The sequence below is a fragment of the Columba livia genome, chromosome 3 (assembly GCF_036013475.1).
Source record: "Columba livia isolate bColLiv1 breed racing homer chromosome 3, bColLiv1.pat.W.v2, whole genome shotgun sequence".
Lineage (NCBI taxonomy): Eukaryota > Metazoa > Chordata > Aves > Columbiformes > Columbidae > Columba > Columba livia.
Window position 1 is genome coordinate 96,183,827 of NC_088604.1, and position 226,943 is coordinate 96,410,769.

Consider the following 226,943-nt stretch of genomic DNA (forward strand, 5'->3'; position numbering starts at 1 on the left):
TTTAATGTTTACACCTGTGTTTGGAACGGCTAAAGTGGCACCAGGTGAATCAGGCTCAGGCTAACTGGTACCCTGCTGCAAAGCAGAGTGGCCACAAGAGTGAAATCCAGTTCTAAAGTGTGCAATCAAATGTAAGTCTTTAACTTCGAGCTTTTAGTAGGGTGATTACTTCCTTTGTACAAGTATACTTTCAAACATAATATGTATTCTGTATTATCCAGATCAGATTTTGGGGGGCAAAATCAACTATATTTAAAAATATATACTATATGTAAACTGAACAAGAAACTTAATTTTGGTGCCCTGCCTGAGATTCCTTGCATTCCCCTAATGCTTTCCTCCCCAGCCTCTATACTTAGAAATAAAGAGCAAAACCTGGGCAAGTGGTTAATTCTTTCAAGATGACATGGACTTGGTATCCAGCTAAATAATGTTCTTGCTTTTATATTTGATTCTTGGTTTGGATTATTCAAGGATATTTATCCTTCTCTCTTGGAATAATTTTGCTTTTGGAATAATTTCAGACAACAAACACAGTCTACGGTTTAACTTGCTGTGACCCACTCTGGCTCCCAGAATAATATTTCCTACCAATTTATTTCTCAATCGTTGGCTATGCTCTGCTGGTTTTTAACTCCTTTTGTGCCCATCAGATTAGGAACTGCTGTCTAGATATTTTTCTTGAAGACCTTTTATTTCTGATTTATGGTGCTTCTCTAAGTAAAGAAATTGCTCTCATTGCTGTAAAGTAGTAGGAAGCTGCTAATGCTTTTTGAGAGCAGAACCACACACAGGAGGCTCATATAATTTACTTTGTAATTGAATGGTACATTTCTCAGCATCCAGATTTTTAGCTGTTGGGATTTCTTTTTTAAGATGATATATCCTTCAGAGGTTGTGATCTACTCCTATTTAAGACAACTGGGATGCATTTCCCCAGCTCATAATAATAAATTGCCTGAGCAGACTATTGCCAGCGAATCACCCCCCCAGTTCTGCGTAATCCTCCGGTAACCCCGTGCAAACTTCTCCCAGGCTGTAGCAGAAACTTGGCACCTTCTTTTGGCTGTCCTCAGGCTCGGCTGCAGCCTCTTGGAGCTGTAGCCTCAGTGCTGCTGTGAGCTGGTTTTTGTCCTTGGATTGATGGGATCTTTCTTCTTAGGGCCAGGTTCCACCGATTTTGTTCAGGCTGAGTAGTCCCGCTGCGCACGGTGGAACTACTCAAGGGGTGAGGTGAGCTTGAGGAACTGCTCACCGGGAGCTGGGCTGGCACCGTCTGCTCCTTGGGAGCAGGGAAAGGAAAGGCTTTTTCTCCCTTCGTGTAAAGCAGAGAGCATGTGTAACAGAGAGGGATGGCAAAGAGGAATGCATCGGGCAGAAGTAGACGTGGGAAGAAGATTAATCTTAAACTCATTATCATGGAACAGCAGCTAAGCCAGAGCTAAAAAATACTTCAGAGATTTAACATGAGATCTAAATTTTATTTTAGAGTTCATGTCGCTATTTCATTCCAATGACAAAAATGAATCAACTGAATAGTTGAACTGAAGCTGATCATTATTCAGTTTTTCTTGGTGGTTTGATGGATGAACTGATAGTGAAGTTTAAAAATCTCCTTTTAGCAAAAAAGCCACTGTTGAGCTCCAGAGTGCCTGAGGACTGGATATGCAGTGTCTTAGCTGTTGCTGCTGGGGATGAAGGCGAAAGTGGATATGGGCACTGGAGTGAGCATCAAGATACTGGAAGCACAATGCAGATCTAAAGGAATACATAAGTGCTTCCCCGTATTTTCCTGTTTCTGTTTTTTGAAATTTGGGGAATAGCATATTCCATTGAAATAATGAATATTACTGCACAGATTTGTTTAAACTAAAGAAATTGCATGTTGCCAGCCATTACTCATACCAGTTGGAAAAGTTCACAGGACTTAGCTTGGGCATCAACCTGGTCCCTGGAGCTTAGATATAGTCCAGCACACGCCATGTGGATAAACAAGAGGGTTGACACAGCTGTGCAGGAGCTAGGTGGAGGTTTTGGGGCAGACAAGCAGGAATGGCTTTGGGTAATTGCCATTGCACCAGATCCTGCTCTCAAGATGCTGTCCCTCCTACACATCAACATGCACAGGAGACACCACCAGGATACATGGTCCTTCCTGGTCCCTGGGAACATCACCCGTGTTGGACTGTGCTGACCTTATAAACAGTCCCTACTCATGGCCATAAAAGTATTCCTGGAAAATGAAGTGCTGATAATGACCAACTTCCAGTGCCAAAGCAGAAACACTTGTGGGGATCAGAGAGCTATGAGCCCCAGCCTTGGTGAGGACATACGCCTCAAAACAGTTCTCTAAATGAAAATTAATTCTCAAAATAACTTCAGGGGTTTTTTTATGCCACTGTTCAAGTAAAAGGAATAATCACTTCCCGTAGCACCAGCTAAATAATTGAAGGCAGATCTTAGCAGAGTATTACCAGTCCAAGGACAGTCAAAATCTACACCTCCGCTTTTGCAATGACAAATTGTGCAGAGGAATACTTTTCTTATAAATGTCTGTGATCTGCTTATGTGAACACTCTCATTACCTCAGCTGCTTTCACCACTTCCATTTTGTCTGTACAAGATTTCCTTTTTTTCTCACTTTCCTTGGTTGTGTAATTATTTCATATAATAATTTAATTTATTTTTCCTTATCTCTAAGAGATGACTTTTTCTTTAGCTATTAAACCAATAGGTTGGACTTAAAATGAAAACTGAACTTAAAATGTTTTCTTTTTTGAAAACTTGTTTTTTTGGGTCTGCATTGTAAATTGAAAAGTAAGGAAAGCCTTTTAAATTTTTATAAAATTGGTCTTTTTTTTATCAAAATTTAAAAGGCTTTACAAGCAAGGACACAGACAAGGAGACTGAGAAATGAATGGGCAAATTCATGTTAGTAAGAGTCAATCTGGATGCTGTAAGTCTCAAAACAATGTATATTTCTGTCAAGTATGAAGTTTGGCATCAAAATATAATATTTCATCTTAACACTGTAATTTGTGACACTACCCCAGAAAGCCTGATTTTGGGAAGATGTCCACAGCACACAGAGTTGAATGACTAATCCATTCCTGCTCAAAGTGTCTCTTACCCAGTCCAGGTCATTTGTGCTGCCCAGTTGCCTCATGAGCTCTTTCAGGCATAAAAAATGGATACTCAACAGCACTGGTATCACAATTTTATAATCTTTTCATTATTTAGACATTTCCCTTTTTCTAATTTATTTTATGTGCCTTGCAAATATTTATTATGGAAAGAAAGCATTTTAAACAATCTTTTTAAATCAACCCCTTATATATCCCATACACTGGTAGGCTCTTTCCTGTCTCTTCCTTTCCCAGCTCCTCAGTGCAGATGTGCTGTGCTGTTGGCAGCTGGAAGACCTTTATCCTGCAACTCATTCTTCCTAACATTAACAAAAACCATGAGAGTGATTCCCAGTATCTCTCACTGGGAAGGTGCTTCCTGCCAGTGCCCTCACCCAGATGGGTGTTGTTTCCCCTGGTTCAGTCTTTGCAGAGAAGTGGTGGAGAACTGGGAGGGCATGGGTGGGATCAGGTCCTGGATGGTTGGATGGTGGGATCAGGTCCCAGCCAGTTGGATGGTGGGATTGGATCCTGGCTGGATGGAAGGGGGGATCAGATCCTGGCTGGTTGGATGGTGGGATTGGTTCCTGGCTGGTGGGATCAGATCCTGGCTGGTTGGATGGTGGGATTGGTTCCTGGCTGGTGGGATCAGGTCCTGGCCAGTTGGATGGTGGGATTGGATCCTGGCTGGAAGGAAGGTGGGATCAGGTCCTAGCTGGTTGGACAGTGGGATTAGGTCCTGGCTGGACTCATGTGGTTGCAGCTGCTCTGGCCACTTTGCGGTGACTTCCAGACAATGGGAAAAACTGCGCACCACAAGAGGCCGAGAATGGGTGTAGGCCAGTTGATTTCTGTGATTTTTGATCTATGGATAACTACATTTTCTATCATGTGCTAGCATAATGAATTTACTCCTAGTGATGGTCATTTTGTCTCCTTCATGAAGTCTATATATTGCAGGATGACAAACCTGGGGAGTAACAAGACTCTGCTGCCTTTTGCTTTTCTTCCCTCTTTCCAGTTCTGTTCCTGTTTCTCCCCCTCCTTGGCTCAGTGTTTGTCCCTCTGTATCTCCTTCCCCGCAGCAGCTGCCACTTCCCAGCTGATCCCTCCTTCTTGTCACCAAAATGCCCAGTCATGCCATTATGAATACTAAAATTCGGCCATTAACAGTGCAGCGGGGTGGGGCGCGATGAGCTCCTACCTCCCAGCTTGCTGCGCCACCCCGCCAGCAGATTCGGGAAAGCAACACCGCACTGGTTTATCCTGGTTCTCTTCCCAACCCTGACAACTGGTTATAACTGGTTGAGCGATGGCTGGAGTTCAGCACAATTCAGATGTCTCAGACAGTCCGTACAAACATCGTTCCTACTTAGAGGTCCCGTTGGAAGAAGTGTCTGTTGGGCACTTAGTGAATTACAGGCTTGAGAAACAACCTGGCAATGTTGGAGACCTCGAACCAGACGCAAAACTTCCACTAATGCAGCCCTTAGTGTCTTAAGTAGGTACTTGGCTGCCAATCAGTTTCAGGCAGGCTGTAAAGGGACTTTCAAAAAAAAATCTGACTGTGGACCAGCATCCTTGTTTGTTTCATCTTGATTTGGAGTGGTTAACTAGGAATTTGCAAAGGAAATGAATAAGGGAACCAGCTTCTTTCGTTTAAAAGGCTTGTCTAAGTAGAACCAAGCGACAAAGGAATTCAGTGTAAGGTTTGCAATTTTTGTCACTCTTGTCTAACCAGATTTACATCGTCAGAAACAAAACAAACAAACAAACCCCCCCCAAACCAACATGAGACAGCACGAGTGTTTTCGAACGTGTGCATTACAAGTGATACAGAATATGTATTTATGATTCAAAATTTTAAACAGCTGAAAAATAAATATGCAAAGTAGATTCTTCTGTTTGCAGATGGTAATCCTGCCACACTGATTTTGCTCAGCTGTCTGATTTTTCAACGTCTGCATTCCTGATTCCCAGGGTTCCTGATTAAGAAATAAAATATGAGTCATGGTGCACAGTTACCTTCCGCACATCTGAAAGGGTAACTCAGTGACTGAAAACAGATTATTAGAGGCTGATCCTTTCCTGTTGAATTCAACGCAATGTCAGGGGATTGGGGGAAAAAAAGTCCCTGCTCTGTCCTTCATTGTTACAGCTGTAGGAGACGGGTTCCTGCCAGCTCCTGCAGATCAGTGCAGGGGTCTCTGCAGGCAGGGACGGCCGGCGGGCAGCACGCTGCACAGCGAGGTGCGGCGCATCCCTTTCCCTCCCTCTCCTGAGGATGACTCAGTCGGTTATTAAAAATTTCCAGCTTCCAGCTAAAAATGGCATCAGAAGCAGTGCCCCGGAGGGAAGAGGGGGAGACGTGAGAAATGGGTTCTGTTCCTGTCTCCGCTTCCTAACACACACACACACACGCGCGCACACACACACACGTGCATGATGTACAGCTCGTCTGGGAAAAGTTTATTTTGCAATAAGAAGGGTTAGTATTCTCCTAAAGGCTTTTGCGAAGACTGGATCCAATTTTCGGAGCCTGTTGCCAATATTTGTGAGTCATTTCCTTGGAATCCTACCTTTGGTGTTTATTTCCCTTAGAAGGAAACTTGTAAAAGAATAATAATAGCTCTCATTCTTCGTGGAAAGTAGCACACAGCAAAGTGGGAGACAAATCGCTCTTTGTTCCAAAACACTTTTTTTGTTTGTTTTGTTTACTTTCTTCAGCAGACACAAAGTGAAGGCGGCAACATAATTAACCCCATAAACCATCTAATTTATGGTGCTGGTGACATGTGCGCGCTGCTGCACCGGAGTGAAAGTTAAGTGGGGAAGCAGTTTTAATTGGTACCTGGTTTAAAGAAAAAGTGACGAGAGTTGCCTTGTGATCTGGGAAGCTGCCTCGTGTACCAGAAGGGCTTTGCTTTCTCAGCCCGTCCCGACTGCTGGGACCCCTCTTCCTCTCTGACTTCAGTCCCAATAACAACATCTAGCACCTATTCAGTGTCAAACCCCACTGCCAAGGTTAACCAAGCAGAAATACTGTCAGTTATGGTTTGCAGCAATAGGAGCACCTTTTACCCCCAGGATACTGAAGTGTTTTGCAAACTCAGCTCCCTGGATGGAGCTTTCAATGTCTAGCAGGGCCAGGCAGCCACCAGCGGGGTGGAGGCAGAGAGCATATGAGACATTTTGGCTAAGAACACTAGAAAAAACATTTATGCTTACTGAAATAAATACCATGGGGCTTTATTGTTCTCCCAGAGCAGGCAGGCAAAGCAGCCTTAAATTTGCTTGCATTTTCATAGTTTTGCACAAACTCTGTGGCAAACTCTGTTAGAGCCACCATTTAAGAGTTCATTGCATATAGGCTACCGAGAGTACTGATAGGTTACGTAGACCTCTAAAGAAATAAAAACCTCTTTCTGTTGGTGTATAAACCTCCTCTAGTTCTGCCTCACAGAAACCAGAAGCAGGAGAAAGTACAACTGCTGAGAATTCAAAAGCACGTTTTCATTTTTCATTTTTTTTCCTTCGAAAAAATGCTGTTAAGAAATCAGGGGATGCTGACAAACAGGGGCAAAGTAGCTCTGAAAAGTCTTTATGGCAAGAATTCAACTTGAAAGCATTAAAAGGAAAAAAATAGCACGTAGGGATTAGGAAAGTTAGAAATATTTGATTGGAATTCTGTCTTGAGAAAGAGACACTCTAGCGTCTGGAGCTGTATAATCTAAATTAGGAGAGAAGTGAAGATACCCTTGAAACACTTTCAGGGAAGGGCTGTATCTGGACACAGAAAGCAGTTTCTCATTTCAAGTTAATTCATTTTCCACCAACCAGTAAGTCCAGCTCTAGAAAAAGAAGGAAAAAAAAAAAAAGGCAAAAATTAGAAAAAAAACACACAACAGTGGATTCCTTGAAATTCCCCGAAGTGAGGGCCAAGAAACACAGGGAAAAATCACTAGACTTGGCAGGTCTATAGTTTATCTATACCTCCGAAGGATGAAGAGCTGAATTGACCCCCTTGGCACGCAGACCTGTTGTTCTACCAGTCTAGTTATTTCAGCCAGACTTAACCCTTGTATCACGCTTCTGTTAGAGGGCATTATACATGTTTCTGACAGGAGGTACAGCCAAAGGAACAGAAAATCACCATTGCCCAGGGCCCATGCTGTCTCGCTGCCACTTGTCCTCGTTCCCCTCCTCCCTGCAGTCCCTGGCTCTGGCTCAGCATCTCCCTCACTGCAGACCAGGGACCACTCTGCACTGGTGCGATGCGTCACTGCTGTTGTTCTCAGCTGTTTTATACCAACAAGAGAAGGAGATCACTCTCTCTGTCTGCTCCCAACCCATGGCTCTGGCTTTTGAAATTAAGTTTTCAGTTTAAATCCAGCATGGCCAGTTCTAGATGCTTTCCCACACCTTGCAGCCTTGCTGCTTGCCTTGCCTCCAGGGCCCTGAGCACAGGGATGGTCTTTGACTTCTTGGGATTGGGCTGCCCCAGTGTGCTGTGATTCAGTGTCCCCTCTGTACCCACTGCTTCATTCATACTACAACTCTGTGCATATCTATCCAGACAATAAACATTTAAATCACGGCCCTCATTATCTCCCATCTCTGCAACTTCCTCCTCCTTGAACTGGTGACATATCAGCCAGTTTGATCTATTTAAACACAAGTTCCTGATGTCCTCTTCCCTGTCCCCTGCTGTGGTCAGAGCCAATCCACCTTTCGCCTTTCCTCTGTGTTTGCCTGCATTTCATCTTTTATTTTCATGTGCTAAATTGTCACAGCTCCACCTCAGCTGCCATCGCTCCACCACTGTCTCTACTGCATGGCTCTGCTATCTTCGCCAGTGATGTTGGTGACGTCATGTTTATCTGCTTTTATGGTCAAGCCTTTACGCCCTTTTCCATGATGCTCTTGCCCGCAGGATGCTCTGCCTACCTCAGCTAAGCTGGCGATACCAAATTTTGTTGCAGCAACCATGAAGAGTAGAGAGTTTACAATGAGATTTGCCTGAAATTGTTCACATGTGATATAGTTGGTCTTTTTTGGTTTTCATATATGTACACTGGTCTGGGTTTGTGATTGTGCCTCTCTTTGGCTGTCACTTGCTTTCTTGGGCTGCAGGTCTGCACAATCTGCATGCAGTGGGATCACTGATGGATTCTGCGGAGTCAGTTTTCTATGATGCCAGTAAGGTAACAGCTACCAACGTGATGGCAATTTTGCTTTGCGAGCACTGTGATCCAGGTGTTAACAACCGTGTAGTACAGTACAAATGCTGTTGTCTCCTCTGGTCAGGTTGTTGTGCAATGGAAACAGTCCAGATAATATGGCAGAAACTGAAACGGCTGCAGTACATGGGTACAAACCCAGGAGTTAAGAAAGGAATAGCCATCTTAAGTCTATCCCTTTGTCCTTATTGATCTTGATAAGACCTGCAGCATTATTGTCACAGGCATTTTATATTTAAGTTTAGGTTTTTAGAGGCATTCTGGAACTGTATAAAGAGCCCTTTTCACTGACATCACATCAGGCTTGTTATAATGTGAATGGCATCATTACGGTTCTCTCATTAACATCATAATGGCTCTGGAGGAATAGTGAGTGAAAACCCCAGCAAACGGAGTAGTGTAGCAATGTATAGTTGTCTTACTGTGTAAAACTGCATATGGAAAAAGTTTGACATTTTAACCTTTAGGCTGCTGTAGATGCCTCGGGGTGTCCTTGCACTGCATGCGTTTGGCTGACAAAATGGAAAAATTGTGGTAGTCTAAGGATGCAGGGCTGGGTTCAATAAAGCACTGTGCTGGCTTCCATGCCACTGAAGCCCACACAAGGCTCCCAAACGGATTTTTCAAAATTGAATCCAGCCCTAAGTGTCAACCTTTTGCTGTAATTTTGTATAGTAAATGTATTGTATACTCAAATGTACATCTTTCATCCTTTATTTCCAGTGGCATTAATGGAAATACAACAATGCGTGTGCTGTTCTGCAAAGTCGCATTGAAACAAACAGGATTTTGGATGAAATCCCTCCATTGCATATGATAATGTAATAGAAGTGGGTTCGGCTTACAGCTGGAGGACGATGAGATGCGGTTCTATTTCTGGCTCTGACACCGATTTGCTGTGTGGCTTCTGGCAAGATGCTCAGGAGTGGATTTTGCCACCTTGAATGGGGAAAAACAGTAGGTTGGCTCTTTGGGAGCAATGCCAGAAGGCCATTTTTGTGGAGCTAGGTCTGGTAGCACTTTTTCAGTAAATATCACCTTGTACTTCAGGCTTCCAGTTTTGCTATGTCCACCTTTACCTTCTAGGAGACCGACTCCTCACATGTGTGGAGTACTCACAGCTCTCTTCCCACTCATTTGCAGCGGCTGGAAACCGGTGCTTCTGAAAATCAAATGGGAACAAATAGCACGCTGAGAGTCACAAACCCTTTCAGCAGACTGTTTCTCAGCTTCTGTGTGCTGAAACAACTCCTTTGCTACAACACAGGGCTTTTTTTTGTAGCTGACTGCTGCTATAGGCCACAGCTTTGTAATGCATGCTGAGATCTACAAGCTTTGTTTGGGGCTTTGGTTTTCTGGTTGTTTTGGGGTTTTTTTTTTTGTTGTTGTTGTTGTTTTTCTTTTTTCTTTTTTTTTTTTTCTCCTAGGGAAGTTCTATTATTTATGCCTTGTTTTTATATAATTTGGAAACATGGAGAATGTGCATGGGCAGTAGCTGTTTATAGAAGTTAACTGGCCTGCCTCTATTAATTTTGCATGTTGTAAATAGCAGAAGCAGTTCATTTACTTTACCGGCTGTCCAGAGAACTCAGTTTTTCAAGATAAATCAGCAGCACTGTGCAGAAGGCATCTCAACACTTCCTTCCTTCCTTCCTTCCTTCCTGTGTGTTTCTGCTTAAGCACAGAAAGACCTACTTGTGATGAAATATGGTAAGAAAAAAAAATGCAGTCAAAATCTCCAACTCTCTTAAAAAAATTCCACAAAGAGATTCTGAATTCATTACGAGTAAAGAAATCTGGACTTTTCCAAAGCAGCAGTGAATTTCTTCCAACGCTTATTCTCCGAGGACAAACACTGAGTGTTGACATCATGCCAACGTGAGAAGATTGATGTCTCCCTGTGAGTGATTCCTTCGAGCAGATTAATGAGAACAGTCCATGGGTGCTTTCTAATGACAGCCTAATCTTTTCAGCCACAAAATATATGACTTTTTAGCTGGTTCTTGGGCCACTTTTTGGCCCTGCTCTTAGGTCAGCAGACTTGACCCACTTGTTGTTTTGACCAGTCTTTCCATGTGTTGGTACTCAGCTGGTAACAAAAGTTGTGGTGAATAAATTATATATATTGTCTGTGTCATGGATAACTTCCAGTGGGAATGTCTAGTGGCTTGTCATTCCATGTGTCATTGTCTCCTTGCTCAGAAAAAGCAAGATGGCATTAATGGGCTGCTGCAAGAAAATGACTGTGGGCTATATGCAGTGCATAATCGGTAAATTGACTCCGAGGAAGGGGTTTAGGCATCTTTCAGCACGATTGTAGTGAAGTCTGGTGGCTTTTACTCCGAAAAATGGCTCGGGGATTTCAGCTGACTTTCCCTTCACCTCCCATTTTCTGCCCCGATGAGGAGCATGGGGCAGACCCATGCATCTAAGGAACACAGAGCACATGCTGGAAGCCCATTTCTTCATCAAGTAGCAGCCTTGTGCATTCTCCCAGGATTTAAGAAAACAACTGGCAGATGTGAATGATTTATTTTTCCACCCTCTTCTGCTGCGGTTTATTTTTTCCTCTTGTTAGCGAGCGCTCCGCTGCTAACACAAACATTTGCTGAAATTCCACCTGCCCACCTGCAGCCCCTCCTCTCGCTGCTTGCTCGGGCCCTCGTCTTCCTCCGGGAGGGCTGCACCGAGGGGAAACTACATCCCGCTTTCTTAGAGAGGAGGAGGAAGGAGAGGGAGGGGCCAGGCCGCGTCTGGGCGCATTGTTCCACGCTTCTCTGCCAAGAAGTAGGTGACTATGAACTCACCCCTTACCCCTCGCAGAAAGTTTGCTCCCTCCCCTGCCCTCCCCTCCCGCCTGCTGTCGCGGCAGGAGGCAGCTCGCAGCCTGGCGCTGGCCCTGGAGTCCCCGCTCCTGCTTAATATTCCGCCTGCTCCGCCGATGTTGTGCTTGGCTCCGGTGGGACCGCAACTCACGGCTTGAAACCGGAGCCAATTTTCTGTCTTAAGTCTCGCAGTGTTTTGACTGGAGGCAGATCCAGTTCAGTCCGATCGGGGCTAGTGGAAACAACTACCTAAGTCTCTGCTGTCTTGTTTCGTTTGGGAGGGAAGAAAGAAGAAAGGAACGCGATCCCGAACTGCTGGGCGCGCTCTCTCTCACACACACACCCCGCTGCGCACACACACACACACACGCACCGCAGGCACACACAGACGCGCACACACAGACTCGCACACCCGTCGGTGCCGAGCGCTCTGTGCCAACACCGCCGGGAGAGAATGGGAAGCGAGTGAGCGGATCCGTGCCGGTGTGTGAGCGCCGCTGGGGTCGGGGCGTCGGCGGCAGCGGGGCCGCGGGAGCGGGGCGGCAGCGGGGCCGCTGGGGGGGCGGCGTGGGGGCAACGCGCACGAACTCCCGGTGCCGGGGACCCTGCGCCTTTTGTGGAAGAAGGCTCCAATCCTTTTCCTGCCGTAAAAAAGGAAAAAAAGATGTATGTCTACGTAAGATAGATATGCGTATATTTGTGATATATGTGACTACAGAGGTGTGACTGCCGAGGGGCACAGGAGGCGGAACGCGGCGGGGCGGAGGGGTCAGCTGAAGGGGTGCCGGGCGCTCACCGCGCTGCTTCGCTTCCAGGTGCCGGCGCCCGCGATGACCCTGGTGCTGCCCATGCAGCGGCTGGGCCGCCCCATCGCCGCCGAGGGAGCCGCCGACCTCGCCGCCTACCGCGCCCTCTGGGAGCCGCCCTGCTGCGGCCGCCCCGGCCCCGCCGCCCCGCCGGCCCCGACCCCGCCGGCCCCCGGGCCCCCCGCCGCAGGTAGGCACCGCGCCCATCCGCCGCGGGGGCCCCGGGCGGACACCCGGCCCCGCAGCGGCGAGGGGACGGAGGTTTGTCCGCGGAGGGGGGCGGCGGCGGGCCCGGGCTGAAGGCGGGGGCTCTCCCGTGGGGCCGCAGGTGCGCGGGGTTCGGCGGGCGCCGTCGCACCCGGCTTCTCCGGCGCGGGGGATGCGCTGCTGAAGGCAGCTGCGCGGCCGCGGGCAGGAGGGAAAGTTTTCCCGAAGCCGAGCGTCCTGAGGACGGCAGCGGTTTCCCGTGGCTGCCTGTTAAACCGGCTGCCCGAGCCGGGGCGCCTGGCGAGCTCTCCGTTAGGTGAGGGTTTGTTTTCGATCGCTGCAAATGTATGTGAAAATATGCGGTGGAGTTCTCCTGTAGCGCGAAGGGAAATGAAAAGTATTTTGTTTGGAGAACCTCCGGCAAACCGCATGTCATTTGTCATATCTGATTTATTACCCGCAGGATCACATTACAGGGGAATTTCAAATCCTGTAACAACATCCAAGATCACATACTTTAAAAGGAAATATGTGGAAGAAGAGGATTTTCATCCGCCACTCAGCAGCTGTACACATAAAGTATGTTTTCTAATAGTCATTATTTTTACTCTGAGTTTCAGATGCTTAGTAACACTCGATTGACCCATTTCCAGAAGGCTTAAATACTCAGCTGAAATTAGGAGAATGATCCAGCTGTTTGCTCAGAACAAATAGTTGTCACATTCATTTTTTTATTGTCATCAAATTGCTTAAGAAGCAAAGGTGTTTATAACAACTGTAAATGGAAGTGCCAATAATAACTTTATTATTCAGATTATTTTGTTCTTAGGTAGTTTATATCATGTTTACAGAAACAGCCTCGTAACAGTGTTTGAACAGCAAAAATGAAGAATGTAAATAAAAAGGGTCCATGATTCTCCACTTCATTCAGAACTTTTTTCAGGGGAGAAAAGAGTAATAGGTTCCATGTACCCTCAATGGGTTACAGATCCTCTAGAAAAACAGATTTGGAAAGTGAGTACAAGCTCCTTCACTATTTAATCCTGTTTATTAAAAAGGTAATAACTCCAAAAGAACAGATTAGTAAATGAAAGAATATATTTTTTAAAATGAAAGCTGTCAAGGGAGGGATTAGTGCAAATATTTCCTAGGTCAGTGAATACATACATTTAATTTTTTTTTCCTTTTTTAATGGGAGATTTTGTGCTCTCGTTCATCAAGGGCTTATTCCTGTAGGGAATTGAATGCCTGGAGTGATGTGCTTGTGCCTTGAGACCCCATCCTTACCTTGCTGGATTGTCCCTGGCCTGCGGTAGTCCAGTGCTACCCATGTGCTATTGGCAATAGAGAGGACGCAGTATAATCCAATTAAAGTACATCTTATGGGAGACAATGGTACCACAAGAGCCCCAGAGACAGAAAGCTAAAGCAGATCAAGATGCAGAGCAAGTTTATACATTGTCTTTACCTGCATCGCAGAGGCAGCCATCTGAGAGGAGAACTGGGTGCCTCATCCTTGCCAGGGACACTGGGCAAGGAGCTCTGCCTGGTGGGATCTTGTTTCCGTGGAGAGATTTCCACAGAGGAGAAGCACACAATAATGCTGAGCTCACTTCTGAGGACCTTAGAGTAGCCAAAAGAATTTTCAGCTACAAATAGTGTTGGCTGGAAATAAGTATCTGACCAGGAAGGTGAAACACTGCCCTGCCATCAGTTTCAGAAGGTGTCCTTTCTGCTGCCAGAGCAATGAATAAGTAGCACTGAGGGTGTTGAAAAATGTGTTCTGGTTAGTGAGCATGTCTTCCACATGTTGCATCACTAGCTAGCTTTTTTCTTGGCTAGAATGTTGGATTTTTGTATCACTGATTGTTTTCCTCGCAAAGGGGAAGTTACTTATCCCATTCTAACAGCTTAAAAACCAGTTGTAGAGGTATTGGTAAGATAGACCTGTCCCAGACATCGTCTTGGAGAGCTGTACCATGTCAGAAACCCTGGCTCACCAGTTTCTTCTGTTTAGTACAAATATGTTTTCTACTTTGCAACACTGAGCTCTGGGGAAGGGAGAACGTCCACCAGATTTACTTGAATTTCTTACCTCTGCTGCCCATTAAAGAAAGTTGTGTTCTGAGATTTCTTGTCCCATACAGGGTATGATGGTAGGGCCCAGAGCCCCTCTCCAGAGGGCTTGTTGGCAAACATTTGTAGTAGAAAGCCTTTGACAACTTGTTCCTACTGGTGGCCCTCCAGGATGTATCTCCAGAAGGATTACAGTTCACAGAATCACCAAATGTTAGGGCTTGGAAGGGACCTCGAAAGATCATCTAGTCCAATCCCCCTGCCAGAGTGGGAACACCCAGATGAGTTTACACAGGAAGGGGTCCAGGTGGGTTTTGAATGTCTCCAGAGAAGGAGACTCCACAACCTCCCTGGGCAGCCTGTTCCAGTGCTCTGGCACCCTCACTGGGAAGAAGTTTCTTCTCAAATTTAAGTGGAACCTCTTGTGTTCCAGTTTGCATCCACTGCCCCTTGTCCTGTCCTTAGTTGTCATTGAGAAGAGCCTGGCTCCATCCTTGTGATACTCAGCCTTTACATATTTATAAACATTAATAAGGTCATCCCTCAGTCTCCTCTTCTCCAAGCTAAAGAGCCCCAGCTCCCTCAGCCTTTCCTCATAAGGGAGATGCTCCACTCCCTTCATCATCTTCATGGCTCTGTGCTGGACTCTCTCCAGCAGTTCCCTGTCCTTCTTGAACTGAGGGGCCCAGAACTGGACACAATATTACACATGCAGTCTCACCAGTTCAAGGCTTATTGGTTTGCTCCAGGCTTTTACAGCTTCACGGACTGTTGCTGCAGTAGGTATAAAGGACGCAAATTAACCTGTAGGCTTAATATAATTTGTAATGACTCATATATTGTAGAAAATGACTCTGTCTAACAAAGGACAGCTTCAGCTGTGAACTCACATGAAAAGACAGCCAATTTTTGTTTTTATGAGGCGCTGTGCTGCTTCTAAGCCCTTGTAGACAGGACAAGGCTGTGGAAAGAGCTAGAGGGCTGAGGAGAGCTGAATGGATGTGAAAAGCAGCTGTGCTTTAAGCTCTTTCAGTCCTCATAGCTACGACTTCCACTCTGCAAAAATGCTGTAACCATGTGGGAAAGGGAAGAATGATCAAGCCACAGATGGGGGGGATTTAGAGCAGTCTCGCTTTGTGCTGTGCTGCTTTCCTCCTACGCAAACCAAATTCTTACTAAAAATGAAAATTAGTTAATAGTGCTTACAGTAGCATGCCTTGCCCCCTCTCTTATTTTGATTCCCAGGGTAGCGATTACAGGGCAGAATCCGGGGCCTCCCGGGGGCAGTAACCTGCTTGTGCTGCCAGTGCTGAGAAAGGGAGTCCTGGAAGGACCATGGAAGGGAGAACAAATCTGTGGGCGTCGAGCCAGGATTTCTGCAAATCCCTATCCTCTCTGCATTTCCTGACCTTGTCCCTGCCTATCTGCGTTCCCACCAGTCCTGGAGAGCGTAGGGTGTAGTACACAGGCCAACAGCTGCTCTCCAGATGCTGTGATGCTTTGGGATGGCTTTCTGCCTGCCTTCTTCTCCCCCATGCGCTTCTGTACACAAGAACAGTATAAGGGACGTTGTCAAATGGAGGCCTCCTCACCTGAGGACCTCTTCAGCTGGCAGTGGATGAAGTTCTCTGATACTTGCTGTGTGAGGAAATGGCTGCTGGTTACGTCTTGGAAACCTTGAGGCTATAGGGGAGAGACCTTCACTTGGTTTCAGAGCTTTTGGGGGATGATGGAATTAGGTCCATTTACATCAAAAAGTCCCCAGTCATCACTAGAGTAAAACTGTGCAACCATTTGAGTTTTAAACACAAGTGCAAATAAAGAGCTAGGTGTGAGCATCTGGATTTCCCTCTCCCATGCTGGATTTGTGCCCTGTGATTGCCTCTATGTTGTAACACTCAGCTACTTACCTCCCAAACCTGAATCTGTGTTGTGGCTGAGAAAAAGCAGGTTCCCAAGCCATCTTTAGGCACCGCTCAGGAAGAGAATGAGAAAGGTAGCAGCACAGGGGGATTACTTTTCTTCATTTTCTCTCTCCTTGCCTGGAACTCAAGTGCCTGCCTTCAGCTCCGTGTCTTTTGTCTTTTGCATTTTCAGACAATCTCCGTGTTTGAGGAACGGGCCCATATTCTTTACATGTCTTTGGAAAAGCTGAAATTCATTGATGATCCTGAAGTCTACCTGCGGAGATCTGTCCTCATCAACAATCTAATGAAGAGAATCCACGGAGAAATCATCATGCAGAACAACTGGTGCTTCTCCGCCTGCTCCTTCGGTGGCACCTCGCCACAAGAGTGGTTTGTGCCTCAGGACTGCCCATACAGAAAACGCCTTCGGATGGCGAAGGAGGAGTATGAGAAGCTCCACACGTGCTGCTTCTATCAAGAGTGTGGCAGTCACTATTTAAATCTACCCTACTCCGTTAACGCTAGCACAGAAAATACTTCCTCCTCTTCCTCCTCCTCCTCCCCCATTTCTTTGCCAAGCTGTTCCCAGCAGGTGGATTATGACATTGGCAGTGCCCCTTCTTACAGGAGTGATGACCATATCCCTGCTAATGAAATATTCATCGCTAATGCCAGGTCTCACGGTAATCAGGAAAAAGCAAAATTTAATGACGAGAAAGGAGGTAATGAACCTGAGCAAGAGAGCGTCGCCCTAAACTGTGAACCTCTAAGAGGCATCCATGCTCTTGAATGTAAAGGCAAATGTTATGACTATTTTGAGACTGGATGTAATGACAAGAGCAACATAAGTGAACCTTGGAAAAAATCCTTAAGGAAAAAGGAGTCTTTACCAAGTAATAAAATATGCTGCAGCAAAGGAAGTAAAATATGAGGCATCTTTCTTGCTCTGTTGAAGCATGCGCAGCACGTCCATTTGTCTATCAAGATAATTTTTATTTTGAATGGATTTTTTATAGTTTTCTACAAATGATACAATCGTGCCACAAACACTACGTGTAGTTTAAATGACTGGAGAGCAGATTGTGTAAGCGTCTCTGTGATCTGCATCAGCGGGCTATTTATAAATATGGAGACTTCATAAAGAATGCAGTTGTGTTAATGCTTAGCACTATAGTCTGTACAGCTATGGTGTAGCTTTCGCTATTGAAAATACCAATCAGCCAGATGGGGAAAACATATCGTTTTATATATCCCCGCCCCCAAGAAGTCTGCCATTAATTAAGAAGAACCTCTATTATGTTTACCAAGGAATTAGAAGTCTGGTAAACAAATTGATGCTACCAGCAAGGGTGATGTGCTCCCTGTAACTCAGTATTTGCTCTGACAAAGGACTGTCTTCATGGACTGGGAATAAACTATCCTTACATTTTGTACTGACACTTATGAATTCCTGGATTCAGCGTCTTGCTCAACTGACAAAATAGGACATAGCATAAAGAAATAACCTGTTTCTGGGATCTTAATCAGAAACCCAACATGCAGCTCGAGTACTTGCACGTTTTCACGTTGGCTGTAGTAACTGATGAGGCTTGTTATACAGGGCAGGTTTTTTTTTGGTGCCTTACATTTTGTCTTAATTTTTGCCAGTGTGAAAATTAAGTATAAATCAGTGATACAGCAGGGATTTAACCTAAACAGAGAAAAAAAAAAAACCACAAACCACAGGGTGGATCAATATTATTAGGAACCTTTAACCTTTGAAGTACTGAGTTCAACTTCCTATTCAAACATCTCTGTTCTTCCTTTTTGATGCTCAATTGCTTTTTGATTTGCCATCCTTAGGAAGGGATTTAAGAAACAATAGAGAGCTGTCTCTTGTAAACAAGCATTGGATGCTTGAGTGTTTCTATGGCAACTGTCTGTTGCTGGGGCTCTTTTTTTTCCTTCTTCGTATAATGAAGTTCATGAACCAGTGGCATGTTTTATACTTTATTCTGTTTCACATAAGTTCTCTCTTTTAGATTGCAAAAGCATGCGGGAGTTTTCTATGACTTTTGCTGTTGATTTAAAAAAGACAAGAAAGCAAAAAGCACAATGTTAATTGATAATGTGGCGATAAACATGATTTTATCTGAATGAATGTAAGGGGTTTAATTTTAAAACAGAACATTTTGGAGAAATGAGCTGAGATTTCAGTGGCTAAGGACAACATTTAGTCATCCCTAGGTAGACCATTTGCAAAAGCGTGCAGTTTAAGTGCCCAGAAGACATTAGTCGGCTTGGACTGAGAGTATTGAGTCTTAGATCCACCAAATTAATTAGTTCCCACAGTCCCCATAACAACTGGCAGGATGTGCTTGGCAAAATAGCCACATCCAAGCCATGGCTGACTCATAATAGCTGCCTGTTTCCCCAGCGGCCTGCATCCAAGTGACATCTTCTCCACTTGGTTCTTGTCCAAAGGCTGACATTCACCTCTGTGCCGGGGGAGCGGCCAGCTCGGCGCAGGGCACAAGGGTCCCCAGGGGGGGACACCGCCCTGGGCTGTCCCCGGTTTGGTGCTCTGGGTCAGAGACCTCCTGCTCTGGGTCTCCCAGGCTCAGCCTGAGTCCTCCTGGGCCATGGTTATTTTGGGTAGCGTGCACACCCCAGAGTCACATTTGCAACCTGGGTGGTTTTCGTGACTAAGGCCAGTAGTCACAGGGGAAAGCTTCCCGCACCACCCCCCCTTGCCAGCCAAAGTGACCATAAAGAGAATATCTAGGATGTAAATGAATGATAACCTTTATGTAGTCAGGCGAGTTGGAACTGACAAGTTGTTGTGAAGAATGACAAAGAAAGTATAAATCCCACCTGATTTCTCCAAGAAAGAAGCTTTTTTTATTAATAAAAATAATATTAAATATAGATCTCATTCATACAGTGTATGAGTAGGATCATCATTTAGACATTTGTCCACAAGGACCAATTTTTTAAAAAATCTGATTTTTCTTGTGTTACACCCAGATAGTCTAGTAATGTCTGCTCTTTTCCAATATTTGATAAACACTTGATGTTTTAAGCTTAAATATTAGATGCTTGTATACTAATGTGTTGTTGTAGTAAAGTGAAATTTCCTTGACATATATTTATTAAAATGACCAAAATTCATTTTAATTTTACATTTCCAATGGCTACTGGGTCCTTTCCCCCATGTTCCCCTCTCTCACTCATGGAAATGCCATTTAATCAAACTGCTCCCTGCTGAAGAGGTCACATTGCAGTTGACTGTGCACCTCAAGGTTAGTCCTGGATGTAGCTCAGCCTTCTCACAAGCCTTTAGGACAGTCTGAAGGTGCACTGAGGAGCAACAGACTTCTCTGTGGGTTTGCACGGACAGCCAAGGGTAATGCCAGGCCAGATGCTGCCAAGGCCACAGATCAGCAAACCCTTTGGTGGGGGATGAAAGCTTTTTGACCCTAAGAGGCTCCTTTGCCTTCAGGAGCAAGCCTGCACATATAACCCATTGCAGAGTCTTCTGAGTTGAATTTGCACCTGCTGAAGTGGTGGGTCAGCAGAGCTCTGTCTACTCTCCCCTCTCCAACAGCTTCTTCAATTCCAGGGACACCTAGAGATGAACCTGTTACAGCTCTGGGCAGTCTTATTGAGTGACATCGCGGTATGTAAGGGGTGAAATGTCATCTGATGAAGGTTGGCCTAAGGATAAGTGATCTTCTATGCCTTTCTCTGGACCCTGCCTCACAAAATAATAGCAAATACTGAAAGTAGATATATTGGACTCAGGAGTACACTGAGTTCTGTTTGCTTCAGAGGAGACAGAGGTGTTACATGTTAGAAAAGAGAGTTGGAAACACCCTTGTCCAATTGCCAGGAATGTAATAGACCTCGATAGGCTAGCCTGAATGGATCTCATGCTTTACATTTGGTTTGATTTATGGCATGTGAAGACTATAAACCTGATAGGCCCTTTCCCCGTTGCACACTCCAGTACTAAGGACATTTTGCTAGTATCACATATTTTTGAGAAATAGTTATTTTTCCAGGATTATCCTCATGCCTTTTATCTGTATGTCTCACGCGTACCTTCTAAATGAATGCTCCTGAACTTGACCTACCTGCCTGAAAGAACTGGGCAGAAGAGCTTCTCTTTAGGGAGATTGTTTTATTCCCTATCATAAGATACTTCTCTCCTAGAGTGCAAGACTATAAGATACTGTGCCTTTCACCAGGCTCATAACGGTACTTCAATAATATATGGAAAACAGCAACAGAAAAAGATGTTACTGTTGTCAGGTCTATTTTACTGTCACTAAGAACAGAAGTGTCATTTTACCTTCAGGATCGCTTTCCACCAGGTAATGCATTTCCCTTGGAAAAGCATAGTTCATTTGCATTGAAAAAATTATGTTCCTTTTTTAAAGCATGCAGCATAATATCAATGTGCTTCATATATACTTCTGGTAAAATTCTACTGTTTTTACTGGATTAGCTAATCTGTTGAAACAGCCTAATGTGGTTACTTAAGCACCCCCTGCACTCCAATAGCCTCAGCTAGCACCGATTTGCAATGCCAGCATAGCAGCCAGCTCTGCAGAGAAAACAAACGCAGGGTGAGACGCAGGAATGAAGTGCTTCTTTCAGTCCTGAAGCTGTTACACCCCAAAGCAAAGTTGCGGTAAGGAGATATTTTTCACATTTCATCTTCTTGCGCGCCCTTCATCCTCTTTTTACTGTCATTTTGGTGGAGACCACAATACACTGCTGGGGCGGTGCACTGGGTGCCACCACCCTTTGGGTTTGCACAGGGGAAGCGCGGAGCTGGCTCAGAAGGCGCAGTGTGATCTGAAGTGGAATGTCAGCAAATTAAGCAGGCTGCAGTGACTCTTGCTGCTTTGTGGCTTTCTGGAGGCCCGGGCCAGGTGTGACCCACCCAGATAAATGGCCTTTCCAGCTGCTCGTAGCTCAGATTGCCACTTTGGTAGGGATCTGGTGATTAAACAGCTCTGGCTGAAGCAGAGACATGAAGGTGATTTCTAGCCCACATTTGACTCGTGCCCTTTCATTGCCTTCTTGAGATAAAGGCTATACCCAGAGGTGTAGCAAATGCAATTGCTGCCTACTCATGCCAGGAACCTTGATAAAAGAAGTTTCTTAAGTTTTGTCATGAAAAGAGCCAGTTAGTCACATTATAGAAAGGTTTAAACTGCTGTGGGGTAAAGGATTTCATCTGGCATTTTATTCAGTGAATGCAGCTCTCACAGGGAAGCCTCTAAAAGAGACATAACCTTTTTCACTGCCTGTCCTCTGCTTTGCAGCCTGGAAGAAAGGGGCTGCCCTTGCTTTTGGAGGTAACCTTTTGGGCTCCTCAGTACTGGAACAAGTTTTTCTGCAGCTGCACAAAGCACCCCAGAGGCTTTTCCTGGCAGGGTGTGCAGAGCCTGCTAAAATATTGCAGCCGGGAAAGCACTGCGAAGGATCTTGCTGGAAATGTTGGGAGATGTGAATCTTCCACAAAGCATCCCATGTAACAGCCAAGCCGCTCAGTCACAACTACTTGGAATACACAGTAATTTCCTGTGTTTTTTCAATCTCACTTTAGCTCCTCTGACAGATGGGGAAAGATGACTAAACCGAGGGAGTTTACGAAAGTTCGTCTTGTGGTGTTTGCAAACTGTCTCTGTGAGGTCCATTTTCTCTAATGTAAACACAGCCATGGCAGGGTGCCGAGCGCTTTTGCAGCAGTTAATCCAGCTCAGCGTAAGGCTGCTAACGCGAGGTGTAGCTGGCTGGCGGGTCCATGCAGGGGAACCGAGCACAAACCAGCCCTGGGATGATGAGACCTTCACTCCTCTTGAGTCTCCATGGAGAGCATAAAACAAAGCAGCTGTGGCTGTAAGACCAGAATGAATTTGCCATTTCAGGGTCAGGGACTTGGCGTGTCAGGGGGCTTGGGGTCAGGTGTGGAAGGTTCGATTAAACTCCAGGGAAGTAATCATGTGTAAGTGGTTGCATTTGGGGCTATAGCTGGCCTGTTGTTGCTCTCCCTAGTCTTTAAGTCATAGCAAGGAAGTGAGCATGCCCTGGAGAATGTGGAGTTTCAGTTCCTCAGCTTTGCAAAAGTGGTGCAGACTGCAAGGTACACGAAGCTTTCTCACCAGATCCAGCTGAAAGGCCAGGTAGGCAAGTACATTAACTTCTCTCAGTCTCTGTGTTCGAGTTTCCCCCTCTGAGGAATGAGGGAGTGTGAGAAGTCACAGATGGGTGGTCTGTGTAGACTCAGAGGTATGCATGATGAGGAAAAAAAAAAAAAGCCAAAACCCAACAAAAACCCCCAGACAGGGAGATACTGAATTTGAAAAGTAACTTATCTTCTATGCCTAGTAATTCTTCTCAATTAATACAGCATTATTCTCCAATTTACTGCAGATAGCATCTAATCTGTCATAGTGGGATTGCAGAAAGGAGATAAATGGTCTGTCTTCTCAAGGTCAGTCCATTTAGTGCTGCCTTCTGCAGAGGTACTTTCCCCATTGAATACCCCACCAGGCTCATCCATCTGTGCTGTGGGCTGTGGCTGCCTCCTGAAACAACTAGCAGCTCTGGCCACTGCAAAGGAGGTGATGGGATGACAATGGTTGGTGGATGTGTCTCCTCCACGAGACACTGGCCGGTAGCTGTCATGGCTGCGTGTCTCCAGCAAGCTCAGAGGGACCACACAACATCGCTTCCACTGTTCCCTCATCACCTTGTGTTTCCCATATAGCATGAACTATGATGGGTGTCAAATGTTCCAGGAGTTTGCTGGCTGATGGTTCAGAGGCTTTTGCAGCCAGATGATGGGGAATCAGACCCTCAGCTGGTGTCAGATAAAGCTACACCATTGATTTTTGGAGAAGTTGTGCCTGGTGGTTTTGTCAGCTGACCATCCACAGCTGGTTATTGTTGGTTTTGTCTTTCCCCTCCTGCTGCCTCATTTTCTTAATCAGAACAAGTTTCAAATGGCAATTGCTCTCTTCCACCCAAAACAGTCTGGGACTGGCTACATATTTACCCCTTTGGTTAGGGAGAGCCTCTGCCACAGGAGTTGGAGTTGAGCAGCAGATTATTTTCAAATCTGGTTTTATTCCCTGACTCAAAAATTATTTCTGTTTCTAAGTGTATGTGTGAAATCTGTGCTCTATTCCTTTACCAACCTTAAAAACTCTTGTGAATTTTTATTTTTTTTGCCTCCATCCATTGCTCTTTCATGGTGAAATCCTCTGTACTTATTTCTGTGAGTAGGCCCCACTTACCAGCCACATCCTCTGAGCCATACAGCTGCCATGGGGTCATTTATTCCTTTGAATAAAATAGTGTGGTTTTGGCTCAAAATGCAATTGCCCTTTATATTACAAATCATCAGACAGTGCACGCACATTAAGTGTTGCTACCCTGTAAGTGTCATGTACTTTCAGTATTATGTTTTCCTTAAATTTGTCTTCTGTGAGTCTCAACAAGTATGACCAAAGTGACCTACATTTCTCAGTTCCTATCCATATTATCATTATTATTATTCTAAAAATACAGTTTGACTAATTTTTAAATCTTGAGCAGCTTACATTTTACTTGCAGAGACTGAATACATATTATTCCTTCTTTGACCCTTTCCTCTGTGTGACAGATTGGATTCTGGTTTACCAGCAGACTAATTAGTGTAATAGTGGCAAATTTCATTCTGTGTTTGCTGTGAGAAGTAAGGTGCACGGTATTAATTCAGTCCTGAAATGTACCTCCATTGCAGAATTGCACCAATACTGAAACTTTTAAATAGCCTGTGTAGTCATCACAGTCGTGAAGAAAATATTAAAATACGAGTAGGGCATAAGCTAGTGTCAGATCATTTTCCTTATTCTGCATGCAGGCTGAGACAAGGATTTTTATTGTATGAATTTATCCACCCGTTGAAAGCGTCCGTTTGCTAATTCTGAGGCTTAAAGATGACAGTGGAATGTCAGCTTTTGAGGTATTTCACTAGTGACCATTATAAATAAGAAATCCAACTAACAAGCTTGCCCTGCATTCCCAGTTGTCCTCTGAGTCTCTCAAGCTGCCAGTGGCCCCCACTAGTCCCTTTCCAGCTGCCAAAGCTCCCTTTTCCCTTTGAATATTTCCATGTGCTATCAATAAAATATCTTCCTAGGCTCTAGAAACACAGGGACAAGACAAACTCTCTTTTAACTGAGTGTCAACATAAATAATAGAAAAGGCAACCAGGCTGATAATTTTATTCTTTTAATTTTGAGTATATGAAGCCTTTAAAAAAAATATTATTTGGAAACTTAATTTTAATTTAAATAATGCAACCACAGCATTTTCTGGCTGTCATGAATCTGACACCCACACACTAAAAATCCTTCATGATCACATAGCACTACCCTGGTGGGTGCCAAAATCAGAACCTCAGCACAGCCTCTGAGGTTTGACTGGATGTTTTCCCACACTGCCTCGTTTTTCCCCTTTGCTCAGAAGTGCTGAGAAGATACGTGTGGAGGGGGAGGGGACCTGAGAGAAAAATGTAAATCATGGCAACCTGACTGTCAAGAGGGTATCACTTTTTAATTCCTAGCTTGTGTTCCCAGCAGCAGCGGAGCTACAATATTAAATTGTTTTGTTTTACCTCTAGGCTTGGTTTACAGGTGCCGGAAGAAATGCAGCCCCAGCCCCCCAAGCACAGAGGTAAGGGACCTTGCAGCAGAAAGCTCGCCTAGAGGTTTTGTTCCCCTTTGATAGGTCGGGCTGGCACTCATTGCGGGAGCAGCTGGGAAGAAATAATTAGCATAACAAAGAGCTATATTATAGTATTGCATTGTGCATTTTGAGCCTTCAGATACCTTGACACGTTCGGTTGTGTGATACATAAATCTGAATTCCAGGTAGAAATGGAAAAAAAAAACAACAACCAAAAACCAAAAAACAAAATGAAAATAAATAGATTGTCCCACCTATAAAATGAAAACAATTTGAATGCTTTAATTGCAAATATAGAAATCCTCAGTGTTTTGAGCATAGCAATGCTGCAAGTGCATTAATCTACAACCAGGTGCCAGTAGCCGTCGGCGTGACTGCCCAGTACACACAGTGAAGGACCACGGTTCTCCCTGGCTGGTGGGAGGGCCTGAGAGGACACAGGGCAAATTCTTCCCTTGGTGTGGGAGCTGAGTGACTGGGGTGCGTGGGGATCATGGGCTTGGGCCACCGCAGAGGAGCTGGGTGGACCCAGCCTCCCACTCAGCCACCTCCTGCCCCTGCGGACACAGAGGTGGAAGGGCCGTGCTCAGGCGGTGGGTTACCAAGGAGAAGGCTGTGGGTGCAAGCACTTTACGTTTTTCCCTGTTTTCATCGTTGTCCAACAACAAACCTGCACTGTGGGGGCACAGACGATTTTTACCGGTTTAGTTGTGCAGGAGGTTCCGAACCCCACAGAAAGCTGCTTTCCCTGCCGGGGTGCCGTCCCCTGGGTGCTCCCAGCATCATCTGCTCTTCTCCCACCTCAGCTCCTGCCCTTCTGTCTTGGCTCCTGCCCTGTGGCAGAGGTCAGACAGAGCCTCCTGCACCCTGTGGTGTTTGCAAAACCTTGTGCTTCCTTCTCCGGTGCCTGTGAAATAAGCTGCTTTGTGCCACTTACGTGCCTGTGCCCAATTGTGATCTGTTGCCTGCTCGCAGCAGCGTACCTCTCTGCTCCCTTTTTTCCCCTCCCTTTGTCTGTTTTTTTGGCTGAGGAAAATTACCCACCCCAGGAGTTAGAAGAAATGCAGAGAATGAAGTAGAAGGAGCAAAAATATGCCAGGGAAGGTTTTTCAGAGCTGATCCTCCCCTGGGTCCAACGTCTGTCAGATGCGCTTGCAGCATGGAGCTGCATCATGCTGTCAGAAAGAGGGATTTAAAAATCTAACCTGCATATGCAACTCTTTCTGCTGCTGCCTTGGATTAAGAGTCCCTGGCAGGGCAGGAGACTAAATCTCAGTTTAGGAGGGCAGCCCTGTAGGCAGTCAGTATTGCAGCGGGGAGCTGTGTAAGCTCTGTCGTCATCCATGGTGGTGGCCATTTCCGCAAAACCTGAATATACTTCAGCCAGATATTTGTATTCAGCACAATCCTCGTCAAGCAGGGAGATGCAAGTTGAGCAAAGAGCACAGCAGATCCTACAGCTCCGTCCTGGCTGTGCGTGCGATGGGAAAGCTGCTGAGCCTCTAACAGAGATAACTTGGGGGAAGAGCTGGAGGTAGGCTTTTGGGAAGGACAAAACCAGGACATTGCAGTAACATGTTATGGTTCTTAAATGGTTGTGGTAGTTTTAGGAAGCCATAACTTTCAAACTGTTACTAAATTCACAATGTTGTTTAGGTTTTATGCCTCTGATAGTTATAATAAAATTTATCAGAGAAACATATTTGTCAAACCTAATGAGACTTTTTACATTTAAAACACACTGACATTGTCTTGCGCTTTCCTTTACAAGTAACATCTAAAATAAGAGTTACAGTTGAAAGAGATTCATGAGGAAAAATTACATAGATCTATTCTTTTGTTTACTTTGTGCACTTGACAGCCCCTGTACACAGTCAGGTTCTTTGCTTTGCCTGTACAGTCTGTCAGTCAGTTTTCTGACATTTGTTTGAGCCTTCCACATAGCAGCAGAAAAGACGGAACTGGTTTTCATAAGGAAAATATGTCCATGAAAACACAAAAGGTGCCAATGGATTCAGTGGTAGGGAATGTTGTTGGGCTATGCTTTGCATTCATTCATTTCAGGGGGGGAAAAAAAACTCCAATGTTTAAACAGACTGTTTCTTTTTACAGCAGAGAATGCTTCTTTGCAGCCCGAGAGCACAAAATGCTACACAAGAGCACTGATGGAAATTTTAAAAAGCAAGAGCCGAAAAAGCAAGAACTTCAGGTAAGCTCCTGTCTGGTCTGGGAGCGTGGGGCAGTGCCAGCCCACGCACTCGCACTGCACTGCCACAGATACTGGGACAGTCATGTCTGGCCACAGTAAATGTGGTTGGTTTCCCCCCTGGGTGAAAAATCTCTTTCTTAGGATCTGCAATGACAATTACTTTGGGTCTTGAGGAGGGACCATCAGGTCTGCTCTCTCCGAGCCTGTTTCTAACATGGCTTCAGAAAATGCATTGTTCCTTTCTATAATAAACATATAGCTTCACCAACCATGACCATTGCCAGTGTCCGTTTTCTACAGCTCATGGTACTTTCTTTCATCCTAATTTCACTTTCATAAGAAGTGCGGTCAATTTAAGCAAAGCATACCAGACTTAGCAGAGGATGGGTGCATAATCCACTCTGCCGCACCTCCAGTGAGATCGGTAACTCTGCACAGGAGCAGAACCCTTGGTAAGACTCATTGGAAGGGATCTTCTGGGCTACATACCATAGCAGGACACCTGTGGAGTTGTTATTTCCTCCTCCTCCCAGAGCTGTACTGAGGAAACAGAAATCAAGCAGGATTGAGAAGTTTTGGGGGTCAATGAGAGCTGCTGGCTGCAGTGCTTTAAATGCTTGATGCTTGCCAGACCCACTGTGCTTCCTTTGGGCCAAAAGTATACTGCTGAGGTCTGTAAGACATAACCTTCCTCGAGAAACAGCAGAAGATTAGAAAGATCAGAGAGCTCTGTGTGTGAACTGTTGTAGCTGTACCTGTATGCAATTTCTGACATCTTTGAGGAATGGCAAATATTTTGAAGTGTTTGGTGACAGCCAAATCTGCACAGTATGAAGGACCTCCATGCCCCAGCCCTGTGCATGACTAAGTGGTCTTCTCCAGCTGTCCATTTATCCTTGCATTTGTCCTGGGTTTTGACTTCCCTGGGTCATGCAGATTCTGCTTGAAAGATCTGCTCATGTTTGAGTGAGACTTATTGGGAAGAAACAGCTGCTTTTATGGCCCTTGCATGGTTGTCTGGAGGAGAGCTGCTGTCCTGCTGGGGCTTCCAGAAGTATGGCTACATGGCACCCAAAGGCAACTGCTCTGATGGGAAGGTGCATCTTGGGTGCAGCCCTCCACTGTAGGTGACCCCATGGGTCAGCCCTCCTGCCCTGCTCTGCTTCTCTAAAAGTGTCTCTGATGTTGAGAGGCTGTTGAAGAGACGTGACCATGTGCCTTTGAACCTGGGAAACTGGAGGTGACTTGGTGGTGTCTGAACTACAGTCCTAACTCTTAATTTTCTTTTTGTTTTGCATGAGCACTGCTTTGAGTCAGATTCTTTCAAACTCCACGTAGTTGGACAAGAACTGCTGCCAGACCCTCTGCTTTGAAGCAGAAGAGAAACACCTCTATAATTTCCCTAGCCAGTGCCAGAACATGGAGGAAGTCTGCCGTGGTTCATGTCCCAATCCTGCTTTGGGGAATCACTCAGAGCTGTTCCTGTTTTGACAGAGCTCATTTACCTTTCCCTAACTGCTGTAATCTCTTAAGAGTGCAATTCAGGTTGTTAATATGAGCACCTTCATAAAGAATTTCCATATGCAAATTCCCAGTCTGAACTTTGCTACAACGAAGTCTGTGTTGCTGGAATATATTTCTCTGCACCCACAATAATCTTCTTTTTATCCTCTATGCACCATACCCTCCTCTACCTGCTCCGAGCTGCTTTCCGCAAGCTGGAAGTTGAGAGCGTGAGTCTAATTTCACCCTTCAGTAAGCAGGGAATTCAGAAAATTCAGAAGTGCTGGGATCAATGCTGGGTGCTCTGTGTAGCTGCTACACTGTTGTTTTCTCTGCAGGGGAATCTGAAGGATGCTCTCCGAGGTTGCTGCCGGCAGCAGCACCAGGCTGGGTTTGCCATGCCGGAGGGAGGCTGGGTGCAGCTTGTTGGAACACACGCATGTGTGTGTGCACATTCGCTGGGCTGTTTCCTGCAGCCCTGGCCTTGTTCAGTCTTGTCTCTGGGCTCTTGAAAGCCAGGGTCATTAGGGCTGTTCACTCTGGCATTTGTTCATCCCACATCCTTCTCTGTATTAGACAACGTCTACCTTACAATGTCTGATCCCGATCCAGCAGAAAATATTCCATTAACGTGATTTGAAGAGAGGAATGTATTTTTCCCGGCCTCAGCCTGTGAAGTTAGTTGCATGGTGCTGCTTTGTACATTACGACTGAATCAAAACTTCCTTTTACTGGCACCGGCTGCAGCGCTTTACGCCTAAACCGGGGACACAGAGGAAAAAAACCTACGGATCCAAGTCAGAGCAGGAACTGACCTCAGGCCATCCATCGGGCCTCAGGTCAAGTCTGTGTCTATCTCCTGTCATACTAAGCTGCTAAAACCAATTATCTCAAAAAAGGCTTTCTTGTATCTTTACATCTCATTAATTGATGGGTCCTGCTCTCTGTCATGCTGGCACGTCATGAAGAGTCAAAAGTGGGAGCGGGAAATTACATGATGAGTCAAACAACAGAAATTCAATGTCATCTGTTCAAAGAAAGGCTAGATTGGTTTAATGGAGGTTGGAAAAGGCATAGCATACATGGAAGTGTGCTGTTTACTCTCTGCTGATCTTGATCACGGGAAATTATGGCAAACAGAAAAGGAGGCGTGAATTTACAAAGTGACATAAGGGCAGAAAACAGCAACACAAAAGACACCAGTGGGAAAAAGGACTATTTAAGATGGCTCTTGGCTATAGAATGGAGCAAGATGAAATTAAATACCAAGAAAATATCAGCAAGATCTGCTTGAGTGTGGAACAGCCTCCAGAAAGAAACTGGGAGAGCCTTTGCTTAAGCCACTCAAAACTAGCCTGAACAAGGTGCTGGAAGAGATACACCACACAGAACAACTCTGCAACTGCCATAGGGCTGCAATGATCTAATAGTTCTTTCATACCTTTAATCTCTGTGATCCTGCAGTTAATCATCATACATTCATTGTGAAATCTCTGCTCAAACCATTTGTTAAGTCTCTATCTAACTAGTGAAATTGTATATTCTCTAGAAAGGACAAACCTACGAGTTTTAATCCAAAATTAAGCCAGCAGCAGGCTTGAAGCTGTGATTTTTGCAGGCAGAAATTTGTATCCAGGTCCAAATTTTGTATCTCAACAGTGGGTAGATCTGAAACTCAGCTTCTTTGTTTCTGCATTGTGCTGCTGTAGAAGCTGCTGCCAAGAGATTTAGTGAATCAGAGACAAGTTATTTTCCAGCGCTGTGGCAGTGACTAGCAACTACAAATAGCATTGAACCTCTTGAATGTAAGGGCATGAAGGGAGGCTGTTTTTTCCTTACACTATTTTTCCCTTGCATCCTCCCTCACCATTTCTTTACAAGCCCAGAGGTTGGGACTGGGGTGCAATGAAGACAGAGGTAGCCAGAAGAGAGTCCAGATCATCTGCATGATAAAGCTGCCTTCCTGGAGCTACAAGAAGCACTTCCTCCAGTTTGTGAGCTGCAAAGCATTGAGGTGGCAGGAGCAACTGCCATCTACAAATTTGGTTTTGTCTCTCTGAATGATTATTATAGACCTGTTAGCAACCCCCTGGCACTATGTAGGCTGGCACAGCAATTACTTTTGCAATTATTTCTGCATCGCCCTGCTGGGTGTAAACTTTAAGAATATCCCAGAAATAATATTGAGTTTTGGGTTGATGGGTTCCCAAGCAATGAACTGTCAGATGAGCTGTGGCCTGTTGTGCTTCCTGAGTTGTGGAGCAGGTGCAAAGGAAAGCAAGTAGCACCGGTGCCCTTCCTCTTGAGCAAAATCTCATTTCTGGATATTGTCTGTAAATCAGAGAACGTGGTGATGGCAAAAGGGCCACCAGCAGTGGGCTGGAAGGACACAGAGAGAGGGGAGAAATGTGCTGTAACTGAGTCACGAATTGAAATATATTTCTCTGAAATTTGCTGCCTCCCTCTGACTCCAGTCACGGACAAGCAGTTTCTCATTAGAATTTCGATCTCTCTCTTTTATTCCACCAGCAGTCCACATCATTCTTCCTTTGGTTTTCTTTAAGCTGGTCTTCTCCTTGATGGTGCTTTTCTTTATGTATGGACCAGTCCTTATGGAACTGCAGAAGCAGAGAGGCCTGCCCTGCTCTTACCTTAACTACAACTTTCTGAACATTTTTATTAATAATTCCCTTTTTCTTGCCATGTTACCTGAGGGTCCTAAAACAAATTGGGTAACTCTGACTTCCCTTGCACACTTAGTATTCCATGCTCACTCCATGAAGCGCAGATAAAAGAAGTCAGATTTTTGCATAAGAGTTGATACTTTTTTGTGTGCTTTCTGCAATGAATATGACAGGATATGGTTCAAGAATGCACTAATGTCTTGACAATTTTTGCATCCAGATTATGCACATTAGTAACATGAGCAGTTCCTGGGTATGAATAGATGAGCTGCTTACGGGATTTTTTGCTGTGTCAAGCATGGGAAGCAGGTGAAGCTGGAGGAACTGGAAGGAAGCAGTTTTGCTTACAAAGACTGTCATTCTGAGTTTGGATGTTCTTTTTTCACCCAGAAAAGTTTGCTAGTGGGTTTTGTATGTGAGTTTATTTTCTTCCCAGTGTTACTTTTGGGGTGCAAAGGGAAGGCTTGGAGGAGCTGAGGCAGTTGGGTCTTGGGAAACAGTGCAATGCTGGTAACTATCCACCCTCCCTTCTGCAGATCAGCTGATAAAAGGCTAGAAAGAAGCTCTGCAACAAAGAAGAAAGAAAGAAAAAAAATTAAGAACTTTGCCTTGCCTAGCCTTAATGATGGCCCAGAACACTTACTGGGGAGGCCAGATGACCCATTAAAAAAACACAATTCAGTTATGCCTTGGAATAGAGTAAACTGAGATCAGCAATAAAGCAGCTTTTGTACAAGCTGGGAGGATGCTGTAACATGCCAGGGTATTTTGCTAGTAGTGCCTTTCAGGGGCTGTGTTATGGCAAGTTACGTTTTGCCTGGGCTATGTCCAGAGATGAGTTTCCTTTTGCGTTTCTTCTCTTTCCATTAATAAATTTTCTGCTGCATTCAGCCACAGATGAGAAGCAGTTTATGTGCTTGCCTGGCATTCTTAAGCAGTGGAATTGGAAGTCAAGCTAAAGGAGTTGTAGGTAGAAAGGGCAGAGGAGTATGTTAATGCAGTAATGCTGTGTCTGCCAAGAGATACACTGCCTAGCAAAAGCTATGAGCTAGAAAATACCCCAATATTTTGTACTAGCTTTCTTAGCATCTTCAAAGAGGGATGTCTTTTCACCATCTTTCCAGTTGTGTTCTGGATTACTAAACTGTGTCTTTCCTGATTTATTTAATGATCCTTGCCTTCAGTGGACTTTTCTTGGACTGCTTCAGGAAAGATCCTGTCCTATTTTAGAATGCTGCCTTTGGGCAGGAGGTAGGGATAGCCTTGCCCTTGCACATAACTATTATAACTTCTCAACCCACAAATTCAACCTCAGGATGAGTGCATGTTGAAGTGGGGCTCTGTGTCCCGGGCATTCCTCAGACAATGGCCCAATTCATCAGGAAACATCATGAGCACCAGGTCTGGACCACAGTGTCAGGGTAGCTCTGTTCTCTTCTTGTCCTCCTCTTTCTTCTTTCTCTGCTGTGGTTCATCCAGTCTACGAATGTGGTAGCTTGACAGTGGACAGCTGCCAGGTGCCCATGCAGCTGCTTTATATTCCCCCTCCTTAACAGTTGGTCAGGGGAGAAAATAATATGAAGAAAAGCTCATGGGTCAAGATAAGGACAGGGAGCTCACTTGTCAATTACTGTTATAGGCAAGAGAGACTCAACTTGGGTAAAACAAATTTACTGCCAACTAAAATAGATTGGATAGTGAGGAAAAAAAAGATAAAATGGCACCTTTCCTCCCTCCTTTTCTTCATGTTCAGCTTCATTCCCAACTCCTCTACCTCCTGCAGGGGATTTGGCATAGGGGTTTTGGTCAGTCCATGATGGGTCCTCTCTGCCCCTCCTTCATCTTCACACTGTTCCCCTGCTCCAGCATGCGTCCTCTCCATGGGCTGCAGTCCTTCACGACCTTTGCTGTGGTGTCTCCTCAAGCTGCAGAGAGACAACCTGCTCCCCTATGGTCATCTCTAGGGGGGAATCTCTGCTCTGGCACCGACAGTACCTCCTCCTCCTTCTTCACTGCCCTGGGTGTCTGCAGGGCTCTTTCACACGCTTTTCTTCTGTGCCTGTGTGGTGTTCTGCCCTTTTGCACAAGCTTTCCCTGAGGCGCCACTATCTTGGCTGAGGGGCTCAGCTGTGACCTGTGGTGGGTCTGCCGGCAATGTCTGTGACCAGAGCCAGGCAGCCCCAGTCTTTCCTCACAAAGCTTACCCTGCAGCCTCCCGCTGCCAGCACTTGGTCAGGGACACCCAGTGCCATGACTTAAACTGAGATGGTCAGAAAGTTCCTTCTGAGGGGCTGAAGTCAGGTTTTTGCTCTCTGTAACCCAGCAGCAATGTGTTGTGGGTGCCTGGGGGCATCGGCCACTGCTCTCGGTGGGTGCTGCTGGCTGAGGGAGCTGTGGGTGGAGACACCAAGCATGGCATGTGCCACGGAGGACACTGCCAAGGAGGGCTTGTGGTGGAGACAGCCAGGTGTGTGGTGACAGGGTGTCTCTGGAGGGAGAGGTGTGTTTGAGGAGAGCTGTGGTGGGCTGTTGATGACATGAACCATGCGGCTGCAACTCCCTTGTGGCACTGGTGCTGCTCCATGGAGCGCACAGAGATGTGAATGCATGACTGTGTGCTATGCCACAACAAAATCATCGCTTTGGCCTCAGAATGCCTCTGTCTTGAATTTTTTTTGTGTTTTTGCATTTTAAGTCTTTATTACAGACTGGGGACCTTTGTTGCTTGTGTGTGTGTGTGTGTGTCTGGTTCTTCCTTTAGAAGGCACAACGTGCCACCAAGTAACTCCCTGTGGTGCAGCACTCGCAGTTGGCCAAACGTGGCCCATGCTGTTGCACCCTTTGGAAGGGTGATGCTTGGTGGGGATTTCTCAGAGCTGAGAGGAAAGTGGTGAGGGTGTTTTTTTCTCCTCTGGGCTGCAAAGATGGCAGCAAGAGAGAAGTTCTTGAACAGAAGTATTTCAGGGAAAGCTGGAGAGGAGGCATGTGCAGCTGGAGAAAGGCTGGGGCTGAGGCTTTTTGGATTTCCTGAAGCTGTGGGATGTGGGAAGCACCGTGGGTGACAGACTTGGACGGAGGCGAGGAAACAGCCCAGCATGCGGTGGGCACCGGCCCAGGAGGAGCGTCAGCCGCCCTTCTGTGGGAAGCAGTCCTCCCCTTGCCGAGCAGGCTCTGCCGCTCTGCAGGGCCTGTCCCGTCCTTCCAACGCCGCAGGGCAGTCTCCTGTCCCCTGTTTGCAGCCCAGCACAGCCTGGCCAGCCAAGCTGAGGGGCTCCTGGCCAGCCTGGAGTTGGCATGCACACCCGGGCAGTGCTGCTTGCTTGCCTGGCTGCAAGACCTGAAATCAGTGTTTGCCAGTGTGTCTTCTGACTGTGTTTTATCTAAGAAACCCAGAGCTTTGGCTCTTTTCTAATCAAGAATTCATCAAGACAACTGCAGTTGAGCATGCTTTAAAGTAGCAAGCTAATATGGGCTCATGTTGAAGTTTTACTTTTGCAGACGGTTATGTTTTGTAACAGATACCAGCATGAACCAAGCTCCTAGATCCAAATACCTCCCAGCTTTTAGATCTGTATGTTCAGAACACTTCTACTTAATCATTAGCAAACCAGAATATTAAATGGCATCAAAGTGTGGCCATGAGCTAGAGATTTTGTCGGTAAGGTTTAACCTTTGCAGTTTCAGAGCCAAAGCTTTGCATAAAGGAGAAATTCTAGGGTAAATGTAAATAACACACACGTCTGGAGGATTAGCTGTCTCTTGTCCAGAAATGCCACACCTTGTAATTAAAGAAGAGGCTGTTAGTATGTGACACAGGAATGCAGAGGGTGTGGACCATCTCAGATTTACAGGCTATCAAGTTTATGAAAGAGATGAAATGCTGTTTAGTGTTACAAAGGTGGTAAGACCTTTGTTCAGTGTTGCCCCAAAAATCTGGCAAGCGTCTAGTGGGAAAACACTTTGCAAGTAAGATCTTGCTAGAAAAAGAATCTGTAGGAAAAATTCAGTAGGGAAACTCCAATAGCTTCTGAAATGACTGCTTTTCTTCATGCACTGCAACATGATAATGGTGTCTCGGCTGAATGTGAATGTGTGTGTGCGAGTTGCCTACTGTGAACTGGAAAGTTTGACTGAATATTTTAATTTAACTTTAGAAGTATCCATTAAAATAAATTTGCGTGAGTGAACTTTAGTGCCAAAATAAGTGCAACAAAAGCATTTCAGCATGTAAAAAACAGTATCTGTGAAGAAGATCTGAATGTAAGCACAGGGCTGAGGAAATTATTTTGGTTGTGTCCTTTCCAGTGAATTGCTATACCTCAGGATATTTATAGCTGTGTAGAATAATGAATATTAACACTTGTCATCTCACATCCAAAGTGTCATGTTAAAAAAGGGATTTGAACTCTAAAGATTAATGCGGTGAAAATTATGACATTTGGCTCAATGAAAGAAAAGCTTTGAGTTAACCATAAAAGACCCAAATGGATCCAAACTCAAGGATAGCCTTTATGTATTTTTTTTTTTCTCTCCAGACCACCATGGTGACTCTATGCTCCATGCCTTTGTGTCCATGTCTCAGATCTGAGTAAGGCTGCCTCCAAGACTCCTCTACAGGTCAGTCATAACACTAGTCTCTAAATCTAGTGAGTTTAGCCTTGATTTTTGTACTCATAAATGGGCTAGAGAAGCCAACAGAATCAAATGCACTAACAGGGCACTAGAAAATTAATCAGAGACATCCTCTTGCACAGCCGTGCTCACTAGAAGTTTGCATCAGGTCTCCTGCAATGAAGGCAAACTAGAGACTTGATTACCTGACTCTCCTGCCTGGTTAATATGTTGTTTTTTTCATTCTTTTGCATGGGCAAGCGTTTAACTTTTCTGAAAGAATCGCAGAAATCCCCCCCTCTCAAGGCAATTTGACTTCTAATGGGAAAAAGAAACATAAGCTACAGTGCTCTGAGTGAAAGGGAAAGCAGCTGATTCAGATATCTGGAGTCTGGAGGGCACCATTATAATTCAAAGCTTGACCTCCAGTTGGATGGTGTTTCCTTTCCATGCTAGGACTGGATTTGGTTGTGTCATTACAGATGCACCATTGTGAGGCCAGATTTTGCCCAGCTGCTCCATGGGTACACAAAGAGCTGAGAAAGCTGCAGGGAGCCTCTTCGTTGTGTGTTCCTGGACAGCAGCCAACCCACCATCAAAGGTTGCTCATTCCTTGAAAAAGCACAGGGCTCACTTCCCACCCCCCCAGCAATGCCACTATTGAAAGGTGTCTGAAGAGAGATGGGAAGGGTATTTCCAGTGTCCCAGTTTATGGGACAGAGTGTACAAGGTGGGCTGGACAGGTAAATCTGAAGTGACAGAGAAGATAAGCAATGCCTAAATGGAAGGGTACAGAAAACCGTCTCTCAGGGACAAGATGTAAGACATGATAGAGCTTTTAATGGGCAGGCTGTCATCAAATTTTCTGTAGTCTTTAGCAGTGTACTTCAGTATGCCTCTGATTGATTTTTACATGCATTTGCAAAAACTCCTGAAACTGATCTGTACGCTGGTCTGCCTCTGACCAGCACAATTCTTTGTGTGTGTGTGTTAGTTTGCATCAAATACAGTCTAATTCTTATGTAAAAATTCCATGGGAAAATCCAGGAATGACTGCATAACTGATTTGGTATGGCACTGGGCTTTAATTGTTTTCAGATTTCAGCTTTCAAGGCCAAGAAACCAAAACCCTAAATAATGTTTCATTTCTATCCCTTTGCAAACTGACTCTCTGTGGAACACACAACTGTAGCACTCCACGCTGTATATAGAAAAGCACTTTCAGTGTCCTGCAGATGTCTGCTCAGTAGCTTCCATATGGCAAATTACTTGTTATTGGACCAGACTCGGCTCATGCTTGTGCAATTCTGTTGCAGTTGGCGAGGAGGTAAGGCAATCACAGCTCGATCTGTCCCGTTGGGTCAAATAAAGTCTCTGCACACTCGAGTAGGGGTTTCAAGCTGAATAATGTTGCTGGAACAATTTCCAGCCCTCACTCACACTGGTGCAGCCTTTCAGAGCACTTGGAAGGCTCATGGGTCTAGTAATAGGTGAAGAGTTCTCTGCCACCTGAGTGCTGGGTGTGGGTGGAAACTCTGGGATATTCCTGGCACCTGAGAAGCCTTTATTGGCCCAATCCAATAAACTGGTGGTCTTAGTGAGGCCAAAGACCAGATAATTATAGAAACAGAATCTTCTTCCAGAAACTGTTCTCTCTGTCAAGGCTGAAATATTTTGGCAGGGGCCGCTTCCTCAGTGCCTCTCAGTGCTGTATTTTTTGTGGCTTAAGAGAATGCTGCATTCACTCGGGGTTTTGAGCCACCAAAGTCCATTCTGTTTTCTATTTATAATATTTTCCATGTTGAGTTTTTTTTTTTGGTGAGACTTCTGTGTGTATGTCTGAAACAAAGACCAAAATTTGAATTTAGACTCTGCAGCCCAGTCTTGCCAGTACTGGTGTCTGTGCAGCCTGGCTTTGTGCCCACATGGTTTCGTGTTATGTTAGTGGCACTACAATATGAGGAGGATATGTTTTATGATGGTGTTGAGTGATAGCTGGAAATTGTTTCTTACATTCGAAACTTCATTTTGAGATATTTTTGATGAAAATGTGCTGGTTTCAGCTGAGTTGCACCTGCCTAGATCAGGTTGGGTCCAGCCAAACCAACGTAAGCTCATGAGAGCCCACCTGAGGATACCTAAGCTTTAAAGATCCCTCTTCTTATTTAATCAAAAACTTTGCAATAAATAAAAGTTTTTTCTAACTAGAAAAGCTGAGTTTGACCTGAAGTTTTCAGATAGGTGCTGCAGTTAACGAATAGTTCAAGCAAGGCATTGGGGCACTGGAAAAATAAGGAAGAAATTCAGTGGTCTTAACTTGTCTGCTTTTGCAATAAAAACAGTAGGGACACATAAATAAGAAACTTTGCTCTTTCGGCTACCTTGTTTTGGCTTGAAATTTGCAAATCATATTTGTAGCTCCGCTTATTTGGAAACAGCAGGAAACTCCAGTCTAGTTACAAAGAGACACTCGCCATCTGCAGTCTAGCAGTACTTGCCAACTATATGTTTGGGACACAGCAGTCTAGGCTAAAGTGGTATCATCTGACCCTAATATATCTGTTTCTCAGTTTATGGTGTTCTAAGCATGTCAACAGAGCAGCTCTCAAACACGGCACATTTTGAAACGAGTAAATTATAGCACTAATCTAATGGCTGATTTTGTTTTTCTGACCTACTTAATTAGAAAAGTGTCTAAAAATGGAAATGCTGTTTGGCTTAATGTGAAGACAGAGCTGGCTTCCCCCCCCACCAACATCTGTGTCCAGAAAGGAAGAAAAATCCTGTTTTGACTGGCCTTCCTCCACTAGTCTTTTAATTTTTTTTTTTTTTATTTCTTGTCTAAAGCAAAGTAAGTTACATAAACATTCCACCTCTTTCCATAAATTGGCTGCAGTTTCTGAACAATAGAGTTACTGTGAAGAGAAGAAAACCACAGACACACCCCGCAACTGTTGGTCACACAGCCAAAGAGAACTAAAGACACATTCTTTGAAAGTACCAAAAAGGAAATCCATGGTCTTAAGGCAAGACCTTTTATGTTATGTTTGGAAATGTTTCTCATTTCTCTCTTTCTTCCCCCACCCCCGCTTCTTCTTTAGCTTTCTTAGTTCAACATGTTTGAGGGAGTGAAATGGCTCTAGACAGAACTTTATTCTTTGTGGAGATGTGTTGATAGTATTTGTCAGTACTCACTAACCTGAGACTGGATAGTGAAAGAAAACTGAAAAGTGGGATTTTAGAAAGAGGAAAGAAAACTTGTTACTAATAATGCCTTTGAGGCTTCCTCGGTATGAAAAACACTTCACTTGAAAGAAGAGAGAGGCTAAGACAGAAATCTCTGTTTAAAGCTGATGGTTGCCAGTTGTAAAAGTAATAATTCTCTTCAGAGAACAATAAATCTGTAGAAACAATTGTTCGCCTCTCTGAAGCATCTCAACACACTTTCCAAAAGGGAATTCACACCCATGGCAGCCTGTGTTCCCCAGCTGGGCAGGCTGCGGCACCAGGAGGTTAGGCGGTCCTGTCAGAGTCACGCTACAGCAATAAATACACCCTGAATTACTCTCCTTCACTCTATCCACCAGCCTGCACAGCCTCCTAAACACAGAATACCAAGCGGTTTGGCTCTGTCTGTCGATATTCCCTCTTGGAGGCTCTGGGATTATGATCTCTGAAAGGCAAAGTTGCCGCCGATCTTACTGGGAGTTAAGCAAGCGTAAAGTCAGCAGAATCCTGCAGGCACCAGGAGCGCACAACAAAGCCGTGCCCATAAATCAGCGACGAGGTCTCTACTGGCCTCCTGCTCACTGGTATGTGCTGCGGGTATCGCAGCAGCCCTGCACGCAGCTGTAAAACCCAGCTGCTCTCCAGCCAGCCGTAGGGGCCGGCAGAGCTCACTGCTCGCCCATCGCAGCAGCCCACGCTCAGGTGTCCCCCTGGCAGAGCCACCCCACTGTCCTGGGGGCTACCGGGGCTCCCCACTGTGTGCCCGCCCTGCCGTCACAGCCCTTTGCGCCTCCATCTCTTGCTCCGGAGCAAGTCACAAGAAATATTCAAATTATCTGTGAGGAGTGTGCTTGCGTTTCTGAGTGCATCTCTCTGTAAGTTAGTAAACATGCTTTGTCCAGGAAAGCAGCAGAAGCAAGTAAATGTTATACCATGTAAGGAAGAAAACAATGAAAATAGCTGTTTTGTCAGAGTAAAGGCAGAAAGTACGTTCATTTTTCTTAAAAAAAAAAAATAATTCAGAATAAACCTCAAATGCAAGGAAATAAAGAAAAGGCTTCTGAAAACTGAAGATGAATTTTTTAGAACCTCTCATGGTTCTCTGAAATTTTATTTTGCAGTTGCAACTTGCAGTTGTTTCCATCATGGCATTACTGAGACTTTTAGACAGGGTCCAGCCCCTCTAAGATATACAGTGTACATAAGCTGCTTCCAGGCCTCCAGCTTGAGGCACAACACAAATGAAGGAGGAGAAAAATGAAGAATTATAATCACTTGCATGCTATTAAGCCCGGATATAGCCAGAAGCTAATCTGGTTTTAGACCCCACAGTGGCTGGTAGGTGCAGTACACAGCCTGTGGACTGAAAAAGGTTAATTCTTTTCCTTTTGCCTGCCAAATCATTTCTCTACTCCACCCTTGGTGTCCAGTTTTCCAATCCCTGAGTCAGTGTCTGAAGTCAAAACAACCAGCTGGGCCTCACTAAACCTTTCACTGTGGGAAAGCTCAGCTCAAAATGGCTGCATTGTTTCTCTGTAATCTTATCCTCAGTGTTTAATATCCTCAGCAATTCACAGAATTTTCAGGATTGTGTTTTGGCCCTATGGGAAATGCTGACCTAAATGGTGTGAAGTTTTTGCTCTTATGTTATAAGGGAAAATATTCTGAAAAAGTAAGCTACCCATTTACTATCTCTGTTGATGTATTTTGCCTACTACTTTGAGCAGAAAGCTGCAGGATTGAACTATATACACGTGTTTTTTTTTTCAGATTAATTCCTTAACCAGAATCTGATGACCTGCTAAGATGAAAGACATGGCACTGGAAATGTACCTGTCATAAAGAATGTGTCATAGTGACATCTGCTAATGGAGAATAGTTTGTCCAAAGATTTTCAAACTGCCTTACAAAATTACTCATGGGAAAAGCATGCGGTATCTATTAATGTCTAAAGATCCTTATATAGGAAAAGGAAAAAAAAAATGATTAAGAGTAGGATTACAGGGCACTGGGTGAATCTGAGAATGAGAAGACATATTAATTTGGGGGACGTTGTGTTGTAGCAGCATTTTCAAAGTTTTTAGTATTAAGTACAACAAACAAAAGCCATTTTTGAAATAAACACAGGAGGATCTCCAGATGTAAATAAATAGAAAAAGTGGCACTTCAAGATGAGCAGTGCGTTAGATTTTGAAGGCTGGGAGGAAGTTGCTGTATTTGCTGTGTGTTGGGCAAACAAGCGTGCCTCCCGCTGCAGCGTCTGCTTGAGTGGTGCCAGCCGGTCTCACGGGTGCATAGTTGGAGCAGGTGTCAAGGCAGGTCTTGCGGGCTGACCTCAGCTTTGGAAAAAAAGCAAAAACAGAGGAGTATCCTGTTAGTACGGTCATATTCTCAGCTGTGAGCTGAAGGCAAAAAATCCTCCTTTTGGTGACGAGGTTTAAGTATCAGGCCAATATTGTGACAAGGTCTTTGATGTCAGCTGCATGGTGAGGACCTGTTCATGTACCTGTTGTACAAATTGGGATGGCAGTGGTCAGGCAGGCTGGGAAGCAGAAGCAAGACTTTTCACAGCCATGGCAGATGGTTTGGTTGGTTTAAACCATTTGATTCCCTCATTCAAAACATGATGTTGATGCAGTGTCTGTCATCATTGGCTTATAATGATGTAAGAAAATAATCTACTGGAGAAACTCTGAAAGCTCTGGAGTTTCCTGGCCATTACAAATCGGTAAGTGCTGCAGGAGACTGAGCCTTACAGCAGACAGCTGCAGCCTTCTGCTGCCGGACCTTGACCCCAGTCCATGCCTGTTTCCATGCTGTTCCACAACTTTGCTCATGTGGTCTTCTTTTAGAGGTGAGCATTTTTAGTTTATGGGGCATGTAGATGTCTTTTATTTAACAGTGCTCATTTTTAAGCTAGTTGTGGGAATGGGAGCCTACACCTTGATATATTTGATGACTAGGTATTGTTCTGTGTGCTCACTTGGAGGATTAGGCAAGAAGCATCACTGATGCACAGTGTACATACTCGTGTGCAAATTAGGTTTCTGCTGTTAAACATATGACTGTGAAAGATTTGGTTCACCCTTTTAGGGTTATTTTTCCCTTTAGGGAAAGGAATCCATTTTAGAAAACATACATATCAGATGTACAGTTCAAGTTTCCACTTTTACTTAGTTTGCATGAAAAATCACCCCTGACTTATTCCGCTGCAATTCAGTGTTTGCACAGTTGTCTTCCCCATTGCTTGTGACGTGATCCCTCCTCACCAGTGTGGAATTCAAAAGATCAGTTGTGTTACAATTGCATAAAAAAAGACTGTTGCGATTGTGACCACAGCAAATTATAACAAAAGATCTGTTGCTAATCTAGACAAGAATGTCAAAGCCCTTCGACAGTGATTTGCTTTGGCGTTGTCCATGGCACTGTCCCTGGGCTCCGCATGAGGAACATGCAGGTGCGGTGCAGGCAATACTTGGGCTTTTGGATTTCTCAGGAACAGTCTGCCAGACAGATCACAGGGATTGTGCAACTGAGAATTCAAACTGATTAGACATGTGTTTTTAAGTGAAATTGGAAATGAGGAGATCAGTGAAGACAGATGCTGCATTATGTATAAAAATCTGCAACTCGGTTAAACTGTTTCACATGACAATACGTGCTTATAGTGATCTTAATAGAGGGCAACTTTCCCTTCTGTTGACTTTTCCTACTTTTCCTGTTATTTGTACTGTAATAGCCTTGAGCCTTCTTACTGTCCAAATCCAAGCAGGTGTCATAACAAGGCCTAATAGTTCATAACAAGGCTCTATCAGCTAGTGTAATCCTTAAATCTAAGTAGCTCACCATAAAATCTTGTCTACTGGCACAGCTGACACAAAGTCACAAGCTCAAGGGCATGATCCACCATGGGGATATGTGAGGTAACTGGGCACACTGCACGGAATAGGAAGGACATTGTGTGATGACCTTAGGACCATCATGCTACTGAGAGACATACTTGAGATCATTGCTTATAGTCAAAGCAGATTGGCATTTGTACTGCTTTACAGCTTCTAATTCTAAAAAACCCCACACCTTTCCTAGCGTAAAGTTGCAGCCTGGTAGAAAAATATTCACGTAGTTACAAGCAAACATCCCTACCTTTAAAAAAATTGCTGTATGTATAATAGACTGTGGGCCAGTTTTATGTGGCTACCTGAAATCCTGACACCAAAGGTGCAAGAGATGTACTCCCAAGAGAATCAGAAACTTTTCTTTTAGTTAAGTTACACAGAAATATCCTTACATAGTTCACAATTCCATTTAATCTTTATTCCATTTCCTTGTTAGTTGGACCAGGCAAGTGTGTGATACCCTCAGCTGTACTGTGGTCTGCTTGTATTCCTTCCTATGTTAATTTTTCTCCCAGGTATGTTATTTTCGTTAGAGTTTATACTTGTGCTTGTTTAGCTTTAGCAAGAAACGTCAGCTCTTTCTACTTGAAGTCCCCAGTCATGCACTTCTGCTGTTTTTCCTCAGACCAAAACATAATCTTTATAAACCTTGCTACTTTCTACAGCAACAAAAACATGTTGTATTTTCCAGTAAAATGTCTCAGGTGCCAAGCACAACCCAACTGGCAGTCTGAAGAATCTGTCTCCCAAAAAGGTTGGCGAATATGTGCAAACATGAGCTGTTTTTCTAAAGGCACTTGCCAGAGCCCTTCTGACACACGAAGCTTAGAAAAATATTTGGCATCAAGCCCTTCTTCCAGAATTTCTCCGTTTGTAGACAGTGGAAAATGCTGCCTTTTCATGTATTCAGATCTTCTGGGTCAGTGCATAAGCAAAGCCTTCTATCTTTAGTTCAGCAATGGCTGGCAAATGCACCCTCTCTTTTAGCTTTTACTCACGATGCAATTATTTGTTCAGTTGGTCCGTGTCAGTCTCCTATCTTCTCCATTGATGTAAGAGGATACTTCCTAGGGCAGTAGCCATAGGATGGATGAGATCTTTTGGCTTTTTTCTTTACCCTGGGAGGAGTATGGTCCCTTGCACCTCCAACTTGCCCGTCCCCCTTTGACAAGGGATTTATGACATTCCACAGGAGAGATCATATACCTCTGCATAAAAAACGTATGCCACATGCTGTGAACAGGTTCAAAGACTGAGATGAGGATTTCTGAAAGCCAAGTAGACATGAAGATTCATGGAGATGCGGGAAGAAATGAACTAAGCTTACTCTTTTGTGCAACTAAGCTGTCTCAGCAGTATGGCTGTCTCTGTGTCTTGGTGTCTCTGTTCCTTCCCATCTGGCTTGCAGGTCTTCCTCTAGACTTCCTGTAAAATTTCATCACTTACCTGTTATACACTTTATCACGCTTAGTGGGCTTTTCCTGTATTGCAAAGTGCAAATTTATTAAATAAGCATGGTACAAATTCTGAAGCTGGTCACGGTATGTCCACAGTAAGCTGGTAAGCAAGTCAGTAGAGCAACCTAAATCCATGAGAAGTCATCTCTAAATGTGCTTTCCAGGCATATCTCAGTTCTGAACTACAACAGATACCACTTGTTTTTATAACTCCTTCATGAACAATGCAGTGTTGGTCACTGTTAGAAGCCACGGACCCAGCATGTAGACTCGCTGATTAGACTAAGACTAGGTAAAACCCAAATAGTATTTGTGAGTTTTTCCTAGTTTCATCTTTTGTTCCTCACATTTAAGTTATTACAGAAGTTAGGACGAAAAGCCTGACTGGTTTATTTCTGCAGAAGTCAGGGTGCAAGATCAATAATATTTTATGTCTGAAATCTTTACACAAAGCAACACCTTTCTAGCAGCTCATCACATTTTGTTTGCATAATTTCCTTATCCTGGCAGAAAGAGGTGACCAAGAAATGCAAAGAAAAAAATATTTTGGGGTTAAGTTCCAATTAACAATTTCCTAAACAAGCCATTTATAACTGAAGCTACTTTATAGTTACTGTAAGTCATATCTGTTTTTACATTCCACATGCACTGGGGGCAATTTATTCCATTGCTTAAGTGTCAATCAGTTTTTAATTACAATCACTTGAATCTTAACAACATTTGTAGGGTCAAGTGATGCTGCAAATATTTCATCAAAATCCTTGATGTTGTAACTGTCCAGCTACTATATAAATAGGTCAAGGTCCGAAGGCTTTGCTGCATCACTACCCAACTAACAAAACCAAGGACATTTTTCTGTACAGAAGGTAAATCTTCATACCTACTCATACCAGCTAATAAGGAAGGCTCCCTTATCAAAAGGCTCCCTTATCAATTAGACTCTCAGGGATTCTTTTTTTTTTTTTTTTTTTTTTTTTAATTGTTGCAATTGCCCATTGCCTCAAATGCTCAACTCTAGACTAGATGGAGGCCAGGTCTGCTAACATTATGTTGTGTTCATCACAGTGATTTATTACACAGGCAGGTAGCAGTGTACTCTTGTAGGCAAATCCTACAAACTTGTCCCATGAGCATATTTTCTGGGTAACAGCAGAAATAATTACTCAAAGTCAGAGTTATTGCTGTGTGCGTTCTGACTGATAGTTTATTAAATGAATAGAAAGTGGTGTGGTTTTTTTCTTTTGTTTTTGTGTGTGTGGTTTTGTTGTGTTTTTTTTTTTCACTTGTGGCTGATAATGAAATGCAGTGTCATGCTGAAGGGTCTCTTCATAGCTATGTAGAATCATATGAAGTTGCGAGGCACAGTCCTTCCCTCCTTCTGATTTACACATGCCTATCATTTCCGGCAGCTGTTTGTCTCATTTGTTCCTACAAATCTACAAGGATGGGAACTGCAGACTCCTTTGGTAACTTGTGCCGGTACTAAGCTACCTCTTTAGCAACTGCCTTCTCCCCACTGCTCTGAAACAGGTTTGGCTCTTCAACTTGTTTGCTCTCCAGACATAGCAGGACACTGGTGACTCATCTTAAAGCATGCAGATAATACGTGCTTCTCAGGGAAGAACGTATTTGGATGGACAATCTGTAAAACTGATGTTTCTTCTTTTTTCAATTAAACCGTTTGGCAAAAATAGATATTAACTTTGTTTTCCTGTTAAAAAAAAAGCTGTTTAGGAACTCTGTGGGAACTGATCCCACCCAGCTCATGGTGACCAGCTGGTTGTCAATGACTCTAAGTTCTCCATGGGCCAACTTATTTTTCATATACTTGTGTGCTTGTGCTCTCTTGCAAAGAGGTCGCAGACGAGTTTTGTCCTTTGTCCCTCCCATGTGTTGGGGCTGGGCCGTGCTTCTCCCAGGGGTGAGCGGACCTTGTGTAGTTATGGACAGGATAGCCCTCCCAGACAAAAGAATCCTTTGCAATTCATAACAGGAACATTAAATAGAGCATAAGAGAAAAAGCAGCAAAAAGAAAGACAAGCTCTGTGTGCCTGCCATTTTGTTTAGTAACAAACAGGGACTGGCTGTTTCACACAGCTCAGCTGGAATCTGTGTTTCTCATCTGTTTCCCATAGTAGTTCCCTGTCAACTACCAGATCCTTAAAAAGAAAGTAGCTTTTGTCCTTTTGTTTCAATTTCAGGGTCCTTTGTTATATTCTGAGTGTGAAAATGTGGATTTTTGGCTTTTACCTGGAAACACAAATGAAACCAAAACTTTTCCAGAAATTAAACAACCACAACTAGAGGATGTCTGGAATTTTTTTAAAATGGTTTTCGTACATGGATTGTTGTATGACCATATTTTAAAAGTACTGTCTTTTAATAAGCTCACTTATTTTTTATATGGAAGGGATACTCAAAACTGTCAGTAGGCTGAAATTCACTCATATTTTGACACAACTGGCTGAAGTAAAACTCAGGTTCCTGCAAAATACCATTTTCCCTGGAGACGTCTCTCTGTCACTGGCAGCTAAATAAGCAAGAGACAAAACGAGTGCTTCAAATAAGCTTGTTTGGGGGTTCTCTCCACAGGCAACGTGAAATACAATGGGCTTGGGAATTTCGCATTAATTCCTCTTAGAATAAACATGATAAAACCATGGGCCATTTAGCAAAGTAGGAATTTCCCAAAGTACAAATACACTTCATGATGTCCTCCAGCAAAACTGAAAGCCACAGGAGAGGGAGAAGCAGCGTGGTTGGTGGCAAGGAACCGGGCAATGTGCGGCCTCCCTTGTCCCACGCAGCTGTGCTGGAGTGGCGGCCCAGGGTGAGGGTGCCCAGCGGCCCCCAGCAGAGCCATCCTGTCCTGGTCTTGTTAAAAACAAGTTTCTCTTTTAGTGAATTTCCCTGTCAGCTGAAGTGTTCTTACTAACTGCTTTCCTGAAAGCCAGATACATGTTTTGGTAGACATAGCAATGGTATGCAAGGTCGCTGGACTAATAAGGATGGATGCACACCCCACGAGAGGGGCAATGAGAAGTAGTGAACTGAAACTGACCAACTAAGTATTCCATCCCATTCACGTGATACTTCATATAAAAGTGGGAGGTCACGAGGATCTCGTCCCTTTTCCTTATGGCCGACATTAGGAGAGGACCTTGCGAGTCGTCCCTGCGAACTGAGGCCTATTGACAGACTGAATCCAGTTCCGGTTGGCTGCAGAGTCCAGTCCAGGACTTCAGGTGCTGGCCCTACATCTGCAGGAGCAGTTGCCAGGACTTCCAAGATTGGTTTTGTATATTTTGTATTATTTTCTCTATTTTTATTAGTAGCATTAGTAAAACTTTCATGATTTTTCCAACTCTCTTCTCTCTGTCCTTCTTTCCCTCCCAATCGCCTGTCCTTAGTGGGAAGTGGGGAGAGGGAGGGGCTGAGGGGGAAAAGGGGGCAGAGGAGGTTAACAATACATCTGCCATGGTTTTATTGTCACCCTGCAATCAAATCTTGATGCATCCCCAGCGCCACCAAGATGGGGCTTTGGGGTGATATATCAGCCACAACAGTTGCATCTCAAGGCAATGCAAGGGGTGGTCCACTGAAATGTGTATGTGGAACTTGGATGTCATTGCAAGCGGCATCTCCCACAGTACTCGCAGACTGCGGTGGAGGTGGTGGGGGCATGTTGGGCTGCTTGACATTACTCCTGACCACCCCTGGCCAGGATGACTGCAAGCAGGGGAGAGAGAGGGAAGGAACCTTGTGTCCTTCTGGGCACTGAGCCTGTGGCAGGAACAAAAGGGCAGGGATGCATTTGGCAGCACCCAGAAGGGACAGTGTAGCGAGGGGCCTCCATGGCAGCACTGCCGAGTGACGCTGCCCAAGGGGCCGTGCCATGCTGGGGTAGAGTCCTCTCTGGAAACTGGAATGGAAAAATGAGAGAGGAAGGAAAAAGAGAGATTTTTGGTACAAAATGGAGAGAATCTAGGTTGAGAGGGTGTCTCCTGTGAAAACGGGTAGTGTAACGAGAGAGGAGGGAGTCACTTTAACTGAAGAAGCAGCTGCAACAAGGGTGTGATGAAAGACAGTAAATCCAAACCAGAGGTCTTTCTGGCAAACCTCAATCCTCTTCAGGCATCTGATCTTTTTTCTTTGCAGACCTGAGCACTTAAGGGCCTTCTGTAAAGAAAGAGCCATTTCCATTTTTCTGGAGATGAGTAGACTGTTCAGTATTTGCAGGGAAAGAGACCTCTCAAAACACTTATGGTGGTGTCTGTTTGCTCACTTGTTTTTCCCAGCAGGGTTACAGTTCCCATTGTTACATGCTGCATTTAGGGTTTGTGATCTATGGCAGTTGTACAGTTTTACTCCAGCAGAATTTTATTCAAATATCAGATGGTATTTTAACTTAATGGACGTGTTCAAAATCCTTGAAGTATTTTTCCCCCTTCTCTTACATTGACATTGCCATGCACATGTGTATCCTGTGTATCTCGCCATGTATAAGCTTTTCCTGTTCCTTCATGTGAATGCTGATGATATGCTATGATTGCATGTTCTGATAAGAGACTGGAATAATAAAACCACATTTTTTGTTTTTCTTTCTTTCTTAGAAAGAACCACACTCTGTTAGGAAAGATGTTGAGAGCTTATTCTTTACTGCGGCTAGTCCTTCCAGGCATTTATGTTACAATATTGTCAGTTCTTGGATGACATTCCCTTCAGTCAAGCTACAAGCTTGCCTTTCTAAATTTATAGCTTGCTCAGTGAATACGGTCTCTGGTAGCAATCCACCAGCTGGCAAGTCTGTTAGAGGTGTGATGTTATCGGCAGTTCAGTTTCATGATTTTCCATGTGCTGCAATACTGTACAAGAAAAGCAAGACAGCAGGGGAAGCATGCACGTTAGGGAGGATAAGAGCATAGCAGAAAGCTGCTTGATTCTCAAACAAGTGGGAATTCCATATGATAACATGGGATTACAGTGGATTTGCAACCAGGACACTGGCTTTTACTAAGTCGGTGGATCAAAGCTTTTTCTCCGCATTGTCAGCTGGTTGAGTGATGTTTGCCTGCTCCATTTCAGGTGGGAGGCTGGAAGTCGGTGTAGAACATTGCCTGCAAAATCTTGTACAGTGACAGTGACTGCAAATCATGGGGCTAAAGGAAGAGGACTGTACGCATGCTCTTTTTCTGCTGTCAGGTAGAGAGGGGCTCTGTGGAGACAGCATAGAGCTGGGAGGCATGGCATGTGTATGCCGGGTCCTGCTCCTAGCTCCATACTGCTGTTTTTGGGGGTGTAGCTATACCATGAGGCCTCATATTAAAGCACAGACTGTTAATATTCGTGTCATAGTGCTCTGAGGTACTCATCCAGAAGGGAGATGTCATTAGAGCACCCTGTCCTCCACCCAGTCTGGCTAGCATTTATGGGGAAATCTTCACCATCAACCCTGTACAAGAAGCTCCCTGCACCTTTTCATTCTCCATTTCCCAGGACAGAATAGTCATTTTAATCCCATTTCTTAACTCTGGAAAGTCAAACTAAATTAACAATACAAAACTAAAATACAGAATTGCATTCTTGCCAAGCTGTGCCTTTAATTTCAGAGCTGTATGCTGTGGCAGACTGTGACTGCTTTTTTGTCAAAAAACTTAGATTTAGGAGACTAAATAGTGAGTATGGATCCAGTGTAGCAAGGACCTAGAGGCCAGTGGCATTGATGTCACATTCACTTTGCCTCTATATGAAAATGAAATGAAAGTTTCACAAAGGCAGAAAAGTGAAGGACTGAACTGGCGAATGAAACCAGGATGAAAGGCAGTTGAACATTTTCTCATATTTGCTGTAAATCCCATTGGGTAAAAGATGGGCCATATTCTCTCCCCTTTGATCCTAAGAACAGCTGTAGTGAGTCAGACCAGAGGTTTGCCTGTTCCAATGTCTCGTGTGTGATATGGTCTACTAGCAGAGCCCTGGGTAAAAAGTTTAAATACCAGGCAAGCATAGAGTCTTGTTTCTCTACAGTGCACTTTTCCAGTTTCAGGTAGTCTGCAGGTAGGGGTTTCATCAACCAGAAATTGTATCCACATCTCCATGCTGAATAGGTTTTCATGGCATTTTGCAGGGCACAAAGTCGCTTCATTCACAGAGCTGTCTTTGCTCTTGAGGACAGGACATGAACAGGCTGTAGAAATACAAATGACCGGTCCACCAAGAGCTGGTATTTATCAGCTCTGTATTGTGGAAATGAGTTTCACTTCTTCAGTGTTACACGACTCCTACAGATGCAAGAAGAGAATTGGGCCATTTTAGTCTATTGTATATTGCTTAACGGGCAATGCCTGTGCACACAGCAAAAGCTTCAGATTTAGCATATGCTGTCAAAAGCTATTAGCCTCCACCTGTTAATCACTTTTTTTTTTTTTCAGAAACTAAATTAAAATGAAAAGCTCCTGAAGACTTCATAGGAAGTTTGCAATTCATATGAAAAGGGGATGAAGTGCACTTTAGATCACTTTCTAAATGGCAGCTTGTGGCATTTCTCCTGACCAAGGATTCAATGGAAGAAAAAAATATGCAAAGGAAACAACACTGCAGGAGTATCCAGGGTACTGAGTATGCATGTACAAAACATCTTGCCAGAAGTATATCTGCTTAGTCCATTTACCCATTCTAAAGGGAAAAACTCTAACCAATTTGGGTAGAATAGTCAAATAATTCCATCAAACCAAATAAAAGGAGAAACAACATTTTGTATTCCTTAATTATGCTAACTTTCCTTTTGGCTGCATGCTATACATAATTCTGCACGTGCTCCCCCCACAAAAAAATGAGGTAATCCTACCTGCACCCCAAAGCCCCCCACATTCTGCTGTGGGTCTTTTTCCAAATCATAAACTCTTCAGGTGACTCTTAGGGGACTGCTCATACACTGTTATTATCACAGTACAGGAGCTTACTCTGCTTGTACCCTTGCCAATTTCCCAGAGATTTCCTTTCAAATCAGATTGTGTGATCAGATCCCATTAAAAATCCTCAGCCTCTATATAAGCATAAGCACTGTTCAGGTTTGAAATATAATTCGGTCCTTTATAGAAAAGCAGAATTTTCAGAAGAAATGTGATGCTATGGTCTAATGATTTAGGTTCACTGTTTTTGTAAAACATAAAAAAATTGGCAGTATCCTCTCTTTGGTAATCCTTTCTCGGAAAAACTAAGCTTCTTAATAAATCTTGGTAGCCATGGATGGAAATCCACCAACTGCAACAGTGTTTATTGACCTCTCCAAAGTGTTAGATTTAATTAGACTTTCATTACTACAACTGTATATAAATTAGTCCAGTCAGCTCTTTTCTGTGTTTTCACCTATGAGGTTCTCAGCTTCTTTAGCCTTGACTCGTTCTTCAGTTTAAAGGACATGTTCGTGCTACAGTCCGCAGTGTGTTGTGGAAATACCTCAGCTGACTCAGATACTGGAATCAGTTTAATTGCAGTGGCCTGGAGATGAGCAGAGGGCTTACCTCACTTCTTGGCAGGCTAATCTGCAGTTTGACTATGCTTGTTTAAAGCCAACTTGCCCATTACCCAGGAGGAAGAAATTTTTTACAATGAAGATGGTAAAACACTGGCCCGGGTTGCCCAGAGAGGTGGTGGATGCGCCATCCCTGGAGACATTCAAGGCTGGGCTGGACAGGGCCCTGAGCAACCTGATCTAGTTGAAGATGTCCTTGCTCATTGCAGGAGGTTGGACTAGATGAGCTTTGAAGGTCCCTTCCAACCCAAACTATTCTATGGTTCTATGATTCTATGATCTCTGCATTAGGCTACAGCTGTAGTGCAGATGCACACCTCAGAGGTTTTGTGGTGCTCGAGCCTTTGCTCATGTGTTTGTTCAGTAAGCTCACTGAGGGAGCATCTTGCACCAAAGGAAATATGACTGGGGTCTTCACTGTATACTTTTCTGCTTTCTTCTGTGCTTTCAGTGTCAAAACAAAGGTGGCTGTAGCCAAGCCCAGGAGGTTGTCTGGTTTTCTCCATCTATATTGTTAGAGTAGTGCAGCTATTGGAAACATGGCTACAACACTGAGGAAATCTTTGTTTATCCAGTTTCAGTCCTACAGTGGACATGTATCTTTCCCTACAAAGGGGAGTATGGAGTGGGAATCATCAGAGAAAAAATACCTGATGTCACACCAAATACAGGTATTCAAACCTTTAGTTGCATCGACATGCTTATTATGAACACTTATCAATCAAATTGCTTATGGTGCTTTTTCAGGATATTTGCTCCCTTAGTAACACTGACCAAAGTTGTAAAAATACATTTCCATGTTTAAAAATACTGGCTATTGCCCACACATAGCCACACATAGCCCACGTATATAAAAGTACTCATTAATGTATATTGCTCAGAATGGTGATCATATAATCAGCCCAGTCGGAAAAGGCCCTCAAGATCATCAAGTCCAACCATAACCTAAGGTTAGCACAATGTAGAAGTCCATTTGACATCTCTTTCCCCAGAAGACCATACTCTGAGAACTACTGGGATGTAAGTTCAAAAACCCTCAGAAATTTCTCACAGATCAACCATATGAATGTGTACGTACAGTGTAGATCCCTGTGAGCCTTACAGCCTCCCTCAATGCTCCTAACACACCCTGAGACACTCATTTAGATTTTCCTACCTTCTTTCTTGGAGGCTTGTATTAGTGAATTAAATCTGCTGGTATTTGGAATATCATTTTTTCACACAAGACATTAGGAAAAAGTCCTTTAAGATGGCATTGTATGTCTGGAAGAGGTTACCCAGAGAGGTGCTGAAATCTGCTTCCGTGAAACTTTTCAAGACTTGACTAGACAAAGCCGTGGCTCTGCTAAAATACTGCCTTCCTTTCCACTGGTGTCTTCTGTTTTCCTATGCAAAATACTTTGCTTTTTCCTCAATGTTTATATACTTGACCAATGCAGTAATTTAGTCTAATCTTCATTACTCAGACTATAGAAGTTCACCAGGAAAGCTGTCTCATAGTTGACTGATGGTGTACACTGTAAAGAAACAATTCAGTCTTGCTTTAAGGATTTCGGGTGGTAGTGCATGCCCCAGTAATGTGGAGAGTTGACCCAACAGATAACTATCCTTAGAGCCGCTAATTTGCGGTTTGTTACCTGAATTTTTCAGCTTTCAACTTTTGTGAATTTGTTTCTCCAATATCTGATATAATCTTCCTCTGCAATGTTTACAAACAGAATTAAGACATTGTTTAGTGCATATAATTCCATTCATTTCTTATTATAACAGTCTTAATTTTTTTGCCAGATGATTTTAAGTTTGGTACAGGATTCAGGGCTCTGTTATGATCTGTATTGATGCAGGCCTGCAGAAAGATAACTAAGAGACATTGCTTCTGTCTACCACTCTGGTACAAAGTAGTAGGGCAGAATTCTTGAAAAAAAACATATATATGTACATATATGTATCTTAAACAGCTGTGCACTCAGCAGGGTTTGCAGGGTACATTCTTCAGAAAAAAACATCAGTTTAGTTCATTTTGTTCTACTCAGATTGAGCAAGATTAAATTGTACTCCTTATCTATTGGCATTCCCTTTTAGACCAAAAACTCTTCATAGCAGGGAGTATGACTCTTGTTTACTTAGGAAATCACTTGCTGTCCTTCCAGGTCTTACAAGATAGACACTAAGTGTAGATTGCAGAGGAAAATCTTCAGAATGATATAGAAAACCATTATTGATTATTATAGATTAGTAAAATTATGCAATAAAAGTGACAGTAAACATTTCAGAATGATAAATGGATTTTTTCATCCCCTGTTTGCTCAACCAATTCAGAAGGGGGATCTTTTTTGTGGCATTTCTTAATCTGCCTCGACCAAAATGTATGTAAACATAATTCCTGATGCGATTTGAGTGATATTGCCAAGTATTACTGTTGTGAGGTCTATCATGGCCACATCTGAAAACTGGTCAGCCGCACAGCAGATTCACCCCTAGATTTCTAAAGCTAGCCTTAGGTTTGTTGAGTGTACCTCATACATTTGTTCACCTAAGCTAAAGTGCAGGTCAAAACCAAGGCTACAATAAACCTTTTAAGAAACCTTTTAAGATCCCATGAGCCACAACAAGCACTTAGACTGACAGGAATCAGCTGTGCCATGAGAAATACTGTGGTGCTGAGGGGGTAAGGACAAATCCACACATGGATGTGATACTTTAGTGGGAATAACACATAAGTTTTCAGAAGATCCCAGCGTTGTGTTGCTGTACCATGATGAAATAATGAAAGCTCGATGTAATGCTTCTGATTAGCTTTTTCACTGGTTAAGCGTGCTGTCATTTGATACTCTGATGGAGAGATTTTTGGAGGGGAAGGGTTGAGCCCTGTGAAACCTCAAAGCACTTTCTTTCCATTGTGGGTAGCTCAGTTAAGCTCTTATTAAACTCAGCTTTTTCTTATTTTGTAATTCACCTCCAGACATTTGCTTTTGCTCCAAAAACAATATTAGCTGTAGATGTTTGTCTGTGTTTGTGGTGTGGGCTGTTTCATTGCTTTTTGTTGTCTGGATTACTGTTTTCTACAGTCAGGTATCAATTAAATATTTGGTCTTTCTTTGGCTATAAAGTAGGTTGCTAGTCATCAGACTGACAGTTTTGAATTCAGGTTTTAACTGAGGTTTACTAGTGAAAAATATGTATATACGTTTAGATACACGGGAAGTAACGTGTTCCTGTTATAACTTTTGTTTACATAGAATGATCCATAAGCTGTAAAAGGTTTCTGGCATTGAAAACAAACTTAGTTGAAGTGAATTCCCTTCAGTATCCACCAGAATGTGCTTCACTTTTCCTGGAAAAAGTCCTTTTCAAGTTAGCTGCTCAAAATGTAGCAAGTGGTGAAATGCAGATAGCAAACTGGGCGTTTGAGTTCATGCTTCTTACAGCAGTGTTCTGGAAAGTGTTTGTGCTTAGGCTTTTAATAAACTCCCTCTAGAGATCAATTACCGTGATTTGTCTAGTTACCATGGATAAGAGGTTTTGGGGGGTTGTTGTTGAAATGCTGTGTTAAACTGTACAAGGATGCTTTTACTCAGGCGAATGAAAAGAGAACGGGAGACAGAACATAGCATCTCTAAGGAAAAATAATAATTGAAATAGTCTTAGTAAAAGGACTCAGCAACATTATCAGGTCTTGTAAGACGGTTTTGTCTGTGTGGTTTAGGCTTGTTCACAGGTAGCCCAGAATGTAGGTCAGCAAGAGGAGACTTGTAGGAAGGAGGATAAGCACCGATAAGTTAATACTCTTGACAAAGTTTTCTCACTATAAGGTTTCAGTATAATCAAAACCAGGTTAGCATTTGAGGAAAAGCTCCATGAAATGGAGTAATGGAATTAGCTTTTATGTTTTTCCAGGAACCTAAACCACATTTCCTGTCACAACTGTATATTATTAATACAAGGCATCTGCTAAACTGGAGCTGCACTAAAATGTGCACAAATATCGCGTCTGGTTGAAATAATTTACTTTTTGACATTTGCGGTGAAAAACTAAAGCAAGATGCTGCCTCAGCCCATCATAAAAAAAAGAGAGTATGATTTGGAATACAGCAAGTTTTCAGCATGGGCTCGCAGATAGATAATATAGTTCTGTTAACGTAGCAGCCAGGACTGTTACTGCCTGCATTTTTATGTCTTGCTTCCCTTTCATTTTGTATTCTGTGGTTGCAGCAATTAGTTTCCAGTCACAGAGGGAAATGAGCAGCTATCTTGAAACTCACTTTCCCAGCCCCTGTCCTTTAGAACTGGGAGTAGAAAGTTGTTTGTTTTCTGATTTTGGGGGAGGAGGGGGGTGGAGGATGTGAGACAAAAGTCATCTTTTCTTACATCGTAACCAGCCTCTGCAAGCTTAAAGCAAAGGGCCCAAAGTCTGATAATGAAGTAATTTCCCAGGAGACTAATGCCCTACCCAGACATTTTTCCACATTAATACCCGCTCTGAAAAAAAATAAAAATAAAAAAATCTGTTACCGCATTTGGTTATAGATTACTTCAACATATACCAAGGATGACAGAGGCTTGTTTGGGAGCCAGACAAGCCTGGAAGTCTGGCACTGAGTCCTGGGATATGAACCAGGACAACGAGACTCAGAAATTCCTGTGCAGCTTCCCTAGCCCTTTCCCAAAGGCCTGCGTGGAAGGGCTCTGGATAGTGTCACAGGTCTTCTGTGTGCTGCATATGTCACGTTAGCCTCATCAGGGTGATAAACAGTGGGAGAGGCTATCTGAAATCCCACCTGAGTTCACTAGATGGCTTACCAGAGGCCCCTGAGACCAGCATAAACTTTGCACAAACGTAGCTGTAAGCTGAGATAGCATGAGAGCCCTGGCGTGGAGATTGGATCCCTTGCAGAGCCGATCAGCTGGTTTTCCAGCCCTCAACAACTGGTTTTATGCTGACACGAACCATCACTTGGTGATGCTTGACCACCTTAGCCCTGGGCTTCACTCTGTCCCTTCTCCTGAACAGTTCCTCCTGTTCCCACAGACCATGCCCTGAAAAAATCCCTCAGCACTTTCAAGGATTTGCTCTTAATGAAATACAAAACCATACTGAAATGAGCAATGTGAGGAGTCCCTCGTCTGCTTCCATCATTAGTCTTTTTTCATCCTTGATCTGATGTGATCCCTTGGCAGTGTTATGTCTAATTTAGGGATTCTGAGATTAAGGGACAAACCTGTTAGTTAGTTCATGTCTGTAGTGCTGTGCAGGTTTATACCGGCTGAGTATCTGAATTTGTGTGCTAAATACCCTTTTGCAGATTATTCAGGTGACATTTCACATATGGAGGGAGTAACGTGCCTATCCAGCCATACAGCTGGTTTGAGCTCTGTGTATTTTGGCTGTGAAATAACAATGATATCCAGAACCCAATAGCTAAGGAGGATTTTTATAACCTAGTTTTCAGAAGCAGATCTGGGGATCTGAAAACCAAGCTGGGTGTTTTAAGGTTCGTGCATCTACCAGGATAAAGATTTTGCAATTAGAATTAAATAATAATTTCGTTGGTTGGTGAACCAAAACCAAATCCTGCTCACCCAGTTCAGACTGTGAAAAGAAAAAACAGTTTGGAGTTTACTCTCCAATGGGACTAATTATTCTCTATATTTCACCCACCACATTATAATCCTCCTCAGGGAAAAGAAATAAATGTTCTCATTGAATTCTGAAACAGGCATTTTTTTCTGACAAGTTGCTCTTCCTTTGAAGAGGCTAATATCCGATGATGGAAATCATAAAGAATAAATAAAAAAGCTTTGTAAAGAATGATGTACTTAAAATTACACCGTCAAAGAGCTTTTCATAATAATTAAAAAAAAAAAATCACAATGTTTGTGATGAAAACACTATTGAAACTGCAATCTGCTTACTCACCTGGTGGTATTTTCATGTTCTTACTTAACGAACACACTCTGTGTTTTGTTATTGTAAAGCTGCCTGGGAGACCTGAGCTGGTAGCATTGACTCTTTCTTCAAAGACTGAAGTCTCAATTGAGTAAATCAGTCCTATTCAGCAAACCACTTGAGCAAGCTCTTGAGTGCCATTAATTTGAATGATTTTTTTGACCTGGAGATGAAAGGGTCCCCAGTAGCTGCACAAGGCTTTGCTCTCATTTTCTGCAGTAGGATGAGGTGTTTTGGGTATAGTCTGTGTATTGGGGAGAAACTGGCTGGGAGTGCTCTCTCTCCTCAGTAGCTGTATACCCACAGTGCCCATTTCCCTGTGAGAGCAATGTGGGTTGATATGCGAGGGAGAATGGACTGCCAGGTGAACAAGAGTTACCTCTTGTAGAGGACAGAGAGCAGTTTAACACAGTCAAAACCAAACTGCTCTGGTACTACGTCCTTTGAAAAGTAAACTCCCTTAAAAAACCAGACATGGTCAAATGAGGCTCCTGTGGACCATTACGAGCCTGGGCTTTTAAAGAGTAATTTCATCATTCCTGGAAGCCCATCATATAAGTGTGCCTGATGAAACACACCTCTTGGCTGCCAGGTGAAGAAACAATTTTTCCTTAGTTAGGGAGCGTCTGTCCAAATGAAGAAAAGCAGCTCCACACTTAGCAGATCTATTTTTATATGTGAACCAGTGTAATTTGGACCTGTGTGATGTTCCTACCTGAACATGTGAAAAAAACCTTCCCTTTCATACATAGGAAAAAGTTGTCTGAGTTGGGAAGTAATTTGTCTGAAGTAGGGAATGATTATGTACTGCTCCAGGCCTGTTTGCCTGCTGGAGTGTTCCTGAGCAGCAGAAAGTGTCCCAGAGAAGACAATATACAGTTTCAGTGGTACTGCGCTTGTAGGCTGAAACCAGTTATGTGAGGGCAGCTCTAAGACTAAATGGTGCTTGTCCCAGTTTGATTGAAGTCCTCTAAACAACATATCAGTGTTTTAAACATGCTTCCATGCTCTGGTGGCTCCTGCTACCTGCTCTCCCTCAGCTGCAGGACTTCTTGAACCTGGTTCTACCCCTGGCCTCGGAGTTTGTCTCTGTGGGTACCAGATCTGGATCCACGGACTGCTGCTGTGCCCTCTGTGAGCTGTTCTGTGTTACAGCTACTCTTATCCATCAGAACTGGAATCATTGCTTTTCCTATTGATCTACATTCTTTTTCAGGCTTAGCCTAATTTTCTAATCCAGCTACTATCTAGTGGAAGTAGGTATTAGAGACTCTGGCAGTTTAAGATCCTCTGATTCAGATACTTGAATGGCTACATGGCCAACACATGCTGTCAGCCAACTCCTAAAACAGGGTTAGAAAAGAGCTGCATTACCCTGAGAAAGTGGCATTATCCTGTCCTAAATTTGAAAACTATGCTGTACCTATTCTGTGGCCTGTTAACAAAAAATACGCTGCAGCCCATACCAATGAAATATGTATCCCACAGCTAAGTCCACACAATTTTTTCTTAACACACAAGTTCAGACACGGTTTTCAAGCGTGATGAATAGAGAACAATGTCCTGTTTGTGTGGGTGTGTGCACTGTTAAGCAGGCGAGGTTTGAGTGACTACAGATTTTTGAATAGGAATCAAAAAAGGTCATTTGGAAATGGACAATGTTTGCTCCTGCACAGTTTGTGACTAAACATCTGGGATTCACAGAGGACACTAGAAAAAGGTACTAGTAGTAAACAGGATTTTGCTTGTTTCTTCCACAGAAAGAGCAACACCAAGAATAAAAACTGTAACAGAGTAGAAAATGATCAAAATTTGTGCTGTGTGCACTTAAGTGTTTTTAACAATTATGTTCTTTGTTGGTTTATTATTTTTTTCTTTCTTCCCCCCACCCCCACTCAGGGCCTCAAAAATTGACTAGTTCTAATGAAAGAGAAAAGATGCTGATGTTATACAGTAGTGGAAAACAAACCAATTTGTTGAAAATTACTGTTGAAAAGTGTTCTTCGCTAATAGGTTACATTTATTCTCTTGAAACATTGTGCAAATTTTTAAATTCTTCTGAGGCTGTGGTGAATGTTTTTCATCTTTACAATAATGTTTTGAGGAATCACAGATAGCAGGCATCTCAGAAGGGGAACATAAGTACCCTCCCGAAGCAGTTTTTACCATCATCTCATACTTCTCTACCTATTTTCTCCCCTCTTCAGAAAATACAAAAAAAAAATTACTTGCTTTCAAGCTATAATAACTTAGCAATTTCTTCATTTATGCCCTTCAAGAAGGTATATATCATACTTACAGTTGTTTCAACTACCTCTTTTCTCTTGATTCCCCCCGTTTCAGAAAATGGACATAAATGAGAGTAGCTATTGATGTGAGGAATACTGATGCATTATTTTAACATATTTTTTCCCTGTAAACATTCATTAGTTGAAAAAGAACGCTTTTCTCAAAGCACTTCCCAGCACATTGTGTAAAACACAATTACCCAAATAGACTACTCCAAGAGCCGGCATCGCCCAGGCGTTAATAACCCGGTCGCTGAAGGCTTGTTGGCTTTCATACCAGAGTCGTCCTCCCAGCTTCTCTCAGTTGGGGAAAGCAAATGTGCCTTGCAGCATGCCCTGAAGGATGATAAAGCCAGACCATTATTGGCAATAATTAGTCTTTCGAGGGGAAGCATGAAGTATTATTCTGAGGACAAGACAAAATCTGAAACTCCCAGTCCTGGCTCGGACTATGATTCTCTCCAAGGCTTTGGGTAAATCACTTGATCTCTTCACCTCCGTTTCTTTATCTGTAAAATGGTGATAATATCACTTTGTTTTGCTGAGTAATTTTATAAGATGTTGGAAAATTAATGCTTGGGAAACACTTTGGTGATAAAAAATGCATCTAAGTGTGAGATTTAATACAAACAGCTCATAAGAATGGTGTTCCGCACTCTATTACAAAGTAATTGGGACAAATGAAATGCTGAAGTCATAATGCAGGACCTACAGCTGTATTTATAAAGCAACCCACAACAGAATTTCCTTCGAAAAATCTATGGAAAGTTGAAACCAAAAATGCTCCCCACTGTTTCCTTGTGGTAAGAACGTTGCAATAGAAATGGTGAAGAGAGATATTGTTCAGAATATTTTAGACAAAATGTCCACAGAGTGTTTCAGCTGAGAACAAACTGGCAACTCAGTGGAGAGTGATCCTGGGCAGGCCTGCAGCAGTCCTGCAGCTCAAGTGTCTTCCCTTCGTGTTGTAAGCAGCCACAGATCAGGTGGCAGCAAGTCTGGAGCAGAACGAAGCAGACCACGTGAGTAGCTAAAAATGACATTAGAAGGCAGAGTTTTCTCAAAGACCACATGTTAAAATGAAAAGAAATTGTAACCACGAGTGGAATGGAAGACCTTTATTTTTCAGCCTTGTTCTTTACGTATGGGCTGCAATTCTGAATGGTGAGGCTAACTGAGCCAGGTCTTGTCTGAGCCTTCCTCTAGAAACTCCCTTCTGGAGAAAAGGCTGTGTGTGAACAGTCAGTTGAATGATGGGCTCCTTCCAAAGAAGGACCTGTTCTTCTTCTGTTCTAAAACAGAAATTGGGTAAACTGGAGCTACCTGACTGAACACCGCTGCTTAAAAACCCTCAATGACAGTGGTGCTGAAATGCTCTAGCATTTCCTTGTTTGACCCAAAATATCTTCAGGCACCTGGAGCTCTGTTTTATTTCTTGTGCAGACTCATTGTGTCCCAGGGAGTGCTGTGAAATCTTATAGGGGGTCTCTGAGTTCGGTGACAGTCCCACTGTGCTGCCCAAGGGCTACTTGGAGTACAATTGCCCCAGAAGCCAGAGCAGGTCCCGCTCTCCACACCCTCAAGGCAGCCATCATCACTTTCAGTTTAATATATAAATGGTTAGGCTTCTTTGGTACAACCAAAAGCTCAGAGAAACCTTAGGATGTGAGAGTGATAGAAATTGCATTCTCTTCAGTATCAGAATTTCCACCTGTCTCTGTAACAGAAGGGAGCTTGTGAAAAACAGTGTGGTGGGGAAAGAGAGGTCTTCACTTTTCCACAGAAGGGCTGTCACCTGACAAAAAAATAATGCAGGGTATCTGGGGTAAAAGAGAAAAAGATGCAAGTGTGGTGCTGTACTTAGTATCTAGAACACTCACAAGGGGAAGGATTTTTCTGTTTTTCGGTCTCCCATACCACTGTCTTTGTATTTTGCACTAAATCTCCATTGACTCAATTGTGTAAACCACTATCTAGAGACAGTGACTCTCAGTTGTCTCCTCCAGGCAGTCTGGAGGATGATCTGTCTTGGAGGGCTTGCATTGTTTGGATGGGCTGGTCTTTAGTTCATTTTCCATGTCGAGGTGCTGTTTTAAAGAGGTGAATCTTCTTCTCATTTTCCAGTAAAAAGCTATCAACTCAGGCAGGAATATTATGGCAGTTCATGGTAGATGTGAGGTTTGAAACCTATTCCAAACCTACAGCAGTCAATGAAGACACTGTGTACTGAAAGCAGCACCTTGTCCTGCGGCAGCAATTTGATGTATTTGCAAATCATGTTGCAGTTATAAGCCACAGTTGGCAGTGACCCACTTTTTTATTGTACACAATGTTATTCAGTTGATTTGTGCTAGTCACAGAGCAAAATTTTGGCATTTGAAATAGTTGTAAATATTTATGAGTTAAATGCAATTTTTGCTAATATTTTAGCACCATTATATGAAGAGATTATCTGCAAAGGGTGAGATGTTGCTGGCATTTTTCACAGGCACCAAAAGAGCTTTTGAATACTTTTCCTTATTGAAAGGCATCATCTCAAGAACAACCTAAAAATGCTTTAAGTATGACAGAGCACTTCTTATCACATATATATTTATGGCCTTTTACATAAACACAGAAGCAAAATAGAAGATGTCTGCATCATGAAGTCAGGTTTTTTTATTACTTGGGAGCCCATCTTGGAGTACTACTCTCTCTTCAAGGAAAGGTGAAACAAAAAATGGAGAAAATTAGTGGACAGTCAATGCACAAAGCAAGAAGGCATCTCAGATCAAACATAAAAAAGCCTTATTTTCTGAAATATCCTGACCAGTAATGTAATGTCATCCATGCATTTAGGTAGGAAACCAGCTATAAGCTTTTTATTTACTGTTCAATGTGCAGGCAGGTGCGGACTGATCTAAGTGTGCATATGTATAAAGGGAATGGGACCCTGCAGCCATAAGGCCACAGATGCACCAAGTAGCCAAGGAACATGCATGACTGTGGCCATGAATATACTCGCATTGACTTCAGTATTCAGTGACATTTTAATATTGATATTGTGGTAGAGTTTAGGAGGAATATTGGCCATTAAGGCATCGTTGACTAAGGCACCACACACTCATGGAACAAAAAGGCAGTCCCTGAAGAGAGGGAAGCCCAAATAATAAGGGAATTATTCACATTGCTCATGAAACTAAGATGAAGTAAAATCCATTCACAAAAGACAACAGAATGTCTCCAGTCTACTTAGAAACATTTCTAAGCCGTGATATTTCTTCAAGAAAGTTGACATAAAAGACTGAGGTCTATATCTTTACCTGATTCCTATGAGGGAGAAGTTTCTGAATCTTCTGGCGGTTGTGTCTGAACAGCTGGAGACTGGACAGGGCTGTGCTGGCTCCATTTGTGATGTGAACAGTCAACTCCACTGAGTCCTCTTATTTCACAGACCTTAAAAACATAGAAGAAAAATATTCTGCCAGATAGAAATAATCAAGCTAGAATGTATTCCCAGCCTTTCACAAGGATATGGGAAATAATAGGAAATAAGGGATAAATCAGTAAAATACAGGTGGTTGCGGTAGCTGAAATGATCCTTCACTGGCTGTTCATATAGCAAAACGATGTGAAGAGATGGAGAGTTTAAAAAATTTGCTCAGTAGGCAGAGAGAGAGACCATTCTCTCTGAATATTTTTGTCAACTATCATATAGTAACCTGAGATGTATTTTTTTGCTACATTTATTCCATTCACTGAGTTGATTAAAAAGGCAATGTTTTCAGGAATATAGCTATGGATTAAGTTTAGATATGCACAGACAGAAGTAATTTCTTATGCCACTGAAAAAGATGTGTATAATGTAGTATAATAGAATGAGATTTGCATCTGATTTACAACCTCATATAACTAAATTTAAAACACCTTTTGGCTCATTTACATTTTGTCAGCTACTTGCCCTGTTGGAGGTCAGGTGGGAGTCTTGCCATCATTTGTAATAATGTAAACTACAATGGAGTAAACTGGCTGTGATCTGGCCTTTTTTTTTTTTTTTTCCTGAATTTCATTCTGCTATTACTTTAAAATGGTAAGAAAATTAATGCCTAAAGTAGAGACTTTTTTTTTTAAGAATCCCTGCTCCTGTGTCTGGACTGGACCATCTATTCTGCCCAAGGATGACCAAGATATCAAAATACTAAGGTGTTTAAATACCCCGATAGCGGATTATCACTTCCTCACTAGGAATCACAGGAGGTTTCAGTATGATGGCTAAGGTATGTAGGAGTTGACTCACCATCCCCGTAACTCCCATCATTTCACACTTACAGCTACGCAAATTCTAAGGAGTATTGTGGGAAAAAGAAAAATAACCCCTTTGTGTTTAATAGCTGACTACTTAGAAACTGAGGCTCAAGCATGATTATCTAAGACTCAGGTGGGATAAAGGTAGTTGCACCTCATCCCAGCTGTGCTAACGCTACACAAGTGTACTCTACATTCATGGTGAGAGCAAGGCGGTATGACTTTGCTTACAACACTGCTTTCATTGAAGGGAAAACCGGGTAATCAGTAAAAAAGTCCATTAGAAGGCTTTTACCAGGAGCCATGGTTTTCAGGGCTTTAGTTAAGCAAAGCAGGTAGTGTGCTGACAAGGAAGTCTCTGAGATGTTCAGCATAATTCCAACTGTGAGCTGCTTAGTTGCAATACTGTATTAATTTACTGTATCTTTTACAAAAGTAATTTTATGAATCCCCAGTCAGACGCATGATGGTAATTTTCCAGCCTCAAAGCATGAAACAAGTTCTCAAAGATGCGAAGGATTCATTAAAAAGAAGCCAGGAAAATTATTGTATCTGCATGCACAGAAATACTGACATTGCAATTGCAAGGATCTCTCTATAAACAATGTCTACATAGATATGGGTAAAGGTGATGGGAAAAACAAACAAAACACAAAAACCAAAAACCAACAAGAAATAGTTGGCACTTCACGAGAGCCAGTTTCAGGGTTGGGAGACAGAGGAGAAAGGAACCTGTAAAGATGTGGCTATCTGCAATGCTGACCAACTTAGTGTAACATTCACTTTTCATTAAGCCAAGACAAACAAGACAAAAAGGGCAAACTTGCAGGTTGTCTCCAAGAGTCCATAACTCCATGCCTGAGATCTCTGAGGGAGGGTTCACGTTAGCCTCAGTTGTGTCATGTTTAACTTGGCCGTGGCAAGACTCACTTGGCTTTCTTCAGAAATACCACACCTTTTATATTTCTGACTGTTCCTATTTTAATACAGCTGTTTTGCTATGTGGAGATTTCTTGTCATACTTGTGATTTCTTCTAAATATACACGGCTCATCCTCCTGTCTACTGCTGAACTTCTAATCTGCAGACTCTCAGCATGTGCTGATCATGTCTCATCATTCAGATATTGCAAGCAGGGGGCATTACTGTGTGATTTCCAGAAGGTGAATCAAAACAAGAGGCTTGGTTCAATGCTGTAAGATATTGACCTGTGAGGGAAAGTTCTAGGTCACTGCTTGTAATTCCCAGGGGGACTTTACATTCGGAAAAGCAGTGAGAAGCCCTACACTTTAGCCTGCCTGAGGACTTCACTGCTGGATTCATGAATGCTCATTTTGACTTCTTAACTGCATGCAAAACAAATTAGAAGTTGAAAAAAGAAAAAAAAAGAGTTTCCTCAAAATCATGAGCTTTGGTTCACTTTCCCAGCTGCGAAATGCCTCAGCTGCTCGCCTCATTGCCTTTTGCACCCCCCACCCTGCCTCACACCGTGGCCATGACGAGGCCCTAGAAATTAGGAGTTCTGTAGTGAGCTCACCTCAGAAGAACTTGCACAGAACAGCCCTTTTAAAGGGTGTCCTGCTATCTCCATCCTTGATTCTGGAATTATTTGCCTAAGTTTCTGATGATCACATCTATAGCTGATCACATGAAAAAGGGAGACTCCCACCAAATGGAATTCGAACTTCACTGTCAAAATCCAACACTTCCAACTCAGATGCTATAACAGCTTTATAAAAGATGGAAATAAAAAATGGGGACATGAACATCTGCTAGAGATGGACTCTCTTCTAGTGATGCTTGAACTGATGTACAAGAGGCTGGCACTGCACCCACCACTGGATACTGAGGCTGTGGTGGGGACTGGATGCCTTCCTGCTGGGTCCTAGTACTGAAGACAGACATGGACTTCTTTGGCAACTTGTTGCCTGTGCCCTCTGTTGCCATTCTGACAGTATCATAGAATCACAGAATGTGAGGGATTGGAAGGGACCTCAAAAGATCATCTAGTCCAATCCCCCTGCCAGAGTGGGAACACCCAGATGAGGTTACACAGGAAGGGGTCCAGGCAGGTTTTGAATGTCTCCAGAGAAGGAGACTCCACAACCCCCATGGGCAGCCTGTTACAGTGTTCTGTCACCCTCACTGAGAAAAAGTTTCTTCTCATATTTAAGTGGAACCTCCTGTGTTCCAGTTTCTACCCATTGCCCCTTGTCCTATCATTGGTTGTCAACCTTTACATATTTATAAACATTAATAAGGTCAACCCTCAGTCTCCTCCAAGCTAAAGAGCCCCAGCTCCCTCAGCCTTTCCTCATAAGGGAGATGCTCCACTCCCTTCATCATCTTTGTGGCTCTGTGCTGCACTCTCTCCAGCAGTTCCCTGTCCTTCTTGAACTGAGGGGCCCAGAACTGGACACAATATTCCAGATGTGGTCTCACCAGGGCAGAGTAGAGGGGAAGGAGAACCTCTCTCGACCGACTAACCAACCCCCTTGTAATACACCCCAGGATGCCATTGGCCTTCCTGGCCACAAGGGCACAGTGCTGGCTCATGGTCATCCTGCTGTCCACCAGGACCCCCAGGTCCATTTCCCCTACACTGCTCTCTAATAGGTCATTCCTCAGCCTATACTGGAACCTGGAGTTGTTTCTGCCCAGATGTAAGACTCTACACTTGCCCTTGTTATATTTAAGTGAAACCTCCTGTGCTGAGTTTGTACCCATTGCTTTTTGTCTCATCACTGGTTGTCACTGAGGAGAGCCTGGCTCCATCCTTGTGACACTCACCCTTTACATATTTATAAACATTAATGAGGTCACCCCTCAGTCTTCTCCAAGCTAAACAGACCCAGCTCCTTCAGCCTTTCCTCATACGGGAGATGTTCCACTCCCTTAATCATCTTCATGGCTGCAAACCTTCAAGCAGAAGTGATGCTCTGAATTTGTCCCAGAGAAACACCTCTACCATCACAAATCATCATTCTGCCCAAGGTGGATTGTTTTGTTCGGCCTCGGATAAACTTTCCTCAGCATCACACCAATTGCCAAAGGACAGATGCCTTGAAGAGGCTGCTGAGCCTGTGTGGCTGCTGGGACACAGAGCAAGAGATGTTTAAAAAACTTTGCCTCCTTGCTGATCAAATTAGAACTGGGGTTTTCTGCTGCCGCCTTTCTAGGGTTTTTACTCTTGGATTCCTCTGCTGCCTGTCAGTGACTACAGCAGCATCAGGACTTGCTTTTTATTCATGGCATCTAAAATGTTGAGGACCATCTCAATGCATAGGTGTTCATGCCAAAGACGTTCGGCAGCTTAGCTTAGTTTTGCAAAGTCATTCATTGAGATTCTTGTCATGTTTACTATATAAAATCCTTTGAATAAGGGTGGGGGAAAAAAAATAAATAATAGTGTCATGTAGAAGTCCAGGCAGTGAGATCTTCCAGCTGGGGCTGTTGTCAGAGTTCTTCAGCATTCCTGCTCCATCGACTTGATGGTCACAGAGCATACATGAGCTCCTGGATGTCACCACATTACTAATGACAAAGACATCCTTTTCAGTGTAACCTGATGTAAAAGCTGTAATTTGTTACACCTCTTCCCTTTCCGAAGCTGCAGTACCGCTCCTGCAAGCACACTGTTTGTGTTCTGCAGCCACCTAGAGGGCCTGCTGCCTGTGCTGACTTCACGCTCTTGACCAGAAACCACAAAACAGCAGGAAAATACAAGCTCTGCTGACCCTTAGTGGCCGTAACTCCCCTGCAGTGCTGTGGAAAAGTTTCTACAAATTCAGGACTGCTGTTCTGGTGCTGTTACGCAGGTTATCGTTACATTTTTTTAAAGGGGAAGGGCTGAGGGCAAAAGTTGGGGAAGCACTGTCAGCAGAGAAGAGGATCTAGGCGTCACAGAGGAGAATGTACCTGACTTTGAGATTTTTATGGCAATTCCACAGAGCATACGCAACATCTTGCATCTAGGGGGTATATAAAAATTGGCTCTGTAAACCAAAGATGAGCCATTCCCTGGCACAGAGAGACAGAAAGTAAAACTGGAGGCAAAAAGGCAAAATTATTAGGGACCACCATGCGGCTTTGGCAAAGGCAGACATGATTTTTGGAGATACCAGGAGATGCTTTTCTGGTTCAGATAGGGAAGATTTAATCCCTTGTACTGGTGAGACTTAACCTGGAGTATCAGAGACAAGTTTGGCTTTTAAAGATCAGGAAACAGGGATTTTAATATGCAAAGAAGGCCTTAAGGTGATCAAGAGAACTGAAACCCCATTTATTAGAGAAACTCTAAAATCCAGCAAGATGACATGAAAAAGAATATGGAACATTTCTCCCATTAAAAAAACACATCACTGATGTCAACACCAAACAGGGATAAAAGTCACATCGTGTGAGAATAGAGGAGTAAAAATTGCACAGACTTTATGGGCTGGGAAGTCAATGCAATACTAAGAGCAGTGAGGCTCATCAGCTGTGTCTGAAGGGTCAAGAGGAGGAAGCCTTTGCTAAAGCACAGGTTGATCCATGAGGTGGTTGTCAGCACCAGCACTTCCAGTCCCACATTCGTGCTTTGGTGGTACTCTTCAGACCTGCTAACTTGTCAAGCTGTGTCATGATGACTGCAAAAAGTGTCCCTGCCTCGGTGTACCTTGCACTGCAGGAGGGGGTGGAGGGGAAAAGTCTCTAAGAGGTTGTCACAGACATCCTTTTCATCTGATTGCAACCCTTCATTTTTACTTCAGTATTAATTTATATCACATCTTGTGGAACAACTTGTTGAAGATGTCTGTGTTTTCACCCTTCCTTGCAGCACCTGTCTCCCAGTGCCATCCCTGTGGCTTGGTGTCACGGAGGCACCCCAAAGTCAGTTTTAGGCGAACAACAAGTTCCAAAACAGACTTTATTCTGGCCAGAAAATTGCAGCCAGTAAACAGTCTAGAAAGAGGGTTTATGCAATTAGTTAGCACTCTGACAACATAAAGTACAGGTTCAGATATCAGTTGAGGAGATTATTGGGGTGCAGCAAAATAAGAATAATGAGGACCCACAGCGTGCATGCACACACACACAAGAAACAAACCAGACCCTCTGATTCCAGGGTGCCCGCAAGAAATAATCACTCTCTCAGGTTAGGGAAGGACTCACACTCACCTGGTTAGACAAGGACTTATTCGAGGGTATATCCAGTAAATTACCACTCACCCAAATGGGGACGTGAGGCACTCTCAGTCCCAGGAAGTCTTCTTAGATGGCATCCTAGTCTAAGGGGAGAGCTCCAGTTCACAGACCTACTGCTCCGAGAAGACCACTACAAAGGGAGCCTTCGGCAGGAGCCCCGTTTTATAGTCTGGTCAGATCTGGCTGTGGGCATTACAACATGGTGCAGAAGCTTCTCAGCTACTCTGGGCACCTCCTCTGCTAATGACCCCGTTAACCACTCAGGGTCCCATTAAGGTGCTAAAAGAGCCATGAACTGCCCCATTGAAGGCTCCAGATCTCAGGGGGGATGTGCAACTGCCATACTTGTTCCAGTTCCTGTGAAGCACTGGAGCTGGTGCCATTTTCCCATAGCACCTTTATACAAGTGATGCTCTCTTATGGTCCCTCAGCTGTGAGGGTGCCTGCATCTGCAGTCAGGTCCTGATAAATGCTATGGGGAACACAGACCAGAACGACAACTTCTTACCCAAATGGCTCGTGTGTTTGACATAAGCCAACTGCCGGGTTCTCAGCAGACCTAAGCAATCCTGCACGGCACATTTCATTCTCACAGACAACAGCGTTTCTTATTTAGTGAGGAGAGACTGAGAGAGCTGCGTCTGTTCAGCCTGGAGAAGAGAAGGCTGAGAGGGGATCTCATCAACATTTATAAATATCTCCAGGGTGGGTACCATTCAATATATTCATCAACAACTTGGATGACGGAATAGAGCGCTCTGTCAGCAAATTTGCTGATGACACCAAGCTGGGAGGAGTGGCTGACACGCCAGAAGGCTGTGCTGCCATCCAGAGACATGGAGCATTGGGCGGGGAAAAATTTAATGAAATATAACAAGGGCAAGTGTGGAGTCTTGCATCTGGACAGGAATAACCCCAGGTTCCAGGATAAGTTGGGGAATGACCTGTTAGAGAGCAGTGTAGGGGAAAGGGACCTGGGGGTCCTGGTGGACAGCAGGATGACCATGAGCCAGCACTGTGCCCTTGTGGCCAGGAAGGCCAATGGCATCCTGGGGGTGTATTAGAAGGGGGGTGGCTAGTAGATCGAGAGAGGTTCTCCTTCCCCTCTACTCTGCCCTGGTGAGACCACACCTGGAATATTGTGTCCAGTTCTGGGCCCCTCAGTTCCAGAAGGACAGGGAACTGCTGGAGAGGGTCCAGTGCAGGGCAACAAAGATGATGAAGGGAGTGGAGCATCTTCCTTATGAGGAAAGGCTGAGGGAGCTGGGGCTCTTTAGCCTGGAGGAGGCTGAAGGGTGACATCATTAACGTTTATAAATATGTAAAGGTGAGTGAGGATGGAGCCAGGCTCTTCTCGGTGACAACCAATGATAGGACAAGGGGCAATGGGTATAAACTGGAACACAGGAGGTTCCACTTAAATATGAGGAGAAACTTCTTCACAGTGAGGGTGACAGAGCACTGGCACAGGCTGCCCAGGGGTGTAGTGGAGTCTCCTTCTCTGGAGACATTCAAAACCCACCTGGATGCATTCCTGTGTGATCTGCTCTGGGTGAACCTGCTTTAGCAGGTGGGTTGGTCTACATGATCTCCAGAGGACACTTCCAACCCCGACCATTCTGTGATTCTGTGAAACGAGTTCTGCCGCAGCCGGCGGGGCGGCGGGAGCGGTCCGTCCCTGTCTAACTCGCACCTCCATGCAAAGCCGCCGGGCCCTGCCGGCGGGCAGTCGCGCTGCTACCGGCGCAGCGCGCCAGGTTCGCTCCCCCGCGGCCGGGAGCGCTGCAGCGCCGCCCAGCGGCCCGGAGAGGGCGCGCAGGGGCGTCGAGCTCTGCCCCGCCCCGCCTAGCGAGGGGGTGGCCGCAGCGCATTAGGGGCGGGCGGGCGGAGCCACGCGTGCTGTGGATCCGTCCCGCCGGAGCCGTGTGCCGCTGGGCTCCGCCTGCCCGCCGTGGGGCTGGAGTCTCAGCGCGGCGCGCCTGGGGACGTGGTTGCTGCTCCTCCCGCTCCCGGTGGCGAAGCCCTCCTCAGGTAAGAGCGGCGCGCGGTCCGCTCTCCTTCTTCCTCTCTCTACTCCCGCGTCGGCAAGAGCAGCCCGGGTCCGGCCCTGGCTCTCGTCCTGCCCCTAGGGCTCCGCCGGACCTGGGCCGTGCCAAGCCTTCAGCACTGGGCCCTCCGCAGCCGTCGCAGCTGGGCAGGGCTCGTCTCCCGTCCCCTGCCCTCCTGTCCCCTGCCGGCGGAGCCCGGGCCCCTCTGTGCCCCGAGCCCGGCCCGCTGCAGGGCAGCAGCAGCGCGGTCGGTGGCCGCTGCTCGTCCCGCCGGCGTCGGGTTGCTGCTGGGTCCGGTGCGTCTTTTCCCGCCGCCCGTATGTCTTCCACGGGGAAACCTCTCCCGTCCTCTTTCCGTGCAGGGAGGCGGCCGGCGGGGTTAGTGGGGGAGCAGCTCCCGGGCCGATGCTGCTGCCGCGCTGGGAGATGCGTCTCTACGGGCTCCTCGCCGTGGGCTCTCACCTCTACGGTTTCTACGAAGCACACCAGGTGTCTCAAAGTAAGTTTGCAACGGAGATGTGCTCCCTTCTGCAGCAAATCCTGCCCGTGGCTGGTGAGGCTACTCAGCTTGAGTTGTCCTCTCTGGGTTGGTTTCTGCTTTGTTCCTCTGCAAGGACCACCTATGTTCTTCCTGGCTGTGAACTAGTCCTGTGTGAGCAAGAGGTGGTCATGTAGTAGCTGGGGTGAGAGCTTTGTCCCAAGGCTTTTCTGCCTCAGGTGCTGGGAAGGCCCTTGGCAGTGGTGTCCTGGCACTTGGTTATTGGGGAACTTGTGAGGGAGACCTTTGAAGCTCAGCTACTCAGATGGGGGAAGTTTAGTGAAGTTGTATCTGAATTGTTTTTGAGTGCTCACACCTGCAGCTCCTTGGAGGTGGGTGGTTCTGAAACAGCTGTGCCTCCTGATGGTGCTTGCCGGGGATTGAACCTGGAGAGGCTTCAGGGCAGGTGGGTGCTTCCCTGCCTGGAGCTCTGGGTTGTCTGTGCAGCTTTGAGGTTGGTTTGTTTCCAAACACACACCTGTGTTTTGTGTAGCCTCTCGTTATCTGCTATGGTGGGTTGGTTTTGGTTCAGTGTGGCTGCATAGTGCAGAGGAGGGGTGAGGTTTTGAACAACTTAAAGACAATTTGTAAATGGAAAAAAGTTGTTTTCTGGCACACTAATATTTTAAGGGAAATAAAGGGAGTATTATCTAATAAAAGTAAAGCTAGTTAGAGAGCCTTGGGAAATGTGTATTGTATCTTGTTGGGTTTAATTAGTAAGGTGTTCTACAGTAGTGACCCTAGCTGGCTTTATTGATGGAACAACAGAAGTGCCAGAAAGACACTTGCAGGGCAGTGAGGAAAGTGCTGTGTAAATGGGTACAGGGCTGTGCACCTGTGTGTACAGTGTATCTTCTGTAGAGATGGCAAAAATCTGCATGGGAAGGGGCTCTGAGCAGCTTTGCCCTGCTCTGGCTGTACTGGTCACTGTCAGGTCTGTGTGTCCTTACTGTTCCAGTGAGAGAAACCAGACAGCCCTGAAAAAGAGGAAATAGGAATTAGTGCAGCTCCTGTGTGGTAAAAGGTTGATCCCTGTCTGCTCTTGCAAGGGGGGAATCAAAGCATAAGTTCTGGGTGGGTCAGTGGCTTTGCCTTTGCTGCAAGGCAGAGCTGTGACCTGGTCAGGTAGGTTGCCTGGGGAGCGGTGACATGGTGTCGTGCCCTTTCCTGGCTCCAAGTGTCCCCGTTGGCAGAGGCAACACAAGAATGTGTTGTTCTTGAGCAGCAGAAGCCACATCTCTGGCTTTCCCAGCTCTGGCTGCTGTGTCCTTAGCAAAGGTTTGCTTTCTCTGCAGAGTATGAAGCTGTGTTGGATAGAAGGTTTGGGCTGGAACCAGGGACTCTCTTTCGAGGCCTCAAAAAGGTAGGATGAGTGACTAATACTAGCATCGTTTATTTTGTGTCTCTATCCCCTTTGATCTCCTGAGCTTCTGATCTAGCTTCAGTGGTTTGTAGTAACTTTGCATATTTGGATACTCATGGTTAAGTTTGGTCTGTTTCTAACGAGGAAGAGGGACTTCCCAGGTGTGCCTAGATCTGAGAATCATAACCAAGGTTTTGTTTCTCTTATTGATCCCTGGCCTAAGTGTATCTCCTTTGTTATATCACTTAATAACCCGCTGTTTTTCTGTTTGGCCTTAAAAGCTATGATTGCCCTTGATTGTTTCCTGCAGCCCTTTTTTCGTGTCACTGGCTGGTTTGGATAATACTTAACATCAGTGAATGTGTTTTCTTCTTTGTTAGCTTGTAGTACAGAATAGAGGATAACAGATTTTAGGGGCATAAGGGCTTAAATAAACATGATTGGTCTTAAAAAAAAAAAAAAATCTAAGAAAACTAGAGCCCCTCTGCTTCAAACCAAAAAATGACCGAACACGTCCCACCTTGCTTGCGTTTGACCTCACATCCTTTTGAAGAAGTGCAGCTAATGCATGCAGCCAATATTGAGAACGATCTACACAAGACCAGGAATGCATGTCTGTGGAAGTATTATGGTGTTGAGGCCCACTGTCACTGATGGTAAGGGACCCTTGACATGTGTTTTTGAGAAAGTCATAAAGCAGTTGTAGACATGAACTATTAGTGGGGCTCTGTGTGAGACAAGGGGCTACCAGCTGATCCCTCTTACCTCACTTAGGTAAAAACCTACTTAGGCTTTGTTGAAACAAGGAATGAAGCTTCTCTTCCAGCAAGGTGTCTTTTCACCCAAGAATTCCTTAGGAGAGGTGAGGGGCATGTGCATGGAAAGCTGTGCTGTGCTTCTCTGTTGCCTGTCTTAAAAGGCTGATGGAAAGTGGAAAAAAAAAATCTTGGTTAAACGTTGAGTTAAATATAATCTGAAACTCTGTGAGTGTTTTTCTGTCTGAAGTGAAAAAATACAATCTAAAGTTAAAAGGATCAGGGCAAGTGGAGGTGTGAATTTGCTGGGTTTGAAGAGATGGTCAGGAACAGTAGTAGCAGCTTAATTTGTTGTTTCCTAAGAAGCTTCTCAACAGTGAATAAAAGCAAGGATGTGTTGGACTGAGGAGCCCTGAGAAGTGGGACTCTTGTTCCTGGTTGCATCTCTGTGTAGTCACTAGCCTGTTTCCCATGTCCTGGTGCAGAGGGATGTGTGGTTGCCTCGCTACCCACTTTATGGTTAGAGAACTCCCATGGCATTTGTGGGGAAAGGTAGTGATTGCTGCTTGGTCAGGTTTGGTGCTAGCATGTGGTCTAGGAGTCATGATGCCGTCTAAAACTCTTTTTCTGAATTTCACACCACTGCAAGTCAAAAAGGAGCTGTCAGAGCTCACCTCTGTGAGTGATAAGACTGTATTGCTGAAGCCATATTTTCCCCAGATGCTGATTTCTGTGGTGTTGGGTAAGAGACCTAGTGTGTTACGGAGACATTTCCTTATATTGTAAGGATGTGCTTTTGTGACCATTTCCCTTGATGCTCCAGGATCCCATTGACTTTGAGTGGAGCTACTGGATCGAATGGGGAAAGGAACGTATACTGTGGCTTCTGGCTGGTCACCTGCTGGTATCACAAGTGTCCAGGCTCTTGGTAGAGAAGGTATGTATGGATTTTCTTCACAGCAGGGAGTCTATGGGGTTTCAGCTTACTCTGGGCATGGGAAACTCAGCACTGAAGCTACTGAGTATGAGAAACTGTTCTGTGGGGTGAATTGTGTGAGTGGCTGTGTAATGATGCACAGGTGAGAGCAAAGACATAAGTTGCCTTAGGTCTGTCTTTGGACACTTCGGCCTCAAACTCTTGAAAGCGTGTGCTTTGTTGTGCCATTAACCAGTGTCCTGTACACAAAAGGCAGGTATAGTTATTTCTTTCCAGTACTGTAAAGTGATGACTGCTTGGGTTTTGGCATGACTGCATGATTGTGGGAAATGACTAGCATGTTTTATCACATCTGCTAGTTTGGGGAAGGAAAGGAGAAAGTTATGTTCTCTGCCAGATCAAGGAGGCTGTGAGTTTCACACACGCTGCTACAGAAACCCCTTCCTTTCTATCTTTATGGATACAGTTGGGTTTCCCTGTATTTTTTCATATGTGTTCTTAATCTTTTTGGCTACACTTGTTTCTACTACAGACCCTGTGTACCGTAGCAGAGATATGCATTGGTTTTCTTCTCTAGAAATAATAATCTAAAAATTGTTCATTTTTCTTTTTCTCACAGTATAAACCATGGTGCTTGATGGTTTATGGAATGGCTGCCTGCTGGTTGTTACTGGGAATCAAGGGCTTTGCTGTAATTTTGTTACATGCAGTGATTTCATTTGCTGTGGCTCAGTTTCGGCTGTCACTCCTGACATGGTTATCCTCCCTTATCCTGCTGTCCACATTACGCATACCAGCTGTGGAAGAAGCCAAGGTAATGTGGGAAGGACTAATTAAGCATCAGATGAATTATGGTGCTGTTTGTCTGTTATAGCACCTGTCTTGATGACAGAGTGCTATCCCTTCAGTTGATGTAAGCAGAGGATGGCTCAAAACCTTAAGCAGTAGAGCTGCAGTGACATGTGCTAGAGCTTCTACAGTTAGCAAAGTTGTATTTCTCAGCTGATGCATTGAGACCAAAGTATGTACCGTAATGTGTAAGAGGTATGACACACCAGGTGTGACAATACTTTACTAGTGTTCTAGTAAACACATTTTTTGTTCTTTGGAGCTAGAATTGTACCAGCCTAAGGTGCTGTTCTTTGGGTTTGTATCCAGGAGTTGTTTAATTGAGCCTGATTGTATTTTATTGGTGACTGCAGGCTTCTGTGTGGAAAGGGAGACTATAGCACTTGATATGTACAAGACAAGTTGCTTGCTCACAATGGGTTGATGCAAGCTCTGTTTTGCTCTTTCTCTAATGGCTTTTGCTGGGCAGTACAGACTTGGGAGAAACTGCTGTGCAGTTGTAAGGAAATGTCTGAGTAAATACAACAAGGACTAAGGGGAAAAACTGGGCATATGTTTTAAGGCTTGTTGTTCTGATCACAGGGGAAGTGCGGAGGGGAGATGAGTGGGTAGGGTCTCTTTGTGTGGTGTAGACAGCTTTGTGTCTTGCTGAGAGGAGGAAAAGGCCTGCTGCAATACAAATGCAAAAAGAAAAAAAAAAGGCAAACTATGCTGACATTTCCAAGTTTTTTTGTGATGTGTGTGTTGTTGGAAACAGGAGTGACAGAGTGTCAAAAACTTGATAAAGGCTCAGTAACATTTTTCCAGTCTCGGGCTTGCTTATTTCTTTCAGATCTGAACTGCAGCCTTGGCTTCAGCCCTAGCAGTCCCTTGGCTGTCAGTAGGATTGCCAGCTGGTTTGGATATTGTATTACTGGACCAAACCTGAGGGAGATAATGGCATTCCTGTAAGAAAAGCTCTTCTGCTGTCACAGTTTTTCACAGCTTAATATGTTTCTGAAATCAAACTATTGTCTCTTTATGCTGGCTACAGTACCTCTGGAGACCCTTTATTCATCAACAGCCAGTGCTTGTTGTGCATGCATTAAGTAGGGCTGTTCACTTTAGATGCTTGTTCCAGCTGCTGTTTGCTTTAGTTTCTTCCTGCTACCAGTGATCCTGAAAATTAGGATTTGGGTGGACATTGCTGTCCTGCCGCATAGAAAACACAGCTTTGCACTGTTGTGTTCTGGCTTTTTGTCTTGCAGAGAAAGTGGTATGACACTGAAAATGAGTATTATCTGCTGCTCTTCACGCTGTCTGTTCGTGGTCTCTTCTGCACTAGCTTCAGCCTGGAGTACTGCTGGCATGGACCTGCCCAGAAGTCATCCCACTCATTCCTGTGGATGCTGGCATATGTGTTTTATTATCCCACGTTCCACAATGGACCTCTTATGAATTTTGATGAATTCAGTAAGCAGGTAATGGTGGTTTTAAGATCACAGAGTTATAAATTTTCAGTGCATCTGCACCTCAGGTGAATTGGGTGAAGATCTATTGAAGTGCATGGTGATCTCCTTTCAGCTGCCGAATCTAGACACAGACCCTGTACTTTGGGAACAGATAAAGCATGATAGGTTGATTTCTACCTCCTTCCCACCCCCATCTTGAGAGATTTTTTTTTTAATACCAATCATGAGAAAATGTTAGGTAGACAATTTCATCTAATTTTCCTTGAGATGCTCTTTTAACCTTGTGTTTTTGTAATGTAGTTTACAAGTAAGCCTGAGATTTAATTTTTTTCTGCTTACCTACTTGACAAAAACTGATACAGATGAGACTTTGAAACAGATGGTGTTCCTAATGTTGGTCTGTATCTATCATCCTTTTCTCTGTAAGCATTGAAGTATGCTGCATGGAAAAGGGAAGGCTGTAGTTAGAAACCAGTCTTGAGTATTTATGTTTGTATGCCAGTCGTGTCATAATACTGAACTTGCATAAGGCTGGTAACTAACACTGAGAATATATTTAGTCAAAATAAAATTTCAAAATAAGTCTTTATATGTAGTGCTTGGGTGGAGAGAGTTTGATTAGGTTCCAGTGTTGGAGAAAGTGGAAAGAAAGCAAAACAGGTTTTGAAGGCTGGATCATTAATCTTCTCTATCAGGCTCTGATCTCTCTTCCTTCTGAAATAAAGATTTTTCCCTCAATGAAGTACTTTGAAAAATAAACCACAAACCTACAGAAAAGGATTTTTCATTCCTGCATATTTTGACTTCAGTAAAAGCATCTAGAACTGATTCTATAATATTTTTCCTACTTAATGGTGATGCAAAGTATGTCAGTTTTTACTTAGTCCATGGAGTTTAAGAATTTTTTGGGTCTCTAAAGCAATCTCTTTTTTTGTCTGACATCATGTTCATCCCTTCAACCAGGGAGCCACTGACATGTTGTTACATTTGGAGCGGGCTCATAATTTTAGCATGTAGCTGCTGAGCTGAATTTTTGTTTTCTTCCATCAGATGGAATAATGTAACATTTTCAGCAGCACCTGCCTATTAACTCTGAAACATATTTCAGAGTCACAGAAAGCTGCTGGTTTGTGTTAGGAATTCCTGCATACTCCAGTTTCCCTCATGTTGGTGTGAGAACAGCTGATGATTTAATTGAAACACTTCAGACTTCAGCAAGCTGAGCAGCTGCTTTAATGTGAAAGACATACCTATCGTACTGCATGTGTTTTTCTAGTGCCTTGCAGGCTGCTTTTCTGGCCTGCTTCTACATGATTGGGAAACCCCCAGATTTCCATGCTTTGTTGCTTTCCTTATTTCTTGCACACTTGAGTAAGAAGCATAATCACCACCCGTAGTATCTATAGCTAATATTATTGGGATAAAGCAGGCAAACGGACATTTAAAACCATAAACCTGCTCTTTCGGTTTATATAATTTTCTGATCAAGCCACAGCAAATAGACTGGGCTTTATGGAAGTGAAAAGTGAGATTCTGGTAGACCCCTGAATGACAAGTCATAAGCTCATTTGTCTTCAGTAGCTTTGGAGGAGGCAAGGCTGAATGTTGTTATCCTGAGCTTGGATGTTGTAGGAGAAGTCCATATAGACTTGCATAGAAACTGAGGTAACTTTAACTGTTTGTTTTGTAGCTTCTGTAGTGTGTTCAACTATATTTTTGTACCTGTAGTAGGAGGAGAGTTTGGTTTTTTGTTTAAGGAATGTTTCAGAAGACTGGTGAAGCACCATGTTGAGAGCAGCTTGGGGGTAGCTGGTAGGAAAGTGAGGGGTCTTGCTTTGAAACTGAGCTCATTGGATATGGCTCAGCCAAGACCCCCTGTATTCTTGGTGTGAGGACAAAAAAAAAAAGATTGAGAATAGGATGCCTGTATTTGCAGTAAGTTCTCATTTAAATATGCACAGATGTCTTTGGTTAAAGCAATAAAGATGGGCCAAACTGAATAACCTTAATGTGTTTCTCGTTGGTGTTTGCTGAAGTGCATTGTCAGAGCTCTTACCTGAGTCAGAGGATGTTGCTTTGACAGGTGAGGCTGGAGAAGGGTTTTGAAGCTTGCACTGCCCAGCAGTTGATTCAATGTGTGCAACAGAAACAGTGTCTATTTCTGCTATCAGAAAAGACCACCTGCAGAACCCCTTCACTGAAGCTGAGACGAGTGCTCCTGCTGAGCACACTGGAAAGCAGGAGTCCTGGACTTGGAGAAACTGCTGTATGGCCTAAAGAGCATAATACAAATGCTGGCAGTTGGCATCTCTTGCCAGGCAAAAATAAGAGACTGTGACACTTAATCAATGGCCTTGTTGAATTCTTGGGCTGAAGCACATCATAGAGTTCTAGTCATGGGTTTGAATGCCTGTTGTGCAAAACCCTATGATGGTAGTCTCCAAGCTTTCATCTAATAGGTAGAAATGAATGTTCAAAATGAGTGTCCTGCTTCATTTGTAAGTGAGCAGAGCTGAACTGCATGTTAGCTGTGCTGTGTGCTGGCAATTAGGGGGTTTGTCTGTGCAGGTGGGTTGATTGCTATTCTTGTTACATGTGTTTTTGTTGGCCAGTTAGAGACTGGAGGAGATGTTGTGCACATGTGCAATGATAGATGTACAAAATATGACTACATTTTTAGACAATTCTATGTTTCTGTTATTAGATCATATTCTCTTTTACTGTGGAAAGAAGGTAAAATAATAGTATACCAATGTGTTTACTATAGTTAGCAGTGTTTGGGATGTCTTGAAGCCTGTCAACTGCAAACCTTGTCTTATCTGATATTTAACACGCACTTAACTGCCATTTGCTTAGCATGTCATGTAGGTCTTGCTGACCTTGGCAATGCTACAGGAGAAAGATGAAGAATTGTCCTCAAATCTCACGCAGCTGGTAGAGCTGGAGGTATTTTGAGAGTGAGCAGTCATTGTGTTTGTTAGGACTCCTGCTTGGAAAAGCTTCTCCTTTGTAGCTGTAGTTTCTTTAAACATTTTTTATTATCTCTAGAGGTTGATCAAGTTACAGGAATTAAAGAAAAGTATCTCATGTTTGGATTTTGTTCAGGTTAACAGCATTTGCCTGGCCTATTCTACAACACTTTGGTGCATTGTATGTTCACATTTGGCTTCTTGTTGATTTCTCCTGCTTGCCAAGATTGAGAATGGACAGACCAGTCTCCCTTGAGTATGTCAGAAATTTCCAAATAGTGTAGTCAAATGGACCCTTAGTAATAATAATGAATAGCAAGTGAAATTGTAAAAAGTTCTCAGGAAGAGTATTTGAGTAAAACAGTCAGGTATGTACCATATAACCTCTTTGGATCTTTTCTTTAGATGAGGAGACAAGAAACCTTCAGTTTGAAGACCAATCTCGGCATCTTAATTGTGGGGATAATTCGTATTATTTTTTGGTGGTGCCTTGCTGAGCTGATGATTCACCTCATGTATATCCATGCTCTCTACAGCAGTGTTCCACCTTTGGAAGCTGCGTCATACTGGGCCTTGGGTGAGTATGGAAACAATAGCAGAAATCTTCCTTCTCCCTCCACTTCAGGAACCCCAGTCCACTTCTCTTTTATGTCCATCTGTAGGTAGTTGTGAATAGTACGTTATGGCCAGTTGCTGTCAGAAGGGTAGCGTACAAACTTAATATAACAAGTAGATCCCATAGGAAGCTCACAGTTTAATTTATTGAGCTGCTTCCTAAGTTAAACTATTCTGTATTTTTTTCAATATAAAGTGTGTCTCAACTTTGGTTTAAAGTGGCTTCCCCCTAATAAAGTTATAGAAGCTTAAAACAAAAAGGTTTGTTTTAGTAGGAGGAGAGGAGATGTTAAGAATTAAAGTGCGTATTGATCTCCCTCTGATGTTTCTAGTTTGTGTTCATGTTGAAAGTTAAAATGACAGTACTCAGGAAAAGAAGAGAGGGAAGGAATTACAAAGTGACCTGAAAGTAGCAGTCAGTGCCATTCACTTCTGTATTCCTGCTTGACTTCCCCTTCTTCTGCCCCTTCCAGCCTTCTGCTATTTCATTAAAATGCTTAACTATGGGGAAAAAGTGAGTGCTGGCGAATGTAGCATAAAACAGCAAGGGCTTTGGCTGCTGGTATGTGGGTAGACATAGGCTAATCTGTAAGCGACTGGTGTATGTGGTCGGTTTGATTTTTCCACTGTCCTGCTATGTGTATCACCAGGTAGGAGAAATGCAAGCAGAGAAATCCCAGGCCCTTAAAACTGGGTTCTGAAAAAGCCAATTGCTGGATTGAAGGAGAGGCCTATTACTGTACCAGCAAGTAACAGGAATTGATACACACACACTGGTATGGTCCTGTCAAGCGTTCATTTGAGATCATGGATGATGAGCACTGTATGTGTTGGAGGACACTGGTGTATTGGACTCTGGTCAGTAGAGGGCAATGTGTATGCTCTGTATGCTTATATATGTATATGCACATATATGCACTTAATATATATTTTGAAATATCACTTTTATATATTAAAAAGAGTGAGAGCAGAAAGTGAGAGGTTTGCCTCTGTGGTTTGTTCTACCTCTCCTCACTCAGTCACTGTTTACAAAGTGGATTCTGAGTTTTCATCTGTTCTAAATGTCAGTTCATTGATGAATTAAACCTGTTAGCTTCTGGTGTTGACTGTATGTCTGACAAAACGCTTTGATGTGTTACTGAGCATGTGGAACCTCATACGTGCGCCCCATTGAATAAGGCAGGCAAGGCTATGGAGTTGAGGACAAAATATTCCAGCTTTGGTGTTACTGGCGGGTTTTTCCCTCACTTACGACTACCAATGGTGATTTTAAAAAAAGAGGAGGGGGAGGTGGAAAAACTTACTCTCCGGACAACAGCCAAGTAGGCTGTATATTTATTTGATGAATCAAGTGTTATATCTGAAGAATTAAAATGCATTTTGAACAGATAAAATGCCTTGAAGCAACAGGTGATGAAAGCCAGTGTTAAAGCAGCTTGCACTGTAAAGCTGCCTGATTAAAATATGATCATTTGAATTTAAACAAGTCCTCTGTGGAGAGGTGTTCAAAGTATAACCCTACTGTCATTGAGCTTTGTCTTTTTAGTAATGAAAGCAATGTTTAAATATTATAGTGCAAATGAGATTGAGGCAGAAGTTTGTCACTTCTTAAAATGTTTTGTCTGCAGGTTTTATCACAATGATTATACTGGTCTCCTTAGAGCCAAACAAGTGACAGGGCCACTGTTGTGACTTTCTTTAGGGAGCCACTGATATATGAGTAAGAGTACTGGTGATATTTTTCTATTGATCTTTATGGATCTTACTGTGCCTCTACACCAGTTCTTGTACAGAGCCAAACACTCCCCCCAGTTATTTTGCATTATTTGTTTCACCAGTTTCATCAGATAATAGTCTTGACACCAAGGAAGGAGCTTGTTGTTGACTTGGGAGGATTAACCACATGGTATAGTAACCTTTCTGCGCTGCTGAGGTTATTTGTTCATTTTGTGTTTCCCATTTAACTACAGCAGCTTCAAAGCAGCACGAAGCATCTACTTGTATTGTGATGCCTGGCTGCCTCGACAGCCTGGTAAACTTAGGGGAAAGGATGTGAGGCTGTTTTGCGATCAGCTGTAATCAGCCCTAATTGGGGAGGCTATAACTGCTTCTCCATTTTTCTTCTGGATTGTTTTTGAGCAATGAGCAATAAATTCCAGCAGTGCAGGTAAAGACAAACGTGCTAAGAGATTTGACATCTTAAGGGCCAGGATGATGGGCAGTGTACACCTCAGAAGTGTGAAGGTACATAGTGTTCCCTGTTGCTTTGTGTGGTGTTCCTGTGAGGTGAGACTGCACAGAAATGAAAAAAAAAATAATTAAACCCAACCGAAACAAACAAAAAAGCCTAAACCAAACCCTGAGTTGCAGTGCTTGTTTAAAAATGCCAGTGTACAACATTAATAAATGTGCATGGCTATAAATGACAAGGCAGAAGTGCTGAAGTTACATTACTGGGTACACACAGGTATTAACTAAAGAAAAATAGTACCTGGGAGAATGTGCTACCAAGCAGTAAGAGAAGTATTTTCCCATGTGTGGAAGGAATTAGGCAAATGAGTTTCTAGAAGCAGCAATATACCAAATGGTGCATGCGTGGTTTTGATGCCAGTGTATTTTACTGTTAAAGATGCAAGCTGCATCCGGTATCACTCTTTGTGTTCATTAGCTACTGTTAGTACACTTTGTGAATTGTATAGTGTTTCTTTTTAAAACTTTTTAAAATGTAAAAACTTGTGTCCTTTTGCAACTAAACCGAAGATCTTCTTAGGTCAAATGTTCAGGTTCCTTTCTCCATGCCCTTTACAAGCCAGTGCCTGCATCACTGTCACAGCACTCTTGGCATATAGGTTATGTTAACCTCATTCCTTCCAGTTCACTTGCAAATGCCTAGTTTGTGTGTTCTACTCTTCTGAACGTGAACATGTCACAGCTGATGTAGAGTTTCTCATTTTCTAGAGGAAGCCACATTCTGTCCCAGATAACCCAGCTGGGCTGTGTGTTTCTCATGACGTGTTACCACAGTGTTTCAAAGGCTTGGAGGGCATTGCAGCCTTGCTTACCCTTCGCTTGTTGAATATCCTCTAGTTCCTTTATTGGCTATGCAATCTGGGTAGATGAGGCCTGTCTCTTGGATAAACAATGATGTGGCACATGCTCTGCTCTGTTGTTGTACTATGGATGGAAGAACTGTTGTCCTTTCCAACATGTTCTTTGAGGCTTTTGCAGCTGAATGACAGGTACACTGACTTTATGTAGTAACAGGGAGCTCAACAGCACTAGTTTAAAGATCTTAAATAACTGCTCTATTTTTTTCTTCACTGTGACAACATAAGCATATCAATGGTAGCATTCACTCTGTTGGGGTACAGTCATTATATAGAAACTGGAATGGATGATGAGTGTTGCTAATTTGTGTGTTGTCTGATTCTGAAAATGCAGAAGTTAAATGCTGCCTATATTTTCCTTATGAGGCTTCACATTTAGCCTGCAGCACCATTTACTTATCTCTGCCCATCTGAGGAGAGCTTCATGTCAGTCTGACAAGGTATAAGGAATGATGAAAGCCAGAATTTTGCATGAGAATGTGTTGTCTAATACCATCGGTGCACTGGATTAATCCAGGATACTAATAGGTATTGAAACTGTGAAAATATATTTGACTAGGAATCTGTATATACATGCTTTGTCAGAGGTGTGTGTCTGATCCATACATCTCGTATGTACGTCTCTGCATGCATGATACAAAGCTGTGAGTGTTCTGTGGGTTTGATTTATTGGTCTTGGCATGTGCCATTTGCTTGTCCTGGTGAAGCATGCACAAGTTAGTGTGAATTAGCTATCGCTGTTTTAATTATTAACTAGGCTCTAGTACTCCAAAAGGGTATTTATTTTCATGTCAGCAGTATGTAAGTCAATCTGGAATGATATGATCTGTTCAAAGGTGGAGAGCAACCTGGTTTAATCTGTAGCTGGTGATTTCATGTTTTGATTTGTTAAAATAAATGTTGTGAAAGTGCCTGTTTGAAAGTGAGACCTTCAGAGTAGTCTGCATGAGTTGGATGTAGGATGCTGGTTTTGATGTGGTATGGTTCTTTTTCTAATAAACGTATACATAAGAAATGGATTTCCAAGTTCATTTTAAGAAGCAGGTAGTGGTTTGCTATTGAAATTAGGTTGTCTGTGCATCTGTCTGTTTGCTGGAAGGACCATTCAGCCAGCCAGCCACAGTCCAGGAGGTTCCTCCAGTGTGTTGATGATAACTTCCTCATGCAGATGGTGGAGGAGCCGACTAGGAGAGGTGCACTGCTGGACCTCATCCTCACTAACAAGGAGGGTCTGGTCGAAGCAGTGAAGGTTGAGGGCTGCCTGGGTTGCAGTGACCACGAGATGGTGGAGTTCAGCATCTTGTGTGGCAGGAACAGAATAGCAAGTAGCTGTTAGAGGATGTAGGAAGGCAGCTAGGATAGCCAAGGCCTCCTTAGAATTACAGCTGGCGAGAGGGGCCAAGGACAGCAAAAAGAACTTTTTCAAATACATAGCAGATAAAACTAATACCAGAGGCAATGTAGGCCCATTGATGAATGGGGTCGGTGCCCTGGTGGCAGAAGATACAGAGAAGGCAGAATTACTGAATGCCTTCTTTGTCTCTGTCTACTCTGCCAGAGGCTGTCCTGGGGAGCCCTGCACCCCTGAGACCCCGGATGAAGCCAGGTCAATGGAGGAGTTTGCTTTAGTCGACGAGGACTGGGTTAGGGAGCAATGAAATAGTCTGGACATCCATAAATCCATGGGTCCAGATGGGATACATCCACGGGTGCTGAGGGAGCTGTCTGAAGTCGTTGCTGGACCACTCTCCATCATCTTTGCCAAGTCTTGGGAAACAGGGGAGGTGCCCGAGGATTGGAGGAAAGCAGATGTCACTCCAGTCTTCAAAAAGGGCAAGAAGGAGGACCTGGGTAATTATAGACCGGTCAGCCTCACCTCTGTCCCTGGGAAAGTAATGGAACAGCTTATCCTTGGTGCCATCTCAAGGCATATCAAGGATAAGAGGGTTATTAGGGGCAGTCAACATGGCTTCACCAAGGGTAAGTCATGCTTGACCAACCTCATAGCCTTTTATGAGAATGTAACAAGGTGGATGGATGATGGCAAAGCGGTGGATGTGGTCTACCTTGACTTCAGTAAAGCCTTTGACACAGTCTCCCACAGCATCCTCACAGATAAGTTGAGGAGGTGTGGTCTAGACAATAGAGTAGTGAGGTGGGTTGCAAAGTGGCTTAAGGAGAGAAGCCAGAGAGTGGTAGTCAATGGTGCACAGTCTAGTTGGAGGCCAGTATCTAGCGGAGTGCCTCAGGGGTCAGTACTGGTCAGTACTGAATATATTATTCAATATATTCATTAACGATTTAGACGAGGGAATAGAGTGTACTATCAGCAAGTTTCCTGATGACACCAAGCTGGGAGGAGTGGCTGACATGCCAGAAGGCTGTGCTGCCATCCAGTGGGACCTGGACAGACTGGAGAGTTGGGTGGGGAATAACCTAATGAAATTTAATTTAACAAGGGAAAGTGTAGAGTCCTGCATCTGGGCGGGAACAACCCCAGGTTCCAGTATAGGTTTGAAAATTACATATTAGAGAGCAGTGTAGGGGAAAGCGACCTGGGGGTCCTGGTGGACAACAGGATGACCATGAGCCAGCACTGTGCCCTTGTGGCCAGGAAGGCCAATGGCATCCTGGGGTGTATTAGAAGGGGGGTGGTTAGTAGATCGAGAGAGGTCCTCCTTCCCCTCTACTCCGCCCTGGTGAGACCACACCTGGAATATTGTGTCCAGTTCTGGGCCCCTCAGTTCCAGAAGGACAGGGAACTGCTGGAGAGAGTCCAGTGCAGGGCAACAAAGATGATTAAGGGAGTGGAGCACCTCCCTTATGAAGAAAGGCTGAGGGAGCTGGGTCTCTTTAGTTTGGAGAAGAGGAGACTGAGGGGTGACCTTATAAATGTTTATAAAGGGTGAGTGCCATGAGGATGGAGCCAGGCTCTTCTCGGTGGCAAACAATGATAGGACAAGGAGTAATGGGATCAAGCTGGAACGCAAGAGGTTCCACTTAAATTTGAGAAAAAACTTCTTCTCAGTGAGGGTGACAGACACTGGAACAGGCTGCCCAGGGAGGTTGTGGAGTCTCCTTCTCTGGAGACATTCAAAACCTGCCTGGACATGTTCCTGTGCGACCTCACCTAGGCGTTCCTGCTCCAGCAGGGGGATTGGACTAGATGATCTTTTGAGGTGCCTTCCAATCCCAAACATACTGTGATACTGTAATGAAATACTAAGAGTAATTTGACTTTTTTTTTCCATTCTGTAAGGTAATAAGGCAAATCTGATGAGTACTTGTTATCTTTACGTCTGTTTTGAAAACTGGAAATGCGAACATTAATCAGAAAAATTAGTAAGACTTTATTCTCTGAAATATTGAGTTGTTCACTGCTTTATAGAAAGAAGTGGGGAGAGGGAAGTAAATTTTTAATAAGCTTTCCCGCAGGCTAAACTTCCAGTTTAGTATTGGCAATTAACCTACTTTTATGACTGCTTTTTTTTTTTTTACTCATGTTGTGGCTTAACCCCAGCTGGCAACTGAACACCACACAACTGCTTGCTCACTCTCCTGGTGGGACTGGAAGGGTAGAAGTGAGAACTCGTGGGTTGAGATGGAGTATATTAGGAAAAACAAAAGCCATGTGCACAAGCAAAGCAAAACAAGGGATTAATTCACTGCTTCCCATGGGCAGGCAGGTGCTCAGCCATCTCCAGGACAGCCAGGCTCCATTGTGTGTTATGGTTACTTGGGAAGACAAACACCATTGCTCCAAACACCCTGCCCTTCTTCCTTCACTCAGCTTTTGATTGCTGAGCATGTTAGTTAACAGTAATAACAACTTAGATGTATGTTGTTAGAGATGGTGAAAATGCCCCCTTTTTTCTTGAAACTTGCGTATTATAACTGTATCTGAGAATGCGTAATCTTTTGGATTTAAAATCAAATATATTGAGCTTTTTCTTTTTTTGGGGGTGGGGGGGGGGAGTTTCAAGAGGATGGTAGTCTGTGTCTCTAAATCTGTCTTTCTATCATGCACAGCCAAAGGATTTTGAATTTTACCAGTGCACATACAGCTGTGATCTTCATAATCAGTTAGTGTGGGTATCAGCATTCAGCTCTCCAATGAAATTTGTCAGAAAGGAAATGAGAAACTGAATGAGAAGGGAATTAAAGCAGAAAGTTGGCTGTATAGATGATTTAGCAGTAATCTAATGTGTAGCTAATTGGCTCGTATTCAGATTGTGCTTCTGGTTGTTTGTTTTTCTCTGGGGAAGAATGTTACTGAATACTAGATGACTGCTTCCCTTGAAGAAAAATACCATAAGCTTCATGTCTAGGTATTTTGTTCTAACATCACTTTTTATCTTGTGTGGCACAACTATGCCTTATATCATGCACGTGGAACGTGATATTAAAACTAAAAATGTTGGATTGTAGCAGCAACATTCTGGCCCTGTGTAGGCCAGCAGGAGTTCTGCAATTTACATTATTAGTGTCAGAACTTCACCCTAGGTTGTTACATATTAGATGAATTTTTAATGTTTAACCTTTCATTGTCATCCATAATATACGATGATTTAGATTTTCAGAGACGTGTGCTGCTGGAGTTAGGTTGAAAACTTTGTCTCCAATGAAAGTCTACTGGGAGACTTTAAAAATACATTAAATATATAAAGTACTGCAGTCAAATCACAAGTAAGTTAATATCAGTGAGGGGAAGCAAAACACTGGAAAAGAACATGATGTAACAATTGTGGGTTTTATATATATATATATATATTTTTTATATATACATCTGCTTTGAAGTTATAATAATTTTATTTTCCCTTGCTTGGGATTAGATTGTGTTTGTATCAACTGTTGGTCAGATGGAAAAGTTCACTAAATTCAGTGGAACTTTTAGAAGGAGTAAACTCTCACCAGTTTCTGTGAAGGTGTTGGTCTCTGCTCTTCACTGATTTTTTTTTTTCCTTACGATTAGTGGCCAAATACCATGTAAAATATTATTTTGAATAATCTTGCTTTATTTGTAATGCAGTCTAAAATTTTTACTTGTATCAGTAATAACTCTGAAAATAGTTGATATGATTTTCATCTCATAGCTGTGCTAGGTGCCAAAATTTCTCCTTTGTAAATCAGGCAGCTAGAGCGTCTTAAGGGAGGCCTTTGTCCCATGGGTTTGAAAACTGAAATATGCCTTAAGCATTATGTCAAGTGGATTTCCAGACTTTCCATGCCTTGGCTGCAGCAGGAGGGATCTTGGAGTGTTTTGGGGAACACACATAATCTGACAGTACATGGAATGTTTGTGGAGCTATTGAAATAAGCTGCAAAGATAACCATTGTTTATACCTGTTCTGCAGGAACAAGTGAGGAGTGGTTGGTTGGGTTTTTTTCAAAGATAAAAAAGAATATTGTCTCTGTGGTGAATGCTCATCACTTACATCAGTATGTTCTGATTTTTTAGCTCAATGTAAGTCAGTGTTTGCTTTTCATAGCAGTTAATACCCGCAGTCCAAAGATATTTTGAAGTGGAACTACAGATAATAACTTATGCCTTTACATTGGAATGATGGTATTATTTTGTGTGTGTGCCTAAGGTCATAATTGCATGAGCTTGTGTCCTATAGCTGTTAAAAAAAGTTGGTATTGTGTATCACATCAGCTGATGTGCTTGCTTTAGTTCTTTGAATAATGGCTGTTTGGAAGTAATCAGTATTAACAGGTTTTAAAAGTATTTCAGGATTTGTTTAAGGTATGATATTTTTATTTTTTTCTTTTAGGTGGCCTGGCTTTAGCTCAAGTGCTATTTTTTTATGTGAAATACCTGGTTCTATATGGCATTCCTGCCCTCCTCCTCCAAATGGATGGACTGAAGCCTCCACCTCTGCCTTGCTGTGTGAGCCTCATGCACAGTTTCACTAAAATGTGGAGGTCAGTCATTATTGCTTCTCAGACAGCTTATTACTGATATGTGACAGTGAGAGTATGAGAACATGTATGTATGTGTTCATGCTTACGTTTGCTTTTGTGTCCCTGTGCTTTTTCTTTCACCCCTGTGATTTGTCTTTTGTTCTTTCTAAATGAATTTCAGTTTGGTTGCCTTTTTTCACACTGCAGAGGGTAGCGGCAAGTGCCCCTTTCAGCGTTTTTATCCTCTTAAATATTAGAATTAGACTCAGCCTACTCAGCTTCACTAAACAGCAATAATTTTTTCCAGATATCTGTTAAATGGCTCATTTTTCAGTCTTGGTATAAAACCCACATTTCAACTAGATATCACTCTAGAGAAGGGAAATAAATGCTTGATTAATCACCCTGCAAAGAAACCTGTAGTTATAAAACTTTAATATGTAGAGTCATGCAGTGAAGTCTTTAACACATTAAAAATACTTCGAAAAACGGTGACTTTTTATAATGTACGATGACTTTCTCAAACAGTACAATATTTCACAAAAAAATATCATTTTGAATCTTACAGTTGCCTTAAATCAGTGATCACTGAAGTATTTTCCCTAAGAACTCTCTCCCAGGTGGATTCTGCTTGATGTTCAGCCTGCATGTAACACTGGATTCACTTTTCCCTTCCCTTGTTTTCCTCTCCACTATCTCTAGTTCCCCCAGTCTGTGGAATGCTGTGCCCCAGACTTCTAGAAGCTTGACATAAAATGATTTAGACTTGTGAGCTTTTTAGTGCGGAGCTTAACACAATGGTGCTTACCCCATTTGATCTCTGACTGCTTTGCAGTATTAATAAAGCTTTTTTATTTTATTCATAAAAACAGCAAGCCTGGTATTATCAGAGCTTCATTTTAATTTCAGTTTTGGCTTGGCGCTAGTTGTAACAAGAAAGCTTTATAGTTTATACTAGTTGGCAACTGTAGATAAGTGGTATTCAAAAAAGTGCAGCGGAAATAGAGTACAGAAAACAAATGAACTGTTAAAAATTATTTGAGCTACTAGCAAATGCCTCTGTTTAAAATATCTTCTGGAGCTTGAACTGAACTTATGACCTACAGAGTTAATATAGAAATCTGTGGCTTTTACCAGGTACTCTCCTGAGAACAGAATCTCCACTCCCAGCTATTATTCCAGGGAATCTGTGTATTGCTCCAGAGGTGCCAAATAGAATCATAAAATCTTTTTGGCAGGAAAAAACCTTTAAGGTCATCAAGTCCAACTGTTAACCTAGCACTGTCAAGTTCACTGCTAAACCGTGTTCCTAGGAACATCATTTACATCTCTTTTAAACAGCTCCAGGGATGGTGACTCAACCACTTTCCTGGGCACCCTGTTCCAATGCCTGACGACCCTTTCCATGAACTCCTGTGTCGAACAGATGTTTGTGGTAACAAATGATGGAAAGGTACTTTGCCTGTGAAGATGTGCGGTGTATCACAGTAGAAAATTGGGTATTGTTTAAAAAAAAAATTCATAACAGTAATAAGAAAATTGAAACTAGTTTCTAAGCGTAAAGTTTCATTATTTTTTACAGAAGAAAAAATGAACTGCTGATTTTTACCATTTGCCCAAGTATTTAATTCATATATGTATCAAACATTCAGTGCAGAATAATAATAAAATTATCTTACAGATGGGATTTGTTTGTTTGCTTTGAAGGTTTTAAAAAAAATTAGTTTATATATAGAGATGATTTGATGTACAACTCTCTGGATAGTAGAATTTCCTACAGCTGCTAGTGAATTATGTCAATCTCAATTATCTAAGAAATCTCACATAGCTTGCTGTCTGAATCCCCGAATTATGATGACCCTATGCCTTTACAGTGAAACTCTTCAATCACTACTACCCAGAGGCTTTGCAGTCTTTTTATGTGTTTTGGTATGTTATATAGGAACGCCTATGTTAAAAGTGAAAATAGCCTTTGTTTCTAAACTGTATGACTGTCTGAACAGGAGAGGATGTGTGGAAATAGTGGGTTTAGCATAAAAGCTAGCAAAAAAAATGGTGAAAGGGAACAGCTTGTGTTGTGAAGCATTATGAACAGTGACACCGTTTCCTTGAAGTGCTAAATACTTTCTTTGTAGTAACGCAAATATGCTACTGAGGTGTCTTCCACCACCACCTGGTGTCCTTTGAGCACAGCAACAAAGATTTTGATCAGATGCATCCAGGCCAGTGTCCATTATAATTGATGTATACTGACTTAATTCGCAATGTGATACAGCAGGTGGAAGAGCTTTCAATGAGGAGGGTAAGAAAGATATTGCAGCTTGTCTAAAATTTCTCTAGAACTGAAAAGTGAAGCAGGTATTAGAAAAACAAATTGGGTATTCTGCCTCCCTATTTATGGTACTAAACTATAAACCAAATTGTGTCCATTCAAACTTAGAAATAAAAGGCTTTAATTAAAAAGGAGTTATCAAGTTTATAGTAGATTCTGCCAAATTTGCATTTTATTTAATCAAGGCAGTTGCTTGAGTTGAAAAATTAGCAATGTTGTTTACTGTCTCAAGACAAATACAGGTTTCAAGACAAATACTCTGGTTTCATTTTACAAGGATATCGTTATCTTGCTAAATATGCAGCTGCATAGCTAATAAATGCATGATAAATTTATTACTATTCAAAAGCTTGATTATAGCTGTGAAAAAGATTTTGAGCTCCTGACTTCCAGATGGGGCAGCAGTTCAGTGACACGTCAGCTTAGAGTTTTCAATGCCTGCTTTATGTTAAGTCATGAGGAATTGAAACTTGTTTTTTCTGACTGAGGTTAAAAGCATGGTAATGTCTCATTTGAGAGCAACCGATGTTGTTGGAAGCTTACAAGTGCTTTTAAAGAACTGGTCAAGGCTGATAGCTGCCACACAGCTTCTCAGGTGGGAGGCGAATTGTGTAGTACAACTGGAAAAAGTGCTGCTGCTGAGACTTGCACATTTGTTCAATATGGAAAAATACCCTAGTGGGGAGTAAGGGTATGGAAACTACCAAAACAATAGGTAGCACGTATATAAATCCTATATCAATTTTGAACACGTCAGTGAATGACTTTGGCAATGTATTCCACAAGAAAAATTGTCAGTTTGTAAATTAGGTTATTTAGCACAGATGATGTTCATGGAAAAAAAACCCCGTTGTGCTGCCATTTTTATGTTTCTGTTCTATGTTACTGAGTGTGGCAAGGGTTCATCAGCAAAGATGTTGAGTACATTGATTAGATGTGTTTTGACATGCTGTGGGAACAGCGTGGTGTAAGAAACCAGTTATGTCTCGTCACAGACTGGTAAGAGATGTGCAGAAACATAACTCCCCTGCCTTTACACCTTAGAACCTCCACATTCCTGGGTATCTTATCCCAAAATAATTTGGAGACAAGGTTGTTGGGGAGAAATTGTGTTAAAACTTTGTGTGTTTAATACAGGTTAGCCTCAGCAAGGGTAGGGGTTTTTCAGGAAGGCAATAAGGAATAGTGTTTGAAAGGTAGATTTCAAATGAAATGGAATGTCATCTGAACTAAAGAAAAAGGAGTTTAAGACATGCTGCCAGATAAAAATAAAGTAATGCAATACTGGAAAAAGATCTGGCTGCTTTCATCTGCTGTGCTTTAAAGTTTCAGATTCTACCTTGTACATAACACTGCAACTCTTGACCACACAGGAGTCTGACGTAAGTCACCCCCCATTTTTTTTGCATGCTAACAAGTAGACCAGGAGGGCTGTATTTGGTGTGCACAGACACACATGCACACTTTTATATGAACATGTGTTAAGTTCATCCCATAGATGTTCTGGTGACATCCAAAAATGGTGTCTGGGTTAGAATTTGAAAGAAACTGGCTGCTGTTCAGTCTGGTTTACCTGCCTCATTATTGCAAAAGCATTTATTGCCTTGTACAGAAAAAGGTGGGCTATATGCAGTGTCTCAGTGAATTGCTCCAGATTATGGATTAGAATTTTTCTGTAGGCTGATCACATCTCTGCTGCAACCATGCCACAGAAAATGGATCTACAAATGAAAATATAATCTGCTCTGCATCTGTTTCTTCCTTATCCTGATACCGTTTGTCTACCTTCATTGTTGTTCTTGAAACCTTCCCCACTCAGGAAACAGTTCCTTGTGTGTGTCTGTTGGAAAGGACCACACAGAGCCTTTTCCCTTCCTTTTGGGTTCTTTTCCGGGAAAAGAACAAGTCCCACACTGGTGCTATGTGTGAGTGTGAGCACAAGGGATCACTGTCTCCCCATGCAGTAATTTTGGAATGGTGAATAGAAAGCAAAAACTTACCATCTCTTATTTCTGGCTTAAGCACTTGGTAGTATTTACATCTAATTGCTGTTATTAGATTGTGGTGAGGATTGGAATAGATCTTTAAACAAGAAAAATGGATTTTCTGACCTGTAGGGGGAAAAAAGTAATTATCAAAGTCTGTCACCTGTGCTTCTCACTCTCTCAGCCCAGTTTATCGTGTATTTTCCTTCTCTGGGCTTCTGGTTTTTGTATTGGAATATTTGGGAGTTGAGTTTTAAAACTTATCACAGAACCACAGAATGTTGGGGATTGGAAAGGACCTTTAAAGATCATCTAGTCCCATCCCCCTGCCAGAGCAGGAAGATGAGTAGGCTGCTGGAAGGCTTTACGTTATATCATTAAAGAAATTTAAATAAGATCAGAAATGGTGTTTCTCTCAGTTTGTTTTGGAAGCTTGCCTCCTTAAATTCCCAAATAGCTAATGTTTGGCACAAGGTAACACAAACATAGGTGGAGCTGTGCTGTGGCCTTGTGTATTGAGGATGACATCCCTGCATCTGGGCTCAGAAAAAGGTGCCTTTACAAGTTTAGAGGCTTGTACTTTAACAAATTCTCATGTAAGACTCTTGTTTTCTCTTTGAGTGTTGTAGTGCTCTTTTGCTGTGGTGCTTCTGAATAAGTTGATGGATGGTCTGAAGTTTGAGATGGCAGATTTTCTCCTTAAATTTCTCATTCCCATGAGTTTAGTTATCTGATGATACGCTAGTAATAAAAGCAAATCGCTGCTGTGCAACCTTTCATTTGGAGCTAATTACAGGGGAAAAAGGACAGATGCTGAATGATGGATCGTGGGTATCCTCAGGAGTCAGTTTTGTTACAGATCCTTTGCAAATTTGCATGAGGGAAGGAGAGGCAGGCAGCAAAAAGGAGCTCCACATCTCTGTGGCATTGCAAAGAAAGGGATTCAGTCTAAATCACCCAGAGTCTGGTGGAAATTTGGATGGCTCATCCAGACGTGTGGCTCAGCCCTGCTGCACACCTTGCTGTGGCAGGGTTGGCAGTGGCAGCATCAGCTGCTTCCCAGAGCTCCAGGAGGATCTTCCCTGGGATCTGTGCCTGGGCAGAGAGTGCTGGGCCAAACCTACTTGTGCTAGGGACAGAGAATCTTACTTTAAGTGGTGTAAGTGGCCTTATAGCAGTCAGCTGCAAGAGGATCAGGTATTTTGAGGCAATTGGTTTTGTATTTATCCTATAGGTGTAGACAGCTATGTTTCTGAAAGCTTCCTACTCCATGCCTCTGACTGGACTCACCCAGTAGCTGGAACTGAGAGACGAGAAAAGCTAAAACAGGCTTATACGTATTTCCCTTCCCTCTGGAGATCAGAAATGTCACTTCTGGTGTATTTCCAGCCTTTGATGTTTTCAAAGAAAAAGTTGTCTAGTGTGTTTTACAGTGTATCAGGTAAAACAAAAATGTTTTTAATGATCTAGCTTCTCATTGTTTTTAATTTTAAAAAAAAAGTTACTGGTGCAACATTTCTATTAGATTTAAAAATTAAAATGTACTTTTTCCCCACCCTGTTTTAAGATTTTTTTTTTTTAAATGTGAAAAAGGATTATTTAAAAGGATAGTTGGATTAAATAGAATTACACCCAAAGTGTTGAAATGGCCTAGCACTCATGAGTAAGGGGAAGTTTTATTGAAATCTTAAGAACAGGAGAAATCAATATTGCTGCAGTGTGTGAAAGTCCAAATACATCAATGCCTGTAAGCCATGTTAAGCCTTCTTTTGCAAACCTGAAGTCATAAAATATGGTTTGTGTGTCCTGTCTGGACAAGTACACTAAATTGGGTCCCAAATTGGTAGTAACAATAAAATATTTAAGAACAGGTTTGTCATGGAAAGCTTGCGTTTACATGTATTTGTGGATGATGGACTTTAAAGAGCTTAAAGAATATTAGTCTTCATTGTTTAGAAGCTTTTTATGTGATCTTTGAAGATGATGGGTGAGTCTTGGAAAGGAAAGGTCTCTTTTCTCCCTTCTGTTGGTACGTAAAGACTAAAGGTGAACATAAGGCAAGACTCCCTCTGTCATTCCCTCTGACAGCCCTGTGGTACTTGTAGGTGTGCTGCTGTGTGAAATACCCACCTGCTGTGCACAGTACCAACTGGAATCAGGTGAGGAGAGCCCTCCTTAGAAAGGCTATGGAATTATATATAACCTTTAAACATGGCACCTGCTTGCCACTATCTGAATACTTAAGCTGCTTGCCCAAAAGTTGGGCGTTTAATTGCAGAATTAGTGTGCATTTTTTAGTGGTGGAATAACTTGTTTTGAAGTTGAGAAAGAACACTTTTCCTGATTTACTTGTTGTATTTTTACATTAGCTGGCTTGATGCTTACAGCAGGGCATTGATCTGTGACACATTGTTTTTAACTAGTGTGTCACCTGAATATGTGAAAGACTTTAGTTCTGGACTGGTTAGTCATTCTCTCACCAATAGAGACAAAAGATTTAATTGCTTTTGACGTCAGCCAAATTAGTGCATGCTACAGTTCTTATCTACTGTACAGCTTAATTTACTGGTTATATTAAAGCTTTAAAAAGCTCCTTAAATTTCTTCAGTAGAGAAAAAAGAAAATCTATTATTTGTCTCTTTGGAGTGTAAAACGAGGCAATAATGAAGCACCCTAATCCTTCTTGGATTGCATAAATTGCATAATTACTGGAAATCTATTTGCGTGGTGACTGCTTTGTTACTGTAATTTAAAATTGCTGGGCTTTTTTAACAAGCTAAGCCCACCTACTGCTGATCACCCATGAAGCCCATTCTTCACAGTATTTGACATGAGCTCTGCATAGATACAAACTATTTTACTGCTGCTCACATTTGGCAAACAACACTCTGCCTGCTCACAGCCACTGCAGAATATGAGTAATGGCTATTAATAAACTTCATTGTTTTGTTTGCAGTAAGGATAGGGATCTCCTAGTAATTGGGCAGTTGTGCTGCTTTGCATGTCTTCCTTGAGGAAAACCGAAGAACAACTTACCCTGTGGGAGTTTGCCACTAATGGGCATCAGGTTTCATCCGCTTTCCATGAGTCTACCATGAGCTTTTGAAGAATTAGAGGAGGTATAAAATTAAAGTAATATTTCTTCTGAAAGGTTCTGGGGGAGATTAAGAGAGTACAAATGAGAGTTGTGCTTTTTAAGAAAGTGTTTGCTGAACTGTATCACCAAGATCCAATATGAGAGATATGTGAGAAGCAGAACTCATTTATTGTCTTAAAGTCTCCTAAGTAGGCAGACCTGTGTGTAATCTTAAGTGTAGAGTATCAATGACTGATGCCTCTTTGAAGTTCTGCTTGTCTTTCTGGCCAGGAGATTGCAGGGGTGAGTGGAAGTCACCACACAGAATCGTTAAAACTTTCCTCAGGCTTTTGGATATAATACAAGTTGTGTGTTGAAGTTGAAATGAAACAACAAAACATATTAGATCATTAATCCAATTTGTAGGCTGGAGGCCACTAGCAGTTTGTGAAGACTTTTCATGTGGTCCACAGAAGAACTTTCTCCTTATGGCCATCTTATTGTAGATTATTTTTGCTGTGCAGGTCTCCAGCCTTAACTCCAAGCTAATAACTCAAACTTCACATTGATATTTTCTATTCAGAGGTGAATGTGTCTGTGACAAAATGTATACCAAAGTTGGACTGTATCCTGCACTATACAAGCTGTCCAGAGCCAGTCCAGGTATTTCTGCTTCTCTTGAAATCAGTAAGGGTTTTGCTGCTGGTTTTGCCTGGGTCAGGATTTCATTGTGACTTCGCACCATTCTCCCTGTGATGCTATGGAGGAAGTACTTTGCAAGTAAAATGTTAAGAGTTTGCTCTGTTCTGCCTTAAATATGTGATTACTTTACAAAATGCTCTTTTGTGAAGTAACATGGATGTTTATGTATTGGCCATATTGGTGCTGAATATTGGTACAGCACTGAGCAGGATCTCCAATTGAAGGCATCCAGCACAGGCTGAACCCAGTGGCAGCTTTGGTTATTCTAATAGCGGAGGAAACCAGAAAGCAACCTGGTACTGCTGAATCATGCCAGGAAAAAACAGAACAGAAATGCAAAGTGTTTTATCTAAGCACAAAGTGTTAAAATTTTAGCACGTCCTTAAGCAAGTGTTGGAGAATGATAAATATATCTTCGTATATACACAGATCCTGCTTATTATTACTGTAAGAAATTGCTTGTCAAAGACATGATATAAAAGCAGTTGACAGTCTTCATATTTTTTCTTTCAAATAATATTGGTTTTCTTTTTTACTCATAGTTACATTTTTGCATTGAGACAAAAGAAAGCTGCTACTACTGGTTTGCTGCATTGCAGATGGTTAAAACTTAAAATCAAAGCTCACAAACAAAAGACAGTCCATTGAAGTTTGAGATCTAGGCTTAGACAGGTCCTTAAGATCTTGATGTCTAAAAGAACTTTGAATTCACTTACACAGGAATTTTCTCACTGAGTTGAGCCAGGATTTGTTTCTTTGCATGTTGCATGGTAAGAACTGTTTTGGTTTTGAATAGGAAATGGTAGGATTTGTTACTGTTTATCTTGAAGGAATGCCAAAAGAGCTGCATATATGTATTTGTTCCAGATTCCAATACCATGTCAGTGAGCAGACTAAAATCAGTATGTGGGTGGAATTCAGCAAGTGTCTTGCACTAGTTGAAAGGCTGAAGTGAAAAATGAGAGCTCCAAGAACACACTTGTATGTGGCAAAAGAGTTCCCAGAAAATGTTGCATTGTGATTTCCAAGGCTCAGTGTCCAAATGTCTATTCCATAGTTTAGGTAATATTAATAGATAAATCCAAATGGGCTGTTGGATTGGATCTCATTTTTCTGTTTTATCTCCCTCATCATTCATCTTCCCATCTTCATTTTGAAAACTAACAACCCTAAACAGTCTGGGCTTTTTAGTTGAATATTTGCAGTTTGCTTGCTGTTTATTTTTACTGTCAAATATCTTGTAACTATTGCTGTTTTTTCTGTTTGAAATTGTGCATCTGCTTTCTAAGTAGTGTGTCGTAGCATGGTGGCAGTTACATTATTTAGGAAGGAGTGTGATTGTCACTGAGAGACAAGCTGTGCTACAAAGGTATAAGTTTCAAGTAAACTTGCAGAAAACAATATATCTGAATCTGTGCAAGCTATAGACAGGCTAGAGTGTCTTATCAAAGTATGGATGGGTTTCCCAGGTCTTTATTTAATAATGATGATGAATTGATGGGTAGTAGTCGCTACTTGGGAAATATGTATTCTATTTGGTAGGCATGCCCCCCCCCCCGCCCTGGGGCATTTGCTGTAGCAAAGTTTTATAGTTCATTGAGACATTAAATAATAGATTATAGCAAATTCTGTATGCAGGTTTTGTATCTGATTTCATTGTAGTAATCTTATTCTTCGGACAACACTCTAAAACATTTCAGACTTATGTTGCACACTTGCAATGATTTGTAATTTGGAAGCTTTCATTTTTTGGATTGCTGACTGGGGAGGTTGCCATCAATCAGTGTTGGAAGAAAGATGAGCAGAAATAGGAGGATCAGGAAGAGTAGTTTAGAACTGCTAAATGGTGGGGCATCCATCAGGCATTTTTGCCTTATGCCGTCTTCTGGGCATCCCTGCTGTAAGACATTGCTCGAGAAAGAGGGACAGTGAAGCAATTGAGGAGTATTGTGTTGGTGGAAGGAGCTGTCATTCCATGACCTCTCGGTCTCCAGTGCAAAGTGTTCTGGTGTGGAGAGACTTTCAGTCAGCAGCTCATCAGCAAAGTGCCAGATGTGTTTGCAACTGCTAATGGAAGTGCTGGTCTTGCAAATGCTGCTCTGTGGTTAAATAGGGTGGGCTCCTCTGAAGATATGGGATTGAATTAGACTTTCCAATGTCAAGTTTAGCCACACTGCTAAAAGGAATGGCCAAGAACTGTTGTTGAAACACTGCAGCAACTACAAAGCCCGCAGGGTACAGAGTACTGAAGCTGTAATGAATAATAACCCACTTGTTGGATTTCATCACCAGCGTAAGTGGCAACAGGCAAAAGTTCTGAATTCTTAAAAATAGACATTTTTGGGAACACATGTGATTCTAGCACAGGATCCCCAGAATTTTCAAGTATTGTTATTGTGAGTGATAGATTTTTTGTCTGTTCAAAAATGTGCAGAGTATATCTTGTATTAACCATAGTAGCTCTCCTTAAATCCTTTTTCTATTGTAAATAGATTTGTTTTCCATATGTATGGCTGACATATGCCATTATTTTAAGTTCACTAGAAGTGTTGGTTATATGGCACTCTTGATATCTAATCTGTTACTCTCTTAGAATGGAAGAGATTGTGCTATGTGAGCTTTCCCCATGTATTAAATTATATCCCATAAACGAAGAACAATCCATTAAAATCTTACTTTCTCTAGGCTCTTAGGCTGATCAGAACCCTGACGGTGAACGTAAGAGGTGCTGCACTTGTGAAAGTAATTATTTCTTGCTCTTTAGGGAGTGTGATTTTGATTCTTGTCTGTCATCTAAGTGATTCCAGGGCAGTTACTCTAGATATATCTAGAATTTTATTTTTGTTTTGAGGAATACTTGGGGATAAGTAGCCTCTGCTTATTTCTGTGAAGCATCCTGTCTTTACTCCATGCATAAGACTTTCTGGCTTGGTGACATTCCACATACTTGCAGTGGGCATTTTTGCTGAAGTGCACAGTCAGCCAAATGCTTCCCAGGTTATGCTACAAGATGCGTGATTTTGTTTTTGCTTTGTTTCTAGGAATAACATGCAGTTCTGGAGGGGAACTGGTGGAAACTGAAACTGTGCTGGTTTCTCTTCAGCACATGGTTTAAAATATGTGTACACAAAATCAGGGTTTAACAACTCAAATTATTGCAATTTAGGTTCATTAAAGTTGTTCCGTTAATGAGCTGTTCTTTAAATTTATTTGTATGATTCTGACACGTGCTTAGTAGTTACTTTTTTAATGCTGTAAATCATTGGAAATGAGGTCTTGCAATCAAACTTTGTTGCGAGATGGGATCCTTTAGACAGCACAATGGAATCCTGGTCCCCAACACAGCTCATTAGTAGCAGTTTTCATCTAGGTAGGTATGGGGTCAGATCCCAAAGTAACGTAGTCTGGCATAATTTAATTGAATTCGAAAGTTACATACTAAAGGGTCATACAACTCCTCTGTTTAGATGAGGTTTTTATGGACGTGGTTTAGTGCTAGAGTTAGGTTATGGTTGGACTTGATGATCCTGTGGGTCTCTTACAGCTGAAATGATTCTGTGATTCTGTGTTAGGGAACCTGAGTTTAGACCTCAGTTGGAGGAAGGCCCAGGTTTGCAGAGCAGGACCATAAACAGTCCATCAGATAACATGGTGGTGATTCTCAGGAAACAAGAGTCTGTCACTGCATGTCAATCTGTAGCTCCACTGACAGCCACCCTGTCTGCTGTGCTGGGCTAAGGGCACCTGGCCAGGAAAATTGGAACCAGCTCCTGGGAGATGGTCCTGACTAATTCTTAGTCCTGATAAGTATGTGCCAGCCTGCACTAGGCAGATACAGTGAGAAAACTGTGCTCTGCAGCACTGTGAGGTGGCAAGTGGCAAGACACAGGATTTCAAAATAACGGTGGACTGTAGGATTTGGATAAATGGGAATCTTGGAGCATGTCTGAAGTACCAATGACACGAGAGGAAACAGGTGACTGGCTCATCTGATACCCTACTTTGTGGCAAGAATGAAACTTGTCACAGTTTTTCTCCTTTGGCTTTTTGATATGTATATATGCCTTTTGCACCCTGGAGACAAAAAGACAGGGTTTGAACTTTTCTTTTTTCCTGGGAATCGTCAGGATTACAATGTTGCTGCATGTGCTATTGCTACAGACCATGTTTCATACCAGCACGTTTCTGCCTTTTCATGTATTTTCTGTATTTTTCATATATTTTTCTTCTGCCCTCTAAGCTTTGTGCTGAATGCAAGTTGAGAGGCCTGTTCTCGCACTATGCATTTAGCTTTTGGTGCAAAATCTTGACATCTGAAAAAATTTTTAAAATGTACGTTGGGGAGAGAGATGTATGCTCGCAGGTGGAGATTTTGAAGATCACATTTTGGAAAAGGGCCTTGTTGGTTTAGTATGTGTATATTGTTGGTCACTGATTTCTAGTTAATGTACTGGGAAAAGATGAATTTGATTAGGAAGTATTACATGTATAATCTTTCATTGAAATCTATCAGAAACTAGAACCTATATGCTTAACAAAAGCATTAAAGTTCTGTACAGAGCAGAACTCTGATTCAAAACTGCTGCTCTTCAGAGGAACAGAATTAGATACATTTTTATAAAGAAAATAGCTATCAAATTGACTGCAATGAGTAACATGATTATGAAATTGAATATTTTTTATTTTTTGCTGTTCAAAGACTACTATTTTGGTAAACTAGATTTTGCCCATTATTTCTCAAAAGCTTAAAATAATATATGGCTACTGACTTATAGACAACTTAACTGGCAAGCCATTCTTCACTCACTGTGGATTGCTGTGGATATCCTTTCCCTTGTTTTAATTAAAATCTAAAATAACCTTTCTTTCAGAAAAATTTTACTCATTATAAGATTTTTAAAAAGCATTTGTAAAACTTATATGTAACTGTGCCCTAAATCGCAAAGGCTACCAGATATAACCTGTATTTTACAGAGAAGCTCAAGGTTCAACAAGCTGTTTAAAGCTGGTTATAAATTGTTGCAATATCAAGTATGGGTGTACTTCATAGGCAGTAGATAATGTCCATGTGCATGTGGTGGGTATAATTGAGTTAATTGTGAGAGCATCCTGTCATGGCAGATTCCTATGATGTTGAAGGGATCACTATGAAATTTTTAATACAAGTGCAGTGTGATTACTTGTTCTCTTTTTTTCATTTAATGAAGTTGCTTATTCCACCCCCAAGTTTGTCTGAACACTACAGTAAAAACCAGCTTCTTGTTTTTTGTATCATCTGAGAATGGAGGTATTAATTATATCTGCTGATTCGGCTTCCATTGCTACTGCACTGTATTTTTTCACTTTTAGACTTAACTGCAGGATATATTTAAATATGAACAAGCGGAACAGTGGAGAGTAGTGTCTGTGGTAGTGTTTTGTCAAAGCCAACCTCCCAGAACCAGTATCAGAGTACTTTTGCCTAGCACAATGTCTCTGTTCGTTATCCTAGATGCTTAAAAGTCTATGCACCAAACATCCACAGCCTCAAGTAACGCAACTATTTCTCCCATTTACAGTTTGAGATTGTTCAGGCTTGGTTTTGCTTTTGGAACTAATCAATGATACTGTCTTGAGGTGTCTTTAAGATGAAGGTGCACACTTTGCTACTGTATATTCTTGTAACTACACTGTGACCAGCATAATTATGTCTTTAAATTACCACTTACACTGTTGAGAATTCAGGATCTTAGGTAGTCAGTTGAAATGTGTCAGTGCAGCATCAAACTGAGGAATAACGGGGCCTGCCTATGCTGCGTTCTACCTAATGAGGCTCTGATCTTTTCTCCTCCTTTTCATTTGTTCTACTAAATTGAATCTATGCATGTTCATTTTTAATACTTATGGAAGATCTTGTGGAAATATTTTAATAGCTGTAGCCCATATGAAATAGAGTTAACTTTTTTTAATAGCAAGTGCATTATGTTTTGGAAAGAGGGAGAAATCAGAGAAAAGATGGCATGTAAGTTCACAGCAAACTGTCTAATCCTCCCTGTCTGTCTGAACTCCTCTGCCTCAGCTTTGTCCACCCCAGTCTCCTTTGGCTCGCATCATCTCAAGTTAGCAGGACCGTTCAGTTTCCACAGTCATTGTAGGCAGAGTCTTTTGGCTTTTGCTTCAGCATCAAAAAGCGGTGATGTTTTATACTCCACATCCCTGTCCACAAGAAGCTCAGTTGTTGTGCACCCTCAGCAGCTATAGCAGATTTGGTTGTTGCCATCAGATGATGGTGTGAAGGATGTGAAATGATGAGCTTGGATGCAGATGTGTGAGACAGCTGTTCAGCATACAGCTGTTCCCTGGGACTATGAGTTTCTTCTCCCCATCCCAGCACAAACATACTGAAGTGCTTAGTCCTAGAAGGAAAAGTGTTTCAGAGCTATAAATATGGGCTGTGGGCAGCAGTGATACAGAATACTGCCTGTACAACACAGAACATTATAGAGGAGGCGGGGAGCCAAATCACAGTATGTGTCCAGGCAGGAGGAATGCAGAAAGATAACTGGATACACTTCATGCAGTATAATTACACAGTAATGTAACAACAATGTGAAATGGAGAATTATTTTAGGAAGGGATTGTGAAAATATAGGTTTAACCATGTGCATGTACCTGGCAGATTATTTTTTCTGTTGTGAGGCAGCTTTTAAGTGAGAGATTCACTCCCCTCCTCTCCACCCTGCTGAACCAGTGAACTTTCCCTCCCCATTAACTCCTAGAATTTCTACTGCTCACTATCTATTTGCTGTTATCAGGATGCTGTTAACTATCTGGTGACTTCTTGTGCTGTTTCAGGTAGAAGGCAGCACACTGCAAGCAATACTGTTAAGATAAAACCATGTTGTACTCAAATCACCAATTAGTTGTTTTTTTTGGAATGGGATGCTCAAGAGCTTAGTATATGCCAAAATGTTTTCAGTGTACAGAATGTGAGCCCTTTCCTGACCAAGTCCAGCACTAGAAAGAAGACATTTGCATTTCCCAATTGTACTGTTATGCACACAGTTAATCACCGAATATTAATCTGGGATTATATTGATAGTGCCATAAAACTAGCACATATTTCAGATAGTAGGTAAATAAATCAGCAGGTACCTTCTTGTAGTGTCAAGGGTTTGCTAGTACATTATTCATGAGCTTGATTCTCCTGAGCAGGCTGAGGGATGGAGGAAACAAAAAAGGCAAAGAAACATTGGCACTAACTGCCAGTGTATGTTGTTAGTGCTGAAGTTTTCAGGCATGATTCTTGTAATTTAGTGTGATTGAACTTGTACTTATTGTCAAAAGTCCTTGAAGTTACGTTTCTCACCAGATCTGAGTGGAATACACTTCTTTGTATATTCTGTGTATCTGAAGGAGGCGTAAGGGGGTTCTTTGATTATTCTGTATCCTGGAGAGAATGCTCAGCAATCCCTTACATTTTAATGCAGAAAAGGGAAAGAAAGGATTCCACAGTAGTTTTGTGTAGAGGGTCTACTTACATATATGACAGGAAACATGCGCACTCACTGGTCATCATGATGCTTAAAAAATTATTTCCAGTAACAAAATATACACAATTTATGCCTTATGCTGGGTTATTCTACTCTGAATATTACTGCCTTATTGAAGAAACACTCAAACAAGTACTTTGTGAGCTTGTTAACATGAATCTAAATCTTTCTATATGGTGATCATATTAAATTTTGCATACCATTACAGGAAGGAAATTGCGTATTACAGTTCTGTTTTTATCATTTTCAGTAGTCTTATGTTTATCTTTGATATTATTGATTCTTTTGAAATACAGTGTTTGTACTATACTCAATGAGTAGTATTTTTTAATAATTAAAGTATGGTGAATCTTTTGTCTTTCAGAAGTTTTGATGTTGGGTTACATCGCTTTCTGGTCAGGTAAGCTAATGCTTATTTTGAATTTTAATTCCATATTAAAAAGCATTTCTGTTATAAGTGGACATGGCTGTGTGAACTCAATACTACTTGATATATTTTTGTGGCAAGATCCTCATTCATCTTTTGCTTATATATTAGCTTGAGAAACTCTTAACTATTTGGCTTGGGTATCTATCCAACGTCAGTCTCTAAGGAACCTCTTCAGGTGTCATTCAGAAAAACCTTGACTTGGGAAATTTCAGTGGTGGTGTTCTGCCTGTTCCTGAGAAAATCTTAATTATTCTTGTACTGAAGTTTTTTTCACTGGAAAGTCCAAGTACCTTTGTACTCTCTAAGTGCTTGAATTTTGCAGGAAATTGACTGTGGAGGAGAGTTTTATTTTCTCAATAGAAGGCTAGATTGATTCAATGCAGGGGATGGTCTATGTTCTGAAGTGAATAAGGAAAGTGGAATAATTGTTGTGTTTTGCTGACATTTAGAGGAGTGCAGCAATTAAAACGGGGCACTTTAATAATAAAAGGGAGGTTAATACATTTGAATGCTACATTGAGGAACTGGTTCTGCTGTTTGGAGTTCTTTTGTGTGAGCAAAGTCATAAGTGTTCACTAAAAATGTGTTTGTATTCACGTTTAATAACACACCTATCACTATCTACTGATCTTTACAAAAAGTGTTATGTGTAACATGAAAGACGAAGTTTTCCATGGTCTTCAGGCCCTTAGAAAATTAATTCTGTAAGTTATTTCATCCCACTGAAATGTTGCAATATCTGTCTATGAAGAACTTTACCTTGGAAGAATGAATGCAGTATATGAGCCAGAGGGTGCTTTTTGGGGTCCCACCACAAGGACTGGGTGATCTTAGGCTTCCCTTGGTTTGGCCCTGCTACCAAACTCATTATCTTAGGATACTTGGTCATATTTTGGATAAAGACTCTGTTAAACTTTCACATTTGCGAGTCCTTTTTGCCTTAATACAAAGAGCATATCTTAAAGGGAAGAATACTGAGTAGGATCATGCTGAACACCATGATTTTGTGGTTTAAACTAAATACAAAAACCATGAAAGATTTGAGATCACGAACAGCCTATGTCACAGCAAAAATCAGGTGTGTTTTAAGGCTGCACAGGCAGTCCCCCATCCTGACATCTCATAAGCTTTGAACAGTTAGCTTTGTAACCTTAGTGGTGTTTTACATATTTCTTTGTATGTAACAAAAACTTTTAACACACAGCTGTCTTCACTAAAGCCATAGTGTCAATATTGCTGAAGATATATACATTTCAGTGTGTAGATATAGTTTTTAGACTACCAAATGTATTTAAGTTCTGCTATCTGTTCTATAGAATTAGTCTATATTTTGACCAGCAGATTAGTTTATTTTTTTAAAAAAATAATAGTAGAAATCTAAATCATCATAAAATAAATGGTTTTAAAATATTCTACTGTTGTAAAGGGAATATAGTGCACAAGATCTCCTGGGAATGAGGACAACTACTTAACCGAGAATAGAATCATATTAAGCACTGATGCACTAAGCTTGAGCCCGTGGTAATGCTTCTGCCACAAAACATGCTTTCACTTGGTTGTCACAAAAGATGTAATAAGATATTATTCTCTTGTACTGCATTGTTTTATATCCTGCAGAGATGCAGCGCTGGAGTTGGATGCTCATGCAATCTCTGGACTGCAAATAGCCATTGAATTTGGATGAGCTGAATGTCATCTTTGACTAATGTGTCATTTTTTTCAAAGCCCAGTGTGGATTTTATGCAGTGTGGTGTTCTAACCTTAGACAGCTTTGATACTTCATTCTCAGTCTGTCACTCCTGTTAACAACTTGAGGAGCCATCAGATACTTTCTTGGTAACTCTACTGCTAAGGAGGAAACATCATTGCCTTCTGTTGTGGCAGGATGAGTTTTGCTTGGATTTCCTTAACTAAAAGAAAAAAATATCCTTTGTTTAGTAAATGACTTTTGGACTAGGAAACAGAAGACTTGGTGTTACATCTCTGCTGTTGATCTGCCAAGTGACCTTTTAGGAAGTTACTGCCTTTGTTTTTGCCTATTTAGACAGTCTCTGCTCCTGAGAACTTGCAGATCTTCTCCTTCTGTGTTCATGTAGTATCTGTCATAAATGGTCCTCTTCACAGTTTGGGTTTCTATGTGTGAAATACAAACAGCGTGTGTGTGTGTGTGAAACCAAACCCAAACAAAACCCAAATAAACTAGAGTTGCAGGAAGTGTTGAAAAATCTGAGTTGAGATTTGAAATGTTCAAGAAATGGTATATTGTTTCAAATATAAGAATGCTACCCTGCAGTGGAACAGGGGATCAAGTATGACACTTTCAAATATAAAATTAAACCCAGCCTCAGCTAAAAGGACAACCTGCGTCTAATTACTTATTAAAATGCTGATTGAAGGAACTAGAACTGCACATAGCCTGGCATACACAGCCAATGGAGCTTGCCCAAGTGAAGTGTGACACGAAGTATGATAGAATTACAGCTACATAACTTCTTCAGTGTTCTTAGCAAAAAAGAATAAATATATATATATATTTCTATCCATCCCTCTAGCTCTGGCTTGAACTGTGCTTCTGATGGTTTTAAAGATAGCTCAGAATAGTTTTAAAATACCACCTTTTAAAATGCATTTGTTATTGAAAAGTGTGTATTATACTGAAAGGCAAACTCTGTGGTGTTTATTGGCTTGGTCTGAACTGGATTATAGGACTAGGTTTCTAATCACTGTACTTGCATGCTGAATTATGGTGGCATCATGGAACTACTATTCATGAAATTAAAGTTCAGTTGAGTATGTTGTGCTCTGGGCTTTGAACATTTTGTTAGCTACACCATAGTGTTTGAAATGGGAATCTTGGAAATTCATGGGGAAAATATCAGTAATTTCATTATTAAAACTGGGGTTTGATACGACCCATTAAAAATGTACTACCACACTTGGAAGGTCATGGTTTTCACACAATGATATAAAAGAAAGTATAGGTTACTACTTTTAAGATCAGCAAATTTGTTAATCAGTGGTATTTAAATCACACAAGTACTATATAAACAGAGTAATATTTTTTTCATGGTGACCACAGGGAAAACAGCCCTGTTTCTCTTAAATCTAGATGTTCTCAGAATGGAGCAATGGATGTATTTTCAGAACTCAAAATGCATGAAAACAGCCTTTGGGGTGGCAGTTTAGAGGGCAAAGAGTAAGAGAGAGGCTGCTTGGTGCTGTTTGTTCACTGAAGCTATTTTATCCAGGCATGACCAGGGCATTGGATGAAATAAAATCATGAACATAAGAGAATATTTACTGTCCTAATGCCAAACAGTGCTTCCTTTAGGGCAACATTGATGAGGGCAGCAGAGAAGAATGACAGTTCCTGGAGGCATGATCCTTTTGAAAAATCTCCAGGCTTTCAGCACTGCTGTGCCTTTGAACAAATGTGAGTCATAATCATTCCAGTACAGATCTGGCTTTGAAAAGAGCTGCAGGACCACATACCCCCGATGTCTCCCAGAGATGTCCATCTGTTAGCAGTGCTGACAGCTCACCCCATGGTTTGCACTTACTTTACCTTGCTTAGAGTTGCAGGTTGTTTAGGTTTAGCTTATTACCTGCTGCAAAGGTTCTCCAAATACAAAGCCTGAATATCATCTGTTTTTCTAGTTTTCTTAGGTGAAGCAAGGCATACTTTAGCTCTGGCATCAAAATTTAGTATGTGTTGCCGCCTCTGGTTTTTAGTTAGAAGCAGGGCACCTCCAGGTAAGGGCAGAATGGTCCCATGGTGAAAGAGCAATTATAGTTCTAAACAAGGTATTGTTAGAAAAGATGATAAGGAGAAAAGTCTGTTCATCAGCTAGCTGAACTCCTGTTTTTGTTCTCTGTGAAATCCCATACGATGCTACCCAAAGGAATAACAAGATAATGATGTTAGTGAACTATCTGATAACTGGTTTAAGTAAATATTTTTAGAAGTGAAGTTTTTTCCTTGTTCTACTCTGTTCAGAAAGGTACTACTGAGATCAGTTCCTGTGGGATCAACCTTCTTCTGAAGTGTAGACATTCCCTCCCAAAAGACATCAACTCTTTTCTGAGGTGGTGAGAAGTTGCTATCTAAGTGTTACCCTTATGGGAAGTGTAGACTTGCTGAGGAGCTCAACAATTTTCAGGCCATCCCAAGCTGAAGAGATCTGTGCCCCTGCTTAAAGAAACAAGCATTTCTTGTTATCGCTGTTTCTGTTAGAAAAACAAACAAAAAAACCCAACTAAAAAAGTATCTGATGCAACAGTCCCTTTCACTTTGTATTTCATCCTTCCTCTGACTCCAGGGCTAGATAAGAGGTGATTCTAGGTTTTGGCAGCTTGACACACATTGGCTGCCCTCTCATTTGGAAGCCAAATACCAGTGCTCATGCTGTGCAGTCTCTCTGCTGCTGCTTTGAATGTGGCTGCCCATAAAATACTATCTATATTTTAATGTAGTGTTGTGGGCTAGACAGCACACTATGAAGGAGATTCTACTGTTCTTCAACATAGTTGATTGGGGTATTTGGATAACCACCTCTGCCTTTGAAATTGCTAGGTGCAAAGTCCCACAAGGATGTGTCCTTTTTCTTCTGCTCTGCCAAGAAGTTTGGCTTTTTGTTTCACTCTGTGTCTTGGTCACCTAGTCATCCTTACTGTGTGCACAATGATCATAGAACAGTTGGGGTTGGAAGGGACCTTCAAAACTCATCTAGTCCATCCCCCTGTAATGAGCAGGTTCACAACGAGATCAGGTTGCTCAGAGCCCCGTCCAGCCTGGCCTTGAACGTCTCCAGGGATGGGGCATCTACCTCTGGGCAACCTGGGCCAGTGTTTCACCACCCTCATTGTAAAAAATTTCTTATAGCTAGTTGAATCTCCATGCTTAGTTTAAAACCATTACCCTGTGTCCTGTTGTAACAGGCCCTGCTAAAAAGTCTGTCCCCATCTTTCTTATAGGTTCCCTTTAGCACTGAAAGGCGCAATAAGGTCTCCCTGGAGCATTCTCTCCTCCAGGCTGAAAAATCCCAGCTCTCACAAGAATGTATGCCCAAACTGTCTCCTGGAGCAAACCAAATAATTTCCTGGAAAACAAAAATCTGAGTGTGGTTCTGGGGGTTGTTCACAGCGCAGACCCTTTCCAATAGGTGGTGTGGATATAAATATGCCAATTTTGCCTTCCTGTGCTCCATGCAGTCCGCTAGTATTTCCCCAGTAGCTTTTACCTATAGGACCTTCCCTTGTCTTTTCAGGCCATACTTTTGTTCAGCACATAACCTTTTGCCATGAAAAGCAGCCACAGTGCTGCCCTCACCTTGCTTCAGCCGCCTTGAGAAAAACACAGTGCCTTAAGAGGCAATTTCTGCATTGTGTGGATATGGCTGATCTATTCCAAATGAAGTTAATCCTGACCAGTTCTGCCAGATATCTGTGCTACTTTGCCTGGGAATCCTGTATGAGCAGACATTTGGCTTTTATATGTAGCCCATGTGTCAATGGGAGACCCACTGAATAAGCAATATTCTTTGTGTTACCTGTGACAGTTTTATGTTTCTATCTCATTTTTCTCACTTGACTCGCTGCTGGCACAAAGGTGCTGTATCGATTAAGGAGGAAAACAATTTATATTTATCTGTAATCATCAAAGTAATGTACAGGGTGAAAACTGCCAAAAATGTAAGTAACACACTGCATCATTCCATGTAAATCTACTGACATGCTTCCTAGGGGAGGATCCAGTGATGCTGGTACGTGCAGGTAGGACATACTGTGTGTTGGGTATGTATAACTGCTGTGCTTTCATTCTCTTTTGGATCCTTTCTGCCTCCAGTCCCTGGCCTTCATTCATACCAAGTGAGGGCTAATAGAGTGTGAGGCTATAGCAAGTGGTCACCAGTCTTGACTCCTTGGATCACGGTGCTCCTCTGGAGCAGTGCAGGTAAAGCCAGGGGAAGGAGCAGAAACAGAATATTCAGCCAAGCGTGTCCAGCTATGAAACAAGCTTCCAGAGCAGACTAATGCAGAAATGGGCTGTTTCCAAGTTACATTGCAAAAACATCCTTTTGGAAAAAAAAGAAAAGCTGCACTGTAACAATACCTCCTTAGCCGGGGAGCTTGGAAGAACAAAGGCGATTCTTGCCATCTTTTGTATGGCTTGTGATGGAAATACGATATGCAAGAGTCAGCCTTTGTAGAGAATTATTTGAAATTTTGTGATTAAGTTAGCACATTGAAAACCCAAGAATGTAGCCTTGTCACTAATGAAAGCAGTTGTAGTAATCGCTAGATGTGATTGAATGGCTTTGTGTTTAATTGATGAGCAGTTTTAAGATTGAAGTGTTTATTTTATTACCGTGAAGAGGTATTGGAATTATTTCTTGTTTGAATTTACTTTTAATATGGAGCCTTAGTGTTTCTGCAAATGTAATTTTTAAGTTTGAAAAGAAAGAGTAGTGCAGCAATCAGTCTATCTGTAGAGACCCCAGCATGGAGGAGCTGAAAGCTGGAGGTCTTTTTATAAAATCTTGCAGTTCTGTCCCGCTGCATCGCAGACTCCCCTGATCTCTGCTTTCAAGTGCTCCAACTTTTGCAATGTTTGCTGGTGTTGGCAATTTTTGAAGGGTCAGCACTGGTCTAATTGTGTTTTTGTTGAAAGCAGTGGTAACAGTGAAGTGGTATAAACAAAACAAAACCACAACATGCAAACACAAAACCCAAACCACAAACAAAACAACAAACCCTCCCCCTGGGTACTGCTTGGAAGCTTCTAAAATATTCCCAGCTGCAAGATCCAGCCTTATTGCTGCTCAAGGCCGTAGCTGAACTGCTGTGGGTTGCAGTGGGAGGCTCCGTGGATGTTCTGCTGTGTGTGTGTGCTGGGCATAAGTATGGACTGTACAAGTGCCTGTCATGTATAAAATCAGTTGGGGCTCTTTGCTTTGCATGGGACGGTATCCAAAAACCTCACATTTGTTTAAAAAATAAAACACCAAAAACCAAACAACAAAGAAACCCACTTGATCAGACAGTAATGAAGAATGATGCAGAATTGCTTCAGAGCAACTGCAGTCTCTCAAATGCCATCTCAGAATTAAACCTTTTTTTTTTTTTTTTTCCTTTTAAATAGAGAAAACAATCTGTTGTTACATAATGAATTAGCATTGAGCATGTTGCAAAAATAAGGCTGGGGTTTGTATAAACAAAACTGAATCTTTATGTAAATGTTATGTAAATGTGACATTTAAGTTAAACTGTTGGAGTGCGGAAGTCGGGATTAACAAGGTACAGATCTCATCATGTTTATGTGTTGCAACTGTTGAATTAAAGCGGTTTGTTATTTTTGTTGCAGGGTGTTTGAGTTACTGTCTATGGGCAAGAAATACACCCTTTGTGGAATGTGAAGGAGCTTGAGATTCAGTTCAGGTTGCTTTTAAATAATTTTACTGAGTAGTTTAATGGAGCCAGATCAAAGATTGTGTTTCAGTATAACAGAAGAAAGTATGTGCTTAGGATTCTTGAACCACCTGCAACTGTGAGGATTCTAAATTTGTGAAGTCCAGGAAATTAGTTCATGGGAACATTTAGACTGCAAGGGCCAGAATTTGGTTGGAGTTTACGCACGATTTTAGTCTGATGGGCTTTGTATCTTTTATGACTGAACCAAACTGTATTTCAGAGTCACAAAACTGAATATATAAGAAATGTTACTTATGTGATGGTATTATTTATATAATACTTCCAATTCCACCAAGCACTTGTAGTTAAAGGCAAACATGTGTAAAGGTTTCATATGATCTAGAGTATAAATTCACAGATTTCTGTATAAGTTTGTTTTCTTTTTGATTAATTATTTTGTCTTGCTCACCTTTAGTGTTGTCTTTTTTATTTTCTTCTGTGCACCTTGGTCCATATTTGTACTTTGGCATGCTAAGAGACACAATTACAACTTCCAAAGAGTGGGATGCAGTCGGTGTAAACTTCAGTCACAAAGTTATTTTGTGTTTTATGTTTTAGATGTGTTTCGGTAATCTGTGTGCTATTTCTGTGTGATAGTATATTGGACTGTGGGGGGAAAAAAAAAAAAAACAACCACGAACCAGTATGAAAAAAGCATTCCTTTTTTCCTCTCAGCTTCTGGTAAATTAGTTGTGTGCAGCACAACTGCTGTAAGTTAAAGACTAAGCCTTGGTAACCTGAATAGTTGAGGCTCTGAGGTTTCTTTTCATTCTCCCCTTTAGAAATAAAAGCGTTGTGTACCTCCTGGCCTGTTTTCCCCTCCCGCTGCAGGAGAGAACGAACCCTCGAATTGCAGCGGCGTTATTCGTGGCTGGCGGCCGGTTCGGCACCCGGGGAAGCCCCGGCAGGAGCGGTCCCTGTGGAGCGCCGTTCCCTAGGAGCCCACTCGAGTTTCCTGGCCGTGCCGCGGGGTTCAGCCTCACACACCCCCCACCCCAGCACCCGCCCGCCTTGCCCCGTGGTGCCGGCAGGGGGCGGCCGTGCCCCGCTTGCTGCCCGCGGGCTGCCGGGTCAGCCGGGGGACGGGGAGCGGGGCACCCGGAGCCGTAGCGGGGTGTGCTGCCTGGCAGCGGGCACAGAGCTGCCTGGCAGCGGGCACAGAGCTGCCTGGCAGCGGGCACAGAGCTGCCTGGCAGCGCCCGCAGCGCTGCAGGTTCTCTTTCTGCGCTTGTACTTCCCTTAGAAACGTCTCAGCTGGAAGAGACCCTCAGGATCGGGTCCAACCGTAACCTGACTCTAGCACTAAACCATTTCCCTAAGAACCTTGTCTAAGTGCCTTTCAAACCCCTCCAGGCGTGGTGACTCCACCACTGCCCTGGGCAGCCTGTTCCACTGCTTCACAACCCTTTCTGTGAAGAAATGTTTCCTAAGATCCAATCTGAACTTTCCCTGGCACAACTTGAGGCCATTTCCTCTTGTCCTATCACTTGCTACTTGGGAGAAGAGCCCAACCCCCTCCATGCTACAACCTCCTTTCAGGTAGTTGCAGACAGCGATAAGGTCTCCCCTCAGCCTCCTTTTCTCCAGGCTGAACAGCCCCAGTTTCCTCAGCCGTTCCTCATCAGACTTGTGCTCCAGACCCCTCACCAGCCTCATCACCCTCCTCTGAACTCTCTCCAGCACCTCAATGTCTTTCTTGTTGTGAGGTGCCCAAAACTAAAGTCAGGTTTTGAGGTGCAGTCTCACCAGTGCTGAGTACAGGGGGATGATCAATTTTAACTAGTTGAGGCTTGGGAATGGATGGAACTTTTTATGTTTAAGCTGTGCTTTCTGTATAACTTATTTCTCTTCATGGTCGACATCATGGGAAATAACATCGGAGTCCATAAGGCTGCCTTTGTGTTTTTTGGAAGACAGTCCCATTCTATGTAATGTGCATCCGCAAGGATGAAATCTATTATGCGAGCTCCTCTGCTTTTGTGTCTTCCCTTTCTGAAAAGTCCCAGTTCAGACAGTAGGTAGTTTTTATGACATATGGGATTCAGGCACAGCTGCTCAGAATAACTGATCTGGGTTAACACAGTGGAATGCAGAATGACTCCACTGCCCCTCTGGGCAGGAAGGCTCATGCCTATTTCTCTTCCCTGGCTAACTTACTGTGTGGAGTGTTCTCTCCTGAAGATCACAGCTCTTTGGCTCATCTTTATGCTTGGAGTCAGCTTACTTGAATTTGCCTGGGCCCAGAGTGGTTTTGAGGTGCTTTGTGATACAGCATGTCAAAACAGCAACCCCTTAACCCCTTAATCTAAAGTCAGAAGTTACAAGGTTTTCTCACTTTGTTGCACTTGCATAGTCAATTCTGAGAGGCGGTACTGAAATAGATGGCGTTACTGCTGATTTTACGGCACTGCAGGTGCGTGCAGCAGTTTCAGTGGGATCGATAACCCAGTGACCCCTGTGGTTGTTGTTAATACAGTCTGTTCTCATTCCTTGTCCCAGACCATGTATGCTCCAGTGTATGGACTTCGTTCTAGGTTCTCTGAATAATCCAGGGACATTTATAGAGTTAAGGAAGTTTGTGAGTTTAAAGATCTACCTTAGAGCAAGGTGCAAAGAGTGGGCACAAGAAACAAATCTAAAAGAGGGGAGGAAAGGATGAGGGCAGGAGGCTTGATAACTCATATCAAGTTACCTGCAGATCAGGTGCTTGGAAGGTTTCAGTGTGGAGTGAGAATACTTTGAGACACCTGAGTGGTGTCATTAGACCTTGATATCTGTGTATCTGTCTGCAGCAGTATTGATTTCAGTAGTAAAACCCGAGTAGAGGACTCGACTGTGGTTATTTACAGCACCGCTAATGTGTTCAGAACTGTAAGCAGGATACCCAGGAGAAGGTAGAGTACACTATTGAAAAGTGCTGCCTGTGTGGGATGGGAGGCATTTTAGTGAATGTCAAGCTGAATAAGATACCGTATTGAAAGCCATATTCTCTCCGGATTGATTCCTCGGTGGCACGTGGAGTTGCTGAGTGCAAATCATGGGCTGGCACTGTTATGGAAGGCTCTGGGATCCGTCTGCGGATACAAACGCTGCTCTCGCTGGCGGGTAGTGCTGTGATGTAAAGTGCAATCCTTGCTCCACTGTGGACTGTGGGAATTCAGTGAGAGCTGAATTTCACCCTGAAGATCTCCATGTTTTTTCTTTTCATAGATGAAGCACAAGAATGATCATCCTTTGTAAAATGCTTTGAGATCTGTGGATTAAGAATGCTATATAAGAGCTCAACGTTGATATTTAGTATAAGCTCTTTACGTAACACCAAGAACAGATGATAAAACAGGACAGGAAATAACTATTGGATTTGGAATTGTTCTATCACAGATATAAACTTAAGGTAAAAAATGGAAATACTGTGATTTTTGGAAATCTGTATGTGCTCTTAATTGCATTTACTTGTGTGGATTATGAATGTAAATAGGGAACTGTAGTAAAAAGTGGTCTTTTAAGAAGCAAAGATAAAATCAATAAAGCATGCATAAATTACGTAAGTTAACATCTTTGCAAATAAATGCTGTTTATGACACACAGTTTAAGGGGAAATACTCCATCCCTAGTTCCTAAAGGAATTGGGCCATGTGAATCAGAATCTCATGCAGACTTCCATCTTAAAGGTCACAAATAAATAATTGGGTAGAACTCATATTTTTGAAGGAACGAGGGGTCAAAACCTGCAGACTTCTAGTTATCTTGCTGTCTGAAATAAGTGAGTAAAAGAACACACTGTAAGCTTCCTAGTATATCCCAAAAATGTAATTGCAGTGCTGAAGAACGAGCTAGGGTCATGGCAACTGGAAGATAATACTTTTTATCAGCTGTCATATAGTTCTTGTTTAGTTTCTCCTCGAGAAGATTTAGCATTTTCTTGCAAGCAACATAACTGGGCACTTGAAAAGTAACTCAACTTTCCAGCAGCCTCTGCTGCTCTGTTCTGTGTGAACAGCAAAAGGCAGTTGGCTTGCCTGAGTTACATGATGTCACCGCAAACTTAAAAAGCATTAAATAAAGCAGAATTCTATCTTGGTTGGTGTAAAGAGCATCAGGATGTAGAAGCAATAAGAATTACTCTACTATTTTTTGTGAATACTGATATTATATAATGAACAATATCTTATCTAGCTATAAGGATAATGGCATTCCATGGGTAGTGCTTTTCAGAGACTTTTCTGCTAGATTTAAGAGATTATTTCAAAACGTATGTAGCATTTTGGTACAATGAATTGCTTTTCAAATCTGGATTAGACTATTGCTCTGAAAATATTACATATTAGACATTCACAACTTGCTAGTGAGGCAGAGTAGTTTTAAATACTGACCTTAAATTTTTCATCAGAGATAGGGAGAAAACGTTAGAATATAAACTTCAGAAGTTTTTCTTCGAGTGCTGCCAAACTCAAGTATACGTATATGTAATAGATATACATACATAAAATGTATTTTCTGGATGGATGGTACTAGAGTTACTTGTTGTTCCTCCCCCAAGCAATAAGAAGCCTAGCTAAAATGAAAGTTTCCAGGAAATCAGAATAAAAATGACCTGATTTAGATGACACTTTTGCTGAAAAGTGCTGTTATAGAGAACTAAACTTTCATTTAGGGTGATGACTCAAGATAAGAAGGGCTGCTTTTGCATTAGAAGCAAATGATTAAAAGTGCAGCTGTTGAAATGGATAGAGCTCGAGAGCAGCCTTCGGTGGTCGGTCAGTTTTAGCTGACAGCCGAGCAAGAGCTTATAAGTGAGATACCTGCAATTTTATCGTTGTTCTCAAGGCAAGGAATCATCTTCTACTGAAATTAAATTACACATGAAATATTAGTAAATGAACCTGAGTCAAGGGCTTCCTCTGTTCTTGTTCAATAAGGGTTTGTCCTATATAATGTATGTGAGAGCAATAGGAACTGGTATATGTCCATGTGCCTTTTAGAGCTTTGTTGGACAGTCAGCTGTTGAAATAGATGTGACATACTGTGGGGGCTTTCTGTGATGTAGATCGTAATAAATATTTCATTTCTTCTTGTTTGTAGTGTCTCATAGGTTTTAAACTATGTAAACAGCAAAATGGAGATGGTTAACAAAGTAACCATGGAAACCTCCTTTATCCTCTTTCTCTCCCTCTCTCTGTGGAAATGTTTTTTGATGATAGTTATGATTTCTCGCACTGTAATTTGAAATGAACCGACAAAATAACCCATAAAAATGGTATTTTAAGTTGTTCGTTATCTAGTCACAGCCAACAGACAAATATTTGTGTGATCAGTGTAAAGAGCTTCCATTCATGCTCTTTATTTGGGATAGCACTGAAAGAATAAAGTAAGGGATAGCAAATAACAGTATGTAATGCAGGTGAAGTGCCCTCTGAGGAGGAGGCAACCTGCAGCACTTGGTTCTGTTTGAACTCTCAGAGTGGGAGACGCTCTCTTGGCACTTGCAGTCGCTTTGCAGTTTTTAAATGGGAGAGTGTTGCTTCCTTTTTGGTTCATTTAGCATATTGACAAAATACCGTCAGGTTTCGCAGAGCTGTTCATCCCTGGATCTACAGAACTGATAAAAAGGAATATGAAAGGGAGTTATGTTTTATGTTTAGAAATCACTAAGCTTTATCATTAGAAGTGCTGGAAGACCAATATTAGGTTAATTTACCTTTCTAATTAATTCCTCGCAAAATAATAATTGCAAATACGAAATAGATATTTTACATTATCTGATACAATTTTAAGAAACATTAAAATTTTATTTCAGTAATATAAAACCACATTTTATTTTTTAGATTAAATTAGTTTCAGTGATTAGATACAAGGGACATGCTTTTATTGTCCCTTGACTTCTGTAATTTGGAGTTGGAGAATAACTTCTTAGCGGTCCTCCAGCGGTCTGGAGCACTACTCTGTTTATTACAGTACAGGTTGTGCTGCTTTCAATCAGGTTTTAAGAATTTCCATTGCCAGGATTTCTATCACTTTTTGTCCCTGCTTTTCTGGGCAACAGTTCTAGTCCATTGAGATGGACTTTGGAAGATTTTTCCCTGTCTTCTCTGGTTCCTGATTCCAGAACTGAAGATCTGTTGATGTTTCGAACTCTCTAATCAGAGCTTTGTATGACTCAAGAGGAGCGACAGTTAAGGAGCGACAGTTATAACGGATAATTTTGTACTTTCTTATTCATGGTTTTGCCTCAGGTTTTGGTTTGTGGTACCATAAGGCGTTCTGTCTTATGCAGGTTTCTAGTTGCTAAAGGAGTTGTTGTAAAAGTTAGAAATTAATTCCTGACTTCAAGTAAAGAAATCGTGTAGAAGCCATTAGTATTTCACTTCTGTAGATATAAAAAATAGCCTTAATAAGGCCAAAGCGTTGAATACACCAGGCAGAAATTTTTCCTGCAGGCCAATCTTCTGTTATTTGTAGTCTCCTGTAGATGTGATATCAAGTTCTTTCTTCTGGTTTTTGAGTCTCAGAAATTAATAGTGGCAATGTTAGCATAGCTACAACCTGGTGAAAAGTTGTGATTTAATTCTCTGTGATCGAATTTCTGGGCATAATCTGTGAAGAAGAGTTATGGCAAATGCCAACAGAACTGCAGATGTGGTACAGTGATACATGGATTTCTCAAAGTTGACGTGGTTTTATTTGCTTAATGTTACCAAATTAAATGATATTTCAGTGCTATGAGGCAAGTAGCCATATTGCAGAAAATTAACCTTACTTGCTTTCTGGACAGTGTTTAGACAAGGGTGTATGGTGTGCAGGTCAGAGGCACAGTGCTCAAAAGTGAATTTAGAAAAGTGAGTGTCTCATACCATATGTGCCCTTAGTTCCTCTCCAAATTGTTTTTGTGCTTCACAATGCTATTTTAGATTATTTTTTTTTTCCTCTTCTTCTGGTGAAATGAGGAAAGATGAAAACTTGATCCGCCTTAAGTAAGGCACAGTGACACAAGGTTTTGAAGTGCTGTCAAGTGCACAGACCAAATCAACAGGGAAAGCCTGAAATTATTTTTCTCAAATTCTTTTCACCTTAAGTATGGCTTATAACAAAAGGCTCAGAAAGCAATATTCAGGCAGAAGTGTCTCGCTTCAGCTGATGGTGTCTCTGAAGAGTTCAGAAGTAAATTAGAAAAATAATGACCGCTTTCATTAAGATGTTTCAGCTTTGGAAGCAAATGTGTTGGAGTTACACGCTTTTGCTAGAGCTATAGATGCACAAATTGTTTTTAGGGTCAGACTTATCATTTGATCACAGAAAACCAATATGTTTTTGATCATGATCTGCGTCTTGGAGGCAGCACAGATTTTGACTGGGTGATTATCATTTCACTGAAGTCTCATAGACCCTCCAGGACTTTTAAAAGTGTAGTAACAGGTGAGTAACTGTGCATATGTGTGAATAAATGCTAGGCCACTGGAACACAGGAGGTCCCACTTAAATATGAGAAGAAACTTCTCAGTGAGGGTGCCAGAGCACTGGAACAGGCTGCCCAGGGGGGTTGTGGAGTCTCCTTCTCTGGAGACATTCAAAACCCGCCTGGACACATTCCTGTGTAACCTCATCTGGGTGTTCCTGCTGCAGCGGGGGGATTGGACTGGATGATCTTTTGAGGTCCCTTCCAATCCCTGACATTCTGTGATTCTGTGATTCCTGTCCTGCAGATCCTGTATCCATCCATCACAGCACGGCAGTGGTAGAAGGGCACAGACTCCCAGCTCTTCCTGCCCGTTCCCTGCTCTGCCTGTGTTAGTGCAGGGGTGTTTCAGAGAGACACCCGAGCACACTGAGCCCCCAGGACAGCCTTGAGAGCTTTCTCCATAAGACCATTTCACGTTATTATTGTTGTCTTTTGAGCAAAATGTGCTGTAAAGTATATAGAGATCTATTTCAGTAGTCCTGAAACAAATTACAGAATTGTTTTAAGCTAATATCCTTTCCTGAGTGTGTCAATTTTTCCTACATTTTGATTTGTTGTTAATTTACAATCAACATTAAGGGATGTGGGGTCCTTTTTCTGTGTAATGAAATTAGTGCTAGCCCTTAAGAAAGTATGTTAATGAAGAAAACTGCCAAATGACTCCATTTAGATGTGCATTTGATGATGATCATGGCTTCCTCTGTTTTGTTGGCTTATCTTGGTTGTAATTTCCAAAGACCAGTGTGTTGTTTTTTTTTTTTAAAGATGTCTAATTAATCAATATTTTTTGATACAAAGAAACAAAAGAGAGCTTTAAAGAGACCTGGTTTATTTGCATTCTTTTATATGTAATACAGCATTTTGTGATCTGTCTATATTCATTTATTCTGGGTTTAATAACATTCCAGCTGTGCTTTTTTGAGTTGTTGGTACTAAACAAAAAGGTATCAATGAAATATTTACATGTGAGCACCTGGGAAACTGTTGTGCAGTGCACAGTTCTGCCAACACTGTGAGAAATCTCAGGTCAGAAGAGTTATTAGTGGCAGCCTGTGAGGAGGGGAGCACTGACATGGCAGTGCTAATGTTCTTCCAGTCTGGATGGGAATGGGTAAAACATGTTGTCAATCATTAGGCTTAGAAAATTGGGGAACTATAAGGAAGAACAAACAGAGGTCAGTAGCACAGATTTGCTTGTCTTATATGTAGTCCTGGCAATAAAGTTGTTTTGGAAAATGCTCCTGTATTTCCAATACCTTTGTGATTAATGATGATTTCTAGCCTTTCACCTTTGTAGAAGCACTCCTGTCTCATAACTGATGCAACTGGAATCAAGATTGAGTCCATTGTTTTTAAAATCCCTGTTTACAACGCATAGGGACATAAGTATTGTTTCTCCTTGTTCCTACACATCTACCTGTACATGCTCAGTGTACAGTTCACAGTCCCAGCTCTGCTGAAATGCCCAAACATAGGGGGAAATACCACTGAGTGACTGTAACTCTTTCCTAAATGATGTTAGTGCTTTATTGATTTAATCTAAAATATAAAGCTACACTGTTTAGACTTATCAAATCAGAGAGGGAAAAAAATTAAAATCTCTTCACAGAATCACAGAATGGTTGGGGTCGGAAGGGACCTCTGGAGATCAACCAGTCCAACCCACCTGCTAAAGCAGGTTCACCCAGAGCAGATTGCACAGGAATGTGTCCAGGTGGGTCTGGAATGGCTCCAGAGAAGGAGACTCCACAGCTTCCCTGGGCAGCCTGTTCCAGGGCTCTGGCACCTTCAGAGTAAAGAAGTTTCTCCTCTTATTCAGATGGAACCTCCTGCGTTTCAGTCTGTGCCCAGTGCCCCTCATCGTATGGTTGGGCACCCCTGAAAAGAGTCTGGTCCATCCTCTTGATACTTGAGATATTTAGAAGCATTTATAAGACCTTCTCTCAGCTTTCTCTTCTCCAGGCTCAACAGACCCAGCTCTCTCAGCCTTTCCTTCTAAGAAAGGTGCTCCAGTCCCTCATTATCTCTGTAGCTCTCTGCTGCTCTCTCTCCAAAAGTTCCTTGGGTCAATGAAGAGGAGGAACCTGGACTGTTTATTTCTGCTGCATATGCAAATACCTGAGAAGACATGATCTAAAGGCATTTGGTGTTTGCAAGAGCAACAGGCTTTGATTCCTCTTCACTTTACAAAAAACACAGCCACAAAATGTACAAATAGGCTGAAAATTGCTGTTGTTTGCTTTTGGTAGCGCCTCCTACCCATGCTGCCAAAGGGTAAATCATAACACTGGGCACTGGAGAAGCGATTCCTCTATATTCAGGGGAAGACTGAAACGATGGGGAGTAGGAAGATGGTGTGTGGAACGAGTTCTGACAGCGCAGCAGGCTGGGCTTCTTGGCGGCAGATGGCATTAAAATGTCAGAGCATTAAAATATGCATGTCTGGAATAGGATTGGGCATGTTAGAGGTAATTATTCCACAGAAAAGTGATATTTCCATGAAACAGATTCTGAGAGGATTTAGGATGGTTGCTGCTGTAATTAGCTACGTTAGGCTTATTGCCCTGTCTTTCAGCCCTGGCAGAAGATGGCCACAACCACTTTTGTTAACAGTCTCAATTATTTAAATAAAGGCAGAAATGAATGAAGCTTCCAATCCTGCCTTTCTAATCTGGGAAAGGAAAACTTTCTTTGAAAAGATCTCCAGAAAGTGTCTTTCCAAGTTACCCAAGAGCTGTTCTGAGATAGGTTCCTATTGACCCTTGTAGGTGTAAGGTTATTCTTTCTCAGCTGATGTCCAGCATCTTTGCACGGTTTACTCGTATAGGAGGGCTATCTATTTTCCTGGTCTTTAAAGATTAAAAACCCACTTGTTAACAACAATGTTCATTTATTTTGCTGTCAATATTTTCCCAACGTCTGGATTCTGGGATCTTGGTAAATCATACAAGCTGGCCAATAAATCACTATATTGATAGTGAAATGTGTTGCCTTTATCTTATTAAAACAGCAGATAAGCACTGTGTGCTGAATCCTAGCTGTCTGCATTTTTGGATGCATTATTTATGTATTATCTGAAGTGATGGGTGTAATGAATATGTTAGTAACAGGTGCTCTGTGTGTGAAGGTAAAAGTCCTCTGTGGTGTTTTGCCTGTAGATGCACTATGTGCTCTACTTAGTTGCTTATAGATGTTCTGTTTTCTACCATAACACACTGAAGGCCACAACTTTGCATCTGAATCTAAAACGGGTTTTTGTCAGCGAATCCTCTTGTCAAGTCGGTCCCAGGGGCTATTATGTCCATTTTTCAGCAGTTTGGCTGTTAAAGGATTCTGTTTATCCATCCTCCTAGTGCTTAATTCATCCTGTGTATTATGATGGCTCTTCAGAACATCTTGTGTATCTACTCTGTAAACCCTTGTTTTGAGCCAGATGTCCTGTATGATGAAGCGAGAGCACTGGCCCATGTAACTATCTTCTGGACAAAGAAACATGAAAGGCTGATGGAGTCGCCTTGTCCCTACTTTCCCAGCTATTGTGGATTCTCCAACAGAATTGTAGAGGATTCGTAAGTTGATTTCAGAATTTTTCTACGCCTAGGTCTTGTATTACTTGGTTATTTTTAGTATTAGGATCTCAGTACATTAATTCCTTGTAACATTGGTCATGTAAAGCCTCACATTGTATCCTAAAGAAGGTAGCTTCTAAGCAGTTTACTGCGTTAGCCCGTGCTACTTTAACTCAGTGTCCATACCAGTTGCTTTTGCTACGAACTATATAGATAACTGAAGCTGACAGTGAAGCTGACATTGTCTTTCAGTTCCTTTACATCTGCTTGTCTTAAACTCTCTGGGAAGTCCTCTAGTGACCAATTTTCCTTTGGTCATCTCTGCAACCTCCCCTTCTTTGTCCAGCAACTTGCAGAAACAGGGAAGTTCAGTCACTACACTGCAGATACCACTGTGAGAAAAGGTGAAGAAATTGGTAACATAGTCTGTAGAGAACTGCACTGATTGTCAGATTGCTCTGGCTTGGCTCTTGAAGCTTTTAGGATATATATCAAAGACTGCAATGAAAGTTATCTATCTTTAAGGTGAAGGATGTTTTAAATGTTACTGTTGTGAAGCACATATGTAAATTTGGTATACATTTTGCTACAATTATCCTTCCCTTTCTTAGACTTTTCCAAAAAACTGCATACACATACTGCAAATAGAGATACTTATTAAGTATATCTACTACCCTTGTTTTAGGAACTGTAGGTTCAATATCCTACTTTTTGATGTGTTTACATAGAACAAATATCTGAAATTCTTAACATTGCAACAGGTAGGTTATTTTCACTTAGGTACTAGTTACATGACATTTTGTTTTGATCATATTCTTCTGGTACAACACCAAAGTTTTCTAACATCTTATTTGCAGCATTTACCTCTAGTGAATAGAATTGTAGAAAATTAAATATGATAGGTTTTGATTGTGGAAAAAAACCAGCATTATGCCGTATTTATCTTATACGTGACAGGGAATTCTATACAGCCAAATATTATCATTTTTTGCCTCTTTGCTATCAATCACAGATTTTACCTGAGATTTTTCACAAATGTTTAGGATTTTTGCCTAAAAAATGAAAACTGCTCATGAAAATTACTAAAACTTGCCAAAAATTACATTTTTGTGTTATTGTATCTGAGCTGCCTTTTCTGTTGCAGTGCACTCTCTGTTTCTGCAGCTTGTGTTCTTCTAACAGCCACTCGCTCTCTGCCTTTTAAATCAATTTTAATTCTTTGGCACAACCTTGTACATTCAGTGCATTTAAGGGTTTGGAATTTTGGGGGTGATGAGTAAATTCATCTCTTTTTAAAACATCTATTCATGTTATCAATGTCTTTCTTTTTTTCTCATTCTTTATCGGCTGAGTTTTTTTTCTAGCCTTTATGATTTCTGCCACTCTTGGGTTTTGCCCCTTCAGCCAGCCTGCTTAGTGCTGTGGTGCCCTTATCTAGCCACTGTCTCAAAATAGTTTGTGATGATGATAAAAAAACCAACAGTAGCAAGGATGACCGGTAATTTCAGCTAATTAGAGTGTCTGCTCCCTGTCAGTCAACCCTGCTCTGCATTCTCCCCAGTCTGTTTTTCACTTTCCAGAAGTCCGTCTCCATGCAGGTGCTGGAGCAGACACAGCACCAATGGACAGTGTACGCGACGCTGTGGCTGTCCCAGTCTTGTTAGTTATATCCCTGCCTTTCCATGACGTTCTGTGGGAAGTATTCCTGTGTCCTGATTCATATTTCGAGGTTTCTCTAAAAATATCCGTGTTGAGCAATGTATATACATCCCATGCATACGGAAACACTGTAGATGTAAACCAGGCTCCATCTGGTTCCTGCAGGTTGTTCACTGTTGCTCGGTGCGGTGCCTTGTTTGGGTGGGATAGTGGGGCCAAGCTCTGCTCATTTTGTGGTGTTTCATGTATTTGTCTCCTCTCCTTGTGTTCAAGGTACATGTTTTAGACCCAGTTAAAAATTATGAACATTTGGCTTTACCCTTTGGAAGGATAACTTTGAGGATGGTTCTTATTATCCCTGCACTGGTTGTTTACAATTTCTTTGTCATTGTTGTGGGTTTTTTGTTGTTTTTGGTTTTTTTCCTGGTGACATAGCATGTTTGTAGGCTATCATTATGCAGTATTTCATATCTATAGATGGCATCCCTATTGTCATACATACTTGCAGAAGTATAATGGGTAATACAATAAGCAATTTCTGCCTTTGGTGCAGTCAAGTACTAGCTCATATGACTCAAGTGTCAGGGGAGGACAGGACAGGATTTGGAACTGGATTCTAGGGCAACATGGCTTGATTTTCCGTAGTGTTGGGTTTTTTTGTTTGTTTTTTGTTTTGTTTTGTGTTTTTTTTTTCTTTTTCTTTTTACAAATTGTGTTTTATATTGTGCAGATAGTGTCCAACTTATCTATCTTCAGCAGCACAGTGCAGCGTGCCCTTGAAATTGTGTTGTTCCATTCAGAGAGTGCTCTGTCTTTTATGACTTCCGTGGCTGAGAAACTTCTGCTGTTCCTCGATAGCGCCCTGGTGTGATGACACATGTCGAACAGTCCGGCTGGCACTGGATCTGAATATTCTCATGCATTTTATCACACGTGAAAGTTGATCTGCAATCTCTATACTCTTGCTCTGCTGAGTACTAATCATGTTCAAGGGTTGGGCTCTGTGGGGCTCAGAGATACAAAAGATTTCAGTATGGAGATCCAGAACGCAGACTGGGGTCAGTAACCCTAATCTTCAAAAGTAATAAGGTCTTCTACCTGCAGGCTGAAGATGATCTTTTCAAGAGTTTATTCTGTCTGATAATATAGCCCATGGTTTTGTAGTGAGTATCTACACAAACTAAGGGCCATGGTATCACCTTTTAGCCCATAGGCAGAGCAGGGTTCTCATACCTTGATTACTTCATTTCCAAGTAAACTTTGAAAAATGCATGCACAGTCTCTTTACACACCAAACTGCTATGCTATATTGCAGGCATGTTTTTCCCTCTGTGGTGAGTGAACAAACCACAGAGTATGGTGGGTTTAGTGTGTGTGTTTTGTTTTTTTTTGTTTCGTTGCATTGTTTTGTTTTGGGTTTGTTTGTTTGTTTGTTTTTTAATACAGTGCTAGAATGCATTCAGATACTGTAGTGGTGCGGATAGGATAAATGTTTTTATAGAACAAGCAAAGTTGTGGTTTGACAAGCACAGACTGTTTCAAATAAAATACAGAACACTTAGCAGTGCCTGAAAGTAACTTTGGAATAAACAGAAATCTTTTGAGTATTGTTTTTAATAGATATACTATCCTTGATCACACATGACACACAAAGAATAAACTGTGGTAAGATGACATTCAGTGTAGCTGTCTTGTCTGAGTGAGATAAGTAGAATGAATGGAATCTGCATTTTTGACCATTACATTTAGAACACATCTTTTGTTTACCATTTTATCAGACTTAATATGGCTTTCCATGTATCTGTTTCATGCAGACAAAGTATGGGAAGCTTCACTGAACCCTATTGAGAGAGCGTGAACTAGCTGAACCCTATTAGATCAGATTGTGTATTTTAAAGGTATTTTTTTATGCATTTGAAGAGTGATTGCAACATGATAATTCATCTGCCTTGAAAGCAAGTTTCCCTTCCCAAGTATGCGGAAGGAAAGAATATGTTTTTAGAAATGTAATGAAAAAACTTATGAAAAACAGTCTTTAGAGTACAGAATTCATAGGTAAGCTGAAGGGTCTGGAGAATAAAGGGCTGCTAACTGTGTTCTTCCTATATGTTTGTTCAGCCATGAAGAGATACATTGATAATGATGACGCTTTATACTTAAATCACTTTATAATTTCCAGGTGCTGCACACATTTTAATTAGCATCTCACTGCTTCCAGTCAGCTCATTCTCACTGAGTCAGAACACATTATTCCTCGGTAGGCAATGTTTCAGCATAATCAACTTTCAGCTTGCAAACAGTCTAAAAATCTGTTCTTTCTAGTGTACAAGCAGTTATTAAGACTTATACATGGCAAGGTCACTTGCATTTGAATAATTATGATATAATTTGGAAACATAATTGCCATCTGGGCAGCAAAACCATTTCCATCATTATCGGTCAAATGGCAAATTTCTAAGATACACTTAATTTGTCTCTCATTCCTTCTTCAGCTCTGCTTTAATTTTCAGAAGTTGTATTGTATTTTAGTTACGTAGAAAGAAAAGTATGCTGAAAAGGAATGAAAAGCATGGCAGGTATTTTCCCTTCTGCAGTTCATTTTCACGTAGACTTTTTTTCATGATATTTTTCTTCACTTCTGCAAACCTGCTGATGAAAACAAGTAGTAGGGTGCTTTCAAATGGTGCCAGCACAGTTAGCGGCATCCTTATCTGTGTTTGCTTTGAAGCATTTGTGTTCAATCAGTTGACTATTGCGTGAAGCTCATACCAGTGCAATGTAGTAGGGGTTAAAACTTTGAGTCTATAAAAAAAAGCTTTGGGGAGTTAGTTTGTTTTTATCTGTTGTTAATGTCTGCATCATCATAACTTAAGAAAGCCTAGAATTTGAAGGTGAAAATGTCAAGCAATTGTTTTCTTAGTGTAATACAGCTCTTGGTCATGTTTGACAACTTGAATATTTTGCATACTTGACCATCTTTTGCCAGCAGCAAACATAAATGAGAGACAGTGAGTCATGCCTACCTTTGGACTGGTCAAGTGCTGTCAGTAAAACATTCTCTTCTTTCCTCTTGGCCCTTTTTCTCTCTCATATGTACATGCAAAAATCCACATGGAGTTAGCTGAATGATAACCAGGGGTGTTGCAGGCCTTGCCGTGCTCCTTAGTGCTTTAATAAGCCCTGTACAGCGTTACCTGGCAGTAAGCTATTAAGTCTTCTTCAGCAATGAAACCAGGATAGCATTGCAAAATCCTGCCCAGTGTTTACTGGTTTCCTGCCAAAGCATGAGATGGGGTGAGTGTTGAGCCAGGGATGCTGGGTATTGTGTTGAGGTTGATCGAGCTGCACTGTGCATGTCATGATATTGTCCTGGTTTCTGACCCTTCTGAGAGGCAGAGATGGGATATTTGAATACTTTGCACTAAGTGTTGGATCAGTCTGCATGCTATAGGTTTGGCGACCGGTAATCCTAAGTGGGTTTGGTTTTTGAGAATACTCTAGGCATAGTAACTAAGAGGAAAATTTGCATTGTGGAAAAAATTGGGAAAAACACTATGTGCAGTCCTGGAGCCTGTGAGAAACAGAAAAAAAAAGTGCTGTTAGTTACTGCTCTTTTGAAAAGAGGGTGAGTAGAAATGGAAAGCTTCTTGGATCGCTTTAAAAAGTTGAGTTCTTCATGTTAAGTACACACTTGATGTTAAGCATGTACATACTGTCCCAGTTAAGCAAGACAGTGAGGTCTCTGCCTAACGTGGGATCAGTAGAGTGTAAATATGCCATCTCTATGCAATTACATGACTTGTCTTATTCATTCACATACTGGCTATCAGAACAAATAACAGTAAAATAGCATTTGTACTATCATGGTTTTGTCTGAACTGGCAAAATGTTAAATCTAAGTAGCGTTATCAACTAGAAAATTCTGAAACTTGGACAGGACAGGCTTGTCTTACATTGCAAGCCCTCTGTACAGGCTGCTGTCTGACACTGGATGTTCTCTGCTGCCAGTCTTCCTCGGTCTGACATGGCTGTGTTGCATCATTGATCCTTGCGAGATTATGTACAGGAAAGATAAAATACTTGGATTCAGAAAAAGGTTCTTTGCTGCTTTATTTTTTGCTGTGAGGAACGTGGAAAGAAAACATTTTCTCAATTACTGAATCTCAATGACTAGACTAGAAGCGGTACTGAAATAATGCTGAAATGTTGATTTTAGTAACGCACTTCAGTTTTAACTGAGACAGGGCTGGAATGGATCCCTTGCTGTTAATAGACTACACAGTAAACAAGTGATGTACTCCATTTCTTTATCTTGTTTGCACCAAGTGCAAAAAAACCCAAGAGGGAGGAATCAAGCCTGCATGGTGTAAGACTTCCTCTGCCTCTTTTCCAGCAGACTAACATAAAATAAGGAATATATATGTGTAATACTGCTGACCAGGCCCTTTTATGCAGTGATCTGAATGGTGTTAGAGTTTGTCAAGCACCAGTGGTTGGTACTTTTGTTTTCCTTTTCTCTCTTTATTGAATAGTGGACTCAACTTCCTTTGTCTTTGAAGTACACGAAAAGTATTTGATACATGTTTTGTCAACAAAACCAAAGATTGATCATAAAGACATTTCCTTGATAATTTAACCTTTCAAAAATTCTGAGTTAAAATGGAACAGCGTGGTGGTTTTTTGTATTGCTATTCTCCTTTAGAAAGTGAAAAAGCATAGCAAAGGTGGCTGAAGGTAGAACATGGAGAAGAATGCCCTTGCTATTGATTTCAACTCTGCCTACTCAGCAAAACAAGAGCCAGAGGAATCACAGCTAGGCTTCCTTCACAGAGTGTACTGATATTTGACACTGAACTCTACTAACAAGGTTAAAAAATGCTGTATGATAACTAAGGCCAGGTTTTCTTGCTCAGATACAGCTTGCAATAAAACCTATCCTGTGCAAAGATCCTGCTGATATCAGGGTTACAACCATTAAGAAATACGTATTTCAGGACTAAAATTAGGTCCAAAACTCAATTTGCAATTTAAGTTTTGCCTGCACTCACTTTTGTACACTCTTTGTTACAGTAGGAGCTAAAACTCAGCTCCTGATCTGGGTGGCAGGAGCCCCACTTGAAATCCTCGACCTTCTGCCAGCAGTGCATGCTTTAAAGGTTTTAACACCAACTCTTACACTTGGCTTTGTGCTGTCTCCTATAGATTTAAAGTGATGTTGGTGCTCAATTAAATGAGTCTGTGATTGAATCCTTAGATTTCCAACCTTACTGCTTTCTTGTCGTGCCGGGCAGGAGCAGAAAGGCCATTACCTAGTGGGATCTTCGGGGTAGCCCCAGCAACTTGTGCTCTTCAGCTCAGAGGGGAGGTGATGAGAGAGTGAGGGAACAGTGGCTGTCCGAGAGGGATTACCTCAGGAGGCCGTGTCGTATGCTCAGCTTACCCCATAAAGGCACAGAAAAGAGCCAGAGATACAGAAAACAATGCTGGGTATTGCGTTGTGTGCTTGTTCTTTAAATAAAATTTGAGCTTAACACTGACACCTTGCTGCTTAAATGCAGACTTAGTACTGTGCATGTGCTCAAAAAGGGGTTTAACTGGCAGGCTTGATATTAAGAACTGCAATTTAGATTGCATTATATTTTCTTGATGGTTTCTCCACTACTTCTCAATCGATATGCAAGTAAAAATATCAATAGATCATGGAAGCGTAGTAAGAGTTCTTGTACAGGAGTGCTTAGAAGATTAAAACTGGACAGCCAGGTCATAATTATGTATGGCATTCTGCCCAACATTTGAGACAAGAAAATCGTTGGATCTTGCATGGGGTATCAGGTTTTTATAATAAAGAACTTTAAATGTAGGGAACTTTTTTTTTTTACCATTAACATGGAAATCCTTTAATGTGTGTACTTTGAAACAACACTCAAAGTGGAAGAGCTATCTGTCAAGTTCAGTGTGCTAAATCAAATCTCCAGACTACGCTAGTGGTAAAAGAATTTCTTTTTGTCTTGCTGCTCTGTTAAATGTATGTTCTGCTCAATGAACCCCACCCCTGCATGCACAAAACCCACAAAATGTGCAGGCATCCAGCCAAAGCATTTGTGAGAAAACATGCAGAAAAATAAATATGACCACACAATTATTCAATACCTTTTAATCTTGAAATAGCAATGAGTTGTAGCACCATCTCTGTAACTATAGAAAGACCAAGAAATCTTGCTGATTTTTCAGACCTCAAATTCTGAAAAGGTTTGATTTGGCTAATTTTAGGGGGTAGAACAGGGGAAGCTTGGTGCAAACGGTACTTGGCAATGAAAACGGGCACAGAACCCAGATCCCTGTCCATCTGAAGCTGATGAAAAAAATCTTGCTGGCAATAAAAGAAAATACGGTCTGGCCTTTTCTTTTAGGAGCAAATAAACTGATCTTAGTTATCAGTGTCCAACAAATCCAGTGCCCTTCTTTATAATAATTTGGTGCATGTGCATTAACACAACACTTACATTTTTCCTTAGGACTAATCTAGCACTCTGAACTAATGGTTTGGGTATCTGGTGAAGTGTTTGTAGCCATCAATCATCATTCATGTTTTGTTAGCCAGCAGTTTCATCCTGTTGCTGTCTCTACACTAGTCAATCAGCTCTAAACTGTCATATTACTGTATCTAACTTCTTTTCAACAGTGTTAAAGTGTACAGGATAAAATGGAGACTGAGGCAGTCATAGACTTGCCAGATGGTTACGAAGAGAGGATGGAGTGGTCTGCTGATGTGGGACTGGGACCTCTTTAGTTTATAGAAAAAGATGAGAAACACCAATGAAGAGGCTAGCATCGCTAATAATCAAATGGGTGAGCAAGTGAAAATGAGAAAGTAGCATTTTGTGGCCACTCAACTTCACATTAATTCTCACTGAACTTCAGTAAACAGTACTGTAGAGCTGGATCATCATCATAAATCTCTGCAGTGATGCTGTTAAACAGAACATTTGCAATGTAAACAGAAGATGTTCTAGGACATCATCAACACACTTGACCCCAGACAATTACATTTGGCTTTCTGGTATGCGAGAATTCTGTCCATATGGCTATACGCTGCCACTCTATGAACTCTAAATTGAGAATCATGAGTTTTAGTTAAAAGCTGAGGGAGAATGGGAGACTCTTCCTTGACCTGGCTGAGCATATCTCATCTACTTTAGGGCAAACAGTCAAATCACTGGTGAGGGTGCACCTGAAATTCAGGTTCTTTTTCATTGCCTCTTAGCTTTTGGTCTCAGCCAGGAGCTGATGGATGCCTAGTTGCCATGTAAATGCCAAACCCCAGCATCCTTCCTTCGGAAGTAATCCCTCTGTGAAAGCGAAGAGTGCTCCCGGAGGCAGGAGTCTGTCTCAGCTTGGAGGCAGAAAGCATTGGACAATGTTGTTCTGCTCAGAGCTCTCCATAAGTCGTGTGATACCTGTGCGAGCAGTGATTTGTGACAGAGACAAGCCGTTTTCCAGTCAGGACCAGTCTCTAACAGGATAGTAGAAAATCAGCAGCTGAGAGCAGTGGTTGCCCAGTACCTCCTAGTTGAGGCTGGAGTTAAGGACAAGCGTTCCACCTCTATCTGGTGTCACCCATGCTTTGTGGGTGCAGAGTGTCACAGTTGCATTCAGTGTGGCAGGATGTTGCCTGTGCTTCCTTTCTTGTCACCTTCATTGCCACCGTGGCAAAACTGCAGTAGGATGGAGATATTTTGTACTTTCTGCTGCTCTCTCAGGTGTGGAGCTTACAGCCCTGGGAGGTGCTCACACCCTGGTGCTGAGGGGTGTGAGTTATTGAATACTGAAGCAGTTTAAATGCTTCATTCAGTATTTGGTGAATAATTCTACAAGTTTCAAAGCTAAACCATAGCTATCCTACGGTGTTGTTCTTTTGATTACTGTTTAGACTTCAACTGACGGATTTGGTTTCAGTTGAGGTTTTTCAAGGAAAACATGGCAGTTTGGTGTTGCTGTGTCTATTTAACTCTTTGAAGCTACATGCTATTTCTTAGTTGGTTAGCCCCAAGTACTAAGGGTGGTGTGAGCACAAGCTGCTGTTTTGTAGTCTGTCCCCAAGCACCCCCAGGAATTTGTTAGACAGTTCCCAAATTGAGTGGGGTTTTCTTGCTCCTGCTTGGTTCCCCCCACTTTTGAAGAAAGAAAAGTTTTTTTGTTTTTTACAGTCTGTTGAAATCTCAAGAAGCAGAAAACAGGAAAAACAATCACTGATGACCCAGTATGTAAACCAGATGCTTCCTTGAATACTTTTCAGATAATTTAATGAAGGAACACTGCCTGGAATGTTGCTGATAGTCTTAATGATCTTTAACCTGTTTTCTACCTTTTCTGGTCTACATTTGTACTTCCCAGTTAAAGCCAGTTTTGTTGATTCAGCATCTTGGGGCTTTTTGTGAAGATTAATGCAGAGAAGTCATTCTTTTATCAAACAATATTTTTTCTCTCTTTCTAACAGTCAGACTACCCTTAGACAACTGGTCAGATATACAGCTAAGTGGTGTAGGAGGACAAGAAAATTTATGGTATGTTTTCTGCTTACTTGTCTGTGATGCCTTAACTGATGATTTTCCCTGACAGGCTTTTACTGTTCCTTTTTCCTTGAGCATGCACTTTTTTTTTTTTCCCATTTCTTTCCCTTCCTTACACATATATTTAAATTTCCGGATATAGCTACAGCATTTCTTAACTGTTACCTTTGCATTGGGATAATTTGTTGCTGTGTGTCTAAATCATACTGGTTTGTTTAGCTCTGTCACTGCTGCCTTCACAGGAACTGAAAAGGGAAATATCATCCCTGTTTTTAAATGGGGAAAAAAGAAAAAGCAGGGGAACTACAGGCCAGTCAGTCTCACCTTTGTGCCTGGCAAGATCATGGAGCAGATCCTGCTGGAAACTATGCTAAGACACATGGAAAATAAGGAGGTAATTGGTGGCAGCCAACATGGTTTCACTAAGGGAAAAAAGCACCTGACAAATTTGGTGGCCTTCTATGATGGGGTTACAGCATTGGTGGATAGGGGAAGAGCAAATGACGTCATCTATTTAAACTTGGGTAAAGCATTGGACACTGTCCCCTGTGACACCCATGGCTCTGAACTGGAGAGACATGGATTTGGCAGATGGACCACTTGCTGGATAAGGAATTGGCTGGATGGTCGCACTAAAAGAGTTGTAGTGAATGGCTCAGTATTCAAATGGAGACCAGAGATGAGTGACGTTCTTCAGTGGCTGGTATTGGGATTAGCACTGTTTAACATCTTTGTCGGTGACATGGACATTAGGATAGAGAGCACCCTCAGCAAGTTTGCTGATGACACCAAAGCTGTGTGGTGCGGTTGACATGCTGGAGGGAAGGGGTGCCATCCAGAGGGACCTGGACAGGCTTTAGAGGTGGGCCCATGCAAACCTCATGAAGTTAAACAAGGCCAAGTGCAAGGTCCTGTGCCTGGGTCAAGGCATCCCAAGCACAAACACTGGCTTGGAAAAGAATGGATTGAGAACAAACTTGAGGAGAAGGACATGGGGGTGTTCATTGATGAGAAGCTTAGCATGACCTGGCAATGTGTGCTCACAGTCGAGAAAACCAATTTTGTCCTGGGCTGCATCAAAAGAAGCGTGTCCCAGCCCATGGCAGGAGGCTTGGAACTAGATGATCTTTAAGGCTTCTTCCAACCCAAACCATTCTATGATTCCAAGGCATTTCCCACTTAAGTTTTATCTGGATTGAACCATGTTCCTGACTGGTGTTACGAGAGTGTGTCTATGTTTTTTTACAAATGAGAAAAAAATTAGGTCATTGTTATTCAAGGGTGCTGCTACAAAAAAAGTAAATATTTTGCTTCACTCTGCTTAATTAAATTCTGTATCCATTCTCACTTATATAACAGGCAATGCTGATTTGGGCTGATAAATAGGAATTGTACCCTACATGAGAGAGGATTTAACTCTTCTGGTGGTTGAAGAGTTTTTGACACAGGCTGGAGAGCGTATAAAAGTTCTTTAGTGTGGGAGGTGCTGTATAATCTTAATGTAAGTCATCCCCGCTTTGCCTAGACATCTCAATGCCTTGGCTGTATTTTATAAGTAGGCTTTTCCCAGAACTGCAGACAGTATTTTTTAAGAGATGTGAACTCAGGAGAGGTGAGTGAATTACTCAGCTTGGAATAATGTCAAAGTCTAACTCTCTAAATTGTGGACATGCAACTTGAAGGAATATGTAACACTATTCATTATTTAAGCAGATGTATTGCTATTGATCAGGTTTCCTGCAATATTTAAGCAGCATCTCTTCTACATTTATTCTTTTCATTAGTTACATGCCTTCACTTTGTTTCAGAGATGCATTTGAAGCACATTTTCCTGATATTGGCTTATAATCTGAAGGCTGTAACACTACTGAGTCTTCACTAAGTTTGGAACTTTGGATCTCAAACATTATTCTGGTCTCACAAAAATTTGTATTTCTGATGTACCCAGGTGAAAGTCTTCTGATGCCTTGATTTCTGCTTGTCTGTAGAACTACACAGCCCAGTGAGGCAAAGGTACTGCATGGTTTGGTGAAACTGCTGTGTGGTCTGTGGATACTAACAGAGCCCTTTGACATGCCTGTGTGCAAAGTGATATATATAAATGCAGAAGGATCATCAAGCTCTCCACAAATGGGTCTGTGAAGATTAAACGATCTTTTCTGTTACCTAGCAAACTGTAGAGGGCTGTTTAATTGTATCACAGTGTATCTAAGCAAAAATATTTTAATAGGGAAAATAATATCGGCTCTATTGTAGTGACTACATTTCATGCATTCGTTTGGCAGAGATGTGCTGGAAAAGGTAGCTGTTAAGTGGACGGTGATGAGTGTATTTTAAATATCTGAATCCACATGCATCTGCATTTTGCCTGATGTACCAGGTGTAATAAGATCAGCAGGATGGCTAAACAGCTTATGCTTACACCTGTGGAATTTAAAGCAGCTTTCTAAGGGGGGAGAAAATGTAGCAGGTTATTCCTGGCATGGTCAAAGCAACAAATGACACTTAGCTAACAGTTTTTCACTGACTGAACCACAAATAGTTTGGTATGGGCAGACACATGCACAGGAAGAATTGGTCTCCGTTGCTTTAGCTGTAGTTGAAAACTACTGTAAAATGTGCTGTTGCGAATGCACACTTATGATGAAAGGAGAGATGGGAAGGGAAGAGGTTTGTTGCAAAGTGTTTATTTGTGTGGGAAAATGATGCCTATTCAGCCTCTGGTGCAGATTTGCAGAGTTCTGAATTTTGAGCTGGGCCCTCCAGCTTAAGAGTCAGAAGTAAAGCAAGCAGGTGCTTGTGTGGTGAGCACATGCACATGAGGCGGGGGGGGAATTTCTTTTGTTCATGGTGTTGCCTATGCATTTTGTCTAATGGTTATTTAGCGCACAGTGAGCAATTCCCGGTGCAGAAAGCAGGAGTGGGATCTCTGCGTATCTCTGGGTAATGCTGTAGCCACAGACTTCTTTTTTTTCTTGTGTATTTAGTCTCTGAATCTCATTTTCTTTTCTGCCTGGTGGCAGCCTGGTAACAGGCAGCTGGAGCACTCCTCTGGGAGACAAGATATGTCGGTCTCCTTGGCAAAGAGCCTGACCTCTGCCATTTTCTAAGCAAAGAGTGACAGTGCTATTAATAGCTCCCTCCTGGAGCCAGGTTTTCAAAGGAGCAGAGCCTGATTGCTGCGCTTCGTGCTGAGCCTAGATATTATCAGCACATGGCAGGTGTATTGTGAGTATCAGGAATGAATTGGGCCCCTGAAGGAGAGTTAAGTTCAGAACAGCTTCAGGGAGCTCTGCAGACTGTCCATGGGATGAGGCAGGAGGTGGTGGCTGCCTCCCAGCCCATCAGCCAGCTGGGGACACAGACCCCCTGCCCAGTAGCTGAGCTGTGGGCATTTAACTCTCTACTCTTTTGGCAGTAACATATAAGCTCCTACTGTCAGGAAAACAAACAAACAAAAAAACGGGGCCCTGATTTGGACTTAGTGATTTAAACCGGTCTTCTTGGCTCTTTGGTCGTCTGGAAGCTCTCCCATTTCCATTGTGATCAAAGATAGTTGACTGGTAGTTTTGCATTTGACTGCACACAGGTGGTAGGCAGGGTCTTTCTCTTCTAGATGTGGCTGGGAGAAAACTAAACACAGCAGCCGATCAGGAATGAAACTTTTTCTATTAAAAGGGAGTATTATGATTTAGATTAAAATTTCATTTGAAAATAAATGAATCTCTTTGAAAACATGAGCTTCCTTGGAAGAGTGAATTCCAAATGATTTCTTCAATATTTCCCAATTATCTGCCCTTTGACATATGGACTTGGATCATTTTTGTTGGTGTTGAATGCAAAGGAAGAAAAATACATGACACACTTTTTGGATTTTTAGTAGCAAACTGCATGCTCAGTCTTTGCTATGAAACATGCTAACAACTGGTAAGTGAACCAAAATTCAGATCATATTTCTAAAGCGGAGTGTTCCTGCATATGAGTGTTCTCATTAATGCTTTGTAACTCAAATGGACTTAATTCCTCGTTAAACATTTTTGTGGTAATTTAACAAGGTTTGCCTGAAACCAGCATTAGCTTAGATATTTTAAAGGGTCTGCATTTGTCAGGGTCTCTCTAAACATCGCATTAAGCTACTGAGGTGAGAGAATCTTATAGAGCTTAAAAAGCTTTTCCAACAGCCCAGCAAAATTATTAGACTATGTAAAAATAAAAACCAAAGGGTTTCACAGTAAGAGTAAGGCTTACCTCTCCTAATGGAAATTTTGCCAAGTGATATTTCAAATACCTCTGGTTATTTATTTTTTTTTCTATTTCTGGTGCAAATATGTGGGGTTCAGCCTTCAAAGTCTTGTTTACAGGAGATGCTTCTGTGATTTAAAACAGATTTATTCATGTAAGGCCCAGTCTTGCAAAGGCTTACAGGTGTGCTTTACTTATGCACTCTTATGTAGCTCCATCCAAATCAGTGAAAGCTTGAACTGACAAAACAGGAATTGTAAGACCTCACCCAGGAGTAACCATTTGCACAACTGGGCCTGATTTATTTTTTTTTATGCAATAGAGAAAAAGTTTGAAATCAGTGGTTTAAGGACACAAAAAGAAAACACAGGATTACAAGTAAATAAATGAAGGAAGCCAAACCCCAGTTCCAGAGGGATTTCCCCTATGTCTTACCACACTTTTTATTTCGACTAAATCCCTTTTGTGGTGACAATCCTTGGGATAATTTAGAAACAAAATGTATGGTAACTTGGCTATTTAAGTTTATCCTCAAAATTGTTCTGGCTCACATTGAGCATTGATTTAATAACTAATGGTGAAGAACTTCTTATTGACTTAAAGCGTCAAATTGTCCAGGCATAATGCTGCCCAGATGAAAGTTTGTGTATGTGTTCACAAATGGACACCATCACTGTACAGAATCTCAAACTAGTTCTGTTGTCGGGATGTAAGATGGGAGACTTTATTATTACTTTTGAAACTTTTACTGTGCTGGCCATGTAACAGTGTGGTTAACCCTTGAATGCTTTGAAATTTAGAGAAGCATTGGAATTTTGAACATATAACGTTCCCTGAAATAAAACACAAAAACACAAAAATTAACTCTATTTACAAGAAGTGTGCCATTACAAGCAAGTTAACATTTACAAAAATATTTATATTTCACCTGGTTCTGCATAAGACTTTCCAAGACCAATAGCTAAGGAGAGGGGAAGACAAAACATGGATAGTGTGCATCTTGCTGTATGGCCTTGCTTCAGGAAGAAATTTAAGTGCATGTTGAAGAAAGCCCCTGGACAGAACAGCATTTAAACAGGTGCTTTACTTGCATTTCCTTAAAGATTTAAATATGTTTAAAATTACATGCATGTGGAAGTAAGAGCAGTGTATTCGGGCCTCAAGAAATAAAAGCCCTTCAGAGTGATTCTGAACTGGTTGCAAATGCTCCTTTAGTGGTTTTCTAAAGTTATCAGAAGAAAACCTTATAAGGTAGATGTCATGAAAAGAAACAGTGTGTTTTCTGAGGGAGCGATTGTCAGATCTCTTGTGGTTGTTCTGTAGATTACCACTTCAAGAAAACTAACAAAATGGTTATTGGATTTAAAACTTACTCTCTGTAAGTAAATGTCACTTTTAAATACCTCAGCTATTATGTTTGTGCTTGCATTACTTTAGGGATTTAAATGGTACCATTTACATATTTTATCCAATTCTCTAATGTTCACTTAGTGAGTTAAAATTAAGATAAGTTGTGTAAATGGAACAGCTTGCTGGCTGTAGATAAGCTGATTTAAGCTACTGTAAGTGGGACTAAAAGTAATGCACTTGGTTATTCAGAAGACACATATAAAGTTATGCTTTGTGAAAATAACATGTTTAATAGCATGTAAGTTTTAGTTTGAAATCAGAACAGAGCCCATGGAAATATGGTAAAGACTGACAGCTTCTTTGCCTTGGGAGGGGAACACTAAGAATGTCTGTTTAGTTGTGTCAGGGGTGTGTTCGAATAATTTTTACTATATAACATTCTCTCAATATTTATTTATATTCATGTACCTCAAATGCCCCCCGGATGTTTTGAGATATTTAATCTACGTGGAGATCTCTTCCCTGTTCTCTTCTCTCCATCTGATATGCAGAAATTTTTGTTCTGACAACATGAAGTACTTTTCCTTGTTGTCATTAGGGGAGGTCTAGCCAATCTAGGAGTGGTTGGCAAAGCCCGGCTTGTGGCATTCACGAGTTCCTCTTTGACAGCCTGCCTAGAAAGCTTCTCTGTTCTTCCACCTTTAAATTGCACCTTGGAAGTTTTGGCAGGGATTGACTTTTAAACCCTTAAGTTGATGTTTTGTTTTTGAATACTCACCTGGCCTGCATTTTTTGATACTAAGCATCTTCCACAGGTCTAATCTTCCTGTCTGTAGTTTTCATGGATCTTAGGGGGACCAGCATTACCCATCCCTCTAAAATAACCTGAAGGGACATTGACCAAATATCATCCTCAAATCTAATTGCCTTAATGTTTGTTGCTTTTCTTTATTTATATTTTGTTGCTTTTCTTTATTTATCTGTCTTTGGCTCACTGACTACTATATAACTGTTGTGTTTTCTTTTTCTGTGGTTATATGAATTAAATTGAAGTTGTTGCAGACTGGCACCATGTTTTTCAGCTAAGTCTGCCTTCCTGCAAATCTACAGTAAATGCGTAATCTGCTTATGAGCCATTAAAAATTCTGCTACAAGGGTGTTTCTTTGAGTTGTGTTAGTCCGCCATGAGGACTCATGATTACTTTTATGTGCTAACAGTCCCCGAACTGGGGGTTTTGAGCTTTTCTGTGGATTTTCTGTGGTTAGAGATTGAAATAGTCTTAAAAGCCGTGTGGAAGCTTAAAATGAGATATTTATGTAATACTGTTCTGCATATGGCGCAGCAGATCAGCATGCTCTACAGCAATCTCTCAGTTTGTGTAAACCCTGAGTTTCTAATCGCAGTACAGAAGGACTGTAGGATAGGTTGCAGGTAGATGGTAGTATTGGTATGAAGGAAAAAAGTTGGGAAGCACGCAGATATGTAAGACATCAAATCGGAGTAGCCGTTGCCGCTTTATCTCTCTCCCTGCCTCCCTCCATCTCTCCTCAGGGATTTTGTTAGTGAACTGGAACTACTGGTACTACAAGAGGCTCCTTTTCTTTCCTATCCTGCCAGGGGGGAGTGGGTGAGGGGCTGTGTCGGGCTTAGCTGCTGGCTGGCCCTAAATTACAACAAATTGTGTGTGTTGTGTTGTAAATGATAACACAGAAGTAACATGCTTCTTCTGTCATCTGACTTAATAATATTGTTCACTGGTTTATCCTCTCTCACGCTTTAGCGTAAATGTAGCTTTCTGTAACCAAATGAGTACTCTTCTGTGAAAACACACGGGGAAAGTATTGAGAAATTAGATTCTAAACTGCCACAGTGCTCAAAGATAAGCAAGGAGCATTTTTTGTAATGACAAGGGCTTTTGCAGTGGTTGTTTTGCAAGACAATTTTGGTTGTCTCAGAAAGCACGAAGTGGAGCTGGGATCTGACCCTGGCTGCTCACTGAGTTGCTTGTACACAGCCCTGCCACTATATCAGAGTATAAGCACAAGAACATGATGTGGATGTGATGTGTGGTTGATGAGGTAGCAATTTTTTTCTTTCCTGATGTATTCTGTCGTGTAATAATGGGTCTTTCACCAATTTTTCTGCATTAAAAAAAAAAAAAGAAATACAGAATTGCTCTTCATGCTGCTTGAGAGGAATGACTCAACAAACATCCATCAGTCCTATATACCTACTTTAAAATTGCCAGTGGGAATGCCCTGACAGTGGAAGGCGAGACGACTCGGTCTGAGGGCGGTTGGCGGCCTTGTGACAAGAAATGGCAGCCAGCCTTCCTTCTCTTTTCTCACGGCAGCTAGCAGGGAAGGAGAGAGGCGTCACTTTCTGCTTCGCATTTCTCCTCCAGGCAAGGAGGCAGACTCTACACAGTACGGGAGGGGAAGGTGAAAGTGTTAGTAAAGATTATGTGACTCCTTTGGGCTTCTCTCCTTGTGAAGACCTGTCTGAAGAAGGACAGCGTGAGCGAATTTCAGTTGCACATTCACCATGGGCCTCACTAGGAGCTAAAACTTCACTGACTTTGAACATTCCTAGGAATTATGAGTTATCGCTGTTCACTTATCTTGCTGCTGTTGCTAAATGCTAAAACTCAGAAAACAGCCTGTTTTTCTCTGCATTGTAATGTGAAAGCTGTTCAGACCAACCTAAACTGAGCCTTTTTTTTTTTTTTTTTAATTTTTGATCTAGTATTTATCTCTGAATGTAAAAACTGATAACCAGAGATAATTTCACTTCAAAAAATTTCCTTTAATTATCTCAGCAAGTAGGCATAGTCTCAAATATGAGTACAGCGTGTTATGCTGAAGGAGTGATGGCTGAGGAGAACTGTCGCCAGCAATTCTCATAGACCGCATCTCCTCACCACCAACCATGAGCGGCCTGATGAGCTTCTTCAAAGTGTTGACAGAAATATGTGACTTTTTCAGATAAATGCTGGCCATGCCTTACTCGGAAAATGCCAGGAGTAGATGTGGCTCTCTAGGTAGGAAGGAAGTGAAATGACCCAGAAAGCAGTGTCGGCTTTCAGAATCCCATTGCTTCTAGTATTTTGACTGAATGAGCTCTGCTTTCTGAGCACTTATAAGGATCAATTAAAGACTGAGGTTCTGACTCCTGGATTCAGTTTAAATACAGAATATAACAGCATGCAGGGAGCTTCAGATAGGTTTTGGGGCTATTTTTGGTACATGTGCTCTGGAGGTCATTAGGCAGACATGATCCTGAGAGTGTAATGTGGGAACCAGATAGGAAATATTTTCAGTTCCTGTATTTTTTAATGAAAGACTTAAAAAGAAAGAAATCATAAGCTTTTACAAATAAAATATGTTTGCATGTGTCTACGTTTCTGCCAAATGGAAAACATTCTATGGGTTATGACCATATATGACTTCAGATTATATTTTAAATTTTTTTAAGAGTCTTATAAATTTGAATTCACATGAGGATTACGTGTAATTTCTGTGCATATAAGTTGACTTGCAATTACTGGAGTTTAAAACACCTGAACATTTGTCTTTTGCAATTTTCAGAATATAGTTTGTGCTATACATTTGCCTAATGCAGAGTTCCTGTGACCACAAAATTGTTTTTTTTGCCAAATGGCATATGCGCATATTCCATGAAATGGTCTACAGAAACTAGGACAAGCTCTAGTAAACAGATAATGTCAGATAATTATTCAAATTCTTTTTTTATGCCACAAAATAACAAGTTTATTCTCTAGTGGATGTTTTTCTGAGATCTCTGTGAAGAGTCTAATAATGTTGCTTATCTGTCGTTTCGCCTACAGGTACATTTATGTTCCGATGGGAGGATCTCAGTCCAGTCCGCTGGGAATGCTCTTTTCCACAGCCCTCACTTTTGCCTTTGTAAGCTATTGGCACGGAGGACAGAGTTATCTGTGGTACTGGGGCGTGCTTAATTGGCTTGGAGTAATTGTGGAAAATGGCATCAAGAGGATACTTTCTATTTCACTAATTCAAGATTTGATTGTAAGTTGGATCTGTATTCATTTCAAGTTCTTGTTTCCTGGCTCCATGCTCATCTGAAGTTCCTGGTTACTAGTTTGGTTTAATCTAGATTAAAAGTCATGGGTAACAGATAAAAGTTAGCATTCCCTTGCCCAGCCTCCAGTGTTTGAGGTAAGCCGTATAACTAGAATTTTGCAAAGTACCAGCAAAGCAAACACTGAATTATACCTGGTCTTAAAAGCTTCCTCTGCAGTCTTGGAATAAGCAGTGCTTGTCACGTTGTATATGGCTGAAGAGAAGGCAGTTTTAACATTTGTATTCTGATTTCAGTCAGGATAACCTTAAAATATTCATCTTCACTAAAATTAGGAGTGTGTATTTCCAGTCATGTGTTTCCTGGACAAATGCATGTGTAGCAGCTGCTTGCATCTGGGAACAAGCTTACACTGGGAAATCTTTTAACACTAAAGAGCCAAGTAAAGAAAATATTATTTTGCTCTGAATACCTCTGATATTTTCACTTTACTTATACTTTTGACCTTCATGCTGTCATTTCCAAAGGAACAGATTGTCTTTAGCTCACAATCATGTGCAAAAAGGACTATTTTAATTCTGATGGTCATTTTAGTCTGCAGGTTTGCTCACTGTTAGATCCCAAATCTTCTAGTAACTGTTTGTAAGAGTAAATAATTCATATGTCTTGCTTCTTTAGTAGTGATAAGTGCACAGAATTCATACTCCAATGTAGTGTTGTAGTGGTGGTGACTTACTCTGCAGGCTGATGAAGTCCTGATGCTCAAGTAATTATGCTTGTTCTCCATCCCAGTCATCTCAGTTTTCACTGTTGTGGCATCCATCCCATGTGTGGCAACTGATACAGCTAATTCAGGAACCAATAACAGCCATTGCTACCTTCTATCGTCCAGCTGTCCATCACTGCGAATTCAGTGGCAGTCTGAAAGCAGGTTTTTTCCTTCTTAGAGAATGAGCTTATCAGATCCATTAATCCTCCATCTAGGGTGAAACTGTGCTTCACCGTCTGACCGGCTGCATGTGTTTTTTAGGCATCCAGCTGTATGAGGAAAGGGGCTTTTTGTATTTGATGCCACTGCATCAGAAACTTTGAACAAATTCTTAAGGGATTAAGTGCTTACATAGCATGGAAATGAGAAGGATGTGGCATTATGAAGGTGGAGCTATATGTGTTGGATTAATTTCTAACACATACTTCTAATTACAGTTAACTAATGCTGGCAATAGGCTTCTTTATTTGTGTAAATTAACTCTGTAACAATGAACCAAGTGCATTTTAGTCCTTCCTTCCCTTTGTTTTCATCCAGTGTTTTTAAAGGCCTGTCCAACATCTTCCATCTCCCTTGTTTTCCATTTCTGTTTGGAAACGTGGCTGTAGACGTTCCTTAGAAGCCACTTTCACATCTTTCCCTTAAATATTTCTGAAGCCAACATTTTTGATATGAATAGTTTTGGCATCTGAATTAATGCATTGGGCTGATTTTGCTGCATTTGCTTATGGCCAAGTCATGCTTTGCCTTGTGCCTTGAAGGTTGCTCTACAACATGAGTCTTTGGAAATAACCCTTCATTGCCCTCTCCTCACTCTTCTGACAAGCTCCCATTTTCTTGTTCAACACTGAGGGGAGGAGATGAGTCGTTCAACTTTGATTCTTCCTTATCAAGGGACGGAGTGATGGGACCCCCCCTACAGAGCGTCACTTATGTTTAAAATTAACTGCAAATTCCTAATGCCCTGTATAAATTTCCCTTTTTCTCTTGTAATCTGGCTTTTAGAAGCATTTCCATAGTCTTGTCTCAGCGAGAGGTGTGCTGCAAGCCGAGTCACCATGGCATTGAGAACCCCATGCTGCAAGATGGGTTTTTCACTTAAATTTCATCTGTTGACAAGCTGAAATCGATTGCATTCTTGTGTTTCACTCACTGTGTTGGTTCTTGAAGGCTATTTTTTGAAAAGGAAGCTTTATTTTTCTGCCCAGAAGAGCAGATGATTTTTTGGAAAAAACACAGAGCACAGGTTTATGATTTATTTAACCCATTATGTTTATCAAACCTCGTCATATTTTGATGTTAGTTGAGTTACATAATTCAGTTGAGCAGGAGGTGTTTAATTAGTAAAATATTTTTTAAAAAATCAAAGAATAAGTTGAATTTTAATTCTGCTATCATTTTAAAGTTGAATTGATCACAAAGAAAAACAAGAATTATCTCAAAACTGCTTTCCTTTTTCCCCCTACTGTATTGTCTTAGTTGTCTTGCAAATGAAAGATTTAGAAATCTAAATAAAGCACATTTGAGTCTTGTCCTTCTCCGAATCCTTGTGCTGACTAAGAATATATATATATACACATATATATAAAGAATTGGAGCCTATATTTATGCAGATTTTATGGTAGTTTAAATCTCAGCACTTGAAACCTAGCACAATATGGGTAAACAACACTTTTGTAGCAGTGTGGCAGGTTTTAAATGTCATCTCAGGCATATTTAACTGGAATGATCAAAGAAGCATGGGTGTTATTAGTGAGAAGTAAAATCAGCTCATGAAATCAGCATATAAACTGAAGATAGTAAATTTCCTGACCCAAAAAATGGGATCTGAAACTTTTCATTTGTACTGGTTGCAAACCATTGCCTGAGTTCCTGATTTCAGCTCTGGAAGAGCTTAAGTACTTACCAGCTTACACCACTCTGAACTATCACGTTTCAGTGAATTGTGTTGCTAGAAGTTATCTATGTCTCTTTTTTTTCCCCTAGAGGTTACTTGTTAGATACTGGTAAATTAGAGCTGAATTAAGTAATATTGTCTTTTCATTAAAACATCTCATATAAACAAAAAAAATAACTGCCATGCATCATAAGCTAGGGCATATCTGGGAACTTTATACTAAAGTCAACAAGTTTCATTTTGTTTTTATCAGGTGGTGTTGTTTGGTTGTTTTGGTGTTTGGGGTGGGGTTTTTTGTTGCTTTTTTGGTTTGTTTTGGTTTTACATTTTTCATGAGATATTTAGACCAGTACTGAGCAAAGTAGCGCTTTGTTTCACTGATTCTATATTAATTCATTACAGATGAACTCCAGTAGGAACTCGTTCAAAATCAGTGACAAAATTTGTATTGACTTTTAATAAATAATGTGTCAGATTTCTGAAAGAAAATGCTAATGGCTGACATTCTTCCAGTGATTTAATATTTTTCCTTAAGGAAAACAATATATAGATCTATACAAGAAATTAGATCTTAGTATAAAAATAGATTTAGAATGATTTAAACCTTAGAATAGACGGCAACATCTTTAAATCTATGGACTTTTTAAAAAGAAATACTTGGAAATCATCCTAAAGAAGATGTAGCAAAGGGAGTGAAGTTGGCAGATTATTAAAACTAATGTTTTAATCTCAACTGAAATGGCAACATTTATCTTCTTAATTCTTTCGTAAAGTGGAAGTATGTCATTCAGTCTAGTAAGCATTTTTTAAATTGACACATAAAGATCTCTCTTCTAAAATTATGCTATGATGAATTTTTAGTTTAAGATTTTATTTCTAGCTTTATTTAGTAAGAAACTAAATATACCATGAACAATTCACTGTGAGAAACTAACCTATTTTAAGCATGGCTTATTTTAAAGTAATCTTTACTGTCTTTGTGAGTGTTTTGTTTTTTTAAAATATAAAATACTTTTATTTCAACATTTTCCTTTATGGCTGTAACAAGGTGCACTAATTAAGTCTGTTTTAGTACACTGTAATTGTCTTCCTAACCTCTCTTGCAAAAGCAGAACTGTCGTGTATGATGTCTGTGTTTTAGGTTAGTGTCTTAGATTAGATTTGCTTTGTGTGTTAAGGTTTTTCCCCCAGAGGAATGAACTCTAGACATTTGTCTCTATAGTTAAAATATCACTGTTGTTTTGAGTACTGGAGATGTGACTGATGACAATTGGGATCCTTAGCTTCAGAGATAACAGAATTTTAGACATCTTTCAGAAAGCTGGGTGTGTGTGGGCGGGGTGTCTGTTTTGGTTTTTGTGGATTTTTTTTTTCCCTGTTTAATTTAATTTGCTTTAATCCCTGGGCTGTGGTTCGGCAGGGAATTCAGCTGCTCTAACAGCTCACTCTGCTGGAGGGGGAAAGATTGCAGTTCCCTCTTCTCCCTTCCCTGCGGTCCCACAGCTTCTCCTCTGCACGCCTTCCTGCTGGCATCCTTGCTAAGCTGACCCAATACTTTATCCCAGCAGAAAGCTTTTCTTCCTCTGGTTATTTTATTGCTAGATAATTTGTCTCATGGAGAGGAATCTGAAAAGCACCCAAAGCAGCACAGTGTCAAAGACAAAAGCCAAGGAAAGGAAGGAGAGGAGGAGGCACTTGACTGCTTGGAACCTTCTCCTTGCAAACGTACAGAAGCAGTACGGGGTGGTAGGCTTGAAGGCTTGAGCCTCTATATTTAATGTCAATTCAAAGAAACCAACTTGGTTGGGGCCAAATTTAGCCTAGTCAAGATAAAGCAAATGTATAGAATAGAATGGAATCATTTCAGTTGTAAGAGACCCTCAGGATCATCGAGTCTAACCATAACCTAACCTCACTCTAGCACCAAACCATGTCCTTAAGAACCTCATCTAAACACCTTTTAAACAGCTCCAGGGATGGTGACTCCACCACTTCCCTGGGCAGCCTGTTCCAGTGCCTCACAACCCTTTCCACTAAGAAATTTTTCCTAATATCCAATCTAAACCTCCCCTGGTGCATCTTGAGGCCATTTCCTCTTGTCCTATCACTTGCTACTTGGGAGAAGAGACCAACCCCCTCCAGGCTCCAACCTCCTTTCAGGTAGTTGCAGACAGCGATAAGGTCTCCCCTCAGCCTCCTTTTCTCCGGGCTGAACAGCCCCAGCTCCCTCAGCCGCTCCTCATCAGACTTGTGCTCCAGGCCCCTCGCCAGCCTCGTTGCCCCGCTCTGCACTCTCTCTAGTAACTCAATGTCCTTCTTACGATACCTGTAAAGCTTTCTTCTGCAGCTGACTGAGGCAAGATCTGACCAAACATTAGAAACTCATTCAAGGGAAGTATGTTTGTTGACCACCTTGCAAGATTACATCTTTAATAAGATCTCTGTAATAAATACAGACCCTTCTCAGCTGTTCTTCAGCACACACTGAGCTTTGATCTTTATTTTGCTTCATTTGGTGGAAAGACTATTTATATCACTGGCTTACTAAAGTCAAACCTGTCTGGCCTTTTCTTTTTTACTAATAGTTTTGTGTAATTCATGCATATTTTAATTGCATGATGGTGATTCAGTTAAATGACAAGCATTGCCAATGATACTTTTTTAATAACCTTTTTATGTGCTTGCTTGTAGACTTCTGTTGGGCTTGTCGATTCACTTTCTGAGAATCTGTAATGGCATAAGGTGGGGCAGTCCCTTAATCATACTCTTATTTTTTAGTACAGAATTGGGTTTTGAGATATATAAGGTGTTTCAAAAAGAGAGAGCCAATTTGAAATCACATTGCTTTGAAATTTGGTCCATGTTTTTGAAACACCCTGTAGGTATCACCCATAATGTCAAAACCCAGACCAGTGGATGGGGCTTCCTCCACACCCTCCACCCCAACTTGAGTTCAGCTATATCATTGGTCTACCCAGAAATCTCTGCTATCCAAAGTAAATGTACTCGGACTGAAAATCAATGGAAACTCCTTTCCCTAGGTGTGAAAATCAGCCAGGACAGACTTGTGACCACTGGTCTTTCTTTGTCTATGATACCTAGAATCAGCAAGTAGAGCTGTCAGTGTGCTGTTTTGTACTGAGCTGATGAATGAGCATCAAAGGTGAATGTGGGCTGCCTGATGCATCCTAGGTTTTTCCCACTGACTTTTAGCTTAGCCAACAATAATTCTGAGTCAAGTAATTCTTGCCACATTTCTGCTTTTCCTTAATTTTTTTTTTCCTCTCTTCTCTACCATCTTGTGTTAATTTGTCTTCATGGAAGTGGATCCCAGAACATTTTGAGAGTCCTGTTAAAAATGCCCAAACACAGACACACGCAGACTCACACTTGCACTCTGACACTGGTTTTCTTTACTGAGTGAACTTCTTGCCCTAGACTCAGTAACAAAGACTTAGAGTCTAATAGGTGGTGTTTTGTGTGAGAGTCAAGCATATGTGATATGGTACAGGCTTTTATACAGTGAATGACAAATCTGGCTGCAGTAAGATTTCAGAGCTAACATTCTACGGTTTCCTACCTTTTGAGTACAAGCCTCCGGTTTTTGGTCAGATCTGTGCAAGAAATATGATTCTTGATGCCAGCAGTGGAGAAACTGTTGTGCTTTTCCATCTGTCTTTAACCAGATGATTGCCGCTCTGCTTCATACTGCAGTGGCAGCTGGGAAACCCCTTGCATAGCTGCTCAGTTGTCATAACAAAAAAAACGTTTCTCCCACCTACCAGCATTATTTAATTTATCTTCTGTTTTGGAGACATCAGGCAGTTTTCTAGTGCTCAGGTCATCATGCACTTTGAAAAGCAGCTCAATCATGCTATGGGGTGAGAAGAAGGCAGAGTGATGCTGGTTATGTGCTTCTTTGTTAGTGTTACATGAATACAGCCTCCCCCTGTTGTTCACCTCAAAAATTAGTCCAGACAGTAGGTGTCAACAGTTAGAGAAATACAAGTTAAAGTACCGAGGATTGGTCACACTCTTCTCTTTCTGCTGTGCCTTGGGCTACAGAAACTTGCCACAGGGAAGGCAAGGTTTGTATTTGCTGAGAGTGTTTATCAGATGTCTCCACGGGGATTATCACTGTCTTATTATTTATTTGTTAACAGTTTCGCAGTGGCAGTGGGGGAGGGCCATAAGGGTGGGACCAAAATGCAGCACTAATGATTGGTGGAGTTAGATCCTTTCCCAATTTGATTGCAATTTAAAAGGTAAAAATGTGAATTAGGGAACTGAGAGAAACAGAATGAGAACCATAAGAACAACAATAAGGATGTCAAGGACCTGGACACAGAGGAGAGTGCACGGTGCTCTCAACCGGTTTTCCTTGGTGAGAGCTCAGACACATTTATAGGAGTGTGTCCGCTGACATTACTTGGTTAAATTCCCTGCTTTAAACATAAAACAGAAAAGAGGATGGTGCATTTCAATGCTGTTCATTTCACACTTTTCACAAGCTGCCACTTCAAAAAAAATGTTTGTGCAGGTTCTTTGAGGGTGAAGAGTAAGTGTAGGAGCCAGTACAGAAATTTACTTCTGTGTATGTCAAACTTTCACACATGCATATGTAAGTGTAGTGCATACATACAAGCTGGTAGGAGGCTTTCTTCAAACAGAAGGGGGGGTTGGCTGTTTGCTGAGAGATGCTATAAATGTAGATCTTTTGGAAAATCTAAAAATGAACTGGTGCTACTGCAAGACAGCGTTTTTGAGTGAATGTTTGGTAAGACATCAATAGAGAAGATGAGTATCTTCTCAAATACTATATATAGCATTTGTTCCTAAATTCAGAAACAAGTTCTATTTGTGAAAATAGATCTTAACTGACAGCTGCTTGATTTTAATTGTGTGGTCCTCTTTTTATGGGAGTGATGTAGGGAATTACAGGTCATTTGTATCATCCTGTCTCTTGGAAAAATGTTGTCGGTCCCCGCCTTCATCTGTGAACCTTCCAGGAGCTAATTTTTACTTTTGCTTTGGAAAGAAAGTATATACCTTGAAAAGAAACAGGAGATGACCTCATGGCACAGTTCAACTTGGGGCAAAGGGAGGGAACAACTGCAAGCAAAAAAAAAAGCCAGAAAAATAAAGCAAAGAAAAGTAAAGGGAACTGTGTCTGGGTTAGAGCTAGATGAAGAATGGAGCAAACAGGAATGATTACCATGATTAGTGAAGGGTACAATATACGTTGATGAGAAATTAAATTTATTCTTCCATTTGGTGTGGCAGTTGTTGATGGATGAGATCTGGAAGCACATGTTGTTCACTCTCTGCTTTCAGGCCTGTACCTTATCTTATTACTGTTACAGCTCTGGGGATTCCATAGTTTCTCTTGGATTATTCCATAAATGGATATTTTGCATGTGTATTCAACCAGAACTCTCTATTTTAGTTGCCTTTCAATTCTGTGGTACCATCTCTGCTCTTATATCCTACTCAACGTCTCTCCCTCAGCTTCAGAGTGCAGGAGTAGGTATTACATCGACTGTCAGCCTCTCATCGGCTGCCTTTCCCTTGCTTCTGCTGCTCTTCAAGCCTAACTCCTACCAACATTTTGTTAATGAGCACATGCAATCCCTCCCATCGTTTCTGCAGTCTCCCAAACACACTTTTGTCACTATTACCTATTGACAGTGTGTATTAGCAAACATTTTTAGGAGTTGCCCCACTACTTGGACCCAAACCATCTTAATTTCTGTTGCTCACTTTAAAAATTAAATAAACTGACATTCTGTTTGGCAGAGCTTTGTCACAATTTTCAGCCTTTCCTCCATCCCATCTGCTCCCCCAGCTGCTCAGTCACACCCTGCCCTCCGTTTTCGGTGCTCCTAGCTGCAGATCGATAAAATAGCTGGGAACTGTTAGTCAGGATGTGTCACTTCCCTTCCCACCGGCCCATCTGCTCCTCGCTCTCTTTCAGCTTTTCACTCGTGCTCTTGTTTTTATGTGTCCCGTTATTTTTGGCAAATGGCCGCATTGCGGATGACCCAGATTCAGGGGATGCACTGAGGTGTTCACTCTTGTGCTAATGGGGCAATTACCAATGTTCAGGGGTAGATATAGAAGAATTGGACCATCATTTATCTAAGAACATTTTCTAAAAGAAAGCACTTGGAAGTGCTTTCAGGATTGACTGAGTGGTCTCTGTTGGGCCTTACTCTTCAGTTGAAGAAACATGAGGTTCAGATCCTTATATTGCGCTGGTAAAAGGAACCCCTCAGCAAGGGGTTTAAGGTTTTTTTCTGAGCATTTTCCTGATATGTATAATGGCACCACCTGCACTGCAGCAACTTTACACACAAACATTTTAAATATCCATAACCATCCCTGTCAAAATCCTTGTAAATGCTGTATAACAAGCCATCGCAAAGAATGTTTCCTTTCAGGTTTTTTGTGACATAAAGATGAGTCAACATTATATTAGCTTTTTAGCATTGCTTCTCTAGTAAAACCATTCAGGAATTAGAAAAGATGGAGCTTTAATAAGTGTAGGAAGAACAGTTACTCCCCTTTTGTACACTGGGAGAGGCAGTGAAAGAAAATACAGGACTAGGTGTTATATTCTTGGTAGTTAATTTGCTTGATTTCTTCAAAACAACAAATAGTGCAGTTTGTGTATCTTTAAATTATTATGGATGAGTTGACTGATAGGTTTAAGTGGGAGACGATGAAATCTGTAGAACAGATAGTAAATAAATATTAGATGTTTAAAAAAGACACCTTTTCTAAAAAATGAACTAAATTATTTTGACCCTTTAAAAACCAAAGGCAGATGAGAATAGAATAATGTAGTTTCAACCATATGTTTCTTGTAACTCTGGCTATCGCATCTGACGGTGTTATTCCATGGGGCATGTGTTCCCATAAGAAATATTCAACTACTTCTCCAGTTTTACCATATGCTCTTATTTTGCCATGTGCTTGGATTATCAGGTCTCTAGAAGAGTAGTTAAAAAATAAATACATTTTGTGAATCTCTGTTTTACTCCACGAAGATGAACGCTTGTTTAAATTGCAGCAAATTTAATTCCCTTTCATGGGTCTTGTTTTTTAGTATGAGCAAGCTTGATAATGTCACTGACGTTATGTAGAAGTTTGCTTTAATCTGTCCCAGAGCTGCTATATAAATGAGATCCATTGCAAACGCAGCACACGTAGATGTTTCCCATCTTTGGAGCGTTTGCCAAGAAGTAACCAGCTAATGTCTGTCACACGAGGCCTCATGCCACGTGTGGCACTGTCATCAGGCTGGGTTTGCAGCATGGTGGAAAACTTGCACCCCAGTTCCGAGGTTAAGAATGGTTGCTGTAGGAAGGTGTACGATTGGGTCCGTGGTGAAATACTGGGGAATACATTTCTGTAAGAGGACACTTGAGTGTGATATTTTGTATAGGACTGCTTAGTTTTGAGTGCTGGAAAGAATTTGGTCTTGGGTGTCTCCTCAACTTCCACATGAGGGGGTGGATGACTTATGCTAGTAAATATTCTCCAAAGTATTTTCTCTGTTTTTGGCTAGCTGGAAGATGTAAATGCATTCAGTAAAAACATTTCTGGACCTTAATTTCATCTCCCTATTCCACTCAGTAATACTGTTCTACACAGTCCTGTAAATCAGTGAAAAATGCAAATATATTATTGATTAGCTATTACCTTAGAGAGAAGTTATTTTAAATGTTGTTCTGCTGTCTGAATCCACTTCTCCTGCCATATTTTTTTTGTTTTGAACTCACAGTGGTGTAATTACCTTGCAAAGCAGATGAACTTATTATTTTTTCCCACATCCTCTCTGACTTCAAACTTCCACCATTTCACACAGAATCACAAAATCAAAGAATGTTAGGGATTGGAAAGGACCTTGAAAGATCATCTAATCCAATCCTTTGACTTCTGACCCAAACAATCTATTCTGGTACGTGTTGTCCTTCATAAGCTGTCTTTCTCAAGAAACAACCGATACGCAAGCTTCCTATTTTTGGCTTGGTTTTCACTTAGAGGCTAAATACGACATGCATGTATAACTGGAGATGGATTTAGGAATGGGAATGTTTGGACTGTGCAAATCCTTTTCATGGCTGTCTTCTTCCATCCCTTTCAAATGTATACAGGGATTTACTTTTCAAGGTACCCCACTACATGATAGTATAATTTAGTTTTGTAAGATGACTGAGAAGGCCCAGTTGAAAGAGATCTGATGGTACCCAATTTTGCTAGACCAAGCAATGTGCAGGGAGAGTTTTTTTCCCAACATCTGACAGTAATGTCTGAGGCTGATTTTCACGCACAGCAGGAACTGAACTGGAATACTAACCCAAACTTCATTCAGTTCCAGCAAAGGTGGCTTGAGCCACCCTTTGTAAGTCATCTCCTATGTCATGCCACATGTCTTTCATGTCTTTGGATTGTTTCAACAATATATATTTTTAAAAATATTTTTTTCTTTATTTTTTTTAGCTAAAAATGCTGCAGTACTTGTATTTCACAGTGTGTGAGAAGGTGGGGGTCATCATGATTACTAAAAGTAAAGTATGACAAAATATTTGTGCAAGATTACAAGTAAGATGGAACATTGAGGAAGGATGCGAACATAAGGGTTTCATCCAGGCAGCCACAGATTCATTGTCATTTTAACCCCATGGGCTCTTTTGCCACTCTGTCTTCTGGCCGTATTTCCAACAGGAAAGAGGAAAGAGAAGGAGATAGCAGTAAAATACAGAAAAACACCACAAATCCATAGCAGCTGCTTGTATTGTTGCAATGGAACATGTTATTAAAAGCATTAAATAGCATAATGAAGAGTTGTGGATGTGGAGAGTTTTTTAAAATTTTGTCTGCTTTGATGAAAACAATTTGCTGTATATTAAGAAAAATCTACATGCTGGTGGATACTTAAACCACAAATGTTGTTATGTGTTATCTAGGCCAGCCTGAGTCCTTTTTCATGGGTAAATTAATGCTTCCAGTGTATTAATTTGAGCACAATGGCTGCTCAGGTACTTCAATAGTTAGCTTTTCCTAGATGACATGAGATATTTAAAGAATGTTTTATTATTATATTTTTTTTTACCTTTGTTGCAGCTGGGTAAAAGCTGCATTGACATCAAAGACTCTCAGGAAGATGTTTACTGCTTTTTGGATCAATGCCTAGCAAAGTTAATGGAAATTAGCTAGAGCAAAATCCAGAAAGGTTTCAGTGTTTGTCTAAACTGTTTTTCTCTTAAACTGGCTGTGCATACAGACTGGGGGACGAGATGCTGGAAAGCAGCTCTGCAGAGAGGGATCTGGGGATTCTGGTTGACCGCAAGTTGAACATGAGCCAACAGTGTCCCTGGCAGCCAAGAGGGACCCGTGTCCTGGGTGCATCCAGCACAGCATGGCCAGCCGGGCAGGAGATGATTGTCCCGCTCTGCTCTGCACTGGTGCGGCCTCACCTGGAGCACTGGGTGCAGGTCTGCGCAACACAGGATAAAAAAGACATTAAGCTACTGGAGAGTGTCCAGAAGAGGGACACGGAGTTGGTGAAGGGTTTGGAGGGAAGACATATGAGGAGCTGCTGAAGTCACTTTGTTCATCCTGGAGAAGAGGAGGCTGAGGGGAGACCTCATGGTGGCTACAGATTCTTCACAAGGGGAGAAGGAAGGGCAGGCGCTGAACTCTACTCTTTAGTGACCACACAACCCAAGGGAATGGCAGGAATATGTGCCAGGGGAAGTTTAGGTTGGACATGAGGAAAAGGTTCTTCCCCCAGAGGGTGGTGGACACTGGAACAGGCTCCCCAGGGAGGTGTCACAGCCCCAAGCCTGACAGTGTTCAAGAAGAGACTGGACAACACCTTCAGACACATAGTGTGAACTGTGGAGTTGTCATGTGCAGGGACAGGAGTTGGACTTGATGATCCTTGTGGGTCCCTTCCAACTCAGGACATTCTATGATTTTATGATTCTTATACCTTATAAATGACAAAAGGCTTTTATTTTCTGTATAGCAGTTAATTTGTACTGTTTAACATATAGCACTTCTGTAGATTGTGATGTTTTATATGCGATACCTGGGTTTTGATTTGCGTTTTTGTTGTTGTTGTTGTTTGTTTGTTGTTTGTTTTGTTTGTTTGTTTGTTTTAAGTAGCAGAGCTTTTTTAGGTATTCATGTTGTTTGCCTTGGTCATACTGCTTTGGACTGCAAAATGGGCAGACCTCACAAACTCACCAGGTCTAATCAGTGCCTTAGTGGAAGATGCTTGCTGGAAGATGCAGTCCAGCAGCAGCTGTCCAACGGGTTATCCATCCCTACCTCTTTCTACAGCTTTACCAGAAGATTCTTTTTTTTCCCCCTTTCCTGATTAAAACTTCCTCTATAGAGCTGATGAGTAAGTTTGATAGACAAAGGGAGAGTGAAAGTTAGATCCGGTGATAGACTGTGCCCTATAGATAAGCTGCAGCCCAATCGGAATTAATTAGCATGGTGTAAGAAGGGAGTAAATTTGGTGACACTTAACACAACAGATCAAGCTACCATGATCATAACTGCTCCCTATTTAAACTTGATTGTTAACATGAATTTAGTAGGAAGATTTGAAAGATTTTATCTATTTACATACACTTAAGCATTCTGAAAAGGTATATATTTTTCATATATGGGACTATGGATTCATACTGTGCATTTCAGGACTAGACAAACTTAAGATATCCTCTGCCTGTGTATAAACTGATGAGAATGTTTTGGAAGTCCTTGGGCAGTTTTGGAGATGCAAAGTACTAGAAAGGGAAAAAGTTGTTTCACTAACGAGCTGTTGTTGTCTGTGAATATTTATATAATTATCTTATATTCTCTACCCTTATTTTATGATGCCTTAGTTTTGATCCAGAACTCTCAGAGAAAAATGTCATTCTCTGTTTTCATACATGCATGTTTTTCCTAGCATTGTATGGAAGATGGACTGTTGCTATATTGCGTGTACAGCCTGATAGGGAGTGCTTTTCCTTGAAGCTGATCTATCCCCATTTTTGTGCTGACTCAGACTGACTCATACACTAGATATAGTTCTGACTGGGGCTAACATTCCATTTACCGGAGATCTACTTTGCAGTAATGCGTTAAATTCTTATATTTATGCTTGTAACTGTAATTTATTTGAAGTTTTGTCACTTTATAACCTAGCAGTTGAAATATTTGTTTTGATGTTTACAAAACTAGCAATTGAGTTGTCTAGGAATATATTTTTAGGTCTGCTTTGAGCATGTGTTTATGTTGTTTCACGTATCTGAGCATGAATTTGTGGCTGCAGCTATTAAAGATTAATTGCTGCTGGTTTTCTTTTCATGCTGCAGTCACAAGACTGTTTTCTGTAACGCCAGCATTTATGACATGAAGGCTGAGAAGCTCCTGGTATTTTCCTTAGTTCCCACGCCTGGCAAATGCTCCTCACTTTACACATGGAGCATTTGGTCTTTTGCAGATTCAGGCCTTATGTAAAGAGGCTTTCAGCCTGGGGCTGAGATATTTTTCCTTATGCAGTAATGAGACAAGAGTTCCATGTGATGTGCTATAATGCTTTTTATAATTTGTTCTAACCAATGAATATTGGAGAAAGCTAAAACTTTCTCATCCTTCTTTCACCATCTTCTTGCAGTCTCTGTGCTGCACTCACACCTCAGATGATAATGCAAAGTATAGATTCAGAAAAATGTAAACTAGTATATGGTGGAGAGAGACATAATTTATTTGTATCATTACAACAACAGTAGCAAAAACTTTACAACAGATACTTACGCTTCTCAAATGTGAGCAGTAGTATTTGCACTGAAAAAAAGTTTGGGACTGCATGTGTATTTACATTTCTCCAATATGAAATCAGCTGTTAATTAAGAGTCATTGCAACAACCAGCTCTGATCTGACTCTGTAATCTTTCTGTGAAGTCTTATTAATTAGCAAAAAAATTAATGACTTCTGAAGTTATTTGATGCTGTTTTCTTTTGTACTGAAGTGCTTTAGTCCATGTTGGAACTTATTGGATAGTATTATCCACGCCAGAAGCATGTCATTACTGCTTACATCCATCAACAAAAATTCATCAATGAGTACATTTAATTTAAAAAAAAAACATTATATAGAGAATGTGTAGATCTGTGTCCAGTTCTGGGCTCCCCAGTACAAGACAGACCTGGACATATTGGATTGAGTCCAGCAAAGGGCCACAAAGATGGTGAAGGGACTGGAGCATCAGCCGTAAGAGAGGCTGAAAGAGCTGGGGCTGTTCAGCCTGGAGAAGAGAAGGCTGAGAGGGCATCTTACCTATGTGTATAAATACATAATTGTTGGGGGGAAGAAGACAAAGCCAGACTCTTCTCAGTGGTATTTAGCAACAGGACAAAAGGCCATGGGCATGAACTGAAATACAAGAAATTCCATTTAGATGTAAGAAAAACTTTTTTACTGTGAGGGTAATCAAACACCAGCACAGGTTGCCCAGTGAGGTTGTGCAGCCTTCATCACTGGCAATATTCTAAGCTGAACTGGACACAGTCCTGAGCAGCCTGCTCTGGCTGACCCTGGTTTGATCACCTTTCTAGGTAACCTCCAGCCTCTAGGTCCCTTCCAGCCTCAGCTGTGATTCAAGACCCCTCTTTATCATTAAGTCTTGGTGGGACTTGGTGGGAGTTCTGCTAGACGCTTTAAAAGCTTTGGGGTCTGTTCCATAAGGATTTGAGCTTCTGTATAGAAGTTGTTTATTGTAACTGCAATTTCTTTTTCTAACCTTACTTGAAAAATTATGGGGATTGTTAACTTCATCTGCACCTTTTTTTTTGCCTCTCAGGAGCGTTTCTTCTCTCCAAGAATTCGTCGTCGACTTCATGCTGTCCTAGCATCTGTTAGCACTTCAATGCTGATTTTATCAAATCTAATATTTCTTGGAGGAAATCATGTTGGAAAAATCTACTGGAACAGGATCTTTATGGAAGGCAAGTTTATTTTTATGTGTTTTCTAGATAACAGAGCTTTCCCACTATTACCTTGGGTGGGCTGAGCTGTGTCGTTCTCTCATTCCACTAACTGGGAGTAACTTTTTTTGTGTTGCTGTTTGAAACCATAAAAAAACTGTCTGACAAAATCTAAATAGCTTTGCAGGCTGTGTGACTACAAAGAAACATTGCTTTTCTTTCATCAAATCTAGGAAGAGAGTTATCAGTGAAATTACTGAAGATCAAATAATAAATGTGTGACAAATTAGCCAGGTTGGATTCTTTTTTCCTTTTCTGCATTTCATGTATGTCAATAAGAACAGGTGTACTAAAGCCAAGCCCATAGATGCTGTGGAAGATTAGTAAATAGGATCTGCAAAATACAGTGCAATTAAACAATTAAGTCTTTTTTTTGTAGTGGATATGTTGTCAGGGTAGGCACATTGAGGACAGGGGTATTTGGGTGACAGCATCAGGCTGTGGTGTTGCTGAATAAGCAGTATGCAGCGAGCACTATGCTGTGAGCTGACTCGGGAGACAAATCCAATTGGTTTTTTGTTTGTTTGTTTGTTTTTGGTTTTTTGTTTTTTTTCCAGAGCTCAATGTAAGCAGGAACAGTTTTCTTCCGAGGTTCTTATTGCTGCCAGAGCCCCACATCATCAAATAAAGGTCTTGTAGAGGAATATTTCTTCCTCAGGAGGGAAATACTAATAGGCTTCTGTGCCTAGAAGTGCTCTCCTAGAAAGACCACCACTGTATATTGCTCCTTCATGCAGTGTTCGCCCTCTTGTTCCTTGCAGTGGTTTAAAATTTAGCTCTGAGGTTCCAAGGTCCTACTTTAGCATCCCAAAATAATGAAAGTATTAAAGAGTAAGTTATGTGCATGAACTCAATGATTATTCTTCTGAGCTCAAGCAAAAAAACCCATTCAAACAGCCCTAGGAAAGGTACATTTTTAGCATAAAATATAGTGAAGCTTTTTGTTAATATTGGGCTGTGAAGATGAGGTGAAATACTTATTCATGTTTGGTTTTTGCTCTTAAAACATAAAAGATTTGTTTTCTGTTTTCTTAAAAAGGCTTTGTTTTCTCTGAAATTGTTTCCTCCCAGTTAGCTGGTTAATAGTTTCAGTAAAACAAAAAAAAAATAGCTGAGAGAATAAGTTCAGAAGTACAGTTAGACATCACTTCCTATGTATTAAAAAAAAGCACTAGTGAAATTGTCTGTTTCAGGATTGTTTTCTTAATGCAGTTTGTGTATTATAAACGGAGAAAGTAAGCGTTCCTGTTCAGAACTGTTAGCAGTTGGCGGAATGCTGGGGTTTTAGCAAGTAGAACATTAATTAAAATGGATCGATTATTGATTGTTGTTCTAGGTTTGGGTTGGTGGTGTTGTGGGTTTTGGTTTGGTTTGGTTTGTTTTTTTTCTTTAATACTTCTTTGGCCTATTGCTCTGCATATAGCTTGAGTACATCTAGTTACTTCAGTATTAGGTACTGGATGCCTAAGATAGGAATAGGAAATGAGTTTAGTCAAGTGCAACTTTGTCTCCATCATGTGTTAATCAAATTAGCTTTATTTTTAGAACATGAAAGCTTTTGCTTAGTGCAGCTCATACTCTACTAGTAGAAATCTCAGTGTTAAGCTTGATCACACAGATGACTGAGTATATTCTATTACTGCATTATGATTCTAACAACTCATGTGTCTGAAACACCCACTAAGATCTGATTGTATCAACATTCCTGCTCCGTTGTGGTTTTCCTACTGTCGAACAATTGCTGCGCATTGAAAGTCAAATCCAGAAGGATTGTTCAGAACTATTGTCTTCAATTTAGAGTAAATTTAAGTGCTGGTGTGTAGGAGATGTGTTTGGAGAATGCAATACTAAAAGGTAAAGATAAATCAATTTGTGTCTAGCTTTCACTGTTATGGTGAATTCAGTTCGTCAATATATTTAGACCAAACTAAATACTACAATATATACTCTTTGGGCATTCTTTTGTTAGGCCAAGGACAGATGAGATGATCTAGCTGCTTGTCTTCAACTCAAGTTTTTGTCATTACCTTCACAAAAAATTAAATGTGGATATGCCTGTCTTGTTTGAAGAAGTGTATGGGTGGTGGTAGTGGGTGGGTGTTTTGTGAGGCAGGAGGGTGTTTGGTGTAGGTTTTTATTTTTAAATTGTAATTCTGGTGTGATGGAAGTAACATTAAGTTCTCATGCATGAATATTTTATCTTGTGCACTACGATGTTGAAGAGCTTTGATGGAAACAGATGTTGATCTCCCATCACTGTCTTGTGAAGAGTAATTCAGAAATCTGGCAAGGGACCCCCAAACCACTTCTCTGCATAATATCCAAATCTGTGTCCTTGCACTTGGTAGACAAAGCAACATTATAATGTCCATTACATTACTAAGATGTGGTAGATGTGTATCTAGTTAAACTGAGTCAATAATTTTTAGCTTTGGGTCGAGTAGAGAGAAAATACTTGATGAATTTTAGGCTATAATATAAAAATCCTATTCTTGCTCTTGATCTGTTTGAAATTTATCTTAGTTTAGGAAATGTAAGCTGGGTTTTGCATGACTCTAAAACCAAATCTAGAGAGTAGACATTTGCATTTGGAGGACATCTCTATATTCACAGCAACCTGGGCAGCAAGACTTGAGATTAGTTGAGGTAGCAGAGGGCTCTGCAGCAAGAGTGTGACATAAGGAGGTAAGGAACAGACATCAGGTAAGGAATAGAGAGCTGTGGAAAGCAAGCTGTCCACCTGGCATCAGCTGCAAAGAATAGTCAGTTCCTTTCCTTTGTTTAAGTTCTACAGAGTTTTATCTACAGAGATTTTGTATGTATACAGTAGGAAGAAGAGAATAGATGTGCATTTCTCAGTTTGTAAATATAATTGGCATATGTAGGTCCCTAACAAAATTAGTCAAGAACGTATGCTAAACTCGAGCAATAAAATACATCTCAGAGCAGAAAGCAGATCTCCAGGTTTAGGTGCAGCTTTAGGCGTTGAGCATGGCATTTTCAGCTCTAGCAAGTAAATGAACCTCAGAATATAAGTATTTTAAAATCCTAAATGCCCAACGTATAGCACTTTGTAGTCAGAAATTACAAGTTCTCTTGTATAATATCTAAAAGCCAGTGCTTGGAGAGCACATTAGCATGTGTGTGACAGTGATGAAAATTTAAAATGGCTAACTCTGAAAAGGAAATTTTACTGAAGCTGAAGATGTATGAAATGCACTTCTAGTTTTGCTCTTCGGTTACTGAACAGGATCTATTGTGTTCTTTTGCAAAGACTGAATATTATAAAAAATCTATACAGTTGTCTGAGCGTGCGGAGGAGAGGCCATGGGTGTGAAAGCAGTTAGAGCCCAGGCCAGCATAGTCAATGCAGGGAGGACTGTGCAAGTGAGCTACCTTTGTTGTCAAAGATTTGTGGATTGCTTTCTAGGAACAGGATTTGGAAGAAGTAGTTTCTCATGTGTGGTAGGCTTTGCGTGCTGCAATGCCCCTTGCCATGCCATAGTAATCCCTCCTCTTTTCCCAGAAGTCTCACTTGACTGATACTTGAACTGATTTACAGTGCCTTGGCAGTGCTTTCCACAGCTCCCATACCGCTGACAAGGAGAACTTATATTTGAGCGTGCCAGGTAGCAGTAGTTTTTAGTATTTGCTTTCCTCGTGTGAAAAATAAGTTATATTTATCTGGCTTTAAAATTAATTTCTGTGCATCATTAAAATCACTATTGTCAAAATTATGAGAGCAGGAGTGTGTGTGTCTTATATGTATGAGTATTTGTTCTTAAATTTGTTCTTAAACAGTTCAGACCAGCCTTAATGCTTGTTAATTTGGACCCATAAGTTATTTACAAAGAAAACAGTTCCTACAACAAGCATTTGCTCTGACTTTTTTTAGTAAGACTTTTATCATATGAGACGGTGTCATTCTAATAAGAAAGCAAAGAAAGCAGGAGAAATGTCTTCTACCTAACAAACTGGTTTTCATCCTGTCTTCAGGGTAATTAATTAATTAATCCTACGCTTCAAAATAAGAGGCTCCAATGAGCGGGGTTCTCTTTGGAAGGGCTCTCTCCTGGGACCAGCACGGTGCAGTGCTTTCGGTTAAGAGGCTGGCTTACCTTAGCAAGCATGGCCAAAGGCATTAAGCTGGGAGGGGACACAAGTATATTGGGTGATAAAAGTATAAAATGCTTCCTCCACTTTCTCTGGCTTGCGAGGTGCAGAGTCCAGATCGATGAGGAAAGCACATGGTGTGTGTCAGGTATATTTTACTTTGAATAGCTGTCTGCAAATTGGACAGCTGTCATTTAACTTAGCTATAAACCAGTACTTTGAGTATCCAATTTACCTTGCTAAATTGTGAGGAGTGCCTCTCTTGAGGGCAGTTTATCCCAAATGCATCTATCTTAGCATGGGATGAGATGCGTTGTCACTCTTCACTGAGTTCAGAGGCATTTTGTATAGGCTAGTTCAGATTAGATTGAATGTCCAGCCTTTGAGAAGGTGTCCTTTAGCAGACAGCCAGCTAAGAGTGAATTTCACCTTCGCCAAAGGAGTACAGTTGGGCAGAAGTCCTGCAATGGGCAGTATCTGACTGTTCTGCCAGATTGCAAACTTAGTTCATGAACCGCTTACAACAAAAAAGATCTTACACCAGGATGCATTGACAGCAGTGTAAAATGCATAAAATAACCTCTTCTCCTACATGATGTTCTGAAGGTTAAAGTTAAAATATGTCCAGTTTTGGTTACTGCAGTTTAAAAAAAATAGTTATCATCTGACAAATAGGGAGAGGGAACTACAGCAACATCTTTCACAAGTCTAGGAGCCATGACCATGAAATAAATGGCATTGTTTTGTGTTGAGAGGAAAGTATTCGGGAGAGAAATAGGTATGTAGACATTTCTTCAAAGAAAACATTACCAAGCTATTCTGCATTCCTAGAGAGGTCAGGAGAAGGAAAAAAACCCTGTAAAATGTAGCAAGGAAGCTTCAGTTGAGGTAGGAGAAATCTTCAAACTGTAAGATGGCGAAAGTATTGAAACACATTACCTAGGGAGGCTGTTTGATTGCCATCTCTGGAGGACAGTGTCCATGTGGACAAAAGTCTGTCAAGCAATGTAGGAAGTACTGAACCTCTGAATGGTCCCAGACCTGTTCCAAACTCTGTTTTTTCCAGGTGGTTTATCAGCAGATACAGCTGTTTACATGGAAGAGAAATCTGTGAACAGAACACCAGGATTTTTATTAGGATTTATAGATTTCTGCAGTAAGTTAAGGACCATGGTAATTTAAAAAAATGCAGTTTTAGTAACATTTGGTAACAGTTTCTTTATGAAGTTTGGTGATCTGATGGGGAAAAAAGTCCATAGTATTGGGGCTAGAGGTGCAATTTAGTGGAAATCATGGTGCAATTTTAAACTGCTGACAAATACTCTCATAGAGGAGTCTGAAATTATTTGCAGTTTCATACTTGGTCTTCGCTTCTAGTATTTAGGATGAAGTGCATAGTGCTGCATATGAATATTTCATTTGATAAATTTCTGAGAGCATTTAAAACCATGGCACTATGCAAAACTAAAGCTGATTTCTCAATGTCTAGTATTTGTTTGCTGGTTGAAGATGGTGAAGCCTTTATTTTGCCTCCATATTTCCCTTTTGACTTGCTTTGAAGCAAAATTGTGTTTTATGCTGATCAGAATTCAGTTATTTGGTTAATTTATAGGGAAAAGACGTTTTCTCATCACTTGACCTAGTTTATGGAGGCAGAAAGGCTTTGGACTTCTTCACAGCTGTACATCACTACCTCAGATTGTGTTTCACAAGACACCTTAGACATTGACTTGCAAGTGAGAATTTCCGTGATGATGGCATACAAATGCAGATGTTTGGGTGAGCCAAGGAGTTTGGTGTAACATGCATAAATGTGGAATTTTTGGCTTGCTTTGGCAGAAACAGTAGACCATTATCTTATGACATTAAATTAAAATGATGCTTTTTTATAATTGCACCTTATTGCATTATTGAAGATTATTCTCAGAATTTACATTTATTTTATGTATATCACGTAGTGAATGAATTGAGAATTGAAAGGCTATCAGGATCCTTCAAGACACCATCCTGGACTGCTGTTACCATTAGAAATTTTGCACTTGATTTTGAAGACAGTGAATCTAGGTCCTTTTTCTACAAAAAATTACTTGTATGTTAGTGGTTGAGTGGTTGAAAACCACAACTTCGTTATTGTCTAACTCCATGTGCGAGATGTCAATAACAAAAAAAGGCAAGAGATTCCTGTATTGGTTGTTGTATGCTTTAGTCTGGCTCATGTAAGGCCATGTTTGCCCATTAGATGTGTTGCTGATCATACGCCTCATTTGCTGTAATAATGAGTGTAGGAAAAACATCTCAGGATGATCAGCACTTCATACGACAGCATCTCTCCCTTCACAGACTATCTGAATATTGCTACTTAGCTTAGTTAGCAGATTTAATTCATTTTAAGGACTGAGGGAAGCTAACAAAAAGAGGTGGAACAAAGATTCTGCTGTAGAGTAACTGGCATATGGTCTTGCAGCATTCCTGTTCCTCCAGATTTTCACTGAGAAATCCCACTTGCTGCTGTTACACAGAAACTTACTTAAGTTCATTTTTTCTAAAAATACATTTATGAATGCTATATTGATGGATTGCATAATTTAAAGAACTATTGCATAGTGGCAGAAATAGTACTAAAGATGTCACATTTTAAAAAATGATCCCTTCCTCTTCATGCACAAAGGAAACTTGTTTTTACAATCATTTATATGACCTTGCTTGGTGGGTGCAGTTCATTGGGAAGTGAATTGGCAAAATACCAAGAAAAAGAAATTTTAGTCTGCAGTAATAAGGAGGCAGTGATATTTTTCCCCTTCACTTCTCAAAGGATGAGAGCTGTATAAAAGCAAATATTCACACTTTTGCGAAGGTTTCTTTAGAGTTGAAACAATAAAGCATGTTCTGCCATTTTCTGTTGGTTTGAGCCTCTGTTGTATGTGAAAATTGTTGGAGAATTGCCACATTTACATTCAACTGCTGCTGTTGGATCTCGAAAGTTTACTATTTGTCTTTATAATCTCAAGGCCTGAACCTGCAATCAAATCAATGCAGAAAGATCCTTCTATTTGGAAAGCCTCAGAATGTGTGCAGACACATCTGCTGGGATCAATATGATTGCAGGGTCAGAATCAGTCGGAAAGGACCTACCTCTCACAAACCATGTCAAAGCCTTTGTTTTACTTAGTGCATGCACAAGTACAGAAAATGCAGGAGAGTCTACACTGTGGCTACATGTGCAGTGTTCACTGTTGTGCATTGTGTTCTACATGACTTACAGAACTAAGTAAACTACACGGCACACAGAAAACGGGGGGTAGTTCCTCCATTGCGCTGCCTTCTTGGCAATGTACAGCTCTTTTATAAACAGACAACAGGTTTGCTATTTAACAAATGACTTGGGCAAGATTCATACAATGTTTTCTTATCATTGTAATTATGCCAGTCAAGTGTACAAAGAGGAGTTGTTGTAGTGGGTTGGCCAAGTCCACACCTTGCTGGTAGTGATGTGCTTAGTGTGGAAGCTGGAATGAATGATACCACCAAACATGCATGTCTTACTGGTGTAGCAGATTAGTATGTGCTGTTTCAGAGGCTAAACTAGTTTGAATGTGTGGATTCTTTATGTCTTAAATATAGCATGAACATAAAAAATAAAACTAGTTTTTGTCTCAAAAAAACTTAAAATTGCCATGACCACATGACTGCTTGTCAACATGTAATTCAGCTTGTAATTCCTATAGCAGAGCTCAGCAAAGAAGTAAGAGGATGGGAATGGTTTTTAAATTAATGGGAGAACTTCTTAAAAAAAATTATCTTGTATGCCTTTCTCTTTTGGGTCCTTATACACATAATGTACAGTGACAGACACGTCAACAGGCCAGGTAGGAATACCCTTGGAACCACATTTTCTTGAAAGCATTCTTTGGGAATTGCTAACAAGACAGGAATAGCGTTCCTCATTTTCCCTGTGAGTTACAGGTTAACCAGCAGGGACTCTGCCAAGGGGAGCAGTGTTGTTGCTTCCAGAAGCAACACTGGAAGGTGGGAAGGTACCTGTGTCTACGCCAGATCTTTTTTGCCATGCATGGCCAGCAAGAGTAATTTTTGAGGAACATCAGCTTTTTTCTCCACTCCAGGTCCTGCTCATCCTCAGTGTTGAGTGTGAAGAGACAGTTTGGGCCTTGTATTGTAGAGGAAGAAGTGAAGTGACCCACACTGAGCGTGGCTGTTTCTCTTCCCATCTGTTGCACTTGCTGCCTCTTGCCATGCAAAATAGCCCGGACAAGAACCTTAGGAGGGCAGGGGATGCTCACAGTTTTGCCTTCTCATTGCCCTGGGTTTTTTGCCATACACAGCAGGAGTCTCACAATGACTCACAGTAACATAGCCTCATATAAAATACTTGAATTGCTGTTTAATACTTACTGTGTCACTGTGCTTATTGGGAAATTTATACAGAAATGAACTCATGGATGTGGTGGCAAGCATGCCACTGATTAGTAAGAGCCATAATTTCAGCGAAGACTTAACAACAGTTGAAAAAAGTTCTCTGAAGAATGATGCAATCTTCTTTTCCCCTATTCAGAAATTTCCAGGAGTCTTGTAGCTGCTGCTTCTTTCTCATCATTGAATCCTGTTGCTTCCTTCTGTCAGCTCCTTTCATCTGTCTTCAGATTTGAACTAGTCCTGACTCTCTCACTTTTTTCAAATGCTTACTGGGAGTGCAGTTCCCAAATACAGAAAGTAACTATATAACAGCAGGAACTGGAACACCAGCTGTATTTAGTTTTGCAATCATTGAGACTTTCATGGCAACTTTCTAAGTTGTTTATTTCCTGAAAAATGATGTTAAAACCGCATTGTGGGGTTCCACAATTACTGCCACTTGGAGCCTGCTAGATCAAATTTTCTCAGCTTATAGGAAAAAAACACCCTTTTTTTTTTTTTTTTTTTTTACAAATGCCAGCCCTGCATTATCAGCTTGAGATGGGAAATTCAAGCTGTGTTCCTTCTGGCTCTTGCATCTCTGACTTTGCTGCCAGAGATGCTCTTAACAATTCTGTTGTGAAGGTGCATGGGCCACAGAGGACGCTGATCCTCTTCTAAAGGTTGGGTTGCCTGTGCAACAGGAGGGAAAAGCAGTTAAGAGCTTATTTTTCTCACTGAGGAAGCTTGACAGGAGTTTTTATGAGACTGTAGCCCAGTTCTGCTGCATGAGTAGGCAACATTTTTACACTAATGCTGTTCTGTCTGTAATTCTCTATTCACAAACCAAGATAGTTGTCTCAGACTATTGTAGCATCTTTCTTTTTATCTCTGAATGAATTTATTTCAGCCATTAATTAAATAGACACTTCTGTAAATAATAGAAAAACTGAAAGTACAAGAATTCTGCGGAAAACCGACTGATTTAATTAGGTCTTTTCTCGTTGTTTTTTGGGGTAGGGTTTTGGTTTGGGTTTTTTTTCTGAGAGGGAGAAAGCAAAACATTGTATTCATATTTGATAAAATTTGTAGACTTACACCCTCATAAATGCTGACAGTTCTGTGAAATGTCTTCTAGCTCCTGTCATCATGTTTCTTACTAACTTGCGTGCTGTGGCATGTTTTTTTAGTGCACTTGATCCCAGTCCACAAAGATCTACTGTTCTACTGTTCATAGCTGGGATTTAAGTTCGTGCCCAAACTGGAATATATCAGACTTCAGTGGACTTAATCAAACCCTATGAGAAACGGCCCCATGCGGTGGGGCAAACTTAACTTCAGTAATCCTAGAAATGTTCCATTTTTCTGTCAGTGCATATGCGTGTGTGTGTAGGTGACAGTATGTAGCTGAGATACTAGACCAAATAAATGCGATAAATATTAATGTCTTAAATCCAGTCGTAAAGTTGGAGTTCCCAGTTGTTGTTACAAATTACATCTGCTGCTTGCTGTTCAATCTGTAGTGAAATAATTATACATTTTAGAGCAGGGAAATTCCTCAAGAATGTTTCTTCCAAGAAAGTAATAGACTTCCAATATTAGGGTAGTTTTTATTTAATGAACTGTCTTCCATTTTATCTTTCCCTTTTCTCATTTACTGTTTCTAAATTTCCCAATATAAGGAGAGCATCTACTGAAAACCAGTTGTGACTTGTTAGGTTGCAGATATCTTCCTGGGTGTTGATTTTTCACTGTTAGTAGGTTATCCTAAAAGCCTCTTACAAATGTCTTATCCCTCCATGCTTTAACAAGATGTGTTTTATTTCTCACAGTTGTTGAGATACCCAAGTCTTCTTTTCCTTGAATCTCTGTTAAGCTGCCAGCCCTGTGTATTCCTGCCCATTCTACTAGTTAGCAGTAAATGGTGTGAGTCATTTTTAGCTACAGAGCAGCATGCCAGTATTTAAGCATCTTAAGCAAAAAAATATTCTCTGTTGTTAATAATTGATTTAGTTATTCTGATTATTTTTTAAAGGTACTTCCTTACTTTTGCAGCTTGCAAAACAGAGTTTTTGGTGTTGTTAGCATCCATGCTTCTAACTATTGATTTTCATTATTTCTGCTCTCTTTCATGTGGTTTTTATTAGACCCACAGCTAAGCCTTCTATCAAATATAATAATCCTTGTGCAAATTCTAACTTAGGCTTTGAAGCAATCCTGGGAGAAGAGTGACTTGTGTATTATAATACCAATTATCCATAAAAATTCTCCCACTGGTGGGACTTTTATTTCTGAATAAAGATTTATCTTGCATCTGTATTGAAAAAAAGTCAAGTCGTGCTACTTGTGTGGAGTATTGTTGTGGGAGAGGGTTGTTTGTCTCTTTAGAAATAGTAGTAAAGTGTTATTGAAGTAGTTGCATTGTTCAGATGGGAAAATATCTTCTTCGGCAGTTCTTAACATTGAAAGAAAAGTGTAGATTGTATATTGTTCCATTACCTGCAGGTTAATATGCATCCTACAGTGAGGAATAGTTTGCAAATAATTGGAAGTGGTTTAGACTTGAATATTGTGACTATAATGCTTTACCCCAACCCCTTTGTCTGTTAGTAAATAGTGAAGGCATTTTCTATTTAACAAATAGTTTTTATGTAAATAGTTGAAAACCAGCAAATCAGAGAATCTTAATGTTGGCCCAGTTGCTATTACCTTTGTATGCAGAATGCTTAAAACAGTGATCTTTGTTCTAGCATCTGTTGCATGCAGCTGAGAATGTTTTATATATTCCTTCATAACTGTATATAAAAACTGCCTCAGTTATGTTCTTAGTGTAGCAAATCAGAAATTAAAACACACCTGTGGAACAAGATAATCTTCAAGACATGGGCACAGTTCAGTACAGATGAAGTCCAACATGTGGGTATCTTATTTTTCTTTTTATTCCAATATCGAGACAGGAGATGATTTGCTTATTCCTGTCCAACTAGCATGTTTAAATGTTTAAGAAACATCAAACTGTAGACTGATTAGCAATGTGGAAAATGAAATGACTGAAAAACACTAGAGAATTGCTAATGGCATGTACAGTATTTTGCCTTAGTTTAAGTTCAAATTTTTTCCAGGTCAGGAGCAACTGAGAATTTGTACAGCCTGATTTTTTTACTGTGCCTGTGGTATCCAAACTGGGAAGAAGGGTTGGGATAAAGTTGCCGTTGTTTAGCAGGAACTTGGCAGGATCAAGGTGGGTCTGCAAACTGCTCTAGCAGTGGAATAAGCCTGGAGACTGAACTCCCTCTCTTGTCAATGGTTTGGCCATTTGAGACCACAGCTATTGCATAAAAGCTATGAAAAAAGTTATAGATTCAGTTTTTGTCACACCCCAGGTGTGCTAGAAGGAGTTTTTGCATGGCAGTTTGGATATTACTTCCTGCAAAAGCAGTCTCCTTCTAGCTGATCTTATTCCTAGCCTTACTAAAGATGACCAAGCAGAAGGAGATTCTGTTTTCCAGCATTTTCTTACACAGATTGGTTGCCACTTCATCAAATATAACAGGAGATCTGCATGACTAAGACAGCTAAGTGCTTCTGTGAGTCGGCAGGTAGAGCCAAAGAAGGATCATCGCGGCCTACAGGGGAAAACCATCACTACAGCCCTGATGGAAAACCATCAGTGACCCCCAAAGAGACTTTTAACACTATTTTAAACATAAGTCTATGAGAGCAGATTACTGTATTTAGCACCTTGTTTTTGTCCACATGCCAAAAGCTTTCCTAGTGCTCAGCAAAGTGTGTAAACAGTATTGTGCCCAAGTTGATACAACTCTCATAATGTGATTTGGCCAATGTTGCATATTAAGTCAGGGGCACAAGTACATGGAGAAATCAGGAATCATTAGTCCTATTCACTAAATCATCCTTCTATGAAAAGTTAACAGTTATAACTTGAGCTCTATAATTAATAGCTTGTTGCAGGCCAGCCAAGTGATATGCTGATAATAGCTAACCTTACCAGTGAAGAGGAGAAGTTTCATGCTAGACATTGAGGATCTGTCTTTGTTTTTCTTGGATGAGCATGCAGCAGAAACAGAGAAAGCAGTATTTGTTAGTTAGATGGGGCTAATTCAGGTATTACAAGTAAACTGCAGCTGAAGACCCTCAAAAGTCTTTTTAAAAGTGCAGATATTCTTTCAGCATTGTGGCAGACTGTCATGTGGACGGAGTTTTAGTAAGTTGGCCAGTCCTGGCACACCCAAAGGTCTGTCTTCTGTGGTATCATGCATCTAGCACCCAGTACCAGACAGGGAAAAAATGAGTAAGGAACAGGCTAGGTCTGGAGAGTGCAGGACAGTGAAAGCTGTTGTTACAGTGGGAGCCAGTGCACACTCCAGTCTGAGCAGTCCAAGCCACGAGGGGCAAGGTTGTGTAAACATGGTCCTTTTGCTTCTTTTTCAGTAGAACTGGGGACGCTCATGGCAAGGATAAAAGTTACGTGGGCCTCATTGAAAGTCTGGTCAGTGAATGTACTGCTGACTTTGGTGAATAACCTCACGCATAGGGCAGAACATAATTGCTGGGCAGTGCTGCCTAATTGCATAGGGCAGTACATAATGTTACACCTCCCTGAAACAGCAGGATTTAATTTCTGTTATGGAACTGAGGAAGCAGTCATTATTTCTTACAAATTATATCTTACAAATATGTGTTTGGTCTCTGCTCTCCTCTGCTATAGACAGAGGAGTCAGATATTTTGGCTTAACTGCAACTAAAGTGTGAGAAATACAAAAGACAAAAATTAATTAATATTCTTTTAACTGCTGCTCTGAAGAAATGGAGCTGTATTCTCAGCTCCTTCTTAAGCTCCAGTGGAGATTAAAAGAAGACAATGACTACAAGGGAGGACAGAAAAAAAGAAATGGAAACAAGGCAGACCCAGCCAAGAAAAAGATCTGGCCTAAGCATTTCTTTACACTGCCAATTCATGCAAAATAAATCTTGAAGAGAGACCTGCATTGAAGCCTACTCTGTCTTTGCAGATTTACTCCATGGCTTTTGCATAGCGTCTCACTCTCTATTTGCTTAGAGAAAAGCTGTTGTCCAGTTCCTTTTACTGGCCTGGTTTGTGGAGCAAACAGTCCCACTCTGAAGTAGCACAAGGAAAACGGATGGTGGATCATGCAGCACAAGATACCAGTGGGGTCAGCAACTCAACTGCAAGAGCACATTCCATTGGATGAGCAAGTTATACCTACTTAAAATTTAATACGGACCAATACTTTCCATCTATAAAAGCAGACTGCAGATTCACATCTCACGGCTGGCTGCTTTAGCTTGTGTGGCTGGCACTGATACAACCGCCAAGGATAACCCGAGCAAGGTAACTGACTTTGACATGGTAATGCAGCTAGTACGAAATGTAGAGTTGGAGGCTTTTTTTTTTTTTTTAATGTTGTGTAAAGGGTTAGGTACAAATCAGCTTCTGTCACGCCAGGAGCAGTTCAGAGCTTGTGGTGAAGAACCAAATCTGTGAGATTATTGGCGTCTGGCATCTGACATACTAATATATCCAAGGAAGTGGTATTCTGACTTAGCCCCCATTCTCCCTCATCCCCTATTCTCTAAGTTTTAAAAGGATTCTTTTTTTCTTTCATTGTGGCTGTTCTGATTGGCTTTGCTGGACATCTGGTGGGGTTGTGGGATTATGGAGCCAGTGTTAAGGAAGTGAATCGAGGCAGCTTATAGTTTACTCCTTTTCAATATGTATAACAGCATGAATTCCATTTAACAGTCCCAGTAGATATCCAAGAACACTTTGTTTCAAAGATCAAGCTTTACTTTGGGTTAATACTGGGTTTTATGTTGGACTATCACCCTTGTTTGTGTTGTAGGTATGAGAGGCCAAAGCCCATAGTGCATTAATGCAGCTTATGAACTCCATGCATGCTGATTTTTATTTGAAGTGTAAACTGAATCTTTTCTGGTCACTGTTAATGTTACCTAGAGAAATATACCAAACCTATGAAAGTTCCTTCAGCAATCAAAGCTCTTATGTCCATTACAGCTGGCAACAGGTGGGCTTTTTTCTTGTTAAAGCTGATTCTCTCAAAAGAATTTGGATTGACAGGACAGAAACAGCTCTTTGGACTCTCCAGTAATGAAGACAACCTTTTCATTGCTGGTAGAGGTTAGAGCAGCTGTAAAGCTTTTCCACTTTCTGCTGAAATTGACAACCTGCAACAGCTGTCAGCAGGCTGGAGACTGCTAGACTCTACTGTGGTTTAATGAAGTCCAGCTAAGGTCTAGGAAAGATTTAAAGCCCGCCTACTCTGGCTGTGCTACCCCTGACCGTTTGTTCTTTTACTCTTTTACTTTAATTCTAAAACAAAATATGCTCATTTATCACATGTAGGGTGAGTTGTTTCTGTTATGTCCACCATTTTGAAGTGAAACATCATGAAGTATAACACCTTTTGGCTGTATTTCTCTTTCATTTGCCTTAAAAAGAATATAAAACCCTTCGAAAGGATCAAAAACTATGTCATTTCCTGCAACATAGTGTAATCTGGAATAAAACCCAAACCATATTCAGTCATCTCAAATTTTGTCCCTGGTAAAATTCCTTTTTGTATGTTCTTTCCCTAATTCCCTTAACAAACCAACCAAACATTTGGTGGTGTGAGCCTTTGTTATCATCATTATTATTAGCAGAGCTGGCTCCAGGAAAGCATACGTGTGTTTGACTTCATCAACACTTATATTTTACTGAAATACCACAAGACATTAGTGAGGCTTTGTATTTAGCAGACAGTGTACTTGCAAGGCATGAAAGCAGGCACGTTGCCCTTGTTTTGTTGTTTTGTTCACATTTAATCCTTTTAAATCCTTTTTCTTAGTCTTTTCCAGGAAAGAATTAAATGCATGGCTCTTTCTCTGACTACTTTCATTTCTATTCATTCTTTGTCAGATAGTTCTTTTTGACAGTTTCAAATTTTACTGGTGGTCATTGAAAGACATCAGAATTCACTCTGGGCTAGAGGATGTGTGATGGGTAACCTATCATTTTTGACTGGCAGACTGACAGTAATATTGCTCTGCAATAACTGTCACAGATCAGTGACCATTTAGGATATCATGGGTTTTGTGGGTTCCTTCCCCCTCCCCAATCCCAATATCACCCTGAACATGTCTTCATATAGGAGAATAAAAATAGTTCGAGGACATCAAAGAGCAGACAACTGCCTGAGGAGAATGAGTAGCATACAAATGATTAATGAAATTATGTATTTGGCACCAGCAGCATTATTTTTTGGATAATGGATTCAGGAGGAGGTAAATCAGTAATGGGATTTAAGAAGCACAAGAGGAGATTTCAGTATAATAAATTGCATTCACAAAGATGTTACCAAATATCAATAGGTATTATAGGAGCAGGGAGGATTTTTGTTTGAACTGCAAACAGCACGCTGAAATTTTTAACTCTGTTGAGCACTGGATTGGTAAAGAATCTGTTGAAGATGGCATTAGTGCTTTGCATTACTTTCATCATTCACCGTGCTCCTGTAGGGAACTGAGCAGGTTCCCCTGCTGTCTAAGAAATACCAGATGTTCATTAGTCCTTTGCTGTCTCCATGAAGAGGCTGATAACTTCATGGCATATGAAATTGTCTATCTCACACCTCACCAAATGTCCAGATTGTTTCGTTGAAACAAAGAGCACCAATGTGAAATCTTCAAGTCCCACAATATGCTGGTTTTCACAGAAAGGGTTTGATCTTCCCTCTTTGCAGTCTGTGTCTGGACAGGTCTTTCCGTTTTCAAAATAGTTTGTTCTTCTACTGGACTACCTGGTGTTCTTTGTGAATCACCTTATTAAAAGACTTACGGAAGCCTATAAATATGAAGTATGGTAATTGGTTTTCTTTCATTCACTCTCTTGGTGTTGTAATAGTTACGACAGTTTTCCTGTGTGAAATTATGCTGCCCTAATAATTGAAGATATCTGGAAAACAGTGGAAACAGTAGAATTATTTCACTAATTCATCAGGTATGTATGTAGGATTTACCAGTCTGTGACTCTGCAGTTTGAACATGTGTTGGTTTCCTCCTTGTTAAACATGAACATGTCAGGCAAGGAGGGGGAGAACTGAATTGAGCACAGACACTCCATCATACACCAGAAAATGTAATTAGAAACATGCATTGAGTGGATGGTTGTAGCTGTGTTTGCTCTCTCTGTGTCACAGGTGGTCTTGGCCTAAGCAGGCCCAGGTAGGCCCTTCAAGCAGACGTTCTGGCTGCCTGCTGCCCCAGGCAGCCAGCATATCCTGGGCCTAAGGAACGTGGTACTGGCACTGGGACAAGGTGCTCCCGCAGCCCTCCAGCGCTGGCCTTCTGGACTGTTCTTCAGCCTGCCAGAGCCCACCCTTCCTAGCACCCCTGCCTGGCAGGCCGAGCTTTTCCGACACACGGAGCTCTTCTCCTTCCCTGGCTGCTACAAGCCAATGGGACAGATTATTTCCTTCTGTTTATAAGTGGCCCTTTACAGACTTTACTGTACCTCCCCATTATTTTTTCCATGTGTCTTTCCTTCAGTCTTTTATGTTGTCTCCAGGTCTCTTATCATTCTTACTGGATGTTTTACAGTATGCCTACATGCTCAGGTTAGGTAACCCAGTGAAGCTGCAGAAATGCAGTATTCATATTTCATTAAAATTTCCGTGATACGGTCTGGTTCCAGTTACAGTGGGGTAGCATCAAGTTCAAAGTTTCAATTTCAAATTCATTGAAATGTATAGCCATGCAGAATTGGTTTGAATACAGCTGTTCTTCCTGTTGACTAAAGGAGAAGAGTACAATGCTTGCCTGGCATCATTTTACCATAGGGTAATTTCAGGTAATGAAGATAAATCAGGTTGATTTTATGAGTATAGTTGTGTACTTGGTTTTGAAGAAGCTTTAATCACAGTCCCAGAGCTGTTGTAAAGAGAGGCTGAGTATTTCAGTTTACTCTAAACAGATTAGAAAGAGCTTTGCTTATGCCATTGTTGGCATCAGTTTTACTGAGCTGGAGTAGGAGTGCTCACATGGTCATTACTGCATTTGCTTAATTAAAATGAGCTGAAAACATACCTTTTCATTAGACCAATATTAAGCTACAGTTTTGTTTAGGCAAAAGCATAACATTAAATAGACATTTAATATTATCGCTGATGTAAGTTGGATCCAAAAGTTATAAGTACACAGAACCTTAAGCTAAAATGGGTCTGCCATTTTTCCTTTTACTTACCATGCACTGGGGAAAAACTCATGAGGTAACTATCACAGACTAATTTATACACAGCAGCTTTTAAGGGTTGATTAAATGTCTGAGATAACTTGTGTGCTCAAATCAGGTAGAAGTTTGCCTTGAATATCGTCTGACAAATTTATTAATGCTCAAGTTTTCAAACAGAGAAAAGGAATGTTAAAATGCAAAACGTGTTTTATGAGAAAACTTTCTTGCACGTAACTTTGCTTGAATTTGATGTAATGCTGGCATTGCTTTTTACAGTTTGTAATTTTTGCATTTGATTTCTTTCTGGTAGGTCTAACCTCCTGCCTTATCGGTTCTCTCCAGGTCTCAAAGGGAATAGTGGCCCACAATGAATTCACTGTGCTTATTGCTGTTTCCACATAACTTATCTGAAATGTAATGGCTATACTGCAGGATTTCATCTATCTCCTTTATGACAATAATTAGTTCTCTGGGTTTATCTTCTAATTTGTCACTCTACAATTTCTGTTTCTTAAAATAATTGTTCTATTGAAGTATTTTTAATTTCAGTGGGTCTTACAGCTTGTGTATATAGAAAAGTAATTACGAAAATCCAAACGAGTCCTCAATTTAAAGTTACCAGAGCTACTACAGAGTAGCGTGTTCCTGGTCAATACTACGGAGCAGACATTCTTTATTATATTTCAAGTGGAGCACAGACATTGTTTGCCCTCCAGATCATGAATGTAAACTGCTTGTCTGGCAATCGAGGTCTGGTTCCTTTCAATCTAGTTCTAATAGCATGGCATTTTTCCTCTGAAAAAGGAAGAAAAACGAAATGCTGGAGACATGGCATGTAGCTTTTTATCCTGGCAAAGAGTTTGATACCCCATAACACTGAAGTACACATAGAACTGATATGTGTTAAACAACCTGAATTATGGCAAGTGAAAAAGCACTTTGACAAGGTTATACATGAGTGAGGGGCAGGTGAATGGGAATTTGTGGGGACTCCTGTCATGAGTGAGTTATTTTGGCTAAAAAAACATATATTTTCAAGTATATTTCATTAGAAATATTGTCATCTTTGTTACTTCAGAGGACAGGTACATTTTTCTTGTAAAATAAAGTTCTGTTCTGACTTTTGAAGCAATATTGAAGAAGCCCTGTAGGTACACCATGAAGAGATGCCCATGGTAGTGCATCAGGTTGGTTTGGGTTTGGTTTTTTTCTCCCTAGACTTGCAGTTGTACAGTAGTGCTTTTCAGAATAGGAGTTTAACATCAAAATAATCACAAAGGGTTGCCTGTTCTTTTTTAAATAACTCCTGTTTACCTGTGGCACATCTGTCAGGTGTGCAGACAGTGGACAGTAGAGCCTTAAGGCATTGAAACTGCTCCACACTAGTTGTGGTTTGAACCTCAAGTACTGTCTTTCCTTGTAGTGCAGAAAGAAAAACTTTCTAGGGGATGGGAAAATTTGGTTTTGTCATTATGCTAAATATATTTTAAGCAAATGTCTGTACACAAGAGCACATATGTGGAAGTCATTCACTGAGGCCATGCTTTCACTCTGTTTTCGTATTTGCAATCCAGTCTCTGATGCTGACAAAAAAAGGCAGGAAGCTCATAGCAAAAATAATATTCTGTGGTTGTTTTGTTGGGTTACGTTGATATTGTTGTTGTGATGGTGGCTTTTTTACTTTTGAAGCGAACAATAGTTACTGTTAGACCATTTTAAAAAGTTACTATGGAGAAAATCTGTATTTTTTTGTCCTGACAACTGAAATTAAAATGCACGGATGAAATTGAAGCTGAAGTAGAATTTGCATTGAAGAACAAGATTTTGTTCCACAGCTTGAAAGAAGAAACAAAAATTAGGTGTACAGCTTTGCATAACAATATGAACATTATATTAGGATTCCTTCAGAATACTGTATTGGCATCTGAATTTTGGGGTGCCTGTCATTTATTTCTTTTACCTAATAGGAAAGTTTAAGAGGCAGTATCCTCTTTCCTTTTGCTTTCATAATCATCCTGCTATTTGATATAGTTTTGACCTGCAATAACTAATTATAGTTCTTTAAGGACATTTAGGAATTCTTCTTCCAAGTTTCTGTTGTTTGCATTTCTCCCAGAATATCAAGTATAACCTTGTGAGGGTAGTTTGACATTTCTGCAGCTGCACTCCATCCCACTGTGTTCTCCTGATGGCCAGATTTAGTGAATTTCCTATGTTCTTTATCCAGAAAGAGAATAGATTTATTGGACATAATTAGTTTGCTGTAAATCATTGCTGCTTATCATTCTTACCTTTGTCATCACAGAGGTTGTTTGTAGTTTTTGTTATCTAAATATTTGCGGCATTCTTTTACTAATTATACATGCCAGCATTTACAGCTGCTCTCCATTAAATGAGCCTAGCTGCTCTGCAGCTACCTTTTCATCCTTTAAGAAAGTCAGTTGGTGGTTTGGAAGGGAGATCAACTCCCTTGGCACCCTGGCAAGGTTATGGTCTGGCTCTTGGGCAGCTCTGAGCTGGTGTCAATGGAGAGGTGTTGGGGTACGTTAGCAAGGACGTGTCTGTTGGATGACAGGCTGGGTCAAGCAGAGAAAGGAGGGCTTTACTGTTTCCCGTTTTGCTAATCATGAGTGCCTCTCAGTAATATAGTATCTGAGGAATGGTGGGATGTCTGTTGTCTGCATACATAATGGAAAGTTGAGCTGATTCAGACTTTGTGATTTAAAGGGTTTTTTTCCCATATGTCTCTTTTCTGCTGATATTTATCAGTACAAAGAATGCCCTGCAAATGCAGCCAGTTCTATGAATCTTTTAGCTTTATCGCAAAGGTAAATAAATCTGGAATAGGCATTGTAAATGATTAGCAATGGGGTGGATTGCAGTTATAGTCACCCCTGTTCATGATTGTGAGCTGCATTTATACACCTTTCCTCCCACAAAGAATGACAGAAACAAATTGAAATATGACAGGAAGATGATGGATGGAGAGTTGATGGACTCAATTGTCTTCTCAGAGTTGCTTTAAAAAAAAAAGGAAATAATTGTTTTATGTTACCATCTTGCACAAAGCTGATACCTTTTTTGAGTGCCAGGGAAAAGGCAGCACAAAACAACATTATATTTGCATCTCTGGAGCTTGTGGGTCAGTCACTTCTTCATTAGTTCATGTGCAGGAATGACAGCTCGGTGCAGAAAGCAGATTAGCTTCTATTAATTACTGTAACTCCCTTATAAAATCTTCTTGGTGGAATTAATAAATAATTAGTTGCTGCTGGAAGCAACTGAGATTTTAAACACATTAAAAAATAGTGATGACTTAGAACTCTATCACATTAGCTTTGTATTAGTGTTGAGGTTGAAGATGACCATGAAATTGTGACAGTGGCAAAATCTTCCTGGCCATCTAGACCACTGCCATCTCAGACTGACATTTGTAAGAGCTGAAATATTTTTGTTCTGTTTAACTCCCGTCCAGGTCTAATACTGAAGGGATGAGTTTGTATTCAAGGGTGTGTTTGTTGGCTGTCTGCTGGAGAGATTTTGCTGAATGACTTATTTGGGCTAATGTAATTAAGCTTCTCACGGCTTAGAGCCGAGCCAGAAAAACACCAGTGTAAGTGTGCTGCAGTGCTCTGGGCTCGCTGTCCTTGCGCTCGCCGTCCGCAGTCGGCAGGGCACGGCTGCGGCAGGAGCAGATCCCTACCAGCGGCAGTCGGCGCTGGGGGGCTGTGGATTACAAAATGCTTCTGACAAGAAACATGAAAATTTTAACATGGTCTAAAGTGTCTCAGGATGGATGCTTTAACGTAGGTGCACATTAGAAATGTAGGATTAAGTAGGGAAGGCTGAAGGGGATCTTTCTGCCCTCTTCAGCTTTCTAAGGGCAGGGTATAGAGAAGGGGGGAACAGAGTCAACTTAGGGATGCATGGTAACAGGACGAGAGGCAATGGTGATAAGTTGCAACAAAGGAATATCCAATTAGTTATTATGGAAAGAGGTTTCAGAATGAGGATGTTTAAACAGTGGAACAGATTAGCCAGCAAGGTTGTGGAGCTTAGCTGGACAAAGTCCTGAGCAACCTGAACTGGTGCTACTGGCATCTGGAGCAGATGACCTCTAGAGGTCCCTTCTGACCTAAATCAAGCTATAGTCCTAGCCTACATCCACGTGTCCATGCATGGTATACTTCATGAAGAGAAGAGGTAATTTTGGACTGCGGTTGTTGGATACTATTTTATGGTTTTAATTTGAGCAGCGAGGAATCCAGTTCAGGCAGGTCACATCGCTCTGTGATGCAAAGTGCTGTAAACAGACACAATCTGAGGATTCGCTTCTGAAGTGTATATTTTATTTTTTGAAGTTATTTTAAAATTATTATTATTTTTTAAACTCTTCCTAGTGCACTGTGTCAGGAACATCCAGCACAAACTAGATAATTAACACTTACAATCAGATATATTGTTTAAAGTTAATCACAGGTGAAAAAATGATGTTGCAGAACAACTCTGTGTAACAGCCTGGCAGAGTCAGCAGCCTGCAGCAGATAGGAAAAGCTCCAACTTGCTTCTCATACTCATATGTTTTCCTGCTCGCTGACACTGTGATAGATTTTTGGTTTCTCAGATTTCAGTTTAGCTTTTAGATTTACTTGAGCTGCTGTAACAGTGAAATGTGGTTGTTCTTTGGTGAGGGTTGCAGCTGAGTGTGGCAGATAAAAAGCTTATCTCTCTTCTACTGTGTTGTTCAACATTTTGAAAAGTTGCTTCTAGTTTCAAGTGGAAACAATACGGAGGGGATTAGCTTTATCTTAAGAAATGCAACAAAACAGTGCTAACGAGATGCGGAGACATCCAGGCTGAAACTTACTATTTGAGCTACCTCCAGGATGGGTGCAGTGTAAGGATGCTGACACACAATTCAATGTTCAATATTCCTCTTTATCCTCTTATCTGCTCTTTTGGCTTTGTTTTTTTTGGTCTCCTTTTTTTACCACCATTCTCGTTTTCCTTTTCCATTTGCACATCCTATTTTCTCATACACTATCCCCAGAATTTCTGATTTGTCATGTCCTTATCTGCTTATGCTGCAGGTCTTTCCTCCTTTTCCTTCTTTACTTTTTTTTTTTTTTCTTCCTTTTTCCTGATTTCTTCTCTTCCTGTGTTTTAAACCACCATCAGCATTACCTGTGCACTGGCCCAGTTTCACTTGTACCTTCACCTGTCATTGTACAATTGTGTATTCTCTTTCTTATTCCATTTCCAAGCATGGCAGGATGTCATTTTGCTTCTGCAGAAAAGGAAAATCCCCTGCAGATCACTGAAATGGCTGTTTGCTGGCCATAATCACCATACACCCCTTAGGCCTCCTGACTCCAGGGTCATACTGAAATAGCAACAAGCACATAACTGGGTGCAGGTCGTGGGAGTCCGCAGAGATTGAGGGGTCTTTGGAGCAGGGGATGACCTGTGAGGCTGGTGCTGTTGAGCTTCCCTGAGCACGCCCTTGCCACACGGCGAAGCGTTGTGCTGATGCCGCTAGGCTTTCTCTTGTGTCTGTCAAGGATGACCTGTTCCAAGAGTCCTTTCCAAAGCAGGTTTCTCTTTTTTGTCACCTCTAATTAGCCTGATATGAAGAGGTGTTTACTCACTCTTCTGACTGCCACTGATGGATTCCGATCAATGGCAGCCTCTTTAAAGTTTAATTGCTCAGCTTCATTTTTGCACATTAACTTAGTTCTACAAATCACTGCTTCCCCCCCACAATTTTTCATTATCTTTGCTTGGAGCAGTTATCAAAAAGACAGCTTGGCGGTAGACCTTAAATGAGTTATGGCTTTGGCTTCTGAACCTGGTACTTAGAAAGATGGAAGCAGAGGAGCACAGTGTGTCCAGCTTCTGGTTTGACTGGCTGCGGCTGCAGCCACAATGTGGGCTGAGTCAATGTGAGGTCTAAAGCCTATATAGCAATATTGGAAGTTGCCAGAGCCCTCTTGCCAGCAGTGCTTGTTGTCTCTGTTGTGAGTTACGTGGCTTTGTATGCTAGAAAACTTTGTAGCTTTTGACTTTAATTTCATATATTAAAATAAGAAACTGAGGAAATGTTTTATTTCCCAAGTTACCTTTTTTTTTTTTACAGTAAAATTGGTGATGGAATGAACACAACCTACCTGCCTTTTTTGTCTGTTGTCTGCCAGTGACACATCCACTCATTGGGGCTGAAATGGAGAGCAGCTCGTGGTGGCATCCAGCCATCTTGCAGTGAGAGAGGCTGCCTCCAGAGCTCTGCTACAAATGAAATAGGCCATTCCATTGATGAGTATTGATCACTGTTGGCACGTATTTCTGGGGCTCATTGCATAGTCAGGGTTGTAGGGAAGAGAATGAGCTGTAGAGCTTGGGTTTGCATCCTGGGCTTGTGCAGACTTGCTGTATGGGCTGACGGTAGCTGTAAGAAGTTGTGAGAGCAGGGGGGATGAGCTAAATGCGGGTCTTGTTACAACAGGCAGTGCCAGCTCCTGATGATTGTATCAGGTGCTGAGAGTGAGGAGAGAAACACTGGCATCATGGAAGGCACAGAGTAGGAAAGTGACCCTGTTGTCCTACAAAGGACAGAGCTGAGGAAAAGCAGTGACATCAAGTGCTTCAATACTGTGTGTCTTTGCTCTTGTAAGTAATTGGCAGGAATGGTGTGTTTCGGTGCTCAGAGTCAGCAGAATGGCTGATCCCTGTAGTGTAGGACTGTCACGTGTGGTATCTCCCTGGGAGCATTTCTTTGAGAAGCTCTTTGTCCCTATCTTGATTGTGCCTTCCCATGAGATACAATTGCAAGGAGATAAGCGCTGTTCCATAGTTCTGAGTCTGATGGAGAAAATGAGCATTGTAGAAATTGTTCCTTCTTTGTAGAAAAGCAAACAAAAAGATGTATTGACAGTGTGAACACACCACATGGAGTGTCTTCCTTCTCTGTCCCTAGCAAAACAGGGGACTGGCACTGTCACTCTCAAATGAGACTCAAACTGCAGAAGCTACAGATGAGAATAAATGGAATACCTGGAAACTCTGGTGGCTCTTTAGTGTCTGGCACCTAACTGAAAGAGTTTGGCCCATAAAACTCAGGGTGCAAAGAGTTATTCATTTATTAAAGAATTCAACAAGTTACTCGGTAAAACAGAACATGGCCACTCAGTATTCAGAATGTTGAACCCAAATTATACAGCTGAAAAAAGCAAGAAATGGGAGACTTTACTGTAGCACCTAACTAATAAATCTGTTCTGAGATAAAAAGCAGGAGCCACAGGAGTTCTGTTGCTGAGAGTCACTGGATTTGATACATGGAAATGAGTGAGATTCCGCTCACGCTGCTATCGAGTGACAAAAATCTGTCTTTCATGTAGGTAAAATAAGGCTGTGCTTTGTCGTATTTCTCTGTGATAATGGGCTCCCTGCTTCTCTTTACTCATTCGTGTTTGAACAAGTTATAATTAGCAGCGGCATACATTTGGCAGGCGGCGATGGGCAGGTGGCCATGCCACTTAGCAGAGCTGGAGCTTGGGAAGCAGTGGCTGCTGTCCTAGGGCTTCCCTGCCAGCTCAGGTGTAGCAGCTGACCCTGCTGAAGCCCTCGCTTCCCTAGCATTTGATTTTTGGATGCGAAGTGTGTTAGTGAGCCGAATTTCTTATTTTATAGCGTTTGACAATGGCTTTCCAATAACATTTAGCACATCTCGCAGCTCTTCTCTAATTGAGCAAAATCAGGTGTTGGGAAAAAATAGCTATATCATGATGTACAGATGAGTTTATCAGCTTGTCTAGTACTATTTTCATGATGTCCCTCATTAACTGTATTACTTCTTGTTGCCATGCAGTTTTGTTAAAGGGCAGTATAGTTTAATAAATCCAGTAAAGGCCAAATTTGAATAAATTGTGGCTAATTACGAATTCAACTGGAAACACGATGTGATGTAAAACAAAATTATACAATTCTTCTTCCTCTGTTGTCGTGAAATGTTTTGCCTGTTACATATACTAGCTTGGTTTTCCTGAAGATCAGCCTCTCCTTTTTTTTTTCTTGTATTAACTTTCCAAAGTAGCTACCTTGAATTTTCAGAGTGGTGATTCAAAATAAAGACTAAAATTGCAGGATTAATTTCAAATGACTGAGGCAGTCCCCATCTACCTTTGCTTCCTTACCTGAGCAATGGGACTGTGAATTGGTGTCACTTGAATCTTCTCCTCAGTGTTACCAAATGTGAATATCAAAATAACAAAAGTCTGATCACAAAAAAATGTATTAATGCCTTAAAAATAATTTTAGACCTTTGTTTCATTTGTATTTTCTATTGTAATTTTGATTTCTTGGCATTTGGCTGCAGTCCAGTTGTGTTTCAGGTAGCTTTCAACAAATACAAAGACTGAATACAAGCTCTAGATTCAATGAAAAGCTGAAATTTTTATGCAACCCCAGCATCTGGGGCTTTTTAAAAACAATCTAGTGTTCCCAAGATAGGAATTTTGATTCCAATAGCTTCAGGTAGAAGTTGAGCATTACTGTTTCTTCTTGTCTCTATCTTGGAGCTGATTTCCAGCTCAAGAAAGAAGCAAAGAAAGAAAGGCAGAAAGAAAGAAAAATGTGAAGTTGAAGGTGAGAGAAATTGTATCAGGAGCACTCAAATGGACTTGCAGAGGCCATAGAGGAAATGTATTCCTTTATATGTGCCAGTGTTCTCTTTTTCGGAAATACCTTATTTTTAGTTGATTGCTAGTACTATTTTAAGAGCAGTAGGATTTATTTGTTATGGTTTGGTTTATGACAAGTATGTCCTGCAAATTTTGCTTTACCAAAAATGTTTCAGGATTTTCAGTATGGTCATTTCATGAGACAAGAAAAAATACTTAGTGAAGGTGGGCTCTGGCCATCAACTTTATTTGCTTGAAAGGCTGAGACCCTTTAGCCCATTAACTTCCTGCATTTGCTTATGTTACTTGCATGCACTTTCTGTTTTTCTCCACTCCTGTGGAGGAGTCCTGCTTTCACTAGACTTCACACAGAGATGAATTATTTGTCTTGTGTTGCCTATTGAGACTGTAGTGGAGCCACAAATGGAAATCAGATTCTTTGATTCCGGTCTAATGCTCCATCTTTCTACCCTGGTTTGAGTTTTGCAGGTAAAGTAGTACATGCACAGTACAGCACAAAAGCTTTTGTTGATTATGTAAGCTGTTGATTCTGATGAGACCTTGTTGTAGAATCATAGAATAGTTTGGGTTGGAAGGGACCTTTAAGGGTCACCTAGTCCAACTCCCCTGCCATGACGGGTCATTTTCAACCAGATCAGGTTGCTCAGAGCCCCGTCCAGCCTGGCCTTGAATGTTTTCAGGGATGGGGCATCTACCACCTCTCTGGGCAACCTGGGCCGTTTCACCACCCTCAGTGTAAAAATTTTTTTCCTTATTTCTAGCCTGAATCTCCCCTCTTTTAGTTTAAAACCATTACCCTTTGTACTATCACAACAGGCTGTACTAAGAAGTCTGTCTCCATCTTTCTTGTAGGCCCCTTTTAATTATTGAAAGGCACAATAATGTCTCCTGGGAGCCTTCCCATCTCCAGGCTGAACAACCCCAACTCTCTCAGCCTGTCCTCCCAGCAGAGCTGTTCAGCCCTCTGATCATTTCTGTGGCCTCCTCTGGCCCCTCTCAAACAGGTCCGTGTTATTCCTGTGCCGAGGGTCCCAGAGCTGGACACAGGACTCCAGGTGGGGTCTCACCAGAGCAGAGCAGAGGGGCAGAATCAGCTCCCTCAACCTGCTGGCCACACTCCTTGTGATGCAACCCAAGATACAATTGGACTTCTGGGCTGCAGGCACACATTGCCGGGTCCTGTCTAACCTTTCATCCACCAGTACCCCAAATTCCTTCTCAGCAGGGTTGCTCTCAATCCCTTCATCCCCAGGCCTGTATGGATACTGGGGTTTGCCTTGATCCAGGTGCAGGACCTTGCACTTGGCCTTGTAGAACCTCAGGAAGTTCATATGGCCCCACTTCTCGAGCTTGTCCATGTCGCTTTGGATGGCATCCCATCCCTCAGGTGTGTGAACCACACCACTCAGTTTGGTGTCATCTCTAAACTTGCTGATGGTGCCCTTAATCCCACTGTCTGTGTCACTGGTGAAGCTATTAAACAGTACTGGTCCCAATACAGACCCCTGAGGGACACCACTTGTCACAGGTGTCCATCCAGACATTGAGCCATTGACCACTACCCTCTGGATGTGACCATCCAACCAATTCCTCATCACCGAACAGTCCACCCATCAACTCTGTATCTCTCTGATCTAGAGAGAAGGATGTTGTGGGGAACCATGTCAGAGGCTTTACAGAAGTTCAGACAGACAACATCCGTAGCTCTTCCTTTGTCTACTACGTAGTCACTCCATCGTAGAAGACCATGAGGTTGGCCAGGCAGGACTTGCCCTCAGTGAAGCTGTGCTGGCCGTCTCGAATCACTTCCCTGTCCTCCATGTGCCTTAGCACAGCTTTCTGGGAGGATCTGTTCCATGATCTTCCCAGGCACGGTGGTCAGGCTGACAGGTCGGTAGTTCCTGGGCTCCTCCTTTCTACCCTTTTTAAAAACAGGTGTGATGTTTCCCTCTTTCCAGTCACCAGGCACTTCACCTGATGGCCCTGACTTCTCAAATACCATGGAGGTTGGCTTGGCAACCACATCAGCCAATTACCTCAGGATTCTGGGATGCACCTCATCAGGTCCCACAGATTTATCTGTGTTCAGGTTCCTCAAATGGTCATGAACCTGATCTTCTCTTACAGTGGGAGGGACTTTGCTCCCCCAGTTCTTGTCTTCTAGTCCCTAAACTATAGGGAACTATATAGAAAAGTGGTAGAAAGTAGGCTCATGCAGAACATCAGGGGCTCTAATTGTCACCTGTGAGATGGAGACCCTGCCTTCATCCCTTCACTTTGGTTGCATAGCCATATTATAAGAAAATGCATGATAGAGCTATGGTACAAGACACAGTCATTCTGAGCATATGCATAAAAAACTCACCTTCTCAAACTATGCTTTTTATACCTTGTGATTATTTTGCTCATTTGTCAAAGTAGTCTGTGACAGAGCAGCAAACTTGACCATATGTTATATCATTTGGATCTATAAGAAGGTTCTCCCTGAGATGAATTACTTTAAACAGTAAAAGTACACTAAATAAATAAATAAATGGGGTTTTAATGAAATTATTCTGTGCCACTTCTGTATGCTTGTATATGTGTGAATTCAAAGGAAAGAAGTAAACATGACATCCTAGCATCCAAAGCTTGTGCCAGATGTCTTGTGCTTGGACTCAAGTCCTACACAAATCAAGAAAAGCTGTTGAGTTTAATTGAAAGTCAGCTCTGGTCTGCTTTGCTTGGTCTCATGCTCAGTACAGAGCTTGTCAAATAGAGACCACATCTGTGAAAGAATGGCTTCTTAGAGAGTAGGAAAACCTCTGTTGTGTTGTCTTTAGTGTGTGGTTCCCGGTATTTAAATCCCACTGCACTTAATGAGGCAGAGGAAAAGAATAGGCATAATTTTAGTTTTCTCTAATTCCTGCTGGTATCCAAGGAGTTCTCTGTGCTGCAGAACAGAGGTTCTGTGATCCCTAGAAGTGGGAAGTTAAGAAGCACTTTCTGGAGCAGAGAGGGAGCTGTTCTGTGCCTGGCACCACACACTCAACCTTTTGAATAGAAAAGGAGACTTCCAGAGCTGGTCTACAAACTGGTGTTGCAAACAGGGCAAATCAAAATGCCAATGTATTGCCATACAAATGAGAATGATAGTGAGATCTGCTTTTCATTATGTGCATTATCAATGCTTTTTGATCATTGCCATCTTCTCCTCTAGAAAAAGAGCTCCAGAACAAAAATCAGATTGGAGCTGTCAAAGTGAACAGAAGCAATGGTAACTTGGGAAGTCTTCCAGAAACAGCAATCTGTGTATGGTGCACAGCATATGTGATTGACAGTAGCGTAATGTTTGTATCTTACATTTCCGTTCACCCTCTACACCAAGAATACAAAACTTGTAGCTGGTGCAGAAATTCTTACAATATCCAGTGAAATAGATAAATTTTGTTCTTGATTTCATGGAAGAGAGTACTCAGATTCTGCGGGGCAACTTGGAAACAAAGCAAGGTAAGAGGGCAGTACTTATGTGAGCTCAATTTAGCTTTCAAGTTGTGCAGGTGTAGTGTAGGTCAAGACTCAAGTATCTGAATCAGATAGGTATATACATAGTTTGTGCTACTGTGCCTAAAATTACAAGGTTGAATGATGGGAATGAGAGAAGTTTGCACCATTTTCAGTGATGTCAGGACTCCACCTAAAACTATGGTCTCCAAAATAGACAGGCAAATATGAGGTCAATGTAAAAAAAATCAAGATCAGTATCTCCACTGTGAAATACAGTGATATCCAGTGGAGTCAGTTCACATTAAAAGGCAAAATTGCTCTTATTTGAGGTTGGGGGCTCAGCTCTGGCTTTGTTGGTACACTATAGACAGGGAATACTTTGGGGAGGGCTGCACAGGGGTGGAGGGGTTTCTTTCAGTCACCTAAAATGATCTCCTTAGACCATCCCACTTCCTGTGGTGAAGAACTAAGACTTCACAGTGCCGGAACAAATATGCCTAATTTAGATGCGGGGATATGTTGCAAACAATGCTGCATTCAGGAATCCTGCCCGGTTTGCTCCATGTGATATGCTGCCATTTCTTACAGCAAATAAGCAGGATGGCAGGAAGCAGCTTGCTGTGCATTTCTTTCCTGCTTAAATGGCTTGTTGAGCTGATAATTAATAAGCAACAGGACATAAGATTTATCATAACTTTACTGGATGGATGGTAAATTACTTACCACTGCAGGTGGTCAGAAAGTACAGTAAACTTGTTAAAGACTTTTCACGTCTGTGGGAACTGCAGCCATTGGTGTATGGAATAGAACACTCCCTAAAAACTGTAATATGCACATGAATTATTACTGTGTGGAAATCCCACATGGGATTCTTAAATTATTCCTATTTGCCTCAGCTGAAAACCAGGTACAATAGCATTGCATCATCTTACAGTTAAAATAAGAGAAACTTCTGGGTTGAACAGCAGAGTCGTATGTGGTTTCTGTGTCTGCACCTTCGTAGAAACACTCTTAAATTGAAACAATGGTTCAGGACTACTCAGAGATTCAAGTATTACCTACTGAATCCCTAAAAAATAAAAATTCCTTAAAGTATCCTCGGAGTTTTCTTTACTAATTCTGCTCAAATCTGATTCTGTTTAGACGTGATGCTCTAGTGAGGTAACTGTTCAGTGTCTCCTGTGCACATGCACAACGAATATAAGGCATGCTTATACTTAGCAAGGACGTGCTGACTGACTTGCAATATGTATCCTGTGGGCTGGGTCCTGCCACAAAGAGCCGGGTGCTGGAGAGGGCGGCTGAGCGCGGTGCCACGTTCTGTACCCTCCGGGAAGGTGATGGGGAGCAGGTGCTGCTGACTCATGAGCGGACGAGAGGGCTGATGCTCGGCAGCAGCAGCTGGCTGTGAGTAACGCTGCTGCACAGGAAGCTTTTGCTTGCCCATGGCTATCTTTCATGGCAGTTTCTGTTCTTGTGTTCTCCTAAGGTCAGCTCTTCTATTCAGGTGATCAAAGTGCGTCTTCGAGACAGGAATGAGAAAAGCTTCAGGTGATGGGTGCATTGATCACGCAGGCACCTGCACGCTCGTGGGTCACGGCAGTAGGCCTGTGCTTTAATAATGGACTGGATCAGCAGTTCCCTGATGTGCGGGTACCCACCTGTTCATCAGAGCTCAGTTCAGTGTGCACGCAGGTGATTGCTTATGCAGTCAACCATGCCGTGCAGTGAGGCAGCCTCACTTTCTGGAAAAATTAAAGCTGGGAGTTAGTGCATTGCCTTGTTGCTCTGCTTTTGTGGCTGCACTGCAGCTAGTGGGAGCAAGTCCTCCTAAGTCTTGTCCCCACTGAAAATACAGTGCTAGAGTCTAGATGTCTGTAAATATAAAAGATCTGTTAAAGCTGCAAGACTCCATGCCAATTGTAAAGTTTCTTTTTATTATTATCATTTTTTTCTTTTTGCTGCTAGAGTCATGTAAAAGAACTTGAAGGATTTTCAGTCCTATGTGAGGAATCCTCACTCCCAAGCTTCTGCTGGGGGACGGAGTGGAAATGTCATAGCTGCACACTGAAGGCCTTTTTGAATTCATGCTTAAGACATGATTTTGTGAATGTCACTAGGCAGGAATTAAATTATCCCATTTGAACAGTTTAGTTCTTTGAAGAGGCAGTTCTTGGTTCTTCTTTAAAAGCTTGAAGCCATTTCTTCATGATAGTCTGCTAATGCAAGGACAGCGCTAACAGGTTGCTTCTAAAAGCTTGTCACATTTATTTATATCCTTGATGGAAGCATGCCCTGCGAAAGCTTCTCTATTAGGGCTGCAATGTAAGAGAAGTGATTAAGGGGCAGCTTTGAAAGAGCTGCATGATCAATCAGATAGGACAGTTGCAACACTTCATTCTCTCTGCTTTGGCAAGCACTGACTGCTTGGCTGCTTGGAGCCACCTTTGCATCACCAGCAAATGCTTTGGCCTGGACAGAGACAGCCGGATTCATAGCAGTTATCAGGATTTTTCCAGATAGCATAAGGCTGGAGGTAATGGTCCCAAATTGTCCTCTTCCTGAGAGGCAGTGGGCACTCTTTCAACTCAAGTGGACAATCTTTGGCCAGCATCCTGTGTTAGACTTGTCCTAATACAGCAAAGTCTTTCTTGGAAACTAGAGCACAATGGGAAATGGTTTTCCTGTCTCAGAGAGGTATTGAGTCTCCAAAAAATTTCCTGTCATAATATGGGATAAAACCGCTTAGTTTTCCTGACCTGTCAGCATCCAAGAAGGTGTGTTTGCCTTAGGTTTAAATTTCATTTAGACTTGAATTTTTTTAATTGAAAAACAAAATCTTAGCTTGTATTTCAAACCAAGATTTTTGGGGCAGAGATTATTTAGGTTCCCTCCTGTAGGAAATTGTAAAAGGTTCTATTTCAACAGGATTTTTTAATGAGAAACCACACACACAGGTTTGTATAAATTTGGTTTTCCCTGTCTGAACTTGTAAGATCAGTGTGACAGTGTATTTTGGGTCAAAAAGGTTCTCAGCCAGCTACTAGTATCTAAATACCTTGTGCAGAATCCAGGCAACATACTCATACATGTTAAGTTTGAACGTTTGTTCCTGCAAGGTCAGCATCGGATTCTTCAGAGAGAGAGGAGTTCAGTCAGGATTACACAGAATTATTAATAGAATTAATTAACTGAAGTTCTGGATGGAGACAGTAGACTGGAAAACCAGCAGGTCACCTGTAGTCCTCCTCCAGTTGTAGTCCTTCAGCAATCTTTGCCTCTTTAACCATTGGCAACCAATAATTCAGTGTTTTAAAGTAGGTCATATTCAGTCTGTAGCAAAATGCACCAATTCTAGTAGCTCTGTAGATGACATAAGATTAGACATTGATCCAATTACAGTCAGATGGTGTAACAGACCTGTCTAGAATTGGTTTCTTAATGTCTCATACTCTGCAATGCTGTGTATGGCTGTTTCCACTGTGTGCCTTCAGCTCTGCCTCAAGCAGCTGGATGATTTCTTACCTGCTTAAGGCGTTACATGATCATCTGATGAAGAAGGATTTCAGCAGGTCTGAAGCTCACTGCACTCTGTTTCTTAAACCTTGTTATCCTCACTTCGTTAATTTCGTGGCATACAGATGTGTTCTTTTGTTACTGTCTGCATCCAAATATTTGATTAAATTAGGAAGTGGTAACGCTTCTCAGAGGCAGCTGTTGTCCCTACCTCCAAATGCAAAGGAGTTTAACAAAAGCTTCAAAATGCCCTGAAACAAGCAGTGACCTGGTCAGCAGGTCCATGCTGGCAGCAGACACACGTGCAGCAGATCAAGGAGAGACCACGAGGGGCGTGTGTGTCCATTAGTACATTTGCCAGTGCGGCTGGGAAGCAAAATGCTTGTGAAGGCATCGGGCTTTAAAAGAAACAAAGAACTTGGAGCTGCTGCAAAGCTGGACAGGCTTGAGTCTCAAAGCAGAGGAGCTGTGATCACTCACTAGTGAGCATTTCAGGGGGCAAGATGAGTCTGCTGGCTCTGCTGCAGCCCTCAGCTGCCCTCCAGCTCTCATCAGCACCATCAAAATGTGGTTGTTCTTCTAATGCAGCAGAAACAGTTTTGGTGTGTTAAGGAGACAGCATCACATTGACTCCTGTCTTTCTCATTAAAACATCTTGGCAGAGGATGTTGAACAGCTTCCTTGACCTGTTCCTCCCACAAGCATCAAGGCAACATATTCAGAAGCAGGACATTTTTAAAAAGTACATGGTGCATTTTTTATTTGATAATGAGATCCATTTTCACTGAATTATAATCAAAACTTGGTGTATTTATGAATGAAAAAGATTAGTATAATTATGACAGAAAAGATTGAAAATTTACAGCTGCAGAGAGGAAAACATTGGAAAAAAAGCCTTCAGCATTGTCTTCCTGGTTTGATTTTAGTTTTTTTGATCATAGTCCCAGTTAAAAGCAGGTGTTCCCTCACAAATGTATGTATACTAATTCATTAACTTGCCAGCAGGTGAACAAGAGCCATAGTTGGAGAATGAATTGCCAGTTCACTGATTAATCTGTTGGTTTTACCAGAATACAATACCTCTGACAAAGACATAGAAGAATGATAGCTCTTTTTGCTCTTTTTGGAACAAACTGTTCCATGCTGCAGATGTATAAAAATAAAAAAAAAAATAAAAAAAAAAAAGTAACAAACAACTGAAAGGATGAAGAAAAAGGGGAGAGAGAGAAACCCACACTCATTGAGGACTAAGAGGCAAGTATATGGAAACCAGTTTCATCATTCTTATTTGTCATTTTTATATGTAGTTTTGAAGGAAAACTAATTAAAGTAATTGAAGTTATTTTTCTTGGTCTGGCATCCATAAAATCTCCTTGAATATGTAATGAATGTGGTTAATATAACAAAAGATCTAAACTGAGAAGGAGGAGGCTCTTTTATCCTGTCTCTCCCCTTACCGCTTCACCCTGATGTTGTGTGTTTGAGCGTATCTTTTTAGTAGTTAATGCACAATGAATAGTTTTAGTAGTGAATACCCAAAATATTTTTGTTACAATTCTCACTTTAAAATGCAGTGTCTTACCATATCAGAGAAACAAAAGCAAGACTTTCACTCTTCAGGATTGCTGGGCACATTTTAAAATCAGTAAACATGGTTAAATGCTCTCTTAGAAAAGAATGTATTTAGCTGTTCACATTTAAAATAAAATCTCCACATACAGGTGTACACACACACACACTTGGGTGAATTTGGCGCTCTGGCAAATTACATGCAGCATCTGATTTAGAGATGGAAAAGCTGTTTATCACCCCAAGAGGTGGAACAGCGCAGGAACATGTTTCAAACTCACCCGGCAGAGGCTTTCTCCACTAATGAGGGAGCAGCTCAGTTTTGTTCTTTCAGCTGTTGTTTGTGATGAGATCTCATCCCAGGTCATACAGATTAACACCAGGTGGACTTTTCCTTTAAGAACCAGACAGCATCCCTAGTTTTATTCTCTGCAAAAATAGCTGGTAGATGGTAATGAGCTTTTGCAGACGCTTGTAAGAGAAACAAAGAGAGAAAGAGAAGTTCTTGATCCAGCATCTTCTTCTTCATTTTTAAAAAATCTTTTTAGAAAACCAGGACACAGTTTTGACTTGAGAATGGTGAAAGGAGAAAGTGCAAGTGTATGGAGCGTGACCAGGTATTGCCCTTTTTTCCCCTCTGTGTGCAGTAGTATTGAAGGTCTGAGCATCAGTGCCTCTTTCACTTCTGTTCATGCCCTTTTTTCAGTAATTAATTTCTAATGGTGTTAATGAAACTCAGTTTAAATAGATGAACTAAAATAACAGAAAGCTTAACATTGCAAGTCCATAGTAACTAGCAATGAATACAGTTCACAGCTCCTCAAACGTGACAGAAATGAATTGCATGTGTCTTCACCAATAATACATTTTAAAAATCAACTTTTAAGACCAGTAAGCTATTCATTTGATTCCTGGAAAAAAGAGAAGAAAATGATTATCTGTATTTACTGCCATACGTAAACAACATCCACTTTTTACTGTTGTATGTGTCTGTAAAGTGCCTGTGAAAATTAAGCACCGGAAGAATACTGGCTCCAGCAAATATTTTAATAAGACTGACTTAAGAGAATGAGAACCGCTGGGATAATTTATCCTTTTATAATCCTTTTAAATCCACATAATTTCTTTTCAGTGAGGCAATTTAACTTCTGTGGCATTCCAGTCACAGAGTCAACTAGTTGCAGTGATACTTATCAGTTGCCTCCATTTATAATGGACAGAATTCTTCAGATTTGCTTGTAGCAAGGGCCTTCTGCCTAAAACAGGAACTCAGGCATTTGGAAATGAAATGCTGAGATTCAGCTTTCTTGTAGAACTTTTCTCACAAGCCAGTTTAATGCATTTCATGCATTACGTTCTATGAATTTGATCAAATAAACATAGGCAATAAGCATTGATTGTGGAAATCCAGAGTCTTTACTAAGTTTGATTAAAAATATTTAAGAGCGATGCTCTTTAAGTTATGATGAGTATCTGGGCGTGACATTTCAATTCTTGGGCTGTTTAATCAAAATAGAATTATGTGTTTTAAATAAACTAAACAGTACACTTCTCTTCCATAACTGAATTTAGAAGCATCATCTATCACCTCCCAAAATACGGATAAACAGTTGGTTTGTGTCATGTTTGTACTTCTTGCTGAAACAAAGCTTCTCTTTGAAATGATTTTACAAAAAAGCTTCAGCTATTTTGTAAGAAAATGGAGGCAATCACAGAAAAAAGGCAAGAAAAAACCCTTAAAGTAATGATTACAGGGTTTTTTAATCAACAGAAATTTTGTATTTTCTAATATTATTATTATGAGTGCTTAGGTGAATGTTGTGAAGTCTGAACACTATATGTGTCCCAACCATCTTCTAATCCCCTCTGTTATGTTATTATGTATATCATTTTAATGTTACTGTCCCCTCCTCCCAGAGGTGTGTACAGAGTTCGAAAGAAGGGTTTGCTTCAGGCTTTTGAGATCATCTTTATTTACCTGCCAAAAGCATCTTGCAATTCTAATGTAGTGATAAGCAGAGACCAGATGTTAAAAATGATGTGATTTTTATTGTTCAACATCACGTAACCCAATAGGAGTAGGATAGCTGCTTTTTACTACTGGAAGGAGGACATCAGCTTTTTGATTTGTCATAGCTTCAAGGTTGAAACAACATTTGGACATCACTGTTGATCTGAATATAGAATGGTTACTACACCCATGCAAGTCATGAAACAAATAGTGTGAAGCAAAGATTTTACTTAGGGTCACCACTCAGAGGTTGTTTATTCTTTCTTGAAAACAAAAATGAAAAATGTGCATTCAAAAGTTAGAAATTCTTGATTTAAGTGCTTTTCAAATTAAGGGAAGGGGGCAATTTGTATTTGTATCTATGGTTCCTACGCTTGGCAAAAGGAAGTTTTGGAAGTATGGCTTAATTCTGTGAAAAGCTTCTAGTATTTTAAAACTCTGTAAATGTGAACAATGTTATATTGGGGAAGCAATTTTCAAATATGGCTGTAGGAGAATAGCAAAATGTGCTGTTCAGTGCTGACAAGCTGCACAGGTTTTCCTCTTGGATTTAAATTGTATAGCTGTCTGTTTGACGATGTAGTTCGTGCCTGTTCTCTGAACACAACCCCCTGATCCTGTGATCCAACTGAGTCACTGTTTCTTGGTATAAATAAAAACACGTTGCGTTTCTCTATATGTAGATACTGACTTTGGTTTTCAGTGGTTTCATTGCATTACTTTAAAAATGAAATTTAGCATTTGCATTTTTGGTAGAAAAGTACTTAAAATGGGGCAGAAGTTTACTCAGATACGTCTGTCACAGTATTATTTGCTGCATTATTTACAAAAACTTGAACTGGCATCCACAGCTACAGCTCTTATTTATTCAATTTCTACATTGGTATAAAATCATCACCTTTTAACTTATTAAACTTTACAGCATGATTTGGTAAGGCAATATTTCTTATATAAATTATTTGAATAGATTACAAAGAATTCAGATATTCAGGAAAATCATCATTGGTTCTTATTAAATTTTAAACAAGTTTGTAAAGCAAAATACATTAAAACGCAATTAACATGCTAAAAACAAAGTCATTTGAAATAAATGCCTTATCTCCATCCAACCCTAGATGCAACTATTAAAAATAACATTTTTTGAGTGTTGGACTGTATCTTTCGTCTTACCAGCTTCCAAGTCTGCCCCAGCACTGTGCCGCACCATTTCCACCCACATATGCAGATTTCCAGTGGTTTTGCTGTGTTAGTATCTGCAGTCCTAAGTCTGATCTGCTTCTCCTCTGTGTCTCCTTCCGCTGCTATATTTGAGTCTTCTGCTGCATTACAGCCTGTGCTGCACCTCCTCGTTCCCTCTTTCTGCAATCCCTCACCTCTACCGTGGAAGAAAATGTCAGTAAGTCTCTGGCTGCTTTCTGCCAACAAGTATATGTATTATGTATGTTCACTGTCTGTTTGGATGCTCTGCCTAAATCTGTGTGATGCTAAGTTTTACACAGAGTAGTTGCTCCATTAGCTACGGAGTATGAAAGATTTTTACAGGGAAATCTGTGAGATTAGGAGTAAACCCTCAGGGCAGCTGGTCAAAGTCTCCTGACATGGTGTATTTAAACTGGAGTTACTGACACGGTCGTCCTGACAGAGGAGCGTTTTATATTCTCTGAGTCTTTTATTGCAACATATGTGAGGTCTGTGAAGTGCTTTGATGTTGGAGCTGTATTTAAGTGCCAGGCATTATTGTTTCGAATCTTTCAGAGTTCTGGTGGACATGGAGAGGCTGGTTTTTGTTAAGCTTTCCATTTTATCTTCTTCACACGTGGCCTCCTGCTGCAGGGACTCGGCTTAAAACTATAAAGTGCAGAATTAAGTATTAAAGAACATTTTGGAAAGGTGACTATCAGCCACGGGTGGCTGATGAATAATCTGGATTTACCAAGTAAAATCACATGGAGGAAAAATCCTCCTGACATGGAACTGGAAGAACTCTTCCTTGCTCTGCAGTGACATATTGTGTGCCAGGCTGCAGAGTCCATCCAAGGAGACTGAACTAGTGCATACCTGCGTTCATAAAACTAACAGAAATTACCTTTTTTCCTCAGGAATTGTTTTGTACACGTCTGTGGTATTTCCTGAAAAACCCTTTTTTCTTTGCTGAAGAGCCATCTTCTAATTCTGCCTGGGTTTCTGGGACAATTGGTGTATTTCTGTGTTCAACAAAGCCTGGAAAGCCTGGAGCTGCTCATTTAGGCAAGTCTGACAGTGATTGCTTCTGCCACCTCCAGAGATCTTTTAAAGTGGAAAGAAGATTGGAAAGATCAGGAAAACAATGTCTTAATGGAAATTCCGAGAGCATATTGGAGAAATACATCTGTGGCACTCTGTTGTTTTTTTACTTGAGTTGGGTGTTTTGTGTACATGATGAAGGGAAATCCGAGTTCACAATACTGTGTGTGTGGTTACTCTTTCAATGCTGGTCAACCTTCTCCACTGCTGTTTCCTAGTCAGTGTCTTATACAAGTATGTATATATGGAAGTATATCAAATGACTGAAACACATTCACTAAGGCAAAATGCCACATACGGGTGAGTTGGTACCTGAATGGCCAGCAAAGTCAAGGGCTGAGGTTTATTTCTATTTCACCTCCCTGACTTGGTGAGTTCTGCTTGGGCATCTGGACAGAACCTTCCCTTTTGCATGTGAAGGTAGTTCCAGCCCTTTTACCAACTCTGTGGCTTTAAAATCTACTCCACTGGGATGAGCTGCAAGATAACTATGAGTAGTTTTCCCACTTACTAGTTAAAACCAGTTACTGAATAAGAATCAACAGGCAGTATAATTTTGAATGAATATGTTTAAATTTCTGCCTAAATATTTCTATATATCTGCACCCTGAGGACTTACTCATGGTAAAATGGGACTACATACTTTGGCTTTTTCTTACAGTGAAATTAGGAAAAGGGTGAAGAGTAATATTAGCATTGCTGTATCATACTAATACTGAAAGAAATTGAATTTCTGTATTACGAATAGGGTTAGGAGCACCTCAGATTTTTCGTTATAAGAGCATTAATTCTTTATTTGCTTTTTGAGGTTTTTTTTGAGCTTTTATGCATACTTTCACTTAGGCCAATTCCTAGAAGAAAAATCTCAGCCGAAACAGTTCAGGCCTCTCTAAGCATGGAGCTGAACTACGTAGAACCAGGTTGGCAGTCTTTGCAAGGCTGGAGGCAAGACTGGGTGTTTGCTTGGAGCTGAGGAGAAAGGGAAGGAGAGAATGAGAGGACTTTGGTTTGTGCCCCAGAGGTGAGGAAATACTGAGTCTGGCAGGATTTGGCCATTTGTCTAACTGGAATTGACCAGTTACTCTTACTCAGAAATTCCTGCTCAAGTTAACGAGCACAATTGTGCTTTTCTGATATGTAATTGTTATTCAGTGACTTAGGGCCAGTGTAAACCTGTCTGGAGCCTGATCTGAAACAGTTTGTGTTGGGACTGTGGGACAGAGCCATAACGTTGTTACATGCTGTGGCTCCTTTGCATCTTCAGTGTTGCTTCCTAAGAACTCGCTGGTTGTGTGCTCTGGTCTAGGCGGAGATGCAGCGCGGAGCAGGCGCCTCTGGGCTTCCCTAAGAGCTAAAATGGACTGTAAAGGAAACGTGACTCTGGCTCCGTCCTGTTCTCTCTCTGTTTCTCAGGTAGAAGAAGCCTTTGCCAGGTGCTTGGGAGGCACATATTACTTGCTGCTCACATCCTGTGCTAGGTAGTCAACTTTGCTGATGATACTGAGTATTAATGGTAAAAAGGATGTGGGGCAAACATGAGTAGGTGCAGAAGGATCTTACAAGGTTTCAGTGGTGTGGCAACAAAATTGCAGATGAAATTTAATTCACTTATGTGCTAACTGCAGTTCACTTAACACATTGACTGTATGTTGAAAGAGGAGAGGGAGGGAACAAAATGCAGTCTTCATACCTCTGAGCTGACTGTTACTGTCTAGGCGAGAGCCCGGCATTATCTCAATGACAGTACCAATGAAAACATCAGCTTAGTAGCAGAAAGCAGACGAACAAACAAAATAACAACAAAACCAACCCAGACATGAGCATTGTCGTTTCTTGGGAATGCCATTTTTGCATGCTATGAGGCTGTGCTGTGCCCATATCTTGACCGTCATGAATTTGTCTATGACTTGATTTGGAAGTAGGTACAAAAAACTCCAAAAGTGGTGTCTGGCTTGGAGACTCATCTAGTTCTAGGTTGGGTTTCTGCGGTGCTTAAGCCTACTATATGCAAGTTCATAAATGTATGACATGTAAGCATTTATCAGTCATAAGCATAAGGCTCAAGCATATATGGATTTATTGCATAGCTCTGAGTCAGCATAGCAGACTCCTGTCTGCACAATATGGAAAGTAGCATTTGCCCTTCTGCTCTCGCCGCTTTGATGTTATTTTGCACCAATCTTTCCCATTGATTTCAACATGACAGCTTTGCTATATGGTCCTCCTTTTCAGATAGTTGTTCCTCTTGTGTTATCTGCTCTATAGATAGTTCCAGCTGCATTTGTTCCTATCCCTGCCACAATTTGTTCCTTTCCCTGCCTGTTACTTTATTCGGACTTTCTGCTTTACCTTCCTGTGTTTATCAGTCCTGGATGGAACTTCTTTTTTACACGCCACAGTATTCATGTACAGGCAATTTTCAAACCCTCTGGCATTTACATTCAGGCTACTGCTGAGCTCTGTAGTCCCTGCAGCCTTCCCCCAATATGAGAAAGCAAACAGGAGAGCTTGACAGGTTTTGGAGAAGAACAGCAAAGATGATGAAAAGGTGGGACAGTTTCCATGCACAGAATGATCATACAGGGAAATAGGTTGGTACCAGCAAGGTAACCAAATGCTGCAGTGAAAAAGTTTTGATAGATCGAAGAAGTATTAGTTAAGTTTGTTCAAGTGAAATTTACAGATTGAGAGCAGACATAAGTGTCACCTTCTGTTTTCCAAATGCTTTTCATTAAATTAAGAGTAGAAGATCTAACACTTTACAGGACTCTGTATTTGTTATTTGTTATCTGTATAGTTATTTGTTAAACAATTTCATTTTGCAGAAGTATTTTGATCTGTCTGTGCAAAATTGTGTCTGCTTTTTTCCACTGAAGGAGACAAAAAGTTCTATTTATTTTCCTGTCCTCTACTTCAACTGTTTTACTAGAGAGATGCATTAATTTTAATACTCAAGTGTTGCTATTTATGAAAATATTTAATGTATTTCATTTCTCAGGTGTGAAGGTGTGCTGGGTAGTCTGGGGGCTTGGGGGAAGGATTATGAGAGAAGGTCCTGTCATGTATTCATAGATGTGAAGTCCCCGAATAACAGTCACAAGCAAATGGTGTATTTCCACAGTGATGTAGGCATCAATATTTCAGCTGCTTTCAAGCCAAGTCCCCCAAATTATTGAGTGCTTGTAAACTCTGCCTGAGTTGCTGGGAGTGCTCATCACCATACAGCAGAGCATCATGCCCCTGAAAATTGATCCTATTTCCATACTGATTTTGTCAGTATCTGATTTCACAGAATCACAGAATGGTTGGGGTTGGAAGGGAGCTCTGGAGATCATCTAGTCCAACCCACCTGCTATAGCAGGCTCACCAGAGCAGATCACACAGGAATGTGTCCAGGCAGGTCTTGAAATATCTCCAGAGAAGGCGACTCCACAGCCTCTCTGGGCAGCCTGTTTCAGTGCTCTGTCACCTTCAGAGTAAAGAAGTTTCTCCTCATATTCAGATGGAACCTCCTGTGTTTCAATCTGTGCCTGTTGCCTCTGATCCTATCATTGGGCACCCCTGAAAAGAGTCTGGTCCATCCTCTTGACACTTGAGATATTTATAAGCATTTATAAGACCTCCTCTCAGCCTTCTCTTCTCCAGGCTCAACAGACCCAGCTCTCTCAGTCTCTCCTCATAAGAAGACTCTCCTCTAGGTCCCTGATCATCAAGATTTAAATGTCTGGATCTTCTTTTCTCAGGTAAACCCATTTTCTACAAAGACAACAGGATTTAAATCTGAGCCTGATTATGTTCTATGAAAATTTTAGTAGGAGCCATCAAAGGGATTTCTGTCTAGCTGATTCTGGGTTCTTTATTCTCAATCCCTACGCTTGGAGCCATACCTGTGCAGAGGGCATCTTTGCAAATGCAAGAACACCCACAGGCTGTACCAGCAGGGCATCTCACATAGATCCATGCATAGTAACAGTTCAGTAAAACTCGTCCCTGGATTGAAAAAGCATCAGGAATATTCTTGTAACTTCTACCAGCAGAATTATGTAGAAGAGGGATTGAACATTTGTCGAGGGTTAAGATTGCGGGGTGACAATAAAACCCTGGCAGATGTATTGTTAACCCCCTCTCCCCGCCCCCCCACTTCCCCCTCCCTCTCCCCCCTTTCCACTAAGGAGAGGCGATTGGGAGAAAAAGAAGGACAGAGTGAAGAGAGTTGGAAAAAAAATTAAAGATGTTTTACTAATACTACTAATAGGAATAGAGAAAATAATACAAAATATACAAAACCAATCTTGAAAGTCTCAGCAACTGCAGAGCCGGCAACCAAAGTCCTGGATTAGACTCTGCAGCCAATCGGAGCTGGATTCAGTCTCTCACTAGGCCTCAGTTCGCAGGGATGACTAGCAAGGTCCTCTCCTAATGTCGGCCATAAGCAGAAGGGAAAAGGGAAAAGGGAAAAGACAACGAGATCCTCGTGGTCTCCCACTTTATATGAAGTATTCACGTGAATGGGATGTTATACACAGTTGGTCAGTTTCTTGCTCACTTGTTTCTCGTCGCCCCTCTCGCGAGATGTCCATCTGTGCTTATCAATAAGTTTGCATTCCATTGCTAGGTTTACCAAAACATGTGTCTGATGCTCCAGGAAAATGCAGTTAATATGAAGGCTTTAGCTAACAGGCAAATTCACTAAAAGAGAAACTTGTTTTTAGCAAAACCAGGACAACATTATTATAGTGTTACCTGATGTGTGCATTTTAGCTGTGAGGGACATTTAGATTTGCTGGGACATTTGATATCATCTTGCTGCTTTCTGCTGAACAGTAAAATGCCTGACCCTGTCACAGCAGACAGGGGTAAAGGCCTCTCCTAGTAGCAGCAATGTCATTCTGTTCAGAAGGCGTCCTTTCAAGTCAGCCTGATGTTGACTGATGGTGACACTGTCATAGAGCTCTATGCACATCGCTGTATGAGATAACCTGTTTGATAAGATGCAAATTTTACATCATGATGCTGTTTATTTAAAAAAATAAAATAAAATAGCACCAGCCTATATTGCAGTAAAACCTGTGTTGCACTGGCAACATGTTGGATAAAATTGCTCAAAGAATGTCCTTAGAAACCTGCACTGTTTTTAATTGCCACTCCTGAAGAGAAGGAGTGTAGTTTCTTCTCCTAGTGTAATTTGAATCTGCTTTGGCCAACTTTAAGGTTGCAGTAGGTTGCCAGGTTTCTGAGCAGTAGAATATAGCAATAGATAGATCCTTTCAGTGCAATGGTTTCTGTGCTTCTGTGAAGTCTTCAGTGATAGCAGAGCATGAAAAATCCACTGTATTGTATCTAGAAGGGGTCTCCATGAATTAGGCATGTCTCAATTTGTTTGACCTATGCCAAGTTTAGAAAGGGCAAGTCCTTGTTTAAAAAGTGATGATTACTCACTAACATGAAGGTGTCTTCTTTACATGGTAATAAGCATTGCTGACCTGTATCTCAGGGAAGCTGGCCCCTGCCTTTGCAGTCAAATACACAAGCTTTATCTCATGCTTCTTTTTTAAGTAACATTATTGCTGATGAAAGGTTGTGAGATGAGGACAGGAGAAGTTAGGAGAGAGTCAGCATTTACTTGCTTTGAAAGCCTAGAGGAAATGCCTCTTTCTGTCTCATCCCACTTCTTTCATCCAGGATTGTCTGTCTTAGTGTATATATCGGTCATGCTAGGGGCGGTTTATGATGCTTTCGTCTTTATTTGTGGGGTTTTTTCTTCCTCTGAAAATCTGCCCTCACCTTTACTACCCGCTGCCTAGGTAAAGTGGAGGTGTCCTCCACATGGTCTGGACTGTTGATGCCTCCTAGGGAATGCTGAAGACAAGCTGGAAGCATCTCTAGGATGTGTTTGGTTTAGTTTCTGCACTGGAAAGTCGGATTAACTTTAAACAGTTACTGGATAGAAATAAAATGTAGTCTGTGGAGTGGGGAGGAAACCTCTCTCTTCCATTTTGTGATAGGAGAGTGTGCAAGCCACAAGGCTACAGAAAATCCTGGGGTTTTTATATAGTGACTCTCTAACTGAGCCATGGAGCAGCTTCCGAAGGAGGCAAATAGCTGAGCCCAGCATCAAGGGCAGCTCCGTGCAAGCCCCCAGCAGCAGCTTCCCAGGGTCAAGCATGTTTCCCTTGAGGAATCTGGTCCCATATAATTATTACCCCAGCAAATGCAGTAGGTGTTGTTGCTACAACATGGTGTGCAAGTGCCACTGTGAGCATGGCCACTTACAAGGTAAAAAACCAACCAACCAACCAAACAAGAAAACCCACTGCATACCCAGATGTCACATCTTAAAATGCTGAGTCTTCAGCGTCTTGATGAAAAAATAAGGGTGGGTGAGGGTTTTTTTTGTCCTGCTAATACTTTGCACCTTCTGTATCTTTGCACTGTCTATGGTGATGTGTAAAATATCTATGATTTCATTTCAGTGGAGGCACAGTAGTATATAAAACAACTCTAAAGGTCTGCCTATGGTCACCTTCATGTCCTTCTCTTACAGCAGTAAGTGCTGACCCATCATTTCTCTTGAAACTGAGACCATGGCAGTGCCGTACTTAGCCAAGGACACACACTTTATGAGCATTTTAGTCACTGAAGTTAATTACATCAAGACCATGTATTACATGTAGTACTTTGCCAAATCTGTACTGGTTTTGAAAGATGACACAAATTACTTCCATGAAAATTTATAGATGATTCAAAATGACTGTATAGTCTGATTAGATCTTCATTAATCAAAGGTAGCGGTTATTTTGTTAGAAAAATGTTAACATTTACTTAACACATTTTACAGAGTGTTTCTACCATCATGTGAGTTCTGCAGGAGTAATTTCATTAATAATTCAATTCAGCTTTATGTACTACTGCCTTCATTAAAAAAGCTGGCTACTGACAGCACTTGTATTTAATGTTCTCTTAAGCTTGATTGAGATACAAGATCAAGTCCACTTATATCTCCAAGAGGGAAGACAATAAATTTTTTCTGCATTAGTAAGATTAAGGCTATAATTAAGCTGCTGGTAAACCTGTACCAAGCCTACACCTCTTCACTGTAGACTAATTTAAGTCTTCAGTCTGAAACAAAATTGGCATAATTAGCTCTGAAGCTCTGAAAGAAGACCTGAAAGGCTGGACCCTTTTTACCAGGTAAAGGCCACCCTAGTCAGTAGTAACCACAATTTACAATTTGATTGTTTTTAGGGTTGTCTTTTGCCAAATGACCTCCAGTATCTGCTCTGCACGGACGGGATGTGTGTACGCACCAAACCACAAGGCATGTGAAGCCTGCTGGTGTCCCTGCTGAGGCACACTCACGAGCAGTGGGGAAAGTTTATGGTGGCATACCAGCTTTGTTTGCTTTTACTTGTAAGATTAAGAATAACCACCTAGATTTGAAAAATAATATATTGTTATTGATTTTTTTTTCCTATGTCCTTTTCTAAAAACCAAATATTGTTTAACAAGAGTACTTGAATATTTTGCCCTCTCATAACATACTTGATTAAGACCATTTTTTGTCTAATGTAGTGTACAGTGGCTGTTCTTTACCCATTTTCTAACTGGACTGTTAGATCAGTATTGATGAGTTGAGGAAGCCTCTTATGGCTTCTTTTCTAATGGAGAGTTTATTTGTTCAAATTTTTGAGTTTGAATCTTGCTTCCCATCTTTTCTCTGTCACTGTTTACCTAGTTGGGTTCTTTGTCAACCACTGACATTTCTTCCTCTTTACTGGAGATTCACTTGATCACTTTAACCTTCATTGTTTCTGAGTCTCTGTCTAGAGTGATGCCAAGTCATGCTTCAGCTTCTGTTCTTCTCTCTACTTTTATTTGTTATGTTTTGGGGCCTTCAAGAGCAAATCAAAATAGAGATGTGCCACAGCCTCTCAAGCATTCCACTCAACAATTATAACATCTGTTGCAGTTTGGGTTAGAATTTAAAATAAATTAAGGTACATCATTCTCTCAAGAATAAAAATAAATTATTATTCTGAAGCCATAGAAGATACAGGAGCTTCAGCAAAAGGGAAGGTAAGGATGTTAGTAAATTGCTAATGACCTTGGTCCATCTGCCAGGGTAATTTTCCTGCTTCGGTAATTGAAATCTATTCAGACGCAATTTAAAGGTCATCAAGGATGCAAGTCAAAGACTTAAACAGAGCTTCTGAACAAAGCATTACGGATTGTGTTTGACTTTTCCTTTTATGAATGGCTGAAGGATTCTGCCAAATGGTAGATTTCTCTTATTTAATCAGGCTTCTTTGTTAAGACAAACTTTGACTGCAGCTGAGCTCTTCATTTGGGTCCATTACTCACTGAAACACTAGAGGACAAGAAAAGGTCTTTTATCCATAGTTATCTTGCAGTTGTGCAGTGAAGTGAATGCTGGGACAGATCCAAATAATGCTTCAGAAGGGAAATAGAGGGTCATCTGAGCAGCCTTGGCCCATATGATAAATACAGTGTGAACAGACAGGAAGGATGCTGACACTTGTGTCAGAAAATGTGATCTGAAAAGCAGGACTTTCTAAATCTATACTGGATATGCCAGTATCCATTCAAAAGAATTTTTGAAGTAAGTTAGTAATGCCATATATGATGGCTGGAGAACCAGATTGTACCTTTAAGATTTCCAAGTAAAGAACCAATAAAGTAAATGGATACTATTACTTATTCTCCATTTTCCTGTGCAAAAATCAGCTCCTTTAAGTGACCATGCATACCATTTTGAGAAGTTCTTCCATTTCATCCAGAATATGAGGAATTGATTTTTAGTAATAATTCATGTAGAACCAGTAGAAGATCGAACTGAAAATGAAAGGGAAGGGAGAAGGGAAGATGAACCTTCTATCACCTCTATTAGGTATCCTAATTGTTGTCAAAGAAATTTGCATTAATCTCCTTGTCAAGAGCAGCAGTAGTACTGCCTTCAGAAGAAAAACAGCCAATTTCAGTGAGGTGAGCCATATTCCCTGTCTCCTCCCCGCCTCACACCCCCTAAACTGGCAATCTTTTGGATCTTCTCCAGCTAATCAGTATAAATGATGGACACCTTGACATCTTCATCTGGCAATATGCTTTCACCAACATACCAACGGTTGCCAACCTCTTGCTTTGTCAATTTTAGCTAAAATGAAGCCACCCGCAGTCCAGTTAACCCCATGCATGTTTTTACTGAATCTCCTACAAAACAATGGCTGTCTTTCTTGTCTGGCTTGTTTTCCATGGCTAGCTTACCACATCCATCTAAGTGAATCAGATCTAATAAGATGTTTTGTTCACCTCAGGTTTTAAAACATTCCATTTTCACATTTCTTATGCTGTGCTAAAACTATCAGCTGCATAGCCACGTTGACCGTAACAGTGCCATGGGTACCGATGCTGAGAAGCCGTACCTTTGATCTATCACCTGTACAGCCATTCCCCAGGTCTTGTTCTTCCCAGCACATGCTCCATTCCACATGGCCAGGCCTTGCCTGGCTCTACAAGTCCATCACTCCATCCTGCTTCAACGCCAGCTTTGCCCAAGCCCAGCTGGCCCCCTGTAGCCACCATGCTCTCTTTCTCAGGTGGGTTACTCCTCTACCTTGGTGTTTTAGTTTAAAAGTGGGGATGTGAGATAGCGTTGATTTTTCATGTAGTGATTGTAAACAAAGGATGTTTGGTCATGGTCTGGACCTACTTGAGATGCGGCATGCATTAATGAGGTGTCCCCCCCCCCCCATTTACTGTGACTAATCCGTGTGGCCACACCATTGTGCGTGGACTGTGATATTTGAAATAAAACAAATCAGATCCAGCTCTCTTACAGTGGATTCTCTGAGCCGTTGTGATCGTGCTGAGATTGATTAATTATTCTGGTTGTGTGGCTGCTCCAGTAAAGAAGGCAGCAAGCACCACGTATGCTGTGGAGAGGTTTGCAGAGATGATTGTTTAGCAGGGCCTGTACATATGGAAATTTGTTCTCATTTTATCCTTTGTGCTATCCCATTTACAAATGGAAATGACTGCTTCGTAGCCAGTTCTCATTATATTTCTCTCCCATGAGATGTGAAATTAGTACTAGCAGAAATCCTGCAGTAGTTGGGGCTGAATCCTGGTCTCTGCACAAGCTCTGGGAGCGGGGAAGCAGCAAGGCCGTGTTAAGTAACTTCCTTTTTCCGTAGGTTTCCCATAGCAGAGACTCAGATATAGATTCCAGAAATTCTTCTAAATAAATAATGTATTTGCAAGATACAGTGTAGAACAGCTCAAGCTGGGTGTCTCCTGAAGAGGGACCTTGAATAAAGATAACTTTCAGCAATTATATTCTCACAATCCAATCCCCTACACCCTGTGCCTCATTCCAGGCCAACTGCAAAATTAAGAGTCTGGGATCTCCTTGCTCTTCATTGGATCTTTTAATTTTCATCTGGCGGGCTGTCAATTAAAGTTCTGACCTTCCATTGCTATTTTGCACCCACAGCTGGAGAAAATAAGTTTTTGGTAATAGCCTAAACAGTTTTCTGTTAGATGCCATTCTGTTCCTTTAGTTATCTCCAAGCAAGCAGCTCCCCTTATCTTCAAGCTTGAAGACTCTGTGGCCTTTTTCACTTAACGATGCAGAAAGTTCAAAGGTTCACAGCTTGTGGAAGTTATGTTAAGCAAACTTACTTATGCTAAGGGAATTCTGTATAAGCAGTTTCTAAACAAGTTCTGTAAGCAGCAGCATACCAAATAATTCAATGAACTAAGTCATTCTGTTCCCTCACAGCCAGCAGGACCCTGCCCTCGCCAACACACCTCAGCAAGGGGCAGAGATGGTCACTGGAGGCAACTTGGGCCAGCCAGGGCTGGGCAAGGTGGTGGTTTATGAGGAAAGGCCAAGGTGGAGCCTGGAAGACTGGAGAGTTGGGCAGGAAGAAATTTAATGAAATATAATTAGGGCAAGTGTAGAGTCTTGCATCTGGGCAAAAACAACTCCAGGTACCAGTATAGGTTAGGGAATGAGCTATTAGAGAGCAGCATAGAGGAAAGGGACCTGGGGATCCTGGTGGACACCAGGATGACTATGAGCCAGCACTGTGCCCTTGTGGCCAGGAAGGCCAATGGCATCCTGGGGTGTATTAGAAGGGGGGTGATTAGTAGGTCCAAAGAGGTTCTCCTGCCCCTCTACTCTGCCCTGGTGAGACCGCACCTGGAATATTGTGTCCAGTTCTGAGCCCCTCAGTTCAAGAAGGACAGGGAACTGCTGGAGAGACTCCAGCACAGGGCAACAAAGATGATGAAAGGAGTGGAGCATCTCCCTTACGAGGAAAGGCTGAGGGAGCCCTTTTAGCCTGGAGGAGACTGAGGGGTGACCTTATTAATGTTTATAAATATGTAAAGGGTGAGTGTCAGGAGGATGGAGCCAGGCTCTTCTCGGTGACAACCAATGATAAGAGAAGGGGCAGTGGGTTCAAACTGGAACACAGGAGGTTCCACTTAAATATGAGAAGAAACTTCTTCTCAGTAAGGGTGCCAGAGCACTGGAACAGGCTGCCCAGGGAGGTTGTGGAGTCTTCTTCTCTGGAAACATTCAAAACCCACCTGGACACATTCCTGTGTAACCTCATCTGGGTGGGACTGGACTAGGTGATCTTTCGACGTCCCTTCCACTCCCTAACATTCTGTGATTCTATGATTCACAGTCAGACACAGCATGCATACAGTATACGCATAAACTATATACTTTTATACAGTTAAATACAGGGGCAATGTGGAGGCCCCTGCAAAGTCTGGTCAGGGTAATGAGAGCCTGCTGTTGCTTTCATGTCCACAGTGTCCATGCAAGGCTGAGCTATCTTCTGGAGAGTAAATCAAGCAAATCTACCCCTTGCCACCCTCGGGGCTCATGCGGCGTTGCTTATTCCAGGGCTGTGCAGCAAACATGACCAAGGCTGTGAATCACTGAAATGTCGCTTTGTTGCACACCTGGGCAAGGAGACAAGAAACTAGTTGAACATTACAGAGCTGATGCGTGTAAATAGGTCACTAGTTTCCTCCAGAGAGGTGTTTATGTGTGTGTGTTGGCTTTGAGCAAGATGTGTGTATTAGTGCTATTGGCAGTCTTGTTAAACGCTTGCAGTGGTGCTTTTATTACATTGACTAGCAGAGCACCGGTGGGACAGAAAGTATAGCAGCCATGCATCAGATCATGCTCCTTGCTAATTTTGGTGGGCCAGGCAAGCACATGGAAAGATCATCTCTCATTGCACTAAGCTACACTTTGTTCAATAGGACAATTTAAAATATAGGCACTAACTTTCTGGCAAGGTATAGTGATACTGGTTTACTTGGTTATAGTTTGATGTAGTGTAACAGAAGTGGTGGTTGTGAGGTTTGTTTTGTTTTGTTTTGTTTTTCTTCTGGAAAAGGGAATATGGTGCTAAAGATATTGAAACAGAATGTATATATATAGTTAGAAAATCTTCTTGCAGTCAGAGAATTGTTCCTGTATGTGCTTTGTTCCACTAATGCAGCCATCATACCTCAAAGGAACATTGTCAGTCATCTCATTCAGCATCTGTTCAGGAAAATCTTTTTAAAATGTGGAAACAAGGAGAGCAGCTAGGCTAGTGTAACAGCATATAAATATTTCCACATGCATTCTTCTGAGCCAGCTACAAGGCAAAGAAGTGTACCTGCAGTGTACAGATGAAGGGGTTTGGGCTGACAGAATCATTTTGATCTCAGTTACCACAGCAGTAGGTAACTCGCTTGAATTCTTGCTGATGAGACGCCCCCCATCCCCAGGTCCCGACTGGGCTCCGATTTTGCATGTTGATGTAGCTGCCTGGATATTTCTAATCCTTGTTTTCTGACATAGGTGATAAAGGGTTTGGTAGCTTTTGCTTCAGATAGGCTCCATGCTCACACAGGTAGACCTGTGTTTTCAGGTACTCTCTGAGCTCTGTGTCGCAGTTCTGATTCACACAGAAAGCAGGGAATAAGGTATTTCCTCCCCATACTCGCTAGATGTACTCTTGAAATCCAGAATGGGTACAAGTGAATTGTCCAATTTTGATTAAATATTGATATCTTTCAAGTAATTTTAAGTTTGTTTGGGTTGTTTTGTTTTTTTACTTTATTTTGAATGGTCTTGATGATGAACTAACTCTTTTTTACACAAAAATTGAAATTGATCTTACCCACAAGCTATCTGCAATTGAATTTTTTTACTGATAATTTTTCTGTTTAGTTCCTGTGACTATATTGGCTGCAGCAGGGTCAGCTTATCTCACACAGGTGACAAATGAAACAATGTTTTTATCACAAACTGTTCAACCAAGGTCAACTTTCTATGGCCCTTTTCCTACAAATACCTTGCATGCACCAATTAAATTCCATGTGATAAGCCACCAGTGTGATGGACATTGTTCATTGTCAAGGTTTTCTGTTGGCTGATCGCTGCCTTCAGGCTCCACTGCCCTCCCAGGGCCTTAACTCTCCATCAGCCTTTTTCTTTGCCCTTTGGTGACGCTGTGAAAACAAGACACAAGTGGAAGGGGAGTAATTCGTACTGAGACCAGCAGCATTACAAACACCTTAGTCCTGAATCGATTGCTACGGCTCAATAAGCGATGGCAAGATTTCCTGGTTACCTTATCCACACGCTTCCATCCCTCAAGATGTTTGGATTTTTGTTAAGTGAGAACTCAGTTCAGTGTCCTCTCTTGTAGTGCCAGTTTTACACCGATACAACAATTATCCCTCGTGTAGTGTTCCTGTAAATTACCAATGTGCTCTCAGCCCTTCTCTTACTGCATTAAGCTTTAACAGGTAATACAATTTTCATTACACAGAGCATTTCAGATACGAGAGCTCTGTGATAAGAAGTTGCTGTTTGTTTATTGTGAGCATAGGTGGCTGTAAATAGTTCTTAAATTTGTCACGCTGTCTGCTTTTTTTCTTATTCTTAATGCTGTGGAGGGACAAGACAGCACCATAGAATTGCTGCTATGGTCTGGAAACATAAGTGTTTTTGAGGATGACAAGGAAAAATTGTAGATTAAAAAGTGTGTTGCAGGTAGGAAGGGGTCTGTGAATAATTCATCCTTAAATAATTCTTCGCATTTAAAAATTAATTATTTTATAGTCATTTAAGCATCTTGTATTCATGACCATTCTAGGTTATCTTAGCCAGAAATCAGGGTGGGGAAATAAATTATAGTACTTCAACTTTTTACCCAAATATTTGCTTGCTGGTGATTGATGACACCTGTCCGAATCCCTGGTTTAAATCCTCTGCTTTTGAGAGTAAGTGGCCTTGATTTCTCAAGAGCTTCCTAGCACTAAAAGGCTAGAGAAGGAGTTTTGCTGTATGCAAAAAGGCTGATATACAAACCTAAATCCAAGAACCCAAATTAGATTGATGCAGAAATCTCCCTGAAATTCAAGCTCTAGTAGAGGGGAAGTTAATTCATCCTTCTGCTCACTGTGTCTTTCCATACATAATGTGGGTATCTCTCTGCTCGATAAGAGGCAGATGCTCACCTCAGGATCCTACCAGGCAGCAGCAGCGTTCCCAGCTCTGCCTTTGGGACATTCATCTTCTTCTGGGGACTTTGCTTTTTATTCTCCTGCTTCATCTTGCAGCTGTAACGAAAGAAGGCTCATGGCTCTGATGTTTTGATTGGCATCTATAATGCTCTCAGCAAATAATTACAAGTCAAAAATGCCCTAAAATCTTTGCAAGTGTTATCTTTCCATAACTGTTCACACTGTGTTTAAGGAAGTTGTGCTGGGAATACCTGAGCAGACATTTAATGATATGGATAGTGCTGTCCTTATGCATGCCAAGTTAGATACCTTACTCTAAAATGTTTTCTTTACATAACACTTTGAAGAGATAGCTCTCTTGCTTTGCTTCCAGGTGAAGATGCTTCTTTATTTACAATAATGCTTTTGAAAGCTTTTGTCTCTGTTCTAAAAAGAAATGAACAGTGACGTTCCATATTTTGTGGCCTTTGATTTCACATTAGCTGTGTGTAGGTAAGAGCAGACTTCATGGTGGCTACAGCTTCCTCACAAGGGGAGGAGAAGGGGCAGGTGACAAACTCTTCTCTTTAGCAGCCAGTGACAGAACCCGAGGAAATGGCAGGAAGATGTGCCAGGGGAGGTTCAGGTTGTACATGAGGAAAAGGTTCTTCCCCCAGAGGGTGGTGGACACTGGAACAGGCTCCCCAGGGAGGTGTCACAGCCCCAAGCCTGACAGTGTTCAAGAAGAGACTGGACAAGCCCTCAGACACATGGTGTGAACTGTGGGGTTGTCCTGTGCAGGGACAGGAGTTGGACTCAATGATCCTTGTGGGTCCCTTCCAACTCAGGACATTCTGTGATTCTAGGTCTCAACTAAAGACTTGGGAGGAGAAGAAAGGTTGTTTCTGTTTTACAGATTAACCCCTTCTTAATCTGAAAACTAAAGATGTTTGATTTTCTTTTCCTTTCTTATTAGGACTTGTGGCAGAAAGATTCTGCCAGGCAGTTTTAAGCAGTCTCTTTTATTGTTAATTCAAATTCAGCAGCAGCACGAATATGGTTCTTTTGATTTTATTTGAATTACTCCAGAGTCAACTTGATACGCATGAGACCAGAATTACTGCCAAAAATCTGAGGCTTTTTTCCACTGACTAGCTCTGCTGGAAAAACTAGTAGAGGGTGAAGCTTTATTTTAAAGCACAAAGCAGAAGGCATAACTGCTGTGATTCTTTTGTGCTTTATACAATGTTTAGAGGTAAAAATACTTAAGGTAGAATTATGGTCAGATAATATCATAAAAAACCCCCAAGAAATACAGAGTGAAGTTACCAACATGATCCTCCTCATATCATGTGATACTTACAGGGGAAATAATGCTTCTGATCTAGATTGTAGAGTATCCTGAGAGCTGCTAATGTCATGGTTAGGTAACATTAAATGAGATTCTGGCTCCAAAGACAAAAAAAGAGAATCCATGCAGGGATACCTGCATCCATGGAGCATTTAGCAGCATTGTAAATAACAGCAGGTTGTTTTTTTTCTTTCACATACATAGATAATGCAATTAAAATAGTTTGGGCATCATCATTGACTGTGTTGATGAGTGTTTTATAAAAGCTATAAGATAGGCCTTTCTTTAGAGCTCTACCTATGAAATTGTTTATTTGCAGCTTATATAATTAATAGGCAAATGTATGTTCGGCATCACCCTGATATAGGCTGAATTGATTTCTTGTTGTTTAAGAAAGTCCTTATCAGCAGGCAACTTTCTTCAGTGCTGTCAAGCACAAAAATAAAATGGCTTTAGCTATGGTAAAGTGTAGTTCAAGGCACAGTAAGAAGACAGAAAAGCCACAGCTTTTCTGACCCCTACCTGCTCAATAAAATCTGTTTGCATTATGAAAACACTGAGAGACTACGGCTTTCTGCTCTCAGTGATGCTGATCTGGGTAAGCTGCAGTCGTCCTGCACTGTAGATGATGGTCTTGGGCTGTTACCTATCCATTTACAGTTTTTCTCAGCAGTGATAAGTACTCCTCAGGAAGCCACAGATGTAAGCATTCTCCAGGATGGTATAACTTAAAATTCATGTAAGTAGACTACTGTTAGACATTTGTTAATGTCTTTAGCTGGAAACTACTTTCTGTCTACTGAAGAGGAAGCTCCTGTGGTTACTGTCAGTGTACCTGGCTGAGGTTCAGGTCTATACCTGGCAGCTAAAGATTTTGTCCTTTTCAGTCTTGTTTCCAGATGCTGTATGGGACAGCTTCTGAGTTATCCTCACAGCATTTCCCTTGTTTTCCTTTGAAATGCCTCTTATTTTAGACTAATATTTTTTTCCAGAATATTTGGACTGTAGCTGCACTTGAAGCTTAGGTATCTTCAACACTTGGAAATCTATAGCAATAAGTAAGGTCAGCCGGGACTCTCCCAGGCTGGTTCCCGTTGGCTGAGCTGCTCTGCTCCCAGTCTACACAGTGGATGGAGGGGAAAGATGTGGGAGATTTTTGCTGGGGGCTAATAATGGGACAAGGTGACAACTTGAATATACAGACCCTGTGAACCTGTGGGCTGCTGTACGTGGGCTGGGAGGATGGAGGTGCACAGCTGGGACTTCAAGGGCTGTGTGTTTGCTGGCAGAATTTATTGCCTGTCCCTCATCACAGCACTGGCGTGCCTCTGTCCTTCCATAGCCCAAGGAGAGCAACATGTGCAATGTGGAGGCCAAAAGCAGCAGCAAAAAGAAACCTTGCCATGGCTTAGGTTGGGGCTTTGCTTGCCATCTGTATTCTTTTGCAGCTGAATTCACTATCCTCTATGTACTGCATCTTACCCTCCCTGCAGTTATCCCTGACTGCATGGCTAGAGGTGATTTGATCAGCCTGAGTGCTCCCACGCAACAGCCAAGAAGCCGCTGAAATCCTCTGCATTTGCTCTTTTTGTCCAGGCTTGTTTGTTAGCAGCAGCAGCAGCAGTTTATGTATCAGCAGCTGAACTGGAAGCACACAAAAGTAAAATGCTTATTAGTAAGAGCTCCTACACAAGGATACAGGCTGTTCGCAGACAGCAATGCCTAAGTTAGCCATTAATTTAGAAAAGCACCACAGCTGAATTTAAGAATTTGAATAATACAAACTAGTAGCCTCTTCATTTTATGTTTTAAAGCCAGGAACTAGGAGTCTTAATAAGCCTTTAGGCTAAGATTTCAAGTACTAAAAATTCTGCTGGATTTGCAGAGGAGCAGCTACAGCAAGTAAAGCACACACTTGTAGTTTTAAGGGCCTATCCTCAAATATGGATTAAAAAAAAATAGGAAAAAAATACGATCACAAATGCTAGATTAAGAAGAATTTAACTAATTAGAAGACTGCTTCCCTGACCAAAGTTTTTTCTACAGCTCTTGATGCACACAGAAGAAGTCTTTTAATAGCACTGCTTGAGAAAATACAGACTGCTGAGAAACTGAATTTCTAATCAAATTCTCCAGGTGGTATAGAGCAGAGTAGTGGGAGGATATTCTGGAGAAAAATGCTTTAAACTGGGTTTAGATCACTGCCTACTCTTGTCAGCTCAAGCAGAGTATACACAGAACAGTGGAGACAAAGCAGATGTGATGGGGATGGGATACAGCCAGGTGATTTAGGTTCATTAATACATTTTCTGTCGATCTAATTATTTTGCTGTACCTACCATATAGCAAACAATGCAGATAAGCTGCAAACGCACAAAAGGTGAATTACATGTCTTCATTTAATACTGTACATGATTATTCTTCTCTGCATTTGGCCCTACTGCGTGATACCATAGTAAGTTTACTTTATTGCAGAAAGGGTAAAATTTAACATATACAAGAGCTTCTTCCAGCTTTCTGCCAGCTCTGCTTGCATCTTCACATCTCTAAATTTTGTTCTTGGGATGAGCTTTAACACAGAAGTGCTTAGGGCAATGCTGTCAGCCACTAATAGACCACTCCAGAGCTTGCTAAGGGTGAGTCCAGCAATCTGAGGCAATGACTTAGAAACTGGAGAAGTGGGCAATAGAGATATATATAGAGGGACATATAGATATACATAAAAGCATGGAAGCTAACTTTACTGAATTCTAAGTTGGTCTAATACTTCCATAATTGCTTCTGTCTTGTTTTCTTTATACCTGGGAATAGAGTTATTTACTATTATAGGTTCCAGTTTCACAGAGATCTCTTAAATGTTTGGCTTTACTTAATGAATGGTAAAATGACTTAAGCTAGAAAATAAAGGCTGTTCTTGTCTCTGTTTCGTCACAAGATAATTGAAAATACCCAGTTTCCTGTCTGGATTAGTTATAAGTGAGTAAAGGGAGGCAGGTAGGAAGGAATTAGCATCTAAAGGCACTTTAAAGGAGTCTGTAGGAAAGCCCTCTCTATAAAGCATGATTTTACTATTTATCATCTGAGTGTGGTATTTTGAAGGGTGTATTATAAGGACAAGAATATCCTTCAAAAATAACCTTCAAAGCCAATATCTGAAAATTATAATTTTTTTCATACTCTGCTTTAGTACCTTCAGAAGAGGAATGAACTCCAGCAGAAATGGAAATCCCTTCCATTTGTCTTCGTTGAAACACTGAGCTTGGTCTGTTGCAAGAAGAACAGTGTCTGTGAGAAGACAGTACAGTGGACGTTAGGTTTCTGTTCAGCTTTGCAAATACAGCACATCCTGCAGTGTCACCCAGACACTGCATTAAGTACGGCTGCATGTATCGTGTCTGTGTGTATGAAACCGCTGGAAAACTTGCTGCACAACATGTGGAACAATTTTATATAAACCAGTTAGATCACATCTTACATTCTTTGAAGTTATCCAGTCCCACATCTGCATGCTAAATGCTAACACAGCTGAAAATATATAGAGTTGCCTTTTCCAGACACCTAGACAGAGTACCAGGGTATCAGACTGCACGGTGTGTGCATTGCACCCTACTGGGCCTGCGCTGCCCTCATGGTCATCAGTGGTCCACCCAGGTGTGACAAACAGACCTGAAGTTAAAATTTAAAAATCCAGAGGTTGTCCTCCACATGTTGGGCTAGATAATGGGTTTATTTCCACTGATCTTTAGATTTGAATGTGTTATTTTTCCTGATAATTTGGTGGTTTTACTGATCTTGTTAGGGATGTTAGTAATTGTAGGAGGAGAGGTTTTGGCCTCAAATGCTGCTTTGCTTTGTTTTTTTTGTTCTGTTTGACAAACTGGTGCCTGTTGTTCCTCCTCCCCACAGTCATGTCCCTTTAGTTCCATTTTACAAGGGAGTTGCTTCAGTGTCTTGTCACATGTGAACTTTTGTTTAAGGGTAAGTTTTCCTGAGTGCTAAGTCTCATAGCAACTTATGTTCTTCCACATCCAAGTCAGAGTAAGGTGTACGTTCCTGAAGTCAAGCTTTCAAAGAGATTACTTTTTCTGACTTCTATTGATTTAATAACTACTTTGTACTTGAAGGCTTCTAAGGACTGTGCAGCCAACTCACATCTGAAAATAGCATTAAGGTCCCTAAGCTACTAAGGCAGTTTTGGAAAATGCAAAACTCAACTACAGTCCCTTTTTCCTACATCTCACAGGTCAGAGGGAACAAAGGGCAATTTCCTAATGTTTTGATGAGGATGTGAAACTTGGTTATGCCAAAAACATTTCTGACATTATTTCATTACTGTAGGTGATGAGGAAATTTGAAAGAGCTTCCTTATGGATACTTGATTCAATGTTGGTTCGGATTATTTGAACTGAGGTAATAAGGACATAGCCTGGATCACAGCTCTCAAAAGACCAGTTGTTACTTTTGAGTTGAAAGCTTAGTTTTATCCCACTCCCTTCAAAATCCAGAGCATGCAAGGAACACAACCTTTTCTAGATGTTTGCAAAGTATCCAGAAGCATTCTTGAAGAGGAGATAGGAAGTTCAAAGGCAGGAGTAACTCCAAAGGCAGTTCCTGTTGAAGTTAGCATTAATTCTGTTTTGACCATGTAATGAAAACAAGTCCTCTCTACATTATGGTGCAAACTGAGTACCTAACATATCCAACTGTGGTTTTAAACTGGCAAGACTACTGGGCAGTAGTTCAGCTCTGTGCAACAGAGCGTTGCCTTCTGCCCAGTTGAGACTGGAGATGATTTTGGGAAGAGGATGTGTGAGAGACAGATAAAGTGCTGCTGCTACCACACCACAGAATTCAGAGTCCTCTTCACAAAGGAATTTGTTTGATTTTTTTGCGGAGCAGCATACCTGTATAAGCAGAGAATTTGGTTCTGATGCCATCAATGTTTCTCACCCAGCGGTCCTTTGTTAAATGGGAAGTCCAGCTGGTTTAAAAGAAACTTGTGCAGGTAAAGCTCACAAATATTGCTGGATTTGCAAATAACATACACATTTGCTCTTGGATTTACAAATAGCATATGTTAATGAAAACTAATTCATCTTTCCACTGAAAAGATTATAAAAATCTGAGTTGTCTTGTAAAACTTGGCCTTCAAACCTAAAAATCAAATTACTAAAGACAGTCAAGAAATTATAAGATTTAAAGTGTTATGTGATGTGGTTGTGAATAGGTAAACTTGGTCATTTCCTAGCAGCTTAGTACTTAATTTGACCCTAGTAATGTTGTTTATAAGAGTATCACTTATGTATGTGATTTTGTGGAGAAATACTGGTTTAGAATGTGGATACATATGCTTCCAAGCAGAGTTTGGAGACCACTACAGCACAGGTGAGGATGCAGTGGTTCAGGATGACAAGGTAAAGCTGAGGAGCCACCAGAAAGAACCCCTTGAATTGTGTTTGAGGGTGGGAGCAGAATGAGAGTCAGCAAAAGGCCTGAGGGAAGAATGTACCTTACACTGCTGACAAAGAAAGATTTCCATGGAGCTGCGGATCCGAGACCATTGGTACCATTTGGTTGGCTGTGTTTACAAGGGGAAACTGTTTCAGCAAGGAAGTGGCTCCTGCAAACTCATGTGGCAAGAAAGCAGCTCATGTTGCTGTTTGGTTACAGAGGTCACTCACAACACACAGGTCATTTATGTGCTAGGAAGAATTTGAAATTGTGTCCCTGCTGGGTTAGCATTGCTTGATGGGCCCTTCCCTTCAACATCACCTTCTGGAGACCGAGTTCTTCAGTCTTATGCATCAAGAAATGCTTTGAGATCCATGCAGCTCCTCCACAGAACAGCTGTGGCAAGATTAAATTTTTAAAATTCCCCCTTTCGCTCACCTATAGCGGGTGACTTTGTCTTCACCCTTCCTTTTCATCGTAATTAGATCAGGAGGAAGTAATTTAATGACTGCTACCCCTGACAACTGGTACTGTACAGGTGAGACTCCTTGAGTTCCAGAAGGATTGCCACAGGCCTGATTATATCAGCATGAGAGCCCCATGAACCCAGGTCATAGGCACTATGGAGGAATCTTCTTATAAATCTAAGGCATCTAGAAAAGATTTCCAGTGCCTGGCAAGGCAAGCTGACAAGCTCTCTTGTGCCTTGGCTGAGGATAACAAGCAGGTCAGACTAAAGACTACTGTTGGCACATTTGCTGTGTGCCAGAGCTTTAAAGTATTCAAAAATGCAAAATATGTATGTAGCAAGATTTCCAAAAGTGGCCTTTAAAAGAAGAAAAAGACAATTCTAGACTTGGTCCTTTCTTACCTTTCAGGTTCTGTCTGTATAAAGCAGCCAGCACAATATTGCTGCCAGAAGCGGTGTGTTTTTATTACATCTACTGATATACTTTCATGGGCAATTTTATCAGAGACAAAGCATAGCTTTAGCTTGCTATTAAATGTAAAACCAAATCTACAGTGGCCTAATTTCACTGAAGAAGAGATTATTGTTAAAAATCCATTTGGAGATACCTCAGAAGTTTTGTTTTGTGAAACAAATAATTAAGCTAAAGGTACAATTTTGCTTTAGGGTGTTGTGAGGACAAGAGGTTGATACTTGTAAATGTGTCAGTGAAAATCATTCAGGTTACAAGACTGTATTTCACCACGAAACAAGGCCAGTACAATTAGATATTTGTGAAGCAAACACATAGCTGTTCTTGGGGGGGAGGGGAAAAAAAAACCCAAAACCAAAACAAAAACCACACACTACACAACTTTTTCAGAACCTGTTCCAGAGTGGAGGGCTGCACTGCCCAGGCTCTCGGAGCACAAAGGAAGGGTCCCCAAAAGCACAGAACTGAGCCCAATGCCCTGAGCTCTGCTGAGGACAGGCTGTTAAGCTGAGCCTCAGCTGGACATCAGCACAGTTAAACAGTCTCCAGACTGGACAAAGCCAGCCTGCAAAATACCTTGTAAGCATCCCTTCAGAAAGAGCCCTTCCTGGAGTATTGTGTTGTGGAGAGGTTACGTCTTCTCTCCATCCCTTCTCCAGGCCACTGGGGAATCCCATTTCTGCCAGCAGGTTCCTTGAGACCACAGTGTCCCCCAAGAGGGAGCACTGGAGCCATTTGTTCAGAAGCAGCTGCTGGTAGTACGAGGACAGCATGCAGAAATCCAGTCATACGCATAACCAAGTTCTTATGTCAACAACAGCAACAAAAAAGCCACCAGAAAAAAACCTCAAACGCCTTCCTCCCTGCCCCCTTCCCACAGACAAAACACACTAAAGACCATCAGGGCCTGATGCTGGGCTTTCAACCTATAAACTGTAAATTTCCTAAATTCTAAGAGGAGGAGAAGGGGAACAGAGGTGCCAGGAAGTCATCAGGAAAGGCAAAAATCATCTGCCTGATTCAGATGTCTAGAGATACGCATTTTTCAAGTTATCTGCAACTCCACTGGAAAGCAGACGACCTCTTGGCTTGTGACCTCCCGCTTCCTGCTTTAGCTGTTAAAAAGCTAAAATGAAAAGAGGGTGACTGTCCCTAAAAAGAATTTGAAATAATGACAGAACACGTAATTTCCCCAGAAAAAGTCTTATTTAGCAAGAGCAATCAGTCTTTTTTAGTTAAAAAAAAAAAAAGTCTAACAAGAACACGTCAGACAAATAGGGCTGTCTGTTTTGCACAGGCACAATGGTGCTCTGACCCCGTGAGCTGTTATGGGGCTGTAGAGTGCGCACATCACTTTTACACCCAGCTGCAGGGTATCCAAAACAGCCCTAATCAGAGATTTCCCCAGGCTCTCTGGGCAGAACAGGTAACTGGATTTATTCTGATTTTTAATAACCTGCTTTGTGGCTATGCGTGCCTTTGTGCCCAGGAAGCACCATAGCCAGCTGAAAGCATCAGGGTTCATTCAGGGATCTGCTTGCTAGACAAAGCCTCCACAAAGGAGAGGTTTGAAGCAGAACTCTTTAATTCTGCAAGTACCGGTTGGAGGTACAGAGCAGGAATAAACCTGATCCAGTTCCCTGAAAATGGAAATGACTGGGGCTGCCAAGGGTCAGGCATTCCAGAAGCTCAAACAATCCACATCTCCCCTTTCAAATTTGGTGGGTTGGCTCTACTTACTTAGGAGACTGAATTGCTAATAAAATTAATTAGAAGCATCATAAGTTGGTCATCCCAGGAGTATTTCTACTTGAAGCAGTCATTAATTACTATGACGAGAATTGTCTGTCTTTCTATTTATAGGCTGGCCATGGGCAACACTGACTGTTCTCGGGTTCCTGTACTGCTACGCTCACGTTGGAATCGAATGGGAGCAAATGCATGCTGTGAATCAGGAATGACGCAGAATAATGATTTTTAAGACAGGTTGATGGCTTTTCTACACTGGATATCCTACCTGCAGAAGGATGCGCCTGACCAAGGGATTTGGTTAATGTGTTAAAACCAAAAGCTCATGGAATTTATTCTGGATTGGGAATGCGGGAATTGAACCAGAAACACTGATGGACTATGGCTGGGGAGAAATTATGAAGCATTGTGAATTATTTTATTTTTATAAAACAGCATCTCTGTGACTCTACGTACATTGGATTCATGCATCTCAGAAGAGGTATTTTATGTATGTTAAAGATTGTATTTTTGTCTTCCAATATTTTGCTGCCTATTTTGAAATAACGAAGGAAAAAAAAAAATGTTTCCTACCTTGCACAATCCAAAAAGCCCAATCTCAGCTTCTGTCCAGTGGCACACAGGGCTGTGCCCTATACTTATGTTACTCCATGAAGGGCAGGATGCTCATCAGTTCTTCCTGATTGCTTTCTGATACAAGTTAGAACATTTTTGCTATTCTCGGTGACAGCAGTAGTTCAGCCTTAAGCTACCTCTCTACTTACTGTAGTGAAGTCTGCTTTTCTCTCTTTAATTTCTTCACTTAAAATTTTGCCTTTAAAACAATATTTTTTTATATAATTTTATGAATTGTTTTGTTTGTTTCTTTAAAATGAGGGAGAGGTCTTTACTTAATGAATAGCTTTTCTTTTTAATTGAATAAGACCCTAGAGCTCTTTGGGCTCTCAGCACTCTCTACCTTGTGTTAGAGCTAAAGCATTTATTATTACCTTTATTATGGGGCAAATCCCACCTTCAAGAGAACTGTTCTGTCTGCCTCTTGTCTTTTTTCTATTACAAAAGGAGATAAGCCAGCTCTGGCTGAATGGTAAATCTGTTCAGTGTGCTTCATTTTCTGATGTCCAGGCAATCAGCTCCTGCAATACAAAAGGCACTCTAGGAGCAGCATTTGAAGATGTTAAAAAAAACAAACACAGACACACACACAAAAACCCAACAAACCAAAGCAAAAAACAAACAAACAAACCCGACAACAACAAAAAAAAACCCACACCACAAAACACACACAAAAAAACACAGAATGGTCCAATACAGTGGCACCAAATTAGCCAGAGCTCCGTGTCCTTTGCCCACCGCCAGACCTGTTACAGCAGCATCTTCGCTAAAAGAAGGGGTTGTCCAGAGCTGGGCAGGTCCTGCCTTTGAGCATTGGTGCAGCAGGAGAGCTTCAGCCCATGCTTGTTTTCTGAGGGAAGGGGAGACCCTACTCACATCTGGCACAAGGGGTGTCTCCCAAGCTGTTCTTCTTTAAACTGATGTTGAAGAGCAGCCAGAAAACCTTTGTAATCTTTCTGAAGTTAGACATTCCTCCTAGGCCTGGCAAAAGGCCACCAGTCCTGGAGAAGGCTTCTTCCAAGAGCAGCTTCCTGTACCCGAAGCAGGAGGACTCCTACCAAAACTTGTTCTGTGTCCCCCCACCCCCATTTTGGCCTGTTTGGAGGTACAGTTAGCATCCTACTGTCCATCACTCCTGCAGCTTCAGCCAAGGCTAATCAAGCTCATCCCTCCAACAAGAAATTCCATCCCCAAGATAGGTTTGCACTTAGTGCTTGCATTTCTGATGCCTCTGCTGCTCAGAACTATGGCAGCCCTTTTTCCCCTTCATTTGTTCCTGAAGAAGTAAGGACAAAGTCTTTAGCTCTTTACCCATCTGGAGACTACACTCATCTCTTGCTGTTTCAAAGCAGAATCTTCCACCCTTTATGTTTAGGGAATTTTTTTTTTCCACCCTGAGAATGCAGTGATTGCCCTTGGAAATACTGTGGACTGTTGAAAATAGGACTTACATTGAATGCTGCCTGGCCAGAGACATGGCCCTCCTGATTGACTTATGATGATTGCAGGGATCCTCTCAGCCAAAGAAGTACATTACTCTCACCCTCTGAATTTACTAAAAGAATCTGCAATTTGCCTCCATTTTGGAGCAGAACTGAGTTAAGGGCAAGAACTTCCTCAAACTTAAACTTTGTAATTAAGTGAAATTAGCATTGGAGTGAAAAGTCATGAGTTTTTTTTCTTCAGTGTTATCGACTACCATTATTACATGAAACAAGGGTCTGCTAAGTTATTAGATTCCAATTTGTATGCATGCAAATCTTCCTACTCCAATATGGAGATGACCTTGAAGGTCATCTAGAGTATGCTTATTTCTAAAGTAAAATTATTTGGGGTCTCATTGTTTGTTTTGTTTTTCCAGCGCTTTGTATGTCTTTCATAACTTTTTATCCTTTTTCCTTTTTTAAAAATAAAGCTCAAACTGACTGTTGGCTTGAGAACTGTCTTAGAAAGCTACTGGTTGGTGTAAGAAAAACAAGTGCTTTGCTGCCTTGAAGAAACAGCACTATACACTGGAAGCCTGCAGGATGGGTGCCATGCAGACTGGTCACTTGTGTCCTTCTACAGCTCTGCATGGAACATGTGAGCTTAAAAACCAAAATACCTTTAATAGATCTGTTGAGATCAACATGTGAAGCTTCTGGGAATGATCACCAAGAGTAATACACAAGTAAAATGATGCTTTCATTCAGACTCTTGCTGTCTTGGTCCACAGTCAGAAATATGAAGCATCCTTGCACAATTTTTCTTTATAGTTTAAATATTTATCCTATGAGAAATAAATAGTTTTCCTTCATGCTCAGTCTTTCCAGGGGTGCTTTTTCCTGCTTTTTTGAAACACATATTTCAGGAACAAGCCCACTCACAAAGTTTCTGAGCTGTCCTGCTTATGCTTGGTCAAACACGCAGCTCTCACAGGGCACCTGATGTCACTGAAATTACATGGTAGCCAGAAGTGCATCCTTCACACAGGTGCTGGTCCTAGAGGGGCGGGAGCTTGTGGAGTCCT

At 41.5% G+C, this 226,943-nt stretch overlaps 2 protein-coding genes across 7 annotated transcripts; both read left to right on the forward strand.

Moving 5' to 3' along the window:
- The first annotated feature begins 9,764 nt into the window (after nt 1–9,764).
- On the forward strand, nt 9,765–19,347 carry SERTAD4 (SERTA domain containing 4). 3 transcript variants are annotated; one of them, XM_065058377.1, is made up of 4 exons: nt 9,765–11,152; nt 12,006–12,186; nt 12,667–12,782; nt 16,377–19,347. In XM_065058377.1, the coding sequence occupies exons 2-4, from the start codon at nt 12,021–12,023 to the stop codon at nt 17,115–17,117; spliced, it is 1,023 nt and encodes a 340-aa protein (XP_064914449.1). In that variant the 5' UTR covers nt 9,765–11,152; nt 12,006–12,020; the 3' UTR covers nt 17,118–19,347. The 3 variants fall into 3 exon arrangements, with proteins under 3 accessions (XP_064914449.1, XP_064914448.1, XP_064914450.1); XM_065058376.1 differs by lacking the exon at nt 9,765–11,152 and adding an exon at nt 11,153–11,673; XM_065058378.1 differs by lacking the exon at nt 9,765–11,152 and adding an exon at nt 11,697–11,856.
- A 1,418-nt stretch (nt 19,348–20,765) lies between these two features.
- On the forward strand, nt 20,766–226,374 carry HHAT (hedgehog acyltransferase). Of its 4 annotated transcripts, none has more exons than XM_065058374.1 (15): nt 20,766–20,861; nt 24,849–24,901; nt 27,026–27,122; nt 35,845–35,926; nt 72,151–72,287; nt 73,622–73,689; nt 75,268–75,381; nt 76,001–76,195; nt 77,478–77,690; nt 81,056–81,227; nt 90,147–90,297; nt 106,268–106,303; nt 144,498–144,699; nt 160,245–160,389; nt 223,934–226,374. In XM_065058374.1, exons 5-15 carry the CDS (start codon nt 72,194–72,196, stop codon nt 224,029–224,031), a joined length of 1,488 nt encoding a protein of 495 aa, XP_064914446.1. In that variant the 5' UTR covers nt 20,766–20,861; nt 24,849–24,901; nt 27,026–27,122; nt 35,845–35,926; nt 72,151–72,193; the 3' UTR covers nt 224,032–226,374. The 4 variants fall into 4 exon arrangements, 3 of the variants coding, with proteins under 3 accessions (XP_064914446.1, XP_064914447.1, XP_064914445.1); XM_065058375.1 differs by lacking the exon at nt 20,766–20,861 and adding an exon at nt 21,394–22,362; XR_010471604.1 differs by lacking the exons at nt 20,766–20,861; nt 24,849–24,901; nt 27,026–27,122; nt 35,845–35,926 and adding exons at nt 71,613–71,771; nt 134,985–135,051.
- Nucleotides 226,375–226,943: the final 569 nt, after the last annotated feature.

Excerpts from the sequence above, each read along its gene's own strand:
- SERTAD4 (XM_065058377.1), top strand. The coding sequence starts at position 12,021 with ATGACCCTGGTGCTGCCCATGCAGCGGCTGGGCCGCCCCATCGCCGCC. Across the intron at positions 12,187-12,666 it reads CCCCGGGCCCCCCGCCGCAG|GATCACATTACAGGGGAATT; the intron begins GTAGGCACCGCG and ends TATTACCCGCAG. Across the intron at positions 12,783-16,376 it reads TCAGCAGCTGTACACATAAA|ACAATCTCCGTGTTTGAGGA; the intron begins GTATGTTTTCTA and ends TTGCATTTTCAG.
- HHAT (XM_065058374.1), top strand. The coding sequence starts at position 72,194 with ATGCTGCTGCCGCGCTGGGAGATGCGTCTCTACGGGCTCCTCGCCGTG. Across the intron at positions 77,691-81,055 it reads TTGATGAATTCAGTAAGCAG|ATGAGGAGACAAGAAACCTT; the intron begins GTAATGGTGGTT and ends TCTTTTCTTTAG. Across the intron at positions 144,700-160,244 it reads CACTAATTCAAGATTTGATT|GAGCGTTTCTTCTCTCCAAG; the intron begins GTAAGTTGGATC and ends TTTGCCTCTCAG.